This window comes from Drosophila busckii, chromosome 2R (assembly GCF_011750605.1).
Source record: "Drosophila busckii strain San Diego stock center, stock number 13000-0081.31 chromosome 2R, ASM1175060v1, whole genome shotgun sequence".
NCBI classification, from domain to species: domain Eukaryota; kingdom Metazoa; phylum Arthropoda; class Insecta; order Diptera; family Drosophilidae; genus Drosophila; species Drosophila busckii.
In genome coordinates this window covers 7,007,787-7,294,876 of record NC_046605.1, presented here as the reverse complement: position 1 = coordinate 7,294,876, position 287,090 = coordinate 7,007,787, and the positions used below count along the sequence as shown (strand labels likewise).

General features: G+C 37.0%; 23 protein-coding genes, 2 long non-coding RNA genes and 1 other non-coding gene across 37 annotated transcripts in view; 16 read left to right on the top strand and 10 right to left on the bottom strand.

Moving 5' to 3' along the window:
- LOC108596591 overlaps positions 1-1,311 on the bottom strand; it is a 25,576-nt gene extending 24,265 nt beyond the window's left edge. Inside the window, exon 1 of the mRNA XM_017982520.1 lies at positions 447-1,311. Within this exon, the coding sequence (XP_017838009.1) occupies positions 447-866 (420 nt within the window). The 5' untranslated portion in view covers positions 867-1,311. The remainder of the gene's footprint in view (positions 1-446) is intronic.
- LOC108596589 overlaps positions 1-34,612 on the top strand; it is an 81,062-nt gene extending 46,450 nt beyond the window's left edge. Inside the window, exons 5-11 of one of the 2 annotated variants that reach the window (XM_017982516.1) lie at positions 18,735-19,048; positions 30,461-30,546; positions 30,622-30,859; positions 31,988-32,669; positions 33,856-33,989; positions 34,046-34,180; positions 34,236-34,612. In XM_017982516.1, coding sequence (XP_017838005.1) covers positions 18,786-19,048; positions 30,461-30,546; positions 30,622-30,859; positions 31,988-32,669; positions 33,856-33,989; positions 34,046-34,180; positions 34,236-34,410 — 1,713 coding nt within the window. In that variant the 5' untranslated portion in view covers positions 18,735-18,785 and the 3' untranslated portion in view covers positions 34,411-34,612. The remainder of the gene's footprint in view (positions 1-18,734; positions 19,049-30,460; positions 30,547-30,621; positions 30,860-31,987; positions 32,670-33,855; positions 33,990-34,045; positions 34,181-34,235) is intronic. The other variant, XM_017982517.1, reaches the window with a different exon arrangement.
- Positions 25,301-28,449, bottom strand: LOC108595607. The gene is made up of 2 exons (XM_017980873.1): positions 27,360-28,449; positions 25,301-26,501 (listed from the first exon to the last, which is right to left on the bottom strand). The coding sequence occupies exons 1-2, from the start codon at positions 28,263-28,265 to the stop codon at positions 25,302-25,304; spliced, it is 2,106 nt and encodes a 701-aa protein (XP_017836362.1). The 5' UTR covers positions 28,266-28,449; the 3' UTR covers position 25,301.
- Positions 34,613-35,001: 389 nt separating the features above from the next.
- LOC108595924 lies at positions 35,002-35,599 on the top strand. Its single transcript, XR_001915022.1, has 3 exons — positions 35,002-35,058; positions 35,118-35,174; positions 35,235-35,599. It is a non-coding gene; the product is annotated as an uncharacterized LOC108595924 (long non-coding RNA).
- A 1,057-nt stretch (positions 35,600-36,656) lies between these two features.
- On the top strand, positions 36,657-38,982 carry LOC108594847 (5-hydroxytryptamine receptor 2B). The gene is made up of 3 exons (XM_017979985.1): positions 36,657-36,971; positions 37,026-37,328; positions 38,082-38,982. Exons 1-3 carry the CDS (start codon positions 36,657-36,659, stop codon positions 38,904-38,906), a joined length of 1,443 nt encoding a protein of 480 aa, XP_017835474.1. The 3' UTR covers positions 38,907-38,982.
- Positions 38,983-39,683: 701 nt separating this feature from the next.
- On the top strand, positions 39,684-49,664 carry LOC108597423 (sphingomyelin phosphodiesterase). 3 transcript variants are annotated; one of them, XM_017983978.2, is made up of 8 exons: positions 39,684-40,060; positions 45,518-45,648; positions 45,711-47,013; positions 47,066-47,274; positions 47,332-47,411; positions 48,344-48,558; positions 48,614-48,799; positions 49,218-49,664. In XM_017983978.2, exons 2-8 carry the CDS (start codon positions 45,570-45,572, stop codon positions 49,273-49,275), a joined length of 2,130 nt encoding a protein of 709 aa, XP_017839467.1. In that variant the 5' UTR covers positions 39,684-40,060; positions 45,518-45,569; the 3' UTR covers positions 49,276-49,664. The 3 variants fall into 3 exon arrangements, with proteins under 3 accessions (XP_017839467.1, XP_017839466.1, XP_017839465.1); XM_017983977.1 differs by lacking the exon at positions 49,218-49,664 and adding an exon at positions 48,959-49,129 and having other exon boundaries at positions 39,684-40,050; XM_017983976.1 differs by lacking the exon at positions 49,218-49,664 and adding an exon at positions 48,959-49,129.
- An 8,750-nt stretch (positions 49,665-58,414) lies between these two features.
- Positions 58,415-59,259, top strand: LOC108595872. The gene is made up of 2 exons (XM_017981164.1): positions 58,415-58,634; positions 58,695-59,259. The coding sequence occupies exons 1-2, from the start codon at positions 58,452-58,454 to the stop codon at positions 59,196-59,198; spliced, it is 687 nt and encodes a 228-aa protein (XP_017836653.1). The 5' UTR covers positions 58,415-58,451; the 3' UTR covers positions 59,199-59,259.
- Positions 59,260-75,897: 16,638 nt separating this feature from the next.
- Positions 75,898-84,754, top strand: LOC108595286 (protein CBFA2T3). Its single transcript, XM_017980498.2, has 5 exons — positions 75,898-76,133; positions 81,136-82,456; positions 82,514-82,693; positions 84,179-84,304; positions 84,380-84,754. Exons 1-5 carry the CDS (start codon positions 75,898-75,900, stop codon positions 84,653-84,655), a joined length of 2,139 nt encoding a protein of 712 aa, XP_017835987.2. The 3' UTR covers positions 84,656-84,754.
- A 5,113-nt stretch (positions 84,755-89,867) lies between these two features.
- LOC108597743 (long-chain fatty acid transport protein 4) lies at positions 89,868-96,653 on the top strand. Of its 2 annotated transcripts, none has more exons than XM_017984448.2 (4): positions 89,868-89,976; positions 92,126-92,375; positions 93,720-95,160; positions 96,092-96,653. In XM_017984448.2, coding segments are annotated over exons 1-4 (2,001 nt in total). In that variant the 5' UTR covers positions 89,868-89,975; the 3' UTR covers positions 96,401-96,653. The 2 variants fall into 2 exon arrangements, with proteins under 2 accessions (XP_017839937.1, XP_017839938.1); XM_017984449.2 differs by lacking the exon at positions 89,868-89,976 and adding an exon at positions 91,952-92,007.
- Positions 96,654-114,510: 17,857 nt separating this feature from the next.
- On the top strand, positions 114,511-124,096 carry LOC108597238 (tubulin beta-3 chain). The gene is made up of 4 exons (XM_017983687.1): positions 114,511-114,840; positions 121,705-121,813; positions 121,877-122,121; positions 122,640-124,096. The coding sequence occupies exons 1-4, from the start codon at positions 114,784-114,786 to the stop codon at positions 123,591-123,593; spliced, it is 1,365 nt and encodes a 454-aa protein (XP_017839176.1). The 5' UTR covers positions 114,511-114,783; the 3' UTR covers positions 123,594-124,096.
- Positions 124,097-148,288: 24,192 nt separating this feature from the next.
- On the bottom strand, positions 148,289-150,471 carry LOC108595622 (CCAAT/enhancer-binding protein). Its single transcript, XM_017980887.1, has one exon. It carries the CDS (start codon positions 149,805-149,807, stop codon positions 148,476-148,478), a length of 1,332 nt encoding a protein of 443 aa, XP_017836376.1. The 5' UTR covers positions 149,808-150,471; the 3' UTR covers positions 148,289-148,475.
- Positions 150,472-160,399: 9,928 nt separating this feature from the next.
- LOC108597110 (serum response factor homolog) lies at positions 160,400-198,505 on the top strand. Its single transcript, XM_017983488.2, has 4 exons — positions 160,400-161,648; positions 167,831-168,079; positions 197,587-197,968; positions 198,027-198,505. The coding sequence occupies exons 1-4, from the start codon at positions 161,028-161,030 to the stop codon at positions 198,161-198,163; spliced, it is 1,389 nt and encodes a 462-aa protein (XP_017838977.1). The 5' UTR covers positions 160,400-161,027; the 3' UTR covers positions 198,164-198,505.
- On the bottom strand, positions 172,378-188,711 carry LOC108597112. The gene is made up of 3 exons (XR_001915076.1): positions 188,569-188,711; positions 174,231-174,506; positions 172,378-173,180 (listed from the first exon to the last, which is right to left on the bottom strand). It is a non-coding gene; the product is annotated as an uncharacterized LOC108597112 (long non-coding RNA).
- Trnan-guu lies at positions 195,552-195,625 on the top strand. Its single transcript has one exon. It is a non-coding gene; the product is annotated as a tRNA-Asn (tRNA).
- Positions 198,506-200,675: 2,170 nt separating the features above from the next.
- LOC108595841 lies at positions 200,676-201,639 on the top strand. Its single transcript, XM_017981132.1, has 2 exons — positions 200,676-201,093; positions 201,152-201,639. The coding sequence occupies exons 1-2, from the start codon at positions 200,967-200,969 to the stop codon at positions 201,430-201,432; spliced, it is 408 nt and encodes a 135-aa protein (XP_017836621.1). The 5' UTR covers positions 200,676-200,966; the 3' UTR covers positions 201,433-201,639.
- A 3,485-nt stretch (positions 201,640-205,124) lies between these two features.
- On the bottom strand, positions 205,125-211,043 carry LOC108595052 (muscarinic acetylcholine receptor DM1). Of its 2 annotated transcripts, none has more exons than XM_017980194.2 (4): positions 210,103-211,043; positions 208,508-208,685; positions 208,260-208,447; positions 205,125-206,450 (listed from the first exon to the last, which is right to left on the bottom strand). In XM_017980194.2, the coding sequence occupies exons 1-4, from the start codon at positions 211,041-211,043 to the stop codon at positions 205,415-205,417; spliced, it is 2,343 nt and encodes a 780-aa protein (XP_017835683.1). In that variant the 3' UTR covers positions 205,125-205,414. The 2 variants fall into 2 exon arrangements, with proteins under 2 accessions (XP_017835683.1, XP_017835684.1); XM_017980195.2 differs by having other exon boundaries at positions 205,415-206,450; positions 208,311-208,447.
- A 4,967-nt stretch (positions 211,044-216,010) lies between these two features.
- LOC108596740 (serine/threonine-protein kinase 10) lies at positions 216,011-227,565 on the bottom strand. 3 transcript variants are annotated; one of them, XM_017982806.2, is made up of 12 exons: positions 226,927-227,565; positions 226,256-226,734; positions 225,769-225,967; positions 225,403-225,713; positions 225,059-225,199; positions 224,012-224,087; positions 223,662-223,954; positions 221,121-223,310; positions 220,956-221,062; positions 220,245-220,377; positions 216,960-216,986; positions 216,011-216,765 (listed from the first exon to the last, which is right to left on the bottom strand). In XM_017982806.2, exons 2-12 carry the CDS (start codon positions 226,580-226,582, stop codon positions 216,616-216,618), a joined length of 3,954 nt encoding a protein of 1,317 aa, XP_017838295.1. In that variant the 5' UTR covers positions 226,583-226,734; positions 226,927-227,565; the 3' UTR covers positions 216,011-216,615. The 3 variants fall into 3 exon arrangements, with proteins under 3 accessions (XP_017838295.1, XP_017838296.1, XP_017838294.1); XM_017982807.2 differs by lacking the exon at positions 216,960-216,986; XM_017982805.1 differs by lacking the exons at positions 216,011-216,765; positions 216,960-216,986 and adding an exon at positions 217,737-219,147.
- Positions 227,566-227,742: 177 nt separating this feature from the next.
- On the top strand, positions 227,743-229,227 carry LOC108595279 (26S proteasome non-ATPase regulatory subunit 7). The gene is made up of 2 exons (XM_017980492.2): positions 227,743-228,058; positions 228,112-229,227. Exons 1-2 carry the CDS (start codon positions 227,884-227,886, stop codon positions 228,957-228,959), a joined length of 1,023 nt encoding a protein of 340 aa, XP_017835981.1. The 5' UTR covers positions 227,743-227,883; the 3' UTR covers positions 228,960-229,227.
- Positions 229,228-229,603: 376 nt separating this feature from the next.
- Positions 229,604-240,820, bottom strand: LOC108594987 (sodium-dependent serotonin transporter). Its single transcript, XM_017980119.2, has 8 exons — positions 240,735-240,820; positions 238,484-238,960; positions 238,148-238,424; positions 233,792-234,002; positions 233,278-233,730; positions 232,919-233,213; positions 230,449-230,649; positions 229,604-230,390 (listed from the first exon to the last, which is right to left on the bottom strand). The coding sequence occupies exons 2-8, from the start codon at positions 238,694-238,696 to the stop codon at positions 230,145-230,147; spliced, it is 1,896 nt and encodes a 631-aa protein (XP_017835608.1). The 5' UTR covers positions 238,697-238,960; positions 240,735-240,820; the 3' UTR covers positions 229,604-230,144.
- A 1,279-nt stretch (positions 240,821-242,099) lies between these two features.
- Positions 242,100-244,450, top strand: LOC108597769 (GPI mannosyltransferase 4). Its single transcript, XM_017984482.2, has 2 exons — positions 242,100-242,335; positions 242,388-244,450. The coding sequence occupies exons 1-2, from the start codon at positions 242,167-242,169 to the stop codon at positions 244,280-244,282; spliced, it is 2,064 nt and encodes a 687-aa protein (XP_017839971.1). The 5' UTR covers positions 242,100-242,166; the 3' UTR covers positions 244,283-244,450.
- Positions 244,451-245,488: 1,038 nt separating this feature from the next.
- LOC108597770 (cuticle protein 16.5) lies at positions 245,489-246,078 on the top strand. Its single transcript, XM_017984483.1, has 2 exons — positions 245,489-245,574; positions 245,634-246,078. The coding sequence occupies exons 1-2, from the start codon at positions 245,569-245,571 to the stop codon at positions 245,994-245,996; spliced, it is 369 nt and encodes a 122-aa protein (XP_017839972.1). The 5' UTR covers positions 245,489-245,568; the 3' UTR covers positions 245,997-246,078.
- A 399-nt stretch (positions 246,079-246,477) lies between these two features.
- On the bottom strand, positions 246,478-263,991 carry LOC108597069 (prominin-2). Of its 5 annotated transcripts, XM_017983399.1 has the most exons (20): positions 263,611-263,991; positions 261,073-261,370; positions 257,843-257,898; positions 257,536-257,768; positions 257,259-257,446; positions 256,923-257,018; positions 255,297-255,508; positions 255,044-255,200; positions 252,557-253,082; positions 250,752-251,043; positions 250,406-250,659; positions 248,822-249,265; positions 248,554-248,764; positions 248,493-248,521; positions 247,869-247,994; positions 247,637-247,789; positions 247,386-247,565; positions 246,986-247,066; positions 246,865-246,930; positions 246,478-246,622 (listed from the first exon to the last, which is right to left on the bottom strand). In XM_017983399.1, exons 2-20 carry the CDS (start codon positions 261,353-261,355, stop codon positions 246,547-246,549), a joined length of 3,663 nt encoding a protein of 1,220 aa, XP_017838888.1. In that variant the 5' UTR covers positions 261,356-261,370; positions 263,611-263,991; the 3' UTR covers positions 246,478-246,546. The 5 variants fall into 5 exon arrangements, with proteins under 5 accessions (XP_017838888.1, XP_017838886.1, XP_017838884.1 ...); XM_017983397.2 differs by lacking the exons at positions 247,386-247,565; positions 247,637-247,789; positions 247,869-247,994; positions 248,493-248,521 and having other exon boundaries at positions 248,534-248,764; positions 250,752-250,821; positions 263,611-263,989; XM_017983395.2 differs by lacking the exons at positions 247,386-247,565; positions 247,637-247,789; positions 247,869-247,994; positions 248,493-248,521 and having other exon boundaries at positions 248,534-248,764; positions 263,611-263,988.
- LOC108597070 (NSFL1 cofactor p47) lies at positions 258,598-259,824 on the bottom strand. Its single transcript, XM_017983400.2, has one exon. It carries the CDS (start codon positions 259,732-259,734, stop codon positions 258,613-258,615), a length of 1,122 nt encoding a protein of 373 aa, XP_017838889.1. The 5' UTR covers positions 259,735-259,824; the 3' UTR covers positions 258,598-258,612.
- A 1,610-nt stretch (positions 263,992-265,601) lies between the features above and the next one.
- Positions 265,602-269,528, top strand: LOC108594848 (pickpocket protein 28). Its single transcript, XM_017979986.1, has 7 exons — positions 265,602-265,885; positions 266,632-266,895; positions 266,970-267,483; positions 267,555-267,694; positions 268,684-268,814; positions 268,869-269,109; positions 269,168-269,528. The coding sequence occupies exons 1-7, from the start codon at positions 265,602-265,604 to the stop codon at positions 269,412-269,414; spliced, it is 1,821 nt and encodes a 606-aa protein (XP_017835475.1). The 3' UTR covers positions 269,415-269,528.
- Positions 269,529-271,927: 2,399 nt separating this feature from the next.
- Positions 271,928-272,874, bottom strand: LOC108595703 (serine/threonine-protein phosphatase Pgam5, mitochondrial). Its single transcript, XM_017980987.1, has one exon. It carries the CDS (start codon positions 272,817-272,819, stop codon positions 271,995-271,997), a length of 825 nt encoding a protein of 274 aa, XP_017836476.1. The 5' UTR covers positions 272,820-272,874; the 3' UTR covers positions 271,928-271,994.
- A 12,958-nt stretch (positions 272,875-285,832) lies between these two features.
- The window catches only part of LOC108595567 (probable isocitrate dehydrogenase [NAD] subunit alpha, mitochondrial), a 1,337-nt gene continuing 79 nt past the window's right edge, over positions 285,833-287,090 (top strand). Inside the window, exon 1 of the mRNA XM_017980828.2 lies at positions 285,833-287,090. This exon is cut by the window's right edge and continues 79 nt beyond it. Coding sequence (XP_017836317.1) covers positions 285,860-287,011 — 1,152 coding nt within the window. The 5' untranslated portion in view covers positions 285,833-285,859 and the 3' untranslated portion in view covers positions 287,012-287,090.

Below are 287,090 nucleotides of genomic sequence, written 5' to 3'. Positions count from 1 at the left end.
CTGCTGCGCCTTCAATTGTAGCAAATATTATGCATTTATTTAATGCTAGCGCCCCATAAAATATAAAATGCTTTCTATTGTAGTACAGACTACACCCAATTACGAATAATCGATAGTCATAAGCGCAACTTTCTCAGAACTCGATAAGCTGCTGCCTTGATTTAATGCCTGAGCCTCAACAGCTGCTTGGCTGCTTTCAAAATTGAAATGTGTGTTTGGTTCTAAGCTGCTTTTGAATTTCTAATGAAAAGTTAATTTGTAAATTCGCATGAATTCAAATGCTTAAGCCGCTTGCTCGCCTCACTTGCCGCACAAATAAATTTGTGTTAAGCTGCCGAACTGGATTTAATGCAACTCGAGCTTAAATTCATTGTGAATGCAGCAAGTATCTTTACATTCTTTTTGTTATTTATAGCCAGAGTGTGTGTTGGCTTGATGGCACTCACCTTATTGGAATTACCATTGAATTTCAATAGCTTCTTGCAGGATTTACCGCGACTTTCAAAATAGATTTCCTGTGGCGTGCGTCGGCGTCGCTGCTGTGCAGCCGGCTGTGCTGCTGCTGCTGGCTTGCGTTGCATAAATAACGAATCGCTCTGGCTGCAATCGCTGCCTGCCACCGCTACTGATTGTGTTGCCTTGTGGCGACTTACGCAGAACAGGCGACTCAAGATGCCGCAACAGCCGCCGCCGCTGCTGCTTGAAGCTGATGATGAAGATGTTGCTGCTGTTGCTGCTGCTGCTGCAGCGGCTGATGTTGTGGCAGGCATTGTTATGGCTGCTTCATTGTTGTTGGCACAACAGCGTGCGGATATGGTCATCAGGTTGGCATTGTGGCGTGTCTGACGATTGACATCCATTTCCATAGCGTGCAACAAAAAAAACTGTTGCCTGCTTTGCTGCGCTGCCGTTCTGCGCTTTGTTTACTATTATTGTTATTGTTGTTGTTGTTGTTTAAACACAACTTCCGACAGTTCCGCTGCTAACTTTTGCTTGCTTTTCACTGCTATTTTTTTTGCTGCTGTTGAGATATGCAAATCATCAGCCGGATGCTGCTGCCAGTTTTTGTTTTATTTGCAACTCTCGCTGTGTATTTTTTTTTCTTGTAATTTATTTGCTTTGGGTTTTTTTTTTTGGCAGCGGGGAGGCTGTCACTGTAAATAGCTGACTGCGTTGGCAGGTGGTTCAATGTTAAAGACACAACAACAACTTGGCGCCCTTGCTACGCACACACACATACACACACACACGCACACAGTTTACGAGCGAGCGAGAGAGCAAGCAAGAGAGCAGCCGCGACGTTTACAAGCCGAGGCCAGCAAACCAACTGATAGCAGCCGTCTCTTTGCCTGTAGCTCTGACTGCGCTGGCGTTGCCAGACTGTTGAGTGCTTAGCTTTGGCTGAGGCGCATGCCTGACGCACAGTGAGCGCTAAAAGCAAACGAACGCACAGCTGCTCTTTGTGAATGGAGCTAGAGACAAGTCAAGTTCTTGCCTGTTTACGTTTTCGGCTGCGTCGCTGCCGTCGCTTGTTAAGGCGCCAGCAGCGGCTGGAGGGGCGTGCAGGTCAAAGTTGTAGCGCATTTTGCTTTATGTGTGTAATTGTTTGGCGTCAGTCGAGCGGCGCCTCCTGCGCTGCGGCAGCAGCAGCTTTTTACTATCAGCTACTGTTGATTTAGACAGCAAATCGAGAGTTTTAGTGCAAATATGTGTGAGCAATAAAATATGCATGAATTGCTTGCGAATATAAATAAATATATATGCATATATTTATATTAGTGTATCAAATTATTGTTAGCATTGAAGCAAAACGTTTGAAATTTGAACATTTTATTTATTAATTTATTTTATTTATATTAGGTTAACATCAAAACATTTTAAATTTGAGCATTTTGTTTACTAATTTTTTTTTAAAGTCAACTGTCTATAGTAAAATACATTATTGAAAAATTATTTAGGCCAAATATTTTTAATTATTAATTTATTTTATACAGCTATCATCATATCAAAATTATTATTATTATTGAAATTTGAACATTTTATTTATAAATTTATGTGGACAATCTGTTGTTAAAATTTAATCAATAGGCGGAAGAAATTATTAATAATCCTAAAAATGTTCTTAATCAATTTAATCCATGTGCATTATTGCAAAATAAATTAGGCTAAATATTTACAATAAATTAAATCAATTAAAATGAGAGTGTCAAACATTTCTTGCTAGGACTGGCAAATACCCAATCAGATCTACGTTAGTGTTAGCTATGAATAGTGAAATTAATTAAAATAAAACGCTTAAGATTCAAAGCCGCGTACGCTGTATTGAACATAAATATTTTTTTTATTAAATATAATAAAATAAATTATTACGTGGAATTTGTATTGAACTTATATTTTGATGAATAGGAAATTGTATGATTTAGGTGAGTAACTTCAATGCAATTTTTATAAATAAATATAAATAAAGTAATTGATAAGTTACTAAAAATATTACAAACACGCAAAAAATATCTGAATATTTTTAAAAGCTCAAAAAAATTAAATTAAAAATCTGTTTAAATATATTTTGTAGCTTAAATAAAAATTTCTCTGATAACAGTCACTGCTTTAAATGTTTAGTTTATGCACAAGCGCATTGCAAATAGTTTTTGATAATTTAAAATAATAATTGCATTTTTTTTTTGTTATAAAATTGCAAGCAGCTTAGCTGCTTAGAGCGCTATCGATAACGATTAGCTACAATGTTAATGCTTAACATAAACTGTTAAGCGTAAGATAAGTTGCAATTGATTTGACTTGCGCAATTAAATTAAAAGCACAAACGAATTTATAAATTATTAAAAACTTAACTAAAGTTAAACTTTTCCATATGCCACATTTTCTTTTCTATATTTCTTCTATGAATTAATTACAGCGCATAGCTTAGTCGACTATTGTCTATGGCTGCGAGCACTTTCATCTCACTGAGCTGTTGTTGTTGCAATGCTCGAGTGCCAGATTACCAACTAAAGTGATGAGCAGGCACACATTTCATTATTGAGTGTGTGTTAGTGTGTGTGTGTGTGTTTGTTTGTCTGTCTTTCAGCCTGCTCTGTTGCCTCTACGCTCCGCTTGACGACACTTCAGCCACCCCGTGTGTCTCTCTCTCTCTCTTTCTCGCTCTGTTGTTCTCTGTACGTAATTTCAATGTTTCAACGTAATCTTTGATTTGATTATGTTGTTGAGCTGCCTCCTAGGGGTGCGCCAAACGTGCCATGTTGTCCTTGTTTGCCTCTCAATGTGTGTGTGTGTGTGTGTCTCGGCCACTTCCGGCTAAAGCTATAAACGGATTATAAAGTAATTTAATGCTTTTTGTTGTTAGCGTCGACAAAGATAGAAACGGCTACAGCTTCAGCTCTGCTGCTGTCCGCTCAGCGCTGTCATAAAAAAAACAACGAAAACAAGCAAAACTTTTAATGTTTTGCGGCTGCTGGGCACCGCACATCACGCATACGCACTGTTACACCTAACCAAACTGGAAATAGCCTCTATTTAATGAGTTTGGCTTAGTTTCATTTAGTTTGCCTGCCAGGCGCAAAAGCAGCACAAAAGCATTTTCGGTTCGCAATTAATGTCACTCAATGTGTCCTGTCTGTGGCAACATGTTTATCTGCCTGCTAAATTTATGTGCAACACACACACATGCAGCAGATTGTCACATTAATTTGCTACGTTAAGCTGTCAACGTGCCCCAACAATTCTCACATATATATTTGGTATTGTATCTGTTTTTTTTTCTCGTCGATTTCTATGGGGCTATTTTTCTTGTTTTCATCTTGGCCAAACAGCGATAAGTGCGACTTGGTTTATCTTTATGTTTAGGCTTGCGCACATTTATTACAGTTCCTTGAGCGTCCTTCGAGCTGTCCTGCAAATAAATACGTTTGATAATGTAGCACGAACTTTCAATTGATGGCCTCTGGTCATTGTAGCTACGGGTGTTAAGCCAAATGAAGTGCGTGCAGCAGTTTAGTGTTGAGTGCTTTGGGTTAATAATGTGGGTGTGTGTGTGTGTGTGGATCTAGTTTGCTGTACATAAACAAAATACAGTTACTTTAGCTTGCATGCTTAAATATTTATTGAATGTAGCTTAAGCATTCAATTGTGCTCAGAAATAAGTTTGTATATAAAAATAAAATAAACTGCAGTCTGCACTTCCCATTTTAGCTATTTTATTGCTAGATAATAGCTAGATTTAGTAGTTTTGAAACTGAAAAAGGCTATTCAATTTTAGTTTCAGGCTATTTAAAAATTGATTTCATTACTTTTGTAGCTCCCCTAACGATATTTGAAATCTTTAATGGAACAATACAATAATTTAAAATAAAATAATTTTTTTTACTAATAATTATTCTCAATTTCACTTAGATATTGTTAAATTAACATGGAATATAAATGTAGCTATTGTTTTAAGCATTTTTTTTCTTGTTTAGCTATTTCTAGCAATGTTTTTAATTAAATCTAGCTAATTTAGCTAAGGAAATTCTAGCAACACTGCCTGCACTTTTTGTAATATTTAAGCAGTTTATCTTTGCTATTAAAATAATTAAGAGAATTTATGCTAGGTTTTCAAAATTGAATTCTGAATTCTGTTTAACTCGCTGCATGGAATTATTCATTGAGAACTTTGTCCACGTCAGCAGCTTAGATAAAAGTCTGCACTGAACTTATCATTGACGGAATTTTAAATAGGCTAAGCTAAATCAATACGTTAATATTGAAGCATTCCAGCTTATTAAAATTCGTTACAAATTTTAAAAAGTTAAAGAAATGGCTTTGAACTTTCTTGAATGGTTTGAACTTGCATCTTCATACAAATGTTTTAAGCAAAAATTGTTAATTCACATGCAGCACTATGGCATGACTAAAAGTTAAGCAACAGTAACTAAACAAAATAAATGATGCTGCAGAACTATTGAAGGAATTATTGTTAGGCTAGACTTTAGCTTTAATACTTATAACGTCAGTACTCATTTATTTTAATCAACAAACATTTGTTGCTGAGCTTTTAAACTTAGCAGCCGCCTCAATCAATGTTGATAATAAATAAGTGGTGACCACAATTTATTTAATTTATTCTATATAGAAAAGCTTTGTCAACTAGTACCAACTAAACTGCAACCGAATTACAACAAATTTATCTATCGAAATAAATTATTTCATCCTAAATTTAGTCACTTGAGCTTTAACTTATTTTTTTTTATAATATTTGTTTGATATGTATTAAATTTTTACTCATAGTAACTTATATACTAACTTGTCGATTACTTAAACAACAATTTTAGTAATATATTTAAAATGCATTAACACTCGAATTTTGTCGCTTTAACTGCGACGTATACTTAATTTTTTGTTTGTTCTGCTTACAAATTTTTATTAAATTAATATATAACAGCTGTTTAAAATATTCTGCATAATTTTAAATGATTTTCTTACTACGATAAATTAATATTTCAAATTCGTATAGCAAACTAATTGCTGCGAGCAAATTAAAACCGCATAGTGCAAAATCTATATCTATTGCATCAAAGCAATTGGCAGCTTGGCAGTTACAAAATGTTGAGCTGCTAACTTTTTATGAAGCAATTTTTGGGCAAAAGTTTCTACACATGTTGGGGGTGGTGGCCACGCCCACAATCAGTCTCAATTACGCTGCATTTTTGTATGTGTCGAATGCTGTTAGCAATAAAAACTGTAGCCAAAAACTGAAAAGTTCCATTGCATTGCACTCAAAACAAAAAATAAAAAGAAGGAAAAAATCAAGCGAAACTGTTGCCTAATTGCAAAAATGCTGCCGGCCAAGCAGCGAGAAGAGATAGAGAAAGCAATAGAGAGAGAGAGAGCAAGTGCTAGAGTGTGTAGCGTAACTTTTTGGGATGTGCGGCAAAATAAAAATAAAAAAAAAAGTAAAGTACGTTAAAAGCTTAAACAAAACCTCAATAAAGCCGATGGGCACAGTTGCTCAGTTGCTTAACTGCTATGCTAGGTATGGCTAGAGCAGTAGAGGGGGGTGCGGTGTGAAGCCAGCAGCGGTTGCTGCCAAACTATTGAGGCGGCAAATGGCAAACGGAAAAGTTTGTAACGCATGCGCAGCCTCAAGGATGAGGTCACAATGTGCCATGGGGCTAACCAACAAACTACAGCAGCAGCGGCAGCAACAATTACAACAAACATTACAACGACCAGAACAACGACAAGCACAACGTCATGTAAATGACGCTTTTATGTTGCAATCACGTGCTGCCTGTTTTATCTCTTGCTCTTCCTCTTTTATATTTTTTTTTTGTTGTTTCATATGCAGTGAAATTTTATGATTATTGCCAGAGAGAGCGACAAAAAGTTGAACACAAAAGTTTGTCGGCCCTGCACTTTGCCACTAAATGTGGCGGCTATGTGTGCTGGTGTGTGTGTGTGTGCATTGCTTGTCAGTCTGGCTGGCTGGCAGTGGATTGACAGGATCAGCTTTGCTAGCGCGCTGATGACATCACTAGAAATTTATGCAAATGCACGGAATTTGTATGAAAATTGTTTTATTTTCACAAAGAGGCGCACACACACACACACACACACGTATACACAGCTGCCTGCACACACTCACTTAATGCACGCGCGTGTCAGTGTCTTGTGCTTAAGCTAAAAATTACTCATACCACGTGTTGGCTGTCGCTATGCGTATTTTGTTGTCTCTACTCTACGCTCTGCTCTGCTGTGTTTTATGCAAATTTGTTGCTGTGCGCAACAATGTTATTAACAAATGATAACAAGCTAGTGCCCAACAACAACAATAACATGACACAAGACACAACGACAACTGTCAGTTAGACGCTGCTGCTGCCGCTGCTGCTGCTGCGGCTCTCTGGGCTCTGTGCTCTGTCCCATGTCAAGTTTTTAGTTCGCTGCTCCCATTGTGGGTGTTGTTGTTGTTCTTGTTCTTGTTTTGCTTTTTTGCATGCGTTACGAGCACAACTCTGAAATTATACAGTGAAATATGTTGCCACAACAACGAAAACGAAAAAAAATATGAAACAACATCAGCAACACAGAGTAAAACAGCAAAGCTGTAAATACAAGCCTCAAGGCTACATTCATCAACAAAAAAAAAAAAAACCACAGCCTGCAGCATCTCTATGGAGTTTCCGGAAAAGCCCAGGGATATGTAGACTAATGCGGGCTTAGAGCCAATCTATTTAACTCGCTTGTTAATGAAGCAATTGCAGTTTGAATAAAAAACATTTTGTTGTCAAAAGAAATTTTACAATGAATTTAACATTCTTTGTTGCAAACTCATTGTTTTGTTGCACTTGTTGAGCTCGTTGCTGTTTAATCCTTGATTTAACTCACTAAATTTACTCGTTTCCTTCGTATGTTGCTTTTATTTCATTCATTGTATTTAATCGTAGTCATTTCATTTTCATTCAACATACTCCTTACTTCCACTTGCTTGAGGTTTTGCAAGTTCGTTGCTGTGAAATTCTCGTTAAATTTACTCGTTTTCTTCGTATGTTGTATACCTTGATTTTCATTAATTTACTTCACTTTTCTCATCGTTCTGCGTTCGTTATTTTTATTTAGCATACTCGTTACTTCGACTTGCTTAACTTAAGGTTTTGATAGTTTTGTTAAACTTGTTGAACTCGTTGCTATAAAATACTTGATTTCAACGTTTCCTTCGTATGTTGCATTTATTAATTTCATTTTATTTATTTTTAGTCTTTCTTTCTCGTTGCTCTGCATTCGCTGCTTCTATTTGTTTAACTCAACAGCTAGCAAGTTTAATACTTTGCTTTATTTAGCTTACTCGTTGCCTTAAGTCGCCTTAAGTACTCGCTGTCTTTCATTCGCTAGTTTAGCATTCATTTTTTTGCTTTGACTTGTTTTTTTAGTTTGACTTGCCAGTTGAATATTTTGCGTGCTTTAGTTTTACTCGTTAGAATAGCAGTCGTTTGCTTTACTTAAATTACTCGTTGCTTGCATTTGTTTTACTTTATTTCGCCATTTTAGCTTAGTTAGTTTCATTTAATTTGCTTTGTGGCTTGATTTAAAATATTCATAAATTTAAAAAAAGAACAATTTCTATTTCCACTTATAGCTTTACTCGTTGTTATTTTTATTGGAATTGATATATCAGCATATTTAGTTTTCTTTTTGGCTTGAACTAAAATATTGATCAATATGAAATCAATGCTTGAATTTAAATAGTAGAACAATTTAAACGACTTATAGCATTACTCGCTGTTATTTTTGTTTTATTTACTCGTTGTTGTTCTTAAAGCTACTGCATAGAGTTCGCTATTTAGCATTATTTACGCTTTAGTCTGCGCTTTCATTGCTGTCTAGCTCTAAAATTTCCATTGCAGCTTCATCTAAACGCCATCGAGCCATTCCTTTGCCTAAACTTTATTAAAAACCATGCACTATTTTGCAAGAAAACCAAAAGCGAGGCAACCAAACAACAGAAGCAGCAAAATATGCTAGTAAGTATGCATACAACAAAATAAAGTAATAATAATATTTGTTGTACACGCAAATATGACAGATAGACAGGCAGCCAACATGTTGCCCAACAACAGCAACAGCAACAGCAATAGCAACTTGCAACTAAAGTTGTGACCCTCAGAGCTTGAGAGTTGAGTAGCAGTTGCAATGTTGGAAATGTAAAAAGCATTGTCAGAAATGTTGCAAGCTGCTGTTAACGTTGCTGCAACGTCAAGCGCCAAAAATGCCAAAAACAATGACAGCAATGACAAAAGTCTTTGCCATTAGCTTGACTAACAATCAAAATGAAAGAGCGAGAGAGTGAGAGAGTGAGAGAGAGAGAGTGCGAGTTGAACACTTGTTTGGCCTACTCAGTGCGAATTTCTTTTATGTTAATACATTTCCGGTTAATAGATTCCCACATTTATCTCAATCATGTGGCACATGCGCCATTTGTTTATTTGTAGCTCTGACATTGTTATTAATCCGCTTTTGTTTACACAAATCCAGAAATAACTATACGCATAAAATTAGCTCAAACCACTCTAAATCGGTAAACAACAGTTCATATATTTTTAATATTATTTATGTTAAAAATACATTTTGCTGCTTTTGTTGCTTTTGTTGGCTGCCAGCCAACAAATTATTTCAAAGACACTTTGCCGTACTTAGTGCTTGTGATTTAAGCTATTGCACATTTCACAAATATTTGTTCAAAAGCATGTGTCCAAATTGTTTCAACAATTTCGTTATGCGTGCGTGTGTGTGCGGGTGTGTGTGTGTGTCAAAATTGTTGACAAATTTTACTTTGATATAATGTGGCGTGTGGTTGGCTTAATTAATTCAAATTATTTAGCTACAATTTGTGGTTTTAAGCAATGAAGAACAAACAACTGCTATGCATTAAAAAGTTGTAAACAATATTTATTTCACTAATAAATTACACATAGCATAAATTCTTATTTGAAAGCAAGAAGTCAGTAATATAAAAATTGTTGAGTTGACTTAGAGCATCTGAAATAATTCAATAACTTTATATAAGAAAAATTTGCTTACATTTTTTAATAATAAAATAATTTTCTATATGCAATAAATTTAGGCATTTTAATGCAATGTATCAAATTTCTTAAGTTCGAAAGTCTATTGTTGTATATTTGTTGACAAGCGTTAGAGATCTGAAATAATTTAATAGCTTTGTGCAAGAAAATTTTCATTACCAAAACAAATTGCTCACATTTTTGTGCATAGTAAGTCTATTAATTTGTATATGCAATAAATTTAATTTAAATTTACATAATTGCTATATGCAATAAATTTAAACATTTCAATGTGTTTCAAATCTAATGCCTTAAATTCCAAAGGCTTATGTTGTATATTTGCGAAATTATAAAAAGATTGAAGCTATCACTGTTGCCAAATTTTGAGAGATTGAAGAAAAAATAAGTTAGACACTAAATGTGCATGAAAGCTCAAAAATAAGGTCGCAAGGTAGTGAAACCAATTTTATGAATTTGCCATATAGTGACCAAAATTTGAATAAGTTAGATTTCAAGCTATAAGCTCTTTGCAAATTCTATAAGCTACTTCATTTTCAAAAAAGCTAGATCTAGCTTTTAATAAGCTGGCAACACAGATTGTAATGTGCACAAATATTGATCGATTTGTTTGAAATTTTTTATAAAAAGATCCCATTGTAATTTTTTTAAAGCGTTTATATAATTTTAAGGGTGAAATATTAACTTTGTTATAGAGCCTAACATAAACTCAGAATTAAATAATGTTAAGCAATCAAATGAAAGATGTTTTCTTTCTTCATCGTTCTGCTTTTTAAAGAAGACTTAAATTCCTACAGTCTCTTTGAAAAGTTAGCTGCTGCGTTATTGAGTAAACTTAACTTAATTATCATATAACTAATGCATAAATTATTATTTTACTGATAAATATTAAAGTATAATTTAAACTTGCTGCTGAACACAATTTTACCAGCGTTTGCAACATTTTTGTGTCAACTTCAGTCACACACACACACACACACACACGCAGCTGTCAAAATGGCATTTTGACGCCATTTGCCATGTTGTCAGCTTTAACCAAATGGCTGCTTGTTGGCATTTGCATTGCTGCCTGCCATTGCTAATTACATGGAATGCGAGAGCTTGGGACAGATTTTAGCCACGCTCATCTGCACTGCTGACCAATACGGCTTTGGCTTTCGGCTTTGGCCTGTGAATTGTGATAAGGATATTTGAGCAATTATTTCATTAAATGCAAACGCACACACACACACACACACGCACACACTGATGTATTTAACTACAAGTTTATTGTTATTGTGCGATATGTTGGCCGTAATTTTGCAGCTTAGCCCAAATCCAATTAAGTAACAAGCTTAATCCAGTTGGCAAGCGACAGCGACGACACATTGGCTCGTTTAAACCATTAAATGTCTATACACACACACATGCATGTGCATACATGTGAGCTGCCAAAAAGCAAAGCTGATAATTTCAATCAATTTTAAGCCACACGAGTCACAGAGCCATTTTACAGTTGGGCGCCTTTTGTAACTGCAATTTGGTCATAGAATTGCATTGCAGCCCCCCAATTGGGGAATTTAAGCTAAAGAGTGCACAAGTGTGTGTGCCTGTGTGTATGTGTGTGTAATTTGCTTTGTTTGCTCTCGCTGCTGCCGCTGCCTTCTAATCAAAGCTTGTCCGACTAACCCAACTCAAAAGAGTCAACCAATTAGCCAAACGCATGTGATAAACAGTTAGGCCAGGGCTAAACGCAAAAAACCAAAACACACACAAATGCAAAAAGAATGAAATGGAAATTGTTACTGACTGCCTTTTAAAAAATACCTTGCACTTTAGAGTTGTTAAGTGGGGCATATTGGTTGTCATAGTTTGCAGTTGAGCACGAAATTTTAAACTAAGAAATAATTTTGAGGCTAACTCGCAACTCTAAATATGCTTGCAACCAAATCTTTTTAAATTATAAATTTTAATTTAAAATAAATACTTTTTTTGTATAACATTTATTTGAAGATAGTTTAATATTTCTATAACGAAATAATAAACTGCATCTTTTATTTCTAGCTGTAGATACGAATGGAATGAACTTATGATACTTGCTATTATTATAATTAAAATCAAAGTTCTACTTAGCAGCAATAATTCTTCTTCTTTCTATTTATTTATTTATTTTTTTTTTGAATTTGAAAATATTTTTTTAAGTCCGCTTATTAAATATAGATAATTACATTGCCTTTAATATTCGATTACCTTCAAAAAATTCCTTCAAATTCTTTTGGTCTTTAAGAAATTAAATAGAGACTGTATTTCTATTAATTGGTTAACATAAGTAAATGCCATTTTTATAGGGTATAAATATATTCGTTGCTTCCATTGCTGTTTATGCAACAGACCTCCAACGTTTTCGCTTTCGATCGTGCCACAGCACTCAAAACTCAACTCACGGGCGCTGAGGCAGGCACCCCCCGGGACATGGAGCAAGTCGAAACGGGAGGTCTGCCAGTGTCTGTGGGTTAGTTGTTGTGTCTGTGTGCGTGTGTGTGTGTGTGTGTTTGGTCAATTCTTGGTTACTTTGTTTTGATTCCGAGGTTTAGGCAATGCTTAATAACGTTATTTTGCTGGTCATTGTACTTTTAATGAGCAGCGAGGCAAATCAAACGCTGCCGTCAACATTGTTGTTGTTGTTTGTATTTTTGTTTTTTGGCAGCGCTCATCATCAAGTTCAACTCGATCATCATCATCAGCATCATTGTTGTCATTAGTAAATTCATTATGAATTGCTCATGATCGTTGTGTTGTCCCTTTTTATACATATGTATATACATGTTGTTGCTGTCGTGTTGCTGCTGCTGCTGCTGCTTGCGTGGCAGCAACAACTTATCGAAAAAAAAACACACACACACACACAAAGTTGAAGCCAAGGCCCGAGGAGCAGCAGCAGCAGCCTGACAATGATGATGATGATGATGCTGCTGCTGCTGCTGATGATGATGATGGAATATGTAGGCTGCTCTTTTAAACTTGAGCTTCTGGGTGGCGACGCGTAACAGCTCGCAACTTCCACAAACACAAACACACACACACACGGACACACACACAGGCAACAAAAGCTCTTTCACCGCATGACAAGCGGCCGAGACGTTTAAACAAAATATAAAAAAAAAGAAAAACCCAAACAAGCGGCAGCAAAAAACAAAAATTAATACAGCTAAAATTGTTGTTGTTGGTATCAGTTCATATTATATGCATGTGTGGCATTTATTTATGCATGTAAATGCTTCTTCTTGCCGAAAACAAAACCATATGCATACATTTTATGTTGATGAACTTGCAGTAAGAAAAAAAAAACAAGCGCAAGTAGCGGAAATTTACTTTTGTAAATTTCTACATTTTTTTTGTAAATGGCAAAAGTTAAAAACAAGCCCAATAATAAAGAGATTTTGAATTGAAGTCTTTAAATTACAAAAATTATTTTAAGCAGTCAATTACATTTTGCTTTAAAATCATAAAAAATATCAAGCATTTGATTTGTGTGCAGATATTAAAAACTAGGCCCTTAAGATTTTGTTATTTTATAAATATATAAATCATTTTGTAAAGCTTATGGGTCATATTTATTATAGGCATACTTTAAATCAAATAATTATAAAAATAATTCATTTTGGAATCAGCAATACGAACTTTTAGTTATTGGAATCTTATAATTGATTTGACTTTTGCATTAATTAAATACAATTTTTATTCTATCTATAAAAGTTGTTAAACTTAATAATGATTTGACCTTTGCTTAAATTAAATAGAATTTTTATTCTATTAAAAAATGTTCTTAAACTTAATTAATTAATTTTACTTTTGCTCTAATTTAATAGCATTTTTAGTCTATCAATAAAAGCTTTGAGCTTTCAATCTTTTTTTTTATGCATTATGCAATAAGTTAAGTTTATAAAATGAAAGCCACAGGCATTCATTTTATGCTGAAGAATTTCCTTTTGAATATAAATCAATAAAAAGTAATAAATTATGGTTTGGCAGCAATGAATTCCTGAAATTCGTGGAATCGGAAAAAATGCATTATTATTTATTTAATGAAGAGTTAATTAAACCCATTAAACCAAATATCATTCAAATTAATATTTATATTTTCGTTGCATAATTACAATGACAATTTTAAAGACTTAAATGTAGCTAAATACAGTAATTAAAATAAATGCAATTCTTTACATTTTCCATCAATATTTAAAGCTTAGTTGTCCAAACTATTATTTATTTTTAAGCCGACAAGTTATATATATTTTCTATAGCCTTTTAAGCGCTGTTGGCAATTAATTCAGCGTCTGGGCTTCATGCTGTCGATTCGGCTGGCCCAGTTGCTCATTAGCATAAGTAGCAATATCCTTTTTGTCCTGCCAACTTGTGCTGGCGTTGCTTGCATTTTAAACAAAACTAGCATTTGCTATTGTCTCTGGCACTGAAGCCTAATGCAGCTTTTGTGCTGCTTAAGAAAATCGCAAGAGTAGGGCGGGAGGGTTAGGGGATGTCCTGGAATTTGCGCTTGCAATTTTCGCTTGCCATTTGCCAATAATCCGCAGCGACAGTTGGCGAAAAAAATGCAATTAAAAAATTTTCACTTTGTCGACTTTTGTATGCCAAAGTGTGTGTGTGTGTGTGTATCCCTTTTTCGATTTGCTTGGCATAAGTTTGACAGCAGCTGTAGCCTCGACTCTGACTTTTCACAAAACATTCTTTCATTTAATAAAATGCGTGCCAAGTTGACAATTTTCCAAGCGCGCAAGCACAAGCGCCCAACTGGCCACGCCTCTTTGTCAAGACAGCCTGACAGCTAGAAACAAGGGCACAAAGAGAGAGAGAGAGAAAGAGAGAGATATGTAGCTTGGGCAGCAGCAACAGTTGCTGCTGTCAGGTGTGGCGTGCAACATTTAATGTGCCCCAAGCTGTTGCATTCGACTGTTGAATGATGAATTTACATTGCCCGAGCCCGAGCCTGCGTGTAAACAAATAATCTAGCCAAAGATGAACAAAGCAAACCGATAAACAGGTGAGCGGACCACACGCCGTGAGAGCAAAAAAAAAAGAAACAAAAAGAAGAAGCAGATTAAGCTAAAAGCTACGCTTTGCTAGAAAACTTTGCCTCTCGCTCTCTTTCGCTCTTCGCTCTTCGCATTGATTATTGTGATCTGCTTTTGTAGCCTTGCGCTGTTGGTAATTATGCAGACAAAACGCGTGAGCGAGAGAGCGAGCAAGCGAGCGAAAGAGCGAGAGCGCGCAAACAAAAGAGCGAGCTGAGCGTTGAGGGGCGCGCCTGTCATTTATTTTAAACGATTCCTTTACACATGTCAGAGGCTGTCGCCGCTGCAGTCACCAATGTTTGCCGCTGCGCCAAGCTCTGCCAGCTCTCGCAGCTTCAGCTGCAGTCGTTCGACGTCGACGTCGACTTCGACGTTGGCATGCCAATCATTTCGCGTTGATGAAGTGCGAGTGTGAGGCAAAAATGTTGTTCCAATAAGTGCAGCAGAGCAAAAGAAGGCGCAACTAATTATAAACAGTTGCTGTTCGACTCTCTTTTATTTTTTTTTTTGGCAGTTGGAAATATTAGTTGAATAGCAAAGTTAACTTTAGTTTGACACTAACAAATAAACAAGTGCAATTTTAAATAATTAAAAATATTGCAAACATAATTTGATCGATCAATTCTTATAAATATTCAATTACTTATTATTTAGTACAATTTATTTGTTGTCTAGAAAAATAATGCACAGTAATTTACAAATTTTAGCAATTATTTTTAAGTATACAGAGTAATCTAAATAAATTGATTTTCAGAAAAATAAACAAGAATAATTTTAAATAATTAAAAGCATTTCAAACATACATAATTGGAACTATTTTAAATTAGTTAATTCTTATAAATATGCAATTACTTATTATTTAGTACAATATATTTGTTGTATAGCAAAAAATCTTACAAATTTGAGCAATTATTTTTAATTATTCAAAGTAATCTAAACAAATAGCGCATTATTTTTTAATCAAATGATTGAGCTTTTGCTTAAATCTACCCTAAGTAAAAGTAATGTTTGTAATTTTTACAATAACTTACCATTATTAAACAGTTAAACAGCTTAAAGTAAAAGTAATGCTTGTAATTATTAAAATTACCTATTAAAGCAGTTAAGCCTTTAGACTTAAAGAGCATAAAAACTTAAGATTCAAGCACTTCGACGCACTTAGCGTAGTGACTGTGACATGGTCATGCTTTCGGACTCGTTTCAGCTTTTTGTCAATAATTAATTTGTTAAAAAAATTCATTGCAACGCCGCTGAGAGAACGAGGTAGCCCACCACCAGAGCCAAAGTCAGCCGGACTGACAGTCCGAGCACGGCGCGTCTTGCATTATGCATGAGCTTGAACCAAGGTAGAGCTGCTGGCCAGGCCTGGGCCTGACTGCGATCCTGTGGACCCTTGAGTTATGTGCCTCAGGGGCCGCCTTCAAGGTTGCTGCTGCTCTTGTCGTTGATTAAGTCACTATACAAATTTAACGCTGCTTTTCTAACTAATTTGCTGTTAATTTGTTGCCCGCTAAAATGCACTTCCTGTATAAAATTTATACTTTATTAATTACTTTTTTTTTACTTGCGCTAAATTCCGGGAAAGCCCGCTAAGCAGACAAGCTGTCAGCATTTTGATTATTGTTAAGCTTAGCATAAACTGTTGCTGATTTTTAATACGTAATATTGCAAACTACGCCGTATAATATTTACGCCTTGTCTAGCAGCAGCAGCAGCAGCAACAGGCAGCGGCGTGTTGCAGTCAGCGCCTCATCAAAAGCATAATTTACATACAAATTTGAATTGGAGCAAAAGTGTTTATCTGCCGTGTTGCTGTCTCGGATTACAGCGCAGCTGATGCGGCTGAGTGGCGCTCATGCTGCTCTTGTTGTTGTTGTTATTTTATTCACTGCATTAAAAGTCACGTGCCGTACATAAAACAAAACGCATTTGCTTGTTGTGCGGCTTTCAATGAAAATGAAATTCAAAAAATTGCAAACTGTTGGCGCGACAAATAAAATAAAAAAAAATAACAGCAGCAACCGAAATACAAATACACAGAGCAAAAGCAATGCAGAGAAAAACGTGCAGGCCTGACTATGTTTGTTGTAAGGCAGCAGCGGTGTGGAGCAGGGGCGGGGGTAGGCAGCCTCATCAATGGGACAGCCCCCAAAGCAGGCAGGCACATTAATTAAGGCAAAGCAAAAACAGTAACAGCAACAGCAGCAGCGAAAAAAAAACGAAGCATAAGCAGCGCTATATATAAACATATGCATGCTCACACACACACGCACACACACGAGCACACATGCTTATGCGCACGACTCTCTTTGTTGCGCTCACAGCATACGAATTGCTCCCCCACACCCTACAGTACTTGCGCTCTCTAAGCAAGCAAACGGTCGGCTGTGCTGGCTTAACAGCATGTTGGCGCTCTGCAGTACTGTAGGGATGTTAACAGCGCCAATTGAGCGCGCGCTGCTTTAACAGCGCACACTCGCATTCGTGCCTTAACAGCGCACTGTTAGCGTAGCGTTAAAGTATGTTTTGTTTTTGCCTGGCGACGACCACTTCAACGTTATTTGCGCGCGTGTCTTCAGTTTAACTGAAAGTTTGTATTTGCTCGTCGAGGCAAACGGAAGCAGTTGGCTGAAAGCTCCAGCGGCAGGCTGCTGAATTACGCGCGTATCCGTGCTGTGTGTGTGTGCTCTCAACTCTAAGAGTGTGTTGGTGTGTTAGTGTTTGTGCTTGTGTGTGTGGAAGTTAAAACAAATACCGTTAGCTAACGGTGCATGAAAAATCAAAACACTGCGCGCAAGACAAACGATGCGCGCTACTAAAATTTTCAACGCCGTCCATTAGAAAAAGCAAAAGTGAGTGTCGCTAGCTGTGTGTTTGTGTGTGTGGGTGGCATGTGTTGTTAATTGTTGCCACAACAGGTGGCAGCAAAACCACAAGACCAGCCCCCCTTTTTTTTAAGGCTTCTGTACACGAGTGTGTGTGTGTGTTTGTGTGTGTGGCGCACGCAAATTCAAAGAACTTTAATTGATTAAAAATGCAAAAAGAAGCAACAGCCAAAAATGAAATTTCTTGTATCGCAGGCGTGTGGCCGGCAATTAGCAAATCTAACAGTTCCAAGAATCGATGCACTTCAGCACAATATTAATTGGCTGCCCTCACTCAACACACACACACACACGCAAAAAATTGCTTTAAATATATAGAATTAAAAACAAAAGCAAACGCGCCATACAAACAAAAGAAAAGAAAATAAGAAAAGCAAGCAGCACTTAAAAAAGAACGCCGCTTGCCAAAAATAATTTCAGTTTCTTATTTTTTGGGGGCTCTCTTGCTTTTATTTTTATTTTTTTGAATATTTTGCGGCATATGCCAAAGCGCAGAGCTTAAAGAAGTTGTCACTGCTGCGCCGGCAAAGGCAGCAGCAGAAGCAGAAGCAGGCGCAGGAGGCGACGTGTGTCAAAGGTTTGACAGGCCTTAATTGTGGCCCCCACCCTCTAGCAACAACTGAGTGCTGCGTAGGTGTTAGAGCGAGATGCAGCGATTGTGTGGCAAGGGGGTAGCAAGCAAAAGAGTTAAGGATTACAATAAGCAGAGCAGAGTAATTACCCAAAGGCTGCAAGCTTAGTCATGTGTGTGAGAAAATTAAAAGAAAAAATTAGCTTAAACTGCTTGAGTGAACTGCTGAACATAAAAGAGATTTAATAAAATTTTTATAAAAATTTAATTAAGTTGTTAGACTGTAAAAATAATTAAATAAAAATATGTTAAGTAATAAAATTTAATACATAAAAGTTATTAAAAGCACATAAATTTAAAAAATGTTTTCATTCAGCTTGAAGTTATGCTAAAGTTTTGTAAGCAGATATTTTCCGCTGCTATGACTGTGCCTATGTTTTTTATCTGCTTTGAAAACATGTGAAATTTCAAATATGTAATTGAAGCTTGAGGGCGAAACTTGAGCAACATACCAGGTGCTTGGCCATTGAGTCATTTGCTAAAACAAAAATTGTGCAGCTGTTGTTATCAACAAACAAACACACACACACACACACAGCAAAAGATTAGACTGAAATAAAAACTAACAAACAATTTAATATAGACTTATAGCTGAAATCAGCGCACACGCCCGATCAAATTTGAAACGCTCGCAATGCATTGGCAAGCGGGTCCAGGACTCGCGCTGCTGTGGCTGCTGCAATGTTGCATGCAACTGCTGGCGGAGATTGCATCGCACTCGCCACTGGCCAGCAATCACATTATGAAGGGCGGCCAAGTGCCACATGCTGCACCTGGGGGCAGCAGCTGTACGCAGCGTGCGGCTTACGAGCGCATGCTGAGCAGCATCGATGATGTCGAGGATCTTTATGTGGATGTGCCCGTGCATTTGGCGCTGGACTTGCGGCAAAAGAAACGGTAAGTTGCAACTTTTGATGCTTTTGATTTTAGCTAAGTGCGCCACAAATCAAATTATGTGCAAATAACAGGGCGCAAGGACGAGCGCGGCAAACAAAAATAATTTATAACCACGACGTGTGGTTGGGCCAGAAACCAACAAAAAAAAAAAAGCAAAGCCCAGTGCCAGATTTTTACAGTTTGCCATAAATAAAACACACACATGTGTGTGTGTGTGTGTAAACTTCTTATGCCCACTTGTTTAGCTAAGTAGTGTGCGTGTGTGTGTGTGTGTGTTTCTTTTTCTAGGCCCACAGCTGTGACCGCGTTGCACGTGGCGTATGAGAAACATTTATATATATTTTGTGCTTTTTTTTTGTGTTCTTTGCTGCCCTGAGGGTCAAACAAAGTCGTCACGTTTTCGCTTAGCGCCTAGCCTGGCACTTTTTTCTTCGTTTTGTATGTTTTTCCGCTTTTCCGTGTCCCAAAATCATATTAGTAGATTTCTCTATATAAATTACAGCTACACATAGTTCAACTCGACAGGCCGTTTGCCTTTTTTTCTTTTCTTTCTTTTTTGTTTTGTGGCCAATACGAAAAGTTGTAACTGCGATTTGTTTTTGCTTACAAGTTGTAAATTAAATTTAACAACAGCAAACAAACAAACAAATATATAAAAAAATATATTTCTGTGCTATTTTTAATGGCTGTGATTTTGCACTTAGACTGCGACTACATTTAGTTGAGTTAATATTTTGATTTTTCTTCTCAAAGAAGTTGCAATTTGTAGTAAACAGTTGGATTAATATCAATTAAGAGCTTTAAATATTAAATGCTGTGTGGAATATTGCAGCTCTAAATTAAAAGCGAAATTAATGCACAATTTAAACAATGCAAATCAGCTACTACTTTATTATTAGCATAGACTTCATAAAAAAAGGATTAAAGTCTTTTATGTTGGCATGAAAATTATTCCAGGAAGAAGCTTGCAGCTAATAAAATATTAAAAAGCAAATCAATCTGAACTTTATGCTTTATAAATTGCTTGTAAGCTTTATTAAATTGGTTTTAAATGCAGTTAAGTAAAAAAAAATCATGTAATAAATACAATAAAATAAACTAATGCTAAACCTAAAACTTTGAGACGTTTTGACTAGACTTTAAAATAAATATAAAAGGAGGCTAGCTGCAGTTTCAGTGGCTGCAATATTTAGTCAAGAAATAACGAAGAAAAATAACAATATATATAATTGTTATATAGCTTAAAGCTAAAGAATTTGCAATTTAAAGTAAAACTAAAGCGAGCTGCAATTGAAATTGAATTGAAGCAACTTAGCAACTCAAAATAAAAATAAAAGGCAGTTCAACATATAACAAAAGTAAGCAAATTAACAATAGAGCATAGTTTTTAAATAAAATAAAATATATATAAACGTTAATTTGATTATGCCTAAAGAATTTACAATTATTAAATCGAACTTCAATTGAAATTGAATTGAAGCAACTCAAAAGTTTGACTACACTTCAAAATAAAACTAAAAGGCAGTTCAACAAATAACAATAGCAAGCAAAATAATAATAGAGCATAGTTTTAAATGCAAATAAAGATTTATATATACAATATTATTAAAGCGAACTTCAATTGAAATTGAACTGCTGCAACTCAAAAGTTTGACTAGAACTCAAAATAAAAATAAAAGGGCAGTTCAAAAAATAACAATAGCAAGCATAATAACAATAGAGCATAGTTTTAAATCAAATAAAATTTATATATAAATATTATTTAGATAATGCCTAAAGAATTTACAATTATTAAAGCGAAGTGCAATTGAAATTGAATTGAAGCAACTTCAACTTTTGTAATCTTTTTGTTGTAAATTCTGCTTGGCTGACTTTAAATGCAAAAGTAAATAAATAAATTTACTACAGTAGTCTTAGCTTTACACCTGTGTTTAGCATATAAAGCTTTAGTCTTAAGCTTTAGCTTTATAGTTTATTTTGCTTTGCAGCATAAACTTTTTGCAACTGCAGCTTAAATTCAGTTGACTTCCGTTTGCATTTTGAACTACAACAAATCTTTATATATTTATGTATTTTTTTTTTGTGTTTTGTGCGCTGCTCAAATAACTTGCTTTTATTTTATTTTGTTTGCTTTTTTGACAGCGCGGCATAGAATGTCAAACATTTAAATGTTGGCTGAAGTCGTCAGCGTTTTATGGTCGCGCGACCAGCAGAACCCGCTGGCAGTAGCAGAACTCGGCAGCAAGTGTTACTCCAATTGCAGCTGCCACTTCCACTAAACGTGCGGCACGTCTCGAGTTGCTGCCGCTTGGAGCTGCGAGCGTGTGAAAAGCAGCAAATGCTGCTCACATTAATGGCGCGTGCAGTCATTAAGCGTTTTGCTAGCTGCAGCAGCAGCAGCAGCAGTAGCACGTCCTGCTTGCCACTTGCCACTTGCAACAGCAACAGCGGCAGCAATCACTGCCTTACTGTTTGGCTTGTTAATATTTTTGCGCAAACAAATCATAAATATTAATTTTATGACTTAATTCGCCCCCTTTGCTTGCCACTTGCCACGCCAATGCTGCACCACTGACCACCTGTTGTAGCCGCTTTGCTGCTGCTGCTGCTTCTTCTTGCTTCTGGTTGTTGTTGTCAGTGGCCCGAAAATCAAAACAAGGCAACGGACACACACACAAAGTGTTTCGTTTGTTGCTGTTGCATTTTTATGTGCGCCACAGGCTCAAGCGCTCGTTCGTAAACAAATTTTATTACACAGCAGCCACGCCCACCCGCCTGGCAGCGCGCCCCCGCACTTGCCTTAGCCAAACATGCGCTGCTTTATGGCGTGAAACTATTTATTTGTAAGCGTATCAAAGAAGCCACAAAAATGGCAACAGCAACAGCAGCGAACAACACAAAAGTACAGGCAAATAAGTCTATTGTAAGTAGCGGGATTAGACTAGCAAATACCCTGTAATGCTTTGCAATTGGGCTAGCTTCACTAGCAGCAACAAGCAAAGCGCACTAAACTAATTAACAAACTTAAGCAATCATTCATCATTAATAGATTGACATTAATATGAGTTTTATTTTTTAGTCAACTAAAATGTTATGCAGTAAACAAAGTTGCAACATATTTAATTGCATTAATAAATGATTATTAGCAATTAATGCTAGAAGTACGAGTATATTTATTTATATTTGAATTTTTACATGCACTTTAAAACAAATTAATATAAGCTAGACATATGAACAAATTAAGCAACTTGCATATAGCTTTGAATTTATATAAATTAAAAAAATGTTCATAACTTTTACTATTATTTAAGCTATTATTGATTAATATAATAGTTAGTATAGTACTAGCTACCAAGGAAAATAATACTAAAAAAAAAACAATGCTTGCAATATTAATAATTTATAGAAAATAAATAAGGAACTCATTTAAATAAGGTAGCTTTTTAATCCTTTTAAAATAAATAATTTAAAACTAAAAATTAAATTTGAAATTAGTAATAATTGAATTAAAGCTCAATATACTAACATACTATTTTTTTATTAATGTTAAATAGATAATTAGTAATAGATAATATTGTGTTTTTTTTTAATTCAAAAGTGTTAGAGATCTATATTTATATGAAATATATATAATGAATAATAGTACTACAGAATTTTTTTTATTATTAATTTTAAAGATTAAGCTGGCTTTAATAATATTTTTTTTTTTTAAAATATTGACGAGTTGTTAGAGTTTTTTTTAGCTTTTTTATTTAATAAAAGTCTATGATATTTTTTGCAAGCGATAATAATAAAAGCAGACGCTACTTAAAACAAAATTTTGTAGCCATAAAATGCTGCAGCATATTTTATATTTTTATATATATATCTGGTGTTGTTGTTGTTGTTGTTGCAGTAGCAAAAACTTGAGGCAGACCTTCAGCTGCAGCTGACGACTTTTAGTCCGACGCCTCAAATAAACTTATGTTTAGTATTTTTAGCCTTGCTAGACGATGTGTCGTTTATGCTGCTGCAACAGTAACTGCAACTGCAACATGCACTAAATATAAATGTGTGTGTGTGTGTGCGTGTGTGTGTGTGTAGTATGCGAACAGACAGACACTTGGGCGACGAGACAGTTGCCCCTTGTGCCTGCCGCTTAGTCAGTTGCATCCACGCCATAGTTCAATAGTCTAAAATTTCAGCGCAAAAGCAATTTAACACACACATAAACACGCACACACACACACGCATATTGTGCCCATTTTTTTATTTGTCTGAGTAATCGGCTGAATACGATGCCTTATGTTTGTTTTAATGTTTAAATTGCTTAGTCGCTGCTTGAATCATTCACAATTGACAACAGATAAACACGTGAACAAGTATATATGTATATAATATATAAGCTATGCATTATATTGAAATAAATTGCAAGCGGCACGTTAAATTTGATTTATTGCCTTGATAATGAAACACATTTGGAATTATTTTCAAAAATACATTTTATTTATATAATTCTCAACTTCGATCCCTTAAGCTTGTTTTTTTTTCTCAGCTTGTTTGCTAATTTCAACTTTTGCATTTGATTGTTTTGCTAACTTTTATGTTGATTAGATATTTATTGAAGTTTCCAAACTGCTGCCAACGAATGTTTTGCCATTGTTTTTATCTCTTTTGCGCGAGATATTTAAATTTCTTTTTTTTTTGTGCTGCCACAAAAAGTTTGGTAAATACGCTTGTAACTTGGCTTACATGATTGCAATGTGTGCTCAATTGTGTAAAAGAGTCAGTTCAGTTATTTACATGAGTTTAGTTGCTTTTAGATTTAAAAGCAGCAGCAGCAGCAGCAGCAGCGTCTCGACTCGATAGTTTACAAAAATAGAATTTTGTCGCTGATTTTTAAGTATTTCGCGTGAAAACTGCAGCAAGGCAGACGCGACAGCAGACAAGGAAGCCGCAGTCGCTGCCGCTGCCGCTGCCGCAGTCGCAACCAGAGACAGCGACAACGACAACGACAATGAGACGACCCCAACTGTAATAGCATCAATAGTGTAGTACGCACAGTGGTGCAAATATATGTTAAAATATAGCAAAGCACATAATTTGAATAAAGCAAGTTGACAATTTATTTGTGGTAAAAATAATAAATATTTAGCTATGTTGAAGTGAATGTTCTAAATAATTAAATCAAAAGCAGAAAAATAATTGCAAATATAACAATTATGCATTTAAAATTTTAATATGCAAAGCATTTCCGCAAAGAAAAAAAAAAAACAAAATTTTACAGTAGAGCGTTTTTTTCAAATTTATTTCTAGTATTGCGCTGAACAAATACTTTGTAACTATAGCGAATATTATTACGATATTTAAGCAGTTACTCATTGTAACCGACTTTAGAACAAATTTACATTAATATCTCAATCGCGGCAATGCTTTAATATAAAAAGAAATATCTCTCCAGTATGCAGCTCTCTGGGGAATACTTTCACTAGTTACCAATCACAAGCTTTGCTATATTAAAAAACGTTGGTGTAATTAATATGAAAAAATCAGTAGTAATCAGCTTTGCTGCTTATTCTAAAAAAATTTTATTTATTCTTTAAATTATTTAAGCTGTAATTGAACAATAGCAAACGTTGGTAAATTTATTGTTGAAATTAGCAACAATATCAACAATTGCATTAAATTCTTTAAGCTGTAATTCAACAATAGCAAACGTTGGTGATTTTATTGTTGAAATTTGTATCAACAGTTGCTTTCATAGTTTAATTTTAAATTTATATAATTTTAAGCTGTAATTCAACAATAGCAAATAACAAACGTTGGTGAATTTATTGTTGAAAGTAGCAATAATATCAACAATTGCTACAAGCTGTGATTTTTATTTATTTATTTCACTTCAAGGAAATTTATTACAAAAGTGTGTTTGAAACTTATCAAGCTAAATATTTTAAATAAAATATTGTTTAAAAAGTAAAAGTAACAATGCATGTATTGTAGGAAGGCATATTTTAAATTAAGTATATATTAAGGCTCAAGCTTAGCTTAAAAATATTGATTTGATTTTGAATCCTTTAGCTTTAATACTTATTATAATTTACAAGTGTCAACTTTTGGTTAACTTTTGTACCACTGTGCCTCACTTGTCTCGCTCCCCCCCACTCCCCGCTCAATTGCGAATTTATGTGAATTGAGTCAATTTTTATGGTTTAGCCGCTTGGTTAGCTGCGTTTGTTTGTTGTTTGCCTTGCCTCTGGTCTCTGGTCGGAGCTACTTACAGGACTTTGCGTCGCTTAATGGGCGTAAAACGCAGCGACGGAGCCAACGCCTTCAGCGCCTGCTGCTGCTCCCTGTGCCACTTGCCGCGTCGCCGCTCGCGTATGCGTCGCTGTCGCTGCTGCGCCTGCTGCCGACGCCGCTGCCGCCTGCCGGCAAACAGCAGTTCCCCAATAAAAACCAGCGAAGCGCTGCAAATGCCCACGACAAGGATGCCAAAGGGTCCCTTCAGATGCTCCGTGGTCAGCACTATGACAGTCTCTGCGAAATGCGGACGCATCTTGGCAATGCGATTCAGATAAGTGTTGTTATAACGAAAGTCTGCATCGATTTTCTGTATAATGCCGACATCGCGCATAAAGCGAATAATCCAATTGAACTCGGAGATGAAGGGAAAACCCGCCTTCATGATCATTTGCGCCGGACTGGTGAACACATTGTACGGAAAGCCGTAAACATCATCGGAGTAGCGATTCTGCAGAATGTACATGCGACTGCTCAAGATGCAGCGCACGCCGCGCTGCACATCGATGAGATTATGCGTGCGTGGCTTGAAGACGGCGTCGGTGTTGTATGCATTGAAGATCCACCAGTCGTCGTCGTTCTCGAACCAATCCTTAGACTCTATGTCGCCGCCAAAGGGAATTCCCGCCGCCACAATTTCATTGAGATTCTCCATCTGATGCAAATAGCCCGGATCCTGAAACGTGCCAATCATCTTCGACGAGTAGGTGGCCACCACATTGAGTCCGTACAGCGTTAGACCCATAAAAAATAAACGCGTCGCCTCGCACACCGGACGCTCCTGCACGGCTATGCCCAAAGTCACGGCCAGCGAATTGATGCCGGACAAGCTCAGCATCTGATAATACTGCGGCTCGGGCAGCAGACGCATCAGTGCGTACCAGCACAGACAGCTGATGCCCAGCACAATGACAAAGCACAGCCAGGTGAGCGGCTCGAAGATCGCAGCCATTGCCTGCCAGGCGGGACGACGCTCCGCCAGTTTGCCATACCAGGTGTACGCGTCCTGCAGATAACAGTCGCTGCCCCAGAACTGATCCGTCACCTCGTTGTCCGGATAGTAGCCGCCGAATATAAAGTCGCAATCGCCGGCCACCAGCTTAGCCAGAAGTCCATCCCAAACGCCATTCTCGTCCATTTCGCCGCGCGTGTCTCGAGTGCAGGTTTGATTGGTCTGTAAATAGAATAGAAGAGAATAGAATGGAATGGAATAGAATTGAATAGAAAGCAATAGTATTGAATAAAATATAATATAATAGAATAGAATAGAATGGAATAGAATAGAATTGAGTAGAATTGAATAGAAATCAATAGAAGAGGTTTTTGAATCTTTTTTAAAATTAAACAATTGGATTTTTTACTTACTGATTTTAATTTAAAGAAAATTGAAAACTAAAAAATGTGGCCAAAAAAAAAAACAATAAATAAAAATAAATTAAAATCAAATCAAGTTAATAACAAAAATAGAAAAGGATTCAACGAATTTTAAAACTAAACAATTTGGCTTTTAACTTAAGAAGTGCTCATAAACTAATAAATATAAAACTAAACAAATTTAAAAACTAAAAGACATTAAAACTACAAATTTAATTAAAAAAAAAAAAATAAAAAAAATTTAAAATGAAATTATTTTTATAATTATAAAGGCAACACTTCAAGCAAGTAAATTCAAGCGGCTTAATATTTAAATAGAATATTTGTGCTAAACAAAAAATGGTAAAAAAAAATACAAATATTTTTATAGAAACTCTTAGTTTTATATAATATTTTGTAGTATTTATTTATTTACGTTTTGTCAATAGAAGTGAATTTAAAATATTTAAATTGAACAAAATGCTAAAGAACTCTGAATTTTAAATAAGAAATTTAAATGAACAAGACATTGAAATTAAAAAAAATATATAAAATTAATGCTGCAATGCACTAAAATATTATAAAAGTTAATTTAAACTACAAATTGCGAATTAATTTATGTCAAGTGTAGCAAATATTAATGAGTTTTGAAAATATCTGAAAATAAATTGCGACTCACCAGAAACTTTAAGCGATTGCGCATGAATCCCAAAATGCGCATCTCCAGCCCCACAATGCAATCCTCTTCGACAAAAGGAGCTGCAATGGAGGCGCAGACATAGAAAGTGCAATTGGCAGGACTAAAGGCGGAGATATAGTCGAGCATAGCTGCATGCACTGCATTATTGCTGGGATGGAGCTGCCCCGCCTGGCACTGACCGACGCTCTGGACGCTCAGGATGCGACAGTCCTCGTTGCTGTAGTAATCATTGACCAGCAGATTGTAATCCGTGTCCGAGTCGGCGAATATCAAAGCAACGCGATGCACATAAAAGTTTTCCATGAGATCTTTAAAGATCTGCGAAGCAACTGTCCATGGGCGATTGTGCATGTCCGCATTGTGGAAGAGCACGAGGAAGCGTGCGCCAGGATTCCAGCTGCGACTTTGGCTAACATGACGCGCCATCAGCTTGTGCAGCCGCTGCACACTGTCCACCACTATGACGTAGTTATCCGCCAGCAGCAGCTCGCCAAAGATGCGCGTCTTGTTGTCCTTATCCGAGATGACTCTAAGCTGATAATAGTCGCGCTCAGCGTTCTCATCGCTCGCCGCATCGCTTATGGCCTCGTTCATGCGCTGCATGAATCCTTGCTGGATATGCGCCGCCGGCACGGACATGTTGTAGACCCGCGTCAGCATCAGATTGTAGGCGCGCGTGAAGCGCTCCATGGGCTTGCGATAGAAGAAGATTTGCGCAAAGTTGTCCAAGCAATCGACGCCCACTTGCCACGCCTGCGAGCCCAGCTGCTTCTCGGGCACCATATAGATGACCATATTTGCTGTTTCATTCGCTGGATTCACAATGGCGTCAACTGCAAGTGGCAGCAGCAGCAGCAACACCAGCAACATATTTGCCAGGCGCATCCTTGCCTCAGAGCCTGTGTGTGGCTTTGCACGTTCGGTCACACAACTACTGAAGCCAATTTTGTGGATAAATGTGTGTGCTCAGTCACTCGCATGGCGGTTTGTTTGTTGTGGACTGTGGACTGACTGACGGCCAAGCCGCCGGCTCTCTACACTGCGCTCTACTCGCCACTGGGCGAGGCATGTGGCAACAGCAATCAATTCGTATAATTTAGCAATAAACTTATCCAACTGTACTTAATTCCAAAGCAAATTAAAACTTTACATGCATATTTAATATTAATTTTTTCAAATTAAATTTATATGCTAAACTATTAATTAGTATTGTAAATGCAAGATAGATATTTAATGCATTAATTACATTGTTGAACTATTAGATAGATTTATAAGAATTAAGTTCTTTTATGCCAAAGCAAATGCATAATTTAGTATTAAAAAAAAAAAATACATACAATTTTTAGATTAATTTTAAGTGCTAAACTATTAATTAGTTTAAAAAGTTTAAGGTAGATATTTAAAGCATTAATTACATTTTTTAATTGGTAAATATGTTAATAAAAATTAAATTAATTAATTCCCAAGCAAATTAAAAGCTTACATAATTTCATATTTAAAAATTTATTAAATTAAATTAAAATGCTTAACTATTTATTAGTCAATGTTAGACAGATATTAAAAAATCATTAAATTTTTCAATTAGTAGCCAGATTAATACAATTTAAATTAGTATATTATATAAAATACCTCTAATGTATGTGTTAGCTAATGAAAATTGAATGTAGTTGACAAAAATTTAATTTCTAAAATAGTAATTACATTAATTAATGAATTATAATATATAAATTTTTATTTTATTATTTGATTATTTATTCAGTTTATGAATTTTAAATTTAGCTATTGAATGAATGCAAAAATTTAGCTATAAATGTACTATGGCTAGTAATTATAATATTATATATAATATTATAATTTTTAAAATAATTAATTAAATTAGTAAAATATTAAGTTTAGATGTTAAAGCAAATGAATTTATGTTTTAATAATTAGAACAGTTAAATGTTATTTAAATTTGGATATTAAACATAATTAGTTTACTTATTATGCATACTAATTAATATTAATTTTAAAATACTCTATATACACAAATGAGCAAATGGATCTTGTGCTTAAATTTATGTTCGCCAACTTATTATTGTCTTAATGCCAAATCAATAGCTTATCTTTAAAAATTGCAAGTTTTTTAAACAAGTTACGTTTAAATTAGCTACACAATATTAAAGCCTAATTTAATAGCTAAGTCATATTATCCCCTAATGCATTTAAATGAAAAGTAAATGCAATTAAAGCGCATCTTGGCTGTCGCTATAGCTGCAACTAAATCGTCAGCGTTTGCCCACATGATGTTTGGCTTATATAATTGACTGGGCCTGTCATCAGCCAGGCAGGCAGGCAGGCTGACTAGCAACACTAACAACTGTTATAATAATAATAACAACAATGAGCTTGCAACTGCCAGTGCAACATGCAAGGCTTAAATTAAAGCAAATATTTGTGCAGTCGCTGCGGCGCCAAAAACCCAAAATGGCCGCCAACAATGAGGCAAATGCATTAAAGCACTCAATCAAACAGTTGGGAAGCGCTTTGGGGAAATGAGAGCTGCTGCTGCTCATGAGAGCGGAGTAGGCGGTTGTGGGCATGGCAAATGGGCAAATGGCGTTGGCCGGAAGTAGCCGGTCATAAAACTTGAGATGTTCGGCCATAAGCCAAGTCAATGAGTCACTTTATTGCAATGGCGTTGCAACTAAATATGCTTACATGTGTGTGTGTGTGTGTGTGTGTGTGTGTGTGTGTGTGTGTGTGGGTTGTGGGTGTGCACATTTGTCTTGATTTTTTGTCATTAGAAGTATTGCTCATAAATTTTACATTTAATTACAAAGCAAACAGCAAAGCAAGAAAACTTTTGTTGGCACTTGCAACGCTTTGGGGCAAATCGCGAGCAAATGATAAATAAAACCAGTCCCTTGGCTTTGCAACAATGTTGCTGCCAAAGGCGCTGACTCATCTACAACTTGAAGATGAACTTCCAGTCCATTCAGTCGGCAGTTACAAAAATAAATTGCGTGCGATAATTTAGTGTCATGAATGTTTTTTTTTTTTTTAAAGCGCCTACTCTCATTTTTTTTTGTCTCTTGCAGTTTTGTGCTGAACTTGAACAACTCAACGCCACTGACGATTCTCTTCTCACTGCCTGTGGCACGTCAGCTGTTCTACAATCAGACAGGTAAGCCAGCAACTCCTCCCCCCGCCCAACTGTTAACACCATTCAGGGCTAACTATAATGTCTTCATTTTCGCAGCCAAGGTGCTGCGACTGGCTGCCGGCAAAGGCTCGATGGGTCGTTTGGTCTTGCCCTGCGCTCTGCCGGGTCAATACGATTTGTTCGTTCAGGCGCGACTGCCGGGCGCTCTCAAGCTGGAGGCCCAGGCCAAGCATCCGCATCAGTCCTGGCCAATGCTAAATCGCACCCATCGCTTGACAATTCGCACACAGAATCGTGTGCGCAAGCGTCAATTGATTGTCAAGTGGGAGCGTAGGTGAGTCTCAATAAATTTATAATAATATAGAAATAATTAATATCTTTTAAAATTCTGCAAAAAGCAATAAGTTATTTTTAAATGATAACAAAATATTTTAAACTTAAGGCAAACAGAACTCTAATATATTTTATATCTTATATATTCTAATAAGTAGCAGTGTTGTAAAAGACTGCAATTAGTATTAAATAATTCGACTAATTAATTCATCTTGAATTAAATGCTTTCTTTTTTTTTCAATCGGAATTAAATTTACGCGTAGTTTAGTGCTTAAAGAATTATTTTAATATTGAATTAATTCCTTTTTTAAAATTCAATTTGAATAGCATCAATTTACAGCATTCAACTGAATTTATTGAAGCTGAATTCATTCTCTGAATTCTAATTCAACTGAAATGCATTTTTTGATTTCTAATTGAAATTGAATACAGTTTTTACTTTCATTTAAAATGGAAGCTAGTTTATGGCGTAATTCAGATTTAAGTAGTTAGTAATTTAATCATAAATTGCTTTGCACGTTTATTTACGCTACGTTACTAGGTTACGTTATTCAAAGATACGATATTCAAAGTTAGGATATTCGAAGCCAGTATATGCAAAGTTTACGATATTAAAAATTAAGACATTTAATGTTACGATATTCAAAACAAGCATGCTATGATATTCAAAAGAAGTATGTTACGATATTGAAAAGAGCGTATTCTAGTAATTACTTAGTGATTTACTCATAAGTTGTTTTGTACTCTTCCTATTTTCATTTAACGATATTCAAAGTTACGATATTCAAATATAGGATATTCAAAGTTAGAAAATTCGAAGCCTGTATATGCAAAGCTAATATTTTTATGCTTACGATATTCAAAATTGAAACATTTATTATTAGGCACAATTTTCAAGGCTACAATGTGCAAAATTTTGCTGCTTAAAGCTACGATTACTATTCAGACTATTTGTAATATAAATTTTATATTTATTTTATTTTTATTTTTTCAAAAATCAGTTGCTAATTATTCGATTTCTAGGCATCAACATATTAGAAAATGCAGACTTAACAAGTTTATTCGACTTCTTAACTTGAGAGCAAGTGCTTAATTTCTATTCCAATCTCTTCTTCTTTGTATCTTACAGCAAATTCGATTACCATGCCATGCACTATTGCCTGATAGTCGAACGCGTTAGTTCGCATACGATCAGCGAGGGCGGCTTCAACAGTTTCTGCGATGCGGTCTATGCGTATTCGCAGCTCCACTCGCGTTCGAACGCCGCTGGCTGCGCCCATAGCAACATCTTGGATTTGATCTGGTCACGCGCTTCGAAGCGCGTGCGTCACTTGAATCCGCGCCACAGTCTGCACATTGTCTGCACCGGCGCGCGCACGCAGCAGCAGCTGCGCGATCTGCAGCCGAACAGCAGCTACCGCCTGCAGCTCTTTGGTGTGCATCAGCGTCTGCAGAATTTGACCTTCCTGCTGGGCAACACTTTGGTGCATTTCAATCGCACGCATCCGACGGCGCTGCGGGAACAGACGCTGTCGCTGCTGAAGATCGATGGACTGCATGCTGCGCAGGTTTACAGCTTCAAGGTGCCCACGGCCACGCCCATGCCGCACTTTATGCGCTTTCTGCTGCTCCCATGCGCCGGCAGCGAAATACGCGTCAAGCTGCTGCACCAGCACAAGCTGGTGGCCAATGTCGAGAACGTCTACTCACCCACGTACATTCGGCTGGCGGGAGTGCAGTCCGGGCAGCGCTATCTGGTGCGCTTCGAGCCGGGCAACGAGGATGAAGCGCTGCGGGCACAGAAAGTCAGAGTAAGTTGCTGATAATCGCAATGAGTGTGACTAGCTTTCAAATACACTTTACACAGTCAATTATAATTGATGTTAGGCAGATTTATTATATATTTAAAAAAATTGAATTTGACGCTATAGCTATAGTTATAACTATATTAAGATATAGCTATAGTTGATTTAATTCCGTTTGAGAAGATACAGATTCAACTTAAAGTTACATATATAATCTTTTTATAAGACTTAAATTTTTGAATATAACTATTTTTATTTGGTTCTTTTACAAATTATTTGTATTTAAAACTCTTGGAGTATTAATTTATAGAAAGAGTAGATCTAAGCAATATTTCATTCTATACTCTAAGACAAACGGCTAACAAATTATTCTACTAATCTACAATTAATTAATTATGAATTATAATTGTTGTCAGGCAGAGTTATATGCTTATAATTTTTGTTAATCAAATATTAACTACTGCACTGCATTTGAAATCAACTTACACTTCATTTAAATCGGGCTTAGCAGAGACAGTCTACGCTTAAATTATATATACGAGGGTATAGCATTTATATATCGGTAATAGCAAAAAATAACAAGCATTATTAAATGAAAATTACTTTATTTTATTTCAATATATTCCGCTTACACTTTTGCATTCATTTAAAACAACTTTCATAGCAGTTTATTCATTCCTCATGAGAAGCTGCCACAACATGATCGTATAATCTCTAATAATATTTTTAAAATACATTTTTGACAAACTAAATTTATTGTGTTCGTTTACAAATGATTTGTACTTAAGACAATTGAAGCATCAATTTATAGATGAGTAGAGTAGAGTAGATAAGTAGATTAGAGTAGATCTCAGCTATATTTCATTAAATTAGTTAACAATACTCTAAGATAAATGTCTAACAAATTATTCGACAAAGCTAAAATTAATTCATTATTGTTTCAAATACAATATTCAATGGTATTTAGCACTCAATACTTTAATTAATCATTTGATTTGATTAATGCTTTAAGCAAGGCGGTCTAGCTTTCATGCTTAGAGGCATAACTCAATTGTAGATTTGTGGATGCAGTTGAGCTAATTGTTGTAGAAGATGGACTTGAGCTGATACTTAATGTTGTGGAAGAATATATAATATTATAATTCAAATGTATTCATTCATTCATTATTATTTATTGCACTTTGCATTGCAGTTGGCTTGGAGCACTGAGCGTGTGTTTAGAGACTTGCCGGAGTTGCCGGAGAATACGACAGTGTTTGATGTGCGTACTCGTTGCAAGAGCACGGTGATTGCTTGGCATGGCTCACCAGACGAGCGAGCATTGAGGTAGGTCAGCAATCGAAATCATAATTGAACTCAACTTATTAATTTGTTGCTTGCAGCTATTGCGTCATAGTTTTTACGCTGCCACAGCGCAGCAGCGTGGACTATACAAACTACTGCATGGATTTCTCAGCCAAGAGTTTGACGCATCATGAGAACTTTAAATTCATACGCTGTCGTGAAAAGCAGGCAAAGTAAGTGAGCCACACTAACATAGAGAATTGCAGTTAAAGCAACTTTTATTTGCAGCAACGACAAGTTGGAAACGGAGTCGATACTCAGTCTGACGCCTGGGGATAGCTATTTGATATATGTAACTGCCAATTTGAGTGTGGGCAAGCCGCTGCCCTATCAGTCGCTCACCGTCCACATGCGTACGCAATGCATTGAGCTGGATGCGCATGATCAGCCCGAATACTACTAGGCGTATGCGTAATGTCGCTGCTGCTGCTGCTGCTGCTTTCTATCTAAACTATCCGTCGTTGTAAAGCTACCTAATCCACTATATATAACTATGCGGGTTTTTGCGCTAAGCATAAAAGACTATAAACTATTAGTAATATGTGCGTGTGTGTCTATGTCTGTGTGTGCGTGTGTGTGTGAGTTTTGCATTTGCCAAAACAAATTCCAAGTATTCAATTTTATATACTTTATATATTATAAGCTTTAGCTGTTTTGTATAAATGTTAATTTTCGATGTGTGTGTTCATTAAATAGTTGCCTAGTTTAGCTTTAGCTTAGTTATTAATTCTAGCTTACTGTTAAGTTTAAATGCAAATTGTCATTTTTTTATTTTGATATCATTTATGCCGTCATAGTATAAAAGCCAAGCAAAACTAAAGAAATATATTAACAAATTGTGGACAATAAAATGTGCTAATTCAAATAAATGTGCGTGTGTTTAAATTATTACTAAAGCGACACATTAAAATTTATATATATACAAACTGCTGATAAACTTTAACCTGACCACGTCAGTTTAGCAGCTAAATAGTGCTTATCAAATGTGCTAACCATTTAAGCTGCTCAGTTTAATTTTAAATAGCTAGTGGAACGGTCAGCGTTTAACAAGGTACGTTTTAAATGTGTTTGTATTTTTATTAATATTTAATTTAATTTATTTTTAATCAGCACGCAGTTCAAATGGCGAGCAGCTCAACTTAGTTGCTGCAGTAGAATTAAACTCAAGTAAGTTGTTAAGTTAATTTATATATGCATTTAATTTAAATTGTATTATTTTATTTACAGCAATGGTTTTTCATCTATCATTATGCAACTGCTTAATGATATCTGCATTTCAAGTTTATCAGAGTCATCTATCCTTCGTTGTATGACAGTCCATCCTTCTCCTACCGATGATTTCCTTATCGTGAATATATTGCAATAACGGCTTGACTACCTTATAGCATTAGCTACTGCAATGCTTGGCCTAGCACCAAAGATGTTAAATAACTTTCTCTAATGTTTATATTCAATGCCTTTGTATGACTGTCCAACCAGCGCCCGCTTTGTTGATTTCCTTATGTGTAATTGGTGTGAATGCCTAAGAATTGGTTTTAATACTCAAGATATCGCAATTTGATATATTTTAATTAAAGCTGTACAATTAACACTGAAAATATTTGTTTTTTTTATATATATCGTAAGCTCGAAAACTTTAATGTAATTTAATTATTGAGGTAGGGAATTTCGTAGAGCAATAAATAATAAATTTAATAGTGAATTTTTATATTGAAAAGAAAAAGGCACAAAAGAGGGGAGAGTACGCAGCAACCTTTCAATAAAGTTTAAAAAGTAATAAGCTTAAAAGCATTTCTCGAAAAATACTTTAATGAAATATTTATGATAATTAAGTTTCATTACTTAATAGAGAGATATTATAGCAAGAAATATAATAATATTAATTTAATTCATTTTAATCACTCATTTTGATTGATTTAACCTTTCAAAAAAGAGTTATTCAACCGAAATATATTAATATTAATTTAAATCATGATTTCATTTATTTTCATTGAAATAAAATATTTGCATACTATTTAAAAATCTTTCAGCTTAGCTAAATATGCTTTATTTTTAGCTCATATATTTTTTTTGAGCTGCTATAATATAATTATTATATATATTTTATTTTATATACAATTTATAGTTGGTGCGAGTGTGTGCAATGCATTAATTCATTTTTATTAATTGTAAAATATTTAATATTTATTAAAAAATCTTTCAGCTTAGTTGAGTATGCTTTACAAAAATTATTATATTTAGCTATTAACATTTTTAGCTTATATTTTATTTATTTAATATAATTTAATTATTATATACATTTTATGTTTTAAATTATATATTATATATAATTAATAGTTGCTGCGAGTGTATCTAAAGCATTTGCAGAATATATTTTTCAGTGTAATGTGTCAGTTGCGTGTTAATAGTGAAATATTTTAAGCACACACACATCTAAATCTATATCCATCAAATACACATGTAATCAACTGACGTGCTAAGCGTTTGATAAGAGTTCCAACGATACCTGTTGATAGTCATTAACGTAACATTAGCTGCACATAGCTGGGAAATTCGTCAGCCATTGATGAATTTCAGTTCAAATCGAAACATTGAATTGCAAACACGCGTGCCACATTTTGTTGCATACTTTTAGGTTGTGGCAACTAAATGCTGCTGCTGCCGCTCAATTACGGCAAGGGAGTTGCCATTGCTCGTGGCAATTCATCATATGCAATCATAAATACGGCGGATCTTTGTCGCATCAGCCCAAAGACACGTGATTTATTTCTAAGTCTATTGGGTGTGCTCTTCCTTTTCGCCTTTGTGGGCAATGTGAGCACGTTGTTTGTCAATGGACGACGCAAGATGCGCGCATTCTATCGCGCCAGCCTCATACTCTTGGCCTGCAGCGATCTCTTGAGCTGCGTCTTCTCCAGCGTAGCCGATGTGGCGCTATTTACAGCAGAGTTTATGGAAATATGGGTGAGCTAAGTGAATCAAGCATTTCAGTTAATTGTGGCTTAATATGCATTTTAGACTTTATGCCGTTTCATGTGCATGTTTGTGCCGTTTATAACAACAGCCACTACTTTATGTAGTGGACTCTTGCTGGTGGCCATAGCTCTGGATCGTTATATTGTCATTAAGCGCGCTGTGCAAAACGCTTGCAGCTCTGGATTCTGTTTCTATGGCGCCCACATTGCGGGCATATCGATTGCATCCCTGGGATTTGCTGTGCCGCTGCTGTTCATGTATGATCTAAATCATGTTTACCTAATGCAGCCGGATCAACAGCCTGGCAGTGAACTTGAGCTCGCCGGCATTTGCACTCCCATGCGCGTGAGTTGAATTTTATTTCATAGCATTGGACGCTTTAATATTGGCAGAGCAGTCTATTAAGTTGGTGAAGTGGGCAGCAGATATTGAAGCCAAAGTATAGTATTCAATTTTTATCGTGAGTGAGAGAGTTCCAGGAAGAGGGAGAGAGATTTTGATGCAGCTTTTATTAAGTCAGTAACTCATCATACGTAAAAATTAGCAACAAATATATTTAATTCAAATAAGATTGCATTGCTTTTAATACGAGTGTCCCAAATGCAATTGTTATTATCTTAACATTATATTATTATAACAATTGCATTTAGAAACTAAAGCAAAGTTTAGCAAACTCAAATTAAAAGCAATGCAAACTTATTTGATTAGCAAATTATAACATGTAATTTATATTTAAAAGTAAACAATTTTATAATTTACTTATTTTATATGTCTAACTTATTAGAAACGTTTTTGTAAACTGCTGCTATATAATGTTTACTAATTGATTGATTTAAATTATTGAGTTTATTAAGTGAGAAAAAACTATGCAGTCAAAAATTCTTGAGCCATTGAGTTGACTGCAGCATGATCCTGTGTGAGTTTCCAACATGGAACACTTGCTGCTTATCTGCGCAACCTTTAGAGCGTCTGTCGTTGTCGGCTGCGCCCAGCTTTGCATAGTTTGTGCTATAAAAATGTTGCTGACATGATATTTTATGTATTTTTGTGCTTATCTTATCAGTTCAGCAATTGAATGTGTCTATTTATTTCGCACAGGGTTCCATCGGCCTCTACTACGTGATATTGTTTGTGCTCATCTTTCTGCCCTGCATTGTGGCCTTTCTATTTCTCAACGCCACCATTGTCTATCAGCTGTGGCTGCGACGTCATCAGCTGCATCAGCAGCAGCAGCAGCAGCCGGCGCAGCAGCGCTTCGAGCAGCTGCTCAGCCAGCCGCAGTTGGCGTACAGCCTGATGAGCAGCTTTAATGTAGCTACAGCCTTTGATCCGCACTTGGACAAGTGGACGGTGCTGCGTCTGCCGACGCCGCTGCCTGCGCCAACAGCAGCGCCGCTGAGTCCTGCGTCTGTAGCGCGCCTGACGCGCCATCGCCGCATGATTCATGTGGTGCTGCTAATGATGGCGGCGTTTCTCTGCCTGCGTCTGCCCAATTGGATATTTTTGCTGATGCGTCTCTATGGCTCCTTCACCACCAAGACTGACTGGCTGCTCTTCTGTGGCTTTGGACTGCTCAATTTGGCCTGCTGCGCGCTCAATCCACTTTTCTATACATTTCTGCCTCAAACGATTCGCGTGCTGTCGCAGCTGAAGCAACTGCTGCGTCGCCTCTGCTGCAGTGGCTCTCAAACTGTAGAGGACATGCCTGATGAGCAACAGGCAACTCAACTCTGCTGCTGCCTGCAGTTCAATTGGCGCTGCCGCTCTGGCCTGGAGCAAGCAGCCACAGTTCAAGCTGTGGCCATAATTGAACTCCCAGCGGACTCTGTGGATGGCATAGATAACAATTTATTTAGCCTGGGCACACAGCAGCGATTAAACTTTAGTCTGAGCAGTGCGTCAATTGAATTATCATATAGCTAATCAATCTTATTGTTCATATGTGGCCTGACTAATTATGAATTGATTAATCAGATTTGTTATTGAGCAAGCCTTGCAGGCAGCTCTGCTGATAAACAATAATTATAAAACAAAAATATACAGAAATTTGGTATTTAATTTGAAAATTTGTTTATATGTATTTAAAAATTCTTTAGCTTTAATAAGAAATTCATTTTATTTAAAATCCTGTTTAATTTAAATCCAATTTGCTATTTTTGCCACTTTAAAAATACAATTAAAAATCAGTTCACGCTAAATAACAAATTTTAGCATCTAATTTATTTAAAATATATGTTTTTTAATTCAAAATTTGCCATTGCTCATGATTTTCAAACGAAATATTTTAGTTGCTTATTAAATATGTAAATGAGCTCATTAGCTTTTGCTACCTGTTATTATTTGTTTAACTTCCTGTTGCAAATATGAAGCGCTAGCAAATTAAAATGTCTTATTTATAAATTTGTCAGCTGTAAACAATTTATAATATATATAGAACAATAGTTGTTAGCGAGATAAGCTATAGTGTCCAATTAATGTCAAAAACTGCTGAAGCCAGACGGCTGGCTGAGCATGCTCTATCTGCTTGTAAATGTGAGTAAATCAAGTGAGCGCAGCAGCGACGCAGCAGCGCCGCCGCGTTCAGTCTCGCTGCAGATTAGAGAGAGAGAGAGAGAGAGAGAGCGCGCGCGCGAGAGCTTAACTCGCAAGCTTGACTTACAAACGTTCGTTCGGTCGCTGAGCAGAGAGTTCAGTTGTTGGTCGCGTGTCGAGCTGTGCAGACGTGTCGAAGCGTAGTTCGCCGCTGTTCGTGTTTGCGTGTGTGTGTAAAAGGAGGCGACAAAAGCAGAGGCAACCAATCGGGCAATCAAGTGAAATCAACGACAGGTCGATTTAATCGCTATACAATATTTGCTGTATGTTGTTGTGTGAAAAGTGTGAAAATAAAATATAAAAGAAGCGAAATGTAAAATAAATGGGGGCAAACGACCAAAGATAGTCGCAAATTATTGCGCATGTTTTCTAAATCAAAACCCAAAGCTAGCGGCAACACAAAAAGCAAAAGAAAAAGTGACAAAACGAACTAAAAATAAGTACAAGCCAAAACTAAAGCCAAATCCAATATAAGGTGTGTAAAGGTAAAAATAAATGCACAAGCTGTTGAACTATTTTGTTGCTAAACTATTTAAACCTGTTGCGTTTGTTATACATTTACAAGAAATATGAAAAGACGTTGCAAATAAAAAAAAAATTCATGTTAAAACACGTTCGCGCATTTCACTTGGACAATTTACGCATGCGCAGCAAACACAAAGCAGACAAAAAACAACAACAAAGCGAAAATGCAAAACTAAATAATTCACTTTTGCTCTTTGTGTTCAGCAGAACAGCCAAAGGCATTTAACCGTTGTCTTTCGCTTAGAATGCGCCAAAGCGCTCTCAGTTGCGCTCTCTCATTCTCTCACTCTCTCGCTCAGTTTGTCATGCTCATTCATACGCAAGACTTCTTTGGGGCCGCGCAGCAGTTACGCAGCCAGCGCTTTCATTAGTTTTAACCGCCTTTGGCATTTTGGTTTGTTGTCTTGTCTTCTCTGTTTTCCGTTTCTATTTCAATCTTGCGCTGCGGCTTTCAACAACTAAACTGCGTGTGAGTGATTGTTCAGTAGTGCGGCATATTTAATTAACAACAAAGCTTTTTATTTAAAGAAAACAAATAAATAGGCCAAAGCAACAGCGCGCGCTCTCTCTCTCTCTCACTCTCTGATTTTGTGCGAAATATTGTGTGATGATTTGCTTTTGTTTTAAGTTTGTTTACATGTGTGAAATAATAATGTAAATAATTATTCAAAAATTCAAATATATGCCAAAATGTGCTAAGTCAGCAAACACTGTAAAAAATGTAGCATAAATATTAAATTTAGCAGCATTTTTTCAAGTGTAAAGCTGTAGATTGATTACAACGTGCATAAAATTTGGAATGGATTTATTTAGAATTAATTTTCTTTATGCCTCTTGTGCGTACGTGAATGAGTTGACTCGAGTGTTGCCAATAAATTTACATGTGTTGGTATTTAGCTTAAAAGCACATAAATCTCAGTCTCGGCTTCCTCAAACTTTTTATGTGCGCGCATAAAATGAGTATAAAAAAAAATTGTGGCTTGGTGGCATAAGAAACGAACTGTTTTCTTTCATAACTGCATATAGAGTTGTTGTAGATTTTGTTGCACGTTGCAACGTTTGCATCATCAAGAAAAGAAAATCACTTTCATTTTCATTTTCTCTCGCACTTAATTATTATAAAACAAGAAAAATGTTCGTTTGTTAGAGTCAGCGTGACGACTGTTCGACTGCACCGTTATTTAATAGCCACAAAAAAAAAAAAATAAACGTTAAGACACAACATAATAATAATAAATAAACAACAGCAGCAGCAGCAGCTGCATAATCTTTTTGAGTCTTTGGTATTTAGCACATTTCTCCAAATTGAGTTTATATATATGTATATTTATATATATAGGTTTATAAGCTTGTGTGCATATAGTTTCTAAAGAAAGTGAAAGTTGACGTTTTTTTGGGCTCGCACAATTTCTTTGATTGCTGCTTGGCATTTAGTGCATTTAAGTAAAATGTTGCGGCTTATTAGTGCCCCAGCCGCTGCTTTTGTTTCCTTCTTGAGTAATTGGCTGGGCTCACAACAAGCGTGCAGCGCATAAACAATGAACCGCTGCCCCTCGCCCCCGCGCCGCTCTCAGCTTTAAATGTATGTCAAAAAGTCGTCAAGTTTTTATAGTTTGTGCTTCCGAACTCGAATTTATTTTATACTACGCCCTAACCTTGCCCAAATGCTCGTTTGCATTTCCAGCGGCTTTGGAAAATTTTCATTAAACTTTTTTCGTTTTCCCAACGCACATTGAACTTTGCCTATTGTTGCTTGGCTTCAATTTTTCCCCAGATACTTTCGATTTTCGCACAAAACGAAATCACAAATTACAAAAAAAAAACAAAAAATTATTTACAATGATTGTCATTGTAAGGTTTATTTGTTATACTCTTTAGTGAAAAGGGTTAAACTAAAATGACAGCGATTAGAAATGAGTTTGCAAGCAGTTTTGTTTATATATAAGAAAATGTTTAATAAGCAATTGTTGCATTGCCTGTGACATGCTTTTATTATATAACAAAATTCTTGAAAAAAATATTAATAAAAATATAATAAAATAATAAACAAGAGTTTCTTAAGAATTTAAACAATACGATATTTAAAATTGGTTTAACAAAGAAGAATAAAATTTTGAGCAAAATTTTCTTAAAAACTTTAACTAAATTTAAAATTGCTTACGAGATTTAAAATTGCTTAAAGAATAAAAAAATAGATAAAACATTGAGCAAAAATCTCTTAAAAATTTAAACTAAATTTAAAATTGCTTAAAAAAGAATAAAAAGTCGTATTTAAAATTAAAATTGAATAAGAAATGAATGAGAATAAAAAAATAGATAAAATATGGAGCAAAAATTTCTTAAAAACTTAAACTAAATTTAAAAGTCAAATAATAAACAAGAATTTCTTAAAAAGTGAAACTATACGAAATTTAAAATTGCTTAAAAAAAAGTAGATAAAATATTGAATACTGATTTAAAGAAACCGAAACAAAATTTAAAATTGTTTAAAAATGAATGGACAGTCGTATTAAAATACAAATTTAAATAAGAAATGACTGAGAATAAAAAACAAGATAAAATATGGAGCAACAATTTTTTAATTATTAAAGTATTAAAATACAAAATAAGTAACAAATGCGTAAAACTTAAAAGTTAAAGTGATTGATTGTATTATAAAATCTTAAAGTAAATCAGTGTAACATAACTAAATATAACTATGTTAAATAATATATAAAAATAAATCTAGGCTTTTCGATTAAGTCTGTGATTGCATTTATAACTAAAATTAATTATGATTATTTTATATAGCAAGCGTATTTACTCTTCGATCTTTGAGCTTGAGGATTTTTAACATTTTTTGCTGTATTGTATTTATTTGGTTTTGGTCGGCGACCCTAGCCGCTTACTTAGTTATTTCTTATTATTACACGCCATCTCTGGTTGACGATTTCACTGCGTGCCTGCGATGATGAGAGAGGAGAGGCCAATGTACGGACTCGACTCGACTCGACTCAGCTGAGCTGAGTATAATTCCCACGTCGCACTGACGACTGTGGCGATTGGGTCTGCATAGTCTGCTGGACAGCATGCCAATTGCCGAGTAGCAATTACTAGGCGAGGCAAAAGCCAATGCCAACACCCCAACCCAGTCCCCACCAGACCCCAACAGTTGCAATTGCTGCCAGCTCAGTTACTACATTGAAATTATGCATAATGGACATACGCAAATGGTCTTAAGGTTACTGCAAACAAATCAATTTATATACAACACCAACGAATATGGTGCGGGTGTTTGTCATGTGATTTAGTTAAACAGTTTAAAGCGCTTTGATTTAGTTTGGCAAATTGTGTCAGAAACGAGTTACGATGGGTTTAGGCTGGTCTGTGGCTATTAATCATGTTTATGTTGGGTGGGGTGGGGGGAGCTGCTTTAAATCAATTTAATAGTCCAAGTGCGTGCAACAGTTTGTTGATTTATGCAATTGTATATCAACTAGTAATGATTGCTATTAATCAAAGCGAGCAGACAATGCTTTAAAATTGAATAATAAAATAGTTTGCTTAAAGAAAAATTAAAAAATAAGTGAACATAAAGCAATTTGCTTAGTTAGTATTAAGCATACGCCTGGTATGCAATAGAATGTGTCTAAATCATATGTATGGCTACTTTAAAATCAAATAAACATATATTATGCTAAAAGACAAAAAACAGCAATTAAAAGGAAATTGCTTAGCTAGAAGTATTACTCATACGCCTCGTTAGCAATAAAATAGCTTTTAAAACCTAAGCTAAAATATTTAAGCAATTTTAAAACTTTGTTAACATTTGTTTACAGAATATTATCAAATGTATAGCTTGTGATTTATTTAAATTTATCGCGTGTTTTTAAACACAATCTAACTGCACTTTGCTGCTCATTAGCCCCAAATGTCAGCTACATGCAACGAGATGGCTTAAAGCATCAACAGTTAGTGGCAACATGCATGCGTTCTATATTTACCTAAGCCCATAATGTGGCCGCTTTGATTGCCATTAGAGGCTTTTGTTGTTGTTTTAGCATTTTAAGCAACTTTGATTTAAATTAGTTTTCGTTTGTTTACTGCTTATCTGCAGCAGCTTGTGCGCGCTTTGTTTATTTATTTATTAAAGCACAAAGTAAACAATTGTCCAAGCTGTTAAATTGCTCACACAGTTCGTCTGATTTACAGTTCTTGCTGTGGCTGCTCTGGCTGCTCTGGCTTATCACCAAGGCAATAAGAGAGTTGTATTTTAATTGAAAGCTGAGCCGAGAGTTTGTTGTTGTTGTTGATGCTGCGGTATTGCCTTTATTTATTATGATTAATGCTTATAGATAAAAACAAATTTGCAGCGTTTGTTTTCATCATGAGTCATCAGCATTTGAAGAGCTTAAATTATATAAATTTAATAATTCAATTAAATTGTGTGCAGCTACAATATGCAGGAAATGAGAAAATAAGTTAAGGTTAAACACAAAGCTTAAAGATAAATAAAATAATAGAGTAAGAGCATGAGCTGAAATATTTCAATATTAAGTTATTCAATTTTATTTAGAATTTATAATGGAATTTCTTGAAATAAATTTACTAAAATGAAAAATCAATTTAAATGAATAATCTATTCTGCATAGCCTAAACTAAATTTTAAAATGAATTTAATTTAGAGCATGTGCTGAAATATTTCAATATTAAGTTAATGAATTTTATTTTAATAAACGGGATAGGCAAAGAATTTAGAATGGAATTTCTTCTTATTAAATTAAATTAATATTCTATTCTGCATGGCCTAACTTAATTTGAAAATAAATATTAATAACGCATGAGCTGAAATATTGCCGTGTTAAGCTGTTTAATTATATTTAAAAAAACAACGGTAACTAGCCAAAGAATTTTTACTATTATTAAAAAAAATCAAGTGAAATTAATATTCTAATACGCCATAGCCTAAGCTAAATATAAAAATAAGTATTCGAAAATTAATAAAGGCTATCAAGGAATATGAAATACACTTTTTGCAAATTTTGCACTTTATTGTTTTGTGAACTAAATTAAAATTAATAATAAAATATTGAATATGAATATTTTTTTTTTGTACTGTCATTTTATTTAATAAACTTAGGCAAATAGAAACAGAATTGAAGCTGAAAAACTTTTACTAGGGCATATTTTAGCTTTATTACTATTTTATATTTTTAAAAATTTATTTAATGGCTGGTTAAAAAAAAGTAATTTCTAAAGAATGCAGAGAAAAGCAAAAAGCGTAAACGTAATTTATTGTAAAGTGAAGTGAAGCATAAATTTAAAAAAAAGGAGTTGCAACGCATAAAACTTGCTTATGGCATAATCATTATAATAAACAAGTTTAACATAATAATGAATAACAAAATGTTTTTTTATATCTTTTTTGGCGCATGTAGGTCAAGTGGCTTGGAACTGAAGCGAAGCGACGAGTGAGTTGGAGTCACAATTATGACACACTGGATGCCACAGCAAATTTGCTGGCTCATTGCGGCACTTGCGGTTGCGAGTCTAACAGCACTGAGCGAAGGTAAGTGGCAAGAATACAAACAAGAATAGAATATAGCAATTAATTGTAACTGTAACTTGCAGCGCTGCCCTTTTTGTATACAAATGCACGCGCGCCCATAAACTGGACGCAGCCGGAGCTGGCCGAGTGGCGCATTGAGGCGCAGCCGCGCAGCATTACGCCGCTCATAGAGCTGCGGCGACATGTGAATCGCACCAACAATGCGCCCGCTGATAGCGATGCGGAGTTCCTGGAGCGACTGCAGGCGCTTAAGCAAAATCGCAGCTCGGCGCGCATGCTTTGGTATGACGCCGCTGTGGGCGATGGACTCACCTATCCGCCATTTGTAGACAAAGCGCTCAAGCTGTTTAACCTAAAGCAAGTGGCCTTTGAGATTGAGAACAGCGTCATGTCCAAGGTGAGCTGCACTGCGTGCAAAGCGGGCGCCGGATTGCTGCAGCACTACATCAAGTCGGGCAAGACGGAAGCGGAGCTAATGAAAATGATTGCGCAGTATTGCACCAATCTGAGCATACAAAGTCCGCGTGTTTGCGAGGGCGTGGCGCAGCTTTTCGGCAGCGAAGTCATCTATGTGCTGCAGCGCGTCAATTTGGGTCCGGATGAGCTCTGCAGCTTTATCATTGGCGATGGCTGCGGCGATGTTTACAATCCCTATCACGAATGGGAGGTTGTGTTTCCACCCGTGCCCAAGCCGCCGCGTCTAGCGGAGCTGCCCATGCCGCTGGAGGGTGCGCCGTTCTTCAAGGTGCTGCACATCTCGGACACGCACTACGATCCGCATTATGTCGAAGGCGCCAATGCGGACTGCAATGAGCCGCTCTGCTGTCGCCTGAGCAGCGGTCGTCCCGCCAATCCCAACGCCGCCGCCGGCAAATGGGGCGACTATCGCAAATGTGATACGCCCAAGCGCACAGTGGACAACATGCTGGCGCACATAGCTGAGACGCATAAGGACATCGACTATATACTGTGGACTGGCGATTTGCCGCCGCACGATGTTTGGAATCAAACCAAGCAGGAGAATCTGGAGATTATCAAGGAGACGGTCAAGCAAATGACCGAAATGTTTCCCGGTGTGCCCATTTTTCCAGCGCTGGGCAATCATGAGAGCGCGCCAGTCAACAGTTTCCCGCCGCCCTATGTCAATCAGGTGGACATATCCATTAACTGGCTCTACGATGAGCTCGATGTGCAGTGGCGTCGCTGGCTGCCCCAATCCGTTTCCCATACTGTGCGTCGTGGCGCCTTCTACTCGGTGCTAGTGCGTCCGGGTTTCCGCATCATTTCCCTAAACATGAACTACTGTAATAATAAAAACTGGTGGCTGCTGCTCAACTCCACAGATCCGGCGACAGAGCTGCAATGGTGAGCACCCCAACACAATCCAATTATATATATCTAATTTGTATTATTTAAGGTTCATCTATGAGCTGCAAAGTGCCGAGTTCAGCAATGAAAAAGTCCATGTCATTGGCCACATACCGCCTGGACACTCGGATTGCTTGAAGGTCTGGTCACGCAACTTCTACAAGATCATCTCACGCTATGAGAGCACGATCACTGCTCAGTTCTATGGCCACACGCACTTTGATGAGTTCGAAATGTTCTACGATCCGCATGATCTAAGTAAATAAGCCAAGAAATTAATCATTAGCTTTTAATAAATTTATATTTTTTATTTAGCTCATGCAAATAGCATCGCCTACATTGGACCTTCAGTATCGCCCTACTATGATCTAAATCCAGGCTATCGCATTTACTATGTATGTATTTATTTATAACAAACTATCGTATGCAACAAATATCGCTTAATGCAGCGTAGAGTTGCTTAGACTTGCAAAAACTAAAGCTAGAAAAAATCTCTGGTGGTATGCGATATTTTTTTTTCGGCATTTAGGCTTTCTATGAATTTAGGACATATATATTTTTTGATTAACACTCAATTAATTTAAAACAAAAGTTATTCAAAAATTAAACATCGCATAATGCAGCGAAGAGTTGCCTAGACTTGCAGAAACTAAAACTAGATAGACAATATTTTTTCAGCATTTCTTTCTATGAATTTACACTATATATCATAATATAATATTTTTTGATGAATTAATTTAATTTTAAATTAAATCGTATAATGCAGAGAAGAGTTGCTTAGACTTTCAAAGACTACAATATGTTTTTTAGAATACTTATTTCATAGTACAATATTTATTTGATTAAGACTAAATTAATTTTAAGTCATAGTCGTTTGAAAATTAAAAATTTGTTATACTTTAAGTTATACGATAAGTTTTTTTCTTGACTTCGCAACTAAACTATCAAATTATTTTACTTTTTACGTCGTTAAGTCAGTGAATTTAAAATTATATTTATTAAAAAATTTAACAGACGATAGTTTAGAATTGAAACCAAAATTTTATGTTCTGAATTTGAACTAAAATGTACTAAAATATAAATTTTATGACATTGAGTAAGCGATTTAAGTTTTAGATTTTAGTTTAGAGCTGAAATCAAAATCATGTTTCTGAATTTTGAATTTAAACTAAAATAAACAATTATTATAATATAAATGACGTTGAGCGATAAAGCGATTTTAAAAAACTATTTATTGAAAAAAAGAAACAAACATTAGTTTAGTATAGAGCATGTTAAAAAATTGTTAACATATTAATTTTGAATATATTTATTTGTTTAATTTCAGGTCGATGGTGATCATGACATGACCACACGCTTGGTGATTGATCACGAATCCTGGATAATGAATCTGAAGGAGGCAAATCTTTATGGCTATCCCATATGGTATAAGCTATATACAGCACGCGCTGCTTATAATATGAAGGCGCTGCGTCCCAACGATTGGGACAAGCTGCTCAATGAGCTAACAGACAATCAGGAGCTGTTTGAGATGTATTATAAGTAAGTGCTGCAACTAATGCAATAAAAGTCTCATGACTAACTAATTTTTAATTAGAAATTACTGGAAGAACTCACCGGCGCGTCCCACTTGCGATGCGGAGTGCAAGAAGCGAATGCTGTGCGATTGCAAGAGCGGCCGCTCGCATGATCGTCGCCACTTTTGCGCTGATGTGGAGTCCAAGATCGATGAGGGCTCCTCGAAGTCCTGGAAGTCTTGGTTCTATCGCGGCCTTACCAATTCGTATGTATAGTTTAAATCGTTAGCAATGTGTGTTCTGCTTCTTCATGCTGGTGTTGGCTTCATTTTGTGGCTTGTGCGTTGTGGCTTCATTCAAATTGCAGCAAATTCATTTCAAATTGTTAAATATGCTTCATTCGGTTTTGGTTTTGTTTGAAACAGCGGCGAGCAGCAAACTGCGGACATGGAGCAGCCCATCGGCAATAACTTTGATGTGGTTTACGGTGTCTATGGTTAAGGTTCTAACTATATATACAGACTATATATATAACTAAATGTTAAGCATTATGGTATTGGATTAAGCTAAGCCGCAATAAATGTGCCTGAATTTTATATATTGCATATTGGTTTGGTATTGGTTAAATTTAAATGTATAAGTCTTTCATTTATTTCATTCTTCTATGGCAATTTTAATTCACAGCTATAGCCTGATTTCATCTATAACCTATCTGCCCAAATATCTGCTGGGCTATGGCTGAACCCGGAACATTCAATCGCCACTCACCAAGTCAGCTGCAAATAAAATGCGCAACGCGAATCAGTGCAAATTTCAAAACGCCTAAACAAATAAGTTTACTATGTGATAATTAGTGCTTAAACTAAGTTAACTGTATTTACTTTAGTTACGTCACAATTGCCTGCCCGCCCTCCCTGCTACTTAACACAGCTCAATACACACAGTCCCAGCCCTCAGCATCAGCAAAACTGAGTCAATGAACAATAGTCATTAAATTAGTCGTATCGTTGTCATTGTTGTTGTCACTTTTATACAAGTGAGCGGCAACTTAACTTGCAACCGTATCTGAACAAATTGTTGAACAAATTAATTTTAACTAGGCTTTAAATTAAATAAAAAGTGCAATTAAACTTACAACAGCATGAAGTTGTATAAATTTATTAAAGAAATAAACAAAAACCAACATATTTGAATTTTAAATTTGGCGGCCACATTTAAATAATGCCAGTGTTGCTTACAAAATGTTTTACAGCACTGTTTTTAGTGCACGCTGCTACAGCTGGCCTAACAACTGTTAAATAACAGCGACATTTTATTTTAACAGTGGCGAATTTGTTAATGCGGCGAATTCAATTTGAAAATAAGTGCCAACGGCATATATTTAAAACCAAATGAATATGTAGATTGTTCAATATAAATTGATAGATATAGCAATAAAAATATGTAGACCAAGTAGCTAAAGAATAAATAAAAGTAATAATCCAATTGTTCAATATAAATTGATAAATATTGAAATAAAAATATGTAGACTAAATAGCTAAAGCAGTTTTTGATGTGCTTGCAATTTTTAGTGCATGTCTTAGATATTTTTAAATATAATAATAAAATAAATATAAGTAATAATCTGCATATGTAGATTGTTCAATATAAAATGGTAGATATAGAAAAAAAAATAGACTAAATAGCTAAAGTACTTTTTGATGTGTTAGCAATTTTCAGTACATGTCTTAATTATTTTTAAATATATTTTTTGTTAATTAATTGCTTTATTCGGATTTTGTTTGCAGGCAATTTATTTAAGCAATATCAATTGCGAAAATCGTCTGAATTTGATAAGTGTAATTATTGCTGTTAAAATTGCCAAATTACGAGCTTTGAAATATTTGATAGCTCTGAGCTCTATGAAATCATTTAATAATTTTCACGCTGACTTGTTTTATAAATAACTATAGTTACTTCTTGGTAATGTCAATAGTTCGTTCGATTTCTGTTTAGTTCAGCAGCACTTTGATTAGCCGGTAGTTCACTCGCTAAGTACAGCGCAATAATTTACAGTTTAAGTTGCGGTAGCTTGGAAAGTCCACATGGCATGTCCAGCTGCAGATAAGATAAAGCGCATTGTGTGTGGCGTTAGTCATGAGCAGTCAAGTTAATCAGAAATGCGCTCAATGTTAATTTCGTTGTACAACGATCGCATAATGAGAGATTATCTAAGGCCAGCTCATTATGCTCGACGGGGCGCGCAGCAAATCAAGCAAAACTATTAGATACAATGCAAATCCATTGATGCCACACATACATGCAAGCAAACAAAAGCTGTATGTGTGTGTGTGTGTGTGTTGACAACGTGGCTGCTTGAGTTGCGTGCGTGTTTTGCCGCATTGTAGATAAGACACGCAACGCCGACGCCGACGTCATCACCTTGCGCATTCACATGTGTGTGGGTGACTGTGTGTGTGTGTGTGTGTGCAGCTTGTCATTATCCCTTTGCCACACACACACACAAGCTGAGCAAGCAAAACAATTCCGTTTACATTTCCCACATGACTCACACCAACATATGAACTGTTGTTGTATGTGTGTGTGTGTGAGTTGGCGTGCGTTTGCTTTTTTCGTTGCATACTTTTTTGGGGAGAGCGACGCCGTTTTATGCTGGGAACCGCACACATGTGTGTTCCACAACAAAAACAAACAAACAAACAAATGACAGGCAACAACAATGAAATGCGTGCAAATTTTTAGAAAAATATACAAACACATCAGAGCGAGTATGTCCCAGAGGTTGAGCAACGAGCTTTATCTCATGCAGCAGGCGCAAACCGATTGCCGCTTAAATGGCGCTTAACATATTTGATTTGCCCTTTTTATACACACACACACACACCCACACACACACTCCCACACATATTGTCAACATTGTTAGTTCAGCTTGTTTAACTATGCGCTGCGTTAGAATTTTGGCGCCGTTAACACCTTGAGGTTTATTGTTTATTACATCAAATTAACACGTTCATTTGTTGTTATCTTATTCTTGTTAAAAACTTTTAATTATGATATGCTTGCTTGTTTATATAAATTTTTCCATAAAAAGCGAAATTAATGCGCTCAGCGCTTATCGCCAAATTGATAACTTGATCAATCGCCCACAATTTGTTTTATGACTGCAATTGATACGCGTCACAAATGAGTCATTGGCTCAAAATATCAAATTACGTTGCACTAGATTAATCGGCATAGTAAGTGGTTTAACCTTTCAGAAAAACAAAACACACGTGCACTGATAAAAACAAGGCGCTTTACTTCAGCGCAAAGCAAATGCCAGTCAAATCTATATAATTTTTTCAAAATAAAAATATATTGCAATATTTTTCAAATATTAGATTTGGTTTAATTCAAAATTAAACTCTGTGTTCTGCTGCTTTATATTAAAGTTAGCAGCCCTGGATTTGAAGATTCTGAGCTGTTTGAAATAACTCAAGAATTTATATTTTAATCTTTTACTTATTAAAATAATTCGTTACAATATATTCTTGCATTTAAAATTGATTTATATTAAATTAAAGTTCACAAATCTGTTTAGTTTACTTTTGTTTGAATATTTCAAATACTATAAAGTTTGTTTTTGAATATTGTACTTACTAAATTAAATTATAAATTCTGCTAAAAATATTTTTAAATATGTGAGCAGCCTATTTATTTTGCTGTGCTGGATTTAAAACATATCACAAATTTTGTTATAACTATATTAAGAAATATTAACTTAAGCTTATGTACACTTTTTATTTGAACTAAAGCTAGCTTTCTAAACTGTGTTTATTGTTTTGATTTATATTAAAGAGAAGGCTTGACGCGCCTATAGTTTAGTAAATAAATTTGAAAGACTTAAATTTGTTCAAGAACTTACGTGTATTTTTAAATCCTTCAATGCTTATATTATAATAATGTATTACCCAAATTAATGCTTTAAACTAAATTTAAAAAGATACAAAATTTAGCTGCAAAATTAAATAAAAGCAGAACGTCGCTTTGTTTACATTTGAAACTAATCACTATCTCTTGATTCAAATCTGATTTAGATTAAATTTTGGGCACGATTGGGGCTGCACTTAAGTTTTGAGTGTGAATCCCAGAACTCGAGTAGCTGCGATTAGATTAGCTGGCCGTCAATGGGTTAAGTGCTGTCATGTATGTGCGTGTGTGTGTGTGTGTGCGTGTTGAACTCATTTGAATGCCGTAACACGTTTTAAAATAAATCAACGCATTAATTATGGCCGCATACATAAATTGCATAGGCTGTCGATATGGCTGCTGATGTTGATGTTGAATTCAATGTAGCTGGCATTGTTTATTCGCTGTTTGTTGTTTTTGCATGTTGTTGTTTGTTGTTGAACCCCCACCTGACGCAACATTTTTATTAGCTACGCATAATTGCTGCGGCAATAAAGTTGCTGCCAAGCGGCTGCTGCTGCTGCTGTAGCTGTAGCTTGCAGCTTAGCTTGTGGCATGGACATGCTACATGGACATTGTGTGCCGCGCGTGACCCGACAACATAACGACATTTAAGTGGCCACCGCAGCTGTGTGTGTGTGTGTGTGAGTGGGTGTGGATTGTTTGTTGCCAGAGACTTTGCCATGTTTGGCAACATGTTACAAAAAATTGATGTCACTGCTGATGCTGCTGCTGTTGCTGCAGCTGCACACACTATTTATGATTACAACCAAAGCCAAAAACAACAGCAAAAAAATATAACTGTATAGCCTAAATAATATGAGCAAGTTACGTTGCGTATACGCAATGCTCAATTTGCCTTGAAGCCAAAGCTGCTGTTGCCTGTCAGTTAGGCTGAGCTTACCTCATGCCTGCCACTTGCCACTTGCCACTTGCTATGCGGCGCCACAGGCAGCAACGTTCACTGCATTTGATGGCTGAATGAGCAATTGTTTTTGTTGCTTTCGTGTTGTTGTTGCTGTTGCCGTGTAAAACGCAAAAGAAAATTATATTTAATTACTCAAGCAAAAGCATGACAACTGCAAATGTCGACAGTCAGACAACAAGACTGTTGCTGCTGCTGGGCGTTGGGTGGACGGGCGGGGGAGTGGCAAACTGTCAGCTTGTCAGCAGCAGGCGTCAATGGCAAGCGGCCTGGTCAGCTTTTCATTCTTTTTTAAATTTATATTTAAAATTGTGTGAAATAGGCCAAAAGCGTTGCCTGTGCTTACGCTCTGTTCTCACTATTTAAAGCATAACTAACAATTATTACGTAATTAGTAGCTTGTGTGTCTATAATTATCAAGTTGACATTGTCAGCTGACGATAACACCTCGCTGATTAAATGGATACAAATGTTGTAAATAAAAATATACAACAAGCTGATAAGCAATTTATTTTCAATTGTAACTAAATATATATAAAATGCTTAGATTAGTTGGTTGCTCAACTTGGAATTTCTTAAATTTATCAAGTACGCGCATTGATCTAATCTAAAAATTTTTGGGTATACCCAGCAACTTCATAAATGCTACAATAGAAAATTAATTGTTGTGCATGATTCAACGCTTAAAGTCAATGCTGGATTAATAATTTATAGTTTAACTCAATGTCTGCCTTTAAGGCTTAAGCTAGTTTATATAAATTAATATTTTGTTTCATTTTCAATCAATTAGAATTGCTTAGCATTTGTATTCCAAAGCATTTCCGCAGTTAATGTTGTCAACAAAAGAAAAAAACAAATTTAAGCGCAGGCGGTTTCTTTTTTATATTTTTGTTTTCCACCAAAATTTATATCTTTATTACTTCTTTAACTATTATACCAGTTAATGGCTGCCTGAGTCTTTGGCACAACTTTTCATAAAAATCTCAATTTCGATATAAAATAAATAGCAAGTCAGCTGTCTGATTGTAGTCATAGCTAGGCTCGTTTGCTGATTATTATGATAAGTAACTTTATAGCAAGTAACTGCCATCTTAGTCTCAAATTTGCTTGAAGACTCTTCTTGCGATTACTCGTAGAATTCTTTTTTGAGTCTTGAGTAAGCAGCATTATTATTTCTAAATAAAAACTTTTAAAAATTATTGAAATTGACAGTCTATAATTTTTTGTTTCTATTATTAATTGTGGTTTGTAGCTATAAAAGATTTTTCAGAGCTACTTAATATAATAAAATGAGTTCTAATAATTATTTAATATTTTTTCTGCTAAGCAAATGACATAGACTTGTTTAGAAAGCATCACAGATTTGTCTAAGCTGCAAAGTAAAATAGTTCGTAGCAATTAACGTTTTAATTCAAAAAATATTGTTCAAAAATATATATAAAAAGTCTGATTAAAATTCTTTTATAAAATTATAAAATTCCAATTTATTCAGATGTGTATTTTTCTGTTAAATTAAGTTCTTGCTATACTATTCAACTTACCTAATTATATTTACTACATATACTAAACTAATACTATAATACTATAATAATACTAATAATAAAATAATACTATAATAGGATATAAGAATAACTAGGCTATGAACCTAGTTGACAAGTCTTGGGGGTGTTGCCTTTTAAGTCTTCTTCGACCCACGTAACACGTGAGACGTTGTGCAAGTGCATTGGGGTGCAGGGCCAATCTATAATAATAATGTTTGGCTTGTAGTTGCAGCATATCTCCAACCATTGGAACCTGTAGATCTCTTTCTATGTCCCTGGTCGAGATTTTCTAATGCCTCATTCGATATAAAAATCAAGCAATTTAAAGCGCAGCTTACTCAAGTAAATATTTTAAATGCTAATACATAATTTATTGCTTGCTAGTTATAATCAAATTATATACTATATATACTAATTAATATATACTAATAATATATATATATATATACTAATTAATAATAAAGCTTAGTTGCTTGCATATTACTCATACGACATTTTCTTTTCTATTGCTTTGAAGTGCAAAGTGGCTACAATTTTGAGCTTCGATTTGCAGCTTAGCATGTAACTAGACATGGACATAGACACTATGACAAAAACAGTTTATAAATCTTTCAATTTGGACGCTGCTGCTCTTCGCCTCAATGCTTTGGCCCATTGTGCATCACACATAAGTCAACTGGCGTACAATGCTAATCTCAGCTCTGAGTTGTGTTGCTCATCGACGTGCCTCCAATTGTGGCACAGGTTGGGCCAAAGCCACAAGCAGCACCTTTAGAAAGGAAAGCGAAAAAAGCATTGCTGCTAAAATAGAAATAAAAATAAAATAAAAAGCGTAGTCTAGTGTAGAAAAAAGGCAAAAGAGAAAGAAATCTCAGCTGCAAATGACTTGTATGCCATTGAGATAAACCCAAATTTATTTATTTTTACCATAAACTCGCAAAAGGACCATTGTTGGCTACACACACACACACACATACACATGTGTGTTGCTGGCATTTTATATTTGTATTTGAGCTTTCAACAGCAACAACAAAAGCATTGGCGTTGCCAACTAACTACAATTCCGTAGGCAATTAATTTAGCTGCAAAGCGCCCAAAAATACAAAACGTGCTAAATACAAAACACACACACACATATACACATGTGTGCTTGTGTGTGTGTGTTGCTGCTGCCAGCAGCAGCGTCGACGCAGCGTTAGTCGCTTGCAAAAATAAGCAAGCGAACAAAAAAAAATTGTGTAGAAATAAAAAGCAGCACAAAATAACAGAAAACTTGAATGGAAATTCAATTGAGTGACATGAAAATGGAATTTTTCATATTTTGCTGTTGCTTGTAGCTGCTGTTGTTGTTGTTAGCAGCAGCCAGTTGCTGCTGTTGCGGGGTGCGTTGCAAGGCAAAACGTTTTGGCTGCCAGGCACATCAGAAGCACAACTTGCTGCTGCTGCTGCTGCTGCTGCTGCTGCTGCTGCTGCTGTTGTTGCTGTTTTTACTATTATTGCGGCTAACAGCAACAGCAGGCGATCCACACACACACACACACACACATACAAACTTCAGCGCTGCCTTAGCTTTTCCGAAAAGCGTTTGCGACTGACATTTTCATAATTAGGTATTCAAAATCTTTAATAACGGCTGCTGTTGTTGCTGCTGCTGCTGCTGCTGCTGCTGTCGTTGTGGCACAAGCTGTTGCACACACATTCTTGCAACGTTTTGTTGCCTCTGTCCTTGTGTATCTCAGCCACACAGTCTCAAAAATGTATCTATAGTTACAGCTTACAGCTGTTGAAAGTTTTTGCTTAATTTTTGTAAATATTTTTTTTATTTTTCGCAATTGCAACTGACAAGCTTATTAAAGAGTTTTGGTTAACGCGTAAATATGTTGATGTCACTGCTGCTGGCATGATTAACTTTGCGCTCTCACTCACACACTCTCTCTATTGCGCTCTCACTCTATTGCTAGCAAGTTCTTTGGCATTGTAGACACTTCAACTGTTGTCAGTCGCAGTCGACAGCAAGTTTCACAGCTTCACTTTGCCACGCTCTCTATCATTTTTTTAGTCCTACTACTATCTCTCTCGCTCACACACTCTCTCGCTATCTTTCTCTTTCGCTGCCTGTTGCTGACGGTGACAATTTTAGCGCTTGTGCCCCTGGACAGCGACCCACCGCTGCGTCTGTCCACAGCTCCACTCAACTCGCTGCCTACTGCACTTAGCCTCAACTAAATTAATATTTTATATATTTTTAGCTTTAATTATTATTACAGCAACATTCAATTTAAATTTAGTATGTCTGATAAGGCAATTGCTTTATTTTATGGCTAAATCAGTGCATTGTTCTTAATGTTACTTAAGCTTTATCTTAGATTAGCTTTAGCTGCTTTTAAATTATGTCTTGAGCGCTGTTTTTCAATCAACTTATTGATTGCGCACTATTTGTTGTTCAGACTAGTCTGATTACTCATTATATGTCAATATAGCAAAGCGTGCCGCTTAGTCTAATGCCCATTGTCAAGATATGATATGATACACTGTGAGAAATTTTAGGCACACAAGTTGAATACAACAAATAATTTAATTACTTGCATAATTTTAAATACTTTTTGTTGTATTTAATATTTTTCTTATGTTTATTTGTTTATGAATTTTTTTGCAACTTTTTTTTTAGTTGCTTTGGTTATGTTTTTTGTTATTTTTTTTTATTTGGCAATTACATTTATATTTAATGATGCATTCTAATACACTTTGATATTTTTATAGAAAATGAAAATGGGCTTATTAAAGTTTTATAAGCTAAACAACAAAAAAAAAAGTGAAAGTGATACTGTATTAACTATTTTTTCAGCATTTTACGTATACGTTGAATTTTAATTAAATTTTTTTTATTTATTATTATATTTTAAACATTTGTTATTGCAAGTTATACAAATTTAAAGTATTTGCTTGATTTTAATTAAAAATTTGTATGCAATATTTTTGTTAAAATATTTTGTATTATATTTTAAATATTTGTGATTTTAAGTTATAATTATTTATTTACTTTACGTTATACATTTGTAATTATTTGCTTACTTTTTCAATAGTTATGCTTGCTTTAGAAAATGTTACAAAAAGTTTTATTAATATTTTTTAATTTATTTATGCCAATTGAACTGCAGAATTATAAGCATATAAACTTTAAATTTTATTGTTAAATTTAGTTCGCAATTTTGGCTTCACGGCATCGGATGTTGTTAGTCGAGAGATTCCTAGAAATTGTTTCCTCACTGATAAGCGCTATCAATATCAATATATTTAACACTCAGTCCGCCCTCCTCACTTAAGGGAAAACTTATTTGGCTTTATGGCAGCCGTGTGCTTTACCATAAATAAATAGGCGCAACAATTAATAGCAGATAAGATTAGATACTTAGTTTTAGTATTTAAGCAATAGCCTTGTCTGCTCATCGATCAGTAGTTGTGCCGAAATCGAAAGTCGAAAGACCCAAATCCTTAGCTCGAGCCATGGAAAATAAAGTTGTCTTTACTTTGCTGCTGCTGTGCGGCATGCAACAGGCTTGGTCACTGCCCAGCGAATTCGCGGACACTGCAGCAACAGAGTTAGTAACTGAGGTAACCGATTTGACCACGCCCATGCCCGCCTTTAGCTGTGCCGCACGCCCGGGTATCACAGTGGAGTTAGACAAAGTGAGTTCAACAATTAAATTCAAAAAGTGAGAATATATTTTAACATAAATTCGACTGCAGTTAGCGGGCGATTGGTTTGAAGTTGCGCGTGTGCCGAATGTGGAGCAGACGCAGTGCTTGAAGTATGTGGTGCCCAAGGAGCTGAAGGATAACAAGCTCGAGATTCAAATGCATTTCATCAGCACCGTCAACGACAAATGGGATCCCGCACACGAGACTGTCTCGTTCCCCTGGAGCGACACTGGCATCTTCACCGGCGAGGTGCAGGGTACTCCAGTTAAATATATGATTGCCGACACGGATCACAGCACCTATGCGCTGATCTGTGGTGAACTTGGCAGCGCCGGCAGAGTTCAGCAGGTCGTCAAGCTATGGACTCGCGATCGCCTGCTCACTGATCAGCAGATCGAGCTCATCAAGAATCGCTACAACACTGTGGGCAATGCCGAGGATCTCTTCTGGCTGGAGCAGCGCGACGCCAAGTGCAGCGGCTTCATGTGCTCGGCGGGCAGCGCAGTCATCGCCCTCTGCTCGGCGCTGCTGCTGGCGCTGCGCAGTGCGTAGAGCTAATTAGTCTCATTATAAAATATGTAGAAATACAAATTTAAATACTTGACAAATTGTACACTTAAGTGAATTTATTTATTAGTAAAATTTAAATAATTCGTAGCACTTAAAAAATTAAAACCAAACTACAGCATTTTTTATACAAATAATTGCAGTCTTTTGCTTAAAACAATAAAAATCAAAGCAATTCACATAAAATATCAAGCTGTTAAATTTCAATTACAAGCAGCAATAAATTTAATTATTTATGTAATTGTTTAATGTTCAAAGTTAAATGCTTGCAATTGCTTATTAATTATAGTTGTTTGACTAATTTCCATTATTAAAATTATGCTGCTATGTTTGTAATTAATTTTTTTCTAAGGCTAGTGATTTTTTTTATTTTAAAAATAAACGTTGCAGTTTTCTCAAAGTAATATAAAACTGTGCTGCTTATTTTTAGTTTTTATCAATTATGACAAATATTATTTATGATTTGTAGTCAACTGTTGTATTCTTTGATTTTTTTTCAAGCAAAACGCAAATGTCAAATGTTTTATCTGCTCTAAAAATTGTGCTAAAAATCATTAAAAACTTATTCATGTTTTGTTGTTTATATTTTTAATAGCTTTAATTTTTAATAATAATTAAGGCAAGGCTTTAAGCAAAAACATTTCAGTTGAAAATAATTAAAGAAATATTATAAATAATTCTTTTTAAAAATTGCAATTATTTGTAGAAATTTTTTATGCTAAAAAAAATTAAACAAAAATATTTTTGAACACATAATTGTACAAATAAGCTTAATAATTCCTTTTTTAATTATGCAATTAAATTTATGCATAAATTAAATTATGCAAAAATATTTTTGTTGCAAATAATTGACGAAGTAAACTTTATCTTTTGAATAAGCAAAGGCAAGGCCTTAAACATACATATTTTTGTTGCAAATAATTGTATAAATAATCCTAATAAACCTTTTTAAATATTTCAATTATTTGTTTGACAAATTATAAATTAATCTGAGCAGCCCACAAGTTCCAAGTTCCAAGTACTGGGAGTGTTCGCCCATAAACAAATTGACGCCCTGAAATTTCCCACGCCTCAGCCCCACCCCCAACCCACAGTAGACATAACTATATACAGTATTTTTTATCAACAGTTTGGAATGGCATTGGCTGTCATATAAAGGCGGCTGTGTTATCTGCTCGCACTCAGTTGGCCGCCATGCGGCAGCTTATTATCAAAAGTCAGTCAATGCTGTGTCAGACACACACACACAAAGAGAGAGTTGGAGAGAGAGTGGAAGAGAGTGGGAGAGAGTGTGAGAGCTTCATTTTGACCTGCTGCCCTAAAAGGGGGCGCACAAGTGCTTGGCAGTTGGTTGAGGGTTGCTTTTCAAATTCTGTTTGCTGCTGCTGCTGCTGCTGAATTGGCGCTGAGCAAACAACTTCTTTATCGTCAGCATACACGCCACAGTCGGATAAACACAAACAGCAGCAGCAGCCGCAGCAGCAGTTAAATCAAAAGGACTTAGCAGCAACTGACACATGTGCAACATCAGTGACAGCAGCAGCAGCAACAGCAGCAGCAGCAACATGTCATTGATTGTTATTTAAAATAAAAATTAATAATTCAATTATGCGTCAACAGCAAGGCAAACACACATTTTGCAACTGGACTGGCCATTTGGTAACACTCGCGCCACTTGCCACATGCCTCACATTGTGTCTTGCCTCAGTGCCAGGGCTGGCTGGCCTGTCTGGTCGCAGCTGTGTATATGTTTGCCATGGCAGCCAAATTGCCGTGATTTCATTCAATTTGTCGCAGCGGCAGCAACAAATGTTGCCACTTGCCAGGCGCTGCCCAAATTGTTTTCGTTTTGAGCTTTCCCCTCACCTCACCTCAAACAGAATGCGCATAAAAAGTCTGTTGCCCCACCCCACCCTCATCCTCATACCGAACGACTACGTCAGCTGCCAATGCACAATTGTTGTTTGTATGAGAAAATCTCGCCTAATGGCGTTTTACATTATTTGCCGCCTGATGCTGACGACGACGACGTCGACGACGACGCCTGCCAGGCACAACTGCTGCTCAAGCTCTATTGCTCTCTCTCTCTCTCTTTCGGTCGCCTGCACTGTTTCATTGCCAAATGCGCTACAGTTAAGCTTTGTGGTTAGGGTGTTTTGGTTTTCGCTTGCGGCAAAGTTCGATGGGTTCGGGTTCGGCTATTGAGTTGAGGGTGCTGTCCAAGCAATCGTAAGATGAATGGCCACTTATTGCCAATGTCGTCTCCTCGATAGAGCGCAAGTTGTGTTGGTCATTGCAAAGACTTAGCTGGAATATACTATAACGATAACTATGAAATAGTTAAATATAAATAGACCAACTGGTGTTTTGATTTTGAATGCACATGCTAAGCTCAATGCTTTGAAAAGTCACTAAATCAATTGAATTTCAGTTGTTTGCATATTCTGAGCTAATTCCAATCTAAAAGTTTCAAAATGTTAGTAAGTTAATTGAAGATTTTAGCTGTTCCTATTCCTAAAGGAGCAGCTGTTTGTATGTCCTGAATTAATTCCAACCTAAATTAATTGTGGACTGATATATTATTTTTTTATATTTAGAGTTAATTCCTACCTAAAAGTTTCAAAATGTTACTAAATCATCAACATATCAGTTGTTTTTATATTCTGAGCTTCCATCTCAGGATGGAATTTGATTGAAGATTTTGGCTATTTTTATATTCTGAGGTCCAAGCTAAAAGTTAAAAGATTTTAACTGTTCCTATTACAACCTAAAGGTTTAAAATCAATTGAAGATTTCAGCTGTTTGTATATTCTGAATTAATTCCAAACTAAATCTGTTGGTTTATTCTTTAATTCTAACTTAAATGTTTTAAAATGCCACTAAATAAATTGAAGCTATCAATTGTTTCTATATGGTGAGTTTTTACCCCAAGAGTTTAAAATCAATTGAAGATTTTGACTATTTGTATATACTGATTCTTCTTCTTGGTTTAGTGGGTTAACCAATTAGAGAACCAAGTCTTATGTGTATTTCGCACGAGGATAAGAGGTCATAAACCCAATTAACAGAAATCCCAAATCAAAATTTAATTTTAAACTGTCTGGCCCGTAATCTTCTTGCTTTTCCATAATTTGTCCTTTAAGATAACATCGATTGGGGGGAGGAAAAGAGAAAAAAGAGTTCCTCACAAAATTCTTTGTTCTAATTATACACGTCTTTCTTAACCAACCCTATTTGTTGCCCCGCCCCTCCCACCAGCGCCTGCAACATTTGCCTCAGCTCGGAACGGTTTCCATTCAGGCCTGTGTATGGTAAGCGCATTCCCATGTCGCACATAATCCAACGCAGCTGCAGATGCTCAAATCTTCTCCCACCACCGCCGCCGCCGCCGTCGCCGACAGTTCGAAACCCAATTCCAAAAACAAAATCGCCTTTAATTTGCTCGCACATTTCGATGCTGCGGGCCTAGGCCTGCTCACTCCCAGCGGGTTAGTCCAAGGCGTTGAGAGCTGAGCGATGGGCGGTGGGCGTTGCTGGTGCTTAAGTTTATGTATGTGTGTGTGTGTGAGTGAGTGTGGAATATGTGGGGTCTAAAGCATTTGACATGGTGTGAACACGCGCATAAGGCCATTTCAATGGTTTTCAAATGCACAACAAGAAGTGTTTTGGGGGGTGGACTGGCCCCGTGGGGTGTGAAGTTGCCCTTGTGTGTACAATTGGTTGGCAATTTATTTAAATATCGGCACGCAGTTGGGAAGCGCAATGCCAACTGGAATTTCATGGCAAGTGAAACACATTTCGGCGTAAATAAAACGGAGCAACAACAACTGAGAAATTTGGAGTGCCGAGCAAGCTGCCAAAAAGGAATTTTTCAGCTGCCGCGCCAGCAACAGCAGCAGGCACAGCAAAAAGGAAAAAAAAAATAAAAAGGAAGGGACGACGACGACTGTGAATGCGACAGCGGCAGCAGCTGATGTTAATAGCCCAGCGGGCTAAATGCCGGCTGCTGCCAGCAGCACATACAAAGAGCGAGAGAGTGAGAGCGCCGAAGAGGCGAAGAAGAAATGCAGACGGTGGCTGCGCTGCTGCTGCTGCGAGCGATGTGTCTGGCAGGCAAAAGTAAAGGCAGCGTCGTTGTGTGTGTGCGAGTGTGAGAGCGGGGGAGTTGATGAACAGCTGTTCGTGATGGCAACAGAACAACTGCGCAAGCGTCTCGCCAACTGCAAACCGAACACAGACAGCCCCCGAAGTCAACATGTGCGCGTCGGGCCGCCGTCCATGCCAAAAGAACACTTGGAAATTGAAATGTGCGCTCACACATAAACTCAGCATTCAACTGAACGGACGTCAGTCAGCAGCAGCAGCAGCAGAGCAGCACTCGCAATTCGTTTCGTTTCGTTTCCTTGCGTTTCGTCTTCGCGTGATATGTACGCGAGATCAATTGGAACTTGGGCAATGGCAATTCAGTCTTGTTTCTGAGGCCCGACATGCCGGTACAAGTGTCGAGGAGCTACGCAACGTGCCAGCGCATTGTTGTTGTTTGCGTCGCGTGCGGCATTAATAATATGTGCAACTAAGCCACACAACACATTCATTGATTGTTATAAAATATTTAAATAAATTCACACTGCTCAATTACGCCCCAAATTGCATACGCGCGAGCTCGTTAATAAATAAATGCGGTGGGTGTCAACACCGTCGAGAGAGGAAATTGCAAACAAACCAAAGTAAAACAAAAAAAAAAACAACAACAACAACAATACAAACTGCGTTCAGCAAGTGAAATAATAAACATAAAAAAAATATATTAAACAGCAGCCAAAATGGTAAGTCAATGAGCCACATGTATTGCAAGTTTAGTTCAAGATGCAGCATCTGTTTTATCTCGTCTGTGTGTGTGTGTGTGTGTGTGCAACACATGTTGATTGTCCATGCCGCGATAACGCCAGCTGTCCTACACACACACACACACACACACGCACAGTCAGACAAATAGTATTTGTATATGTGAGCAATCTCTCTCACCCTCTCTCTCTCTCTCTCTCTCTCTCTCTCTCTTTCTCTCTTGCTCATTTTATAAATAGTAACTCAAATTGCGACGCATCTGTTTTTTATTTGCGCAAATGTTTGGCCCAAACACACACACACACACAGGCACTAATACTAGCGTAAACTCGCTCGCTCAATATATAAAAAATAAATGCGACACAAATTCCATTCCACGAATTCGTTTTGTCAGTTTCACGTGCGAAATTATAAATTACGAGTTATTTGCCTTCTTTCTATATATTTCTACTAGTTATTGCCGCGTTATGCCGAGGGCGGCGGGTAGGGGGAGGGGGGCGTAGTGGGTGGCACATGTGCGAAAGTTTGCTGCCAGGCAATGACTTTGGCCGCGCCGTCTGTTTCTGATAGCCTCAGCAGCTGGCCCTGCCCTCCTCACCCCCACCCCACCGCCAAAAAAAAGGAAGCTGAACTGCAAATAATTGCAGCCGGTTCTTTGCCCATTTCAATTCCAATTGCTGTTGTATGTCAAAGCCAAAAATTCAAAAAAAAAAAAAAAATTAACTTCAAACTATTGCACTTCAGCATTAAATTATTAAAATCAAATGCTATTCAATTTCTTAGAAATTTATTTATTACAATGTTAGTGAATTTTTGTTATTTACTTTGGCATACTAATTTCAATTAAATTGAACTACTAAAATAATAAACTGTCATAGCATAAAAAACAAATTTAATAGGCAAAAAAACTACATTAGTTATGTTAACGATTTCTTAGAAATATAAATCTATATAGAAGTGAATTAATTATCTAATTTGTCTATTTATTTACTACGATCCTATTTAAATTACTAAAATAATAAATGCTTATAAAATATAAATTCAAAAATAAATAAACAAATACAAGTAAATCATTTGGAATTATTATTTAAAGCAAATTGAATAAATGCTTATAGTTTATTAATTTATAAATGCACAAAACTATGCACAATTATAAGTAAATTATTTAACAAAAAAAAAAAAAAAAATTTAAAAAAAAAATTTTTGAAATATACAAAATTATAAAATTTGAAGTAATTAATATAAAGATAAAAAAGCATAATTCAGTGAGGCAATAAATTTTTCAAATAATTATTATAAATGCACAAAACTATGGAGAAAATCTTAAAAGATACAAATATTGAAAGAAATAATAATTTTTTAAAATAATTAATATACAGAAATTCCAATAAAATAAAAAAATAAAACTCAATGAGCAATTAAATATTATAAATAATTTTTTTTAAAAATTTAATGCTTACAAAATAACAATTTAAGCACTTTAAACACCCAAAAGTAAATAATGTTTAAATATTGCAATAAACGAATTAATTCCAAAGGCTCAAATAATAGCTGAAATTTATCTTATATTAAAACAAATAATTAATGCTTATAAAGTAAATAAAAATCTAAATAATAACTGTAACTTATTTTAAAACAAATAATTATTTTAAGCAAATTAATGCCTATAAATAAATATTGTTTAAATATTGCTATGACAGAATTAATTCCAAAGGCTCAAGATAATAGCTGGAACTTATTTTAACTACCTTATTTAATTCTTTTTTGCCATAGCTTTAAGAACTGCAAATGAGCTTAAATATTTTGCGTGGCAGCAGCAATAATTAATTTATTGAATAATTAACAAGTGTGCAACATTAATTGCGTCCACACGTGCTTCTGGGCTGAGTCCACAGACATTCCAATGCAGTATTTATGTATCTAGTGGCATCTGCCACTGGCGAATGCAGAGCTGCACAGCTGCAAGTTGCATGACACGAACACAGACACAGATACACACAGACACACCTGGCCCCGCATGTGACTTGGCCTTGACTAGTTTGGCCCAGCAGCTGTTTTTGCTTCCAACTGATCTGCATTCTTGTCAGAGAGAGAGAGAGAGAGAGCGGCACGAATGTTGTGGCAAGTGTTTTTTTATTTTTTTGGGACAGCTGCTGAATTTTTTGGCGTCTGCCTGACATTTGGTTTTAGTTGTCGCTGTTGAAACAGCTGCTGATAAATAAATATAAATTATGGTCGTTTAATAATTCAATTAAAAAAACAAGCAGCGCGACTTCAAGTCTGGCTGGCCGGTCGGCCAACTATTATTAGCTGGCTTATTGTTGGGCCAATAGTTGGCTCAGATTGTCTGTCTCGGCCAATTTAGTGGTGCATAATGCAGTAGATTGTCAAATTAGCGGATTGACGGGGGCACTTTGGTAAAAGGGCAAAGTTATTAGCGTAATAGCGTTTGAGCCAATAAAAGCGCAGGCCAGCTGCAAGTGCACACGCGTGTGTGTGTGTGTGTGTGGCATGCCACATAGGGCTGGGGCCTGTGCACATCCATCAAGCGCTCAATCAATCATTATGTGTTGTAAACTTTTGCTAACAAAAGAGCAACGCGGCAGGTGCTGCAACAAATTTCACACCTTGGCAATTAAGTTGCCACCCCCACCACCCACTCGCTGCTAGCGACGCCCATGTGGCTGACTAGACGACATTGACTAATGAGACACCATTTTGTTTTGCCTGCGCAGCAGCAGCTGAGACAACAAATTCAGTTCCGTCCCCATTGGCAACCGGAAATAACTCAATTTTTGCTTATTAGCCCAGACCGCAAACGTTTTTTTCAGTTCTCAAACAAAGCGACAAAATGTCAAAAACACACACACACATATATATTTGAATTTGTTTGTGTGTGCTGCTTAATCGAAAAAGTCAAAAACAAATTTTTGGCTTTTTTATTTATGCTTTGTATATTTTTTTTTAGTTATGCTGCTAGATTTTCCTGTTTGGGTTTCTTTCTTTTTCTTTTTTTTTTTTGTTTGCTGCAAGTGGCAGCTTATTAAAAAGACGTGTCCAACAGCCGCAGCTAAATTGTTTGCGCTTTTTTGTGTGTTTTTTAATATGGGCTAAAAACACAGACACGACACACACACACACACACACACGTAGCAAATGTGTCATAGCTTATAGCGTTGAAATTATTTCGTTGTGTATGGTCATGACAATGAAAGAGCGCAAACATTTTAGCCACATTTTGTTTTAAGAGCGCGCAGCAAACTGTTTGTAGATTATACGTTATTAAATTAAGAAAATATAAAACAGTCTTTACTTATGTTATAACAATTGTTTGTAGACAATACAAAATATATACAGCAATCAATGTTTAATTACAAATTGCTGCAAGTAATTGAAGCAAAAATACATTAAAAAATATTAAATATTTTATAGCTGTGCGCATTTTTTATAAGCTGCATAATTTTTAACACATTAACACACATTAAAAATATTAAAAAATTTTTAGCTCTGCGCATTCTTTACAAGTTGCATAATTTTTAACATATTTAGTTAACATTTGCTGCTTATTTGATAACTTAAATTTACAAAGAAAAACTCAATTCAACGTATAGCAAAATTTAGGGTTTCAATAAAATATTTTGTAAAACAAAATATGTGTAATTTCCATTTTATTTTATTTTAAATATTTTTAGCACATTTAGTTTAGTTTAGTTTAGTGCCATTAAATTAAATTTGAAATACATTAAAAACTTTAAATCAGCACTGACTTTAAACAAAATATTTTATAAAACAAAATATGTGTAATTTTGATTTGATTTTATTTAAATCATTTTGAGCACATTCAGTGCTGCATATTTAATGCCTGAAAATTACATATAAAATATATTGTAAAATTTAAATTCGCACTGTCTTTATTTAAAGTTTTATATAACAAAATATGTAAAATTTTAATTGGATTTTATCTTGAACACTTTTGCTGCATATTTAATATAAAATATATTAATAAATTGCACTTAGCTTGGACTCGCTGCTTACAGTTCAACTTAGCTATAGTCTTAATGCCTAAAACTGCTGCTAAATAATAAAATATATTAATAAAATATATATATATATATATAATAAAAAATATATTCAAATCAATTTGCGTAATATGTATTTAAATTTTGAGCTGCTAGTTTAAATCTTTAGGCATTTAGCATTTGACATTTATTAATTGCGTTAAGACTTTGAGCATTAAGACATTAAAAACTTTTTAGCAGGCAGCATAAAATAAAATTAATTTTTTGGATGTGTTGTAAGCTTTTGTAGTTAATATTGTTAATATTTAATGACTTATATTAATAAGTTGCTATAATTAAAATGCAAGTAATTTAATATATCGAATAATAACAAAATATTAAATTTAGAAAAAGGTCTTAGCAGCTACTTTAGTTATTATATAATATTTAGTATAATAATTAAGCTTGTAAATAAATAAAATAAATTTAGAATAATAATAATTTAAACAAAATTACAGCTGAACTTAATTTTGAAAGAGTTGAGTTAACTAAATGAATTAAATAAATTACTGCTCAACGTTATCCTAACAGATTTTCAACAATTGTGAAACGAGTTAAGATAACTTAAATGAATGATTGAATTTAAGCAAATTTAAGCGACTAGTGTATATATTTATAAATTTTAAATAATGTTGTTTATATATATTCCATTTAGTTTGCAATAAAATCATAACTTGCTAATTTAACGAGCTATCAACGCATAAACTAAAAATTTTGTTGCTTATTTTTATATGCGCGCTTTAATTATTGTTGGCTTAAAGCAACATTTAGTGGCAGCTGCACAAAAAGCACAACAAATGCATTCATCTTCTTCAGTTAACAGTGTTGCTGCTGCCACTTGCAACAAGCACAAGACACAAACATTTGAAGTTGCCACTTAACTATGCTGGGCATGCTTTAGACTTGGAATGTGTTTTAGGCAAAAAGCAAGCAAAGAGAATAAAGAGGCAAAAAAGAAGAGAGAAAAAGAAATATAAAATAAAACGCTGTCCAGCGCAGCTTCCGGGCGCTGCTTTGAACATGGTCCAAATCGCTGGCAAGCGCCCAAATTGTCTGCGCTTTGGCTAAAAACATTTGAATTGAATTTGCAGCAGCTCCAGACACAGCAGCTGACCTTGTCACAAACACACGAACACATATATACATATATGTGTGTGTGTGTGTGTGTGTGAAGCAGCTGCCGCAATATTTCTTGCGCCAGATGAAACGCAGATGATGCCAAATGGGCAAGTGGAATGGGAATGGGAAGCCGCCAAGTGGCAACAGCTGCCGCAGCTTAAGCATTGCTCGCTCTCAGCTCTTGTTGTCTTCGTCTTGTTACTTGTCATGTGGCACACAGTTGGCTGCGCTGCAGCTCTCAAGTGCCGGCAACAGATTTTTGCTGTTACTGCCAAAAAAGCGAAGCACTGAGTGGAATTGTTGCTGTCACAGCAGCAATCGATTTCAGCATGTGTTGCTAATGGGCGCGCAACACAAATATGAAGAAGAAGAGAGACGCACACACACACATGTTGGGCACAGGTGCGCGTTGCCAGCAGCAGCAGCAGCAGCTGCTGTCAGTTGCAAATTTTTAATTGAAAACGACAGCAGCAACAGCAACGCACACCGCAGCAACTGTCGCTGGCAGTTAAGGCAGCAATGTCAGCAGCACGTGCCAACATATGTTGCAGACATTTTGGCTGCACACAGGCAATCAACAGCAGCAACAACAACACCAGCAACAACAACATGTGGCACGTGCTGCTGCTGCTGGCCGCTTTTCCAATCAAAGCCAGCGAGACAAGCCCCAAAACGCAGCTGGCGCAATTCTCCAATTCTCCAATTCTCAATTGTGTGGCGGCCTCGTTTCGTTTGAAAATTGCAATTGCTGCTGCTGCTGCTGCTGCAGCTGCATAATTGAAATGCTTGCAACATGTGGCAAAGCGTTGCGCTCTCTGTTAGCCTGGCTAATGTCCAAGCTGCATCCCAACAGTTCATATTGCAAAAATAAAACAGAGCATAAAGCCGATTAAGCTCCACAGCAGCAACAAACTGATGTTGCAACAACTGCTGCTGCTGCTGCTGCTGCTGGTCTGAGCGACACGCTATTATCTTATTATGCCTGACACACGCCCCAAATGAACAGAGCGAAGAGCAGCGCGGGGGCGACAGCAGCAACACGTGCAAAATTGTTGCTGTTGCTGTTGCTGCTGCTGCTGCTGTTGGGTGTGATGTGTAATTTAAAATGACGCCAATGCTGCGGCACGTTGCAGACACAAACATACACAGACAGACAGTCGAAGAGACAGACACACAGACAATTGCTAGCTGCAGCTTTAGCGACGAGGGCTGCTCCTAATAAAAGTTGCTAAACTTAAATGAAGTTGCTGTTTAATTAAATGTATTTTATGCATTTCTTTTAGTTATTAATTTAGAGCAGTTCGAACATATGTAGCTGCTACTTAATTAAATGTTAACACAAATATTTTATGCATTTTTTGCAACATTATTTCTGGCAGTTAGTAAACAATTTAGTGCAGCTCGTACTTATACTAAATGCTTAACATAATTATTTGTTGCCTTTTTTTTAACAACCCTTTAGGATCCCCAACCCTTGAGGTCTGCATTGCCTCACGAGCTGTTAGGGGTTAGTTATTTGCTCTTTGCCGCGTCTGTTGTTCGTGTGGTCAGTTTTGAGAGCTAAGCACATTTTTCGCATAAGTTTATTATATTTATTTATTTTAATTGTAGCCTAGAATTAAATTCTATTCAACAAAGGCCTTCAGGCTGAAGTTTATTATATAAATTGTAATATTATATTAAAAATTGTTTGAGCTGCAGCTCACATAACTAAACTTGCCTCATTTTTAGCTATGCCACATTTCTAGACTTTTTAGTCTAAAGTTTATCAAAGCAAATCGTAGCTGTGTCTGCTAAATTCTCTAGTAAGATTCTATTGTGTGGCTAACTTTTAAAAGCAGTGCTTTAAAATAATAAATAAACATAAAAAGCCAAATTGAGTTGCTTGAAATCAGTTTGAAGCTGATTTTGAATATGTGATTGGTTATAAAATTCTGTAGCGCAGCAGTTAATAATTAATAAAAAGCTTTTGAACACGACTAGTATATGCTAAACTTAAACTATTCTATATATATAAAGAATAATTTATATATTTTATTTATTTTATTTTATTTATCTAGAATATATTCTAGAATTTTGTGTACAACAACGATTTCGTAAGATGGAGCAGCTGCTAAATTTTCTTTACTTTTAGTTTGATGTTTGACTTCTGTCTGTATTGTAAAATATTTATTTATTTATATAACTGTATTCTTAAAGTTAAAACTTAAGCTTTAGGGGTGGCAGCCTTAGCTACTGCGGCTTTCGGCTAGTATTGTAAAATATAAAAATGAACTAAATCATTAAAAATTGATATAAAATGTATGGCAAACAGCAAAGTAAGTCGAAGAGTTAGGCACAGATCAGGGCATTAATGATATGTTATATACAAAAGAGCGGCCTATAGAAGACTGCTAGCTACTTAATGGAATGCGGTGGCTTTAATCTGTGGCTATTGTTTAATGTTTAATAGAAATTTGTTGCTATTGTTATTCAATCGATCTAAGTGTCGAAGTTTGCAGTTGGCTTCAGTCTAAGCAAACATTTCTAATTTGACTTGAGCTCATAATTTTGTGTGAGGCTCTCAACTCTTTGTATAATTTTTATGTTTGACTAACTTAAGAGTTTCAATTTGGAACTACTTTAAAATTCAAGCAGTTCGAGCAGTGAGCTTTGCTTACTTGAGCAACTGTGCAGTCTTTACTTTGATATAAAATATATAATTATATATACAAATTTAATAAACTTGCTTAAGACAATTTTAATAAATATTTCAACATATCAATTGTTACCAATTCTGTCACTTGTCGTTGCATTAATGTGCCTCGAATTGATTCATAGCTATGAAAAATATGAAATGAAGTTTTAGCCGCAAACTTCTCAATAAGCCCATGGGGCAACATTTTGTAGCTTCATGTGTAATGAAGCAGCTGACGCAGCAGCAAGTTGCAAAAACTTTGCGCTGTAAAACATTTGCGCACACACATGCACACAAATCAAAATGTCCAAGCGAGTGTATGTGTGTGTGTGTGTGTGTGTGTAACGTACGTGTATCCTTTTGTCTGCTGCTGTTGCACAGGTGTCGTCGCCAGTAATCTGCAGCAGGCGGTGTGTGGCCAGAGCCAGAGCCGGAGCCAGAGAGCAGTGGCGTAGGCAGTGGATGGCGGGGCTGGGGGGTGGCATAATGACGCACAGTGGCGCAACAATACTGCTGCAGCATGCGTGTGCGTGTGTGTGACAGTCCAGCTCACACACACACAGACACACACGTAGCCTGAACGTGAACTGGGCAGCTTACAGCTAAAGCAGCTGCAGCTGTGTGCTGTGATTTCAATCCAAACCAACCGACCCAACCACCCACTCAGCCTCAGCATCATTCTCTGCTGTTGTTATTACAGTTGGCGCGCCTTTTCGTTAACCTCACACCCCTCAGCCCACACCCCGCTCGCTGTTTTTGTTGGCAAAAGGGATAAAAGTATAAAATGCTTTGCTGTCCAGCACATGCTGCTCTCTCTCTCCCTCCCTCACATTCTCTCTCTATCGCTTTTTTTGTTTGTGGCCTTGCGAATTAAATGAATGTCGTTGTTAACGTTTTTTTTTTGTTGGTTGGTTCATGATTTGTGCGCTTGGGCCTAATTGAAAATTATGCGCGAGTTGTTGCCCAAGTTGTTGCTTTTAATTTGTCATTGCTTGCAAACGGTTTGCTTAATAGTTGTGCACGCCCACACACACACACACACACACACACACACGCACAGCCGTTTAAATAATTACTTTTTCTTTTAGCAATTTCGCCAGCAGCCGTTGCCAACATTTGCAGCTGCCGTCCCCCCCTCAAGTTTTGTGGCAAAAGTTCTGCGGGCGACATTTTCCATTTTGCTGAAGCTGCGACGCTTTGAAGTGGCTGCCAGCCAACCCACAAGATTTGTGTGTATGTGTGTGTGTGTGTGGGTGAACTCAAGTTGAAGCCTTAGCCCGAGTGGCTGGCGCCGACAGGCGACAGCTGCTTGAGCGACGACAGCAACAACACGAGCTGCTGCTGACATTTGATTCATTCGTCATAGCCTGGGCAATGCCTTTTAGCCAGCAGCTGTTGCCACTACAAGAGTGAGCGAGAGAGTGAGAGAGAGAGAGAGAGAGAACTGGGAGTAGCTGCTGCTATGTGACTCAATCCACTTTACCTGGCATAGAGCAAAACACTTGTTGTGTTGCCAGCGCCTGTCACGCATGTATCGCTTTGTTAGTTTTTAGCCAAACAAACACACACACACACACAGCCACACACACACACACACGCACAGTGGTTGAAAAACCCAAACAGTTGACAAGTGTTTGGGGCTGCATCATTAGTTAGCCTCAGGCTCGCAGTTCTTTAGTCTTGGCCGCAGCTGCGTGTCGTGTGTTTGTTTTTAATAGAATTTCATTTCATTTGTTGCTGTTGTTGTTGCTGTTGTTGTAATTTGCCTGATGTGAAACAGCTGTCTATAGCTTCATTGTAAATATTGCCAAATGCGTCGATTACGCCCCAAAAAAAAAATTCAACAGCAATTTATGTTTTTACACCTCTTTGCTTGATACTGAGCAGATTTCTTTTTATTAGCAGCAATTCCTTTTGGGCTCTTTGTTTATGCCGCCAAGCAAGCTGCACAAACTCTCACCAAACACCCACCCACCCCCCTCAGGTATTTACATATTTTAGTGATAAAAATCAACACACACACAAATTTGTGCCCACAACCGTTAACTGCGTACCCGGAACACGAACGAACATGCACATGTGCGTGCATCAAAGGGTAAATTTTGTGGCATGCTACGGCTTGGAGGGTGGGGGTGAGCAAGACTGATTGCTGCCTCTTTGTTGTTGTTGTTGTTGTTGTGGCAAGTGGCACACAGTTGTGGCAGCTTTATATTGTTGTTAATCAGCGCTTATGAGCAGCTAGCAAATAAATAATTTAGCTTATTACTTCCATTCATTTATTTTATGTGACCTTGCTGTGCTATTTAATTTTTATAGCTAACTAAATTATCTTATATTATTTTACCTTAAATTTGCTTAGTAAAAATTTGCACTTCATTCATTTAATTTACAAGCATTTTAATTTTAAACGTTTTTTATTGCTATAATATCAAAAATATATTGAATAAAATACTTTATTATTCTTTTACATTAATTTTGTCAGTAATTTTAATTTTGTCAAATTTGTATTCTATTCAACTGTTTTACAAGCAGTTTAATTTAAAGTATTTTTAATTGGTATAATATCAAAAAAAATATTGCATAAATTACTTTATTATTTTACAATAATTTGCTCAGTCAAAAATTTGAATTCTATTCATTTATTTTACAAACATTTGAAATTTAAGCTTTTTTAATTGGTATAATATCAAAAAATATTTAATAAAATACTTTATTATTATTTTACATTTATTTTGTCAGTAACTTTAATCTAGTCACATTTAAATTCTATTCAACTGTTTTACAAGCATTTAAGCTTTTTAATTGCTAATTAAGTTTTAAATTGCTAAATATTATTTTATAGTTTTTTGCTACATACTTTGCTGCTAAATTAAAAAATAATTGTGCTCTCATATTTATTTATTTATTTAATGTCTACTATGCACAGTCGACGGAAAAACAAAATGATTGCAAAAAATATTCAAAATTAAATTTAAAAGTATTTAAAAATTATGTAATTTTTTTTTTAATTCATATAATTGTTATATAATTTTATAAGGGTCTTTTGTTATAAAAACTATTTAATATATTTTTATTTTCTATTATATTTTTGCTTAGCAGTTGAATTAAATATATAATTATTGAAATTCTCAGTAAGTTTTGTGTGATAAAATATTATTTTTATTATATTATTTTAAAGTTATTGCCACAGTCTTTTTTGTAATGTTAAATTAAAAATCATTTTTTCTGTCATATAATATTTGAACTGTTTTTGTTTGTTGTAAAGCCTATTTAATAATATTTATTTTCTTTTATATTTTGGATTATCAGTTAAATGATATACATAATTAATGTAATTATCACAAAGTTTAATTTAATATTATTATAAATTTTTTTACTTACTTTCAAGTTTTATTTATTCTTTTCTCTTGTATAATTATTTATCATTTAATTTACACTGACTATGACTTTTAAATTTGGTTTTCTTTATATAAACAATAGTTAAATGACATTACTGCTTTAATAAAAAATTTTACGCTTTTGAAGACAAACAAATAAACCTAAAAATTATCAACTGCAAAAAGTTTTTGTTTACTCATGGGCATGACTTGACAAATTGCTCAAAACTTGCCACAGGCCTGCAAAATTTTGCAAGGCAAATTTCATTGCTGTTGCTTTGCTTTATGTTGCGTGTGTCTATGTGTGTGTGTGTGTGTGTTGTTTGTGTTTTTGTGCGCCCAATTTGCATGTCAGACGACCGTTTAATCAAATTGAAATCAAATTATTTGAAATCATAATGTGAGAACTTTGTCACTTGATGTTTTTGTTTGTTGCCGCCGCCGCCGACGCCACCGCTTGGGAACCGCTGCCATGCGCTCCGCTGGGGTAATTACAATTAAGCAAAGGAGGGAGGGGGGACTGACTAGTTATTTCTTTGTTGTCATGGGGGGGTCGGGGCGGCCTAGAGTGTTTAAATTCTAACTACAATGACTATTTCCATTTCCAGATGGCGCTCGATGGCAAAGCGATAATTAAGGAGGAGATTACCGACAAGGACGCATATGACGCGGCCACAGCGGCAGCAGCAGCAGCAGCGGCCGCGGTCGCAGTGGCGACATCAACAGCTGTCGTCCCCACCGCCCCCTCAATAGCAACAGCAGCAGCAGCAGCAGCGGCGGCGGCAGCAGCCAACACAGCAGCAGCAACAAATGCGGCTGCAATTAGTCGAAGGCTTAAAGGTGAGTGGCATATATAAACCGCATATGAACGAGTGGGTGGGTGGGTGGGTGGTGGGCGGGTGTTCATAGCATACATTAAGGCATTTAATTGGGACTCTGAGCTGACGGCACAAGTGCAGCCAAGCGACAGGCACCGACAACGATTGATGGTGTGAATGCCAGCAGCTGTACACGCATATGCTACACATACATGTATCTCTGTGTGTGTGTGTGTGTGTGTTTGTTAGCTTGTTTTTCAGTTCTTATGCGGCAGCAGTGCTAAGCGAGAAATTCAATTAAATCAAGTGAAAATTTGTTGCCTCGCCTCGCACATTGGAACCGACAAGCGAATTTTTGTATTGAAATTAAATTAACAAAAGCTGCAGTTGGGTATAGCTAAATATATTTTACTTTTGAACTGATCAGCTATATCATATCATAACTAATATATGATCAGCTTAGCAGCTTCTAGATCAACTCTTAGCCAAATGGTAAAATAATAAGCCTTTGTTGATTTTTAAACTATAATCTATTAAGCTTGGAAAATTGCAATGAATTATTTTAATTAAATATTTTACGATTTAAAAAAAAAAAATTGAACTGATTAGTGATAATGTTATAAATTAAACTTTACATAGCCAAAGCTATTTTTGTTTTTATATATGTCCTAGCACACATTTATTCTTAACCTTTAAGCTCAATGTTACTTAATTTATTATTATTTAAATTCATATTCTCGGTGTTTGAATTTCACTTGCTTAGCTGTTCCAAAAATTCAGCTGCAAACAGCAAAAGCCTTTTGATCAATCTCTTTAAGTAGTAGCAAACCGATTAATGTGATCATGAGCAGTGTTACTTTTAAATTTATAAACAAATTAGCTTTGACTTATATATAATTTATGCCCATAAATCGATTGGCTGACCCAATGTGCACTACATTTAATAATAATTAAAAAATGTTAAGAAATTTATCAAACAAAATATTTGCAGCTAGTAGATGCAATTTTAATGATAATAATCAGTCAGCTTAGAGACTAAGAATGGACTAAGAAAGGACTTTAGTGCCTCTAGCAATTATAAAAATATGTCTTATATATCTGCTGTCTTCTTTATATACTTAGTAAGATCTTTTTGTACTAAGCATTTATTTCAGCTCTAGTCTAGTCTCTAGACTTGCTGCCTAATGAAGCATGCGCGGCATTAGATTAGGCACTGATTTTTGTACGCAGCACGCAAGCTATGCTCAGCAATAAGTATACATATATATAATATATATATATATAGACATATATATAGAGTTGCAGCTGTTTTGGTAGCAACCACAGGTCACAAGGCCACAAAAGCTTTTGCCAGCGTGTATTTTCATCTTTTTGTTAGAGCCTGGAAAAAATCAACAGCCGTTGCTGGCGTTCCCAGCAGCAACATGAGCAGCAGCAGCAACCCGCATGGCAGACAAGAGAAGCAGAGGAGAAAAAAAATCATTGCCCGCTTTTAGGGGCTGCTATTTTGTCTGTGTGTTTTGCTTTGATTGTGGTGCTCCCGTTGTTGTTGTTGTTGTTGTGCGTACCTGTGGCAATTCCCAGGCCATTATGTATGTGTGTGAGCTTGTCCTGCATTTAAGGCGCTTAAATTTAACAAAACAGTGCGCCAGCTAATTAGCATTCAAAACTGAAGCAACAACAACAACAACAACAACAGCAGCAGCAGCAGATAAAAAAATGAACTTTGTTTAACAAATGTTTGAGCAGCAGCAACTTCATTATGGCCACCCTGCTGCTGCTGTTGATGATAATCACAAGCAGCGCATGATGAATATTTGCCAAAATGATTGTTTTCCCAAATGACTATGCCAGCAACAGCAACAGCAACAGCAGCAGCAACGACAGCAGCAACAGCAACACAAACTAAACTTGCCAACGTTTCGTTTTGTGCGCTCGACTGCAATCTATGGGACGCAGCTGTGCAAATTCTGTTGCCCACACACACAGAGACAGAGACAGAGAGAGTGAGTGAGAGAGTGAGAGCTGCATATGCAGGCTAACAGCTAGTGGCTCATGCTGCGTATACGTAACCTTAAATCGATGGTTTTGCTACTACTGCTGATGTTGCGCCAGCCGTTTCAGCTCCCACAATTGCCGCATTGCCACGCCCACACACACACACAAATGGGCAAACATTATGTTTTTGAAAATATGTGAATTGTCAACATAGAAAATTTTCGTAAATAGTTTTTCGTTGACCGAAACATTTTTCGTTTTAGTTTGCGCTCACAGCTGCTACAAACCCCAAAGCTGCTACACACACACACACACACACACATACATATACACCCCCCTAACCCACAACTAAACTTTTGCTTTGCGTCCAGTTGCGGTTGCGGTAAACCTAAAAAACTTTTAAGCCTCAACCAACTGCAATATTTTACAATTGTACATACAAACAGTTGGCCATACGCCTTGTGCTCAGTTTACACGACATATATATATACTATATAGTAGTATTAGCTTAGTTATATTCACTTTGTGCATAGTGCTGCCGCCAATTACAGCAAAGCGAAGTGAACAGCAGCAGCAGCAGCATCATGTGATCCATCATTGTCTATGTTTGGCGTTTGATAAGCCGCCGCCGCCGCCAACTCAACTCAACTCAACTGAGTGACACACACACACACACACACACATAGTTGGTAGTATGTCTCTTGTGTGTCCCTTCGATTGGCGTGCCTGAATGGCTGTGAAAACACAGCCAGTTGCAGCTGTATCCACAATCATTATCACAAAAGCAAACTGTGCAGCAGCCACAGCAGCAGCAGCATCGACAGTGCCAGCCACCCACACTGACACACACACACACACATAAACAATTTCCATTAGCTTGCGCAAACAAAGTTTGTGTGTGTTTGCCGCACAGGCGACAAATTCAACAGCAAAGTTCATTTTGCCAGTGCGACTAATTTACAAGCATTTTAATGAGCAGCACTAAATGTGGACAGTGCCAACGACTAAGCACTTAAAGCCTGCAGGCTTGTTTGACAAGCCTTAGAAAATTGTTAATTGCTGCTATAGATGGAAATCTAAGTTTAGTCTTAGTTTAGTCAACGCAGCAATTTTTGCTCAGAAGTAATCTAAGCGAATTTTAAATGCAGCTGCTTTAGCTTTAGCATAAAATTACATTTTAGTATTTAAATTGCATTTTATATTTTCAAGATAATTTTTTTTTAAATTTTTATTTACTAAAATTATTAAAATTTATTAAAAAAAATTATGCACAACATTTTTGCAATATCTACAAAATGTTTTTATAATTTTTCTACTAACAACAGACTCAACATTAAGTTTTAATTGTGCTTTTAATAAATAAATAAAATGTTACAAAATGCCATAAAAATTTCATAAAATGCTAAAAAAAAACTTAAAAAATGAAAAGAATTTGAAAAGAAAAGTTAAGAGCATACTTTATGCGCTAAAGATTAAATAATTAGCAGCAAGCAAAATATGTTTAAAGTTTACTGAAAATACAGCATTTATTTTATTTTAATTAAACAATGCAACAATATTATTTCATGTCTTCATTATTGGTCATTTCTATTTAAATATTTATTTTAATGTTTTTTAATAAATTATTTAAATAACAATTTTAAGAAAAATTTACGATTAGGCGCAAACTTGAGTCAAAATTGGCATTTTGTATTATAATAAAAAAAAAATAAAATCCATTTAAATTAAATTATACTTAATAGACCAAGAGAGGGCAAAAGGATATTACAAAGTAGATAGATAAATACGCTTGCCAAAGCAGCAAGCTCCCAATTATATTTGACTATAGATAAAATATAAAATGTGAATATATAAATATAAATAAAAATATATAAGTAAAAAAAAATAAAATATGCACATTTATATTTGTCTATTGATTTTTATTCGTAATATATTAAATTAAATATAGCAATGGCTTTTGCATGTTTAATTCTCAACCGTTTAAATCAAAAGTGAAGTAAAGTTTTCAATTAAGTTTCAATGCGTGAGAATAATAAAAAAATTTGCATAAAAATTTCAAAAAAATGTTTTATAAAATTTGAGCTTATCTCAAACTCATTAATTGCTTAAGTCATTATTTTTATAAAAAATAAAACTTTCACATTTATGTTTGATTTTTATGCGTTATATATTAAAGCTTAAGCTTAAGCTTATAATACAAATACTAAATGCTGCAATTAGTTGCTCTATCAATTGCTTTTGCATTTGTTTAAATCGCTGTTTAAATTTTCAATTTATTTCAAATCCGTATTCAATTCAAATTTGTTAAATTAAATATTTAAGTTAGTAATTTATTTCATACGCGTAATCAATTCAAATTATTTGTAAAATTCATGCGATATTTACTTTGCGACTTTCTCTCCTTCAACTAACAAAACGCTTTTGTTAAACTTTGTCGCCTGTGCAGCCACCCAAAGTGGTTGGCAATGCGCCCAACTCCGAGGCAAATCCTATGAGAGACTGAGACTTGGTCCAGCTGTGAGCTGCGGCTGTAGCGTTAAGCTGCTCATTTTTGAGCTACAGTCGAGTGTGGCACTTTGACAGGATCATGACTGGCCCAAGGCAGCAGCAGCAGCAGCAGCAGCTGACAATGGGGTGGACCAGCCACGCCCCCCCTGATGCCCGCTGGCCATGCAATTAGTGCGTGGCGCTTGATTTGGGTTTTGGGCTTTGGGTGTGGCAGGCAAAAATGTTTGCTAATTTATTTGCCATGTTCAAACAAATTTGTTAATGTTGCAAGCAGCGAGCGAGTGGCAAGTGGCAAGTGGCAAGGGATGTGGTTGCTGGAACAAGTGCTGCAGCTTGTTGTGGTCACAGTCAGGCGGCAGTTGCTTCCGAGCGACTACGACAAGAGCTGCTAATGCATTTGTAATGCGCTTCGCTTCGCTTCGCTTTGCACATCCTGCAAACTAAATTTATATATAGATATATAACTTGTAAACTAACGAGCCAAGTTGCCTTTTCTGTTATTGCAGCCAGCAACAACAACAGCAGCAGCAGCAGCGACAAGAGCAGCAATTCCACCAGCAGCAACAGCAGCAGCAGCAACAGCAGCAGCAGCAGCAAGGACAACAATTCACAAGCCAGCAGCACACACACGCCCAATGGCAGTCGAGAGCGTGAGCGACACTGCCGCACGCCGCCGGACTCGCCACCACGCACGCCACCGCATGCACATTCGCCACAGCAACAGCAGCAGCAGCAACAACAGCAGCAGCAGCAGCAGCTGCAGCAGCGACCATTGCGCAATGCAAGCGCCTCGCCTGTTGTCAATGGCAGCAGCAGCGGCAATTCGCCCACGCCTACGCCACATGCAGCAACGCTGGCTGCCGCTGCTGCCGCCGCTGCTGCTGCTGCGCATGTGGAGCAGGCGCGACTGCTGTCCAAGCTGCGCAAATTTCTGGGCGCGCTGCTGCAATTCGCTCAGGAACTGGCACAACCGGAGCTAAGCGAACGCGTGCGCGCTTTGATACTGTCGCTCTGCAGCGGCGCCATTTCGCTCGAGGAGTTTCGCCTGGCGCTGCAGGAGGCCATACAATTGCCACTGCGTCCGTATGTGATGCCGCTGCTCAAGCAAAGCGTTGCGCTTATGCAGCGCGAAATTCTGGCGCTTGCACGCGCCACAAATCAAACGCCGCTGCAATATGTGAGCAGCAATGAGCAGGCGGTGATGGAGCTAACGCCGCATGGACTCAACAGCGAGTTTGGCGACATCTTTGTGCCGCTCGAGCAGCAGCAGCAGCAATCGGCTGGCAGCAATGGCGCTGCGCTGTTTAAGCGACGCAGCTCAGACTCAATGATGGAGCATGGCGGGCACAATGGAAATTTGCAGGAATGGTCGGAGTACGCCGCTTACGCTCAGCCGCCCAGCAAGCGACTGGCGCTGCATCCAGCGAGCGGCCACTCGCTCGTCGCCTTTGACTACAGCGCTGCAGCAGCAGCAGCGGCAGCGGCTGCCGCTAGCGACAACTACTTGCAACGCGATGAGCGTGAGCTGCAGCGTCATGCGCCGCCGCAAGTGTCGCGCAATCCAAGCGCTGCTGCTAATGGTGGCGGCGGCGCAGCTGCTGCTGCTGCTGCTGGCGGCGAGGAGGAATGGAAAAACATACACACCATGCTCAACTGCATCTCGGCCATGGTGGACAAGACCAAGCGCGCCATCACAATCTTGCAGCAGCGCGGCATTGAGCCGCAGCATGGCCAGAGCAGCAACTGCCAGGAGGTCACGCCCGCTGCCATGGCCGAGCTGCGACGCCAAACCGAAGAGAAAGTCGCCGAGTTCAAGCGAAATGCGGAGGATGCAGTTACTCAGGTAATTCGCTTAGTCATTCATTTATCGCTCTTCCCCTCACATTTGATTTTCGCTTAGGTCAAGCGTCAGGCTGTCATTGAAATTCAGCGCGCTGTTGTTGCCGCTGAAACGCGCGCTGCCGAAATTATGACCCAGGAGCGTCTGCGCATGGAGAAATTCTTCATGGAGATGAGTCGTCATTCCAGTGGTGAGCGTGATCTCGATAACAAGTCGCCATCGATTACCAGCGCACAAAATGTAAGTGCAAACTGGAAAATATCACTTGAGCTTTATTTCTTTTATATATTTGCATATTTATTTATAACAAATTGTCTTCAGATTAGTGCAAGTAGCAACGGAATATAAATAATAAGAAAAGTGTACAGAATATAATTTAAGCTCAATAAGTGAAGGTTTTGTTTCGCTTTGTTTTTAAATCAAAATTGCTGTCCGAGCGATCAGCAGTTCAATTGCTACTTTCAACTAAAGCTTAGCTTGTTCCATACGATTTATTTTAATAGCAGACATTCGCTTATTATGATTAACTCAACTCTATTTCAACTTTAATATATCCAAGCCGTAATTTCACATTTTTTTAAATAAAAACATTTTTAATATGCAGCTGTGCCACAGAAATCTGCAGAGACTTAAGTCTAAAATGGCATAAGCCAAATCTTAGGCAGAAGCAAATTCAAAAGAGATTTTAATGATCGGAATACGAAGAGAAGAAGCTGTGACTCCTTACAGTAACTAAAACTGATTACGAATTGGTTTGAGGAATTGGAATTAAGATATTGGAATTGAGGAATTACGAATTGGTTAATTTAAGATTCTGTGGCTTAAACTCTACACACAAGTTCAAGCTAAAGAAATTCAATAGAAGCTCAAACGCAATTCGCAATCAGAGTGAGCTTAGACTGCAAACAAATTCGCTTTTGTTAAAAGAAAATAATATAAAAACTATATAAAAGTCTCAATCGCCAATATGGATATTAACTTGAACATTCACATTTAGTTTAATGAAATGCAAACTCAAGGTAGATTAAAGATAAATAATAACTAAGCTGACTTTTAAGCTCATTCACAAAATTCTCTGCTCGACCAACCCAATTATGCTAAAGGATTTAAACACAACAGTTTGAGTTAAATTTAAACTTCAGCACTCTAAAGCGAAGCTGCTATATTTATTTGGAATAGCAAACATTACTTTATATTGAATTTAAATATTGTACAAGGCCATTCAATCATAAGTCAATTAAATGGATTAACAATAATGAAAGTTAGAAATAAAGTCAAAAAGGCAAACAAATTGTTCAGCACAAATGAGCAGCAGACAAATTTATGAAGTTAACTTCATAGGATCAGCAGTTGCATTGCTTAAAAGTAAAGTCGCCTGATCTGATGTATATAACTGTTATATGAGTTTAATATTTATTAAATGTCTGCATTTATTGATAGCTATTCGATTTCAAACTTAAGCAGTTACACCTATAAATAAAAATATTTTAAGTGAACTATGAACTTAAAGTCAAACTAATTGCATAACTCGCTTGCCATGAAGTTTTTTTTATAAATAAAGTTAAGAGCTAAACGTAATTAGACATTTTATTGCATATTTTTGTATTTATTTATAAATTTATGTATGAGCAAAAATGTTGTGATTAAATTCTATGATTTGTGCTTTAATTTGATTTATTTCCAATTAATATTTTCTATTTTTTTGTGTGTCTGTTTCATTTGCAGGGCAGCAATCTGCAGCAGCAATGCTGGAACTGCGGCCGCAAGGCAACCGAGACGTGCTCCGGCTGCAACATGGCGCGCTACTGCAGCGCCTCATGTCAATACAGGGACTGGGATAGCCATCACCAGGTGCGTTAAATGGCGAGCTAAGGCCAGCGAATTAATAATTAATGCGCTTTTTGTTTTATTTTTGGTGCGTGGCAGGTGTGTGGCAATTCACGTGCAACAGAGCTGAGCGCCAAGCATCTGCATGCGGCAAGTGCCAGCGGATTACGCAGCGCAATGGCGACGCGATCACCACCAACGCCCACAGCAGCAGCAGCGGCGGCGGCGGCAGCAGCGGCGGCGCATCTACAAGCAGCAGCAGCTGCTGCAAGTGTGCGCGATGTGGCAAGTGGAGCAGCTGGCGGCGCTGTGGCAGCTGCGGCTGCATCGGCGGCGCCCCGTGCGCTGGGGCCCAATGGTTTGGGCTCCAAATGACGCATTCGCATGATGAAACCCAAAAAGAAAATATTTGTGCTAGTCAACAAAACATGCGAGCGTTAAATAAAATACATAAATAAAATACATAATAAATTATGCAGTTTACAATTAACCAAAAAAAAAAACAAAAGTATATTAAATATAAAATGCAGTTTAGAGCAGCAGTCAGCAGTATCCAAATAGTTTTCTAAAATGCACTAAAAATTAATTAAACTTCAAGTAAAAGTTAAAGTAATTTCCAATTCAAAATATTTAAACATTACGCTAACTGTTAAATGAGTTGTGTGTGTGTGAGAATTTTAATGCAAGCACCTAAATAAAAAACATAAAAGTTTAATTGCACAACAATATATAATAAACAATATTCAAAGAAGCGCAAACTTGAAGCAGCAGCAGTAGTTTTGGATTAGCAACTATTACTAACTATTAGTTTTATATGTTTAATGACTATATTTATGTCTAATTTATTGTATATTTCTATTGATATTTGTATATTTAATTTATTGATTAGTATTTATTGTATGCAAAAAACAACCAAACAAAACTAAATGTTGCTCAAACAAAACAACAACAACAAAAGGCTAAATGAAACCCAAGAAATAAAGTGTTTTAAACCAAAAATCATGTGTGCAATTTGAACTCGAATTATTGCCTAAGAGCGTGCTAACAACATTGGACGACGATGATTTGCGCATTAGTGTGTGTGTGTGTGCGACTGCTTGCAGCTGTGTGTGTGTGAGCTACAAAACCACAAACTACTGTGATGAAATTTCAATTATCGTCACTCAGCTGTGCCATATGCATGTGTATGTGACTGTATGTGTATGTGACTGTATGTGTGTGTGTATATATGTGTGTATGTGTGTGTGTGTGTGTGTGCACACCTGCTGCTGTCGCATTGCAAGCAAAGCAAGCAAAAGCTCGTTAGTAGTTTAACTATGCGCCCCCAAACGCCGCCCCCATGTTGCCTGCAAGGCACGCCCACAACATTTGTTGCACACACACACAGGCACACAGGCACACAGACACGCACATGCCGCTGGCTTGTGGCTGCCACACACACACATAGACACTTTGGCTACAGCTTGGCTTAACTTTGCTTTTGTCTGCGCTTTTTTGCAACCCTTGCTCATCATGATGTTGCTGCTGCTGCTGCTGCTGTTGCTGCTGCTGCTGCTGCTGCTGATGATGATGGCATTTTGCTACCTGAGTGATTTTCTAAAGCCCTCTGCTGCTGCTGCTCGGCACATATTTGAATAGCTGTAGCTGCAGTCTCGACTCAACTCAAAGTCCAGCCTGCATATGCTGCCGCTTTGTTTGTCTGACCAGCCCCAGCCCCAGCCCCAACCACACAGCACTACCCACTACCTCTTCCCCACTCCCCCGCTTCACTTGCTCCGACAACATGTGACCGTTCGTTAGCTTCTATTTAACATGCAGTTATCGTTTGTTATCGCCGGCAGCAGCCACTGCTCAGCTCAAACTCAAACTCAAACTCTCTTGTCTAGCCACAGACATGGACATGTTGTCAACGGCAATAGCAGTCTGCCCCCCCTCCACCCCACCCCTTTTGCCATAAAGCATTAAGCAGACGCGCTTCAGCGACTTCAATGCACTTGCATCTATCCTTTGTTTACATTGTTTGCCTTGCATGTTGGACTCAGTTAGGCTTAAGCTAATGCTTCAGCTAATAATGCAACACTATCTCTTTATTTAACAGTTCACAGCATAGGCGCAGCCTTAATTTAAATTAAGTTAAGCCTGCACAATTGAAACAAGTTGAAGCAACTTTAATTTGCTGCACGTTTTTTATTTGTAGCAAACTTTGGTATTGCAGTTTAGTCCTTAAATATTTGAAATAATATAAACAGTCAAAATTTGTATAATTTAATTAAGTTCAAGAAGCTTTGCTTACTTAGAGTTTTTCATTTGTAGCCAAAGTTTGCATACGAATTTAATAATTTAAATATTTGCTATAAAATTAAATTGTACATTATTTAAATTATGAACAGTTGAAGTCACAACATTCAACTTTAGTGTTTAAGCGATTTTTTAAAAATATTTAATAAATAATTTGACTAACTGAGTCATATATTCTTTGAAGATATAGTAAGGTATAATCTATTGACCAAAAGATTTTGCAAAAGTTTCCCAATTTAATTGGATTTACTAAGTAAAGACCTTCAATGAAGGTAATTTGTAATTATAGTTTAAGTATTAGTAGTTTGTTATCTAAAATTATTAAATAAACATCAAAACTTGTATAATTTTATTAAGTGCAACAAGCTTTGATTAGCTTGACTTTATTTATTTTTATTTATTTAATGTCAACTATAAACAGTCGACTATAAATAAAAATGATTACAAAAAATATTTAAAATTAAATTTTAAAGTATTTAACTTACTTAGAGTCTGTCAAAGCTTCAGCGTATAATAAAATTAAATAGCATAATGCTTAGATATATAAAATTTATAGCAAGTGCACAAGATACTTAAAAGTACATTAATAGCATTTAAGCAATGAAGTAGCTTAAATTAAATTCTTCATTTAAGAAGTAAAAATTCAACAGACATTAAATTTTTTAAACAATGCACAAACATTTTGTATATAATTCGCAAGTTGAAGCTCTCAAATTAAATTAATTTAAGCAAGGCAAGCATTTTTTGTTTATATCTAATGCCAATTTGGAGTCACTATAATATAAAAATGCATATAAAGAATTAAAAAAAAAATGTAAGACATCAAATATATTTAGGCTAATATAGAGTTTTTCAAATTGTTAAACAAAAGTTAAACAAATTCTCGTTCGTTTGCCATTTGCAATGCTGGAACTTGAAGCATTTAAATTTTTTTTGGTATTGTGCTTTGGAGTTCGATTGGGCAAATTGCATTAGCATGGCAAACGTTAAGCTTAAGCACGAATTTTAATTAAAATGCTGGCAACTAGCTGGCACAATGTGGCTGCCACAGTCTGGCGTGGCATGAAGTCTGCAGAGACGCGAGGCCTGTGTCTGGCATAAAAATATTCATCATAAGTGGCACCCAGCAGCAGCAGCAGCAGCAGTAGCCGCCAGCTGCTCACTCAGATATTCAGCTACAGCGCACTGGCTGCCAGGCCTGACAGAGACAGAGCATGAGAGAGAGAGAGAGAGTGAGAGAGGTAGAGGCAAGGAGCTGAGCGCAGCAGCAGCAGCAGCAATTGTGCCATTTCAATCGACATCTGTTACTGATTTCAAAGAAACTTTTGTTGACAACACAAACAAATGCCAAACACAGCAGCAGCAGCAGCAGCAGTTAGAGAAAGAGAGAGAAGAGTAGAGAGCGAGAGCGAGCGCCTGATGTGGCCTGAGGGGGCCAAGTGGGCAAGGTACAAACGTTTTGACGCTTGCCTGAGCTTCAGGACTCACGTGTAGTCCATGGACTCGTGCCATGCCCCGAGAAACCAAATGCCGCACAGCTGACGTTAACGTTATCAGCGAGCACTCGCTCTCGCTCTCGCTCTCTCTCTATCGCTCTTTCAATTTGTGTGTATGTGTGTGCGTGTGTTTTTGTTTTTGCCGGCTACAAACAAAGTTGACTGAGGTTGCCTGCATTTGAAGGCTCTGCAGCAAGCGACGACGACGCCAGCAGCAACTGCGAAACATGTGCGTGTGTATCGCTATGTGTGTGTTGGTGTGTGTGTGATTTTGGTGGCGCCATTGTCGATAATAGCGCTTGGACTGGGGGCGAGTTTGGCATACAGAGGCGCAGTTAGTGTGCAAGTTGCCGCTGCCGTTGCCATTGCTGCTGCCGCTTTTGTTCGCGTAACATGTGTCAATTACAGGCTCACACACACACACACACACACATGCACATATATATGCTGCGCCGCTCTCACCGTCTATAACTCAAAAAGTTGCCAAAAAAAAAAAAAGCAGCAAACTATGCACACATTTTTCTTTCTTTTACATTTTTACATATTTTTGTTGCTGTTGCTGCTGCTGCTGCTGCTGCTGCTGGCATTTGACAGCTACGCTGCCTGCCCAGGCTTTATGTTAATTTATTTTGGCATAGGAATTTTTTATGCATGGCTCTTGTATGTTTCTGGCGACAAATACGTCGTTTCATGTTGTTGTTTTGTTGCTTTGGGGGGCGCGCCAAAGTGCGTTTAATTAAAAATGTTTGACGCTTTGTTATGTGGCGCCTGTCAACAAGCTATGCATAAAAATAATAAAAAAATTAATTATAAAAATATATGAATTGCATACTTTTCTAAACTAAGTTGCTGCTGACTAAGCTTTACTGTAGCATAAAATGCGCTGTTGCTAGAATTTTGATTATTGTAGCAATCAAAGAACAAGTGCATACTTTTTAGCGCTAAAGCGAATACGTAATATCTACATATACAAAAACAAATACTATTATGTATCTATATATAATAAAAAATTTAATAAATATATAAGCAAAAATATATTTATTAAATTTTTTATTTATGTATATATATATTTTTTTTATTTTAGCTTAATTAATTAATTACTTACATAATTAATAAATCTCAATAATTTTTACACTTTTATATAATAATGTAATGTAAGAGATGTACGAAATATATATAAAAGCAAAAATATATTTATTACATTTTTTATTTATATTTTTAATTTTTATTATTTTAGCTCAAGTGCAAGCAAACTTAATTACTTACATATTTAATAAATCTCAATAATAAATAAAACAAACTAAAAACAAATACCATTTATTTACTTAAATAAAAAAGATTAATATTAAATTTTGTTTTTATTATTTTAGATCAAATCTTTTGTTAATGAATCTCAATATTAAATAAATGTAACTAAAAGAAATGCATTTCTTTTTATCTCATATATTTATTTAATTATTATTTATTGCACATTATTTTATTTGTTATATTTTAAGCTTATACTAATTTATATAAGCACACATATTTGTGTCTAGCTCAATTTATTTAGACTTGTCTGCCGGCTCTCCTCTATTGACCCACTGTTTGTTTGAGAGCAAGCGCAACAGGTTCAAGCAGCGTGAGCGGCATAGCAGGGGTGGCAAGATCTTTCATTAGCCTATCAACAAGTCTCTCTCTATCTCTCGCTAGCTGCTGCTCTCTCTCTCTGTGTTTTGTCTAGCTGCTAGATAGATAGAGCCGGCAGTCGACTGAGAGTTCATTTGGAACCCGCTTCAGTTGCTGTTGATTGTTGCTGCCGCTTAGAACGAATTGTTGTGTGTGTTTGGTTCTCGCTCGTTAGCGTGTTGATTTATTTAGTTTTTATTTTGTTTTATTTGACTGCCGCTGTTTGTTGTGTAAAAAGTAAGTGTGTCAATTGATGCCAAGCGTGATAACATTGAAAATTGCCAGAGCTAAAAGTGAATTGATTGTCCAAACTGTCTGTCAAGTTGACAGTGACACCAAACAAATGCCAAATCGCTCAACCTTAAGCAGCGCTCAACAGGCGACGCTTGAGCCAAGTGGCAGAACCGTTTAATGTTTTGTGCGTTGCATACGAAATAAGTCAAGGTCTTTGGCAGCAGAGCCGCAGAGTTCGCTGCCAAGAAAATCCATTCATATTTCTTAGTGTAAATAAATTCACGTTGCGCACTGTGGTGCAAAGCAAATATAAAAAAAATGATGGCAACATAAAAAATTTAATTCTAACGTTGAGTGAGCAGCGTCCACATTTCAAGCTCTTGTCACACTGTGACGCATATGTTAGCCATTTATAGCTAGAAGTGGCAATGAACTTTGTTGGGCTGCCATTAACCCATGTGTGCACAAACTGTTAGCGGCAACTATTGCAGCTCTTAGCTAATTCAAATTATGTTATGCATGCAAGTTTCACATCACAATCGCCTTAGCAGCTGTTTTTTGTATTCATTTTTTACAAGATAAGACTAGCGCAACAAATAGCTGTGAGCTCAACTGGGTGAGCGATAACAGCTGTTGAAAGCTGTGGCCGCTTGAAGAGGGTTGAGGGTTGCAATAATTTCAATGCAACATCAGCTCTAATCATTTATGGGCGTCTTATCTGCAACAAGTGGGCGCGTGGGATAAGCTTGCGATTAATCAAAAATATATTTATAATATTTTATTGTGCTAATTGCTTTCTAGAAGAAATTATATATGCCCCATACATTTATTTAATGCGCAATACTTTATGTGCAAAGGCAGCACAAACAATTCTTATAATTGAAACAAATTATTCAGTTTATAAAACTGAACCCATTAGAGCATTTAACAGCTTCTAAAGGTTTATTAGCATAATTTTTATTAATAGAATGCTGTATAACAGAAATAAAAAGAAAAAACTTTAAGCTACAATTACAAATTGTTGGCGTGGGCTTAGCTCAATGCAAGTAGCATATGATATATATATATAAATTATATAGCACAATTAATAATACAATTATACAATTTCTCAATTATATTGAAACTATTTATAGCAAAGAAATAAATTTAATAAATGTTTGTTAACTTCATCGCCAATGCTAAATATATTGACTGCAGCTTTATCAATAATCAAGTAGCTGCAATATAATTTAAGTCAATAGATTACTATTATAAAAAAAAAACAAGCACGCAATTGTTTAAAATGTTACTATATAATTCATGTAATTATAATTCAATATAGATTTTTGAGACTTTCATTAACGATCATCACAATTATATATAAATTATAAAAAAGCAAAAAAAAAGTAAAGCGCACACTTAAAGCTTAATTATGATTTGGAACTTATTGCTGAAAATAAAGTCAATAGTAAATCGAAGAAAAATACTTTAAAAGTAAAATTATTCTTACGCATTAAATATATTTGTTTTTTATTTATTGATATTTATTTAATTTTTATGTTATTTATTTATTTTGCTACGCTGAATTAAGCTGAAGTAAAAATTTATATACTAAAGTTGTGTGTAGCACTTACAAATAGCTGCCTAATTAATTTGCCGCTTACAAGAGCAACAAATCAAATTTTATATAAAAGCTTAAGTGTGATTTATTGTAGTTTGTCATAGGCAGCGCCTACTGTAGATCGATAGAAGCTTTTCAAGTTTTTACACAACAGCTGAAGTGGCTGCGTTTGATTTTATGACAGCCCTAACTTAATGTAGCTGTGAGACAGACAGCCACACACCCTTGTTAGCCCACACACACACACACACATATATACACACACACATATAAAGTATATAAAGCTAATTACTCACAGCGCTGATAAGCGTTGTGTGTTTCTGTAAATCTTGGCGCTTAAAAAAAACTGATATCGAAGTGTGAAGTGCTGTGTGGTGTGTGCTGTGGTGTGTTGTGGTGCTGATAAGCGCACCACTCGCCTTACACTAGTCAGTGTCAGTTGAGCATTCAGTTGGCTGTAACATAAAAATATATATACTATATACGCATATCGAAGTTATCCAAGTGCGCGCTGTCAACAGTTTGAATAATGTGAATTTGTTTTTTTTATAGTGGGGCAAAGTGAGCAGCGCAGCGAACGCAAGGAGCAGGACGAAAGCAGAATGGAGATACTACTCGAGCTGAATCTCAAGCAAAAGCTGGCCACCCGCCTGGGCATTCTGCTGGTGGGCAGCATAATCTTTGTGCTCTGGTGCTGGGACAGCGCCCTGGCCAGTTTGACGCTGGGCGCGCTCTTGGCGCTAATGCTGCGCAATCCAACGAATGTCTATGCATTTGTTATGACCTGCAAGCGAGATGTAATGTGAGTAACGGTATATAAAACAAATGTATTTATGTAGTTGGTGAAATTTAAGTTCTATAGGCTGCACTCGTAGTGAAAGTTGCTCTGTTAATTTTATCATAGAACAATTAGTTGGCATTTCACGCCTCTTTCATTCAGCTGCTTATGCTGGCTTATGTGTCGTATTCGTAATCTTATGGCCTATTTGCAGTGCTGTTGAGTTACAATAAGTGTGCAGCACCATGAGCAATATAAGCCGATGTGCAATCAGCTCTTTTGCCATTGCTTCAAATTAGAAATTACCTTACAGCAATTGCCAAAATATTAGTCACGTTTGAATGCATAATAAGTGTATAATGTTTAACTTTCAAACAATCTATTTAAATAACAATTTGTTCTATGTTTTGTTATCTTTTGTTGTTGGAAATCTTCAGCCACTTCACTAACGTTATTAAATAATTTACACTAGTATTGCCATTTGGTATCCAAGCCATCTAATCTAATACATTGTCTTGTTAAAAAGTAACGCACTTGAAACAAATTGGCATTGCTTTTGCTTTGATATTAACGTGCATTAATTAATTTTCTTTATGCCAACACTAATGTTTAACATTCATTTAGTTGTGTGCTAGTTAGCTGCATTTTTATTTAATATTTAAAGGCAGTAATTTGCGCTGCTGATCTCCAACTTCAACTTTCAGCCACTAACGCAAATGCTGTAACTTTTGGACAAGTCTGAAGTCTGAATCCGTATCAATGACTCATGTGCACATAGATAAAAAGTCTGCGCACTTGGTATAGCCAGCGCTAAACTCTGCTAGCTTCAGCTCAGGCAAGCGAATGCGACTCTGAGCAAAGCTGGCAGCTGAGTCTTGCCTCAATTGTAGAGCTCAATGGCTAAGGCAATTTACGCTTAATAATTTTACGTCGCAATGTCTTAAAATTAAATTAAATATCGATAACTCAGCAAAGTTTTTATGCAATGCGCTTTCGATTTCGTCAAAATCAAGCGCCTCCAATGCCAATTACTGCTAAGCGCACTCAAGCGCCTCAAGCCGAGCAGTTAGTTGCTCCTTCCTGATACCAAAAAAATATTCACTAGCGTGATAATTCTGTTTGCAGCATAAATATTCAGGCAAACTGTTTGCTCAATTATTGTTAATTTCGCAGCGCAAGTTTTTTCCTTTTATAGAAGTAACAACGTTTAAAGCCTGTAGACCTTTGTTGCTCTGGCTATAACAATTGTACCATAGAATTGATTTCTTAAATAAATAAATACATTTTTTTTAATATATTTACTTATGCAGCATGTGTCTTTTATATTAATAGCTTAATTTAATCTATTAATTGATTTTATCTCTGCAGCGCTTTTCATCGCTTTGTGGGGCTGAACATTTATTTGCTGCGTCGGGATCGTCGAGGCTGCAGTGTGGCTCATTGCTTTGAGCAAACGGCGCAGCTGCAGCCACAGAAGATTTGCTTTGTGCTGGGCGAGCAGCGCTTGAGCTTTGCGGAGGCGTTGCAGCTGTCGCAGCGTGTGGCAGGTTATTTTCAGTCGCAGGGCTTGCAACGCGGCGACTGCGTGGCGCTGCTAATGGAAACGCGCGTGGAGTACGCACCGATATGGCTGGGACTGAGCCAGCTGGGTGTGATCAGCGCGCTAATTAATACGAATCTGCGTGGCGACTCCTTGCTGCACTGCATCAGCGTAGCCAAAGCCAAAGCGCTGATTGTGGGCAGCGAGCTGAGTGAAGCGCTGCAGGCTTTACCGCCCATGGAGCTGCCTTTGTATGAATATGCGGATGAGTCGCAGTCGCTGCAGCTGGCGCAGGCAACGCCGCTGCGACCTGCGCTGGCCACACAGCCGCCTTCGACTGCTAAGCTGGCCAGCTCACGTGACAAGCTGCTCTACATTTACACCTCGGGCACCACGGGCATGCCCAAGGCGGCGGTCATTACCAATCTGCGCTTTCTGTTTATGTCCGCCGGCACTTTCTATATGCTGCGCGTGCTGCCCGAGGATGTGGTGTACAATCCGCTGCCGCTGTATCATAGCGCTGGGGGCATGGTGGGCGTGGGCATGGCGCTGCTCAATGGCTGCAGCGTGGTGCTGCGCAAGAAATTCTCCGCCTCGCAGTTCTGGAGCGACTGCCAGCGACATCGCTGCACTGTGGCTCAGTACATAGGCGAGCTGTGTCGCTATTTGCTGGCCACGCCCTTCAATCCCGAGCAGCCGCCGCAGCATCAGCTGCGTCTTATGTACGGCAACGGGCTGCGACCGCAGATTTGGACGCAGTTCGTCTCGCGCTTCAACATACCGCACATTGGTGAAATCTATGGCGCCACCGAGGGCAACTCCAATCTGATTAACATCACAAATCGCACTGGCGCCATTGGCTTCGTGCCCGTCTTTGGCCGCAGCATTTATCCCGTGCAGATTCTGCGCTGCGATGAGCTCACGGGCGAGCCGCTGCGCAACTCCAAGGGCCACTGCATGCGCTGTGCGCCAGGTGAGCCCGGCCTGCTGGTGGGTCAAGTGGATGCGCGACGCGCCACAAGCGCCTTTCATGGCTATGCGGACAAGCAGGCGTCGGAGAAGAAACTGCTGCGTAATGTTTATGCCAAGGGCGATTGCTACTTCAATTCCGGCGACATGGTCGTCGGCGATATTTTGGGCTACTTCTACTTCAAGGATCGCACGGGCGACACGTTCCGCTGGCGCGGCGAGAATGTGGCCACCCAAGAGGTGGAGGCCATTATCACCAACTGCATTGGACTCAGCGACTGCGTTGTCTACGGCGTGCAGGTGAGTGAAGTTCCAAGGGAAATTAGCTGCAGTCTTTGCTTAGTTAGTTTATTTCAAACTCAGCTTTAGTTCATTATATTTTCATATATTATATACTCAAATAATATCATTAAAGTTATGAATAATTAGAGATTACAAGCTTAACTATTTAGGAGCTTTTAGCTGTGTTTAATTTCAAATTAAATATTGATCATTGTTTATATAAACTTATCATTAAATATTTAAAATATTGCCATACAATAAAAACAGGTAGCTGCTCATAAAATTGAAGCTCAGCTGAAAATAGGAGTACAACATTTTATTTTAATTTGTATTTTGATTGGAATAGCAGCTTATTTATCTGAAATAGTTACAATCAAATAGTTTTCAATTTAATTTCCATTTCAATTTAATTTTAATTTAATTTTCTAATCGATGAGATGAGTTTGTGCTTGAATTCTTTAAGTTTTATTTAGTTTATTAATCATAGATGTTGGAAATGCTTGATGGCCTTCGCTGTTTATGTATAAAATTTATTTATATTTATTTATATAACTGTAGGCTTAAAATTAAAGCTTAAGCTTCAGGTTAGGCAGCCTTAGCTACTGAGGCTTGCGGCTAGGAATGGGAGGACTTAACTAGTGTTGAGTGACTTGTTCTACTTTTACATATTTTACATATAAAATGAATTCAGTTTGCTATTTGTTTAATGCAGGGCAAGTTGTTATTTCAAGCATTTTTAGATTTGTTTAATTGTTTTAGTTATGATGAGCACTCAAACAAATGATTAGTATTTGTTTATTAGTAACATTCAACATAAAATTATTAAACATTTATTGATTTCATATTCACTCAAACTCTTTGAATAGCTGCGTTGAGCCTTCACCCCAACTTCATTTATATTTGCTGCAGTTTATAAATCTGTTTAACTCTTTTTTTTCTCTTTCCGCAGATACCGCACGTGGAGGGCAAAGCCGGCATGGCGGCCATTATGGATCCGGAGCGCAAAGTGGACATGGATTATTTGTCGATTGTGATACGTGGCAGTTTGCCGCCCTACGCCCGCCCACTGTTCATACGCCTGCTGGCCGAAATTCCACGCACGGCCACGTTCAAGCTGAAGAAGCGCGAACTGGCGCTGGAGGGCTATAATCTGGAGGCCATAACGGAGCCCATTTACTACCTGAATCGTGATGGCGTCTATAGGCAGCTCACGGCCGAGCAGCATGCGCTGCTGCTGGCGGGCAAGGCGGGACTGTAGAAAGGGGGTGGGGGTGGGGGCTGGGCACTCAGCTCTTTAGCTCTAGCTTATACTTACTTGCAAATGTATTTTGAACACTTAAAAGAAAGGACTGATGCTACTTTAGCCAAAGCCGAGCGCGTTTCTTTCGCATAACTTGCCCATAAAACTGGCAGCTGAACCGATAATGGCCGCCAATACATTTCAGTTGTGCTGTGGCGGCAGCGTAGGGCGTGCGAGTGGGGGGGTGGGGCCAAGATATATCGAAAGTGTTAAATCCACAAGATTAAGTTCTCGCTCATTGGCAGCTGCTGTGGCCGTTTGGTTGTTGCTGCTGCCGCTGCTTTGGCAATGGCTGCTGCTGTTGCTGCTGCAGTTGCAACATTAACGCCATTTCCGTTCGCCAGCAGCAGCTGCGTCGCGGCAACAGCAACAACAACAATAACAAAGCCGTTCCTCTAAGATAAACGATGTGCAAAATCCATACAAACAACAACAAGGGACGAGCAGCAGCAGCAGCAGCAGCAGCAGCATTTGTTGCGAGTTTAACTTGCAACCACAAGCTGTTGCTGCTGCTGCTGCTACTGCTGCAATGCCAAAGTCAACGTCGACGTTGCCACCAATATCGATGGCGAAAAAGTTGTGGCAGGCAATCATAAAAAACGTTGAAATACCAACAAAGCCGCAACTTGCCGGGAATTGCTTGCCACCAGTCAGTTACTGCCCCCGCTGCCGCGCACACACACACACACAAAACGCACTCATAAAAAACTATGCAGCGACTCCTTTGTCATGCTTGCTTGCCGCTCTCTATTTCGAATATTGACCCCCTCGCCCACTTGCAGTTTGACGTGAGTTCTTTTTTTTAGAGCTAAAGTTAAGTTTTGACTGATATATGTGTATTAAAAATCGAGCAAATTAAGGCAAGTGGCATGGGGCAAGCAATATTATTTATATTTTTTTAATATTTTTTTTAACTACTGCAGCTTTTACTATTTAAACAAACTTATTTTATCTTAAAAACTACCAATATATCAATAGCAAGCTAAGCTGCGGCTTATTTCTACAAGATTGTCTTGTTTGTTTGCTTCCAATTTGTTTATATTTTGTTCTGCATAATATTTAAGGCATACGTTATATACAAACCTGACAAATCGGATTGTTACAGCTGATTAAGTTTTGATATTAAACAAAAACTCTGTCCACAATCTAATCTGAAAGATTAATTAGCAATTAATTATAAATATAAATTCTGAAAGGTCGTTGTATGGAATGGATTTTTTTTATTGTTTGCAATGATTTTGTACAAGGACTGCTTTTTCTCTTTGGTTCACCCTAAGAGTATGCAATGATCTGTGTTGCATTGCAACAGATGTGCTGCTGCATACTTTTATGCTTCATTATTATAACTACGCAACATATCGCATTTATATTTTAATTTTAATTTATTGTATGTATATCTGAATTTTGTTTCTATGCGAACATATCAATTAAGTTTGTTACTGTTGTTGTAACAATATTTGCTCATCAAATTGTTTACCAACCATAACCAAATCGTTATCTTACATCAACAACCAAAAGATGTACATCAGCAACCAAAGGAAGTTTTGCACATCAACAGCCACGTTTAAAATTCAAATAAAATGTAATGACATTTTTGGTTTTTTAATCATAACTTGTTCAAAATCATCCGACTCTTAAACGGCTTATAGTTTTATGCTAGTATTGATGCTAAAAAAAAAGTTGCATCATTGCTTAGCGTGTGCTCATTAACTTAAACCAAGCGTATTACTTGCTAGGCGACAGCCAACTTTTATACACACTTTACATCTCATATGAAGTAAGTGTCCTTTTTCCCAGAATTTTTTGCTTTGAATAGCCAACAAATGAATTGTTAATTACATTAATGAGCACAGCTTTTAAAATTTTATGTTTAAACCCTAAACTAATTGAACTCATCTAATGATTCTAATTTTAGTACATTGTTTATTTGATTTCAACCCCATTTGCTACGCTTCGAATTTCTTTCAGGCTGCGTTCTAGCTTGTCAAAGATCGAGAAAATAAACAAAAAGTCAGTCTGCAGCATTGTTTTGTTACCATTAATTAGGTTCAAAATATTTTATCATTAATAAACACAACAGCAGTATGTTTTATTAAGATTCTCCTGAGAATAGCGCCAAGAATCTTCAGTGCGTTTTTTTTTTGGCTGAGATATTGCTTCTCAAAGTTAGATGATAAGAAATGAAGACGGCATCATTTTTGGCAAAAATTCACGTTTTTTGCCAAAATATTGAAAATTCTCAAATGCCAAATTTTAGTAGTTTTGTTTAGGCTACATCTCACGGGTCCACAGGCATCCAACTCTGAACCGTTTAAGAATCGGATGATTTTTGACCAAGATATGGCTAAACAACAAATGCTGCAGATTTGTGTTTTTTTTATTTCAAAGCTGTAACTTATGAATGAATGTTTTATTTCAGACTTTGTTGAGCTCAATCTCAACAAGGTAATTATAAAACTAAAAGCAATTACAATTTAAAAAGAACTAAATTCATTTTGAATGTAAAAATTCAATTTGAACTGGGTAAAACTTGCGGCCTTAGCAAAGGTAAGTATGACGGATACAACAGGTAAGTAAGGTAAGTAATGTTTGTTATTGTTGTTGTATTTATCCAGATACTAGCTGTTCCTAAAGATCTATAGCGTGCATTCGAAGAAAAGCGGAAGAACACCTTCCTAACGATCCTTTCCTCTCTTACAATAATAACACCTATTCTCGTTGTTTTTGTTTGATTTTATTAAAATACATCATATATACGATTCCAATTTGTAGTACATACAATTGCATAATTATATAAAGTAATAAATTGTATTCTTACAAACAATTACATTAAGTACTTCGACTGACAAACTAAAAGAGCTTTAAATTTTGTCTGTAATCAGAACTATAACAAAAGATTAAATGGTTGTTGAATAATTTTTTGTTGCTTAAAATACTTTGTACTACTCTTATTAGTAATCAATAAATACAGATAACTAAGTTAATCCTGTCGAGCAGCACCGAGCAGCAAAGCTATCATTGTTGTCGACTGATGATGATAACTGATGATTAGTCCAGATGGTTTCCATGTCTCTCAAGGATGTGGACTGCAAACTGTTGACTGTGAAGCGGTGAAGTCCGTTGCAGTAAGCACTTCTATTACTGAAGAGAAGCTGAAGAGGCGCCGCAGCTATTGCCCATGATGTTGTCCTCATGCAGCGCAAGCACATTGTAAAATGTTTTTTTTGATAAGAATAAAGATGTATTTGCAGATAAATTGCTTGTTGACTTACTTTCTTCTAGAGATGGGCTATGGCATGGGTGTCATTTGCTTGACTAACTCCAGTCCTGTAACTGCCTGCAACTCATTGCTATAAGTAGCTTTGGTACATTTAGCAAACATTATGCGAACGAATAATAATAAACGAACGCCGCTCTCAACTCGAGGAACAAATAAAGTTACATCAATAACAAAAGGTTGTTACATAAATAACCAAAGCTTGCGTTCTTCAAACTTTGACAGGCTCTAAGTCAGCGAAAAAAAACCCGATTGAACTGATTTACACCATTAATTATAGGCATGGAAAACGCAAATGTAATAGCAATAAAAATGTATGATTAAAAAATTATTTCGCAAAGTTATGAACAAAACAGTAAGCAAACAAGCTAAATTTCAGTGAAATATCAATCTTTGATAAGCTGTAATTCAGTGAAATTGCATCCGATTTCGGAGTTTAATGCCTGGTTAGACTCGTGAGATGCATAAGAATAAAACTGCCGCTTCCAACTTGGAAAGTCTAAGATTTTCGTTTTGGCAAAAACGTGATGTAACCCCTGAATTTTTGTCCAAAATGATGCCGTCTTCATTTTTTCTCCTATTTTTACTTTAGAAGCTATATCCAGCCAAAAAACGGCGTGAAGAGTGGTTGGCTTAATTTAATTCATAGATTGTAATCACAGTGTTGTTAGTTTGATCATAAAAAATTGGTTTGACAAAGTGTATGCAATCAATCCAATGCCAGAGCTCCTTTTGCTTAATTCAAAAATTTGCAAACGTCTCCTCAGGCTAAAAAAAAATCCGATCCAATTGTTCTATACGTCCTTATGTTTGCGTGGAAAGCACAATTAAAATGAGCCGAAATATCTGTGATACAAAAATTATTTGGCGAAGTTATGAACAAATAGTAACATGACAGCTACCAAACTTTGATAAATTGTATCTCACAATCAGTGTTTCTACATCAGCGAATTTCTGTAGTTTTAGCGTTATTAGACTCGTGACTTACATAAGGAATTAAAACTGCCTTTCAAATTTGTAAGTTGTAAGATTTCGAGTTATTTGGGCAAACGTGAGGTAACTTTAAATTTTTTCCAAAATGTCGCCTTCATTTCTAACAGATTTGCGAACTTTGAGTCTGCTATTCTCAAGCCAAAAAAATCGCACTAAGATCTGTTGGCTTTATTGACTTATAGTAACCTAACAAATATGTGTTGTGTTTATGAAATGAAAAATTATTTTGACTAAGTTATGTGTAACAAAACCAATGCTTGCATACTGACTTTTTGTTATTTTCGATTTTGAAACTAGTAACTAGCTAAAGGAGAAAACCCATCTGGTGTTCGTTATACTCTTGCTGTTAGCCTTGAAGCTAATAAACTGTGTATACAAACGATGATGGATTCAAACAGTATTTCGCGAGTTGAACAATATGTCAACAACAAGCATTTCTGTTGGAAATTATGGCAGTTTGTAGGCCGTAATTCAGCGCAGGTGTTCGTATCTTAACTGTATGGCTTGTTAGAACTCGTAAGATGCAACGACGAAACAGCATTCAAGATTTGGAAGTGTGTATTATTTCGAATTTCTGGCAAGATTCGGGATTGTGAAACCGCCTGTAAATTTTGCAAAAATCAGGCCGCCATATTTCTTATCAATTTCAACTTTGCGAGGCTAATCTCAGTCCAAAAAAATCGCGCTGAAGAGCTAAGTTTCAGATCATTTGCTATACATTTGTAAATACTATCTGCCGTTGATATCAACGAATCGATTTTTTTGTACTAAGTTTTGGCCATACATCCATGCCATAGAGCGACTTTTGCTTGAATTCAACTTTGCGAAGCTATAACTCAGCTAAACAAAATCCGATGCAAATGCTTTTTACACAATTTTATGTTGGTATTGAATACAAAATTTGAAATCGGACGCCATTTCGCTAAGTTACGGCCAATCAAATATTAACTTGAGTTAACTTGGATATTAAGCAAATAGTAAGTCGGCAATCTGATATGGAATATTAATTAGCAATTATTTTGCGTACAATAATATTCGGTAAAGATTAAACGCAACAGTATTTCAATAAAAAAGCACTAAATTCATTTTGAATGTAAAAGTTCAATTTGAATTGGGTAAAACTTAACGCTGGATGATATGGCGAGGGTAAGTATGGCGGATGCACACGGTAAGTAGGGTAAGTATTTTCTAATAGCATAGAACAGCTGGCTACGCTATATAGCAACTAAAGTAGCAGCATTCGTATATAGAATTAAGTTAGCAAGGCGTTTGATCAACCTGTTGCGGCTGAAATTGAATGTGAGGCAGGACTGTTCGGATTGTTAGCACTGGCAGCAGCTTTGGCTTTGCTGTGCTGCAATCAAATCCTGGCAGAGATTCTTTATCTCTTTGTAGCTCCTCAGACTTGCGTATCGCTTGCCACATCGCATTGCATTATGTTGTTATCAATTACCCCATCAACAATTCGCGATAGTGCCACACACATTCAAACAGCAGCAGCAACAACAGCAACAAGCAGCAGTTACTGAAAAAGCTTGAGCTTTGCTATGAGCTGCGCATAAAGTTGCATTGGCAGCCCATGCAGCTGCCACACGCTGCAAGACATGAGAATTTTGTCGCCACCCATTTTTGGTTGCTTCCGTTTCCTCAGCTGGTTGCTGTCATAAACAAAATGGCAGTTGCTGCCGTACTGCATGCATGCATAGCTAATATCAATAAAAACAACAACAACAACAACAGCAGCAGCAGCAACTGCAGTCGTTGTTTATTGTTGTAACAGCGCGTACCAAGCGCAAAAATTTACGAAAAAAAGCAAATTTTCAATAATTTTTGGAAATGTTCGACGCCATTCGCCTGGCATTGCCTGTTTACACGCCCAGCTGCCACGCCCACTTGGCTGCTGCTACATTTTCTTGCTGCTTTTGGTTCTTTTTTTTGTTTTGTGCTTTCGCTCAATTTGGGCGCTGAGGCGCCACAGCTGCCATTGGAATTTCAAAGCTATTAAAACGCTGCGAGACGAGCAACGACCAAACGGGCACCTGCAACATTTTCTTGTTGTTGCTGTTGCTGCTGCTGCTTCGCATTGAAATGGCAAGAGTTCTCTCTCTCGTACTTGTTGCCACCAATAAGAGCGTCAAGTGTGGCATAGCTGCTTTCTAATGAAGCTTGCAACGTAGACGAACTTGCAACTTAAACTTATTAGAAGCAAATGCAATTTGTAGAAAGAATTGTAAGCTTAAAAAAATATTTTTATTATTTATTAAAGCTATTTATGTTAGCTATGTTAGCAATTTATACATTTTATAGCTTAAATTAAATTATTCTTTAAGTAAATTTAACATTTGCAGTTAAATAAATAGCTACAGCTTTAAATAAAATAACTAAACGTTGCGCTTGCTGCTTAAAAACTTTTTTCTAAACAGAAGAAATTAGAACAACTTTATTTAAGCTTTTATTATTATTATAGCATTTAATATTATAAGCAGCGTATGCTAGTTTCGTTATAAATTAAATAAAATGTAGAAAATTGTACATTCGTTGATGTTGCTGTTGTTGTTGTTGTTGTTGCAGCAGCAGCTTCTGGCTCGTTCCTTGTATGCATTTGGGCTTAAAGGTTTTGCTTGCTTTTGTTTTTATGTGCCACACTGCTGCTGAGGCTACTGTTGCTGCTGCTACTGCTGTTGCTATTGCTGCTGCATTGTTTTTTTTTGCTATTGTTGTCCTTTTTGCTGTTGCTTGGTTTTGCTTTTGTCGATTCGTGCTAATTACATTGCACCTGTGCTTGACGTTTGATGTTTGCCCTGTCCGAGCAGCAAATGCACGATTGCTCGACTGTCGATTGTTGCTGCTGCTGTTGCTTGCCTGTTGTTCTGTTCCTTTCGTGCTTAGTCTCAGCGCGCGCGTTTGGGCTGGCCCCCTCCGACGGCGCTGCTGCAGCTTACCCGCGCGCTCTCGTTCCTCCGGTGAGAGTCCGGGCAGGCTCTCTAGCTTTGGTCGCGCCCCGCGTGCGGCCATTGCCTCCCTATTCCTGCGCTTTGAGCTCACGCTGCTAGACAGGGTCGCGCATCTGCCTGCCCTCGCTGCGGGTCGCGTGCGGGTGCTCGATGTCTGGTTCTCTCCGCGCTCGCGCCGCTCGCCGTGCTGGCTGCTCGTCGGCCGCCCTCCGGCTTGGCGGCTCGTCTCCGCTCGCGTATCTTCCCTCGCCTAATCTGCCATGAGCGTGCCGACTCGTCGAATGCCCCGCCCTCCGCGTCCGGTTCTCGGGTCATTATCGCGAATGTTTCTCCCGCCCGCTCTGCGCCCACCGCGTCGACGCATCTGTTTCCGCTTTCTGTTGTGCGCTCCCTTCTTGCTCTCCGCGCTTTATCTTGTTCGTGCGCTGTGTGTCGTGTTGTTCGTGATCGTTGGTGTATTCGCGCTCGGCGTCGGCTTCGGGCGTTGGTGGCGCTCATGCTCTGTGCCCGCCTCGTGTGTGTTCCCCTGTCGCCTGCGATGCTCCTCTTCTCTCTGGCGCTCTTCTCTTCGCTCGTTCTTTGGTCTGTGGTGTGTGTGGTGTATGTCTCGCGCTACTGGTCGGACACGGGGCTATGGCGACCTGGCTGCTGGGATCTTAGTTCGGAGTTCGCGCGGTCGCGAGCGGAGACTCGATTGGGTGTTATTGTGTGGCGGCGTCCTTTGGGGTGACAGAATGTTGTCTGGGTCCGCCCCGTCATCCCTCGGAGCGTCTTCGGCCATGGGCGTGTTCTGCGCTGGTGTGCATCGCCGCGCCTTAGTGGGCCGGCTCGCCGTGTGTGCCCCCGATCCGGCCGCGAGTGCTGCGCTGCCATGTGTCGCCTGTGGTTCTGTTTCGTCTGCGCGCCCGTAGGCTGCTTCGTGGCACTTTAGGTTCGGCTCCTCGGAGCCGTTTTTCTCGTCTTCACGGTCCGCGAAGTTCGCCGTGCGAGCGCTTGTGGCGTGTAGGCTCCGATTCCACGTAGTGTGCCCGCCAGAACCTTACAGGGCTTCGAGGAGACGCGCCAGGCCGCGCTCGACGCGCGCGGACAGCTGGCGCGCTTCGACCTCCTTCAGCTCGTCATGCTCGCGTTGCATCTCTCGGCTCCTCGTGCGCTCGCATCGGCCTCGTGATGCCTCGCTACCGAGCACTGTTGGGCTTGCGAGCATGGCGGATTTCGGCGTGTTCTGGTCCGTTCCTATTAGTTTTTGGTGTTTCTCAGGACCACGTGTCTGCCTCGTCGTCTCTCGCTCGCTGTTCTCTCCTCTCGGCGTCGTGCACTCAGTTGGCATGGCCGCTGCCGGCTCGTGAATAGCTTTTGCTGCTCCAGTCTGTGCTGCGCGCGGGGTGTCGGGTCGCTAGTTTAAAGTCGCTCTCTGAACTGCCCGGCGGGGTCGCCTGCCTCGGGCGCTGGCCCGGGGCGCGTTGCATCGCTCGTTGTACTGTGCGTCTAGTGTTATGCAGAAGCTCCCCGCGAGGCACGTCGTGCCGCGATTTGCGCATCTGACAGCTGTCCGCCGTTAGCCATGATACGGGCCGAGTATCTGATTACGTGCAGTGAGCGGTATGCGATCATCTCGTTCCGCTCTGTGGTCTCCGGCCATCGTGTCTCGTCATGTCTTCAGTAAAAATGGGACCGTATTTATCAGCCTCGCGTGGCGGCGTTCGTACTGCATTTGTGATTCTTGGGCCTCGGCGGGGCGTCTATCATTCGAGGCTTACGATCTACCAATCTCGAAACAGGGTTATCGTAGGTGTAATCTCGTGTGTGGCCGCGGGCCCTTGGTCTGATACCTTCTTGGGAGCATGCTCTTCTCCGTAACCCTGGTCCCTCCTCAGGCTGATCTGTGCGATTCGCGAGTGACAGCTGTAGTCTCCTAGTCGCCTCGCAGTCACCCGTGTCGCTGGCACCGGTATCATATCGATCGTCATAGCGCCTACGTTCCGCTGTAATCCGAGTGCGCATACGAGTCCGTCGTACTGCGTTGCCTTTCACGGAATCCTCGGCACTGTCGTGTTCGCTCGTCTTGTTTATGTGAGTCGCTCTTGCGCATGGTTTTGAAGGTTGTAGCCCATGGTGCCTGGTCCGAGTCTGTCTGCATCGCGATCGCGAGGCCTGCGGTTCCCGCTTTTCTCGGTGTCAAAGTTGTAGAAGAATCTTGTTATTAAATATTTTCACTAGAAATAAATAAAGTTAATGCAGCTCTTAAGATCTAAATCGATAACAGACATTGCTGCGTCAGGCAAAGTGCTATAAGTTTGTTATTGAATAGCCGCGCGATACTAAAAATTAATTTACGCACCATTCAATGCTGCTTTAATTTGTGTTCGGACTTAACTACACTAATAGCGTAAATACAGGTTTATTTGAACATAATAAAACTTGCAATTAACTTTAATTTTTATTTTGACTATGGCTTCCGCGGTTAGCGTAGCTTGAAATTGCTACGCAACGGCTGCACTATTCACTTTCTTCATTAGCTGCTTTTGTACTTGCATTGATAATTGTGACAATTGTCGCTGGCGTATATCCCTCGACATAAAAAAAAGTAACAAAAGACAACAGGAAGCAGTATATAGGATAAAGGATATAGGACACTGGTCACACGTGTGCAGCACTCAATGCCTTTTGTGGCTGCTTGACTTGGAGTTGGATTTGCTTAGGTTTCACTTGACGGCAGTTGTCGCTGCTTCCGCTTGCGTTGCTGCTGCTGCTGCTGCTGTTTGTTGTTGCTGCTGTTGTTGTTTTTGTTGGTTTTTTATAGCCAGTGCTGGCTGGGCCTTTATGCGCCCGCATATTAAACAATTATTGCCAAATGGCAAACGACAGCTGCGTTGTGTCGCCGGCGGCAATGTCGTTAGTGTGGGCCTGCAAAACCGAAGGCCTATGCGCTGGCCACGTTTTTTAGCCAAGCAGCAGCAGCAGCAACAGCAACAGTACATGGCACAGAAGTGTTATAGAGATTGCGAGTGGGTGGCTGGGTGGTTGGGTGGGCTGGACCTGCACTTACTATGGCTCAGTGGCTGGAAGTTTTTTTTTTCGCGTTTCAGCGTCTGCTGCAATTTATGTGTATAAATGACAAAAGTACCGTTATTTATGGCCAGCAACCGCAACGCAATTTGGCAACACTTGTTGGCCAATTGGCAAAAATGTGAAACGAGCTACATCCTGCCAGCTAACAAAACAGCAAAAAAAAAAACGAAACAAAATTCATATATTTATATATGTCAGTATGTAAATGTGTGTGTGTAACAATCATGCATGCGCTGATATATATCTATATATATATAGATGTAGATAAGCTTGTACTGTTCAGTAAGAACATTGTCTATGCTGTAATGCACTCAAGTATAAAATAAATTGTAGCCAGTGTGGCAAGCAAACCGAATTATGTATACACATAAGCTGAAGTTTAAGCAGAACACTGAAAGAAAATTATGACAAGCAAGGATTTAAAATTAATTGAAAAAAGTAAAAGAGCATAGAAGTGTTGAAAACTTATTTATTTATAATAAAGAACTGCAAGCTAATCAGCTTAAATTTATTTGAATAACTTTCAGTTTAAATTTATGTATTAAATGTAAATTGCATTTAAAGCTTGATTGACGTTCAAACGCTAAAATTTTTAAGGCTTCTTTTTCTTTTGTTGCATTATTTATTGTATTTTGATATTTTATAGGTATTTATTTTATAATATTCAAATAGTTTTATGAGTTGCCAGTAGCCAGAGCCTGCTACAGAATTTGTAATTGAACTTGTAACTATAATAACTTTAACTTTTTAAAAATACTAATAAGAAGCAAACATTTCTAGCTAACGCACTTTTTTTTTTTAATTTAACATATATACATTTATTAACGTTGATCAACCAACTTAATGGCTATAAAGCGTTGCTTGCAATTAAGAACTGGATAACATGAACAATTATTTACAATTTAAGGACTCGAGTAGTGTGTCCATCAATTCATCCATCAATCAAATGAACTTGGATTCCGGTAGACGACAGACAATCTCGTTGTCTCCTTTATAGCGATCATAAGTTGTTGTCCATGATGTGAGGGATTCAAAATGTATAAATATAGTGTTACTTTTATAATTGGCTTTAACTTGTAGATGGTAAATTAATCGCTTTCGTTTCAAATTGGTTTATTTTGATAGCAATATAGTCAATAATTCAGATTCAAATTAGATATATTTTCAATTTTGAGAGATGAGGCATTTAGTTAATGGATATTAGTTAAAGAATTGAAAACAAATAATAAATTTAAAAGAATTTAAAGTATGAGAAGTGTTTAGCTTTTACTAAATATTATAATAAATATATTTTTGTAATAATTTTACTCTATCGTCAACGGTTCATAGTTCTAATAAATATAATAATAAAATCTTTAGAATGAATCTTGAGCTAAGCTCGACTCTAACCTATGTTATATTTATGCCAAATTAATTCACTATAAGTTTGTTAATTGTATGTAATTGATAAAATAGTTTCACACTTGATTGCATTTGATTATTTGCTCCTCATTGCTAATAGTGCTTAGCTTAACGTTTTTTCAAAACCAAATATGCCGGCACTTTAAGCGAAAGAATATCAATGGCCAGCTGTGTGTTCCAAGTATTTGTTGCCAAGCAATTTTTTGTGCCATGCTTGGCAAAATTTGAATTTTTATTGCTGATCGATGCGCGCACGATGACACCATTGACACGCCCACACACAGCCCAGAGAGTGCTCTCGGCCACGCCTTCGGTGGCAAATTATGCGTATTAAGGTCGTTGTAGCTGTATCCGCATCCTGCCGCTTGTTGCTGTCATAAATTTTGGCAAGCAAGCGAGGCACTCACTCAGTTTATTGCTGTCTCGCTTGCACAGTGTGTAAATGTGCCAATGTGGCAAGCAGCAATGTGTGGCACGAGGCTGAGGCACGCGGCAGAGGCACACAAAGTGGCAATATTGACCCTTCTGGTTTTGTTCTCGCGCCTTTTATTATGCTAATATTTTTTTAGAGGCATTCCAAAGATTTATTGAAATTACTGCGACGCACCAATACAAGCAAACACACGCACAGTTAAAGTTTTAGTATGCGTATGTGACACGCGGCGTATGCGCAACAATTAAAATGTCATTTTATGTGCAGCTTGTTGCATGCTGCGCTTTTTGCCAATTATAACAACTAATTGGGCTGCAAAAACTAAATGTGTTCACACAGCTGTGGACCACAACAAAAAAGCTAGAAGAACAACAAGAGCAAGCAAACTGTCATTTTGACAGCCATCAATTTAGTTTGCAACAAAATTTAATTTGCTGCAGCCTAAATAAAAAGCATTGAAACGGCAACAATAAAAAAACAACAGAACAGCAACAGCATAGCCAAGGCATAAATGATCCTCTAGAATTGAAGTTTTATACATTTAATTGTTTAAACAATTGCCTGCGTCCCCCTCTTACATTACCGAAAGTCTGCGTCGCTTTGGCTCTGGCTGCACTCGCTGCAGCAACGCGCGATGCTGCTCCAGCAAATTCTGCATCCAGTCGGGCTCATTAGCCTGTGTCAACTGCAGCGGCAGCTCGTCCACCTGCCTGACCTGCTGACAAGCCGCTGCCCCTCTCCGTCTTGAGTTCGGCCCATCCGAGCGTATGGTGCGTGATCTGGAGCGACGCTCGCATCTTAGCTGTTCATACTCTGAGCTGAAGAACTCGTCATCGTCGCTAAGTTCGTAATCCATGCTCAGTGTCTTCAATCTGGCAATCAAAATATTAAGCTCTGTTGTTTTTTTTTTATATATTGGACTTACCTTGTGTATAAAATTTACTGAAATGCTGCCAGCTGCTGTGTCTTGGCTTTAAAAACTAAAAATTTTGTACGCATAGCCAACTAGACCAAAATATTTTATTAAAAATCTGTAGTCTGCCTGTGTTGAACAATTTGTTTAATAAGCTTACATTATATAATTCTCTTTATACGCATATATAAAAATTATTTTTCCTAATTTGCACAGATAGTTAAACTTGTAAGATTAATTGCCATGGTTATTCTTCAAAAATTCTTTTTAAATTTTAGCATAAATCAAATATATATCCCAATTAAAACTAAGACTATTGCATATGCATTGAATTATATAGCAGACTTTGAAAAAGTTTATTAGGCAAATTAACATTAAATTTAGAGGCAGGCAGCAGTTTTTATTAATTATAATATTACAGAATTTTTATTAACATTTTAAGCACTTAAATTTGCCTTTTGCGCTTAGAATTTTATCAAACTTGTGATGCTGAATGCGAATCATTATTCATTTGCTTAGATATCTATGTTTCGATTAATTAATATTTTATTAATTAAGCCACAATTGTTGCCACTTAAATATGTGAAAACTTAACCAACAGCCTGAGCTTGGAAGTAAATTTATATTGCAGCTGTTTTTTTGCTTGAATTTATAGTTGAGTTGTCTTGATCGCAAGAAAAAGTTGAAAATAATAAACAATTAGAGCACTGACATTACTAAACAGACTTATCAACTTATAAAATGTGTTATATATTATAATAAGTTAATATATATTAATGGCAGCTTGCAGCTTCAGAACTTGTTTAATATTTCTACTGCACTTTTAATTAAAAGGCCTCAAACTTAAATATTTTGCAACACTAAAGTATTTCTATCTAAAGTTGTCATTTCTGCAACGCTTTTTTCTATAGAACTCGTTGTAATTGCTCTTTAATTAAAGCTCAGTTTGAAACGCCTTAAGGCAGGCTACAAAAACTGCAGCTGGCACGCCTACGCACAGGCCCAAACTTCAACAAAAAAAATGGACGCTACACCTGCGGGCTACTTGAGGCTCGCGCGCGCATTTGTTATGATTTTACAACAATATTATTTTTCCATCAACAGCATCAGCAAAAATCAATCAAATTCAATTAAAATGCAGCGCGCAAAGCCGAAAGCGCAAAAAAATTGGTAAATTAACAAAACAGCAAACAAACAAAAAGAAATTGCAGCAAAGGCAGCGGCAATGCAATTATGCAAATTTAAGCGGCAGCAACAAAAAATAATAAACATGGCCATGGCTAGTTACATAAATTAAAATGTCGTATTAAAAATTATAATGAAAATTGGATTGTTTGAAAATAAATTAACATGGCTCGGCCCCAATCAATCAATTATGAGGCGGCGTGCAAGCAAAGTGTGGGCGTGGCCGCTGTTATGCAACACACTGAGGCAAAAAGAATTTATATATTCTATATATGCAACATTTGTGTTTTATATTTCATTGTCTATGTTTATGCATGTGTTTGTATAATTTATATACAAGCATGTATGTGTATGTGTGTTACATTTACACAAGTGCAAAAATTCCCAAAACACAAATCCTAAAAAAACATTTGTTACTTTTTGTGCTAAAGCGTTTCCATAGCATGCGGCGGGGCATGCAACGTGTGGAACGTTCTAGGGTTCGGCCACAACAACAGGCCAACAGAGTCAAGCTGTATGTGTGTGTGTGTGTGTTGTTGTTGTAGCTGTGTTGACATAAGCGTAGCTGGACCGAAATAAATGCACGGCCACAGATGAGGATGGAGCGGGGTTGGGGGCGTGGCTGGTCCTTAAATGGTTTAAAATGCGGTGCGTGCTGTTTGGCTAAAAGAAAAGTTTAGCAACAGCATTGAAGAGTCAAGTTTTCATTTTTAGCACAAATATTGAAAAGCATTAAGGCTTGTCGCATAATAAATGTTTGGCTTGCATAATAAATTGCTAACAAAATATCGAATTGTTATTGAAGACTTCAGTGTGCTACTAATATAAAAATTGTAACTACAATTTCAAAAGAGAAAAGTTAGAGTGTGCTTTTACTCTTTGTTTAGTTTATAAATGAAAAAAAAATTCATAGAAAATTTTAGAGAGCTGGAGATAATCAAATAATTTGCAAAATAATTTATTGCTGCAACTTACAGTTGGCAATGAGAATAAGCAACATATTGAAATTCTTTTTACAAAATTCAATTGGCATATATGCATATGTTATCTTACTATTTATATTGATTTTATCGATCAGCTCTACGAAAATTTAATTGGAGTTTATGTATATGTCAACTAAATATTTATATTGATTTTATCGATCAGCTTTTAGCATATTTATATCAACACATTTATTTATGTGAGCTTTAGCCTCTAGGTATGTTCATTGATAAGGAATTTCTTTATAGCTATTGCCCTTTAATACTAGTGAGAGCTGCTTAGCTGATACAGCAAATAAAAAGTCAATAGGCTTTAATTTTTTGATTTCTCATTTATTAATTCGAAGCCTCAAATAAATTATTTAATACAGCCATTAATGCAGGCTATAATTAAAAATTATTTAGAACATAAAGACCATAAAGAAAAAATCATATGAATCCAATGGATTATACAAACTTCAAAATGAACTTTAGTGCCTGTAATAAATTTCTATTTTAGTCTAAACAGTAAACCAAAGAATTAAACATAAATTTCAAAAGAAATGCATATAAATCTTTTGCTCTTTGAATTTTCATTCAAGTATAAATAATATTTATTATTTAGCATATTTACAAGAAATATGTCACACTGTGCAATTGGACTTTGCTAACCCAAAAAGTGTTTAGTTCGTATTATTTGCAATGTTATTTGGTTTGTTGTTCAGTCCCTCCTGTTTTGGTTTTAACTCAGTCTGTCTGTCTGTCTGTCTGACTGTTTGCATTGTTAGTTTGTTGTTATTTGAGTGTAAAACATTTTATAACTGCTCATGCTCGTAAATTTGCGATTATTTTGTGGCACCGGTATAAATATAAATATATATTTATAAATATCACACATATGTTTGCATGGCATAAGCTGTTGGCTGTAAATTGAATTAATGCGAGACTTGGCCGCTTGATTGGCAATAAGTTTAAAGCGAAACAGCAAGGAGAGCACTTGAAATTCAAAGGCTGCTGCTGCTGCCTTTCAACTTGAAAGTAATTAGAAAGTAAAATGACTACAAATTGTTTGAAATACTCGACGCGGCCTATGGCGTTGCACATTGATTGATTTCCCAGTAAAATAGCCTACCCCCTCCCCCCTCTCAGCCATCGCTGTCGAGTGGCACTAGAGTGTAGACAAAGTGCGATTAAAAATAAACTAGGCAAAGTTGAATGCATTTTGAGTTTTTGAAATGAAAGCCAAATGAAAATAACAAAAACACATGTAGCAAAGCGCTCCTAATGACTGCGGTGACACTTTTGTGGAAGTATACACACACACACACATGCATATACACACACACACACACACACTCAAGTTACACAGACTGTTGCATACCTGTGCATTTGGTTTGCTGTTAAAATTAGAACGCGTAACGCACTCTGCAGTTGACAGAGTGAAAATTTGTGAACTTACGCAGGAAAAAGACGACGGGATGCCAGTCAGACCGCCCGCCCGCCCATCCGTTGTATCAGCTGCAAACATACAGCTTAGATACACAACCGCAGATACAGATACAGATACATTCACATCTACAGCTGCATTTGGTTATTCAAAAATAGCGCTCGCTTCTTTTATTTGTTGTTTTGGCATTTGGCCTGTCGTGCTCGACTGATTGAAGCTGCCATAATAAACAAGCAACAAATCAAACAATTGCACAGAGTTCAGACATAGGAGACTCCGACTCGCTGTTATAAAGATATTATAAGCAAATCCTATATTATGTTTCAATCATGTAATGACAAACAAGTTGAATTCGTAATAAAGTCAGTGCAAGTTTACAGCAAAATAAATGAAAATTAAAGCAGCAGACATGCGATATGTGCTCAGGCTTAATAGTCTTAATATATAATATATAAATATATTAAATAGATTGTGCAGTTATTTATAATTAGTTATTTTGCTAACTAGTGCAGCCAATCAATTGCAATTACAACAATTAAAACGATGTAAAATTAAATGACTAAGCATTTTAACTTGAATATTTATAATAAATAAATATATTAAATAGTTTATGCTATTAAAATTAAACAACTAAACAATTAACTGCTGCACCAGTTGTTCAAAATTAAATTACATAATTCTGTAATAATGAGTTTTTTATATAAACTTTATTCAGCAAAGTTTCTTAAAATACTTCTAGCTACAAGTTTGCTGAATATATTTTATACTAAATGATTTTGCGCATATTTTTGAGTTGTCTTGTTCTTAAACTTGTTGAAAACTGCTTCAAAAATTAAACTATATTCTATATATATTTCTATTAAAAACTAACAACAGACAAATAAAGTTACGCAGCTTTGCATTTGAAAATTCAAACAAAAAGTTTAACTGAGTTGCACTGCTTAAAGCTATAAAATTGTAATTTTAATCACACTAAATAAATTTATACTAAAATGCATATTTATTTAATGTCAACTGTCAACAGTCGGTAAAAGAAAATGATTATGAATGAATAAAATTTTTAATATTTTTTTCTTATTTATTATTTATTTTTTGCTTATTTAAAATGTTTACTTGCAAAACTAGCGCACTTTTTCTTTAAGAAATGTTATTAAATGCTCCACAGTGCGCTTACACGTACCAGCGACAATTCATGCGTATGCTTGTGTGCGTGCGTGTGTGTGTCTCACAGATCTTGCGTCTCGCTCTAGTGCTATATACAAATACAAACACTCGCCAAGAACCAACAACGCAGTCGACGCCGCTCAACGTCAGCTGCGCTGCTTATTGGAGCTGGGTTGGGCCCGCTTGCACTGCAGCGACGCCGCAGTCAGCGTCGCAGTTAGCAGCGAGTCGTCTCGGTATCTCTGAGGCGGTCGTCAAAGTCGCTGGCTGCGATCAGTTGAGTTTTGTGCGTTGTGCGGTGAAGTGTGCTGCGGCCCCCAAAAAAAGAAAAGAAAGAAAAGCAAAAGCAGAGCCACACAGAGCAAGCTAAAAGCTAAAGGAGCGCGCAAAGAAAAAAGAGAGATAGGCAGCAGATCTTGCGGTTCAGTTACAGTTTTAGTTAAGCAGCGATTGCCGGCAACGCCTGCAAGAGAGAGAGAGAGAGAGCGAATCCCACGCATTAAGAATTTCTGAGTGTCCCGACAGCAAAGTCAATAAATCAAAATGAGAGAAATTGTGCATCTGCAGGCTGGACAGTGTGGCAACCAGATTGGCGCTAAGGTAAGAGCTTAACAATAAATAATCATAATCATGCGCTCTCGCTCGCACGCACTTGCCAAAAACCTTTTGCGCTAATTTATGCAAAATGACCGAAAGCGTTTTTCAATGAGTTTCCAAATTGAACGTCGACGCCTTTTAAAGTGCAGCGCAGCAATTAAAGCGAAAAGAAAATTAAACAACTTCAACGTCAAAATAAATAACGAGCAATAACAAAAAAAATAAGCTAAATTTTTTATATAAATGAGTTATGCGCTGCGAATGAAAAAATGAAATCCGCTAGGGCCTATGAGGCACACAATATGCCCTTTTTGTAATAAATGAGGCATGTTGCAACTGCCAAATGCGCTGCTTGCCCCACTTGCCCATTATCACTGCAACTGCGGTTGCAATCTCTACGCGCTGCTGGTCACTTCAGCCGACCACAAGCAACAAAGAGAGGGAACAGCAAAATTAAAAGCAACAAACAAAAGAATTTCATATAAAATATTTGAGTAACAATTGAATTCTTAAGCTTGAGTCTGCAGCAATAATTAAACTTTAATTAAGCGCATAGCATTTTAATTAACAGACTGCAGCAAATTGTATACTTTGACTTAATTAGTTATTATTTTTAAGCATTTCTAGCAAGTGGCATTTAAAACTAAACATAAAACCAAACAGCTGCGCATACAAATTGCAAATCAAATTACAGAAATGCACTGCGCCTGGTTAGACTCTGTACAAAAAAGCAAACAGGCTTATGCTTTAGTCAAATGCAATTTGTAAAAACAGTCGTCGCAGATGCTTTATAATATATTTTCTTGATTTTTAATGATATAATTAATTAATTTTTCGTGCGCAAATCATTTAAGCTCAAGCGAAAAAACTTCTCTGTAATCAAAAGTTAACTTTTGATATATTCACGTTTCATTTATTTATATAGAACTTATATGTGAAGATTTTTTATTTGAATGATTTTTAAGCATTTAAAAGAATTATAATATAAGAATTATTTTTGAATTTTTTTTAAATAAATATAAATTTAATTTTGACTTAAATGAAAATAATTATTGCAAAAGAATTATTTCTGCTTTCTTTTGATAAATCAATTGTCAGCTGTACAGCGTCTTATGCTGTCGTTGCAGCCCAACGTTCAAGCGCCCTAAAAAGGCAGTTAACTGTTATTTTTGTTAACTAGTGCAGCTAATCAATTGCAATTACAACAATTAAAACGATGTAATAATCAATTAAGTGCCCTAAGCAATTAATCGCTTTGTATGTGGCAAGCCAATCAAGTTAATCAATATAACCGAGTGCGTGTGGCATGCCACAGCAAATAAGTTGAACAGTATTTTTTGTATTTTTGTGCGTTGCATTTTTGGCAATAAGTAAACCAGTTTTTGGCAACCAGCGACTTGTGTGGCAGCAGCAGGACGGGAAATCAATGTCAATGAGATTGTTGGTTGGGCCCGAAAGTGTGTCACGTTGCAACAAATGCTGATAAAAGGCAATCAAGCGTTGATTTAACTACACAGACACACACACACACACATGCACACAATTAAAAGCAAACAAAGCAAAGCGCAAAAAAAAGTAATTCTAAGCGAAAAACGCAAAAAAAAAAGAATAAACAGATAAACAAGCATTAATTTATATATAGTAGAAGTATATATGAACAATTCCATGACTCAATTGAAGTACGCTGGGAAATAGAGAGGCAGGTGAAGCAGCGTGCGGAGAGAGGAGGGGAGCGGAGCGTTGTGGACAATTTAGCGCTAACGCTGTGAATTTCTTAGAATTTTTTGGGCATAGTTATGTCTTAATGGAGCAGTTACGTATATATAGTTGGCTATATATACGCGTTTGCATATGTGAGATACGTCGTCTGTTTATCTTGGTCGACTTGGTAATTTGAGTGTACCGTTGGTTTCACATTACACACACACACAATCCCCTAAGATGTTTGCTGACCAGCTGGACACTAAATCTAAATTTTGTATTTGCTTAAACCGCACAAGTGCAGCAAGGAAATGACTCAGCGAGGATAGGGGCTTGCATTTTAAAATACGCAGCCACAGCCCACAAATTATAAATTCATATTTCTATATAGCACTCAGTCTTTATATATATTATATATGTAGATACGTTGGCGCGCGAGTCAACAAACTTGCAGGCAAAGATTTATTATCGGCCAACGACGACCCAAAAAGAGCAACAACAAGTCAAAGCAATCAGCAAACAGACAGCGCCGACTGAGCGAAAGATTGAAGCTGCTTTGATGCACAATTGCTTGCCACAGCAAGTTGCAAGCAGCATGTGAAAAATTTTCAGCTGCTTTTTTTTCGTTTTGCATATTTTTCAAGGGCTGCCGGAAAAGCAGCCAGCAAAGCCAGTCAGGCGATCTTACATTCTCTCTCTCTCTCTCTCTTTCTCTCTCTCTGTCTCTGTTTGCTAGACAGCGCCTACAGGCGGTCTGCAGTGCTTTAGACTGGCTTCAAAGTTCATGCCCGAGTGATTCTCGAGTGGCACAGACACACTCAGAGCCAGAGCCAGAGCCAGTGCCAAGCGTTTTTTTATATTTGCAACAGGCCCCAGACATGCAACTTCAACTTAATGAGCGCAGCTGATCGTCAAGGCGTTGGGGGGCTCGGGGTGTGGGCGTGGCACGAGACATGCAGTGGGCTAAACAGCAGCATTTACAACTAATTGGCAGTATAAAGTTTTTCTTTTGTTTTCCACTTGCCCAGACAGCAATAAATTAAAGACGCAGCAAAAAAAAATAACCGAAAAAACAAGATCAGTCTGTAACTGTAATTAAAACTTAATTAAATATAAAGCAAGCAATAAAATTCGTTGCTTTTTTAGCTTATAAAATTCAAAGCGAGATAATTCTAAGCAGCAGCAAAATGAAAATGTTGATAAATTTGATTAGTCAGCAAATGAAAATTTTAATGATTCATGCAGTAAAATTTCTATGAATTATTTTTACATTTATTTGGTTAAGTTTTAATGCTTTTATGCAACAAATTTTATTTTGTTTATTAAAGTATTTGAAACAGTATTTAAAAGTCTTCTATATTAATCTAAAAAATTATATAAATTCTTTGAAAAATATGTATGAATTTTAAACAACTTTTTTTTACTGAGAAAATTGTTGTTCAAATTTTCATATTAATATTAAAACTATTAATAAACTTATTATATAAATTTTATATAATTTATTTTATGTTATATAATTTTATATTTTATTTATTAACCGAATTTTTTAGTTCTGTGTAGCACAATTTATTTAAACGGCTAATATAATATTTAAGAAAAATATATTTATAATTTTAAGTCAACAGCTCTTTAGTAAATTTCCCATTGAACTTAAAAATTTAGCGCTCGCTGCTTATTAAAAATAATTAAACTTAATGTGTTAATCTAAATTCATTAAACAAAATACAAAATCATGACGCTGAAAATTGTTCGAGACTCGTTGGGGCATATCAAATATCGCTTAGAGCTGCAGCCGCAGCCTCAGCCTCAGCCTCAGCCTCTCTCATCATTAATCAAACAGTGCATTGTGCTTGGTGCTTTGATTTCTTGGCATTTCCGTTTTCCATTTTGGGGGCATTCTTTTCTTTCACCGGATCGTGTGGCCGATAAGTCAGTTGCATGACGCAGCTCGAAAACCAATTTTAACAGCTGCACTTGTCTAAGCTGCTGCCCCTTGGGCAACGCCCCACTCCACACTCCGCCCAGCCAATCACTGCGAAGAAAGAAAAGCAATTTCCCGCAACAATCAAGCAGCACATCATCAAAAGGAAAGATCCGAAGAGAGAAAAAAAGGAGTGAGAGAGAAGCGATCGTGGCATGAAAAATTAGTTAAATGTAAAAGTAAAGCGAACACGAGATCGTTGCTCAAGAAAAGCTCAAAGAAGCAGCAGCCGAGCGGAGAGCGGAGGCAGTAATAAGTACAAGACATGAAAAACGACTTTTCACTTCAACAGTTTTGTGTGCTAATTTAGTTTGGTTAAAGCCCCCCAACCCCACCCCTTTGCAGTAGTTTGTTGTTACTGCTTGCCCCATAGCCATGTTGCATGCTTTTGTTTGTTTGTTTAGTGCGCGTCCGGCGCTGTATTGTTGCAGCTTCATAATTGCAGCAGGGGCTACACTCCAATTAAATTTGATGATCGCGCGCCGCCGTTTGCTGTAGCTAAACTTTCCAAATAAACAAAAGTCAGAGAGAGAGACTGAGACTGAGACTGAGCCTCAGCCTCAGAAGAATGTGCAACTGCCGCCTAGGACTGTCAAGTTCAAGTGGCAGACAGTTGAGAGCTGCCTGCGCATTGATTTGGAAACAAAAAGGGCATACGTTGCATGCCACTTAAGGCGTTAACATTTTTATTATTTCCTCGCTTCGCCAGTCGAGTCGCTGCGTTATTTTTGGTTGTCTGGTATGCCAAAGATGTTGTAGCCAAGCCAAACGCTTGCCGCTTGTTGCGCTTGAATGAAGCAACAGATACAGATACAAATGCCTTGGCGGCCTGTTAATGAACAAGCGAAGTGCGTGGCCATTTTTGGTGGCAGTCGAAACCATTCGCTTCCGCTATAAACGCTAAGCCAGCACCCATATCGATACTAATGTCTAGTTAACATTAGTCCATATTAGTTTTGAAACTAATGCAATAAATTTGAACTGCAAGAGGCTTGGCCTAACGAACTATTGTTGCCTAATAATGTTGTCGCTGTCTAGAACTGGCGTCTGCTGTTTTAATTTAGTGTCGCTGGGTCGTTGACTCGATGACTCAGCAGTGCACACGAGGCAACGTGCAACGTGAGGCAACTTGCGCTATTTTTAACACTTTCGCCGCACCCCAGGAGCGCAGCAACTGTCAGCAGCGCCTGAAGACTCAACTTGGAAATGTCCCATGCCGCGCTGCATTTATATATATATATATATATAATCTTATGCCTATATATAACTATATTCGACTGCTTGCTTAGCTGTGCATTTTTCATTTTGATACTTTAAATTTAGCACTAAATCAGGGCATGTTGCAGTTAGTCCAACTGACGTCTAAACTCAACATAAATTTTGCGCCCTCAACAGCCTACAATGTGTCTCACTTTTGAGGCCCAAACAGTCCACTACAGTAAGCACTCTATAGCAGCAACCTGGCTGTAGTTATTGCTGCAAAAGAATTTTATAGCAGCTTCAGTTCCAATTGGAATTTTAATTAGCTTTTAGTCTTGTCTTAAGGCTATGCATAAAATCTATTAAGTATGAATGAAATACCATATATATTATATATATAGCTATTGATTCTTATTGTTATAATCATAACACTGCATATATTTTTATATATGCTTACTTTTATATTAATTAAATCATTTATTTTCTGCTCAAATCTTTGCTGTTTATTTAACAAATTTTAGCGCCGCTTGCTTAGCAATTTTTCTGTTGTGTTGCTGTTGCTTGTAGCGCCTGCTTACTGTACACACATTTCTTTCGCTCTTAGTGCCAACTAAAAAATATACAAAAATATTTTTTGTTTATGGCGCTGCGGCTGCGCCTTGTCTCTTGTTTTCACATTGACACTAAGAATTTTCTAATAACGTTGCTTTTTTTATATTTCTGCTGTTGCGGCTGGCCATGTGTCAAGTCAGCAAAAGTGGGTGGGCTGAACTCTGACATGGCTGGGTGGGCACACTAATTCAGTTTGACAAATGTCTGTCAGCCCAAAACTAACAGCGCAGGCGACCCTAAAACAGATTGACAGATGGACTAGAGTTTTTTTTTTTTTTATTTCGTAGCTGTCAGCTGCATTGCCTTAAGTTTCGCCTTGCAGTTATAAACTTATATATAACTGAGCAGTTTTGCGTTTCCAAATATACAAAAATAATCATTTGGGCGCACACGCACACACATGTAAATGTTAGATGTTCACACAGTTCTCCCATTTTGGTCATAAAAATAGTCTCGGGTGGAGTTCAACTTTCCCTGCGCGGGTTGTCAACTTGGCAGCGGAGTCATAAAAATAGATGCAGTAGCCATAATCACATTTTTTATGAGTACCTCGCACACTTATGTACATAAAAAAAGATAAAACCAAAAAACAAGACAAGCGTCATTATAATTAAATGCACATAAACTCACAGCTAACAGCAATTAGAAATTTTTAGCTGGAAAAGTAAAACGACAAAATTAAAAATAAAATCAGCTCACTTGACAACTTGTCGAATTGCAATCGATATGGCCTGGAGCATAGAAAACTTTTTTTTTAACATAAATATTTAACATTAATTGTGTAAAAATGTAATTTGAGCCAATGTAAATATTTTTATGTAATATTAAGCAATTATTTTAATAATAACAAACATTGCAAAAATATACAAATTTATTTTATTGGGTTACATAATTCATATTGTAAATAGCTTTAGTAATATTTCTATAGCAATATTAAATTCCACAATAAAAAACTTTTAAATATTACTTTATGAAAAAAAATATTTCTACTGAATTAAAGAATTGCAATCGATATTACCAAAGAGCATAGAAAATTAGTTGGCAATAATTGTATAAAAATGTTTATAAATCCAACGGAAATATTTTGATGTTACATCATTGAAAAAATATGCAAAATCTGTTTTATTTATTTATTATATTAAATAAATTATTGCTTAAATAAAAATAACTATTTATATATAACAAATATTACTAAAAAATATTTTCTATTAAAAACAATTATTGTAGTAATTTTCATTTTGAATCTTTGCATTAAAGACAAAAATATAGTTTTAGCCTTGCAAAATATTAAGCATAACTTTATAAATATTTATATTATTGCATGTCTACTTATGATTTATTATATTAACTTGCTTTTGCTTACTCTGTTGCAGTTCTGGGAGATTATTTCGGAAGAGCATGGCATTGACAGCAATGGCATCTATGTGGGCGACAGCGATCTGCAGCTGGAACGTGTCAGCGTCTACTACAACGAGGCATCCGGTGAGTCCAACTCAGCTCTTTGTTTCGACTGCCACACGTGACTCATGCTCTTTCTTTCTTTAGCGGTGACGCGTTCCTCGGGTGGCAAGTATGTGCCACGTGCCATTTTGTTGGATCTGGAGCCAGGCACTATGGAGTCGGTGCGTTCGGGGCCATATGGCCAGCTCTTCCGCCCGGATAACTTTGTGTTTGGCCAATCGGGCGCTGGCAACAACTGGGCCAAGGGTCACTATACAGAGGGTGCGGAGCTGGTGGACAATGTGCTCGATGTGGTGCGCAAGGAGTGCGAGAACTGCGATTGCCTGCAGGTAAAATATAAAAAAAATATATATAAATAAAAAGTATTAAAACTGAAATTTGCATCTCTAAGTTAATTGATTAAATTACTAATTATTCTATGAATTCTGTAGATTCATTGCTGCCAAATTTAAGTTTTGCTTAGCGTTTAAATTGATGCTAATTCATTGGCATAAGCATTACTTTTAGTAGAGCAGCTGCAAAAGATAAAGTTTAATGCTATTAAATCTCACAGACTAAACGACTAATTGAATTCATTATTTTGTTAGATTAAAGATTCATCCATATGTATCTAAAGATCTTCTACTTTGTTCTCAATTAAAATTTAAATTGCTTGCATTTAAATATTAACAAATTATATTCAAATGCAAGCGATTTTGATTTGAATTGAGTACAAAGTAGCAGATCTTTATATACTTAATATTCAAATAATATACAAAATTAGAAAGCACTAAGCTTACCTATATTAGTGCTATTTAATCACTTTTTAAAATATTTCTAAAACTTCATCTCGTCTCTTTGTTTCCAGGGCTTTCAATTGACGCACTCGCTGGGCGGCGGCACAGGCTCTGGCATGGGCACGCTGCTCATCTCGAAGATACGCGAAGAGTATCCGGATCGCATAATGAACACCTATTCGGTGGTGCCATCGCCCAAGGTCTCCGATACGGTGGTGGAGCCCTACAATGCGACGCTCTCCATTCATCAGCTGGTGGAGAATACAGACGAAACCTATTGCATTGACAATGAGGCGTTGTATGACATTTGCTTCCGCACACTGAAGGTGTCGAATCCCAGCTATGGCGACTTGAATCATTTGGTGTCGCTGACCATGTCCGGCGTCACCACCTGCCTGCGTTTCCCGGGCCAGCTGAATGCGGATCTGCGCAAACTGGCGGTCAATATGGTTCCATTCCCGCGTTTGCATTTCTTTATGCCAGGATTTGCGCCACTCACCTCGCGTGGCTCGCAGCAATATCGCGCGCTTACAGTGCCCGAGCTGACCCAACAGATGTTCGATGCGAAGAACATGATGGCCGCTTGTGATCCGCGTCATGGTCGCTATTTGACTGTCGCTGCTGTGTTCCGTGGTCGCATGTCCATGAAGGAGGTGGACGAGCAAATGCTGGCGGTGCAGAACAAGAACAGCTCGTACTTTGTCGAGTGGATACCGAACAATGTGAAGACCGCTGTGTGCGATATACCGCCCAAGGGTCTCAAGATGTCCTCCACCTTCATAGGCAACACCACGGCCATACAGGAGCTGTTCAAGCGCATCTCGGAGCAATTCTCGGCCATGTTTAGGCGCAAGGCTTTCTTGCATTGGTACACGGGCGAGGGCATGGATGAGATGGAGTTCACTGAGGCCGAGAGCAATATGAACGATTTGGTTTCGGAGTATCAGCAGTACCAGGAGGCTACGGCCGATGACGAATTCGATCCGGATGTTAACCAGGAGGAGGTCGAGGGCGATTGTATTTAATGGTGTGGCCAGAGGAATGAGGTGCGTGCGTGAGCGTCTCCTTTTAGCTCGCAGCGGTGGCCGTTTGTTTCTCGGCGGCATGCGGCATCAGCTGGGCGCCAAACACTGCAGCATACTTTAAGGCGGACGCGACAACAAACCCCACAACACACACACAGACAGTCAAACACACACATACACATACAGGAAATGTCAAGCGTAGTTTTACAACAAAAGGAAACATTATTAGCCGGCTCTGCATTCAAATTCACACACTCACTTTCACTTTCAGTCACTTGCTTTGCTTTCATCTCTTTCATTTGCTTCATTTCCAACACTTTCTCTCTCTCTCCCTCACTCACTCTCTCTCTACACGTTAGGCACGTCTATCGCATTTCTCGCAGCCATTTTTTTCTCATCTCACTCATTTGTTTGTTCGCTATCCCGGCAAATCACAACCTACTATTTAATTTAAGCAACACTTTTGATAACATTTTTTTAATATACGCGTAATTAATTATTTATATGCCACGTATTATATATTTCATATTCGAAACTCTCAAGTACTGCACAATTCTCAATACACATATTTATATATTTCAAATTGCACTGAAGACTGAAGACGAACAGGCATAAGTTTGGACTCAATGGCAATATATAGAAAAGAAACGTAAAGCGCACCCAAAGATCGAAACTCTGAATTTGCAATTGCAACAATTAATTAAAATCGAAATTTAATTCATTTGTTTGTATTCTCTATTTAATCTTAAGCACACAACATTGTTGTTTTCAAGCAGAAATATTTTATTCTCTTTACATTTACAATTACCCAAGTAATTAACGAATGCTAAACAAACAACAACAACAAAATCTGTAATAAATGCTGCAATTTACTTTTATTCAATAAAAATGCAACTTGCTAATAAAAATTAAAAATTATATAGTTTTCTTTATACATCTGTACTGTATGTTATGAGAATAAGAATTAAATTAATTTTAGTTAGACGCTGTCTACATGGAAAATTTTAATTATTGTTTATCTGATCTGCGTGCGTAATTTCAACTCTTGAAGGGAAAGAGTAAAGAAATAAAATCTAGAAAAAACTGTCTGTAAATCGCTGATTTTTTCAAAATTTGTCTGCATATGCAAAAACTTTCTAACGCGCATAATTAAATTATTAAAATAGAATTTATTCAGCTAGAGGCTTTGAACGGCACGTTGAGGAAAAAGGTTGCTGGACGTGCTAATGAAAAATTGTGTGTGCACTGGATTTTAGTACACATTTGCATAGTTAGCGTCCAGGCTATGCATTGCTGGCGCTAGATGGCGCGCATGTGCAGGCAATATGGCAGCGCTTCAGTTGCAATGCGCCAATTGAAATCTTTAGAATAAGCATGTAAAACTGTAAATAACAAATTATATTAACTTAAAATGTAATTCAAATAATTAATAATAATAAAATAATAATAAAACACACAAAAAATATGCTTTGTTTTACTTGCTACTTTATTTAAGCTTTGATTAATTTGCTATATGACAGCTAAGTTATGTATTGTGCTCGACGAAACGCTTGCTATATTTAAATACAGCTAATATCTTATACAACAATTTACATACGCGACAGTTTATCATTGATTAAATCAATAAAAGTGCCGTCTGCAAAGCACACATTGCGTATGCGTAATGTAAATTTAATCTCCATTAATGTAGGCACAACATGGACGGACTATCAAGATTTTGATACATTTTATTGTATTGTCATATGCATATTTATTATGATTTCTTGGTCGTGACAAGTATTAAGAGCTGTGAACATATCGCACACGCTAAACTTGTCGAAAATCACTGCGGGCGATCTCACAGTCGTACAAACCTTTCCATTAACAAAGCCGGCAAGCAATTCAGAAGAATTGAAAGACATTAAAAGAACATAACAGCACACAGAATACGGAAGAAACCGATGAAACAGATGTAGAATCAAAACAACAACCAAACCAGTTTTCCCAACACTAAAGAGCCGGCCGGCATTCTCTCCGACGACAACAGACGTTCTAGCGTCTAGACTCGAGACTCGAGACCGAGCTGAGCTGAGCTGAGCTGTGAGCAATCTTTTGGGCACTTGCAGGTCTCGCGAGTGCGTTTAACAGTTATATCACCTGCAATTAAACGTAACTTACAAGCAAAAGAGCAGGTCACTAAAGTTACCGGGAACGGAAGTTGTCAGCGCTGAGAATTAAAATATATAACAACAAGTAAAAAGAAAATAAACCCAAGCTGCCAACCAGTTTGTCACATATCCACGAAATAGGCAAATGTACAACGCGTACTTGTAATAAAAATAAAAATAAAAAAAAATAGTTTGCAATTTACACTCAGAAAAGTGAACTGCCGCACTCCCCCCCTTAAGCAAACGCGTTCCACCAACCAGTTGTCCATCCAAAATCCAGTCGAACCAGGCAACCAAGATGCAAGAAAAACAAAACCAGCAACAACAACAAACTAAATAAATACGTAGACAACAACAGAGACCAAGCAGCGATTGACCCAGTTTTCAAGACGACAACGACAACGACGACGACGACGACGACGACAACAAAACGACCGCCGAGCCAACAACCTACGTGCCAAAACGGAGACGTACTAGGCACAGTGGGGCAATGACAACGACAGCAGCAACTTTATTGCATAGCTAACAAATTGGACTGCAATGATATAAAGAATCAGAGAGCGTTTTATTTTTAAAAGTTAATATTAGTAAAAAAATTTATACGCAAAGTCATTACATTGACAAATAATAATCAGGTCTTGAGCTTTATAAAATTAAACATAATAAATGCATGCAAATTGAAGCAAAACTTAGAAAATCAAAACTTAATCAATTGAAAGTGAAGTGAAATTTTGTCTCTCAATTAATTGTTAGTGTTGCATTTACTTTTGCACCACTGTGCATTAGCTGCGCCGACTACAAGCCGCGTACCTGCACCGATGCTCAGCAACACTCTTAACTAAAAATCCAGCTGGAAATTTAAGTACGTACGGCGCTCAAACTCGAAGTGCAATGTACTCCAACGTCAAATCGAAACGAAAACCAAAAACAAAAACCAAATACAACAAAAAATCTCGTTTTCTGCAATTTGCCGATTCTTCGGAAATAAGCATAAAACGAAACTTGCTTTTGGCTAGAAGAGATAGGGGGACAAGCCAACATATGTAAGCCAAGCAAGCGGGACGGGTCAGAAGCGGACAGCGGCAAGCTGAGATGGGCTGAGCTTTAACTGTTGCTGCTGTTGTTGTTGTTGTTGTGGCTGCTGCTGCTGGCGCATGCAAACAACGTCAATGCACTCAGATGTTGCTGCTGCTGTTGCTAGTTTCTGGTTGCAACGCCTCGACTCTCGTCTCGACTAGTTTAGATCGCTTGACTAGACTCGATCTAAGCTGCAGTTTGCCTGGTCGCGATACTTGGCTTGCGGTTTTACTTTTTGGCTGCAGCACAGTTACAACCACAAACACACACACAACACACACACTCCAAGTCTAGAGTTCGGTCATTGATGCGACCGCACAGTCTGCTCACATGTCTAATAACATATGTCTATGTACATATATTTATTCTTCATATTTGCTTAGGCTTTAGCTTTAGCGTGTTTTGGAGCCACGCCAATGGCGAAGACGTTCCGTTCACTTGCGCTGTTGCCAATTTTCGGCTTTAAGCTTGGGCGTCAAGTGCGCAGCGGAAGTGTCGCTGGCGCTGTTGCCAATTTGCAAAGCCAGGCTCGACCACAGCTTATAAATGTTTATTTTAATTGTAGCAGCACTAAACCCACTTCAGTGATGACTTAAACGCCGCCCAAGGTGTCGCTTGTGGCCAAAACTTAATTGTCTAGCAGCACATTCTTCATTCTTTTAGCTGCGCACATCAATTTTGAATTGAATGTTTATAAACAAGCTGAATAGCAATACATTTTATATTAATCAGCTGTGCAACAAAATTTGAAATGAAAATGCAAGTAAAGCTGCTCATTTGTTGTTAATATTAAACAATTTCATAACATCATGTAAACATTAGTTTATAATTTATTTGCTTTTCATTAAATAAAATACAAATACGCTGAGTAACTTTTTTTTATGCGTAAGTTAATCTGCTGGTGACTCAAATTAATTTCTCTTGTAGGTGTTTTATGCGTTAATATATTTTAAATATATATTATATATATTGAACTACTAAAGCAGTTTGCATTTCATTTTTGAGTTTATGTATTAAAAATCTTTAGAAATACACAAGGGCTAATGGCTAAAGCATTCGCATTTTCTCTTTATTTATTTTAATTTATATTTTTTGTTTCTTAGCATTACTGCTTATTACAATTAATAACTAATAACTAATAATCAAAAAGTTGAATTGAAGACTCGAAATTATTTTGGACGCAGCATTTTTTAATTTCTAGTAAAATTAATACTATTTTTTAAATAAAAGTACCAAAATTCTAGCCCAATACTAACAATAGCTTTTCGTTAAAAAAGCTGCAAGTCTAAACTTTTTTATATTATGAGACAATTCTTGTTGCACTACAATATTTTAGAATATTTTTATATATCATTTATTTTATATTTAAGGTTTAGCTATAAAATTTACTGCACAAACTAAACGAAACATTTAGTTAGCTTATATATTTAATATATATATGACATTACCAATGCTATGTTTTTAATATTTTAAATAATTGAAAAAAAACGTTGCTACAAAAATTTCATTAACAATTAAAATAATTTTTTCAAGCATTTTAATTGTTAGCTAACGAGTCAGTTTATGAATTGCAAAACTTGCCAATTTGTGATGCAATCAAAAAAAAAAAAACAATTAGAAATGTAACGCTTATAAAAATAATAACTGTGTTTTGTGTGTGTGTGTGCAATGTTTATTATAATATAATACTATAGAATGTATGTGTATGCATTTTGTTGTTATAATCAGCAAAGTAATGCGCCCCGAATGTTTTTGGTGAATTTCTCAGCAGGCCTGAGATTGATGCCACAAATTGGTTCACATGGCATGACTACACCATCGACTGAGTCTCTGTCTGTCTGTCCGACTGACTGACTGACTGTGTGGCAGTGCCACTGTTGTAATCTTACTTAACTTTAATTTCTGTTTGCTAGTGTTATTTTATTGCTGCTGCTGCTTTGTTGTTGCTGCTGCTGCTCGCTTCAGCTAATTTCGATGCATTCTCGCCGTGTGGCTAATTTCGTATGTTTTGTTATTATTGCATGCTTAGATTGTCAGTTTTTCATTTTCTTTTTTGCCACCGAGCCCCAAAGACGCGCTCTGTGTGTGGATTGTGTGTTAATTAGTCTCAGAGCGAGAGAGAGACAGACAGAGAGAGACAATTGCATTCGCTTTGAGAACAACTAATGGTCACATTTTTGGTTGTCTACATTTTATCGCTGGCGAATTCTTGGAATCGTCCAGTACACAGCTTCAGTTGTTCAGTTGTTAAGTTGCTGGGGGTTTATTAACCGTTGACATTTGTGCTTAACACACGTCGCTTTACAGTTAGCGCGCTTTTAATTCCACAAAGTACTCAAAGTGCTGCGTGTGCCGTTAAAGAGTGTGGCACACAAATTTCTTGTTGCTGCTGTTCCCAAGAAATAAAAGCCGTGTGGCCAGCTCAGCTCGGCTCAGCTGAGTCTGCTCCAATTACAAAAGCAACTGAGACCCCAAACACCAGCCTATTGGCAATTGCAGTTGCGGCAAATCAATCAAATCAAATCAAATTGAATCCAATCGAAATGCAGCCGATTGGCGTTGGCAATTTGTCTAATGAGTTGTTGCCACAGGTAGTCCGAGCTATAGCAACAGCCAAAGCAACGTCAAGCGAGGTGCTAATCATACACTCTCAATGGAACTCCACAGCTGTCCAGGGTGCGCGCGCATTACAAATGCGATTTGTTGCAAATGCTAATCAAGCAGCCAGCAGCAGCAGCCAGCAGCAGCCACAGCTCATTGCACCCGCCAACACATACACACAGGCATGGGCGTAGTCAGGCAGTAGCTTAAGGTGCACAACAATTCTTTATGCTGAAGAGTTGCTCATATTTTGTTAAGGTTAAAATTATATCAAAATTATGTTGACAGCCTACACTATTTAATCAGAACTTGCTTCAAAATCAGCCAATACCAGAATAATTTTCACTTTTATGCTCGTCTTCAAGCTAAAAACAAAGTTGCATCATTAGATTTTGTAATTTACAACTTTTAATTTTCGTCAAAAATTTAAAGGGGTAACATTGCATTTTTTGCCAAAATATCGAAAATCCTACAATCTCCAAATTTAAATGCAGTTTTGTTCAGCTACAGCTCACAAGTCTAACGCGCCATAAAACATTTAAATCGAACCTTTTTTCGCTGAGTTAAAGCTTATCAAAGTTTGATATATCACAAAAATTTGTCTTGTTTGTTTACTATTTTGTGCATAACTTTGTCAAATAATTTTTGTGTCATACACCTTATACATCATTATAATTGTGCTTTTCAATCCAACATATAGTGCTATAGCGCATTTATAACGGATTTTTTTAGCTGACTTATAGCTGCTCAAAATCGAAAAATAAACAAAAATTTAGTCTGCAGCATTGGTTTTATTACTTAACTTAGTCCAATTAATTTTGTCATTAATCAAACACAACAGCATATTTATTTATAATCTCATGAGTAAATAAAGCTAAAGAACTCTTCAGTGCGATTTTTTTTGCTGAGTTATAGCTTACTCAAATAGCAACTTATTAAGGGACCGCAGCATTTTGGGCATAAATTTAAAGGGGAACACACGTTTTTGCCAAAATATCAAAAATTTTAATAGTTCCAAATTTAAATGCAGTTTTATTTAGCTGCATCTCACGTGTCTAACAATGCACACAACTTTGTTATCTGACGTCATTTGGCTGAGTTAGCGCCTATCAACGATTTACATTTCACACAAATTTATCTTGTTTGCTTACTATTTTGTTTATAACATAGCCAAATAACTTTTTAATGCATAGAAGTTTTTAAGCATTTGAATTGTATTTAATACGTTCATATATATTTGTATAACACATTACTATATAATTTTTTTTAGCTGAGTTACAGCTTCTCAAAGTTGGAAATTATATAAAAATTAAGACAAACTTCAGCCAAGCATCGAAAGAATTTTTAGCTAATCAAACACAAAGGCGATTAAGCCGTAGAACTTATAGATCACATTTTATTCAGCTTAGCTATAGATTGTCAAAGCTTGAAATTTAAATCAGTCAGTTTGCTTGACATTTTATAAAAGCAGTTTAATATATTTTAAAGCATATTCGATTTTATTTTGTTGCGCCGCAGTTCATAAATAGCTCTAAGCATCGCCTTTACCTATTACAATTTCACAATTTGTACTTAACTCCTCAATATCTAGTGGGGCCTCCCTCTGCCTGCAGCGAACTACGCCGCTGCACTCAGCCTGACTACACACATACAAGTTCAGTTAACTAAATGCGCATTTCGATGAGGTTAGTAGGAGTTTGTTTTGAATTAAAACCAAGAACTTCTGGCGGCGGCAAGTATTGAACGCAGCGCTCAGCTGATAAAGCTTCAGTTATGCCGCAATTTATTTATGAGCGTTAAATGCGATCAATGATTACGCATCTTTGGCATATTATGTATACGCCTCGTTGCCGCTGCGCTAAGCTTCTAGCATAATCGCATGACAACGATTATTGTAACTAAACTGTTATTCATACGCGTAATTAGCCTATTTTTTGCTTTTGCGCTTTTAATGCCTCTTCGTTGACTTAATTTGCCCGCTCGGCTCAGAGCGACTTCAATGCAAGACTTAAGGGCTCTTTAAAAATTGCTGTCGGCGCACTCGTATTTACAGTTAGTGTTACGAGCAAGCGCTCGGCTTGAGCCACGTACATGAGCTCACGTATCTACATTAACCATTTTTTTATATACTTTTTATTATTTTTGAAAAAATTTTGTTGGCCTTTGTCTTAAACTAAAAACATTTGACATTTTCATCAAGCTGTACTCACATGTTTATAACTAAAGCAGTGCTGCTTTCATGATTTAAACAGCACTACAAAAAAAAATAATAGCAGACTGCATTAAAGCACGATCATGTGGTTTGTTTATAGCGACAGCTGAGGGACAAATGTATTAAAGACCAAGTCTAGAAGCCTTTAAGAGAGTAGATAAAATAGAAAGATAGAGAGTATAAAGATTTCATTTGAATTGTGAACTTAGATTAACGTTGTCAGTTAATGAAAAATTAAATAAAAAGCGCAAGTTCAATTTAAAAAATGTTTATAATAATTTAAATACTCGAAGTTGACACAGCAACATTTTCGGCAGTCGCATAAAATTCACAGTCAAATAAATATATATGAGAAAAGAATTAAATAAATAAATTAAATAGCTGCATATGACTTATATAAATATATACGAAAGTATATTTACAGATTTATATACTATTGTATAATAATAATGAATAAAAAGCTACGCTCATTATAAGTTAGAACATGTTAGAAATTAAAATTTGTTGTGCATCAACTTAAAGAAAAAAACTTTGCAGCAATCTTCTCATATTAACTATGAGCAATAGTATATAATATAAAATATGCTCAAGGCCTACCCTTATATTTTCAAATAGTATTTATATCAAATGCAAATTTTGCATTTGTCAAAAAACCCCGAAAGACTTGTGAGTGACTAAAATTCAAGCACAAAGTGAATTTCTTTTCGCTGTTGCTTGCTCACGTCACAAGTCAAGGACACACTTGATTGGATCGTCTGTGACTCATTTGTTTACAACGAGCCGAAGGCAGTAGCTGGAAATTTCTGGCATCTGTCGACGAACAATGACACTTGTAGTTAATGCCTGATATCTGATAAGCGCAGATAGCTCTGTACATTAAAGTTTGTGGTCTCTAATGCAATTTTAACACCTCCAAGACAAACTGATTTTTGACAGCTTTTCACACGCTGAAAAATGCCATTTAAAGAGCAATAATCATGAACAAAACAAACGCACAGAAATTGAAAGAAAATAAAAGTAAGACAGCTTAAGGCATTGTTGACTTTTCGTTGGGCGCTATTGTTAGTAACTCTTTCTTGTCAGTCACCAAAAAAAAAAAAAAAAAAAAACGAAGAAAAAAGCCCCCGCCCAAAACTCAAATTTAGGTTCAAACATTATTCACATACAAACGCAGGAAGCTGAAGAGGGGGCGCAGCGGCAAGCAAATGAATGAGAAGTGAGTGAGAGTGAGAGGGAGTGCGGGGAGAAACGAAAAGCGAAGACGCGGACTCGTTGGCTGACCAGCCAAGCCAAGCCAAGCCAACCAGTTGGCCAGTCGAGCATTTAGCGCTGCTGTTGCTTTTGTTGTTGGTGTCCCGCTTTGAAAAAATGCATAAGGCAAACGCAAACGCAAAAGCGGCGAACGCGCTGCTAAGTCGGTCACTCCAGCCCCGCCGCTGACCATTTGGCTGGCACGTAAGAGCTCGATGATATAACCAGGGCTCTGGCTCTGGCTCCGGCTCCAAGCGCGAAACAAAACAAAAACTTAGCTACTAGCGAATACATAGACAAGCAATCGAATGAGTGATAGAGAGGGGCGCGGGGAGTGGTGCTGAGTTAGCTAAGCGCATACCGTGGGCCGACTGACTGACTGACTTAGTGACTTGGTGACTTGACTTAGCGCTGGCTCTGGCTCTGGCGCTGGCTCTGGCTTTAGCTTTGCTTGACGTATCTTCGTTGGGCTTTCGTAATCGCGCAGCGCGTTTAGTTGTTGTTGTTATTTTTATGAATTTTATTTTTGCAGCGCTTCGTTGATTTTGGCAGCAAGTCCAGCGCTATATTGGCAGTCGTTCTGCCCACACACACACACACACACATACAGGCAAACATAAAGCCAACACTAATCACAGCTTGTAAATCTCATCAACGCGCTTTCTTGTCTGCCTGGCCTGGGTGTGGCCCATCCTGCAACCGGTTTACACACACCAACACAACAACAACACACACACACACACACAGATTCCTCTCAAATGCGCCTTGACTTGCAGTCTGCAGCTTTGTTATGGCCTGATCACGTTTCTAGCGTTTGCTTACCGACTGCCTTTTTTTTTTATTTGGTCTCCAGGCTGACACATTTAAATTTATGCCCATCTTTTGCTTTAACTGGGGTTACATCAATTTATGAGGCTCTTCAAGCAGTTTAAATTGTCATGTCTGCGCTATTGTCTTTTATAAACGTGCACTAATTTCTACTATGGAAATCGAATCGCTGTGCGCGCGCTGCTTGTCTTTGATGTTATGTAAGCGGCATATGCGGCGTATTAGTAATATTAATATTCATCAAATTTTAGCTGGCTATGACTTGCGTTTTAAGAAAAAATATGGTGTTTAGTGAAGAGCTTTAAACTTGTTACGTATACTTAATATGCGCTGCAGACAAGCTATAAATAGCTTTGCTATTAATTGAATCTTCGCTTGTTAAGACTAACAATAGCTTATCAAATCATATGATTAAACATTATTAAATTTAACTATCACTCATTTTTTTAATATTGATTTTATTCGTAGAAAAAGTTAAACAAATATGGTTAAGTTTATAAAAAGCAACAGCTTATGTTACGTATACTTGACAATTAAATTATTATAAATTATTTAAATATTTTTTATTTGTTGTCTCATAGTAAAAGCTAAGAAAATATTGTCAATCTATGTAGACAAGCCTTCAATAAATTATTAAAAATTATGTTCACTGCTGCTAATGCTTTAATTTTAATTAATTTATAGAAAAAAGTAGCTAAAAGAAAATATATTGTCGCTATATATTCAAGTTAAGTTTAGCATGTTATAAATAAATAAATTATTATATTTACTTATATTTAGAGCTTTAATTCATAGCAGAAATTTGTTGTTGTTTAACTTGTATTTAGTTAGTTTGGCTTACGTATACTTAATATGCCGCTTGCTGCAGATTTTTCAAACATTATTTAAATTGCTTACTTTTAGAAACTTTGCGCTGCCCAAAAAACTGTTGCTCATAATTATTATAATGCATGTTGTGCTTCGATTATTTATGTTCAATTTATTTATTTATTTCTATTTAGAGTGCGGCGTGCATAATTTTCCCTAAATTACAATGCCAAACGCAGTTGCAGTCGCTGCCGCAGTTACAGTCGCTGTCGACGTCGACGTCAACGTCGATTATGTGATTTTTCTTGCCGTACACATTCGTCATAGTCTCCATAGCCATTTTGTTGTGGTAGTCGCTGTCGTTGCTTCGTTTTCACTTTCTATCGTGCGCCGGCGGCAGCAGCAGCAGCAACAGCAACTTAACATGTATGCATGTGTGTGTGTGTGTGCTCACAAACGACACGCTGACCCAGTTTCTCATACAACTACAAACGAACGTGGAGGCACACACTGGAATTAATATTATTATGCTTGTTGTTGTTGTTGCTGCTGTTGCTTTGCTTGAGTTTTCTTTGCTGGGCTTCGTGTCTTGTCGGCTGCAGCAGCAGCATATGCCCAAAAATTATTTTATATACAAACGCACGCGTACATAAATTTCCATTATCAATTATCATTCGATTTTTATTATGCTCCAGCCCCAAAAGCACAACACACAGCATGTGCCCCTACTTAGCGTCTGACAAATAATTGAAGTTGATGCCGCTGGATGCTGCGCAGCTCTTGCAGCTCTTTTAATTGATCGTATCCAACAGATACAGAGTAACTGTAACTATAACTGAAACCGTAGCGTAGGGCACATTTGCCATGTTTCTATTTTTTTTTTTCGATTCGTTTGTTTTTCTTGTTTCTGCTTCGCTGATTATGAGTATGTCGGCAATAAGGGGCCGCTATTAACTATAGAGACGCTTTACTGCCGCGATAGCCTAGCGATATCGATCAGAATCACGAAAATGTAATGCACATTATTTAAGCATTTTATATGCCGCAGCGCTCCAAAAGGCATAACTAATGTTTCATTCAGTTTGGTTGCATAAGCGAAGACGAGCTAATATTCATAACTAAAATATTATAATAAAATGTTTGTCAATAGGCAAGCAGAAATATAATTTCTTTTAGGCACATAAATTAAATTAAAATACAGTAAAAATCATAAAATTTTATGAAATATGTATAAGCAAAAATAAAATATTTTTATTTAATATTATATTTGTATTTATAATCAATTATAATGAACAGTATAATTCCTTTTAGACACATAAATAAAATAAAAATAAAGTAAAATACATAAATAATATGTAATAAAATATATATTCTATTTATAAGCAAAAATAAAATCTCATAATCATTTAAAAATGTTTAAATTTTCTATATGATTTAGTGTATATTTTTATTGAATGGTTTGTATTTATTTCTGTTTCTAAACTTGAACATCAAGGCGTAATAAGTTAAAATTTACAATTAAAATACAATAAAATATGCGTGTCAATTTTAATCAAAAATATAATTTCTATTTATATTTAATTGGTAAAAATATTTTATATGCATTGGTAGCTAATTTTTATTTTATTCAATTACTCGCATTCATTTTTGTATACAAAGTTGATTGTCAGCTAATGTTAAAAGCTTTTAGCGTATATATAGTCTATAATATATAAAGTTAGCGTATAGTAGAGTCAACTATGATCATTGTAGCCAACTCTTATATGCAGCTACTACGATTCCTGCCCTAGGCTAAACAACTTCACGCGTCAATGAAAGCGAAAGGAAAACTAAGCTGCTGGCAAGCCACGAAAAGCGACGCTTGGTGAGGAAATGGAATGAAATATAAAAAATATAACATTAATGCCGAAAAAACAAATGTTGAGCAAATACTTAGTGCAAATTTTGCAAGCAGCAAGAACCACAGCGGCGTGACTAGGCAAAAACTACAAATCCAACTGGAGGAAGGGAAAGGAATTGCTGCTAGGCTCTGAGGGGGGCTAGCACACCTGTTGGGTGGCTTGCTAGTTATTATTAAATTTATATATGCATATGAAATTAATTTATGGCTAGCGACGCTTGCCGCATGCAAATTAATGTCAAACGCATAACGGTAAATGTGATGTAACCGCACATCTACCAAAAGAAAAATATAAAAAACGCCAGAAGATACAAAAATATGCATAAACATTTTTAGTTGAGTTCACATAATATTTATGCAGCTAACAATAAATAAATTAATAAAATAGCAAAAAATAAGCGCAACACATAAGCGAATTATAAATAATAGCTAACAATTTTTAAAATATTAAATATTAATTGAATATTAATGTTTGTAATAATTTAATACACTTAAATTTTGAAAATATTTTTTTTTTTAATATTAAATATTAAATATTATTTAAAAAATGTATTTTAAAATTTAATGCTCCAGATATATTTGTAACAATTTAATATATTTATTTAAGTTTTTTAAATACAGTTGAAAGTCTCATATAAATATATTTTTAAGCTCTCTTACAACTTTGCCTACCTTAAAATATTTTTAAAGCTATGCTAATTATTTTTTGTTATTAATTAAGCGTTTAAAGTGCAGTTAAAAGTGCATTGCAGCTTTGCCTTTCATATTTTCTTGCTTTTGCTTTGGCTAATAAGTAAATAAATATTTAAAACTTGTTAGCAAGCAATTACAAGTGTCTGCCCCCCACTCCATAATAAACACTCCCAGTTCCCATTCCCAATTGGAAGACAAACCCGCTGTTTGGTATTTTTTTCTCTTCTTTATCTCGATGTCTAGTCAGTTTGTTTGTCGGCATCGTTGTTTTGTTTGTTTGTACAAGACACTTCAACACTTGAGTTTAGGTAAATGTGCCTAAGCATAAATAAATTCATTAATAGATTGCAACCTACTTTCGCCCTTTTAAAATATAATTAATAACAAGCTCAAATAAAAGTTGCATTAAAAGTTAAAAAATAAATGTTGGTTATATGCATTAAAAATTAAACTTAAAGCGCTCAAATAAATGTTGGCTATGCATTGAAAATTGACTGATAATTTAAATTATTTTATTTTAAATTCTTCAAGAATCTATGTTAAGCATTTTGCATGCGAATTTTTGCTGCATCATGCGCACATTTTGGCGCCAAAAGCAAACAAGCAAAGCAAAGTTGGCCAACGCAGCATTGCCTCATTTCATTTTGTTTCAGTTTGCTGTTGTTGCTGTATTAGTTTGCCGGCTGAGCTTGAAAGTAAAAGTGGTTTGGCTTTCTTTTGTGGCACACGCTTTTGGCGCTGCTTTCCACGACAGCGACAAGTTGCTGCTGCTGCCGTCGTCGTCGACGCTGTTGTTAAGTCCAAGGTCAAGAGGAAGACTTTGAAAATGCCTCAATGCGGATGAATAATGCAAAAGCAAAAAGACCAGGCCAACAAACACACAGACACAGACACGCGAATAAACAATCAGAGAGTAAGAGTGAGAGTTTTTGGTGTATGTGTGTGTGTGTGTTTGTACCGTTATGCGCACCAGTTCCGGTTTATAACTGGTTAAGCCAGCGAGATGCGATGCGAGCATCTCACAAAAATCAAGAGAAACAAATACAGCAACAATATTATGTAGTTCATGTAACTGGCACAACAACAACAACAAGTTTTGGATTTTTATTGTTTTTCTTTCATTTTTTGGTGACTGTGTTTTTTTTGTTTATGATTACGCGAAAAATCATCATACGACGTGTGGGCCACACAGTTCCCACTCAGCCGCAGTCGCAGCTTCAGCTTTATCTTTAGCTGTTGTCACCTTTTGTATCTTTTCGGCTTTGGCTTAGACATATGCATAACATTTTTCATTTAACTCTTTTTTTTGTTTTGTTTATTTACGTCTGCATAATTAAGCACCGTTAACGGAACTGCGTTTTATTTAGTTACAACAACCAAAAGCAACTTAATATATAAATAGTGGAAAAATGGGCTAAATGAAATGCGCTTGAGCTTGAGCTTATATTGGGCAAGCGCGTAATACACAAAAATATGTTTATTATATAGTAATATGTAATAGCCTGACTTAGTTAGTTAAAACAATTAAAAATGTACGCTTACGTGCCTTGCGCCTTATATAATGCCGACCGCCCCTTGATTTAATTGCCAAAAAACCAAAAAATAAAATGTTATTTTAACTTTTTTGTAACTGCTTATGAAATGAGGTTGCCTGTACTTAAGACAATTAACTAAGAGCTCTTTGACTTTATGGAAATGAGCAACCCTAAACTCTAAGCAAGCTTAACACACAGCCAAAGCTAAAGCTGCAACTTGTGGGTGTTTGTTCTGCTGCGTTGCATGTGGGCTGAGTGACATTTGAAGTCGGAGTTGGATTCGGAGTTGGGGATTTGGCTGTCAGCATTGACGTTGAGCGCTTTAATTGTTATTTTTATTTGCAACTTAAGCTTGTCAGCAAGCAATTCTACATTAAGCCCACACACACAGACACACACACACACACACATTTACAAACTGGCGTACAAGCAATTGCGCTTTAGCTGGCGGCTCAGCAACAGGCCTAAAAAGCGAAAGTTTTCCGTTCGACACCTTTTCACTTTCAAGGCCGCGTAATCGAAACACACACACACACACATATACAGATACATGTACACTCCAAAAATGCCGAGCTGACTAGCCACACATATACGCATGTGACCCGAAAATGCGGAAGACGCACCAAAGTGAAAAGAAACATGACAAGAAATTGATGCGAAGCAACAAGTTAAAAACTTGATACTCTTTAATTCTCAGCAAGTCTTAGCATTAGATTCAAAATTAATGGATAGCTGTTCATTAGCTACGCTGCATAGCATAAGTTAACATTAGGTATTTTTATTTTACTCTAATTTTAACAAATTTAAAAGTAAAATTAAGCAGCAACTCGAGTTCAAAATACTCTTCAATTCTCAGAATCTCTTACAATTAGTTTAAAAATGAAATGAAATACTCTTCAATTCTCAAAAACTCTTACAATTAGTTTAAAAATGAATCGATAATAATGATCATTATCTATGCTGCATAGCATAAGTTAACATAAAGCATTTCTATTCTACTCTTACTCTAGGATAACAAGTAAAAAAAAACTAGCACTCAACACCTTTAGTTATTATATTATATTTTGTATTATCTTTATTATATATTGTAAATAAATAATTAAATAAATAGTAGAAGTAAGCAGTCTACACTATGGCAATTATTTATATAAATTTCAGTAATCGGTACTATCGATAAACCACTTTTAAATATTCTTATTGCCGCTTGCTATGCATTACTCTGTCGCTTACTTGTAACAAACTTAATTACAAAATTAAGCGTTTAAAAAGTAAGCGATAGCTTAAGCTAGATTTAAATTTTTTATTGTATAGAACTGATTATACTATAAGCTAAATTTCTTTTAAATATATTACATATTTTTATTGATTTATTGATGCTATCGATTCCATTCAATTCTCTTGCTTTAGCTGCTGACAAACTTTATAAGAAAACAAAGCAACCCCAACTGGCAGCGCATGAAGAAACGAAAAGTGAAACATGTTTAAAAATAAGTAGAAGCCAAAACAAATAAAAACTTGTGATTGTAACGCTTGGCGCATCAAAATCAATGCGGTCGCCCCTATATAAATTTATGTATGCGATCAACGATTGTAAGCGACTGTGGGCACGAGTTCCGATTGATAATAGACACACACACGCACACACTGAAAGTGAGGCTAATATATTAGAATCATGAATGGGTTGGCTGGATGGATGTTAAGCTGACCCAGAGCGAAGTGAATGTATTTATAGCACACTTAGTCAATCAATAGACAATCAGCTAGTGGCATTTATGTAACACATAATGTTAAACTGGAGCTAGCCGCTTACGTAGCGCCGTCATAGCTTAGGTCAGTTACGTAAAAGGTGTTAAGCTGTCAGCCTAGATAATGGGCTAGTTATAGTTGGCGATCCAAGCACGTGTTATGTGTATATAGGCAGATAATTCAGTTGACAATGCAGCGCCGTTTAGTTTTGGCAACTGCACACAATGCAAATACTAGAGTGAGTGGCTAAATATGTTTTTACTTATTATAGCCACATTTTAATACAATTGCCACTAGCTGCAAACATTTTATGTAGCTAAATTTTCGACTTTTGCTTATATGCAAATTTTGTAAGCAAGCTAAACAATTGCAGTTAGAGCAGAGAGCGGGTGCATAGCTAAGATTAAGTAACGTATATATTTTAACTTTATTTTAAAGTAAATGTCCTGTTTTTTTATGTGTGCATATTGTTTATATTAAAAAGTGTTTTATGTAGTTTGAATGCATTAGCAAAAGTTTTATCTACTGCATAGATTTTAGCTTCGAATTTCTTGCCGCATTATATTTATAACTATAGTAAGTAAGCCTTTATGATATTTTAGCAGATGATGAGTGCTTTCAGTTAAAACAAATTTGCATTACAAAATATAATTTTTAAAAAATGTTGCATAATAAAAATTGTAAAAAATATAAATCGTACTTTTGTGTAAAGCTGAAAATATATAAATTACTTTTATTTGGAATTTTCTTTACAATAAATTCTGTAGAAATATAAAAATTTTGCAATTATTACTTACATTAAGTTCTATAGACATATAGAAACTTATAGATATATTTAGAATTTATTACAATTATTATTTACAATAAATTCTGCAGAAATATAAATTTATAGAAATATTTAGAATTTATTACAATTATTATTTACAATAAATTCTATAGAAATATAAAAATTGATAGAAATATTTAGAGTAAAGAAAATTTATTGTGTTATTGCATTTATTGTAAAGAATATGCTAAATATTTCTATAAAATTTCTTTTATTTAGAATTTATTGTAAAGAAAATATATCTATATAAAAAATAAATATATCTATACTTTTCTATTATTTAGAATTTTTTGTAAAGTAAAATGTATTTTAATAAGAAATTATGGTAAAGAAAATTTCTTTATTTTCGAATGTATTCTAATGAAAATTCTAAATACCGAAATTTAAATATTAACAGCTTATGATTTATATTTAGCTTGGTATTTTTTTTATAAAGATTATCACTCATGCTTAAGCAAATGCGCAATAGATTAAAGCGCTTTTTAATTTAATCTTTCGTGCTTAACAATATAGTCGCTCATCGCTAGTTACAAGATCATGGCATATATTTTGTCTAAAACCTTTTTTTGGCGCTATATTTAAAAGAGAGAGAGAGAGAGCAACATTTTGTGCTACAGAATTTGCAAAATGAAAACAAATGCGCTGCATTAACATTTAGCGCATATAAATAACAATAGCAAGTTCAAGATTTTGCAGACATTCTGTGAATTGATTAATGCATGTCTAAAGCTATTTTGCTGTCTCATTTGCAAATGCAATGCCATATAACTAAAATATAAATTCTATAAAGTTACACACATATTTTGTTGTATGTTTTATAAATTCAAATAGAATGCAATTAGCACTGTTGCTGACCTACTTAACTGTAGACTGATTCTGATGCCTCTCTGGCCCTTTGAAGACAGCAGACAGCAGCGTATAAACACACACACACACACACACACAAATAGACAGTTCCCCAATTCCCTTGATGCACATGCTACGCACCCTAAAATATATATATATATATATGAAAAGTATATATTTTTTTCTATTTGATTGGCTGCTGCTTTTTTCATCTAGGCGTCTACATATTTTACAGCTGCTGACCTACTTTGGCTCAAAGTCAAGCAAACGCACTATATGATACGCTTCTGCTTCTTCTTCTTTTACTTCTTACTATGCTGTGTCTGTGTTGCTGTTGCTGGTTCTAGTTATTATTATTGTTGTTGCGCCCAAATTGAAAGTGAATTCTGCTGTTTGCTGGCTGCACTACGAAAAAAAAGCCCAACGCGCCCCCACCCACTGCAAACAACTGAACAATGCCACAAAGCAAACAATATAAAAAAAAAAATTAACAACAATTTCAATTTGGCTGTTGCAGTATTCTTTAAGGGAGCTTTTACTTTATAGCTTGGGCATATGTATTTAGTTTTCATATGTTGCTGTTGCTGCTTTTGAAAATTGGGTCAATTTTTTTGGTGTTGTTTGTGCTTGCAACAAGTGTCTGGGGAGGCAGCCCAACGTTTCGGGTCTTGCCCTAAGATAAGTACGGGCCCCCCCTCCATACCCCCACGCAGATTGATAAAGCAGCGACGGCGGCAGCGACGCCAACGCGCAGCTGACAAATGAAAATAGTTTTTGTATTTTTTTTTCTTTTTTGCTTTTACATTTTGGAAGAAGTTTTCAAAAGGGCGCGTTGTAAATTTTGCTGCACCAACACAAATATAAACAACACACGCACACATATGCGACTTGTTGATTAGCAGACATGTGTGTGTGTGCATGTGTGTGTGTGTTGGCGTTGAGATTATTTTCTAGCATTTTTTTATTATAGTATTTCCTATATATTTCGGCTGTTGTTGTTTTTGTTGGTTTTTTTGGTCTGTAAGAAAAGTAGGCCAATGGGTCTTTGGGTGAGTGGTTTAGATTCACACTTCGCGTCTGTATGTGTGTGCGTTTGTGTGTGTGTGTGCATGATCATGCCCTTGCTAAAAGCGCTTGTCGTTATAATAAAGTTTGTGCTTTTTAGAGCGAGGAATTTAAATAATAAATTAATTAAATTTACATCTTGAAAAAAAGCGCACGTCAGGCTAATTTTTAATAATTTCAACAGTAAAATAATTTAAACAATTTTATTAGCAGCTTGCCGTAAGCTAAAACCAAAATTTAATATCAAACAAAAGCTAAAGCTAACCAAAAAAAATCTTTAAAAAATAGTAGCTAATTTTTAATACATATACTAACTTTCGAGATTAACTCAAAGCATTTTCAATGTTTTATGCATTTTAAAAAAGCTTTATAAACAAATTGAAAGCATAAAAAATCAATAAACGAAAAATGCGCTGCTAACACTAAAAAAAATGTTATATAAGCTTAATAAATTAAAACTAAATTGAATTCTGTGCATTTTACACAAGCTATTAAAACTAAGCTAAAAAGCGACTGATAAAAATATCCATAAGATACACACAGACCAACACACACACAGATACTTTTCCCTGTAGCTAATAAAACACTTGTAGTTGTAACTTGGTCAATTCCCTGGGCTACTTGTAAATTTATGTGTTTTTAATAGTGTTTGCCATTTGTTGCTGTTGCTGCCTTAACAACTACATTTAAATAGCATTGTTGTTGTTATTGTTGTTGTTGTTATTAGCGCTAGTGCCGCCTGAGTGAGCGTCAGATAAATTCAATCCATGGGATTGCAGCATTGCGTAAGTTAAATGTGCGGGATCTACAGTTTTTTTTAAACTTTACTATATACAAATGTATTTATTTTTGCATTTGATTTATAACGGTGGAAAATTCGTTTAAACAACAATAACAGCAACAACTTTTGTAGGCCACGTTAATAAGCGCAACATAACCAACATAATATCTTAACTTGGTCATCACTCGCACAAACAAAAGAAAAGGCATCTTTTTACAACAACAATAACAACAACAAGCATAACGAACACTACAAAACCAACAACAACAACAACAAAAGCAGCAGCGATTACATAAGCGGCCCCACACTCAGATGCACACGGCAAGAGACGCGACGCCGACGAAAAGAAAATAGTCAAAGCTTTGTTGGAAAAGAAAAAAAAAAATGTTAGGTTTTGTTTTTTTTTTTTCTTCAAATAAAAAGAGGTGAACAGAGCAACGCCGTTAACGTTGCTATGCTACGTAAAAATATCAAATTGTTGGGGTAGCTTAGCAGAGCAATAAATAAATAAAAATGGTTAAAAATAAATTTAACTCAGCTGAATTTAGTAGCTAGTGAATTTTATTTAGTTATTTATTTAATGTCAACTATGAACAGTCAACGGAGAAAAAAGAAAATTAATTACAAAAATATTTAAAATTAAAACTAAATTAAGTTTTTGTTTTTTTTTTTTAATTTGATAGTCTTATATTAAACATAAGCAGTTTAATCTATAAGCAAGCTTCTAAATAGTCTGAGAATTTTTATACATTTTTTTTATTAAATTTTATGCAGCGTAGAAAAATCTTTAAAACTAAATTTAACTTATTTGGAGCAGTTAGTGAAGTTTAAATAAGCTTCTAAATAATCATATAAATTTTATACATTTTTTTATTCAATTTTATTTAACTCATTTATAGTAAATTTAACTTGTCTTGAGCAGTTTGTGAACTTTTTGCACAACGCTTTAGTTACACTTAAGCACATTGGCCTTATTTTTAGTTAGCAACAGTTATTTGTAAGTTATTATCAAAATATATGCATGCATAATACAAAATAGAGTTAAATAAATAAGCTTAAATTTAATTAACAGCAACACTACTTAAAACATTTTTTTCTAGGCTAGTCAGCATTTAATGCATAATCATTTATTTAAAAACAAGTTGTAAAATCTATAAAATTAAATTAAACGCAGCCACTTCACTTCACTTTGTTTTGCTCTATGCGCATAAAATAAATATTACGCATACGCAGAGCTAGCCAACTTTCAAACATTTAGCAAGCTGCTAGCATATCTTGCTAGTCTAGCAGCCTCGTCTAGAGCACTCTTACTTATTGTTAGATGCTTGACGGCCCCATTGTTGTTGTCGCTGTCGCTGCTGCTGCTGTTGGCAGCAAGCAAAAGTCAGCAGCATAGAAAGTGAAACCGCGCTTGCCGCAGCAGTTGGCCACACGATCGGCGCCGAGAGTTGATCGTTGAAGTGGGCAAAGCTGCGCTCGCTGACTGCGCGGGGCAGCGAGACGTGCACGAGGCTTGGCTTTAAATATAAACCAAACAGCAGCAGCAGCAGCAGCGACGTCGGCAGCAGCAGCAGCAAACTATTACTCAATCTGTGCTAAAAAAGATAGACCGATAGATGCATAGATGTAAAGCTGGCTCTTAGTTTCAAGCTGCTATTGGTAATGCTGCTGGTATGTGAGGGGTGGGGGGGGCGAGGCAAGTTCTTGCTGCTGCTGCTGCTGCTGCTGCTGCTGTTGATAAAAAAGTTGTAACTAACATAAAACTGCAGCAGCAAATGAGAAAAAATGAAGTGTGAGCAGCAACTAAATTTAGAGCAATGATAAGTGATACTAAACTAAAAAGACAAAAGTATTAAATTTATGAATTTTTGGCTGCGCTGCTCTAACATCAATTAAATTTTCATTAGCTGACAAGTTCGTTTCGTTTGTAGCTGAAATGAATTTATGCATGCGCCAAATTTATCACTTGGCGCTCATAACTCATACGCCATGTGTTGCAGCTAGAAACTGCAAGTGCGCGCAGCTTGGCGCTTTGTTGAGCAGTAATTGTGCGTCAATTTGTTGGCAGTGCATGCAGCTGCAATGGGCTGGGGGCACTTTCACCTAAAGCGCATTAGAACCCTTGTCAAAGTCAAAGTCCGCACTACAATTGGAAATTAGACGCCCATAAGCAAAGCTTTTGCCGCTACTGTACAAACTCCCACACAACAACAACAACAACAATAACTTTACTCACTCTGCGCTGCGCTGCAATTGGCAGCAGTTTGTTTTTTATTTGTGGTCAAGTACTTGAGACTGAAGCTGCAATTAGCTGTCATCAATCAAAGTGGCCAACAATGAATGCAAGCCGCGCTTTAGACAAATTGAGCGCACGCAGCTCAAATGAAAGTTTTTGTTTTTTTTTATATTTTATTATTTACTTTTTTGTTTTTTGGGCTGCCTTAGGTCTCCAAAAAGGGCTTAGCCCAAAATGTTTTTAAGTGATTATCTGCCCGGGGCCCGCAATGCATTTCGGTTGTTGTTGTTGTTGTTGTTGCTGGCTTGTTTGGCTTTCTCTGCGCGTTAATTTGTCTTTTTTAGTTGCATTAATTTTGTGCGCCTTGTCGTTTATAAATTTGCTTTTCATTTCGGGTTTGTCTTACTGTCAAATTGTGTCAACGCTTGCGTCCGACGCCTTGACAATTGTTGCACACACACGTGCCCCAAAGTTTTTCTTTCTTTCTTTCTTGCGAGGCGCGACAGTTGCCTGGCAGCCCATACATTGCCCTGTCCCATCTAATGATTTCTATCTTGGCAACGCCGCCTAAATATGGCAGACATTTTATTTTCAAACATTTTTTCTCATTTGACTTGTTGCCAGCGGCGCTCGTTGCAGCCAAAACACAAAAGACAAAGCCCTGCCGAGCAGATTCTGAAGCCAGAAACAATTCGCAAGCTCTGTAAATAATATTGTATCATATATAATACTATAATATTTGCTAGCTGTTTTGTTTGAAAATATTTGTAACTTAGACTATAAGATATTCACTCAATACGCTCTAGCTTAAGTTCTTTTCATTCTCTAAGCTTCAAGCAATATAAAGAATTGTCAGCTGATAAATATAAGTATAAATATAAATATATAAATAATAAATATAATAATAAAAAAATATAAATATATAAAACTCATATAAGCTCAGCTAATTTAATTTAATTTAATTAAATGTTTTATTGTTTGCTACTTAACTAAAGCAACTTCTAAACTTCAAATTTAAATTCAATGCTTAATATTTTCTTCAAACTTTCTCATAAATACTCAAATAAATATTTAAATTTTGTTCTTAATTTGTTTTGCATTTAAAACATTTTAAGTTATGCTAAGCATTGCCTGCTACACATTAAAAAATTGTTATAAATCAAGCTAATTTAATTTCAATTGATTTTGCCTTAGCTCAAAAATTATTGTTTACATTTCTTTAAAATATACGCATAAAATTCCAACTCAAATCTTTAAATTAAGCTTGCAGCCTTAAGCAAACTTTTTTCAATAAACTTAATTTTCTCTCTATTAATTTTAAATAAATTCATTTAGTGCATTTTTGTAATATAAATTTTTATTTCATTTGTTTTTATACAAAAAGTTGGTTTTTAATGAAATTGTTAAATGTATATATTTGCTTTCAGTGTATGTGTTTGTGTGTGTGTATGTGTGATTTCTGTTTAATTTATAAATTAAAATGAGAACATTGCGTTGGCCTTACAAATTAATAGCATTTGTTTTATATTCATTTTTTTTTTTTGTATATTTTGTATTTTGTTTTGTTGTGTCAACTACTGCTTGCTCATTAAATTTGCTAGATAACAATAATTATGTTATATATTATTTATAAAAATAATTAAATGTATTTTTTGGGTTTTTACATGAAGTTTTGATATAAGAAAAAAAACACAAGCGGTTTGCAACTAGTTTCAATTGAAAGTTTTAATTGAAGCTTAGAGCTAAAGATTTTGCTAATAAAGGAGGCGAGTTAAAGCGCTGTGGGCGTGGCAGATGAGGCAAATATAAAAGCATAGCGCAAGCTGCACACCATACATTGTTGTTGTTTATTATATATATTTAAATAGATTTACATAAATAGTTCTTTGTGGTGTTTACATAGATATATATATATATAAAAAATATTTATGTGTATTTTATGTTTTCTTTCCTGCTTTATACAAACGATACATAATTTTTACATAAATATACAGTTATAGATGTTTTCTTTATAAAAAAAACATAATTTTTCTTTGGCTTAACTTATGTGATAAAAAAATGTGCAAAATTTATGTTACAATACGCTTAAGCTTAAGTACATTAAAAAACATAAAAAACAGCGAATAAAATAAAGAAATGCCCAGCCGAAATATAAAGAAACAAATGTACAAAGTAGAAGTCGAAAAGTTAGCACAAGAGAAAGGAGCAGAGAGAAACTTAGAGCTAAGGAAATTATAATTGAGTTGAACTCAGTTTGACGCATTCAGACAATAAAAAACAAACAGACACACTCTCATTCAGACGCAGGATGCAGGACGCAGTTGCTCAGGGCTACAGCGCATGCTCATTTGTGTTGAGGAAGCTGCGACAGGCGCGACTGACTTCGGGATTGGCGTGATTCATGAGCTGCATATAGATTTGCTTATGCAGCGACAGTTCGTTGGTCATTTCGCTGAGCTGTCGAATGAGCGCGTCCTTCTCCTTGAGCAGCGACTTGACGCGCTCCTCCACCTCCTTGGAACGCACTTTGGCCTTCTCGCGACTCTTGCGCACTGCAATGTTGTTGCGCTCGCGTCGTCGTCGATACTCCTCCGTGCCCTTGTCCACATGCTTGTTGCTGTGCTTGCGATGTTGGTGCTGTGCATGTTGCTGCTGCTGCTGCTGCGACTGCTGCAGTTTGCTGTGATGCTTGAGCAACTGTTGCGCATTGGCAGCCAAATGTGGCAGTTGATGATGCGCCAAAACATTTGCTGTAGTCAAATTGGTAAACTGTGTGCCGCCGCCGCTGCTGCCGCTTGAATTGCTGCTGCTGCTGTTGTTGTTGTTATTGCTGTTGTTGTTGTTATTGCTGTTGCCATTGCTTTGATAATTATTATACAAGCCATTGTTGTTGTTAATAAAAGCTGCTGCTGCTTGACTGCTAACCGATTCCTGCAAATGTCGTCTATACTCCGGATCAATGGGCTCCTCCTTAATGGTGCTGCTGCTGTCGCTGCCAACGCTGCTGTTCTCATCACTCGAGTGATTGTTGTATGTTGCATTGGAGTGCACAGCCTGTGGCATGTAAGCCAAAGCGGAGCGTCCATATTGATGCTGTTGCTGGCGTGCATTGGCTAGTGATTGCTGCTGCTGCTGCAACACTTTGGCTGCTGCACTTACCATGCCGCTGGGCGGCAATGTTGCTGCCAGTCCACCCGGACTGGTAACCATATCGCTGAATATGCCCAAACTTTCAGTATCTCTAAACTGATCGTCTATCAAATGCTGCAGATCGAGCGTTATCTCCTGCGTTGTCAGATCGTCCAGTTCGGTTTGTGCGCTATATTGTTGCAGCATTTGTTTCTGCAGCAAATTGTTGCTGCTGTTGTTTAGCTGCATTTGTTGCACTGCATGCTGCTTCACCAGCAGCGCTGCATCCTGCATTGTTGCATTGTTATTTGCATCTGTTGTCAACTGTTGCTGCTGCTGCTGTTGCTGTTGCTGCTGTTGTTGCTGCTGTTGTTGTTGCTGCTGCTGCTGCTGTGCACTGGACATTGCTGTTAGCGTTATTTGGCCTATGGTCGCCTGTTGCGGCAACTGCGGCGGCGGCTGCTTCTTGAGATCGAGCTGGGCCAGCGTCTGCACCGCATCCGCGTACATTTGTGGCGATTCCAAGTTCAGCATTTTGAGTTGCGCGAATGAGGGTAAAATTTTGATGCTTTTATTTGCTTCGACCAACGCCAATTTGAAAGTTTTGCACTTTTTTGTTTTAACTTAGAGAATTTCTTATTTTTTGTTAACAGCCACTAAAGCATTTTTTTTTGTCTGAGGTAACTTTTTCTTTGGAAATGTTTGCAGCCAGTTTTTGTTTATTTAATTTAATGCACTGCTTGCCACAATATTAAACATATTTAATTTTTGTTACACTTGTTCTTGTTTTGTTTTGTTTTTAATTCACATTGTCACTGCAGCTGCGCGCACTGCTTCTTATAAATTTGCGTTGTTATTTTATTTTTTTAGTATTATTATTAGTGTTGTTGTTGTCGCGGACCAAAAGTGTTGCCTGCACGCACGCGATTCAACGACTGAAGTGTTTCAGCAATGATGCAACAGATTTTATATGCGAGTATTTCTTTTACTTATTTACAAGTCGTCAGCGTCGACGTCGGCGTCTCTGCTGCTGCTGCTGCTGCGCGCATTGTGTATTAGAAGGCAGGCCACTCAGTCAGTCGTCGCTCCTGAAGAACCGTTATATGCGCTTTTGCTTTGCTTTGTGTGCTGTGTGTTGTGTTCGCTGCTCGGCCGAGAGAGCTGTGCGCGTCCGTCGCTTACAATTGGTAAATTGTAACTGTGACAAAAAAGTCTGCGGCGCAGCAGCAACAGCAAAGAAAATGTGAGACGCAAACGCAGCAGCGACGCCGAAAAAAACAAAAGCAACAACAAAAATATGAAGCACAGCGCGCGCGCTCATGTAAGCAAACTCAAGCAGCGCACACACACACACACACACAAAGAGACACAGACAGTGGGGCCAAAGCGCCATAAAAGCCCCAAAATGACTGTAGCAGCGACGTCGACGCTGGCTGCGCTGCTTTTACAGCAACTACCTGTGGCTGTTGGTCAGGCCAAAGCGCAAGAGAGCGCAAGAGCGAGAGCAAGCGATCGACAGCAAAAGCAAAAGTTTTTCCCAATCACTTTTACTCTCAGCCAGCGCGCAGGGCAGAGCAAAGCAACGAAAGAGAGTGGGCAGCGGGGGAGCAGCAGCTAAACAACTGCAAGGCAGTTTACTTAGCATGCAAGTTTCTTTTTGTCGCTGCCAGCTAAAAGACAAGAAATGTTAAACCAGCAAGACGCTGTTAGCTAACAGCGCTGCTAACAGTTCAAAGTTCTGTGCGCAGTTTATGAATTGAAGCGAGTATTTAAATGTTAGTTAGTCATGTGCTGTTTTTTTATATGCAATTGTATTAATATTTTTAAATAAATTGCGCTGTCATTAATATTTAGTTGCTTATGTTACGCACTTTACTTAGGTTTGTGCTGCTAATGACGCAGCAGTTTGCTCATGACGTCACGTTAGCTAGCGACAAACCCAAAAGCTAAATGACGTTGTGCGCTTTCATTTTCGTTTGAGCTGCGTTGTGGGCTGAGCGGGGCGAGGGGGGAAGCTCGCACTTTGATTTAAGTTTAAGTTACTGCTTAGAAGCTTGTTTGTTGTTGTTTGCGCGCATGCGTGACTGAGCGAGAGAGGGAGAGTGAGAGAGTGAAGCTTTGAAGCTTTCACGTAACTTGCTGGATCGCCTTATTAAAATTAAAATGTTGTTATGAAATTCATCAAAAATTAGCACGCTTCGTAGCTTAAGCTTGTATTTATTTAAATGCAGCAATTTGTTCAAGTCTGTCTCTCGCTCTTACACTCACTCTCACTCTCACTCTCGCGTCGCGATTTAGGTCAAGTTGTGTGGCTGGCTTTTAAGGTGTGCGTCGTTTACCGTTTGTTTATATTTTACTTACTCATGCACACACACGCGGCTGCTGCTGCTGCCGCTGCTGCTCTCTTTGTACGATAAGCGTGCATTGGTGCTGCTGCCCACAGAGGGCGTGTTATCAGTCAAATCATTTGATTGCAGAACATTAGCAGCGACAGATATCGACAGCTATCTCCTATCGATATCGATTATTGTGCAAGCGCTGGATGTGCTGATTGCTTCCTTGTCATTGTCATGTCATTGTTGCAATATTTAAATTGTTGCCAATATTGACAATTGACCAATCGATTGATAAGCGCTTATCAGTTACATATTTACATAAGTTGCATTAATCAGCAGCTGATTAACAACCAACTACCAGCTAAAACAATCAACCAAGCATTTGCTAACAATTTATCTTGCGTTTCCCTTTTTTATTGTTCTTTTTTTTTTGGCAATTGACAGATAAGAGCGCGCACACGCTTAAACATAAACAAATAGCTACAAGAACAAATACAATATAATAACAATAATAATAATACCTTAATTGAGCGTGTCGTTGCACTCGCCAAAATACAAAAAGCAGCAAAAGCAACCAAATGTTGTTCACTTGGCTGACACAGCGCAACTTGGCTAAAGACCATGGCCAATAATACAAACTAAACAAATTCTTTTGTTTTATTCACAAACATGCATGTTTAGAGCTCAAGTAAATATTATGTAAAATACTTTTGATTTTATGAAATTTAAAATATGTATTCCTATTTATTAGAGCATTACCAAGTCGTGCAATTTTTCAAATCTCACGCAAATTATCATTCTACGCTATTTTTAGCTGCTCTAGCCAATTTTTTATTATTATTTTTTTTAAAGTTCTGTTTGGTTTTGGCTTCTTTGATTCTATTAGTCACCGATAAGCGACACTGCTTACTTCCTTAAATTCGAACTCGTTGCATTGAACTCGAAGCGGCCACACACACTCGCGCACACACACATTTGTATTTGTGTGTATCGCATATCTGGAGCTGTTAAAATTCTCACGGCACTGCAATACGATGACTTTCGATTGAAAAAATAATTTCAGTCTTTGGCATAAAAGCTTCGAAGAAAAGCAACTTTCATTGTATAATAGCGTAGAATCAGCATTAAAAATTCATCGTCATCAGGTAGAGTCCAAAACAGAGCTACGTACTACGATAAGCTGGGCAACTTGTGCTGGCTTCTGTGGAAGTGCAAAAGAACAAAACGCCAGCAAAAGTTCGTTGAACTTGTTTAGAGAAAAATTGTGTTAAACACAATGTTAATTATTGCAACTGAAAGAAATGTTTGTCATAACAATAATTGTTAAGCTGCAAATGAATCATTCATTAGTTATAAAAAAGGTGAGTGCATAAACTTAGTTAAAAGTCTAACATTATAGCTGATAGTCTAACAATTACGCATATGCTTATGTAAGCAACTAAGGCATGCACAACTAAATGCTATAAAATATTATTCTAAAACTGCTAACTTTAAATAAAATTTAAAACCTTATCAGCTTTTGAAAACGCGCCTTTGTAACTTTGTATCTGCTAACTTCACACCTAAACGCAGGGCTGACAAATATAAAAATAGTTGGTTTGAGTCTGCGCTGTTTATGCACAGTTTGAGTGCATGGTTTGTGACTTTGCTTAATTTAGCAAAGTGCTTGGCGCTAAATTCAAAAATAAATCTGCAATCTGCTGTGACGATTTATTGAAGCGTGTTGAGCTTATTGAACATATAAAAAACAATTATGCAAGCGATTTTTTGTATAAGGCGTGGTAGGAAGCAGCAAATTCTTAAAAAAAAAATCAGCTTGGAAATAATTTTTTTTAAAGATATGTTTACCTTACTTTCAGATCCAGAACACAATGAATGTTTTTGATCTTGAAATAAAATAAAAAATCATATAAAATTTAAAGCTATCAACTTCATAGCGCAATCAGAACTGCACAGCAACAAGTATTGAAATTTATAAGATAACAAAACCACACATAGAAACTAATTTAATAATAAATTTCTAAGAACTGAATTTATTGAGAGAAATTGAATAATGTGACGAAAATATGAAAGCCACATAACTATGTATATATATAACAATAACTAACTACATAACTATAAACTATTAGAATTCAAGCAGTGACTAATATTACATAAATAAATTTATTTTATCAGTTCTACGCTGCTAAATTGTTATCAAAGCTTAAGATTATGCAATAATTCAAGAATGTATAGCAGATATGCCAGATTGCAATCGCACTAAGATTTTTAGCTTACTTAAGTTTTATTTCTTCTCACATATGGCAGCTATATAGCTTCAATTGTTTATTTAGTGAATTAAGCAGCTTGTCAAAAGAAAATTCAAAGACAAAAATGTTAAGCAATGAATTAATAAATTAGTTGAATAATCATTAATCAGAACTGTTGATTTTGCTTTGTCCTCATCATGAATTAAATAATTCTTTAGTTTGTCGCGCTAATCCAAGCAATTTGATAAGCTTTGGCAGCACTTTTGTTGGCCATTACTCTGAGCCTAATTGCTCAGGCTCTGAAAGTGTTACGAAAACTGTTGTTAAGCTCACAGCTCTGGGCCATGAGATAAGCTTGTTTTATTGTGCGGCAAATGTTTGCCAAAAGTGTGGGCCACAACTCATACTTAACGAAAGCAGCCAAAATAAATGCAGAGTGCGTGAAAGAGAGAGCAAGAGAGTGGGACAACAGAGAAGAAAAAAGGTAAAATTCAACTACAAATACCTTTGGCATGCGATCGATCGATCGTTTGAGCTGCTGCTGTTGCTGGAGAGGACCTGGAGAAACGCATTGATTGAAATAGTTTATTTGCAGCTTCGATCTGTAGCCTGGGACATCGGACACTGTCCGTCTGTTGCGACTGGAGTCCAGGCAATTGTTTGTTGCTTTTGTTTTTGCTTTTTCATATTATTTGTGATGTTGGCAGCGCAGAGATAATGATGACGAGCTGCCAGCCGAAGCAGCAGCAGCAGCAGCAGCCAAGCTGGCCTGGCCTGGCCTGGCTGTGTGCCTTACCTGAAACGCCATAGAGTGGCCGGGGCCGCGACTTGACGACTGATTGGGATGCCTTGTGTAGAGACGTGCACAGAATGACATTTTGTTTGCACAGTGGGCGCGATAAGGTCGCCAGCGGTAGCAAACATATGTGTATGAGTGTATCGGGCTTTAGTCCCCATTCCCAGACTCTTAGCTTTGCTCTGATTTCAGGCAAAGTGCAACACAAATTAAAAATGGACCGCAATTGCGTTGGATCCATCGATCGATCGATCCATCGATCGATTTGACCGTGCGCTCATTCGTTCCTGTACGATCCGACAGCTCTGCTGTGGAATTTTCATATGAGCGCTTGATTTCAGCAAAATTACATACTTGTAATTTTAAAATGCTGCCGAGTGCTGCAGCTAAACTCAAAACTAAATAAATGAAAAGAAAAAAAAAAACAGCTAAAGCAAAGTAAATAAAAAGCACTCGAAGAATTTTAACCCCAACTGTTTGCCAACTCGCTGCCAATGCCTCTTGGCCACTGATCACTTACGCACATTTTATCACAGCCAGGCTGGAGACATCATCTCGGCCAGAGACTCGAGACTCGAGACAGAGACAGAGACAGAGACAGAGACAGAGACAGAGTCAGGCCTCCTCAGCTCCAATGCGAGTTGACAATAAGTGGAGGCAAAAAAATAAGTTACCGTTCTACGCGCTGAAATTTGTTGCAAGATCAACGACAATGCAACAAGCCAAGAGACGCACTCGCGGCTACGCGGCGAGTGTTGTTAATGCTTTGGCTAAAAACAAGCCAAGCTTGGATTAAGACTAAAGACTTAACTTAATGTAGACTATAAAAAAAATTTAAGGAAAAGGCATGTGATGATTGGAAATTAAATTAGACTTAATCTACTATCTATTAAGTTATTTTTATATTTATTTATTTAATTCAACAGTCGACGGTAAACGAAAATGATTATAAAAAATATTTAATTTAAAGTAATAAAAATATTACGCATACGTCAATTATAAAAATTAACTTAACAAATGTAAAGCTATTATTTCTGTCGTCCTAAAAATATATTCATTATTTTAAATTTAGCGCACAAAATTTATTGAAAAATTTAGTTATACTGGTGTTAAGCTCGCTCATTTTTAACGCTTGATAAATATAAACAAAAGTTTTCCCAATGATAGTAAAAATATATATACAATCGAAATTTAATAATAATAAAGCTTATCCTAGCCACTATCAAAAGTTTGACAGATACTCAAATAAAGAAACTATTTATTTTCAATAATTTTACTTGTCACATTTTTCACAAGATTATGATTTTCTTATTTGAAAATTTTAAAAATAATTATAACATATTTAAAATGAGCCAGACTTAAAACATATTTGTTTATTTTAACTACGAGTATTTAAATAATAATAATAATTCACAAGCAGCATTTCAAGACTTTAACAAATTAAATTAAAAATTATATAAATACTATATACTATATAAATCCAAACTTAGCGCATCTCTAGTGCTGTCTTGACTTTGAGCTCTTGGCCTGAGACGCTGCGTTAGTCGTTTGCAGTTTGTTGTCAGTTTTTTGCTTTGCAGCAGCAGCAACAGCAGCAACAACAACAACAACAACTATTGATCACTGGCAATCGATCAAGCATTTCGCGTACATTATCCAAGATGCGTGGGATAATTCTGTTCTAATTTGTAGTTAGCCACTGACGTCAGTCAAAATTTCAAGTAAAAAGCGTTTAGAGCGTCGACGGACGTTAACGTTATCGTTATCACTTTGTTTTGGGGCTTGGCATGCAAAGCACGCACTTGGACAGTAGAAATATAATTGGCTGCTTGCATAGGAAGTTCTAACTGGTCAACTGGGTAAGTCGGAACAGGCATGGGGACGTGGGTGGGGGGAGTTTGAACTTCCGTTGTGCGACACTTGTCCAAGCGCTGAATGCAAATGAGCTTTTTAGTAATCAGGTGAAATGGTCACGACCTGTTAATCGTTTTATGATTGTAGCGGTGCTTTTGTTTCCTGTAAGTCACCAGCACCAGCAACGGTAAAAGCCGCAACAGCAACAACAACAATGCAACAGCAACAGCAGCAGCAACAACAACAACAACTGTCTGCTGCTATGAAAACCCTTTTGCTTTTGTTTAACTCATTTTATTTAAATTGTAACTGGCTTTAGCTACAGGCAGCGCAGGCGCAGGCGGAGGCTGCTGGGCTGGGGAGGGGGAGTGGCTGTTAGCTGTAGCTGATGCCAATCCTGCCAAACTTATGTGTTATTCATGAGCTTTGGCTTACGTTTGCCTTGGCTACCAATTGCCAATTGGTTTTGACTTTGACTTTGATTTCGGATGCGCGCATACATTGGACTCCTTGGACTCCAAGAGTCGCTGCTCTTGTCTGTCTTGGTTTACTTCTTGGCTGGTTGGTGGCTTTTGGGTTAAGTGCTTCATTGTCACCCCCAGCGCCCAATTAGACACCTGAGCTGAGGCAGCAGTCAACGCATTTGTAAGTCGATTGCTAAACATTGTCCAACAACTCGAAACTACTTTTTATTTAAATATGCAGTTGATCTCAGTCTAGATGATATACATACCATATATGTAAGTACAGTGAACATAAACAAATGAGTACTGTATATAAACAAATGATTCTCCTTATTCTAAATTTACTTTATTGTGCTTTTAAGATTAGCAATAATTTGCTTAATTAAATTTACTCTATTGACTTTTAAGATTTGCCATCATTAATTTGTTTAATGCAATTTAGTCTATATATTTAATAATACTTGTAAGCTCATGAGCATAAATAGTTTAATACATTTGGAAAGGTGTATTTAATTTATAAATATAAATATATACATAAACTTTAAATTGCAAAGAAATTGCTTAGAGCATTCATTTTACATTCAAAAAAGAAATTACTTAGAACATTAATTGATAAATTTATTTAAAATGATTTTTATGCGCTGCTGTACTTTTAAATTTATTATACATTAAGCATAATAAGCAAATACTTTAATAATAAATATTGAAAAGAATTAATGAAAGCTATAATAGTTTAGAATTTTTTATAGTCATTAGACTTATCGAAAAACTTATATACAAATTATAATTAATATTAATACGAGTTTCAATAAAAGCTGATTATTATTATTGCAAGTAAATTAAAAAAATAAATTAATCAAATAAAAAATATTTCATTGTTTAAATTTTGCTTTAGCTACTGCTTTTTACAGTCATAAATCCAACCAAATTTAGAATTCATGCCACATTTTTAATAACAACATTTTTGTTTATTTTAATAGCAAAGCAGCTGCGCCTGCTTTAAAAATCCTTTAAAAACTTGCAGCTAATTTAGCTCACTGAATTTTCTATTTCAACAGCAAACTTGTTTTTTGTTTTAAGCTTTAGACAATTTACATATTTAGACAATTTATTTAAAAATAAGAGACTTGAGCTTATGGTCCAAATGCTCGAGCAGCTCTATAAATACTTCAAACAGCAAATCAAAAATGTTCGAAACGTAAATGGAACAAAGATATGCAAGCTAAAAATAATAATAGTTGCATATATATATAGTATATATAAGTATATATGCTATGTAAAAAGCTGTGCTGGGTTACAAATTTTGAAGGTGAACTTTGCTGCGTGTGCAGTACAGTGAAGCCTCCCACTGTAGCTGCTGCTCTGGCTGTGGCATAAATGCACGTAGAACGCTTGCGAAACGCGCACAAATAATTAAGTATTAGAAATGTTGAGAAATTCCGAGGAAAAAGCAAAACACACGCAGCAGCAGCAGCAAAAAGTTGTTCCCAGCTGAGACTTGCTGATGCTGATGAAAGGGGTGGGAGCGGGGGGTGTGCAGCTTACAGGCCTAGACTAACTGACGTGCAGTTAGAAATACAGCCGTAGTGGAGCCAGCTGCAGGAGCATGGATCTAAACAGTGGTGTAGCCAAAGGGGGTAGGCTAAAAAAAGAAAATAAATAAATAAATTGCTCATACTGACAAAAGTAAATGAATTAGAATTTTGAGTTGCAACTTAAGCTACCCCCCCTTGCTATGCACGCCACTGCATCGAACGGCAGTCAATACCAATTAGTAAGCGCTGCACAGCGCTTGCATCTCTACAATTGTGAGAACCTTGTGGCCAGCGTGTGAGTATGATGAAATGTCATGTGGCAACAGCCAAGAAGAGGAGCAGGGGCAGAAGCAGGGGGCGGGGTACGTTGCAACGTTTGCTTGCGTGCACCCGCTGCGGGGTCGAGCCATATAGAGGAGTCTGGCAGCAGCAGCCTAGAGCGTCCAGCCAGCGAGGACGTTCTATTTTGACAGTCATTATGATTAATTTAAATCATTAGGCAGCCCAGGCAGGTAGAACATTGTTGAGCTGTAGCTGGAGCTGTAGCTGCCTGTTGACTGATTTTAATTAAATACAGCTGCTTAGCTGCAGTGGGGTGCGGAGCTTGGTTGGGGCAGCAAATGTTTGTGGACTATTCCTATTCCACGGAAGAGACAAGCTGGCGACAACAGTCAGACGCACTGCAAAAGGCAATGTTTGCCATAATGCGTTTGTTTCCTGGCCCCGCAGCAGCAGCCGCAGCAGCAACTGGGAGCAATAACTGGCCACTGGTTGTGGACTGTATCGTTGCTTGGCATGGGATGGATGCCCGGGTATCTGTTAGTCACTGCACGTGGCCAGCGCGCTGTTTGGCTGCCGTTTTCTTGCGAACACGCAGCCAGCGAAGCCACCAGCTATTTAAGGACATTGCACAAATTCTGCTGGCCAAACAGTCAACGCCACCACGCAAATCCTCTAGAGCATTATGCTGACCATATTGGCTGCGCTGGCAGTTTTGCCAACGGAATTCCGCGCATAGTTGAAGTGTATCGCTTTTTACTGCCGGCCCCCGGGGCAAGCAGTACAAGCTTCAGCTCGAACTCCAGCCCTGTGTCCCAATCGAGATGTTTGTGCACAAATAACAAATTAACTTAATCAGCCGCTGATAAGCGCAGCAACATGCTAAACAAAATGGCTGACGCTAATTAAAAACGCAAGCACGAGTAGCGTTAAAATTATTTATTTCATTTACTTACGACACACTTTCCATATGTAAGTGGGCGGAGCAGCAGCGTCGTCGTCGTCGTTGTTGTCTGCGTCGACGCAGCCAATCAAATGTTGTAAATTAAGCTTATGTACATGCATGAGGCTTAAATAATTAAGCCATAAAGCGTGGCAAGTCGCTCTTTAACAAGCGCAACCAAAGAGAGCCACCGCACACAAGAGAGTGAGAGCGCGCCCGCTCGTTCGCTCTTTGGAGCAACCGGTTGTTGGGGCTGGCCTGGCCCAAGTTTGGAGCAAGCATTGAACGCCATACGTGTGCTTTGTTATTAGGTATTTGCACGCCATCTGAAGCACAACGAAGGCAACAATCGATCGCAAAGTTAGCTCGAGACACCAAAAATAATCAGAGACAGCGACAAAAACGACACAACAGAGCAATTCAAACAAGCAACATATAAGTAAATTACAACAACAACTACACACACATACGCATTGAGTTCGCGCAGTTCGTTAAGTTTCGAATTTGGCAGTACCACAATTCTAAAACGAAAAAAGACCAAAGCAAGTGTCAACAACAACAACAATAAAAACAGTTATAAATTATATGTGCAAGCAGCAAATGTTAGTAAATTGCTGCTCAACGCTATAAACAAATAATTCAATTTGAATTTAAATTTGCGCGCGCTTTTACACTCCTTACACACACACACACACACGCGCATTGTGCAACACTAGCAATTGCAATAGATTGGCAGGCTAAGCGCTTTCGTTAAGTTGGCAGCGCTATTGTGTGAATTTCAGACAAAAACAACGTGCGCGTGTGTGTTTTGTCAACTTTAAACCGTGTAAATCGCTGTAAATAAACGTAATAATTGTTAAATTGTGTGCGCTATTGCATTTGCGTAGCTGCAACTGCGTCGCAGTCAGCAGCAGGCAGCGCCGCCACTAAATTAAGCAGCAGCGTGAACAGCTGACGACGGCGCTAGCGACGGCAAAATTGCAGCGCAGCAGCAACAGCAACAACAACAACAATACGACGGCGCGTTCTCGAGTGTGTGTGTGTTGGTGTGCGTAAGTGCGCGTTAGTGTGTGAGCGCGCGCGTGTGTGTGTGTAAGTTTTTTGTGTTTATTTTTGGAATTAAAAAGCTAGCAGCCGATTTGTGAGTGTTTGGGGGCAAAACTAAAGCTGAAACCCAAAAGCAACAAAAGCAACAACAACAGCAACGGCAACCAAAGTGTGCCGCAGCGGCAATAATAGACGCGCGTGGTGCCTTGGATTTACTGTACGGCTCCACCGTGGAGAACTTTTACCTAAGAATGGATCCCACGCGCGATTCGCGCTACAACCTAAACTACTCGATGAGTAGTATAGGCCTCAGTCTCGCCGAGCAGGCGGACATGTATGGCAATCCCGCCGTGGCGGCACTCGGCGGACGCCCGCCCAGCGGTGGACTGCTGCAGAATATGGGCGGCGGCGGTGGCTTAGCCATGCAGCGTCCTAATCCCGCAGCAGCGGTACAGCAACAACAACAGCAGCAGCAACAATGCCAAACATTGGTCAACAATCAAACGCACAGTCCGCAGCATCAGCAACAGCAACAACAGCAGCAACAACAGCAGCAACAGCAGCAACAACAACAGCAACAGCAACAGTCGCGCGGCCTAAAGCGCAGCGGCAGCGATTGCTACGAGGATCATCGCTCGGCGGGCGGCATGACGCTGCAGGGCTTGGAAAGCTGCGCCGCCGCCGGCAGCGTAACGGGCGCCGGCGTCGATGTCGATGGCGTTGATAGCTACAATCCGCTGCCCAACAAGAAATCACCGCCCGCCAATGGCAAAAAGACAAAAGGACGCGTCAAAATCAAAATGGAATACATTGATAACAAGCTCAGACGCTACACGACCTTCTCCAAGCGCAAAACGGGCATTATGAAGAAGGTGAGTGTCCAAAAGAGAGAGAAATTAAAATAAAATAAAGTGTGCAATGGGTGAAGAATTAGTGGACATAGCCAGAGCAATTTGAATTTAATTGAGCGAGCATAAAAAGGGATTAAAATATTAGAGCAAAAAGATTATATATTTAATGTTTCTGGTGGGGATTAGCTTAAGAATTAGACGACATAGCCATAGCCAGAGCATTTTGAATAGAATTGAATAACAATATTAGAGCAAAGGGATTTTTATTAATTTTATATTTAATTTTTCTGCTTGCTTACGCTTTTCATTTCAACAAAAGCTAATTATATAGCCATATTTTTTTCTAAGTCCTTGTTTCAAATGAACAATTTAAATGTACACAATTTGTTTATTAATATATTTTATATACACTTTGAACTGTCGACAATAAATTAAAATTAATTTTGATAAATATTTAATATGCATACAAATGATTTAACTAAAAAATTAAATAAATAATTGATAAAAAAAAATACAAATTAAAAGCTGTGAATTAACAGCAGCAAACAACTAATTACAAAAATAAATAAATATTATAAAATATTAAAACTACTGCCAAATAGGAAATATAGCTGCAGAAGAAGTCAATATAATATTGTAGATTTAAAAAAAAATTAAAAGCAGTAAATTGCCAAGACATAAAAAATGCATTAAATTTGTGCATATATTTTTTTTAAATAAAACAGAAAATATATAAAAATATTTTATTATATTTTATAAAACAAGCAATAAGCTTTTATTATTTGCTTGCATATTATTTGTTAGAAAAAAAACGAGCAGCATTAAAATATTGTTGCCATTTGGCTGCTAAATAAATATGCTTTTAATTTGCACATAATTGAATTTGTTGCATATGCATAATAATAATAAAAAAAGATTAAAAATAAGCAAGCTATAAGCTCTTAATACTTTATGCAAAAAAGTGAAATTATTGTTGCTTCAATTTCAATTCAATTGAGCTGTGCATAAATCCCTAAAGTAAATAAATCAATATCAAACAATTAATATGCTAAATACATAAATAATAACGACGAGTAGCCTCAATAGACTTTAAGCCAACTTATTTCTAAGCCTTGTTAGCTTAGTTTATTGAATGAGCCACAAGTATTGTTGCTTGTTTGTTTATTTATTTGTGTGAGTGTGTGTGTGTGTGTGTATTAAAGTGTGTGTAGCACGTTTTGAGCGCATGTGCAATTAATAAATGCTACCGAATTCTCAATTCTCAATTCGCTCTGTTTGGGCCAAAGTAAGCGCCCGCCTTTGGCATTGTTTTTTTTTTTTTTTTGTATTTTTTATTTTGTGCTTTATCGTACTGTTGTCATCGTGTCCAGGACGAGGAGCAACTGTTGCTGCTTTGCGCTTTGGCGGCGACGGCGCTGGGTAAGCGCGGTAGCCACGATTCTGATTCTGATTTCGAATTTTCCCTTTGTTTTCGGCTTCATAAAATGTTAATTTGCCGGCAAAAGCTGCAATTGCATTCACAATACTTTGCCGCTCGCTTGGCATTGCGTGCCAGCTCCGCCAGCTCCAGCTCCAGCTCCACCAGGCTGTTCTCATTGTCATGCGAAGATGCCACTGGGCAGTGAGTTTAGAGCTCTTTGCATTTATTTCGCCTCGGCAAGCCAAGCCCAGGGCCTAGTAGCGAAACTTGACTGTGATTTTTTCTGCTGCTGCTGCTGCTGCTACTTTCAAATGACCAATTTTCACACGCAAACTTACATAATGCAAGCGCAACGCGGCTCTCGGCATATGAAATGCTTAACATTTTTAAATAGACTTCTTGGCCTCTAAGTCGCAACGATCAAAATCGAAAAACCGAAAAAAAATAAACTCGCCAGCACCAACGCTAAATCACGATCTCAGCACGATCTTAACTGCAAGAGCAGCAAAAAAAAAAAAACAGTTGAGCGAGCGATCTTATGAAATATTTTTGGGCCACAAAAACAAGACAAAATTGTCATAAAGGCATATTTGAAATATTTAAAGCAATTCCATACCCTTGTAGCTGCCAAAGCCAACATGACATAGTTAACAATAGTTTTGAACAGTTATATGCTTTGCATTTATTCTTAGGCTGCATTAACTTAATGCCAACATTTTCTAATTGTTACCAAAATTGGCGCAACGCCTACGCGCAGTTAATAAATTAAAGCTCTAAATGGTTTTTATTTTGCGTTGAAAGCGTTGAAACTTTCTCATTTCCGTATGTTACTAATTTGAGCTAAATTTTGATTTTAGCAGCGAATTAATTATTACTAATTTACTTAAACTTAAAGCAAGCTAAAAATAACATGTATTTAATTTAACTAAAATTAAATCAAGCTACAAAAATTATTTAGCGCTTTAATTTTGAATGTGCTTAGCTATGAATTATTTTAGCACTTGCTTAATAAAACTACACAATCAAAATTTATTAAAGTGTATAAATCTAATCAATAGCAATAGTATTTATAATAAGGCATTATATTTATCTAATGAAGATAATCTATATATTAATATAATCATATTTTGGCAGCTAGCAAAAACAAATTAAATATATTTCTTATGCAGCCATAATAATAAAAAATAAATAATATATTTTTTCAAATTCTATTTATTTTTCTACATTACAAAAACTAAATATCTAGAGCAAAATTACTTATTTTATTTGCCAAGTCATAATTATGAAACATTACTGCAGATACATTACATTTTTTTTTTATTTATTTTTTATTGTATTATAAGATATATTTATTTTTTATCAAGCCAAATTACTGTCTCTATTTTGAAAAATAAATCAATTTTAATACATAGGAGATTTAAACATAATTATATTTCATTTTTTTCTACATTACAAAAAATAGAATTCCAGGTGAAGATTACTTATTTTATACTAATAATTATGAAGCATTACTTTAGCTACAATATTATTTTGTTTATTTTAGTAGGATATATTTACTTTTTATTAAGCCACATTACTATTTGTTTCTATTTTGAAAAATAAATATATTTTAATACCTAAGAGATTTAAAAGTAAATCTTTTTCATATGTTGCAATTATAACTTTAACTTAGTTTGTTTATTTTTTTTATTTTTTTATTGTAGTACAAGATATATTTATTTTTTATACACATTACAATTTGTTTCTATTTATGAACATTTTAATGCATAAAAGATTTAAACATAATTTTTTTTCACATATTGCGTTTATATTTTTAACTTGGTTTGTTACGCAAAAAGTATAAAATACAAGTGTATTACAAAAGCTGCTTGCTATAAATTTATTTATACCTTTTTTGATTTTCGAAAAAATATTTGTGGCCCAGTCGTATTACAAAAATATTTGACCCCAGAGACATGAGTTAGCTTTGGCTGCTGCTGCTGCTGCTGCTGCTGGAACATTGCATGTTGTTGTTGTTACTGCAGTTGCAGTTGTTGTTGTTGTTGTTGGGGGCTCTACTTATGACAGGCGTGCGCGCATCTCTTGGCGACAGCGAAGAGAGAAACAAAAGTTTTGTTATAAATGTTTTTTAGTGATTTTGATGTGGCCCCTCATCGATGTCCGCACTGCAGACAGTTGACAGGCAGACAATGGCAAAATGCTTGGCGCTACACACACACACACACACTAATACAATGTAAGATTGCAGGCTACAAATTGCCGGTTATTGAACTTGGGGCCTGGCGTGGCAACCTGTTGGCTTGGCGCATGCTTTCTACTAGTCCCAAAATTGGGCATTTAGCAAAAAGTGGCTATAAAATTGGAATCGAATCGAAGCTGCGGGGGCGTGTGGGCAGCCAAAAAAGGTGAAGCTGCTGAAAAGTGAGCTAATGTCAACTTGCCCAGGTCCAGTGATCTCATTTGCGAGCACATCCTAATTGCGTAGGCAGCACCAATACACACACACACACATGCACATGTGGCATGTGGCTGTTTGAAGCTGCCACATGCTGCTGTCTCGTTTGCCATGTTGCAGCCAATGGGCAACAATGGGCCAAAAATGCCGCCAAAAGGTGTTAAATTGAAATCACGAGGCTTGCGCTTGGCTTGGGCTTCAGCTTTGGGCTGGCGAGAGGCCAAGCTTTGGGGCTTGGGAATTGTTTTCGCCAAACGGCTGCAGCTTCAGCTTTTGGCTGTATTGATAGCCAGCGGCAGATTGCACACAGATAAGCAGCGCAGGCTCTGGCCGACAGTTTGGCTGGGTCGGTCGGCTCGCCTTTTGGCCAACATGCAACACCAGCAGCAGCAGTTGCAACAATCGCCTTCTAACAAATGACTCTGCCTCGCTGGCTGCCCAGCCTCAGTCTCAGTCTCTGAGGTGCGCGCTCTCTCTCTCTTTCTCTCTCTCTCTCACACTCTCCTGTCAGCAAGCCCCATCCGTGTCCTTTTGTCTTTGTGTTCGAAATTCAAATTGACATGAATTGTTGCAACCTAGCCACAGCCACAGCCCCAACCCAATTCGCCAGCGAGGCAGCAGCAGCAGCTGCAGCAACAAGACGACGACGACACCTACTCTCAGTTTTATGCCCCGGGCCGTGTCAATTGTTTGCATTTACACATGTTACACATAAAATTGGCAGCCAACTCACAACAACAGCAACAACAACAACAACAGTCTCAGTTGCAACAATGTGTACAACAATTTCATTAATATTAATAAATGCTCAAGCGAGAGCCCACAAAAGCGATCTGTGTGTGCTGTGCTGCTCTCGTGCGATTTCTTGAGCGCTTTTTTATATTCATGCGCTGTTGCTGTTGTTGCAACGTCAGCAGCAACAACAGCAGCAACATGCGCTTGAGCAGCAGCAATTTTATCGCTTTTGAAGTAATTACGAGCTGTTGATAGGCAGCTTAAGCTACCGTCTCGCCTCTGTGGCCTGCAGGCTGCGATTAGTGCAAACTAGAGATGAGCCGTGAGTTGAAAATTAACTGAGAAACGATTAAAGGGGGCAAGACTGAGTTAAAACATTCAAGCTTAAAATGCCATATGCAGAGCTATGTGAGTTTGAGAAAAGATTAGAGTAGAATAAAATGTAATAAATATTATATTAAAATGCTACAACTATAGAGAAACAGAAAATATTTAAAATGAAACAGAAGCTATAGAAGTTTATAAATTTAAATGCTATGCAATAGATTTAATGCAAAAACTCAGTCAGTTTTATTTATTTAAATAAAAATAGTGCATATGTATTCAAAAGTCAGCGCTACTACAGAAAATATATTTCTTACACTCTTAAAGTTTCAAATATAATTTATCATACTTAATTTTGAAAAACAAAAATTGGGTGTAAGCCTTACAAATGCATGAAGAACTTTATATAAGTAGCTTGTTGTGTTATTTCAATAATCCTTCATATTAATGACAATCAATACCTAGCAAGATTAATTTAAAATTGATAAATTGGATTAAATGTTGTACTAAATATTAATTTAGCATACTTAGGTTAAGTTAATTCATGAGGCCGTTGGCCCATTTATTTTTAGAGTAGCTTAGTTTGGAAAAAGTCACAACGTAGTGTTTGAATTTAAACTTCTTAATATCAAAACAATATATATAACGAGGAGAAGTATTAGCTGCAGGCAGAGCTCAACTTTGCATTAATATTCAAGCTATAAATAAATACACATTTAACTACATTGCTAAAATTAATTTCAAACACTTAAATTTTAGCATATGTACATATGTCCCATATGTGATGCTTTTGTTATTGTTTTTCCTTATATATAATTAGATTAAGTTGCCCCAGCGGTAACAGCAAGCTTTTTTAAAAATAAATACGTTTTTTATGCATTAAAAAAAAAAAACATTTAAATTGTTAGGCATAAATGATTGAGTTAAGCAAGCGATGTTATGTTCTTTGCCATTAACTGTGTTTAAATTCAATGTAATCATTGTCACTTATACATAATTAAATAACTATATCAATTCTCATTAAATATCGTTATAATTGAGTTAAATTAAATTTAGCCTTGCTCACGAGCTCATCGCTAATAATTTTTGGGTAACTGCCTTAGACTTTAAGTTTAGACGATCGAGTGCGCTTATCGCGACTGCAGTTAACACATAATCACATAGTTTTAGCCACAATTTATGTGCTGCTTTTAGCCAAAAACCAAACACACGCCTCTCTAACTAGCAAATTGTTAACTATTTTATGTTTTTTTCTTCACTATTTTGCAGGCCTACGAGCTGTCGACGCTGACGGGCACGCAGGTGATGCTGCTGGTGGCGAGCGAGACGGGGCATGTGTACACATTTGCGACGCGGAAGCTGCAGCCGATGATCACATCGGAGGCGGGCAAGCAGCTGATACAGACGTGCTTGAACTCCCCGGATCCGCCCAGTGTGGGTGGCGGGGATCAGCGCATGTCGGCGACGGGCTTCGAGGAGACGGAGCTGAGCTACAACATCGCCGACGAGGACTCCAAAGTAAGACAATTGATTTACGGCCATCATGGGCACGCTCATCTCGCACATCCCCAAGCGCCGCCCACGCACTACAGTCTCGAGCAGAGTCTGATGCAGTCCGGCTATAGTGGCGGCCAAGCTTCGCCGCTGTCCCATGCCCAAGCGTACGGCGGACACGCGCATCATGCGCATGTGCCCCACGTGCCGCCGCCCCACTCCACGCACTCGCACATGACGCACACACACGCGCAGCGTTAAGTGCATGTGTGTGTGTCTCAGTGTGCGTGTGTGTGTGTGAGCAGATCCAAAGTGCAGCTTGAGGCCGCTTCGGGGCCGCTTGTTAGACGATCTCGCCGCTCGTTTTAGTGTTTAGCGCAGTGGGCGTGGCAGCTCAATAATTTGCAATTATATAGATACATATATGAATAATCTTGTTTATACTAGTCAAAATACTCATACTCAACAAAACGGCGACTGTGCCATAAGCAAAGCTACAGCTCTCTCAAACGATCGATCAATAGCCAGCCATATATAGAAAAAAGACACCGTATAGTAATCGTTATCGTTATCGTATCGAACCCCAGTGCCATGCTATATACACTCCAGATCAGCTGCATGGGTTTAACATGCGTTCAATATTAAATGCGGCTATGAATTTTGAAACAGCGCAGACTAAAATGAAAATGTTACGAGCCTATAGAATCACTTTTTATATAATAGCTATTTTTAGAATAATTTGTATTTGTTTTTAGCTATAAAATAGCACAAATTGGAGCACCTTTTTCGAAAGTTGAAACATTAAATTAAAAGCTATGCACATAGAGTTTAAATAATAAATTACAGTCAATTTTATTTTATACTTTTCTAAAGTTTAATTTAATATTTTCAAATTCGGCATAAACTTTGTAATATGCAACAAATTGTTGCCACACTTTCAAGCTTTTGAAGAGCAATAATTTTGAATTTATGTTAAATTGAATGTTACATTTTTATAAATGAAATATTTCAGCTAAGTATAGAATAGTTCATCTGAATAAAATCAGGCTTAGTATTCACAGCTTTAACTAATTCAAATTGTTTAGCTTTTATTAATTTGAATACACTTATAGATTTTTATACAAATTGTTAGCTAAACAGAAATACATTACTGGAATTAACTATAAAAAATGCGCATATTAAAAAATATTTTTAAAATTATAGCCAAATGCTCAAAAAATGATTTTCTATATTTAAATGTTTGCTTGCTAGCTTCAATTTTTTGCTTCCATGATATTATTAGCCAAACTTTACGTTGATTTCAAATTTAGCCAATTTTCAAATAGACTATAGTTAAACCTATTCAGTTGGTCGCGAGTGTATCATCTACAATATACAAAACAATCTTTGAACAAATCACAGCCGAGACTGCTCTAGTTAGTCCTTAATAAGCATAAGTGCAATATTTAGTTACAGAAGAACTTTCTCTCTCTCTCTCTCACTCTCTTTGAAGAATTGCTGCGCAGAGTCTACTACCTACAATTTCAATTAGCATATATATAATTTTTTTTTATTGTGTTTTTAGTGCGATGAGCGTGCCCCAAAAAAAGCAAAAATATAAACATTTTTAGTACGCGTCTATTTAATTTATATATATACAGTTATGCTATATGTTTTGATTTGTAGACTAAGTCTAGCGCTATTTATAATTTTTAGCTTATTTTATTTTGAAGCTTTGCAATTTTAAATTTTTACTTACACTTTGAGCTGCTTGCGCTGCGCTCTACTAATATTAATTGTTAATTAATTTAAATTTTAAAGCAAATTAAAATGAAAAAAACCAAATTGAAAAGCAGCTCAAAGCAATTCCATGTGGCATGACAATAATTAATTTAAATTAAAAAACAATTTTGCAAAGCAAAAGTTTAAATATTACAACTAACTTAGCTAAATAAAAATAAAAAAAAATGCGCGTGCAATTAGCAAAACAAAAAAAAAGTTTAACAATAGTAAAGTAAATATTATTTTAATTATTTTTAAATTAAATATATATATAACTATATTATTATTTTATTTAGCGCAATATTATATTAATAAAATACAATGTTTAAATGAAGTGAACGACAGTTAAACTGAATTCAAGCGCAAGGCTAAGACTTGAAGCCTACACGTGCCACAAAAGCAAAAAAAAAAAACGAAAACATATCGTAGATATATAAATATTTTAGAAAAATAACAAGAGTGGGTTACATTGCATCATTGGGAGCTGTAAAAGCTTCCGCTTCTACGCTGATAACTCAGCGCTGCATGTGGGCTGAGCTGTGTGTGTGAGCTGTGACGTCATTTGAGCGACGAGTTCATAAATCGATCAACTACAATTGGCTCATCCACAACAGTCCAACTCGCCAGCCAGCCAGCCAAGTCATGCATCAGCAGTCAGCAGCGCGTTTCACTCTTCTGACTCTTTGGCTCATAAAAAATGAAAAAAAAAACAAAAACTTGGCATGCAAATCGCGCGCGCTCGCGTTCGCTTTACAATTTTCAATGCCAATCCAAAGCTGCGCGTAGGCTTCACATCGCATCTCTTTAGCTTCGCTCTCACTCACTCTTTGGCTTCGACGATGACGTGTGCCACTCTTTTGCAGCTTGTTGGGGCCTCTGGCCAGCTGTCGTTTCATTCAAACTGAGCGACGACGAGACGAGACACCGATGAATGAAAATGCCAAAGCAGCGACAGCGGCAGCGGCCACGCAAATGTTGTGGGTGTGACACCAACGCTGCTTTAGGTCACAATTGTGGGTGTGTATGTGTGTGTGTGTGCGTTGCTCAACTAAAAGTTACTCTACACTTACTAAAGTTTGTTTACTTCAGCAGCTACTTGCAGCGTATGCGTATACTTAATATTTTATACAAACTGCCAGCTGATTGATAAGCCTGTTCTTGTTGTTGTTGTTGTTGTTGTTACTTTTAGCTGTTGTAGGTCGTTCTCTTGGCACCGCCAACTTCAAGTCCAGCCAAGGTTAATTGCTCACATGCAGTGGGCTGTTCGATTTTTTTTCTTCTTTGCTTATATACAAGCATTAGCATTTGTTGTTGTAGTTTTCTTAAGCTTTTGTTTATATATATTGTTAAATTGTTATTTTTTTTGGCTGCGCGGGTGTTTTGACTATATAGCATTACCTTCTTTGGTCGCTCACCTGCGCATCTACCAAGCGCCCACGTTAGCCACGCTGCACCCCCCGCTCTCTGAACAAAGTGATAGCAAAAGATACGAAATTTCTGAGACAGTTTGTTCATTATTTATTTTTATTTGTTTTCAAGAACATAATTATGTTGAAATTATGCGCAACATTTTCAAATCAATTACAGTCACTAAAAAGTGTTTAGTACAAAAAATAAATGCCATTAAAATTAATAAAAAATAAAAATCACTTAAGAGTCTAAACAATTTATTAATGTCATAATCGTTTGGATTTGACATTATAGAAATTATAGAAATTTAAAAAGTTACATTTTCAAATCAATTATAGCCACTAAAAAATTTCTTTATAACAATAACATTTTATTTAAAATACTATAAATGCCATTGAAACTTAAAGAAAATTAAAATCACTTAGATTCTAAACAACTTATTTATGGCATTAATTTTTAGATGCTATATTTGGCATTATAGAAATTATAGAAAATTAAAAAGTAACATTTACAATTTAATTACAACCGCTACAAATTATTTATTGCATTAAGTTTGCAATAATTTTCGAAGCCAAATTAGCCGCCAGCTCAATTTACAGTCTCTTAACTGATTTCAATGCTTTTTTTATTAGAAAAATATAAAAAATTATAGAAAATTAAATAGCAACATTTGCAATTCAATTAAAGTCTCAACGAAATTTTATAGAATTTTTTAAATATTATATTTCTTTAAGAACTTATCAGCAAATTCTTCGCTCTTAATTAAAATCACTTTAGAGTCTGCACAAATTATTTATGGCATTAATTTTTAAATCAAGTCACAGTCACTAAAAAGTTTCTGTATAACAAAAACATTTCATTTAAAATACTATAAATGCCTTTAAAATCAAAAAAGAATTTAATTTCTATATTTTTAATTTCTATATTTGGATATATAGGATAAATTGTAGCAATTTAAGCATTGCCATTTGCAATTCAATTACAATCGCTACATACTTTTTATTGCATTTAATTTGGCATACTATTTTATTCTTTCAAAATATAACATAAATTTATTATAGAAATTATAGAAAATTAAATAGCTAAATTAAATTCAAAACAGTCTCAACAATAATTTAATAGCATTTTTTTAAATACTATATTTGGCATGGGCATAAAAAGAAGAAGAATATTTGGCATTTATATTTTCTTCAACAACTCAACAGCAAATTCTTTGGTTTACTTTCTTTTTAAGATTTTGTTACTTTTACTTCTGTGCACTCCGCACAAAAGAATCCTCCGCATGCAAATCACAATTTAATTCAATTTTCTAGCTGCAATCTCTAGCCCCACCCCCTTCGTTGAATTCTGTTGCTGCTCCTTTGTACACAACTTAAGTACATATCAGTTTGAGAAATTAAAAGCATTTTGCGGTTCGGCTGACTATCGCAGCCGCGTGCCGCCCCAACCGCAGCTCTAACGACATTTCAATGATTTGCTGCTGCTGCTGCTCATGTTGCTGCTGCTGTTGCTTGGGGCCAAGCGTCACCAAGTTGGCCACGTGCGCAGCACAAGGCAGCAGCCAAGCCATGGCAAAGTCGAACGACAGGCCAAACAGACGGCACAAAAGCATTGCGAATGCTCCGACGATTACGTACGAGGGCGACCTCTGTCAGTGGCTGTGTCCAGTGGCCAGTTGAGCCACCAACAACGCAACAACGCTAAGAATCTTGCGTGGCCTGCATCGGTCTAGCTAAATTTTCGTTGTGTTTAAGCCGCCGCCACGAGCGTTGCGCATTGCGCGTTCAGTTCTAACCACATGCCGCCACAATGTCCTCTTAATTTCCTAGGCTGCTGCTGCAGCTGCGATGATATCGTCGCCAGCGCGTCGTTATCCACAGTCGCCCCTCTGCCTTTTGTATACTCTATCCAGGCCCAATGTATGCTAATCAGGCGTAGTTTGCGAAAAATTAAGCTAGAAAAATGTGTAGAAATAATTATATCGTATAGCTAACTATCGTATGGCTCAGCTTAAAGTAAAGTGCTGAGTATGATAGTAATAAAATTCTTTAAAATATTTGAACTAGCTTACAAAACTCTTATACTGTAACAATTTCACTTCAGCAACTATCGTATAGCGCTTGAAAATATTTAAAAAAAAGGTAAACAGAACCCAACTCTACTTTAGAAACAAAGCGATGTTTGTTGATCATGCAAAATTGAGACTTAATCAATAAATATGTTTTTCAATCCTAATGAATTATGTACTATTGAATGTGCTTTAGCAACTATCGTATAGCGCCTGAAAACATTTTAAAGCAAAGTGTGCAGAATCCAAATTATCTATTGATCTGTAAATAAAATCAAATTGCACTTTACTTCAAAAACAATGCTGCAACTCTTTATTTCAAAGCGATGTCTATTGATTATAGAAACTTGAGAATTGTTTTTTAATCGTAATGAATTACTATTGAATTTAAACTATCGTTTAACTCTTGAAAATAATTAAAAACAAAGTGTAGAGAAACCAAATTATCTATTGAGCTGTAAAAAATCAAATTGAACTCTACTATAGCAACAATCGTGCAACTCTTTTTTAAAGCGTTGCCTGTTGTTCATTGAGAATTATGTTTTTCAACACTATTGAATGTGCTTTAGAAACTATCGTATAACTCTTTTTTCCCAAGACATGACTGTTGTTCATTTAAAATTGAGGCTTAATTAAGAATTTTGTTTTTCAATCCTATTGAATTAATATTGAATTTGCTTAGAAACTATCGCATAGAAAGCTTGGGCTTAGTTTTAAGTTTGCTACACAGACTTGAGTAAAAATTAATTCTCAAACTTGACCTTTAGAAAAGTTCAGAAAACAAACATGAATATAATTTTTAAAGTTTTATATATCTATCTACAATAGAAAGTATTGAATAGATTTCTTTTTAGTTGACTTTATGTTTGAAACTATCGTATAGGCCTATTGAAAGTATTGCATAGATTACTGAGCAGCTCAACCAATTAAACTTACCAATTAATTGCTTAAGCCAGATGAAAAATAAAAGAGTATTTAATGCTCGTTGTGGTCGCTGCTCGCTGCTCCGATCTTGTTTAATTCAACTGATTGTACTGTAGCTTCTGGAATTCGGCATTTCTTAAAGCCGCACATTGTGCGCGTCGGCAAACATCTTGAACTGTGTGTAGTGGCTGGGGAAGGGGGTGGGGGGTGGCTACGACCTGGAGTTAAAGTTGGAGCTGGAGAGCTGGACAGTCGCTGTCTTGTAGACGCTGCTGCCGCCTTCGCAATCTGGAATGAAAACAAGAAAAAAGAACAAATGAAAAAAAGAGACAGCAAAAGAAAAGAGAATAAAGTTTAAGAAATGACAATTTGTGAGCTTCGCTTTTTGCTGTTTCTGTTGTTTTGTGTATTGTTTTTGCTTTGACTTGTCTCCTGGCCAGGCCAGCCGCTTGTGTTGTCCTCTTCGCTTTCATTGTGATTATTTAAAGGCCCAAAACGCGGCTCGAGCCTGGAGCCGCTTTAACGAGGCGCTTGAGTCTTTCAGTTGAGCGCTTGCCGCGCATTTAGTTAAGCAATTATTGGTTGGCAATGCAAACAAATAATGCGTACATTGTATGCAACTGCAACAGCAAGTTGCAAGTAGCAACAGCAACTGTCTAAGTCTTGCAATTGTGCAACTTGGCCAACATACCTCCCTCAACTTAAGTCTTGAGCGCGTTGCAGCGACTTCCAAGTTAATCAAAATTCTTTGCTATCGGGCTATGAAATCTCAACGACCTTCTCTACCCCCCAGGGCGTGCCTCAGTTAGCTGCACACGCGGCAGCGCCATGTGGCGTCTGCCACGCCCAACAAAACTCTTGCCACTGAAGCGTGGCAACTCGCAACAGACGTAAGCAGCGAATTTCAAAAAAAAAAAACTCACGGATGTTTTATTTATATTTTCATACGCCTCACTGCGCATTTTGTGTCTGAGTCTGAGTCTGAGAATTATGCGCGATTTTTTAATTTATGAAGACAACAAACAAATTTGTTGCTAAGGCTGCTCTCACTATTTAAATACGACATTAGCTTAACTTTATTATATATAAACTATAATGATTTCAACATTTCATTTCATTTGCTTGTGGGCTCTTGTTGCTTTTTTTTCTTTTGCTGTGGGCAGCAGTTCCTATTGAAACTATGTGTAGGCTGTCGCATTATATTATATAATGTCTATTGTATTGGATGGGCACAAGTGTATAATGCTTAGAATATAAGCACTGAAGCACTGAATTGTTAAACGTTAACAGTTTGTTAAGTGTGGGGAGCTTGAGAAGCTGAAGCTGAAGCTGTTGATGTGGCAGAAAGAAAAATCTTTAAATTTATGGCACTTAATAAAAGGCCAGCTTAGCTGCCAGCACGAAAATATTTATATTAAATATAATAACATATTTTTAATGCTTTGAATATTTATTATTGATCTGCGCTTACTTTTGTTAAGCGTTGTCCTCCACACTAGCAAAAGTTTGTCTATCAAAGTCTTAAGCTTAGCTAAGCGCTAAAAATTCCAAAGTATTAAAGCTTTAGAGTAATTAAATTGGAATTGAATAAAAAATTGAGCCGCATTGTGTTGTTAAATAATTTTTTATTTCAATTTGTACAATCAAATTTGAAAAAGAATTTTAATTTAAAATTTTTCTATACAAAAAATTAAATAATAGTTTGCTAATTTTTCTATCAAAGTGTTAAATCGCTTAAAATTTAAAAGTATTAAATCTTTATTTGAATGAAATGAAAAATTTAATAGAATTGAATTGCCAAATAAATTGAATTTTGAATTTTATTCAAAATAAACAAAATTTTTTGTCAGCAACAAATTTCAATTATAAAATTAAATTTAGTTTGCTAATTTGTATATTAAATTATATGTTTTTTATATCAAACAAACATTTTTTAAAGTATTAAATTACTATAAAGTAATTAAATTGTTATTGAATGAAAAATTGAACAGCTCAATAATTTTAATTTTACATTTTTCTAATCAAAATAGGCCAAACTTTTTTTCAGTAGCCAATTTCCAATATAAAATGAAGTAATAGCTTGCTAATTTTCATATAAAATATATAATTAATGTACATATGTTTTTTATATCAAACAAACATTTCTTAGAGCGAGCTATATGCTGATTTGATTATATTTTGATTCTTAATTCGGTATTTATTATCGAGTTGGTCTATCAAAGTGTTAAACTGACTTAATCGCTAAAAATTCCAAAGTAATAGTTATTAAATTTTAATGGAATGAAAAATTCCACAGAATTGAATTGATAATTAAATATAATTTTAAATTTTTCTATTCAAAATAAACAAAATCTTTTTTTCTGTAGCAAATTTCAAATATAAAATGAAATAATAGCTTGCTAGTTTTTATATAAAATATGTATTAAATCTACATAAATTTTTTTTTATATGAACCAAAAATTTTTTAGAGCGAGCTATATGCTAAGTTGATTATATTTTGCTGCTTATTCACTTGTTTTCTTTTGCTTAAATGTAAAAATAAGATTTCTAATTTTAATTTTATAAATTAAATGCCTGGCAATTTATTTAAGTTCTGCTTGTGCTATTCACACAATTTGCCAAAGTCTCTTCATCAGCTCTGCTTGATGAACACTTTTTACTTGTTGAAAACGCCATAAATTTTCAATTAAATTTCATGCTTAGTTCTTCTTTTACTATTTGCCTGCTCTTAAGTCTAGACATGCAAACTTTGGGGGCAGAGGCAGCGGCGTCTGATTGGCGCCGATTAAGCAATCCCCGCAGCCAGATTATTCTTGGGCTATTGCATAATGTTGACTTGGCTGACTTTGGGTTTATTTTTTTTTTGAGGAGTGTGTGTCTGCAATTATTTGTGAATTAACATTTATAACACTTGATCCTGTGCAACGGATACGTTTGGGGCAAGTAGAAAGCGTGTTGCCAGCCCAGCCAGACGCGCTTCGTTGCATTTAAAAAGCATTTTTCGTGCCACAGCAGCAACAGCAACAACAATAAATATTTTACTCTTAGCTGTTGTCTGTCCAATTTGTACATTTGTCCATTTGATTGTATGTCTGTTATGCGGATTCATTGCAACCGCAGCCAAGAGACAACCAGTCAGTGTTGCTGCTGTTAATGTTGCTGTTGCTGCCGCTGTGGCTGCTGCTGTTGCTGCTGCTGCTGTTGTTGTGCTAAATTTCACACCAACAATGAGCGCGCGCCACAATGAATGAAAATGAGTGACACTTTGGCTTTGGCTTAAACTGCTGCCGCTGCTGCTGTCTCGCTTCGGGCCAGGCTAAATCGATACCTTAATTCAAAGGCACGCCAGACTGCATTTTTGGTTAATCAACAGCGCATTGCCGGCAGTCCGCTGCCCCATCCGCCAGCCGCCGGCACGCGTGTGATTTCCTGTGGCCCAGTGCAACGTTTCAGGTTGCAACTTGCCAAAAAAGAGTGAAAACAAAAGCAACAAAAGTGTCGAGTAAAGAACTCTCAATGCCAAGCGCTTGTTTTGAATTTAAGTCGCGCAGCTTAAGCAGCACAAGTAGCCGAAAGTTTAGAATGGCAATAAGCGTAGCTTGAATTTAAATTTGTTAAACTATTTATGACATATAAAATGTTATATTTAGTTAACATTTGTTATTTATTTGCGCTGCCTGCGAAATTTCATTGTTAGCTCAAGTCAAAGTCACAAGCAATTTCGTGCTTAAATTTGTTTCAATTAAAGACATTTTTTATACGAATGTCACTATTTATATTTCGGCAACTGGCAACACTACAAAATATAGTCCTATTTTTTAGCACTACTGTTCTCAGAAAGTTTTGCTCTAACACGCGCTTTTTGTTTTTTTAAATTGAGTTAAAAAATATCAAATCGGCCAACAAATTCAAATTTCAAGGGAAGCTTTTCGTTTGTTATTTTTTCACAACTTTCGACATGGATTATCTCAACAAGACTGAGTCCACTGTACTTAGTTCTCTTTATGGCGATTTAATTTTATAAAATTGAATTTTTATAAAATTCTACAATTAGCTTTGTAATATTTGTGACTAAATTCTTGTTAGGACCAAGTCTGCTAATAAGAAAAATCAAAGCTCAAAATCAATTAATACTTTTAATCGCATTTAGCTTGCATCTATTAGATTTGATCGTTTAAAAACTGTAAATGGGTGTAAGGATATTAATTCGAATTCCATGTTGTTTGCATTTTTAGTTCAAATAAATGAACAAACTTCAAGCTAAGGCCTATATCTTTAGCATAGCTTATTAAGTTTGTAGAGACTGCTGGTCACAAGGTTCAGTGTTGCCAACTTTTGAACAGGAAGTAAAGCTGTGGTTCCTACTCGAAAAAAATTAATGTCAAATATATAATCTGCTTAATTCATCAAATGGAGTTTTCAGTTTCCGCTACCTTTTTATTGTTGTGTTTATTTATGTTTATTATTGTTAAGTTTAGTGTGAAAATTTGTTAAAAGAGCGAACAAAGCTTATGAAAAATATAGAAATTGCTGTTATTAATTATTGTTTCATGGCAATAATAATAATAAATAGCCCATACCTTATTTTCATAAACTCACAGCTTTGTTGCTTTAAAACTAAATTTACTTTCTAACTAGCAAAGCTGCAGCCACAAGCTTTGAATTTGAGTTTGCCTAAAAATTCTTGTTTATAATTGAATGCTCAATTTAATTGCAATAAACTTAAGCAACAATGTTAATTTGTGCTTAACAATTGCTGCTAGTTTAGCTCAATTTATAGCCTAAAATTTATGCCAAACTTGCAGCTAAAGCAACTGAGACTTTAAATTTTGACATTTTCTAGCACCCGCATATGTTTCATAAGCTTTGTTTCAACCCTTGCTTAACTTATATAAAATCTAAAATGTTTTTGTCACTTTGCTATGGATAAACTGTCTAAAACACAAGCGCACGTTTCAATTTTTTGGGAGAGGCTGCTGCTGCTTTTGTAACTGTCTTATGTTCTGCCTGGGAATTGTGTGTGTTCGTGTGTGTGTGTTGGTTGTGCAATTGCCTTTAAAAAGCTGTTAACATGCGTTGTCATCGGCTGCTGCCATATGTTGCACGACACGACGCGTCGCGTCGCAAGCATCGAAGTTTCGAAGTCGCGTATGCGACATGAGTGCCAAACGCTGCTCTGATCGGTGGCTCTGGCTCTGGGCTGCGCCACCTGGCAGCGTTGAGCCCATTTAATGTGGCTTCAATCAACGCGTGGGGCTGCAGTTTGTCAGCATGCGTTAGTTTCTATTGAAATCAATGCGAAAGTGCAAAGCCCACAGATTTGCGTAGATCAGAGCGCTAGTTATAGCTTCCTCAGTTCACATGTGCCGTCCCTTATTTGGAAGCTTGTGTGGTGCGCAAAAAACAACAAACAACAACAACAACAAATGTACGTGTAAAAAAAACCAGCACAACAGCAACAGCAACAACAGCAGCAGCAGCAGCAGCAGTAACAGTAACAACAGCGTCGGCGGTCGAGTCAACTTGCTAGAGCGAGAGCCACTGAGTGCAGCTAAACGAGCTAACTGAAGTGCAATGTGGTCGCCTCGTCGCCACATTGGCTGACTTATGACGAAAATAATTGCGGCTATCGCGACTGGCGATCGCGTCATCGTCATCGACATCGAAAATCGCGCGACATCGTCAGCTAAACGACGCCGACGACGCTGCTGCTGCTGACGCAGCTGCTGTTTATAGAAAGCGCTGCCTGCTTAATCAGCTACCCTAGAAAATTATGCTATGTTGCAATTGGAATTAGTTAAGCTGCTCTTATTACATTTTTTGATATAAAAGTAGCAAAAGCAAAAATTTTGTAAGCTGCAATAATATTGTATTGAATTTTGCTAGCACTTACTAATAGCTTTAAAAATTTATTTATTTTTCTAGCAAAACGCTACAAATTTTACACTTTGTGCCTGAAAAATAGATTTAATATTATTATTATTATTATAAGTTGCCAACTCTTACTAATAGCTTAAGTATTTAATTTATTTTGATGGTCATCGCTACAAAGTTTACACTTTATGTGTCTTAAAGAAAATTTAATATTATTATTATTAATTGCCAGCTCTTACAAATAGCTTAAATATTTAATTTATTTTGACGGCCATCACTACAAATTTACATCAAAGAAAATTTGCTTTAAAAGCTGAACTTGTCTATTTACTTGCCTAACATAATTTATTTATATTTTTTTTTGGAAGGAACAAAACGTTGTAGCCATAAAAAAATTCAATAAAATATTTTAAAATTGTGTGGCTATTTAAAATGAAAAATTTATAAACAGTTGTTGGACTTTACCAAAGTTTATATGATTATATAGCATATTGTAGCAATATAATCTTCAATATAAACTTTGGCGTTACGAAATTCTAAGTCTGTAGCTTGGCTTTATATATATTGACTATACGATTATGTAGCTATAATATGCTATATAGTCATATGATATTATTGCTTGCAAATAGTTTAGCTAATAATGTAAACAAGCTTCTAAAATTTTAGACATTCGTAAGCAGCTTAGTTATGTCTCAAAAAAAATTTAATTAGCATTAAAATTTCTTTATCATAATTTATTGGAAGACTGCAGTCTCTAATAATTGCTACTTCTACTTATTCTACTCTTTATTTAATTACAATTTGCATATTCACTGCTAGTCACATATGCCCGCTTTTGACTTGCTTGCTCCCGTCCGTTAGACGCGGCGTATGAGTAATCAATAATAATCTTTATCGTCGCTCTTTGCTTTTGCTCGTCAGCCTGTGTGGTCGCTGCATTTAATTTTCATTACATTTTGCGACGCACAATCGATTGCCATAATAATTTTACGCAAATAAAGCAAAAGAGCGAGAGCGAGAGAGAGAGAGAGAGAAAACGACAATTTCACATATTGTAATTTAGTTAATTCGCGAACGTTCAACGTACGCAAATTCGCCAACATTGTCTGTGCATTAGCAGCATGTTGTGCTCACTGTACTTGTTGTTGTTGTTATTGCTTTTGTTGTTGTTGTCGTATCGAAGGCGACTGTGCGGCGTCTGTTGTTGACTGCGTTTGATATGCAAATTTGGTCGCTATTTACAACAGCGCAAAGTATAGATACAGATACTATTGCTTTAGATACAGAGCAAACATGCAAATGTAAATATGGCTACCCCCCCTACCCCACCCACAAACGTTCGTTTGAAAATTATAGTCACCAGTTAAATTTTGATAGCGCTAGCAGTTTATCCTTTTTTTTTTTACAACAATTGCTTGTAGCTTTGACTTGCTCAATCTTCGCTTAGGCGCTTCATTTGTTGCCAATTGTTTTATTGTTGATTGACTGCGTACAACTGTTGTCGGCTGTACCTGGCGTATGCGCAATATTTAGCGAGCCCAGCAGCCACTTAACGCAACGCCTTGACATGCCCACACGTAGCAGCGACGACGACAGCAGCAGCAGCAACAACTTGCAACATGCCTTGGAAAAACTTTTTGGAATTTATGTTGGGCTGCAATTTTATTTTTTTATGTGTATTTAATTCTATAATACACTAATTGTGGGCAGTTTATTAAATTCTTAGACATTTTGTAACAGCAGCAATAAAACAAAGCGCAAGTTAAAGTTAAAAGACTTTAAGACTTAGATTCGTTTAAACTTTAAACAAAATTTTGCAATTTAATTTGAAAGCTAAAAAGCTACAATCGACTTATTGAATTCATATATCATTTCAATTTATATACATAAGTTATGTTAACTTAAAATGCCAAAATTCTTATTAGCAATTTTTATAAAGAAATTGAAAGCTAATGTTGGGAATTAAGCAAAGCAATTGAAATTTATTATTAATTTAAATTTATGCACCAATTCTTATAACAAGTTTAAACTTTACAATATTAAATACAAATGTCTAAGACCAAATAAGTTTGGAGTTGGGGAAAGCAATTTAAATTTATTGTGAATTTAAATATATAAATCAATTCTAATAACAATTTTAAACTTTAAAATATTAAACACAAATGTCTAAGACCAACAATTTGTATAATGAAATTGAAAAGTGACTTTGGAGTTGAAGAAAGGAATTTAAATTTATTGTTGATTTGAATTTATGTTTCCAGCTCTAATTAAAATTAAATACAAATTTCTAAGCATTAACTCTGCCTTGCATTTAACAACAACAAATTGAACTTTGTTTAATTGTTGTTGCTTGCCTTAGAGCATTTGCCATTCGTTTTGTTTGCTTGCTTAGCACTTTGTTTTATTTTTTACTTTTGGCTGCTAGTTAAGCTCAGCGGCGTGTAAGAATTTCTTTTGAAATGCAGTTGCAACTTGCAACTTGCAACGTGTGCGCGTGCTGCAGCGAAATTTATAATGTGGCATGCAATTAATTCACTGCCAGAGCTGCCATTGCCCATTGCCAGTTGGTTTTTGGGCTTAAGGGCGCGAAAAATTATCACACCATTCAAATGACGCTCACATTGACTGCCGTGTGGTGGCCGCCGCCGCATGTTGCAAGTTGTCTTTGGCGGCAAAACATTTAACAAGCTCAGCTGTCCAGTTAGCCAGCTTGCAACACAGCTGCAGCTAGCAACGATGTGGCATGCCACCAAGCTAGCGCACGCTAGGCGTCCAATTGGCTGCTCTGGAGCAAACAATGGAGACTCAACTGTGTGCACTGACCACTGGCCGGTGGTGGTCCCTTGCTGTCAGCAGCTCGAGCCGCTGTCAGCGCTAATTTGTGGCCAACTCAGTTGCCGATTTGTTGTGGCCAAGAACAAAATATAGCCATAAATGTTTAGCACTTTGCCTGCAATAAAAATCTGCATGTGCAAATTACAAAACTGAAGCGTATACTTGATATACAAAGCTACAAATGCCTGCGAGTATTTTCCCACGTCTCATTAAAATTGCAAGCACAAGTAACTTGCAACAGTCTGTGGCACACACAGCGACGTCTCATGCTGTTCGCGTTCTTTTACTTTCTATCTCATCATTGTGGCATTGCCAATCGTCAATGTCCTCCTCATCGTCGTCGTCGTCGTCGTCATTATTGTCAACTCTCAACCAGTTGCCAATCGTCGAGTTCGCTGTATGTCTGTCTGGCTGTCTGGTCTGCCTGCCGTTCTAGATTGATGTATCTGCAGTGTGCACTCAAACTGTAGCCCAAAAAATCAGCTACAGAACACAGAACTGCAGACAGTTTGTGGCCTCAGGCCTTGGCTCATATCTATGCGAAGCATTTTGTAAAAATTCAACTTGAGACTCAACTACAGCTAAACATTCTTTAAATGTAATTAAACCACAGACTATAGCATATGGAGCTGTGTATAGCTTCAGACAGAACTCTGCTTGCTTCGCACTAATTTTAATCAGCTTAACTAAGTTTACTGTTTACGCTTCACTTCACTTTTGTGCTAGACTTTGCAGCAATATTTATATAAACTCTGTTTATTGTTTTATTCATGTTATAATAAATATAAAGCTAAATATTTTGCTGCTTAAGGAGCCTAATAAAGTTTAAATGAAATTAGCCTTATTTAGCAGCATAATATTTATTTGTCTATTTATTATAAATTGTTAAACATTTCAACAAAAGTTTGCTAGTCAATCAACAGCTTTTTACAAGTTAATCAAAGAACAATTTACAATGCTAGTAAATGAAAAATATAATGCAGCAACAATTTAGCGCATTTATTGTGCATAACAAAACGTTATTATCAAAATGCTTTTAATTGCTTAAATTTTATATTCATTGCTCAAAAGTGTGCAGTAATTTGTATTTCAACTATGAACTTTAGTTTCACTTGCAAAATTATTTAATATTTTTTGCTTGTGTCAACTCAAAAGAAAATAAAGAAGCAGCTGCTAAAGTTAATGTTTAGTCCAGCAACAATTTAGCAGATTTATTGTTTTATTATCAAAATGATTTTAATCACTTACAATTTATTTTCTTTGTTCAAAAGTGCGCAGCAATTTGTATTTAATCGAATATGAAAAGGGGGGTTTGCTTTAATTTTTTAAGCTGAATATGCAAGAAGTTTATTTATAATTTCGCTCTAAAATGATTTAATATATTTAACTTATTCTTTGTGCTTGTGTCAACTCAAAGGAAACTGAGGATAATGTTTAGTCCAACAATCAATCAGCAACAATTTAGCAAATTTGAGTTGCTTACTTATTGTTTAATGCTTTTAATTGCTAAAGTTTTATTTTCTTTGAACATTGAATGAACTCTTGTTTCGCTTGCATTTATATAATATATTTAACTTAAATATATTTAGCTTATGTGTCCAACTCAACAAACTTTGCTTCATTAGCTAAGTAGCTGCCGCCTACTCAATTGCCATCGTCTTTTATATAGATTTGACATTTGAACAAGCGATTTATAGCAACTTTATGCTTGACTTTAAGCTTTAAGTTTGCGCTACACACATTTCTTTTTATTAGGAAGCATAAAAAACAGAACTTTTAATATATAAAACACATAAATTGAATTGTTCAGTTTCTTCTTCTAGTTTAGCTCCTTTCTACACTAAAATTTAATAAGTTTTGCAAATATTGATGGCACTGCTACAAAATATTTAATTAGTTTAGCAGTTTGCAGCACTAAATAAAATAAATATTTTAAAAATTTATTGCTAACTTTGTATTGCATTAAATTGCATTTTGTATCCTTTAGCTTTCTGTCATGCTATAGCGCGTAGCTTTCAATTAATTGCAAGTGACTTTAATACGCAGTCAATTTAAACTAATAGCACAAATTACGTTTAGTCAGCGCAGCTTCCACAATGCTGTAGCTTGTAGTTTATTTTTTTTCAATATGTGCGCAAGTAACTTTTTTATTTTTATATTTGTTGTTGTTGTTGTTGTTGTTGTTTGCTGCCCACTCGTCGGTTCGTCAACTTGATTGTTTTGCTGCCTGTTATTGCTTTAATATATTTGATTCTTGTATATAATATATAAATGTGTGTGTGTGTGTGCGCCTTAATTAAAACTTGTGTATGCGCTCGTAGGAGTTAATTAGACTGCGGAGGTGGCAGTCACTTGGGGTTCGCTCTGTGTCTCGCTCTGTTGTCAACTCTGGGCCATTTCATTTCGTTGGCTTTCAAGTCAAGTTTCAGCTATTAGTCGCTCAATATTACGCGTTTGTTTGGCCTGTTGTGATCTTGTGTTCAGCTTGTTGTTACTATGGGGGTTTGTTTGGGGCCGATTGCAAGAACCCGGGGCCGTTTGGTCTGCCTGTTTCACACGCTGCTCATCAGCAATTGCTGTCACGAATTTTCCACTCGGCGCTTTTTGCCGCGCGCTACTTGTTTGTATTTTAAAATTTATTTATTTGTGCAGCATCCAGACAAACACAACACACACGCATACACATGCACAGATTGAGTGTGTCCAGTGGCTGTGGCTTGGAGCAGCTCCCAGTGCTCCTGCACAGCAGCAGAAGAATGCATTTGATCAGATAATGTAATTCGCATTTTAAATTGAGGCGCATTCCCAGTTATACTTCTTCTCACATGCATTTACCGTGGCCATGCTCCTTCTGGCCACGTCTAGTACACACACACAGGCACACTGTGGAGACTCCCTGGTCTCTGCGTTGCGGGCGTTGCATTATTACGCACAAGTAAATCATCCAAGCAGACAACGTTGTCCAGCAGTTTGAGCCGCAGCCGCAGCCTCAGCCTCAGCCTTGTTAAGTAATTTAGTTTGCCGTTTCTTTTTTCTCTTTAATTTTTAATATATTCTGCTCATTGGTTTCTTTTGTTTTAGTTTATCACTTATGCAATAAATTGTTGCACAATTAGCTTAGCGCTTTCTAAACTCAACTCGCTGACTCATCCGCTTTCATCTTTTATCATAAACTGCAACATTTTCCTTTATTCACTCTCGGGTTGCCTTTTAAGGCATTTTGCAATTAATCAATCATTTTATAGCCTATTTTCAATACGACTCTTAATTTATGCGCCTAACGTTCTGAGTTCAGAGCAGGTTTACGCACTTACTATTACTCTAATGTTCAGATATATCATTGACTTTACCATTTTTAGACATAGCTCCGAGTTCGGCTAGCTGAGCAGCTTTTTGTGTGTGTGCTTTTAATTTTTGATATTTATTGAAAGAGACTGAATCAAATAGTAATAAATAAATAAAATCTAAATTGATTTCATTTTGTTAGTGAACAAATTAATAGCGCTTTGATATTTGTTAGTATAAAAAAATACTAAGAGCGCCAAAGAACTTGCAGCAAAAGTCGCAAGAAAATATATTTAAAATTTAGACAAATTCGTAAACTAAAAAACAACAGAGACTGAAATCAATAATAGAAATCTTAACTAAAATTTTATTCTTCTCTTTCTGTTTAATCGTTGTTATGATTATCAGCCATGAGTAATATACAAAATTTTATTTCAAAAATAATAATTCTCATCTTCAATTTTTAATTCATATTTTAAATTTGCATTAGCAAAATAATACTTAAATTTATATTTATATTTTAAATAACTTGGAAATATAAATAGAAATTTAAGTATTATTCAAATTTAAAATATGAATCAAATTGTATCAATTAAAAACTAACTATAGTTAACTTTTACTTTAATAATCAAAAATATATGTTAATCTGAATAAATTAGTTACATTGTTAATTATGCTGCTCTTAAATACTTTAAGAAATAAACTAACTCAAATTATTTGATTAATTTTGAGTAGTAAACAATTAATTTTTAAATATCAAATGATCGCTTAATTAGCAACTTCGCTTGCTGTTGCTGGAATTTGATTATTTCAAAGGATTGCTAACTGCAACTTTCTTTATTTTTGTGATCTGTGCATATCTTTGTGAGATAAGCAGCAACACTGTTGGAATTGGGCATTAAATTACTTTGTTCGCAGCGCAGAAAGATCGCTGAGGATTTGCAATTCGAGCATTAGCATATCGTTGATCACTGATCTATAACTTGGCGACTTGCCGTGAGACAATTTGAATGTCAAAACCGCTTTGGGGGCAGTTGCAAGTTGCAAGTTGCAGACTGTGAGCAGCTGCTGCTGCTGCTGTTGGCCCGTTTGACGTATGGCTCATAGGCTATCGTCTAACGATTGAATTTTGATATTTGTGACACGCAGATTTTCCATCAGTGTCAACAAGGCATTGTTTGGCCAACGTCAACGTGGTTGGTCCCGCGAAAGTTTTGACTGACTGACTGACTGACAGAGTTGATCGTCGATTTTTCAACATCAGCAACACACACACGCACACACATGTATAGAGCTAACATTTGCATACAGACACACTGCGAAAAATTATAAATAAATAAAAGCAAAGCAAAGCGAAACGAAACGAAAAAAAGCAGCAAATCTTATTGTGGCCGATAAAACGCAGTCGCCGTTTTCTCTCTCTCGGGCTTCCTGGTGTCCCGCTTGTCGTTTCTGTTTGAATTTATGTACCCACACAATGGTGGTGGTGGTGGTGGTGGTGGCTTCAACGACGACTGGTTGCTGGCTTGTTGGTTTTGTGGTTGTGCCAAGTGTTGGCTAAAACACCAAACACCATTCTGTGTGTGCCCAGCGCTTGTTTATTGGCGTATAAGCGAAAATCTATCAAAAATGCATCATGCATTTATATTTATTATACGTAAACATAAAAATAATGTGCTTGACATTTGACCCGGCCCAAAACGACATAGCCATAGTCAAGCCTAGCCGCGCGGCATGTTGTTGGCCACGTCTTGAGGCCTGATTATGAAATTCGCGCACTCGCTCTAACCAACTGCACTTTGTCGGTCGCTGTGGCATTGTCTTTGGCTTAAAGTTTATAGCGGCATTTGCATTCTAACACAAATCAAATGCGACCCACTCGACACTCGCCACTTAAACGCTCGTTTATAATGTTGTTAAAATACAATAAATAGCCAGGATTCGCAGCAGGCGGCAACACACACACAAACACACACACACAATCGCACAATCGTCTCATAGCCAAATCAACTCTCGCATGCTGATTTATGAAATGTAGCCGCCGTCTTGGCGGGCAAACCAAAGCCTGACCACAAGACTAAGACTAAGACTAAGACCAGAGACCAACTGCCGAGTGCCCCAACTGCTGCTGTTAACTTGGCTTAGTCTGTTGTGCGCTGTGTGATTGTTTGTGATTGCAAGCCTTTGATTGAGTTGTTGGCCTGCTGGGCTACTGTTTACATAGCTTAGACCCTGAGCTACTTAAACATATTGAAAAGTAAGCTCCAAGTTAGACACGCGCATATAAATAAGTTAAAATCAGTAGCAGCAGCTTAAGCTTAATTTAATGCATAAGTCAACTATTTAATTTACTTACCCATTGCATAATTTCTTTTGCTGCACTTTATATTTAGTAACTATTTATTTGAAACTTGCACTTTTTAACGTATTTACACTTTTATTCATTTAAACGCACTTTGCTTTGATTCGCTGATTCGTTGATCGTCGTGCTGCTCACGCAGCGACTAACAGACTGAAACGCCAGCAGCGCCGTCGTCACTCTTGAGCCGCTGCCGCTAAAGCTGCGCTCTTCGGCTGCGCTCTCGCTCTCTGTTGCGCAGCCAACTTAACGTTTTAAGAGCGCGCGCTGCGTTATAGCTCGCCCACTCGCGCTCACTGCCAAAGCTGCGCTCTTGACTTTGGCGCTCTTAAGCGCTGTTCTGATTAGGCGCTTGCTTAGTATATAGGCCGTGGGGGCGTGGCTTGTGACTTATGCTTTCTGCTTGTGCGTATTAGATTTTATAGACTCGCTGCTAACATGTCCATTTTGGGCTGTGCCTTATGTACATTGGGCCGCGACAAATAAGCAAACAAATGACTGGCGATTGAATATGAAAATTTAATTTACACGTATTTCGTTATAATATCACGTCTCTCTATATTTTTTTTTGTTTGTTTGTCAGTGTGCATTTGATTATTTTATAACCACAATTTGTTGGGTGTAACCAGTTTGCGAAATTTGCCGTGCTCAAAATATGAAATCAGCGTTTTGTATTTAAACTTTGGTGGGCGTGAACACGAGACACGATTTGTTTTATGTTCATTTTAGTCGTATGACACAATTTGCTTTGTGTAGCTCTAAAGCTCGCACAGCTACTAAACTAATCTAATGCGCTCACTATGATTTTTCTATAAGGTTAAAGATTGTTGCTGTGTGTATTTTTTCTTATTTTTGGTTTTAATTAGCAGCGTGTTGCTTTGAAGTTTTCTAATCAAGTTGTAACTGCTATAAATAAACAGACAATTTAGAATTGCAGATTTAACAAAGCAGTGACAATTCAAATTCAAGGACCAATTGCTTGCCAATTGTTAATTGTAAACTGTATTGAAAGCTTTAAAGTGTTTATTTAGTAAATAAACTTGTAAAACAAAATACATTGAGTTGATTAAAAATGCTGAGCGCTTATTTAAAATACAAAGCTTTAGCTATGTAATGGTTAGACATTTTAATCATTTATATATTTAGTTTCAATATGTAAATACTTAAACTAAATGCTATAAAGATAAATTAATTTAAATTACAATATAGCTTTACTTAGATCAACATAAATAAGAAAATACTCTTAAGTTACTTTTTTCAAAAACAAAACAATTAGTTTACTCAATTACATTTTTTAATTTTAGTTTAATTTAGTTAAAAAACTGATAAGCGTATTATTATTTAGTTTAATATTTAACACATGCCAAAGAGATAAATTAAAAAGCATTGACAAATAATAATAATCAATTTAAGTTATTAATGTTTTTTAACTATCATTTGTTATGCCATAAATGCAAAATGCAAACTAAGCAAAGCTTCAAAGTATAGTTTTTAAATTTTAAATTATTTATTAGTTAGTGTATAACGCTTTAAAGTCTATCGCTCTTATTGACTTGGCTAAGACAATACGTAGTCTAAGACGATATAATCTAGTTATAATTGACTTTGTTCAATTGGCAATTAGCTGCTGTTACTTGTTTAGTTAAACGCTGTCAAATGTACAGATTGTTTAACTTAGTTACGCCGCTTTGGCCCAGACAGCGAACAAAAGAGCCAATGATTAAGCCAAACTGTTTTGCTGACTCGTTTACATACAGTTAACAGATATTCGCTGTCTACACACATACGTATGCGTGTGTGTGTGTGTGTGTGTGTGTTGCATTCAACTGTTGGTTGCGGCTGTTGTTAGTGCCCATCATAAATATTGCGAAGAAGTGGGCGCCTGGCCCAAACGCCAGGCCTAATCGGTGGCGTTTCATCTGAATGAATCCCCCTCCCCTCCCAGCTTATCCTAGCGCTTGTCGCTGCTTGTTCTGTTGTCGGCGCACGCATAATTAGGCGCAGCTAGCTGCAGGTTGTGCTATCGAGCACTAGAGATGGCAATTTAGCAAATAAATTTAAAAATTTTTATAATAAACAAAACTGCTTAAGCTTAAGCTGCGCAATTGAACCCAGAATATTTCAAAACTATCGCTTAGCGCTTCGCTCATCGCTAGCGACTGCAACACAATGGATTTCAAATAATTGCCGACTGAACAAAAGGCGAGCCGCATGTTGAGCTCGTTGCTCTTTGGCCAACTGGCAATCGTGGCATCTTAATGCGATAGCCTGGCTATTTAAATAGATGCTAATTCGCATTAGCTCATAACTGAGCTGCTGCTAAGCTTAAGTTTAAGCTAATGAATTGTCAAGCTCACGAGTTGCACACAAAGAGAGAGTGAGAGAGTATTGAGCTACTTCCTGCTGTTCGCTTTCTTTGCGCGTGAATCCGTGTAAACCGCAAATATAAAAAACAGAAAAAAAAGCAAACCAAACTGTGATTTGACCAAAAACAGGCAAAAGCTACCGCCAGCGCTGCTGCTGCTGCTGCTGCTGCGGCTGCTGTTGGCCTGGCTTGCGGATATAAACGCTTTAAAGTGCATGTTGTTTGGCCCGGATGCGACTCCGAATCGCCAACGGCGAACCAAACCAAACCAAACTTCATCCAACTGACAATGTCGGCTACGCAGTCGTTGTCTCTGTTTGTTGTTCATTTGTTGTTGTTGTTGCTGTTCGTGTGTCAACTGGCTTTGGCTTTTGGCTTTGTTCGCCAGCCGCCCCATTTTGCATCGACCCCACTTGGCAGCCGCCGCCACCGCCTCCTCCTACTCCTCTCTGCAGTCTCGCGCTGCATTCTCATAACATTTGCTTAACGTTTCCTGTTGAACTCTTCCAGCTTGGCTTGCTTTCAATTGGGTTGTGATTCCACCTACCCATTCACAGTGGTGCAGAGCGTCAGAATTTGGCCAAAAATATAAAAAAATATTCGTATTTGTATTTGGCATCGCAGCAATTTAAAATTAATAATTCCAAGCCATATTTGTTGCTCTTAGTTGTCATAGAAAATTATTTAAAATGTTTCTGCTTTTAATTTAAGCTTTTCATATGAGCACTTTCAACTAATAATTAATACATAATTATTTACTTATAGCCAATATTTTTTATGCGCAAAATTTATTCAAAAGTTTCAGCTTATGCACTTTATTTTATTTATTTTTATTAGCTTATAATTATTTACGTACCTAGGTAATTAATAAATAATCTTTTACTTTTATCGTCGACTGTTCATAGTTGACATTAAATAAATAAATAAAATAAATAAATAATTATTTACTTAGATGCAATATTTGTTTGCTTGAAATTCATAAAAAATTATTCTTTAATATTAATAAATATATTATTCTTAAATAAGTTTGTATGAATTTCAAGCACAACAAATATTGGTACTGAGTTAATAATTATAAGATTTAAAATTCTTATTATTTAGTAGTAAAATTAGTCTTAGCTTTAACATAACTTTGGCTTTAAGCTTAGCACTTAGTTTAAAGTAATTGATTATTAAAATGTATTAATTTGTGCTTATCTAGCGCATTATTTAAGCCCAAAATGTTAGCAGTTTCAACTTTTAGCATATTTTAAGCCTTAAATTTACTGCATTACTGCTTCATTGCTTTCAACTAGAATATTCAACATTTTCACTTTTATTCAGAATTTTGTGCTTTTACCCTTGCCACACTTGCAGCACTTTCAACTATTGTTGTCATCAAAAGGCAGCAGCCCACTGTGTTTGATTGTTTTTTGTGTTTTGTGGAATTGTGCGTTAGATTTAAGTGCTTTCGTTGCCAGGCTTAATTTGCATTTTTATTTTTATGTTTTCATTGAAAGCGCCAGCATCAATGGAGCCCGCAACTGCCCGGCACGGCACATTTGGCTATTCCTTTGTCTCTCCAGCTCAGCTCAGTTACTATCAGTGTCGGTAGATGCACACGCTTCCCAACAACAACAATAAAAGCAACAACAACAACAGCAACAACAGTGGCATGCAAAATGCAAATGTTTATTGCCCAAAATGTTTAAGGAGCGGGCAGCAGCAGCAGCAGCAGCTTCAAATTGAAGCTTGTTGTGAATGCTTTAAAGTTTGAAGTTAAGCGGGTGCTGACTTGTCAACTTGTTGAGGCAGCTGGCAAAAAGTTGGCAACTGCCAGAGCCCCAGAGCCGCCTGATGTTGTCGCCATCGGCCAACGCCATTTTGGTACAAAACAACTAATCAATCGGCAAATGTGCCATCCGTCAATCAATTTGGCTTTTTGGTGTAGGTCACACACAGAGAGACACACGACACCAAAGCCAAAGCCATGCCAAACAAACAAACAAAACAGCAAACAAACACAAAATACAAATATAATAAAACAAAGCTATTGAAACGCATTCACTTTGGCCTGGCCAACAGCAGAATATGCCACCTTGGCTGTGTGAATGTCGCTTGGCCAATTTAGTAGATTCATTCATAGCTCCAGCAGTGTCAATACACAAAGCGTAAATTAGAGCGCTCTCAAAAGCTAAAAGTTATAAGCATAACTTTTGAAAGTCTTTTAATTAAAGCATAATTTTAATTTATGTATAGTATATATTTTTTTTAATATATTTTTAATTTTTAAAAAATGTTTTTGGGTAAAGCATATTTTTATTCTATAATATATATACATAAATATTTATGAAATATTTTTTTATTTGTTTTAAACAAATCTTAGCATTTCAAAGTTGTTTTTTTTATCTGCAAATTTTTTAAATTTTATTTTAATATTTTAAAGCTTTTTACTTCTAATTTAGAAGATCCAAACAATTTTCTTTTGAATGTCTATTTTTATATTTTGAACATCTCTTAACATTTAATGTTTATTTATTAACGCTATGATTAATTTAATATTTTTATGTATTTTTAGCCTTTTGCTTAATTTTTTTACATCTCTGCAAACTCAAACATTTTTATTTGCCAAAGTCTTAGCTTCGTTTTGTTTTGTTTGCATTTATTTCTTGCTGTGTACTGCGTCTTTTTTTGTTGTTTGATTTGTCAGCTGACGAACTGACAAACTGACTGATCGCCAGACTGATCGTTTGATCGGTTGGTCTTTGCTACGTTTTGTTGTTAGCATTTATTATTAAAGCCTTTCCCAAATTGCCTATTTTTGGGCACTGGCTGATGGCCACACGGCTAGCAACATGCAACATGCCGCACATATCACGGCAAGACAAATTTCTATATAATTGCATTTTGTTTGTTGCTGCTGCAGTCGAGGCCAAGCGATCGGTCCAACAACAATAACAACAATGCTGCTGCTGTATTTTATATATATTTATATAAGCTTTTATTTATATATATAAATTGCATTCGTTGCATTCCACATGCGACTGCAACTCGCAGGCAGCAGCAGCGGCAGCAGCAGCTCAAGCTCTAATTGTCATTTAATGAGACACGCTCGGCATTTGCGCACGACACACGACTATCAATTTAGTACTTGAGGAGTACCTTGCCACTTGAATTGTCTCTGCCTGCTGCTGCTGCTGCCTCATCATCGTGCCGGGCCATGTCCTTGCCGTCCGTCTGCTGCGAACGTGCAGCAAGTGGAGCATACAGCACGCAGTTTTTTCTTTTTTGTTGCAAATTAATTTGTTGCAAGCTGCAATGGCCGTCAGTTGGCATGCAGCGTACCAAATTTATGCGCACTCATAATTGGCTGCTAAATAAAGCGCTTAACTAAGAGCGAGGATCTGCCAACAGTTGCTAAGTTAACTGCATAATAATTTAAATAAAAGCAATCAGTAAATATAAAATTAGACATGAAAATTTCTATGCATGTCTACTTGCAATAATTAAATTACATTTAAATAAAACAACAGAGCACTTAGGAAATCAGTTAGAAGCATCTCTGCTAAATAATTTTAAGCAAATAATAAAGCACATAAATTAGAAGAAATCTAGTTGCAATAATTAAATCAATCATATATGTCTAGTTGAAATAGAAGAAATCTACTTGCAGTAATTAAATGAAATTATTAAATTATTATGAAAAATTAAATTTATTAAACAGCAAAGAACTAAGCAAATCAATTAGGAGAGTTTGTCTTGCTATAAAATAATTCTAAGCAAATAATGAAGAACAATAATTAGCAGACAAAACTACTTACAATGCAAAAAAAAAAAACAATTAAAGACAAATATTTATATTATTAATAATTAATTCTAAATAAAAATTATGAAATTAACGTTGAGCACTTAGTTTAGCTGCTGTGACTACAAAGACTTTCGACTGAAGATTATTACTTCTATTCATAGAAATATAAAATTTAAAATTATAACAAAAAACTAACAAATTAAGAACAACTTGCTGGCTTAATTAGTATTCTTTGACTACAAACATTCAGCTGATTTATTATTTATTTATTTACAAGATTAATTAATATATACACTAATATAATAACTAAAAGTGGTGAGTGCTGCTAGTACGGCGACTCAGCTGCTTTATTAAGCTGACATAAATCTATTAAAACACTTGAGAATTATTCGTAATAAGAATGTTGTTAATTATGTTTTAAATATTTTATGTAGCAAGTTGTTGACTTAATTTAATACCAAACACATGCTAATAAGCTTTATATGTTAAAAACAATATTTATATTAATATGCGCACATTTTTAAGTTTTCAATTGATTTATTTATGCTCACTACACTTTGACTAAATGCCTAAAATTCCATAAAACAAGCGCAACTATTGCTCAACAGCAATAAATTAATGCGCATTTAGCAAAAACACATTTTTAACTTTTTGCTATCAGTCATAAAACTAATCGGCAGCAAATTAAAAAGTGTTTTCTTTTTATTGCCTGTGGCTAAAAATAGCAGCAGAGAAATATGATTACTTATCAAAAAGAATTTATTTTTAGTGGAAAAGTGTAATGTGGACTGAGTAGATTTAGGGTTTCATGCCGCTGAGCTTTCAACAGCCTCCGTGGCGCAATTGGTTAGCGCGTTCGGCTGTTAACCGAAAGGTTGGTGGTTCGAGTCCACCCGGGGGCGACAATAACTTTTTGTTTTATTTTATTGCTGCAATTAATAAATATTGAGCTGCATATTTATTTAGATTTTATTTAATTGTTTGCGCTGCTGTGAATTTTTATAGCTGCATTTAATATCAAAGTCTGTGTTTGGCCTTTGTGGTTTTCGGTTGCCACATTGACATTTTATACGCAAGCTTATGCGCTCTTTTAGCTTGCAACACAATTAGCTCAACGCTTGTTGCTGTTGCAACTCGACTACAGCTTTTGTGTGCTGCTGCAAAATCGTGAGCGTAACAACAGTTGCACTTGCAACAGCAACAGGCAGCAGCAACACTTGCTGCCCAGCGCCAAAAGTAAATCGCACAACTTAGAGACAGTTTGTCGTCTTCGCCACTGGCCATGCCTTGGTGTTTGCTAATTAAAATGTCTTGGTGCTGTCACTCAAAAGGCAATTGCCAGCCCCAGACCGGACTGGGTCTGGCTGGCCGGCCGGCAGCCAACAACAACAACAACAGCAACGTTGACGCCCATTTTGGTCAGCTTGCCGGCTTGCCGGTTGCAACAATGCAATTTTACCTTACACGCATGCGAATTGCCTGCTACAATTTCATTGGAAGTCTGTGCGTGGTGGCGGCGGCGCATGCGGCGTATGCGCAATTTCAACAAAATGGCGTTGCCCACATTGTTACAGTTTGCAATTATTTTTTGTCAGACTGACTGTGACTGTCTGACTGACTGACTGCACACACTAATCAAAATTAAAATGATGCCAACGATACTTATGACGTTGATAATGATGCTTGAGGCTTGTGCCGATTCTAGAGATGACAGAGTGCTAAGATTTTAAATTTAAACAAACAATTTAATTACACATTTTTAAAAATGAAAATGCATTTAATGTTAATTTTATTTATAATTAGTTGACTGCATATGCTGCATAACTTAATATAATTTATAGCAATCAATATTTATAGCAATAATAATAAAAAATTTCCTATGTACGACGAGTTAATCAATAATCTAATCATAATCTAATTAGTTGCTTATGCAGATTTTTGAAGTCAACATGCGGAGTAGGCAGATCTTGAGAGTCCTTTCAGGCTTCTGCTGACTCTGCATTTGGCATTGACTAGTCTTCTGGCTAGGCTACTTGGATGAGCAGTTTCAATTTGTTTGAGTGGCAGCTTCTTGACTTGGAGCACGAGTAGTTTAAATGCTAGTTGCTTAGTTAAGCGTGCCTAAGTGCTGAGAGTAATAAAAATAGAGAATTGATTAAAGTTCGAAAAATTACACATAAGAAAATATAGTGAATTTATGTGTTAAATAATCAATTTAAATTTGGAAACATAGAGCATTTATTCTCAATAGAATTAAGTAAAAGATTTAAGATTGACTTTGCATAACAATTAAATTAAATTTGTAATAATTATGTCCAAGTTAACTAATTGCTGTTATATACTTTGCTTGCTTTAAATGCGCCCTTAGAATTAATTTTGTTGCCTTAGCAACGCGCCTTTGCCTTTAGCAAATTAAATTAGTCCTATGTTGCATCTCTAGGCTGAAAACGATTGACGCTCAGTGTCAAGAACGTCAGCAGCGGAGCAGAGCTGTATGGGATTCGGATTCGGAATCAATATTCTAAATTCTTTAACGCGTGTGCACATTTATGGCAACGAGTTGTTGTCTGTGTTGTGCTGTGTGCTGCGCTCTTGGCTCATTGAAATGCGTGCCAGCGTACAACGCGGCCAGCACTTATACGCAATTTCGCGCCATATTTGGTGCAAACATATTGCCTTGTGGGCCTCCAGTCCAGCCAAAATCCCACTTACTTGCCTGGCATATAGAACAGTCGCGCTCAGACGAGCGACTGTCTGTCTATTGGCAGTTGGCAACAGTTGGCTTTAGCTTAAGATCAGCGCAGACTGTTTGGCTGCAATACTAATCTCGATCTCTCTCTCTTTCTCTTTCTATGTTTGGCAGGATGAGCGCTCGCCAACTTCATCGGGCAACGAGTCTGATGATTCTTCGGATGTTGAAATGCTAACGGATGCTGCTGAGGCAGCCAAAGCAGCAGCCAGAGCAGCAGCTAAAGCAGCCAAAACAGAGACAGCAACAGCAGCAGCAGCAGCAACTGCTGCAACAGTCGCTTGCCCCAAATCAATGCCACCCGCATTGAGCTATCAGACTGAAACTGGGCCAACAACATCGACGGCTGCGGCGGCTGCAGCTGCAACTGTTGCTGCCACAACTGCAGATAGCAACTGCAAATACATTTATCCGGCCAACTCGCTGGGCAATGTGCCGCCGGACATGCTGCGGCAGCTCATCGAAGCCGGACACTTGCATCTGCAAACCGATGAGGGTAAGCGAACTAACTGTCCATAGCTCCACTCAAGCTAAACCTTTTTTTTATTTTACAGATGGCAATCAGTATGTCACCATACCCTTGAGCTCATCCGCCGCTAGCTTCATCAAGAGCAACAATAAAATGCCCACTGGCGCGCAAGTCGAGAAGCCTGCAGATAAAACGCTGAACATTAAACAGGAGTATGATTAACGGCAACTTGAACGTGTCCTTAACTGCTGCTATCGCATCCTGTGAGCATCCCCCCAACCCCCCAGTCATATATCAATATATACGTATAACATATTTTATATAGACTACAATATTTTTATACCTTTGTAAAAGCCTGAGCAAAACAAATAATAATATTTATATAAACTTACTTATTGGCGCCACTGTCTCCAGCTGTTCGAGCACAGTTTACACTTAAGTTAATATGAAGTTTTGCAAATTGCATCTATGAGATTGAAAGCAGTTACAATCATAATAACGATGATGATGATGATGTTCCTAAGCTGCAGTTATAAAGTTGCTTTGTTAATAGTTTATATTGTTTTATTATATTATAATAAACATAAATACAATTTTTTTGCAAACAACAAAATGTCATGAACTTGAATTTAAACAATATTTATAAATAAAATGTCATGATGAATTTAAACAATATATTTATAAATTTCTTGCAATAAAAACTATAAAAGAAATGTATGCAGCTTTTTATTGAAAACGAAAGTAAGAATTAATTCTTTTAAGGGCTAGTTGACTAGGACTACAATTGAGTTAACAAAATTGTATATAAATTATTTATAATAAATTCCAAACAATGCGCAGCAGCTTGCAGAATTTGTTGAAACACAAGATTAAACAGTTTAAGTGTTGAATTCATTTTTAGCTGCAGATAAAAATGAGAATTGTGCCTTCATTATTTTAATTTATTTATTGCTTTGTTGTAATATACTATGCTAATTTAAAGCAAAAAAAGATATATAAACATTATAATTATTATTTTAACTTTTAAAACTCATTTATAGTTTTAACTTTTTGCCTTTAAACAAACTCAAAGCTGCAACTGCAAGCAAACGCACTTCGAACATATCAAGCAGCTTCTTGTAGCGCACACATAGCATTCAGCTTTTGTAGCATTTGCTTGCAGCTGCCAGCCAAGAGCTGTTTGCTGTCTTCGAATTCATATTTAGCTTAATGCTGCGCCTCAATGACTTTTTTTTTGAGCAAAACCAGCCAAAGCAGCAGCAGCAACAACAACAACAACTGAGCTCGAGTGACTTTTGACATTTCAACGCTTTTATTAATGTGTTTGCTGTGCTTTTGGATTGATTGATTGCCTACATTGCCTATTGACACTTAGCCTAATTAAAACGTTGCTCATTACTTAGTGACTGCTTATACACATATGCATGTATGCGTGTGTGTGTGTCTGCGTCTCGCACCTGTTGTTGTTAGCCGTTCCGAGTGCGCTTCCGTTGCAAGCACTTTGCATGCCAAGTGGCAGCCACTTGACCACAAAAGACGCAACGTGTGGCACATACAAATGAGTTGTGAACTGCTGTGATTGCCGCCGCCGTCGCCCTGAAGCTTTCTTCAATGTCTTGGCACGCGCCTTGGCTTCCGCGCCAAGCTCCACAAGCCGGAAGCCGTTAGTGTCTGTTTCGGGGCCCATGAATTTTATGGCCAAACCGCCTGACAATGGCCTAAGCCAACTGTAAAAACAGCGCCTGGTCAAAGTTGAGTGGGTCACTAAACTTTATGCACCACTCGCTGCGTGTGTGTGTGTGATTGTGTGTGCAAATGAAACCGCAATTAGCGTTGATTATGGCCACGAGCTGGAGTTGATTGACATTGGTCAGGCGGACAGACAATGAGCGAATGACCCACGTGTGGGTGTGCCTAGCTCCTGTGTCTGGGCTCTATGTTTGTTTTGACTTTATTAGATACACCCACGCAACTGCACTGCAAGAAAAGCAAGCCAATTTGTATTATATTATAATAATAAAAAAATATATTAAATTAATTCAACTATAAAATGGCTAAGCACAAATAATAATTAAATAAGCGGCGGCTCAACAGAAATTTTTCATTGGCTTAACATGATTTAAAATGATTGATGGATTATTCGCTAGGAATTCATATTAAATTTTTTGCAATTTGAGCACTATAAGCAGAAAATTAAAAAAATTAGAGCATTAAATTAAAGTGCTTAATTTAATGGATTTCTTGAACATGTAAAAGTAAAATATTAAAAAAAAATAGAGCATTACTTTACAGAGTTCAATTTAATGAACTTTTTGAATATGTAAAAGTGAATTATATAAATTTGCTGCAGCTTAAAATATATTGCTTGATTTTTTAACATTAAGAATAAAATCTATAACTTTCATTTTAAACTTATGTTAGTTGGCAACATAGGCGTGGTCAAGTAAAAACAAAGGATTAGACGTTTAGATAATAAAAATGTAGACAAAAGCTTTGGAATATTCTAATTAATACTATTAGTGCTGAACTTATTAGAAATTAAACATTTTAGTTAAGTAAATTTTGTGCTCAGTGTATTAATAAGCTCTCATATATGAGTATTGATCCTGTGCCCCTGGCTGACACACTTGTCCTCACCCATTGTGGCTGGACGATTATAATAAATGACAACGCAAAAAAACGCGCATTGCAATTTGAACATTTTCAGTTCCCAATGCGCCGAGCTGTCAAACGGTCGCCATATAGCCATAATATCGTATGACTTAGCTGCTTATATAGTATAAGAGCAGTCGTAGTTAAAGTCGATGTAAAATCAATATTAATGAGCGCATTAAACGTTGTCTAAGGCTGCGTCTAATGACTTAACGGCCGCTAGTTGCCAGCAAAACGGAAATTGAATTGTCCCAGCAGCAGCAGCAGGAGCAGCGGAAATCGCATTAGCAGCAGGATACACTCAACTGATTCGCATCTAAGCTGAAACGGAAGTCGTAGCGTTATGCTGCGCGCCTAACTCGAGCCAAATTCCATGGGCTGCTCGAATACCAAGTCGACAACAGCAGAAGACAGCAAAGCGCCAACAGCAGCAGCAGCAGCAACAACAGCAGCAACACCCAAGTGCAATAAAATGGAGGAGACAGCCAAGCAGGAATATCGTAAGTAATGTAAGCAATGCCAGCTGCTTGCTAATCAATCGACGTCTTGCTATTTAAGCCGCCTCGGAGGCGTTTGTCATACCGCTGGACGAGCAGTCCGCTGCGCCCTTGCAGCTCAACGATACGCTACGTGAGCCGCCCAAGCGTTTGCAGCAGCTGATGCAACAAGCGGCAGAGACAGAGCCGCTCACACTGGAGGAGGTCGAGGATAAGCTGCAACGTGCCGAGCAGCGCAGACAGGAGCTCATGCAACAAAAGATTGAGAACATACAGAAGACCGCACAAATGTTAATGCAGCCACAAGGCGAGCAGCAGGAGCAGGACGAGCAGCAGACATAAAGACTTGAGCAGCACTCAACTTGCAACTTTAACTTTGCACGAGCAGCACTTGAAACTATCATTGAAATTACACTTGGCGGGCCTCAAGACGCCTCGTTATGGCTACAAAAACTTTTGCTTTGCAGGCAGCGCACACTACAAGCAGAAGAAGAAGAAGAGTTGCAGTTGCAATATATTAAACAGACGCAGCTGAGTTGCTAAATTATAACTGAATAAAAGCTTTAAATTAAAATAATTTATAACATACAGCGCTTTAGTTGAATGCGAGCAGCGATATATAAACCGATTCAGTTTATATTGCTGTTGCTTTTTACTTAAAAATTATAAAGTATATAGCAACAATTGCTTAGTAAACTAAGTCAGAGTGCTTTAAATTTATATTTATTGTATCACACATAAACTAATAAAGAAATAAATACTAAATAACAAATAGCGCAAGTACTAAAAATAATGAAAAATATAAAATTTTGTATAATTGTTGCTGCTGTCTTTAAATAGAACAGTGAGCAGCATTTAAGTTTATGCAATGAATTTAGTGCTTTTTAAATTAAATGCTTTTAAATTAATTGCTGATTTTTTAGCTCTTTTAGATTTAACGCTTTTTAAATTAAATGCTATTACTTTTAAATTAATTGCTGATTTGTTAACTCTTTTGAATTTAACTCTTTTTAAATTAAATGCAATTACTTTTAAATTAATTGCTAATTTTTAAGACACATCAAATTGTCAACTTATTTTAATCAATTACAAACTTAGCCAAAAAAAATCCTGCCTAGAACTTTATGTAGACATAGCAAACGCAATTTTAATGTGCAAAAAAATTAGTAAGCGCAGTTATAAACAAAATGAACAATTAAAAGCTGTAAAATGCAAATAGTAAAACATAAGCATCTAACTGATTGCTCATGACTATAACTAAAAATGCTTTGCTAACAACAATATTTCATTTAAATTTAAAGCTTTGAAATGCGAAATCATATTGCATTGCATTGTTTTATATTATTTTATTAAATCGAGTATAAATAGTTGACTTTTTAGTAAGGATAATGTTTGCCTGGCCAAGCAGCAATCGGCTTCAATATGTTAGTGGGTGTTGAAAGGAGGATGCAAGCAGCTTACAGCCCATCGAAAGGATTTGCATTGCATTGGATAATAAAAATGGGAAGAGAAAATTGTATTTCAGCTTTGCCTATCAATTGGAAACAGAAGCGATTGAAGCAACAAACAGTTTGGGATTAGTACACACATACGAAAAATATGCACAGCTGCAACTAAAAAATACATAAATTGATTAAAAAATATATAAATATTGTATAATAATAAAACGCTTTAGTTAATTCTGTAGTTCACATTTGTATTTTCTTGTTAGCATTTAATATATTTTAATATATGTATTAAGTTTAGCTTTATCATTATCATTATTATTATTATTATTCATATATCGTAGTATATATCCAAACAATTAGATTGTATGCACTTAACTGTATTTTGCTGTTTTTGCTGAGTGCCCTGTGCCTGCAATTTGTATTAACCAACTGCATCTATACCCGTCATTCAGTTTCGACTATATCAATATAAACTATGTCGTATATATAATTGTTGTTTGTGCTAGCATTGATTTGATTTGAGTTCGTTTTGACATTAACTATATATGTATGTAGTTTCTATATGCTTCATTCGGATGTGTGCGTGGTTGTTGTTGTAAATCATGTCTCTTGGTTTGTAGTTGGGTTTACGTTCAACTTTATCTATATATCTATATATATATATATATAATTAATGTACTCTCTATATCATAATTAGTAGTGCCTACAAATGTTGCTTTGATTTCAGCTTTGGGAACCATTGATTAATGCAGTTGGTCAGTGTAAACGGATTAACTGTTCATTAATATATAAAAAACACTTTGCATTTATATAGTTAATAACTATTAAATTTAAGTTTAGTTTTTGCTTGGTGCTTGCGCTGCTTGTGAGATATGAAATTTTGTGCTTTGTTGTTGTTTTTTAGGGCGTCTAGGCGTGGCAGTTTATAAGCGGGCAGCCCAAACTACAAATGTTAGTTACTGATTAGCGCCACAACCTTGCACTTATAACTTTATATGGAAATTGCTCTAGCTACCCTCGCTGCTAACGACTGCGGCGCCGCCTGCCTGATTTACTGTTTTGCATTTCGTTCTTTATCAAGAGAGAGTTACAAAAAAGTTGCTTGTTCTTCTTAGTTAGTTGAACTATGGTGGGTTACGTTCTTAATACATACGTACATATATATATTTGATACTCGTTCACTTTATATTTATATTTATTATATGACTATAAAATGTCTGCTCGACTGAACTATCAAAAGCGTCAACGAAATCAACCGAAATCACAAGTCGAACCAATTTCGCAGTATTTTGTGGCAAATTGATGAACGATTCGTTGCACACACATACACATAAGCATACACATATACATATTGTAGTTTGAACTGTATTAAAGCTTTTTCTTTACGGTTTCTTTGCCCCAACAAACTTAAGTTTAATCATAGGTATATTTGCTTTATAATCATAATCATAATCATAGTCATATAATCGGTATATAATACTAGGCATATATTTATTCGTATAATACTCTCTATATATGTATTCCAAATCGTAAACCTTCATTAAATTGTATTTTCATTATATTTGTATTAAATTCTTCTTTGCATGGGAGCATGTGCCTACCTAAAAAAATGGAATTCTTCACTTTTTTATTCTCAATGTGATGTTCATCGATTTGCTTTGGGCTGCGAGGGCAGCTCACTAAGTTGCGGGCTGCGGTAGTACAAACAGTTTACTAGTATTGTCAGCTATTTACAAAAGTTTTTAAAACAAAATGGGAATTCATTAGCTGAAACATTTGCAATAATTACAAATAATTGTTAAAGTAGTGCAGCATTATACACAATAATTAAAAATAAGTGCTAAATTATTTATGCGATCAACTATCAAAACCACTTTATATAAACATTAATTAACGCTCTTTGTTATAAATGAAAAATAATAAAAGGAAATATTCAACTCATCTGCTATATTTTAAAATAAATTCTAAATTATTTATGCGAACCATTTTATGTAAACATTTATACTACGCTCTTTGGCATAAATGGAAAATAATTATTTTGAATAAAAGTAAAATTATCACATTTATTTTATTTTAACTATTAACTCTTTGGTATAAATGCAACATAATAAATTTAAATAAAAGTAAAATAATCAACTCTGCACAATTATTTTCAATTTAAGCTTTTTACTTTTAACACTTATTAATTATTGTATGTATTTTGTTGAAATAATTTGCAATTCCTTTTAATTATTTCTATTATTTGCAGCTCTTTTTAATTATTTGCAACAAACTCAAATAACTTTTATTCTTCGCTCTTTGGCATAAATGGAAAATAATAAATTTAAATAAAAGTAAAATAATGCACAATTATTTTCAATTTAAGCTTTTAACTATTTGTAGCTATTAATTATTGTAAGGATTTTGTTGAAATAATTTGCATTTCTTTTTTTCTCTTTTCTCTTTTTTAATTATTTGCAACAAACTCAATTAACTATGCATCAATTGCTTGTAAACATATCCATTAACAATTAGCGCAAAACTAATAACAAATAAGCTAATTAGTAATTATAAAAATTACTAATCATTCTTTAGCCATGAAGTTGACTTAAGTTCTTTGAAAATAGAATTTAGCAATTAATATTTTGAGCTCAGTTTTGAGTTTTGAGCGCACAACTTAGTGAACTGCGCTGTACAATTTGTGATAAATATTTATTTGGGTTTCTTAGGGTTTTGTTTTTTTGGTATTTTTAATTACATTTAATACTTAAATACGCGGGCTAGACATCAAAAAATCAGTACTTGCTTTTGTCAAATTATTTTGTTACCTAAGCCTAATTTTGGTTTGCAATTGCCAAAATCCAAACGAACCGAACGGGGATGGGGGTGGGCGCGCCTTAGTTGTAGACGCCCCTGACCATGCCCTCGCGATTACGCGTGTGCCACTTGCAGGTGAGGATGCGTATGTAGGTGCGACGGAAGGAGGCGTTGCAGAGGGCGTAGCACATGGGATTGATGGTCGAGTTGATGTAGCAGAGGGCGTAGAAAAAGTCCCACAGCTCGGTGGGGATGCAGTCCGAGCAGGTGGTCAGCGGCTTGATGAGCACGAGTATGTTGTAGGGCGTCCAGGTGATGATGAAGCTCAGCAGAATGGCTGAGAGCGTTTTGGCTGCCTTCGACTCCTGGCGCTTCTCCTGTGACTTTTTCTTCTTCTTGGCCGCGTTGCGTGCGTTGAGCAGCGCATTCGGCCCCGCCGTCTTGCCCAGCTGCTTGGGTATGACCTTGGCGTTGAGCAGGCGCACATCCTGCGGCGCATGCGACATGCGCCGGCCAAGCGGCAAACTGAACTCGGAGTCGCGCGACGGCAGCGGGCGGCGCGTGGGCGGCGGACCGCTTACCACAGCGGCGGCGGCGGGCACGCCCATATTAACAGCTGCGCCCAGTCCAGTGGCCTGTGTGGCGACATCCTCGTGTATCATTTTGATGGATGGCCCAGAGTCTGCATGAACGCTTGCGACGCTGCTCAGTCCAGTGACTGCTGCGCTGCTGCTGTTGGCAGCGTTGCTGCTAGCGCCATCTGGCGGCAGTCGTATGAGTATAGTGTAGACCGAGTCCTGGCTAACCGAGCGTGAGCCAATGCGATTGTTGTTGCCCACGGGCAGCGTGCCGCGTGACTCACGCAACGGCAAATTGTTGCTGCTGTTGTTGCCGATGTTGCTGTTGCTGTTGTTGCTGCCAATATTGATGGCATTGCCATTGCTGCTGTTGTTGTTGTTGCCGACCGCATTCATTTCCTGCATTTGCGAAATCGAATTGAGTGGCGGACGCTGCGGCGTTGGCGACACATCCGCCAGCATTATGCTCGGCGGCCGCACCCCGCTCACGCTCCCGCCCATCGAGTAATTGTCCCGCATGACGTTCATCGAGGTGCATCTGTGTGTGAAAAAGGACAAAGAGCGTGTGGTTTTCAGTTTAAGCTTGCAGCACACACACACAAACACATGACACACACACATACACACGCATACACACTCACTTACAACAGTTACATTGACAGCTGACTACAGCCATGCGATGGGCTGACTAAGACTACAATGACAACAGCAACAAATACAACAACAACAAGCAAAGAGTAGCAGCAATAACTGTAAGCTAACTGCTACTGCTATACGCTTGATTGACACACACACTGACACACGCACGCACACACACACACTGACACAAATGGCTGGCAAAGAGCTTTAGCGCTCAATTGGAATTTTTAAGGAATTTTGTTTGTGGCGTGTTCGCCAAATTGCAAAATCTTGTAGAGCAGCAGCAGCAGCAGCAGTAAATAAAAGTGAATGTTTTAACATTAAATTCTATGGCAAGTATTTAAACAATATTAACAATTACTTAAAACAGTTTGATGCGCTACAAAATTAAACAACTAACCAAAGTGTTAACTAAATTCGAAATAAATGTCGCCGCTGAACTTGAAGCTCTATTTTTTGCTGCCATATAGTATATATATATTAATAGTGCTAGTATTTTTTACAAAATAATATGCTAAATTGATACAATATATAAATAATTTGTTTATAATGCAATAAGTAAAGCCAAATCACTTGCATTATAGTGCAAACATAATTTCAAATTATATAAAATTTATTTTAAAAAAAATGTTATGCAATTTAAATATAAAATATATTAAAACTAATATTTTCTAAACTAATATAAGCTTAGCAAATTATTATTTTTATAATGAAATTTAATTGTAAAAGGAAATATACCAGGAAATATATCAACAATTTGCAAAGCTAATCAAACTCAATTCTGATTCCATTCAAATTAAATTCAAGTTCAATTCAAATTAAATTTAAATTCAAATCAAATTCAATTCACACATTTAAATCGTTACTTAATTATATAGTGGGTCATTCTAAATAAATTTAAATATGTATATGACGAAATTATATTTCAATTATAATAAACAAATTGCGCATCCAAAATCAAATTCTATTCAAATGCGATTCACACATTTAAATCAGCACTTAATTGTTTCTAAATAAATTTAAATATGTATATAACGAAATTATATTTTAAACAAATTGCAAAGTGAGTATCAAATTCAATTCACACATTTAAATCGGCGCTAAATTATTTAGTGTTGCGTTCTAAATAAAATTTAAATATGTTTAATGTCAAGTGTCAAATAAATTGCTAATTGATGGTGATAAATAATAAATTTATTGTTTAGCATATCTAAACGTTGCAAATTAAATGTGAGAAATGTATTGCTGCATTTTGGTTTTTACATAAATAACGAAATTTCAATTTCAATGCCGCCCCATTTACTTTTTTTGAAATGCCGCATCAAACTGCAAGCAAAACAAAATCGAAGCTGCTTTAGTTGCTATGCGCTTTGATCTCACACACACAAGCAAACAAACACACACATATATATATATATATATATATTTAAACAGTCTGGGGGGCTGCATACTTTTCGGGTGCACTGTGCGTCATACGATGCTTCGATGTGGGCAATGTGCGAGTGCAAAATGAATGCGATATATCAAGTGAATTTACTCGCAATAAGTTTTTCCTTTACTACAACACTGAATTGATTACTTTGCTGTTTGATATAAAGTGCTTAAAGTGCAATACACACACACATAGACTGTATGTGTGTGTGTGTTTTTTAGAGTGCAGTGTTTTATTTTGAGTATTTAGAGAGCTGCAGATTTTTGTTTGTACTACCTGGAGACGGAGCTTTGTAAAGGAGTTTCAATTGTTACTGGTGTTGCATACCCTAAATCTGAAGGCTCCTCCTGCTCGTAGGCAAAATCATCGGAGTCCTCGCGTCCCGAATGCCACCACGCAATGCACCACTCCTTGATGCTGCCAAAGCAAGTGTATGGCTTTTTGATTGTATTTGTGCTTTTTATCTGCAAGTAAACAAGTTAAATTAATAATTTTATAAGCATAACTAAATAGCAAAAACCTACGCTTGACTTGCGCGAGTGCATGCCATGGTAGCCCGAATCGATGACCATGTTGGTCATATAGACGCTCTCCGCATCCGCTGAGCTCTCGGAGCGCGGACGTCGCCAAGTGTCGTGCTCGCCCAGCTGGGCGAACGCCAGCAGCCCGCCCGTCCCATGATTAACGACTGTGTTTTCATCACTGGAATTATGAAAAAGTCAAGTCAATTCAATATAAATAATTAAGCTGTAAGCTGCACTGAAGCAATAGAAGCGACAGCTTGATTAGCATATTTTATATTATAAATAAATTATAACATAATAAATCATAAGAATTGCTTGTAGCTAATAAATTGTTTAAAATAAATGCATATATATAAATTTGCTATGCAAGTAAAGCATTTATATTGCCTTAAGTGAATTTATATTTATTTTAATTGTAGCCTAGAATTAAATTCTATGGTACAATTTTTATAGCCAGAGCAACAAAAGCCTTCAGCCTTTATTTATAATTATTATATATCAACTTATTATATAAATTAACATTCACTGTTGTTAGCTTCAATTTGAGTGCTAGACTGCAACTAAATATAGCTGGATACATAATTCGTTGAACAACAGTGCGTATGATTTAATTTCTACTTATTAATTAAATATTCCAAGTTCAAGGCAATTGGTGTAAATGGCCTCCAAGTCTAGCTACACATATTAATTAATGTAATTTTGTCTATATATTAAATTTCAACTTATATGCAGCGCTTAGAATGCAAATGCTGCGATTAAAATTAAGAATTAATACTAATTGCTTGCATAACTGCAGCGACTAAATTGCTGAGTTGAGGCTGAAAGTTTTGTTGCTAATGCAATGACTTAAGCTCGAATGTTGTTTTTTATTAATAAATTATCTATATGGATATCCAATAAGCTATAAAATAATTGCAATGTTGTGAAAGAAAAATATTAAGTATACGTAGCTAACAGTTTGTATTGTTAAATTTTACGAAATTTGGAAAACAATTGTACAACGAAAATAAGTTAAGTTTTTCAGGTGTCCCATTATCTATCAATGCTATGATTCTGCTATTCCTTGTCTAAGCCTCTCCGAGTAGTCTGCGCGTATTTTGTGGTCACTAGTTCAGATCTTGTTCACATATAAATTTTCTTTTTTTCTTTGTAAAGCAACAAATCATTTTAAATATGTGTCTAATTTTAATAATAAACACAATTTAGTAGCTTAAGCCATTGCATTAGCAATAAAATTTTAAAATTTGTATTATAAAGATTAATCAATTATCAATTTGGATTAATCAAAATGTTTTTGCAGCACTAGACCTGAGTTCAATTCAAATGCAAATGTTTTGCTTTAAACTTACAACATATAGCAAATATAGTTTTAGCATAAACAAAAACAGCCTAAAGCTCTCGCAGTTGCTTTGACTACATTATGGTGCCATAAAATAAATGCTAAGCTGCATAAATAAATAAATCTAGCAGCACATTGTTTTATTTGCTAAATAAAGCAAATGATTTTCTTGCGCAAGTTTTGTTTCAAAAACTTTCTTTGCACAAAAGTTGTTAATATAGAAACTTTAAACTAAACTTTTATTTTCTTTGCTCACCTGCTATTGGAGCGCTTGCTGGAATCCTTTTTGCCTGCCTGCAAATTGGGCAGATCCTTTTGCCGCTTCTTGGTCTCACGCCAAATGCGAAAGTAGAGAAAGCACATGATGGTGACGGGAAAGTAGAAAGCCGCCAGGGCAGTGCCGAAGGTAATGTACTGATTGGTCTCGATGAACTGAATGTAACACTCGTCCTTGGGCACGGTGCGCTTGCCCTCGATGTAGGGCCAGCTGTAGATCCAGGGCGGCCACAGCAGCAAACTGATGCCCCAGGCGGCGCCAATCATCACCGCCGCCTTGTTGGTGGTGCGCTTGGCGCGATAGGTCAAAGGTCGCGTAACGCTAAAATAACGATCGAAGCTAATGATCAGCAGATTGAGCACTGAAGCATTGGAAGCCAAATAGTCCAGGGCCAGCCAAGTGTCGCAGACATGCGGCCCCAATGGCCAATAGCCCAGTATAGTGGTGACCGCAAACAGCGGCATGGAAATGGCGCCAATGGCAAAGTCCGCTATGGCCAGCGAGAATAGAAAATAGTTGCTGATCGTTTGCAGCTGCTTGTCGATTTTGAATGAAATCATCACCATGACATTGCCCGCAACTGTTACCGCGCTCAAAATCGCGGCTACAAACCCCATGACCACCATCGAAGCCACCGAGTAACGCGGTCCCTTTGTCTCAAATCCGAGTGTGCCATTCGTTTGATTGCCATACGGATCGTACAGCCCGCTGGCAGCTGTTGAGGTTAGATTCTCGAGCAGTGCGGTGAGCAGTGTGCTGCTGGTGGTGGGACTGATGGCGTTGTGGGCGCTGCTGCTGCTCGAGCTGGGGGTGGTGCTGCTGGTGGTTGTGGTGGTGCTCGTAGTAACGGTTTTAAACAACGGCTCCAGTATGCTGGGCGGTCCATGGGCAGCCAAGGCTAAGCTCATTACCGGCTCCATGGCGTATGCTTGATGTAGCTCTCGCTCTTTCTTTTTAACTTAAATACTTTGTATGTGAGTATTGTGTGTGTTTTTTGCTTTGCTTTGCTTGCGCGCGTCTTTGCTTGTCTTGACTTTGACTTTAAATGGCAGCGTTGGTTTGTTGCTGCGCCTGCTGCTGTTGCTGCTGCTTATCCTTGTTGCTGCACCCACGCAGCGCGGGCAGCGGCTTCGTTGTGCGCATTTTTGCACTGGCCCTGGTACAAGAGAGAGAGAAGAACAAGCATAAATAAATAACAAGAGCTAAGAATTATGAGCTGTTGGCAGGCCTTTGATACAACCCACACATAGACCGCACCCACTCCACACTCCCCATTCACCCACTTACTACAACTGAAAGCAAGGCACATATTTTGCTGCTTGGCGCCTGCGGGCGCCTTCTGCTTTGTCCTTTTTTGCAAATGACATTTTCTGTGTGATTTGTTTTAATGAAAATGTAAATGAAAAACTGCTTGAATGCGTTTCCTTTGCCAAGCGAGTCAGTCCACAGATAAACATGCCACGCCCATATTGTTGTTGCTTGCCAACAATGGCGCTAACATGCAACAGTCAGGCGCAGCCCGCGCCCAACCCCTCAGCCTAGACATTGGGGCACGGAAATGTTCCAGGCGGTTTCCTCTGTCACTTTTCAAAAACTATTGATGTTGTCATTGGACACACACACAGGCATAGACACAGCCTAGCATTGTGTTTTGATTTGGAAAGTTTGCACACACATATTTTGTTAAAAGTTATACGCCATGTGTTGCGCATTGAGCCTGCTGATTGATATGACATGATATGCGTCATGATTGATTTTGCATTGAGTCCTTCTAGTTCGTATATTGGCAGCCATTGTTGCCTTGCATTGTACACAAATCAAATAGCAAAAATGTTGTAATTGTATTATGCGCGTTAAATAGATTTGTGCACTGCATCAACTGTTAATTGGCAGCACAATAGCAAAGCCAAACAAACAGCTTTAATTTCTATATAACATTTAACTTTTCATTTTAATTTTGCAACTAGCCAAATAGCAACTATTAATTTAAATGAACTTCAGTGCGTATCTGGCAGCGCATAAATCGTTTATATCTGGCAACGCACACACACACGCACAGTAAGGTAATTAAAATGGATTTATATGCCCAGTAGACACACACACACACAGATATAAATGCTACATTAAATTTAATAAGTCGACTAAAAATACGACGGCGCGTGTACACAAGTTTTTTAATAACAAATTAAAAAGTTTTGCAACAAAATTAAAAGGCAGCAACAACAACAATAACAAAATTTATACGCGCGTGTGCGCTTTGGTGACAGCCCCAAGTATTTGTTAAAGTTAAAGGTTCAACTGCAGCGCAGCTAAGTATGCTACATTTTTTCGCTTGCCCTGCCCTGGCACCAAAGAATTTGCTAAAAACACTAACGAAATGAATATGAGCTGCAGCTATAAAATTGATGGCATATTTGCCATTGGAATTTAGCAGCAAATACTTTAGTCACTTTGTAGTTAGTATAATACACTAGCGCAAGTACATTAGGCCAAACTTTTTAGGCGAGCCAAGCATAAATTTAGTTACAGCTTAAGTTATATTTTATCATTTGCAAAATAAACAAACAAAACTAAGTTTAATCGCTTGCAAAGCGTTTTAATTATCTTGCTCAATTTGCTAGCTTAGATATATATAAAATTGTTGTGTTAGTGCGTATGTATTAATTTGATTTTGTATAATTTGTAGCAATAAACTTTAGCTCATTCATTCTGAGAAAAGCTAAGCTGCCTTTGCTTTTATCATTGCCATTCTTAGTAGTGTAACATAACTTAAATAAATTGAATGCAAATTGTGCCCAAGCTCTGTATAATATTTGCTAATATAAAAAGTTAGAAGCCATTTCAACGGCGTTTCTGCTATTTCTTTTAACTCAACTCTTTACTTTATTTCACTTATCTTAAGCTTAAGCAATTCTATTCCATTATCTATGCTCATCGCTATTTTTTTGCTGTCAAAGCTTAAAATTCTTATGAATTCCACTCCTTTCAACTCTTATTGCTTGACAATTAAATGCGCGCCAGTTAATAAATCAATCAATTGCCAAACACACTTTGTGTATTTATCTCGTTTGGGGGCTGTCTGGGGCATAAACACGCGCATAAATCAAATTGCAAGGGCGCCAGGCCAGGCCGGGCCAAGCAGCAACAGCAAGTCAAATAAATATATATGAGCACTTATTATATATTTATAAACTCGAGTTAATGCCAAGTAATAAGTAGTTGGCTAAATTGGCAAACCTTTTGGGCCACGTCACTGTTGGGGGGGGGGGGGGGGGGGGTGGGGGGGGGGTGGGGGGGGGGGGGGGGGGGGGGGGGGGGGGGGGGGGGTGGGTTGTAGGCTTAGGGCTGTGCTCTTGGCCAACTGTCCTGCTTGGCTTGTTACATTCAAATTTGTCAGCTACTCGGTTTCGGTTTGGGTGGCGGCCTTTTGCCAAATAATCGAATTGGCTGCCGCGCCCGTAAAAAAAGGATTTATGGATTTATTATGAAAACGCGCGACAGCCGCTGTATGTGTATGTGTGTGGGTGTGTGTGTGTAGGTGTATGCGTTGTGTACGTGTATGCGACGGCGAGTTAAGCGCGTAATTTTATTTGCCAATTTATTGAGCCTATTTTTATGACAGGCGAACACACAAAAACACACACACACGTGTGGCTAAGTATATGCGTTAGTATGCCAGATCAGCTTTAGTTTTAACACACACACACACACTGGCACACACACTGAGATGTTGAGCGTACGCTTAACTAGCTGCTTACTTTTAGTTGTTGCCTTTAGTTTTGTAGTTTAGCTTTTATGCTAATTTCTTTTGGCGTGAGTTTAATTGCTAGGCGAACGTCTTGTTTGGCGGAAATTGAATTGCTGCCTGACTGACTGACTGAATGGCTGCTGTTGCTGCAGCCTGATGATTACACCTTATGGCTTGACGCTGGGCGAGCCAAAGAGCCCAAGCTACTAGCCAAGCGCTTAGCATATTGCAAGCAGCAGCAGCATTTGCCGCGCCCCGCCGTAACAAATTCGCGTACGTACGACCGACCTACTCTACGCTACACTCTCCGCCACTACGCGCAAGTTTAATCAAAACGAGCACACACGCATACAAACGCACATGCTCTCACACTCAATTGCGCGCCGCCCCCAGTTGCTGTTGCTACTTACATGTAAAAACGTGCTAAAGCTCTCTCTTGCTCTCTGCTGCGCTCTCTCTGTGGCTCTCTCTCTCTTTGCGTAGCTTATTTCTGCATGCTCAGCATCTCAGTTGTTGTTGCGCTGGCGTTCGCTGTCGCTGCTTGCGTTGGCGTTGGCTTTGACTGCTGCTGGCTGCGCTGCTGTTGATTTTGGCCATTTGCCGCTCCCAAAAGTATGTAATTTTTTTTATTGTGCGCGCACACATCTTCAGTTGCTGCGCTGCCTCTGCTGCTGGCGGCGCTGCTGCAGCTGCGTAGCCGCTTCTTGTGCTGCTTTGGCTGTTCGCTTTGGGTTATTTTGCAAATTTTATTATACACAATGCGGGTCCAGCGTCGACGCCGACGCCAGCGTTAGCGTTAACGCCTTTAAAGCGCTTGCTGCTGGCTGCTGCTGCTGCTGCTGCTGCTGCTGCGTGTGCTGCTGCTGCCCTCAAGTTTTTACATTCGGCCTGCGCTTAACATTGTAATCAAATTTATGCTTTTGTGTTATAGATACAAATGTTAGCCGAGTTTTTTTTCTTCTTTTAAACGCACTAGCTTTAAACAAATTGCACTTAATACGGCTTGACTTGTGTGCAATTAATTGAATTATTTTTTGCTGTTGTTGGGCAGCAGTTTATAACAACAATAAAGCCAAACGACACACACTACGCTTTTGCACGCCGTTCCGCCTGAACAACGCTGGAGCTGTTGATGATAGGCCCAAGCGCACGTTGCTAAATCTCGTCCGGGACTGATTCAGAAAAGCTTCAAGCGTGTACCTTAACGGTATGTCGTACGCTCTCTCGCTCTCGCTGTCAAGCTCGCTCTCACGCGCGTTCGCTCTCTCTCTGCGAGGATGCTGTGTGTGTGTGTGCTAGTGTGCGTGTGTGTGTGTATCAAAGCTGTTATCTTACGCTTTGTGCTGGAATTTGTGTTTGTTGGGCAACATGGCGAGCATCCTCAGCAACACCCTCAATAATGGACCCAGCCATGTTTAATGCGCGCGTGTGTGTCCGTGTATGTGTGTGTGTGTGGGTGTGCAAAAGCGGAAAAACTGTTACTTTTGCGTATGTGTGTGTCCGCGCTCTGTGTGTGTGTGTGTGTACTGAGAGAAAAATACTTAACAATACAACTAAAGACAATGCTTTAGTGCTGTTGGCCATATGTTATACGTTTTTTTGTCAGTGTATTTGTGTGTGTGTTAAGCTGCAATAGCAACAAACAGCGCAGCACAAAACTAAATGGATGAATATGAATGAAAGAGCCAAGTGCAGAGTCCAACTGCTCAGCTGCTGGATCAACAAAAATGTTGCGGGTTGTTGGGGTTGGTTGGTTGGGTGGTTCACATAAGTTTATGCCCCAAAGGGGACATTGGTTCAAGCATACTTCTGCCTAACTGTAGCACAGTGGCTCTTCATCAACAGCTGCGACGGCAGCGGCGGCAGCAGCCAACTCGTGTCTGTGAATGGGATTCGCAAAATTATAGCGCCTTGTTCTGCTTGTTGTTGTTGCTACATTTTGGGGCACAGTGGTAAAAGCGCATTCTCACATTTCAATTATACACGCGGCTTGAATTACTTAAGTGAAATTACATTTGGCTGTTTTGGTCGTTTTGATTTATTTTTAATTAATTTAATTGATTTTGCTTTTTTTGTTGTTGTTTCTTTAAATTAAACTCAAACTTTATATATGTATATATAAAATATATATAAGTATAAACTTTTACAAATATGTGTATACATATAAATATCTTTTCGATCTTTCAATCCCAGCCACACAGCCGGCTCACAATTTGTTGCTTTCATGCTATTTCTCTTTCTCTCTATCATCGGACACATCTTCATTTTTTACATGTAATATGCTTGTTAAATTATAGAGTATATATGCTTGTATATGTACAATAGCGATAAGGTCAACAAAATAGTTTGAACTGTATTGTATTACTGCCTGTCTCTCTGTCTCGAGTGTGTTTTTGCTTTCGTTTGTATAACAATTAATAATATTTGTTGTTAACTGCATGCCCCAGCTGCTATATATAGAAATATATAGCCAGGCTAGCAGCTAGCTGTGAGTGTGGATAGCATATATAGTATAGTACATAGTTATAGTTATATATAAGTATAATGCGAAAAAAATAATAATCATAAAATTTACGTCTTAATGCTTAAGTTAACGACACAAATTATAAACGCGCTCTCTCTCGCTCTAGCTTAATTGCTTAGCTTTTGTAAGAATATTGACCCGAAGCTCTAACGCCTTTATGTATATTAAATAGATATGCTTTAGCCTTAGCTGCATGGCTTGATAATTGTGTTGCGACGCCTCAACCCTCGGAGTAGGAGCTGAGACTGCTGCGCGTTGAGCCCGTGAAATGATCGCGCTGCAATGTATCCGTGGGCATAGAAACAATCAAGGCGCCGCCATATAACGTTTCCATCTCCTCCAGCTGCTGTGCAAATGTCTCCTCCAGACGCTAAAAATACAAACTCAGTTTAATTTCAATTGTCAACGCACTTTAGTTACAAACAAACAACAACAGAACGTGCTAGCTAATTACAATTTGTTTAATTCTCTAATAATTAAGCATGCATTTAGTTAGTATAAGCTTTAGAATAGATAAAGTTAGTTCAAAGCATTTCTTTTTAATAGAGAGACTCATAGACTAACCTCTTGTTGCAGCCGTTGTTGTAGTTGCTTTACGTTTAAGTAGAAGAAGAGCCGGCAAGAAAAGGTTTTTGGTTTTTTTGTTTGTTTTGTTTTTGGTATCATAAGAATTTTTGTTTTTGTTTAACGATATGATTTTGGTTTTAAGCAGCCGCGTTGTTGATTTTTGTGTTTTTTTTTTGGTTTTGTGATTTTTGTTTTGTGTACAGTGAAGCAGCATGAAAGTTGACAATACAGTTGTATATATGATAGTTGTTGTTGTTGTTGTGTATATATGATATGGGGGGTTATAAAAATTAAAGCTTGCTAGCTAAGTACTTTGTATATAATACTGCTAAATGGAATGCTATGTTGAGGATTAGACTGTGCCTTATTTTCAATATATTTATATTATTATTATTTTCAATATATTTATAAAGCTATTTTCAATAGCTGCTAATAACTTGTTGAAAGGATTTTTCAAAAGAAATGAATGTTTCGAATTCGAAATTATTAAACTGCATTTCGAACTCGCAAAATTCATTATCAAACTGTATTTCAAATACAAAAAATTCATTTCTTCAGCATCATAAAAATCAATAGTTTAAAGAAATGTATTAATTGGTTGTTAGACTTATTGAATTATTATTTCAAAAATTTATGTTTTAAAAAAATGTATTTGAAATCGAATTTTTTGTTATACTGTGCTAAGACATTAAATAAAATTATTTGAAAAATGTATACATTTTTTAGACTTTTTTTTAGTTAGACTATTAGTCAAAAAAAATATATTTATGCTGTTTATAAAAATTTTCGTCGATAAAACTAATTTTGTTAATTTTTTTTTGCTAAACATTGAAAAATAAGGCACACTCTAGTTAAGGGCCGCCCGAGCTGGTTTTTTTTTTATAAATTAGTAAACAATTTATATTTTTAACAAAAACAAATAAAAAAAGTAAACTTTAATAACTTTGGCAAACAAGTTGTTATGGCAATTTACAGCGCAGCGCAGAAAAAAATAATAAATGTTAGCAAAGTTAGTTAAATAATATGTTATGTTAGTGTTAGTGTTAATTCATAGCTTGTTAGGTATGTATGTGTGTGTGTGTACGTGTGTGTGTGTGTGTGAAGCGATAGCGTAGGGCGCTGTAAATTTGATAGGTGGAAGACACGCCTTGAGTAGCGTCGCTTAGGCATGCGATGAGTCAAGCTGCTGCTGCGCCTCCAGACTGTGCTGACGCTGATGGATGCGCGGCAACTTGTACTTGGCCGCATAGAGTTCGCAGTAGAAGTCATCGCTGTGCCCGTTGGCAGCGCCATTGACTTTGAGTGTGGAGCGCAGCTGCGGCTGCACTTCGTCCAGCAGCGCTGCTGCCTTGCGGCCGGCATCGAATATCAGCTCCGCATCGCTGCAGTAGCGCGTGGAGCTGCTCAGCTCGTGCATGTTGTACATGGACTGAGCGCTGCTCAGCGAGCTGCGTCCGCTGCTGCGACTGGCGAGCGATGGACGCTTTATGGCAAACGAAGTGGAGTGCAGCAGGCGCTGCGTATGCGCCGTCAGCTGTGGACCCTCGTGTATGCGCAGCTCGACGGCGGCAGCCTGCGCATCGCTGAGCTCCAGGCGGCTAAAGCGATTGCTGACCAGGCCCAGCTCATCGGGAGTTTTGGGCGTCGCCGGCGTCTTGAACGTGCTCATAGCGGGCTTGGCCTGCAAGTCCTCAGCGCTATTGATGGGCGGCGTGCTGGTCACCACCTTGACCAGCTCATTGGGCGTTGGCACTATAAGACGCAGCTGCGCCTGCGACGGCAGCGTTGCTGTGCTGGCGCGCAGCTGCTGCTGCTCCTCTGCATCATCCTCTTCCTCCTGCAGCACCAGCTCGCTGCGCATTTGCGCGCGCTGCTGCTTATGCAAAATTGGCGTATTGGGCACACTGCGACTCAAATCGGGCGCCGAGCCGCGAAAGTTTTGACTCCAGCCGGAGCCGCTGCTGCCCAGCATTAGCAGCGAGTTGCGTGAACGTGGCAGCTGCAGCTGCTGCAGCGGATCGATGAACGTATTGCGCGGCAGCAGACGCGACGCGCGCTCATTGTAGATGCCGCGCAGTCGCATGGGCAGCTCCACCTCCAGTTTCTCAAACTCATCCCGTTTGCTGACCATGCCGTAGCGCTGCTCGTGCTCATCGATGGCGGCGCTCATTAGTTTATACAAATGCTGCGCACATTTACATTTGTTGTTGTTGTTGTTTTTGTTGTGTATTGTTTTTTTTTAGTTAGCACATGCAAATAGCCCATGGAGTTGGTCCAATTGTTGCAATTGGTTTTGATTGTTTGGTTTGTTAGTAGTTGAAAAAGCAGCAGTAAGCAGATTTTATTTATAATAATATAACAAATTATCAGTTTTGTTTTTGTTTTCGTTTAATTAACAGTAGTGGGCCACCAAAGTAGTGTATGCATTTGCGTGGGGGGAGGAAAGGTGTAAAGAGAGAGATAAAAGTTGATCAACATCTTATAAATGGCTTTAGTTCGAGGCGAGTTAATTGCTTTAAAAACTCTACAAATGCGTTAAGCGTAGTTAAAAATTGATATGCAATTTATTTAAAATTTAAGAGAGTTTTATATTAAATAAATTATTATCAACACAAGTCAATTAAGTTTTTATATTCGATGCAGAAATTCGGAACATTTAATTAGTTTGCAGCTTAAATCAAATGGAATACAAATTTTACTGCAATAATGTTAAGATTTTATATATTTAAAGTTCTATCTAAAAAGTCAATGGATTTAATTATGAAATTAATTTTTGATTTCATTTCATTTCAATTTTAATTAGTGCCATATTTTCTATTTACTTATTCATTCAATTAATTTGTTCATTACACATCGAAGAAATTCGCTGGTTTAAATTAGTTTGACGTTTCTATTTTATTTTTTAATTTTGCTGCATTTCATTAAAGCGCAATTGCTCTGAGTAATTAAAGCAATGGACTAGGGGCTGTTGGGAATATTCTCAGGGGGAGTAAACACAAGACACCACAATTGAATACCATAAACCAATCATTAAATGCATTAAATTGCTTGTTTTTTTTTTTGTTGTAAATAAATATATACAAAAGTAAAAGCTTAGAAACAAATTCAACTACGCACAACTGTACAAAACACAATAAAAATAAAGAAAAAAAAACACCAACAATGTGAGGCGATTAGCAAGGCGTATGGACACCTTTATGGTATGTTTTGAAGAGGAATATATTAGGGACAGGAACGGATATGGGGGGTGGGTTAAGTAGTTGAAATTGTTGTGGTACACACCTGTTTGCGTGGCACGAGCTGTTCACGCCAGTCGCGCAGTTCGGCCTTCAGGCGCTCATCGATCTCGGCAAGCTTGGCATGTTCATGCTCCACTAGCGCCTTGCGCTTCTCATTCTGCAGCTGTTCCAGTTCTCTATAGAGCGGGAAGAGAGAATCTTTTAGTAAGTGTAACATTCGATAGTGTTTAGTAACGATACTATCGATATATATTTTAGAATTCTTTTTAATCAACACTAGCAATATTTTCAAATTTGTTTGAACCGGCTCTAACAGCATCAATACTATTTGTAAATATTTTATATCGACCTAAGTATCTTGTTCTCAACAGCATCCATATTATCCATAAATATTACGGATAGCTCCATCGATAATATCCATGCATTTTTAAAAATAGAATCTTTAGTAGGGTAACAAGTAGATAGCGAAAGCAATCGATAGTGTTTATTAACGATACTATCGATATATATTTTAGAAAGACTTTTAATCAACACTTATCAATATTTTCAAAATTGTTTGAAGCGGCTCTAACAACATCGATACTATCTATAAATATTTTACATCGGTCTTAGCGTTATCCATAAATATTATGGACTTGCTTCCATCTTAGCTCCATCGACAATATCCATACATTTTCAGCAATTTTTTCTTAGTATCTTCCTCGATAGTATTTCAGCTACTTTTATCGATAACACGTTCAATAGTTGGACCTACCTAATGGCGCTTTCGCGCGTGGCGCGCAGTTCCTCCAATTGCTTCTGATGCTTGACTTCAAAGCGACGCTCCTCCTGCATATAACGCTTCTTCTCCTGCTCTTGGAACTGCAAGCATAGCATATAGATTAAAAATCAGTTTGTTTTAACATAAGGTCACACTTACCTTCTTCAAGCGATCTCGCTCGATTTCGGGATCCAGATTGGTGGAAATGCGCAACGATTCGCGGAACATAAGATCGCGCGCCTTGCGCTCAGCTCGAATGCGCTTGGGCAGCGCTCGCTTCTCGAGCGTTTGCTTCTTGACCATGTCCTCCTCCTTGCGCTGCAGCATGCGCTTGACCTGATCGAGCTCCTTTTCGTGGCGTATGATCATCTGATGGCGCTGCATGAAGCAGAGTTCCTTCACATGCCGCTTGGACAGCTGATGGCGCTCGTGCAGCTGCTTCTCCTCCAGCTCCCAGAGCAGCGCCTCACGCGTGCGCATGGCATTCTGTTTTTGCTGCAAGAAGTTGCGATTAATGGTGGCCAGATGATCGCGATGCTTCTCGCTGAGGCGACGCAGCAGCAGCTCGTGTCGCTCCTTGAGCGAATCGAGAAACGCGCGCTCCTTCTCCTCGTGGTCCAGCTCCATGGCGGTGCGACGCTGCTTGAACTCATCCTTGCGCTTGTCTTTGGGAAACAGATCGACCTCCTGCTTGAGCAGACGTATCTCCTGCTTAAGGTTCTCGCGAAAGATTTTCAGCTCCTGCTCCTGCTCGGAGCGTATGCGCTTCGAGGAGCTGCGCAGCTCGTTCTCCTGCGTCTGTTCGGTCTTTTCGATTAGCTGCTTATGCTGGCGCGCCAGCGTTTCCATATCCGCCTCATAGGTCTTCTCCAGCGAGATGCGCTCCTGCTCGAAGCGGCGATCCTGCTGCTCCTTGGCCACCTGCTCCTTCATGTGCAGCTCCGTTTGCTGTTTCTTCTCCTGCTTCTGCAGCAGCTTGAGTTCGCGCAGCTCCTGCTTGCGGAAATCATGATCATCATAGATGCGTCCGTTCTCCTCATCGCCATAGATGACGCGACTGGTGGTCGTGGTCATTTGCACGCCATCGATTTCGAACTTACGCGTGCGCTTTCGTGTCTTTTTACGCAAATTGCGCAGCTCGATTTCCTCCTTGGTGAGTCCTGCGCTGGGCTTGGGTCGCGGCTTTTGGCGTATGATGACCACATCCGCGGCCTCGTCCTCCTCCTCGATGGCCTGCTGCGTGCGTTGATTGTTCAACGTCATGGAAGGCGGCGGCGGCGGCATCATCATCGATGTCAACTGCTTGTTGTTGTCCACCTCATGGCGACTATCCTGACTAGTGTTGGTGCCAATGCTATCGGCATCACCTCCAGCTCCCGCTCCTGCTCCCGCTCCACCCGTTATCTGCACCTCAATGCCGCGCCGTCCGTTCTCGCTGCCCAGACTGCTGTCCGGCGAGCTGCGCTTCTCCTGCTCGCCTGCTCCTCCGGGCTTAAAGCGATTCACTATAATGCCCACATCCTCCGGCATGCCGTCACAGCCATTGGACTGCTGCGGCCGCTGATGGCTGCTGTCCTTAACCTTAATCACCTCATCGCCCACAGTGACCACAGACACATGACTGGTGTCCATCAGATGCTCGCTATGCTCATGACTGCCCGAGGCTGTATTATACGCGGAATCATCATCCGCATACGATGGACTAACAATGAGCACCTCGCTCTCGTCCAGCTTGCGTGCATGCACTGCAGCAGCGGCGGCGGCTGCGCTGCTCTCCTGACGCTCATTCACACTCAAAATCATGGAGGACTGCTTCAACTGATCGCCCAGGCTGTCGTCCAGCGAGGGAAAATCATCGTCCGTTGAGGATTCATGCAGATGCGTGCTCTTGTTCATATCATTGGACACAATGATAACCTCGTTCTGCGGCTGGGTATTGTCAATTATAACCGGCGGATGTGTGCTGGTCACCACTGTAATTTGACTAACAGACTCCAGACTATTCGGCAGCACCAAATGCGGTTGCTGCGGTCGCAGCGCCGGCGATGCCTCGCTGCTGTTGATGGTTATCAACGATGTGCTCGAGCTTAGCACAGCGCCTGTTACGCTGCCCGTGCTGGAGCCACTGGAGCACACCGACTGCACTGATATAATCGATGAGGCAGTTGGTGAGGGCGGCTGCGGTTTGCCTTCGCTGCCATCTTGGCCAATGGTAACTTCAATTGGCTCCGCTGTTTGCTTGACTGCTTCAGCTGCAGCCGCTTGTGGTTTCTTGGCAGGAGCAGCGACGACGGCTGCAACTGATGGTGGCGGTGGCGGCGCCTTGCCCTTTTCCTTTTTGACAAAGTGCTGCCGTGAAAAAAAAATACACAATTAATAACAATGCTAATAGAATTATTAAACAATAGCACAATAGGGAGCAACAGACTTTGAAAGATTTTTTTATTTAGAGCTCAATTAAATTTAAATACGGGTAATCATTTGCCGATACCATCGACTGTTTATAGTCGGCATTAAATAAATAAAAATGCCATATAGACGCATATAAACAATTAAACTCGCTTAACTTCAGTCGATATTGCTGCTGAGTATATGTATGTAAAGTCTAAACTCGATTAATCAATCCACACAAATGTTATTCAGAAATAATCAGAGCTGTTGTCGCTTTTCTATTCTAAAGACTTTTGTGACTTTTCTTACCTTTTTATCCTGCTCGGCTTTGTCGGCTGCTTCCAAAGCATTTGTTTCCTCAATTGACTTTTGTAGTTGTAGCTGTGGCGGCGTTGGCGGCGCTGGAGCTGGCACTTTGGTATGCATTGTGGGCGCGGCAGCAGCTGGAGCTGTTTCTGCCAAGGCTGGCGCCAAGTTCTCCTTGCTCTGATTTGGTCTGTCCGGTGTGGTTGCTTTAGTCGTGGCTGTTGTTGCTGCTGCGGCAGCTGCTGGTTGGGATTGCTCTTTGGAATCCCGCAATATGGATGTAGGTGTACCTGGTACTGCAATAAAATAGATTATTAGATAATATAGCAATTGCATGTATAGCTTAAGCTTACATTTATCAATGTCTTGGCTCTGCAGCGAAGCAGAGTCATCGTCCAGGTCGAGCTGGAGCGCCGAGTTGCGGGGTTCCTGTGCAGAAAACATAAAAAGTAAATAGCATAAGTAAATGTTTTTGATAAAGTTTTGTATTAAAATGAAAATTAATATACAATTTATGCATAGTTAGTTACGTCACAATGAATAAAATAATATTTGCCATAAATTATTTAAATGTGAACTCAAATTTAAATCATTTGCATACATCAAAATCATTATTGACAACTTGAGTTACTTTATTTTTAAATAAGCACATAAATTTATAAGCATTACTGCATGAAAAGCATTTGATTATCAATTTCAATTATCAGTTATCTTCAGGCTAATTAGATACGGCGCCGTAGATAAGAAATGACTAAGGTAGACCTACTTAGAGTTGCACTGGTACACATATTTATTTTATAGTATATATGCTATATACTTGTGATCTACTATATTACAACATAAAGCAACAATAACTAAGGCAGTGGGTACTTAAACCGAAAAAGATAAACATTTGGCAATGCTGATAAAAAACAACAACAAAACAATAAGAAATACGTTGAATAACTTTTGTATGCGTTATCAATGTGCCAAAGCCTGCGGACGGAAGAACTTAGAGGGGGTACGGGAGGGGCGGGTTGTTGCTGTAGAACGACTTACCAACCCTCTGATAGAGTGAGCGCCGCTTCACTTGGCGTTTAAGCTTCTAAATTAATTTATGATAACCACACACAACAACAATAATATATATTTTAAGAATATACATATATAGAGAAATGATAAGAGTTATATCCCAAAAACCAAAGAATTATTTTTTATAATTATTTAACGCATGTGCAAAATATTTGACATTTTGTAGATATTGTTTTTGTTATGGGCAGGACGAGGACGCAGCGTGTAAGTAAAAAAATGTTTATATAGAGAGAAGTAGAGTTAGTGTCAGCGCTCTAGCTTTAAGTTTTACAGGTGTGCAAAGTGCTGGCAACAACAAATGTGAGTAAAAATTTATGGCAAGCACTCACCTCAGCCTCATCATCGACAACTTCTTCAACGACTTCGGCCTTGTACTCAAGCAGCAAGTCCTTGATGGGTTTGGCATCTAAATTGCTGTTGATAAAACCATGTTGCAGTAGATTCTCTGTAGATGGACGCAGCTGTGGATCCTGTAAACAAAAGTGTTTATAATTTGTAGACAAAACAAGCATAAACTTATATAAGGCTAACAAAAGTTGCTATAGATTTATTTAACTAAAGTTAAGCGTTAAGTGCTTTTATGACTGGAGTCAATATTCCAAACAGTTTAAATGAACTTGGACTCTAGCTCTAAAATGCTGAGCTTAAGCCTTAAGCTATTTCTTTAACACACCTTGACTAAAGACTTTTTGAGAAAATCATTAAATTCCTTGCTCCATCTGCTGGGCTGTTCCAACTTGGGCGGTTCGCTTTTTTGTATTTTCAGCAGCACACGCATGGGCGACATTTCGCTATTGGGCGGCTCCATTTGCGCCAGCTCAATAAGCGTTATGCCCAGCGACCAAATGTCCACCTTGTGATCATAAGGATTATCGCGAAATGTTTCGCATAGCACCAGCTCCGGTGCCATCCAGTAGGGTGTGCCAATGAAGGTGTCATGCTTTTGCATTGTATGTTTATTCTTAGCCGAGACACCAAAGTCCGCTGTAGACCAAAACAATTAATAGCGAGTTATTTAAAGTTTGTATCGCGCACTTACCCAATTTGACGCCACCCTCCATGGTGAGCAGCACATTGCCGGCTTTAAGATCTCGATGTATGACCTTGTTCTTGTGCAGAAAGGTTAGACCTTCGGTCATGTGTTTGCATACATAAGCGATTTGTGGTTCGGTCAAAGGTTTCTCCAGTTCCACCATAATGCTATCCAAGGCGCCACCATCGCAGTACTCAATGAGCATCTGGGGATAACAAGCAAACAATTAGTATAATTTTTAAATAAAGTTGTTAGTAAGGCATTTAAATTCATCGATTGATTTCATTTTACATTTTATATGTGACAAATGTTTTTTTTTTTATTGAACGACAAAGTCATATAACAATTAATTGAATGTGTTAAGTTCGCTCTGAAAAACAACAGCTCACACTTGCATATGTAAGTGTAAGTGTACTTCACACTCACACACACAGAGACATAAAAAAACCTCAATGTATTTGCTTGCGTCTAATGATAATAGATGGTGACTCACCCAAAGTTTGTCATCTATGGAGAACGCCTCGTAGAGCTCAACGATATTCGGATGCTTAATTTCCGAGAGTATATCGATTTCGACCATGTGATCGCTTAGATTCTCCTCATCCTCCAGCGTGCACATTTTGGCTGCTGCAAAGCGTCTGTGCTCCTTGTGCTGCGCCTTGTAGACTTTGCCAAAGGCGCCGTCGCCTAGTTCACCGACCATTTCCCATACTTCCGCTGGATCCGTATCCATTTTGATATTGTTATATAGGCGTTTCTTTTTGGCCTCTCCACCGCCGCCCAGGTGGAAGACCTTCTTCAAGTTTGTTATGAAGGACATTTTGCTGTTTTCGCTGCTATTTCTTTTGTGTACTTGCGCCAATTAATTGAGGTTGTTGTTGTTGTGGTTGCTTCTTGTATTTTTTGGCGTTCTACATGCTGCAAGGAGCAGCGGCCAGCGCCAAGTTAAACTAGATTTGAATTTGGTGAAAGCTGTGCAAGAGCAATGGACAGTTGTTATAGCTGTAGTAGTTGAATAGAAGAAGCAGAAAAACAAACACATGCATCACATCATTGATTCAAGCTTGAGCTTCTCCATTGATTGATTAAGCTTTGGACATGGCATTGGTATGTGTGTGTCTTTTTTATTTGTTTAATTGTGCGACTCTCTGTTGTCTCTCTCACCTGCTGCTGCGGCGTCTGTTGTTGTTGCTGCTGCTGCTGGCGCCGCTATTGCTAATTTCTGCTATCCGCTGCTGCTAGTTTTCAATGATAAATGGGCCAAAGCAGCGCTGCACACACACGTTAAGTTTAGTTTGGGTTTGGGGCCGTGTGGGTTTGGCTCACTAGTCTCTTAGTCTCTCTCTCTCTCTCGCTCTCCGTCTCTCGCTTTGCTGTCCGTCCGACTGCTTAACGCTTCTGTATGTTTATAATTTAATTAGCAGCTCTTGAGCTCTAATATTTGTTGTACACTACATAGAAAGAAACACATACGAATGGCTGGAAAATGATTACAAACGAGAAAAGTAAAAGACGTCGACAAAAAAGAGCGTAGCAGCGCGACGACTTGGCACTGCTTCTTCTTGGACACTGTATTTTTTTTTTTTCTTTTCTTGTTCACTACTTTTATTTTTGGCACAATCGCACGCACTAGCAGCCAATTTAAATCAATGCAAGCACAATTTGTAAACAACACGCGCAGTTACGCTTGGCTCCATGCTCTTTACTGCTTGTGATAAGCTCTAAATCAATTTCACAATAAAGTTATTTGTGGTTTAATAAAGCCGTCAATAAAAATAATGCCATGGCAACGTCACGTTACAATATACGGTCACACACTTTACTTTACAGGAACCATTTAATAACAGATTTCGAGCATCATTAACAGAAAAATAATAACATTTTCTGTTAAGACTGATGTTAATCGATTTGTTATCGACAACACGCTGTTAAAAATACGCATGACTCGTTACTTTGCAGTCACACGTAAACAGCAAGAAGAAGAATTTGCTTGTCATTATTCGGCCCGCAACAAATAATATTTGTTGCAATTGAATAAAGTACGCTTAAAAGTAAACTAAGCAGAAGCACACTGTGCCCAGCATATCCATTACATTAAATAGAACAAATAAAATAATAAAAATGCCGTCGCTGGAGGTTAGCGTAAACAAAGTGATAGTTCACCCGCTGGTGCTGCTGTCGGTCGTGGATCACTTCAATCGTATGGGAAAAATTGGCAATCAAAAGCGCGTCGTTGGTGTGCTCTTGGGCTGCTGGCGTTCCAAGGGCGTGCTGGACGTGTCCAACAGCTTTGCAGGTAAGTGGACGAGGCTAAAAGTGCGAAACAATGTATTTAAAACTTGTTTGCAGTGCCATTCGATGAGGATGACAAGGACAAATCGGTGTGGTTCTTGGATCACGATTATCTGGAGAATATGTATGGCATGTTCAAGAAGGTGAATGCACGCGAGCGTGTTGTAGGCTGGTATCACACTGGACCCAAGCTGCACCAGAATGATATAGCCATCAATGAGTTGGTGCGCCGCTACTGTCCCAACTCGGTGCTTGTGATTATTGATGCCAAACCCAAAGATCTGGGTCTGCCTACTGAAGCGTATATATCTGTGGAGGAAGTGCATGATGACGGCTCGCCCACCAGCAAAACATTCGAGCATGTGCCCAGCGAAATTGGCGCCGAGGAAGCGGAAGAAGTTGGCGTGGAGCATTTGCTGCGTGATATTAAGGACACCACAGTGGGCAGTCTGTCACAGAAGATTACCAATCAGCTGATGGGACTCAAGGGGCTCAACGCACAGCTGCGCGACATTAAACAGTATCTGCAACGTGTGGGCGATGGCAACATGCCCATCAATCATCAGATTGTCTATCAGCTGCAGGATATATTCAATCTGCTGCCCGACATAACCAGCGATCAGTTTACAGGCACCATGTATGTGAAGACCAATGATCAAATGCTTGTCGTCTATCTGGCGTCCATGGTGCGTTCGATTATTGCGCTGCATAATTTGATTAACAATAAGCTGGCGAATCGCGATGCGGAGGAGGGCAAGAAGACGGGCGATGCCGATAAGGATGGCAAGGAGAAGAATAAGGATAGCAAGGATAAGGAGAACAAGGACACCAAGGATGGCAAGGACAAGAAAGAGGAGAAGAGCGACAAGAGCAAGGACGATGGCGGTAAGGCGAGCAAAAAATAGGAGCGAAAGAAAAAGCGCAACTCGCGGCGCAAACGCAAAAAGCAAAGCCGCTAAGCGCTATAATTCCCAACAACAACACGAATGAGACTTATATATAGCAGGCAGTTACAACAACAATCTATCTATAACTATAGCAACAACAACAACTATATGGAATATCGTGAAGTTTTTACCTTAATATAGCATAACACCGCTTCTACTCCTCAACAAATTCTTTTGTCTCGCTAAAACGCAAGTTGATGTAATTAAAATTTAATTTTAAAACCAATATTGTATTCGTTTCATTTATGAATTGAAAGACTTGTAGTTGTTTTTCTTTTTTTTTATAGTTTACTACCGAAATTATATAAAACAAATAAATAAGTTAAAAAACAATTGCTGCATGGCTGCGCAGCGATTGTTTTTGTTGCTTGTAGAGTAAAAATAAATAATAAAAAATACTTAATTATATGCATTGTACAGGGTGTAACAGTAAATGCCTATTAAAAAGCATTTTTACCAATTTTTCGTTTGTTTGACATTTACATAATTATAAATTTAGACGCTTAGTTTGCAACAAGCTAATTATAACATTTAGTTGGGCGATTATTTTAAACAATTGTGCACTAACAAACTGTAGACATTAATATTATATATTTAACGGTATAAGCAATTAGAAAATTGTATGCTAATGAAAACAATGCAAATGGCTGTTTGCAAAGTTTTCAAATTTATATGTCGTTTGTTTTGTTTTTAAACCAACCACTCACTGGCCAGTGGAAACTTGAGCGGCTTGCAGCTGCTGATCCTTAAAGCGCAGTTATTGTCCTCGGCAGCAGTTGTTGTTGTTGTTGTTGTTGTTGTTCCGGTACCAGTGTAGCATCTGTCGTTGTTTGAGACCGAGCCGAGACTTAAACTATGCTTATGCATTTGCCTAAGACTAGCATTAGCACTATATGTAATAATATCATTGCCATTCCGTAAATTTGGTAACTCCTCCTCCTCATCATTATCGTTATCATTATCCTGCTCCTCCGCATAGCTAAGATTATTTGTGTGATAAGCGTAGTAACTGTTGAAATCAAACAACTTTGTGTTGTTGTCTACTTCGGTTTTAGTTGTTGGTGATAAGCTTTTACAATTGAGATTATAAATTTGAATGCTGGTCTTGCTGGTGTGTATATTCATATGCATCACATTGTCATGTCACACCGTAGTGCCCTGCTGACCCGGCACCACCGAACCACAGCTCGCATCCGGCTTGAACGACTCCTGCAGTCGCTGCTTGCAATTGCCCTTCGAGGCGAAAAAGTATTTGTATACCATATACGCGGGTATACACATCACCGACGAGCAGGTGACCGCCCAGCCCACCTGTATGCTCCAAGGTGGATAGTAGAACTCCTCGCCCAGCATTTCCTTGTAGCCCAATATCGAAAATATAAATATGGTCTGCAAGCAAAAAACTCAATTAGCTATCAATTTGTAAGTCAAGCCAAGTGCAGCTCACCAATAAAAATACTGGACTTATGTACGTCCAGCAGATGCGCCAAAAGAGGCCAGGCTTCTGGCCCAGCATCTGCTCCACATCCGCGCTAAATCGATCAACGCCATAGAACCAAAACACGCCAGCTGCCTCCACAAATACAACAAAGAGTATGGCCAGGCCAGGTCCATAGACATTTAAAAAGTTTACCAAGACCACACCGCCCTGAAAATTAAAATAAAAGAGAAATTATTATGGGCTTGAAATCGGGTAAAATTGGATGCAGCAACCTTTATATACATTTTTCTTAAAGAACCAAAGATTTTTGTCGAGATTGTCTATGAACTTAATACTGTTAAATTTTATTTATAAATTGTCTAAAATTGTAGTATTCTTTTTAAGTCCTTAAGTTTCTTAAGTCTCTTAAGTTTTTGAAATAGCCTAATCGACTAATACTTTTTTTTCTTTACCAAGTCTATATCTTTATTGAATCGACGATGCGTTCTTCCTCATGTGTAACTTTCAAATACCCTCTACTTGTTTTTTAACAATTGCAAAGTGTATAAGTAAAATTTTTGCAGAAGTCAAGTGAAGTCAGAATGAGTGTTTGAAACAAATTAATAGTTTTGAAGTTTATTAAAAATCTGATTACAAAGTTCTAAGGATTAGCTACTATCTGTTTGTTTTTAGCAAGTTTTATTCTAAGAACGTAAAGTAAGTATGAATATATAATTATTGAAAGTCCTTACTCAATTTCAAACTTATTGTTGTAATTAATATTTCAGCACTGTAGTTTTCCATTTATATTTTTGCAACTATATTTTTTCCCAGATAGTTTGTGATTGATTAATGGCTGCAGTTTGTTCAGCTTCAGCTTCATCTTGGTCTTGGTCTTGGTCTTGGTCTTGGTCATCCGGTTAAGGCATGCATAGCAATTGAATAGCTTGATCCATTGACCGATACACAAGTCAAGTGGCCCATTGAGTGAAGCAGAAAGGAAAAACATTCACTATAGATGCTACTAAATTACAATTTCAAATGTAATCAGGCAAAGTGGCGCTAGGGGGAGGCGGGCGGCCGGCAAACAGTCGAGGCGTCAAGTCTGTTTGCACATCGCCAATTTGGTGGTGGCTACTCCCAAGCAAAGCAAACATACAACTCGACAGGTGATAAAAATGCACAACAACTTGCTTGGCAAGAGAGGAGAGTGGAGTGACTTGGCCACTTGCCTGAGTTTGAGTAACTAGGTGAGATTAACTAAAGGTACGATAAAAAGCACTTAACATGGCAATCCATCGTTTTCCTCGCTACCCCAAAAGCTAAACACGTAGCATATTTAAACAGTTTGTGTCTATCCAAAGACAAGACAATCGTTGAGCAAGGACTCGCTCGTTTAATGAGCCATATAACTGAACGACATGCATATGTATGCAGTAGCTGAGAAATCTACAGTTAGCAGCAACCACTTAACAGTTAATTAAACGAATCATGCCTACAGCTTCCAGCTCCAAGATAAGCGGGCAGTACAAAATAATCTAAGTATAAACCAAAGGCAAATAAGTCAGACCCATTAAATAGAAATAAATCAAACCCATTATTGTTATTTTGTTTACTAAACATTCCAGTCAAATAGCAAATATTAATAAAAAAAAAAAAAGTAATAATTAAGTTACTTCTACTAGTTATTGAATTATAGCTCAATATTTAAAAATAAAATTATACGAAAAAGGCAGCAAGTTTGGTTCAACCTACAGTATGAGTCTCTATACGCTTATTATAATTATTATTGCATATTATTACTAAGAAACATATGTCGACGTCGACCTGAGAGCTGATTAAATGATTAGAAGTTCGGGTACAAGCGACAGCGTAGGACTCTGTATAAAAACTAAGCAGCAAATATTTTTGAAACATAATACTTATAAACAAATACTATAAAGTTAACTCTGTTAATTTAGCAATTTTTTTCGCAAAGAGTTAAGTTATTATATATCGATAAAATTAGTCTGATCAATAAGGTTGAATATTGAGTTAATATTATTATGATGGAATTAAATTAAATTTCATGACAATACATTTTTATTTATGTAGCTGGCTAATTCCTAACAACAAGATCTAATATCTATAGAACGAATTCAGCAGCAAAAAATTGTTTATAAATTGGAAATAATTTTGCTTATCAATAATACATAATAATAAGACAATAATAACATATTAAGTAAGCAGCTATCACTCACTACGTTTAGTTATTGTATTATATTTTGTATAATAATTAAGCTTGTAAATAAAAAAATAATACATCAGATTTAAAAACAATTTTTCGCTTAAAATAATTCAAATAAATTGATTAAGACTTAAATTAAAATGTGTTTCCAACAAGTTGCCTCAAGTTCGATAGACATATGTTGTATATTTACAAGATTATGAACATAAATATAACTCTTATCATTTTTAATTTTTTACCTTAGCTATAGTGTAAAATATATGTACTTACATAGGTCATTGTAGGCAACGCGCATAGAAAGATAAACGCAAGCAGGAGCAGGACAAATAGCTCACGTCGTCGGCCAATAGCGCGAGGATATTCATCACACAGAGCTGTTATCATGGCCTCGAGGCCTCCAAAGGTGCTATCCAGACCCAAAGTGATGAGCATTAAAAAGAATATAATGCTCCAAAATACGGAGCCACTCATTGTGGCTATAGCCTCGGGATAAACAATAAACACCAAGCCAGGACCTTCGAGGCCGACTTTGTCAATTGAAGTTTTCTGCACAAAGGCCATGTAGCTAAAGAGAGGAGGAGATAGCAATTGATATGAAAGTTAAAAGGGCGTGTGGAGCTGAAGCTTACCCCAGCACACTGAAGATGACAAAGCCAGCCAGGAAGCTGGTCAAACAATTGATGCTGCTGGTGATGAGCGCATCGCGATAACAATTGTTATTAAATTTGTTATAACTGGAGAGCGCCAGCAGCGTGCCAAAGCCCGGACCCAGTGAGAAAAAGATCTGCGATGCGGCATCGATCCAAACCTTGGAGTTCTTCAGCTTATGCCACTCGGGTGTTAGATAATACTTGATGCCCTCATCAGCGCCTGGCAAGGAGACGCCACGCACCAGCAAAATAATGAGCACCACATACGGCGCCAGCGCAGTGACCCACACCACTTTGCCCGCACTCCTCACGCCCTTCCACAGCGAGAAGTAAACGAGCACGAAAACGCCAAAGACACAAAGCGCCAGCTCGGGCTTAACCGGGCCCATAAAGTCCAGCCCATCGCTCTTGTAGCTCTCCAACACTTTGCGTCTGTCACAAGCAAATTCATTGTGAATAAATTAACTATTTTATTTAACTGCTCCAAGCTTACTCAAAGAACTCTTTGGCCGGCGTTGTGGCCAACTGTGTAAAGTTCTCGCTGGTCACTGGCATGCAGTTTTGTGTGTTCCAAGGATTGTCGCAGGACGTCCAAGGCAGCTTTGAGGTAAACGAGGCGAACAGATAGTAGACAGCCCAGCCTATTATCGTATTATAGTACATGCCCATATAGATGTCGATCAGACAAATTGCATAGCCAACACCTGTGGAATAAACAGAAACAAAAATAAAATTTATAGTTTAAAATAAATTTTAATATTGAATTTAAATTAAAAATCATACATAATTAAAATCAATGTAAGAAATGATGTTTAAACTTAAGTATTATAGATTAAACTAAATGTTAATATTGAATTTTAATTGTTCAATTATTATGTTTATCAATTAAATTGTAGTGAATACAAATCTTTGATTAAAACCAAAATGAATGCAATAAATAATTTAAATATATTTAAATAAATTTCTAAATTTAACTAAAATGAAAAATTTTAACTTTATTTTATTACTTAGTTGGTTTTATAGAAAAGCCTCAAGCATTTGTTTTAGTTTTAGATTTTTATGCAGCAAAAATAAATCAATAAAATTTTGCATAACAAAGGAAATAAATATTGCAATTAGTATTGTAGCTCTTAAATATTAAATTTAAATGAAAGTGTGTCTAAAAATATAAATTAAAGAACTACACATTTGAATGAACATATTTTTGAAGTACTGAAAACTTAAGGTAACTCGTAAATATTATTTAAAATCAAATGCAAATGAATTTGAATTTTCTTAAACCATCAATTTAATTTCAAAGTGTCTATAAAAAAATAAATAAATTTTTTTGATACATAAAAAACTAGATTTTTGTAACTAATAAATAAAAAATATATATTTTTTATACATATATGTAAATTTTAAACATTAATAATGTAATAATATTTAAGTACTGTAATTTGATTAAAATGCTACACACAGAACAATTTAAAGCAATTAAAATCCAATATTATGAAGCTAGCTACAAGCTGGTAAAATTTTACGAGTTTTCATAACAAAATGTAATTAAGAATCTTCTCTTATTGTTATGAGACTATATAGCATTGTTGCTCAAATATCATTATTTTAGCATCAAAAATAGCATGCACTAACGCACCATTTAAATCAATCAAAACATTTAATTGTCATGAAATCTTAAATTTTAATTCCATCAAATAATATTTACTCATATATCAACCTTTTGATCAACACCAATTTGTAACGGTAGAATAAATATGCAGCTGCGTTAACTATATCTTCACTAGAGAGAATAAGCGTAAATGTTACTAAGATGCACTTTCGAGACTTAAGGTAATATTTGTATTATAACAGGAGTTACATGTTAATATAAATAAGATTATGCTGTGACTTGTAAGTTTTTAAATATATGCAGAGTAACAACATAATCGTCGACATCTGTACCCCGATCAACTTCTAATCATTTAACTTAGATCACTGCTAAGGAAGTCGACGATTATTCGACATCATCCGTTGCTTGACAGTGAGATAACTGACAATTTATTAATATAAACCTTATATTTATCGCACATAAAGTACAGTATACTGAGGGGTGCATAAATATGCCGCAGAGGTTTGGGACGCGCTGAGCATTAAGCGCTGTGCTGTAAGCTTTATTCGCATACATAAGATATATTAATAATGTAATCTAACACTATCGCTTATGGCTCATTAAAGTTCAAATATACTCTATGTTGACAGTATACTTGTCACGGTTTTGATGAGAGCCATAATAAGTAAACCACTTTTTTATTATTCATATGTGAAATTTATTAGTACTGTGATTCTTTATTCTTGACTTTGCGGACATGATCATATTAGTAAACAAAACACAGCAACACACACAAAACATAAACAAACCATGCGCAACAATAAGGGTGATGATTTTAGAGTACGCTTGATAATCTATTCTAGTTCTGAGGCAAAGCAGGCTTCGTTGACTATCAAATATATGCATTAACTTTTGCTTCTACATAATTATGTTTGCTGTCTAGCGCTTAAAAGTGAGAATTCATCATACTATAGTGATTACTTGCTAAGGCCTTTCTATAACTTAAGGAGAAGCCTGGTTATGCAAGCCGTTAAAAGAGGAACATCAGCAAAGTGTATCCTATTAATTACACACACTGTAAAGAGCGTAGGCGAAAATTTTTTGCATTATGGCTCACATCGCGTGTATATTTCTCAGCTACTGCCCACCATTTAACATTCGATACAATTTGTAGTCCTCAGTACTTATATTTGGCTTCTGATGGTAAAATATACGGACCCGAGTCCCTGACATCAGTCGTGTATGCAGAGTCTTGGGCTTCCTTATAGTTGAGAAATAGACAAGACATAAAATATCTGGTAAGCTTATGTAGCAAAATATAAAATGCTTTAAGAGTTTGGAAGCTCGTGCTGTCTTAGCGTATTTGGTGGTGTGGTCAGTCATTCAGATTGGATAATAGGCGCGTATGAATGCGGTCGATGAAATTGCGTTCCAAACAATGCATAAAACCAGCTAAGCTTTATGATTAATCCGTATCCTTTAGTGTGAGATCTCACACTAATGTTACCTGCACTACTAGTTTGAGCATTCGACGCTTCTCAAGCTGTCCGCATCACGCTCAACGAAACTATCCATCCCTTCGCATCATTGCCCAAGCAAGTTTTGTGCATCTATCTACATTCACCTGTCGATTGAGTACATGCTTATGCTCATCTATGATGTCTATGGTGAAAGCAAGAATTATCCACAGCACGCACAACCTCCTATATGATGGCCAGGTGCATGGGATCGCAAAAACAGAGAACTTATGCACTTAGCCTGCTCGTCACCTGTTCTTGCCGCATTTGCGGAGAGAGCGGACCGAAGAGCACTCTCTCACTCATGCACCCCTACCGCGGAGCACCCAACATTAGACAAAATGAGTCACTGACGTCTTTCTATCCTATTCTGAATTTTAGCGTAACCTTACATACGTACGCATACTATTACGTGAGATGTATTCTGGCGCGTCTTCATAGATCCAGTTGCGCTAAACATGCGTTCAATAAAATGTGGCGCGCAGCTTGGAGTAAGCTCTGTTTGATTTATCATTTAGATGAAAACATTTCGCTTCAACAGGCGTGGAATAAGCTATGTTCGAAAGCAATTGAGCATTATGAAACCTCTATTAGCTCTGTACAACACCGGAGAATACACAAATTTGAATCACTGATACGAATCCAGAACCACATTACCAATTGCATTTCTTTACAATAAAGATTGTATGTAGCTGTAACAAAAAAATTTTATGTTATCGTGTAAGCGAGAGAACAAAGCTAACCAAATCAAATCACAGCATACACACAAAAACTTGAGCTACTTTGAATTGAGGCAAAAAAGCTAACTAATATGATACTAATTGCATTCAGAGACAATTATACTAAAAAGTATTGGCGTATGAAAGGACGTATTTCCAAAGTGACTAAGAATATTTATATTTCTATATATTTACAACACAAATATTAATAAGGTACTTGAGTTAATAAGAAACAATTGAGGATGTAGGGACTCATTATAATCCTACAATCTCAAATATACTAAATAATCATTGTATACTTAAGCATTTCAGTCTTTATTAACTGCAATATTTGTTAATTTAGTCTTTTAATGATTTTTTGTCAATTTGAGTAAAAACTTTTATTATATATATATACGCACATTAAATCCACACATATAATAATTTTACTGTATTAATTGAACTTTATTATTACAATACTTTTAAATAGCTAAAACTTTCAATACCTAAATTAAGTTTCAATACAATTTACCATTGCATACTAACACTACAAATATTTTCATCTTTTAGACTTTATCTATTCACGAGCACTTTGCAAATTTATTTATAAATCAAAAAAAAAAATAATAGAAGGAGTATTTAAATGATTTCTACAAACAATTAGAATTAAAAAAAATTGGCATCAAACGAGGTACTTAATTAGAATAATACATTTACAAACAGTATATTAATTAAATGATAAATTAAAAATATATTATTGTATCATAAACAATATGTTTCCTTAAGAATTATTTTTATTTTAGTAACTTTACTCAAGGAATTTCTGTTGTAGACTCAGTAATTAATTAAATATTAAAAATTAAATTAAATAAAAAACAGATAATTTTTATAAAAAGTTATTATGCATTTTAATATTTCTGTTATTATTGATTTTCATTTCAAACTCACTTAAACTAAAATGTTAATTAGCTGTATTTTCTATTAATTATTAAAACAAACAAATTTTAAATACAATTAGTTATATTTTTATTGCTATTGCAACTTACCCTTGAGTGCAGGACAAATGCGCTTCCAAATACTAAGACAGCCGCAGCGATGAAACTGTCCTAAGGCCAGCTCCATGTAGAAGAGCGGCAGACCGCCAAAGATTAAAAATATGCAATATGGCACCAGAAAGGCGCCGCCGCCATTCTGATAGCATATATAGGGAAATCGCCAGACATTGCCCAGATCGACGGCAAAGCCAATGACGGCCAGCAAAAACTCGGCTTTCTGGCCCCAAGTTTCACGTGGGCGTTCGGTAACCGAAACAACCAGGACGCGCTGCAAAGAGCAAGTGAATATATTAACGGTATATTGTAGCACATTAATTGTGAACTTGCCTCATTGTTGGTTAAACGCGGCGCCAGCGGATCGGTGACTTTGGCGGGCGTGGCATTGTCGCCATCATCCTCATTGGAGTCATCCTCATTATTCGGCGACTCCTTGTTGTTGCCCCAGGGCGTGGCCGTGGTGCTGGCCGCACTTGTGGCAGCCACATTGTGAGCAAACTCGGCGCTATTATTCTTGCTGCGATCCATATTGCTGTCAAGCATTTGTAACTCGGGTTGTATGGGCGTGGGCGTGGCAAAATATGCCGATCGTGGCACTAGCGTAGCCAGACGCTTGCTGCCCACAGGCGCCACAAATTGCGTTGCCAGTGCCAAAGTCTAGACGCAAGCTCAACCTCGAAGCCTCACTCTGTCTCTCAATGCTGCTCCTCCTCCTGCTCGTCCTTCCTCTGATATCCTGTTTACCGTCGGCACTGCTGCGAAAATTTCATTTTCTTTTCACCTTTTACATGCTGCCGCCGTTTCGACCTTGAAATAAACAGTTATGCAAGTGCAAGTGCAACGCTCAACATTAATACAAAATACGCCCACGACTCCGCCCAAGCGCTGTTCACAAAACTAAAATATATTGCTTTATATATCTACTTAAAGCACCATATATATCAACTGAAATTTAAGGTGTGTCAATTGCGCAACAAGTTAACACTTTGCTATAAATTTATTATGCGCATAGAGTACTGAATATAATAATTTTAAATTTAATTTAAATATTTTTTGTAATCTTTTTCTTTTATCGTGGACTGTTTATAGTTGAAATTAAATAAATAAAATAAATAATTTCTAGATTGTTGCAAAAAGTTTGCAAAAGTCCAATAAACACATTTTTTTATTTCTGATTTTTACTACTAAGTTTAAATAGAAAAGTGCAGTAGCTATTTTTTATTTATTATCTTTCTGCTTCAATTTAGTTTCTTACATATAAACTTTTTATTAACTTGGCAAATTATAAAAAACAAAAATGCAAAAAATTTAATTTTATTTTTTTAGTTTTCTGTTATGAAATTAATTTTCTGTTATGAAATTAAAACAGGCAAAAATATATGAAGTATTATTTTTTGTATGAAAAGCATAAAATATATTATTTTAATTTTTTTTTTTATTTTGATTATAATAATTTTGTTATATTTCATTTTAATTGACTCGACAAATGTATATTGCATTTTTTACTAGTTTAATTTTTGCTGATTTCTGTTATAAAATAAATAAATGCACTGTTTTAACTGCTGTAATTTCTTTTTAAATTAAAGAATTTATTAGTTGCATGCAAATTTGTTAAAAAATCGCAACTTGAATATATGTTAATTAGCTTTATTGCTGCCATTAAGATTATAAACATTGTTTATATAAATTGCGGCATTGAGTGGCCACACCACGGACACAGCTGTGGACATGTGAGCGAGAACTGTACTTGGCAACTGATTCCCCAAAGTGTCCTTTGTGCGTTAATCTATGGGCTCAGCAACTAGGACGGCCGTGTGGCCAATGGGCAATGGGCAAGCAATTGGTGCGCATCGTTGCATTCGCTTTTAACCAAAAATTACGATGTTCAATGTCAATGCTATAAACACACACACACACATATATGACACACGCGTACACGCATATGTCTCTGTATGTGTGTGTGTAAGGATTTGTGGCAGTTATCAGTAACCGTTACCGTTGCCATAACGATGCTTATAAAGAGCCTGCAGCGATTTAAGCGATTTATATTATTTTATTTGTTGCTTTGTTTACACAACTTTTGCTTTTGATTTTTTTAACAACATATTAAAGCAAAATATTTACGCCTGCAGCGGCCAGCATGACGTATACGTAACCAATAAATATTTGTCAATTTTGGTTATTTTTGTGGCTCTGCTCTGTGGTTTGAGCACTTAAATTGCTTTTTGATTAGCATTTCTACAGCTGTTGCCAAAAAAGATTCAAATCGGCTGAAACGCACACATATGAGAGACATTGTGAATTGCTGATAAGACACACACAAGTGTTGTTTAATTAAAAATCACTTAAAGTCAAGGGGTGTTAAATTTTAAATTGCTAATGGAAGAATAAGTAGTGGGAAAATTTAAAGCAATCAAACTTGTGCGAATTTAATGCACTTTTAAATTAAATGTAATTAAAAATAATGCAAAATTTATTTGCGTATCCTCAAGCTAAAATATTTGCTAAATATATATTTCTAAATTTCTTTCTAAAATAATGTAATTGCTTTAATGAATAATTTATTTAATTTTTAACTTACTTTCTGCACACTTTGCGTTACACTTTTAAATAAATTTATTTAACTATTTATTTGTTCAACAATTTGCAACACTTTAAGCACATATTGAAAATAACTGTATTTTATTTCACAAATTTATATTTGGGGCAAGCTCAAACACTTTGAGCAACGCGCGTCTCTTCGCTGTAGCAACTGCTGCCAATGCGAATGCGGCGGCTCCTTTTATACGCGCCGCCCGTCAGGACATTTGTCCGAGCAACGAGTGGCGCTGCTGCTTCTTCTTCTTCTTATTCGTAGCTTGTCGTGTGTGCGGGTTAAAATATGCGGGCCTTGTGGTGCGTTTTGGGTGGTTTGTTGCCTGAGCCGGACAGGTGGCAACAGTAACTTAAATTGCAACAAACTGTTGCTTGCCAAAGTTGATTGAATGTGGGCCAAGCACAAAGGGGGTGGCGTTTTCAATTGTGTGCGAAGTTAAGGAAAATTAACAGATAGTCGATTGCTTTACTTTTCTTACATGCCACGCACTTAATGCACATTTAATTTGTTATTGTTACACTTAATACGAGTTCACAGCAGTTTGTTTTGGTTTATTGTCGTTTTTACTTTCAACTTTCTCCCAGCGCGCACTAAAGACAATTGAGCAAATGTTTAAACAAACAGCAAAAGTTCCGACTGAACGACAACTCATTGGACAATTGCTTAGCTCTTTAAATTGTATCAGTCAAGCTGACAAACAAATCAGTTTAATTACAATTGAGTTATTTGAGGTGGGCGCGCCTACAATATGCAGTAACTGTATGTGTGGGCGCACGCCGCGAGAGGCGCACGTTTTATGCGGTTGGGGTAGGTGGCTGAGCGAGCAAGATCCATCGCTTGCGCTCTCTCTCTCGCAAAACATAACTGCAAATTGTATTTGCTCTCAGAGCGCGCTTCTTTGTTTTAGCTCTGTGCTCAAAGCTATAGACAATGTGTCTTCACACACGATTTTTCGATTTATATAGCTGTACTTGTGACGCATCATCGTCTTTGGTTTGGCATTTGTGTGCCTACACGCCGAAAGTTATATAATTGCAATCTGATATCAAGTTTCCTGGCCACAAAGCTACTTGCATACGTCACGCGTCTGCTAAGCTGTTGTAATTAGATAAAACACCCACATTCCAAGTCATAGCTCTATAATTTATGCGCAGATGCACTTTTTAGTTTGATCTACGTTTTGAATTTAACTGACAGTGTCGCTTCACTAACAGCAATGACACTAAAACTGTATGCGCTCGCTCGCTGTTACTGTTAAGCGCATGTTATGTGCTTTAGTATTTTTCTGGTATTTCTTGCACACTATGCATATACAGAAAACGTTTTTTTTGTGTCATTCGGTCACACTGCTAAATTGTTATATTTTTGTAAACAAAAGTCAGAACTTGTGTTAAACTTAAGTTAATTTAGTATTTAAATGCGCATAACAAAACACTTTACACAGCTGTGGCAGCAACGCAGCAGCGCTGCCAATCATTTAAGCACCTATTTTTGCTTTGCGGCGCTGCGTCTTGTGTTGGTTTTTGTGCCGCAAACAGGATATGTGCATCCTGATGAGTTTTTTCAAAGCGTTGAAGTCATGACAGGTATGTGACCCAATTGCATGCAGTGCAGCGTAATTGTCAATTTGCTTTGCAGGCGATCACTTTCGCTTGGAGCACACACGTACCTGGGAGTTTAATAATACAATGCCGCTGCGCAGCATAACGCTGCCATTTGCGCTGCTGCGAATACCCTGGAGTTTCTATGAGTTTATAGCGCTGTATGCGCGCAGCTATTGGCAGCTGGAGCTGATCAATAGCTATGCCTATCTAGTGTTTCCTAGACTTATTTATACGCTTATATCATACAGCAACGATTGGTGCATTTATCGCATTTGTACGCTCTATGGACTGCGGCATGAAATCAGACTGCTGGCTTTATCCAGCAGCTGGGTGCTGTTGGTCTTTGGTACACGCACGTTTTCCAATACGCTGGAGCTGGCCATGTGCGCCTGGCTGTTGTGGCTGGTGTGCGAGAGCATGCTGAAAACCAACACGGTGGTGTACAAAAAGGAATATCTGGAGGAAAAGTACGACAAGGCGGCGTCCATAAGCGAGCGTGTTAAAATATGGAAGCTAAAGAATGCGCTGCCGGCTTACAATCTGCAGCATTTGTTTGCCATGTCGAGCATTTGCGTTGCAGGCGTCTTCAATCGTCCAACCTTTCTGCTATTTGGCGCACCCATGGTGTTCTTTTGGCTGCTGCGCGGCTTGGGCACACGCAGCGTTAGCTTCAGGGACTTTAATTTGCGCATCGGACTGTTTTGCCTTTGCGCATTGCCGGCGCTGCTGCTGTTCATCTTCTGCGACTCGCTGTACTATCAACACTTGACTGTGGGCGAACTGCATATGCTGCAGCTGGGCATAGACAACTTTGTGTTTACGCCTTGGAACTTTCTTAAATACAATCTGGATTCGGCACAGACGGCTACACACGGCGTACATCCTTGCTATGTGCATCTGCTGCTGAACATACCGCTGCTCTTCAATGTTCTTGGACTGGCAGCCATGTTGTCCTTCACCCAGCTGCTGCTGCGCTTCTTCTGCGCCGAGTATCAGCTGCTGCCGCGTTTTCAAAGCATTGTATCGCTGATGTCGGGTGCAATATTCGTGCCGCTTTTCTTTCTTTCGCTTATCAATCATCAGGAGCCGCGTTTTCTACTGCCGCTAACCTTTCCCTTGCTGCTGCTGCATGCGCCCAAGCTCATCACAGGCTTCAGCGCCTCATATCCTTTTCAAACTCAGCATCCACTGCTGCGCTGGCTCTACAAACGTTTGCTCTGCAGCAAAGCTTCGGCGCCTCATTTACTACGCATCTGGTATGTCTGTAATGTGCTGCTGACGCTCTTCTTCGGCTTTATACATCAGGCGGGCGTGTTTCCACTGGCTCAGCGCATGGAGCATATGGTAGCCACCAAGCCTGCTGCTACGAATGTGCATCTGCTCACCTCACACATCTACAGTCTGCCGCTGCATTTGGTTAATGTGCCCAGCTCCAGAGTGCAGCATTTTAATCCGCATACGCTTCAACGCTATCGACGCCAGCGTGACTTCTTTGTATATGAATACGGTGGACTGGCGCTGGATACGCTTATGCATAAAGTCAAGCTAATCTCCGCCAGCTGCGAGCTGAAGCGCAATGCAGCGCAGCATCTACGCTATAAACTTTATCTGGCCATACCCGCCACACTCAGCAGCGAGCTGTATGAGGCGCTGGATCGTTCCAATGCCAGCAGCTACTTGCACTTTGAGCTGCTCTCTGTGTTTTATCCGCATCTGTCTACGGAGGCTTTTCCACGCCTGCAGGGCCGCCATCCCTGCGATGTGGACGCGCCCCACTGGACACACGACGATCTGCGCGGCACTTGCGCTGTGGAGCAAGCGCCCACGCTTAGCTTCTCCTATGTCAGTCGCCAGTTTAGCTCGTTTATGCATCAGTTTGGCTTGGCGCTCTACGAGATCGATGTGCATCGCAAGCGTCCGGCTATCTAATAACTGGCAGCTATTTCCAGGCCGTTATGTGTCTTATACCAAAGTTAAAACTAAGCAATTCTAGTCGCGCATATAATAAAATCCACTATGTAACTTTTATTTTATACTCTGCACATTTCAAAATTGTAGCTTGCTGCTAAATTTTATACATTCCGCTACTATTTGTATTAGTAATACTACAGATATGTCTGTATTTAATCTTAATTGTTTTTCTAAAAATCCATTAGTTATAAGTCTGGATTTTCTATTGTATGTTTAAGTAGCTAATAATATTTCAGTTAAATAGATTTTTTTCGAACGACTTTGACTTTCTGTTAATCTTCATCTTACACTATACGACAAATTGTGCAAGCATAAAATATCATGTTTTATATTTATTGTTTAAGTATTTAATAAAGTTGCAACGTTTGTTATCAAGAAAATAAGCAATAAATAGTTGTTTAAATATTTAGTTAGTTAAATATGATTAAACAATTAGCAATAATTTGTAAGCTAAGTTTAAATATGAAAGTTGTATAGACGCTCGTAAAATTCTCTTAACATCAAGTAGTCACTTTTTATTAATATAAAAATATTTTATGATAATTGGAAATGTTATTTAAAAAATTAAAATGTAATTAAAACATCAAACAGTCACTTTTAATTAATTAAAATATATTTTATGTTAATTAGAAATTAACAACATTAGAAATGTTGTTTAAAAAATGAAATCAGATTTTTAAATTTTTTTATGTTTTGACATCAATAGAAATCTTATTCACAATTTTTTTTAAAGTTGTAGGCATTAAATCAGTGAAAAATAAAATAAAGAAAGCATTTGATTTGCAGTTAAAATTGCTAATAAATAAAAGTTAAGTGTGTAAATTCTATCAAACCCGTAACTTTGCAGCGCAGTGTAAGCTGTTGAACAAGTTTTATTTTTTCGACTTGTCGAGTGTCAAACAATTGCACAGATAATTGTCACCAGAAGTGGCCAAAGCCTAATCCATTTGACACGCCGTCAATGGAGCGCTTAAGTCAAACGTTTGCAAACATTTGCAGCTCCAAACTGGAGGTTCTATCAAAGGTGCGGCGTGTCGGCATCCGCGTTCAATGAACGTTAAAAAAAAATTAAAAATTATGAAAGAAATTATCAAAAAAGTTGAACTCATTGCGCTGACAATTTGTTCTAATTCCGTAAACTTGTTTGAGGGCTCAGCCTACGCAAACACTTGAGCCCGGACTATAAAACCCGCCGCGTAATTGGCCAACAGCATCAGTAACTGACAACAAATCCAATCAACAACATGAAAGTAAGAGCAGCAAACAAATTTAATAATTAAATAAATAATTTTGCATTATTTTTTTGTAGTTCATCATCTGCTTCGCTCTCTGCATTGCCGCCGCCCAGGCTGGCTATCTGGCTGCTGCTCCAGTGACCACCTATGCTGCTGCTCCTGCTTATACCACCTATGCTGCAGCTGCTCCAGTGACCACTTATTCTGCTGCTGCCCCCGCTTATACCACCTATGCCGCTGCTGCTCCCGCCTACACTTCCGGCTACACGGCTTCCGTCTATGGCGCTCCTGCCTACACTGCCCAATACACCGCTCCCGTGGCCACCTATGCCGCACCTGCTTACACTGCTCCAGTTACCACTTACGCTGCTGCACCAGCTGTGGTCAACCCCTATGCCGCTCCAGCTTTCGTCAGCTCCTTCCTGAAGAAGAAGTAAACAAAGCAACCAACACTCAAATCTTTCTGCACATTTTTCCAACACTTGATGATCACACAATAAAATCTCAATAGACACGCAATCAAAGTTTGTTTTATTATTAAACTTAGCCATCAAATTTAAATGGGTAAGGGAAATTTTAGAATTATTCTAAGCTCATTCAAAAAATATATAAACAAAAATGAAGAACCGAATACAATAAATACAAATATTTTGTATAGAGCTTTTATTTTATTTATTTTTATTCATAAGCTTCGCAGCCTTTTTTAAAATGAAATGATTATTAAATTAATTATTTTATATGAAAATCATCAAGTCGTATTTTATTAGTTTCTATTTATTTAATTTTTAAGCTTCGTTGCCTTATAAATGTTTATTCCATATGCTTTATTTGTATTAAAGTTGGCAACATTAAATGCTTAAATTATATAATATATATATGCTAAAAGCTACATGCTTCAATTTCAACTATAATATAAAATAAATAATGTTCGCATATAAAATGTAAATGTCGCTTAAAAACTACAATTAAATAATTCAAAGTTAAGAGTTATAATTTTCGTTCGACCGGCGCATCGACATCCACAAAATCAAAGTCCACTTCCGCCTCATGCCAACGCACGGATCTGCAGTTTGGATTTTTTCGGATGGTTGGGGGATGGTGCGAGAGAAAAATTTGTTTGTGGTTAGGTTCAGATTATATAGACTTTGTCGCTGTGAACACAAGAATTATTGGTGGGTATATGGTCGATTGTTATTATCTTATAATTAAAAAAACTAAAAAAAACTTTTGCAAGTAAAAATCATTTCAAAAACAAAAATCAAATATATGACGTTAAGTATTTGTTTTTAATAACGTTGGTAGAACCTGTTCATGCCAGCGGCGGGTGGTGGCGGTGGCGGCGGCGCTCCGCGTGGCGGAGTGCGACGTGCGCTAAAAAAATTAAATTATATTAGTTAATATAAAAAATAAATGATCCAATTGTTACTTCGCTACAGCGTCAGCGTCCTGCTGAGCACCGTAAATATCGCTTTCGTCCAAATCGTATTCATCGGTACCCGAGCGCGTTCTGTGGGTGGGAATTGGAAAAGTATTATAATATATATTGATAGTATATATTATTAATATATTGAAATTGATTTGAAAGTGAGGATGGGCGTGCTTTAGATTAATTATGTGCAGTTGAGAAATCAAATAACTGATTTATTCAAGAGTTAATGCTTCTAAGGATATTTCAATGGGCCTACGCCATATTGTAAGAGAGAGAAAGAAATAGTTAGGATGTGCAGATTGTTGTTTTACTTATTGAAGAGGATTTAGGACGAAGAATTTCAAGAGGCCTGTACTATGAAACTTAACGTGCTTAAGGATCAGTCAAGTCCACTCACAGACGCTGACTCCGCCTATTGACAATATCCTGCATTGCGCGCGTGGTCAAGGACACTTTGCTCTTCAAGCGCATTGGCGTGCGCGGCATGGGCACAGCCGCAGGTATATCCGGATTAACGCTTAGCGCTGGAGTCACAGGACGACGCACTGACTCGCTGCCAGCTCTATCCGCAGCTCGTCTTTATAAAAAAGTAAGGGACATAACTTGGAAGGCTTCGGGTCAATTTTGTTGAGGGGCAGAGACACTTACTGCTTGGGTTTATTACGAATTTGATTGCGATTATCCGTGGGCTGACGACGATTATCTGAGGGGCGTGGCTCGGGACTGGCGCTCTGCTGCGCACTCCAGCCATTGTCTTCGGGGCCATCCTCAAAGTCAAACGACTCGGTGCCCTGGCGTCGTCTAGCGAGTAAAGACTGTGGCTATCAAAGAGACTGGGGCAAGGCTGGGCCTGGGTCGTGGCCGGGGGGGCGCAACTTACAGTGGTGGCTTGACTTTGTTACGCGATTGCCAAATGTTGATTATCTTTCTAGACTGACTGCTCTCGCGCTCATTGGAGTTGGCACGACTGGGCGCACTGGATGAACCCCAATTGTCATCCTCGTGGCTAGTGCCAGTGCGACGGCTGAGTTTCAAAAGTAATGTGATGATAATGCAAAAAGTAAGCAACTAGTATGACTAATATATTGAGACAGCAGGAAGTAGTGCAAAATATTTCTTTGCCATAATTTTATACTTAAACAATAAAAGTTGAAAAATTATTCATAAGACTGTCAGTGTCAAAACATTTCTTAGTAGTTCTAAAATGTCTTTAAGGGAAAATAGAAAAAGGGATAAGAGGAAAATAGTTTCCTTGGAGTTTTGAAATATTTTTTAGTAGTTTAAAAGAGCAATTTGAACTCTCAGAAAGATTTGAGCATAAGAAATAATTAATGTTTATATTTTAAATTGTTTTTAGACATGGGTAAACTTCATCATGTTAAAGTTACAGTAGTGGCTCGTTATATTGAGCATGCTACAACAATTTTGCTATTGAAGTTGACCTGAGAGCCGAAGCTGAAGTGTTCGTAAAGCTGGCTCAGACTTTAGAGAGTTTTAGTGAGACTTTAGAGACTCCCTTGACTTTCTTCTATTCTCTTTACTTACAGCTGTGGTCGTCTGGGCACTGGCGTATTCAGATTTGACATTTCACGTCCGCGACTCAGCTCACGCTCGCGACTACGCTGATCACGCTCCCGCTCTCGTCCACGCTCCAGCTCACGCTGCTCCGATGGTCGCTGCGTTGAGTGCTGCTGCTGCTGCTGTGGCGGCGACTGTCTGGTGGGCGTCGAGTCATCATCAGCTATGTCCAAGGTCTCCTCCGTGGCAGTGCGTCGTCTGTGTTTTAAGATTAAATCGTTAGATCCTTAAGCCTTTGCGTTCAACGCTACTTACAGTACTGGCTTGACACGTCCTGTGCTGCTGGTGCTGCGTTCTCGCTGCTGCTCGCGCTTGCTGGCATTGCTGGCGCGCTGCTTTGAGCGTCCGCGCTGCTGCTGCTGGCTACGGCCACGTGAACGCTGCTGCTCCACGCTTCTATCGCTGCCATCGCTGCGCTGGCGTCTTGGCTTGCCTTTGCCTTTGCGTTTATGCGCCGTTTCCATGGCATGCAAACGCGTCTGTATGGTAATCAAATTGAGTCCCACTGGCGTGCCAATGGCCCAGAGCAGCAGCGTTAGAAATACAAAGAACCACAGGCCATTGACAAAGTCCACCAGATTGCGGCACAGAAAAGTGCGACTAGCATCGAATGTATCATAGAAGGGGCGACACTTGGTGGTGGTGTCTCCCAGCTGCGATTCCATAGTGGCTCGGCTGCTAGTCAAATAAGTCTTGAGGCTGTCAGGCGAAAGCACAAAAAACAATTTCAACAAGTGTTTATCTGTGCCAAACCTAATTGGCAAGACTATTTGCAAATGTAGTGTCTGCATTTCTACCAAAAGGCAGTTGGCAGTTGGCACTTGACCCACTTAAAGTTAGAGTACTAGCCACAATTCTAATGTGGATACTGCATGCCGACTTGGAAATACTTTAAACTACATGATATATGTATGAGTGGATTCAACTATAAAGTTTAGTAAAAGATCAAAATAAAATGTATTGACTATGTTTTAAATAAATTCATGAAATTAATAAAGCTTGCAGTTTTCTGAAACTTTCACACTCAAGAAAGCATTTAGGACTTTTCTGCTTTTTTTCATATGGTTTAAAATTTTGACAGTAGAGTAAATATGCCTATTCCAAAATACACTTGCATGATAAACAAAAAGTGAAATGCAATCAACATACTTGGCAAACTTAATCAGACGATTACGAGTTTCAATTATCTGATAAAACACTCTCTCGCTTGTAACTCATAAGTGCAGCTTTGTGCAGTTTTGAAACTGAGTTGAAGTTTGTAGTTTGATTTATTTGCACTCTCGTTTGTTTGTTTGTTTCGTTTGCCTGCTGCTGTGAAAAGAGCAACAAAATATTGCAAACAAGCAACAGACCAAAGAGAGCAGTCCAGTTGGAGAGCTGATTCAAGTGTGCGAAACTTCTTTCGTTGGAAAATAACTCAGATTTCAATCAGCAATTATAGTTCAGTAGGGCTGCCAGCAATTGCTGATTTCATTAATGAGAGGTATGCAGTACACAGACGTTAGGGATTTCAGAATTAAGGCATAGGTAATGCAATTTCATTTCGAAGAAATCAAATTCAAAATTCAAGCAACAAAGCGGTTGGCCAAGTTGGTGAATTTACTGGTGATGCATACGATTTGAATTGGTTAATGCCCTCACAAATTTCAGCAATCTTTTGTGAATTTTAATCTTTAATTTACTGGTTGATTCAACAACAAAAATTTTTGCTGAATAGCAGCCGAAGAGAGAAGAGAAGAAAAGGAAACAAAGTAGGCTAATATTGGTGAATTCCACAAATGTGAAGTTCACCAATGAACCATTCTGGAGGGTAACTACGTTTGTGTGGGTCATACGTACCGCTCTGTGTAGACGCGCGTCAGATTGTGACAAATCTCGCCGGCTTTGTTCTCCAAATAGCCTTGGATGTTCTTCAAATGATTGAGCGTTTGATTGACCTGCTTGGCCCAGGGCTCACGCTGCAGCTCGAGGGCTGTCAGATGATAGAGAATCTCGTTTTGTAAATTCTCCAGTGGCTGCAAAATGGATGCCTGCAAGCGTTTAGATCGACTGCCCAGCGTGGTCATGCGTGATGAGGTGGCCACATCCTGAATCTGAATGGAGTAAACGAAAACTTATAAGTTTGCAGCTTGGACTTTTGAGTCAACATTGACTGCTGTTGATTGACTCGGACTCTCTTCCTTACCTGCAGGGCAACTCGTTGCATTTGATCAATAAATGTGGCCAAATCCTTTTCGGGCGTGGGTGCACCAACACTGTTGCGGTATGTGGTCAAATTGAATGCGGATGTTTGCAGCATATTCTCGAGTATATTTTGTATGGACTGCGTCAATGAGAGCATGGTGCGTTCCGATACGGAAATTGCATCAATGGCCGTTGATACTTTGGGGAATTGTTTTAAATCGGCTATTTTCGTCGTATTAACGAACGCATCCAATTGAAAGACACTGTACGATGCTTGATTCTGTTCACAGCCCCTGCTCAGTTCGGTTTCAGTTTAGTTCAGTTCAATGATGTCATTTTGATTGGTCATTTGTGCAGTGCAGTTCAAATGCATGCACGTGCATGTTTGTGCATGTTTTCGGTTGGCAAAGAAATATCAAAAGATTTTCGTGATTTTACTACGCTGGCTGCTGTTCGAAACCACAGTAAGCCACACACACACACACACACAGACATAGAGACAATGAGTTAGCCTACGCTTTGCTGTGGGTCGGGTGGGTGGTTTGGGTGGTTTGCTGGCATGCGGTCTTGCATATTTGGCAACACTTGCTTGGGCATTGCTTTTGCATTTGTATGTGTGCAGATAATTGGAAACGGGCTTAAAATTTGTGGCTACCACGCATGTGAGTTTCCCACTCTCTCTGCTTCACACATTTTCTGCATGTGTGTGTGTGTGCGTTTGTGTGCTTTGGGGGATTTTGCGTAAAATTGAGTGCCATGTGGCTAGCAAATTTCATTGGACTTTCAAAACTTTGCGGCTTATACATCTACAGGCCATCTAAAGTCCAGAGACTTCTTGTGCTGTGGCTTTTGTCAAATAAGTGCTAGGCCAGTGCCAATATTGGATTGCCGCTCATCTGCTGTTAAAGCTCTTATCTGCTTATGCAACTTCAGAAACAACTTGAGGGTAATTACATTTGATTTGCTACAATTCAATAAGTGACAGTCTGGGGGCAGGTTAAACGCTCAGTTAAGGGGACTCTACTGGTTTGGCAATTCCTGGTAACATTCTTGCTAACCTTATACAGTGGATACTCGCTAGTAAGTATTGGTTAAGTGCTGCTTTTATTTTGCACTAAGGTTGTAGTAAGTTAAAGGGTAAATTAAAAAGCAAGACAAATCAAATTTCAAAATGGTAATTTTGATTATACAAGGAAAAAAATGGAATTCATTTTTGTTTGTAGAAATTTAATAAAATATATATTAAAAAATATGTTGCTAAGTTATAACTAATCAAAATTAACATTTTAAAATTTGATTTGATTAAAAAATATATTTTTTATTCTTATTCAGTTTCTGTTGGAAAGCAAATATAATTTGGATTTTAGATAGGTAGTTTTTATTATATCACAAAAAAAAAGAATTTGTTTTGCAGTTTATAAAATGAATTAATATAAATAATATTTTAAATTCCCATTTATTTTTTGTTCATTTTATTTATATATTTCATTTATCTGCTTTGCAGATTATAGTCTTTAAAATTGAGGTGAAGTTCAGTTTTGGGTTATACTTTTAACTAATATAGGTTTAAATTAATTAAAGTAGTTGTGGAAAAACTTGCTAATTGAAGTAGAGTTACATAAATTTGAGCAAAGGGTGCTCGGCACAGACTTTTGGGGGCTGTGGGGCTATCAAAATTACAGGCACGTACCGTATCAAAGTAATTGGATAATAAAATTCGTTAGCTGACAAGCAACGTGTGCGTATGTCTAATTAAACAGATATTAGTGCATGCAACTAAGCTAAGGCGTGAATTGTTTAACTCACCTGAGCGCTCTGCCCAGCTGCACGTTGACCACAGAGCGTCGAACGTCGGCGGGACGCAGCAGCTCGCCAATGATGCCGGTTTGCGGTTCTCTGGCATAGACATAGCCGGGCTTGTCCAGCAGCTTACCCAGCAGCTCATAGTTGTGGCCGTAGAGCGAGCGGCACAGAAACACTTGCGAATTACCGCCAATTGCCAATGAGATTACGGCGTAAATGCTGAGGCCGATGCTGCCGAGGCATATGAAGAGCACGGCTATGAAGAAGACCATGCCCGACTTGGTGTTTGATTCACAGATAAAGCAGCAATAGGACATCAGCAAAAATATTATGACCCAGACAATAAGCAAACCAGCTATCCAGCCCACACTCCAATAGCTGTTGGCCCAACGCTTCATCTCATTGTACGACGGCTCCAATGTTGGCCAAGTGCTCTGCAGTCGCTCCAGCAGCGCATTCACTGTCGACGTCAGCAGCTGTGCATTGGCCGTTGTCCTGTGACGAATGCTTGCCAATTGCTCCAGTGTGTCTGCCATAGAAGTGTCGACAAATTTAATTATCAATGCTCTGGGACTCAACTGACAGTAATTAATATTGTGTTAAACTTGGCGCAAATTATCTGTTATCCTACCGCATTGTTTGCTGTCTGTGGAAATTGAGAGAGACTAAGCCAATGCCCATTGCTATTGATTGAGTTCACATTTCTATTGAAACACTAATCGAGTTTGACTAGTTCAGAGTTCTGAGTTGATTAACTTGACTTATTTGTCATTTATCCATAAATGTGATTTGACTTTAATAGCTTTTGAATGTTGTTTGCTTAATTAATACAATATTTATACAATGTTATTAGCACATTAAACACTTTATTTACTTAAACATCGTTCAATAGCAAAGCCATTTCTATTCTTTAATTTTTAATGACTTTTAATGTACTCTCTCCTAGTTCATAAACAAAGCTGTTCATTTTATTGAGTAGTTAATGGTTTATGAACAATAAATTTGTATTTTTTATAGTCGTATGCTAGTGTTCTTTAACATTTTCTGTCATTTTATTAGCTCGTTATTGTTTATAGTCAAGTTCTTTTGCTACGCCTTAGATTCATTTAGTTTGTGAACTAAAAAAATACCTAATACGGTATATGAATGATGAATGTCTTTAAAAAACAAGAAAACAAATTCACGCAACTCTTTCACCGCTTGTTTAATCGCCGGCAGTCCAAACGCTACTGACCGCTATGTGGCCTGCTGCCTTAGCGCCAGACTCCCACACTAAGATCTTAGTGCAATAATAAAAGATGAGAGCGCAAGCCCCTCAGAGAGCGTGAGAGACAGTAACAGTTTGTTTGCTAGCGTGGGAAGCGCAGCTCGTGGCTTCCGTTTGCATAGGCTCTCGATCGCTGCGACTGAACGAGAGTGTCGCAGCGAATGCATCGTACGATGGGGTGCGAGGTCTTCGTTTTGACTGCAGGTATAAACTAAGCGTGGGAAGCAGACTGCCCTCAGCATAAGCGCCACACATTGATCACTGTGCAATACTAAAAGGTGAGAGCACAAGCTTCTCAGAGAGCGGAGCGACAGTAACAGTTTGTATGCTAGTGCGGGCAGCGATCGCTCTCTCGTTCGTTGAGATTGAACGAGAGCGTCGCTGCATCGTACGATGGGGTGCGCAGGCTTCGTTTTGACTGCAGGTATAAGCTGAGCGTGGGAAGCAGACTGCTTTCAGTATAAGCGCCATACATTCGTCACTGTGCAATAATAAAAGGTGAGAGCGCAAGCCACTCTGAGAGCGTGAGCAACGACGCACGTGGCTTTCATTTGCATGCGCTGCGACTGAGCTAGAGCGTCGCTGCATCGTACGATGTTTTGCTTTTTGACTGCAGGTATAAACTGACTGAAGAATTATTCAGTGGAAAGTTTTGGTGCGGACACCACGTGCATATTTGTATTGAATATTGCATTTAAAACATTAAATAAAATGTTCTACTTGGAAGACTAACTTAATATATAACAATTCAATTGAATATTGTTGAGCCTGATTTTTGCTTTCAATTTGTGCTGCAAGCTTTCGAATATAAATCATTTTTTATTATGAGCCTAATGTATGATGCAAAGAGTAATATCAAAACGATACAAGAAGCGTGTGTAACGAAGTTGCAGAAGAACTTATTAGCTTTAGTTTAATATACTTTAACCTAATAAACGTTTTCGATTTAAAACAGTTAGTAAAATTGAAATAATTGAAAACCTAAAGTTGCCAAAATATATAAAGAGCTCTAAAGCAAATGCCAAAGAAATATTTGTAAACAAGTGTGCTAAATAATAATTATTAACTTAGTCATCTTATTGAGCTTCCCACTACTTTGATATCAATACCGTTTGACTATTAAAGCATACAATGTGCGCTCAGCTTAAAGCAATCAACTTCCGCTTGCTGTGCAGTTTTATAAATATTTTGATTTCAATTGTTATTACTTGTACAGTACTTACAGTTTCGCTCGTAAGCCGTATCGTGTTTAACTTGTTGCGGGAAATTGCTGAAAATAGAACGTGAGACGCCAACTTCCGATGTTAGATTTTTGACAGTGGCACCAAATTCAATTTCCCCCAAGTAGCGCATGCGAAAAATACTCTGGTCCTCTTGCAGCTGACAAATTGCAAAAGAAAATTAGAAAAATAGCGAAAAACAAGCGACGACTTTTAGGCAACAAAGAAGTCTTGCCTGACCAAAACGTCGTCTTACCGTTTTTAGTGCATCGACTACGCCGTTCTCTTCGAAACTGCGTATACGCAGCGTATCACATAGCGGTCGATCCCTGTACGTGCATTGCCGCTGCAGCACGGACAGCTGTATCTGCAGCTCCTCCATGCGCGCGGCCGCCTCCTGGGACAACTTCAAGGCGCGTCCGACCGTCTCCTGCAGCATGAGCACGCGATAGATGAGCTCTGCGTTGGCTGCGACAAAATCCATGAAAATGTTATTATTATTATTGTAGCATATTTATTTTGAGCTGAGCTCAAGGCAAAGCCTTAGCCAAGCCAAGACTGGTGCTAAATTATACATTGTGCTATGCGAGCGCGAACATAATGCGCTTGTCGACTTGTCAACGGATGTGCTCCGACTCGGCTCGGCTATGGCGTCGTCTGTTGCGAATTTTCAGCCTCCACTCAATGCGCAGCGTTCGCCGTTTGCATTCAGATAATGAAATTGGGCGCAAACCAAACTGTTTGCCTTGCCAAACTTTCACAACAGACACACACAGAAATTTCTATATATAAACTTATAAGTTTTGCTTAAAAGTCAAGTGCTTGGCTAAAAACAACAAGTGTAGAATTTTAGATTTTTCTTTGGCAGTAGCAAAAGCAGTGGGGAAAAAATTTGATTGACAATTTTATAGTATCAACAATTTCAAACAATTTAAGTTTAAGTTTAAGCATTGCTACTTTATAATTATAGCTGTTAGATTAATTTAATAATTAAAGCAAAATATTTGTAATGATTTTATTAAGTGAAATTACAATTACTATTAAAATAATTCAAAAACAAATAATTCAATTCTGGAATCAGCGCATTACTTTAGACTATTAATATTAAAAATAGTGCAACGAATTCAATAATCATTATTTTTATTCATTAAAAATATATTTTGGAATATTTTGAATATTAATTTGACCATTTCTAATTATAATTTTTGATTATTTATTTATTTCAAGTCTAAATTTGAAATCAGTGCATTATTTTAGACTTTTAATATTAAACATAGTGCAACAAATTCAATAATAATTATTTTTATTAATAAAAATATATTTTGGAATACATATTAGTTTGACTATTTGAAAATTATTATTTATTTATTTCCAGTCTAAATTTGACTATTAATATTAGAAATAGTGCGAGGAATGCAATAATAATTTTTTTTTTATTAATAAAAATATATTTAGAATATTAGTACGGCTATTTGCAAATTATAACTTTTGTTTATACATTTTTTTCAAGTCAAATTTTGCTTCTTTACTTTTTATTTGTTGCGTCTAATGCTATTTAAATTTAAAATATATAAATACAACAATACTTGTGAGCTTTTGATTGAGCTGCAGTCAGCCTTGAATGCTCAATAAATAGAAAAGTGCGCTTGGCTATTGAGAAATGCGATAAAGCGCTTTGTCAATATAATTTATATATAGCTTAGCTTAGGCTGATGCTGAGTCTACGGCTTAGGCGTGGACCGCATGACAATACAATAGAACACAATGCGATTACAATGGAAATGACTGTGGTAATGGTATTTGGGTCAAGTCCGAGAGGCTGTTGTAAAACGCATGAGAGGGCGCAGAGCTGCGAAGAACACTTAACCAGCTGACTACTCACCCAGGCTAAGTGTTGTCAATGAATCATAGGCGAGCTCAAGGCCAGTGTGTGCAGATATTTCCGCTTGAATAGGTTCGCCCAGCAGCACATCAACGTCTACACATAAAGATAAATAAAAGAATAAGCGTATATATAGACTAAGTTAGTAGTTGAACTAAAATGCAGTGCTATATCTATAGCTATGACTCTCTTTTTGTAGGGCAGACAATCACTGCAATAACTCACAATGCATTGCATAAAGTTTTGAGCATAATACATGAATCGAAAACTATAAATGTGCCCATGATAAAGTTTTGGCTCCATGCAAACTTTTATTATTCTCCCCACCACACTGACCTTCCAAGTCTTTGACGACTTTCTCAACGGAAACATGAAAGCCATTATCCAGTTTGTGTTTGATTTGTAGATGCGTGTCCTTTAGAAAAACCTCCACATCGTGCACCGCCGCCTTGACCATCTCCGGCGTCATCTCAATGCCCGTGGACAGGCGACTGTTGGCATAAAATATGCTCACGTCGCTTAGCCTGCCAAACAAATAAAATGCACCATCATTTATGCCACCACCCAAAAAACTTTGTCAACAACTCGCCAACTTGAACTTCTACCCACTCACGTTAGCAATATGAACACAATCCAAAGTGTCAGCAGTGCGGCGCTCTTGCGACAACGCAGATTATTCTCCAGCGACTCGTCGCGTATGTTCACCGGTGCATTGCTTATGGCATTCACTTCGTCCTGTGTGCTGCGGCGGCCACAGCACCAGGCGCAGGTGGCAATCAACGGCACCAGTGCCAATATCGCGAATATGCTCATCAACGCTATAAAACCGGATTCAATTTTTATGGCCTACAGGGAAGCAAATCAATGCGCGTTAGTCAAGTCAATTTGTTTATGTTTTTGCACTTGCTTGCTGCACTTACATTGGAGGCGAAATCAACCAGGCTGACATTTTTGTGTAACACATCGCGTATGGAATCTGCAATGCAAAAATTACGCATACGCATAGTGTATACTCATTACTCAATTTAAGTTGCAATTTTTATAGCAATAAATTAAATATGCAAATAAATAGAATTTATAGCTATAATTGAATTATTATTAAAATACTTATAAGAAATAAATAATTTATTTTAAAAAATTGACAGAATTTAATAAAATAATTTGAATTCCATTTGATATAAATATGGAAGTTTAGCTTAAATATGACAACAATTCGTAATTTTAATTGTTAATATGCACATTCAATAAAATATTCCAATTTCATTTTCAATTATAAATTTAAATAAAAATGAAATTTAAATGAATTTAAATATGAAAGGCATTCGTATTTTTTAATACAAATAGATATATAATTTTCAAAGTTATTAATAAATAAATATGCATACAAACAATATAAAAACATAAATAAAAAACAAAAACATAAAATAATGAAGTAAATTAGTATTTTTAATTTATTAATTTTAATTTAATTTAAATAAATGTACCACAACTATTTGGTATTGTCAATTAAGTTGCAATGTTAAAGCTTTAAACGATTTATAAATTTGCATAAATATTTTAAAATTGTTTAAATGCTGCAAAGTTGAATAAATTTAAATCTATAGTGAAGCAATAAACTGGAATTATGACTTTCTGGCTAAACGCATATTTTTTGTTAAATTTTTAATTAAAGTACATTAATATTTAGTAATTATTTATTTACGGAATTCTGACTTTCGCTTTGCTCAATTATATGCTGAGTGAGCACCACGTTGAGCAAATTGCAGGCGGCCAGCGAGCGCGTGTCGCTCTCCTGCAGCTCGACGCGTGGAAAGGCAGACATGACCATAAAGTTGGAGCTCTCATATTGCGGCCTGGCGAGGCGCACATAACGATACAGATCCGCTATGTTGTGGGTGTGATTAAAGCGAGCAGCCAAGCGACTGCCGTCGGCTAAGCGAAACTGAATGGTGGTCAAAGCCGCTTGAACATTCAACTGGAGCGAACGCTCTGCATGCAATTCCAGTAGCTGCTGTTGCTGGGGCAGCGTGATGGCCAACTGGGCGTCAGCAGCAGCAGCTGCTGTTGTTGGGGTGTTGTCTGTGCTGGTGGGTGGCACTGGACTGCCTAGAGCGCGACCGGGACCCATAAACTGTTTGCGCGATAGATGGCGAAATGAGATGTTTGTATGATCCTGTATGCTTAGCTCAATGCGTTGGCCCAGCTGCTGCATTTCGTCGGGATAATCGCCACGCATAATGGCGCGCAGGAATCGCTCATTCTCGGGCACCTCATAGAGACGCAGCGAGCCGTCGTCTAATGAGAAGCCTTCGGACCACAGATGCAGCACCACCATCGTTTGCTCTGGCTCCGTAAGCTCCGAGTCTGTGTCCGCAGCGGCGTCGCGTGCATCGCGCGTGGGTGGCGGATTGATGGGATGTGCGCTGCCCAGACGCACGCCATGTCCCCAGGCGCGCAGGCTGCGATCGCTGTCCACAGTTGTTAGCGCTGGCGTCGAGTTTTCAATCTGCACGCGCTTGGCGCTGGATTGACCCAATATCTGCTGGCCCGAGCTTTCGGAACCGCCGGCATAGTACGCATCCGGCTCGTGGCCCGGCTGCTGGGCATGGCGGCTGAACAAACTCTCCAGCGACTGCAGTCCTTGGTTCGTGGCTATGGTGACGCTGCTGCGCTGCTTCATGCTGCGATCGGATTCGTATTTGCGGCTCGCCTGCTCCAGTGTCCAGTTGTTGGTGCTTAGATAATGACGCGCCACATCCTCGGGCTCGCCATGCTTTTGCATAAAGCTGGCCAGCTTTTGCTCATCGGACATCGGTGCATTGGCTGGTCGCAGCACTCCAACTCACGAATTTCGAATTTTGTACTACGCAACGCTTTGCCAATTTATTTTTGAATTTCATTTTCATTTTCATTTCCATGCGCTGCCTACTGGTCGACAATTTTTCAACTCTAATCCTTGGCGCTAAAGTCAAACGCATTGCCATGTCCTTGTGCCCTTGCGTGCATATTTGATAAGGACTCTAAATCGTGTACTACATCGCATTAATGTAAATGCCATAAAATATGCTCGTTTCTATGTACGCCAACTGAATTTAGTGTCATAATTTAATCCAATGTCGAGCAACTAACACGCACTGGACGAGCTCAGCTGCAGTAAATCATTTACTTTAAGCAATAAGCGATCTTTAAATGCATTTGTTGCACTAAAAATTAGTTAAAGCTGTAGCAGACATGCTTAAAATGTTTTAAAATTAGCTTAAAGCACAAATTGAAGTGCTTTTGTCTTAAATATAAATAAATATTTTCGTTAATTTTTAACAGATTTTCTAAATTTATAGCTGACTTAAGTAAATAACATGTTTTAAACTATTATTTGGCTAATAAATTACATTTTGTTTATGAATATTTTCAAGCAAAGAATTTAATGGTTAAGAATTTAATATGAAGAGCTCAGTTATGCTATCAAAAATTATTTTAAAGTAACTTTATTCAACTTTTGACTGACAAATATAATTTAATCATCATCTATATATATACATTTAATATTTTAAAACTATGTAAAATTTGTTGCTTAATATATACTTTAATGTTAAAAAGAAATTTAAATGCATTTACTTACATTTTAATTATAAAAATGCTTGCAAATTAATATACACATTTTATTTAAAACTTTATTTAAATAAAAAATATATTATTTAATCATCATCTTTATATAGAGAATGTTTTAAAAATAACTAAAATTGTTGCTTAATAGATTCTTTAATGTTAAAAAGAAATTTAAATACTTTTATTTATATTTTAGTTATAAAAATACGCGCATGTATGTTCAAAGTATATTAAAAAACTGTATTAAAATTCAAAATATATTTAGAAATAATGCATTGAACAACTTTAACTATTAAATACAATAAATATAAAATTTAGAAAGCAAGCTTAACTTTTTATATTGCAATAAAATGATATAAAATCTTGAGTTTGCCGAGCTTGGTGCAGTAACTAATTCCTTTATTGTTGGCAGCCAGTGCAAACTATATATGACCCTCTTCAGACACACAGACAGACACACACACACACACACGCACATACACACATATGCTTGAGAGCAGACACACACATGGTGGTGACCCCTTTAGCTGTTTTGTGGACTTACCGAGCGGCAATTCTTCGGGCGTGATAAGCGATAAAAATTCACTAACGTAGGTGAATATAAATGGTCCTGGCGCAATGTCCATGCCTGGTATGCTGTATGTAAAAAATGTATTTGGCGTTGTTGTTGTTGTTGTTGCTATTGCTGTTGCTGGCGTTGCTGGCGTCGATGCTGTGGCGCTGGACATGGCTGCGGCCAAGGCTGCTGTTGTTGCTGTTGACGAGGACATAATTGTTGTTGCGGCTGGCGTTGGCAGTGTTAGATTACGTATACGTAGTAGGTCCATCTTTGGCTTGCGAAACTGAAAAAGGCACAAAGGCAAGGCATATGTTGTTGTTAGTTGTGTGCGAGAGAATATTGTAAAATATTTTTGGCATTTTATGTACCAATTATGCATTCATATTCATGCTCTCATGCCTAGAGGATTATGAGTCGCATATTTATTAAATTAATAAATTTGCTGCTGGAAATGAATTTATGGGCAACATTTTTGGCTTTTTTATATAATTTAATAGACTGTGGGCAGCGTATAAATAAATTGAAAACTAAAAGCAAACAACACTGCGTATGCGTATTATTTTTGCAGACTACAAAGTGTTGCCCCAATTTGTAAGCGTTTTGTTCTTGAATGTTGCAACGCCTTGAATTCAATTTTAACGTTAATTCTATTAATTTCATGTTGCATTTTATTTGCTGTTGCCCCAACGACTGTAAACAATATGCAGCGTTGTCTCTCTCTCTCTCTCTTTCTCTTTCTCTTTGCTGTTGGGTAATGACTTTCACTGTCTGTATTACATTTTGTTTTCGCTTGTCTCTTTGGCCAATTTACAGTCGCTGGTCGCCGAACCCCAAAGCAGCTGCTGCTGCTGAAGCCCCGCAAGCTTGCAACTCTTTTAGTTTCCTTGACAATACATACGCACACGTGTGTTTGTGTGTGTGTGAGCCAATACTAATTGCTTGCCTCTGGGATTTACACTGTGCGGCAAATGAATTAGAACAAAACATCGCAGCAACGAGCAGCACTTAAATACTCTTGAGCGCTAAAGTGGGTCATTAAAATTCGATACTCAATAATGAGTGTGTGTGTGTGTGTGTGGCTGGGGGGTTGGTGTGTGGGTGGCTATTATGTGAGCTCAATGAACACGAGTCAAGGCGCTTGAATTTGCCAGACAAGCTCTTTTGAAGGCAACTCGATACGCAGTTACATTTGTTGTTGTCTCCTTGTTGCTGTTGTGACTGTTTGCTAGAGTCGCTCTTATGATAGCTGCGAGTATAATAGCATAAGGTGACAAAGTTCATGCGAGGGGTCAAACAGCATGCATAATGCCAACAAATTATATGGAGTACACTAATTACTTCATTTAGCCAGCAGCTCTATTTTTCATGAGTACGAAGAGGCAAAAGCAAATAAAGTAAGCAAGAGGTAAAGCAACAAATAATTCTTTATTTAACATGAACTCTGAACAGTTGCTGGTAAATGCAAATAATAAATATTTAAAATAAATGTAGCTAAAATTAAAAGTTGCTTAAAATAGCAAAAGCAAAAATGTTTCAACAGTTTAGCAATAGATAACTAATTGGTAAACCCATAAGCATTTAGTCTTGTCTTGATAAATTCTGAATTTCAATGAATATTTATTGGTTTTATTGCAGATTAAAATCATTATATTGTTGATGATTTCAATCACTCATTTATTGATAATTAAAATCATTCTAAAAACCTTTGCTTACTTTTAAAGCTTTATTCATATTCATAGTGTTCATTTTGTAGCATTAAGCAAACAACAAACATTTGTTGCAAGGACCTTTTCTCATTAATACACTTAATTGCTTAGCGCTTTTATAAGAGCTCGAACAGATTTGGGTTAGTGTAAGTGAGAAGTTAAATAAAATAAAATACACTGCGTAAGATTCATTAATCCACACAGTGTAATTTATAGGGGAGGGGTAGGGGAATTTAAATGAATAAATCTAGGGGAGCAACACGTTCTAGGTGGTCACAGGGACAGGTGTGGCGAAAAAGAGATTTTGCGTATTTGTTTGTCGTATAAGTTCATACAAGAAAAGAGGAGCACAAACATTGAGAGATAATACGATGAAATCTCCACTATAGCTGAGTGAAACTGAAAAATGAAATGGACTCAACAAATATAAACCACTCACTTATTTAAACATAAACAACACACCGCACATTTGAAAACTCCAACTAAATTTGAATTTCCAGTTTTTTTGAAATTGCTACAATTAATAAATAAAAATTCAGCGCTATTAAACAAGCTCAAATGACTGATTATTACTTAATACTTTAATAAGCAATAAACAGTTATTAAAACTCATATCACTCTCCAAATTTAAATGACTATTTAATTTAGTACAAAACGCATGCAATTAATTTGAGGCAACGCTCATTGAAGTCAATTGATTTGTTTTTTAATCATCAGATTTATGCTAAATGCTCCAATTCCCAATTCCCAAAGCAACAGCACACAACATTCTACTAATTAATAATTTATATGAATTTTGCGAAATATGCAAATTTACCTTATTTACTGGCTCTAATTGATTGATTTAGTTTTGCGCTACTCCATACGCTTTACTTTCTCCCTCTCTCTTGCTCGCTCGCACACACTGCTCGCTGCTTTTCCACTCACACTTGTGTAATTAGTGCGCTCATTAAATGTTTTTGCACATAGCACATCTGACTTTTGCAATGAAAGCTCATTAAAATCCTAAAAATATTGCACACTTAGCAAATTTATTTGAACATTTTGTCATTTCATAAATCGATTAAAGCTGCCACAAAGCGTTAATATTAGTTCAATCAGCACTTTATGTTGCAAATTATTATCAGTTGTTTATTTTTGTCCTGTTTGTTAGACCAAAAGGTTTTTTTCTTAACTGCTCAAACACGTTTCACTATCGAACGACCACACCAGACTGAACTGTACGCAGCTAAATGCTTAAATAATCGCCAAAGAAAACTTAGAAATTTTTTTCTGTTTTATTTTGAATTGGCAATAGAGCAATAGAGAATAAAAATCAAACCGGCTAAAGCGTGTGGTATGATAAGCCATAAACAGTGGTGAGTTCTTCACTTCAGTTGCATTCACGTGTTGTCTTCCGAAGAATTGGCGGGAGCGCCTTAGTAGGCCAACTATTGTTGAAAGACAAAAAGGTTACTAAATTAATATAAAGTCAACTATTCTAGCTAAAATGTGTACTAATAATAAGATTACAATAATGATTGCGATTAGAACGAATTAAAACAGAATGCGGAATTTTTTAAAAATATGCAAGGCAATTAAAAATAATATTTTAATGTATTTAGATTATTTGCAATTGCCTAAATTTCTTTATTTCAAGAGAATTTTGAAATGATTTAACTCACAATTGCTTAAGAAAAATTGTCTTCCTGAAAATAAATAAAAATTTTAAAATTTGTTTAATACTTTTTTTAAATTTGAATAAATAATTGACATGTGTTAAGGCACGAACAAATTAATTGAGCAATTTTAGATTGCATTAACTTGTGCTGATACTTAAGTCATTAAGATATTTTCATTAAAATCGTCTAAAATGTTTTTAATTATTTTGGTATTTAAGAAATATTTATTAATATTTATGTATGTATATGTATGTATATGTATGTGTATGTAATGTATTTTATTATTCATGTTCAATTTCATTCATTTTTATTAAATTTTGACCGTAATTAGTTTTTTGACTATGGGTAAATACCTATAAAATTTGTATTAAATAATAAAATTATTAGACGACTGATATGTATTTATTTAAAATGAAGACATATATAATTTACATTTCATTATATTAATTGTGAAACTATCGATTGACTTATATATTGACTTATGTTGGTTATGACTTACTCTTAAAATTATTTTCGCAACCTTAAGCCTCAGATTTTGCATAGAGCAAGCAGACCTTAGCTCTTTTATTTAAAGTGTCAAGTGTGAGGAGCTAAACTATTTTTTGTATGGCACATGCTTGTCGCGCAGCAGGATGTCCGCTGTTGTGTGCCTGGCTTGCCAGCCGCTCACGCTAGTGCCTGCAACTTTTGCCTAACATATTGTCAGAGGCTCACAGCATGTGTTGGCATTGACAAGCGGCAACAGCAACAGGCACAGGCACAGGCTAAAGCAAAAGCAACAATATTGTTGCAAGTCAACGCTTGAAATGTCTTTTCATGGCTAAAATTCAATTTGGCTTTGATTTATGCATTTTGTGTCTCGCATTCAAAGAAGTTGCTGCTGCTGCTGACAACAAGACTTGAAGAAATTAAAGCTGACAGCAACTGCAGTGTCTGACAAGTTTGCTTAACTTCAAGTGTGAACTTTATTTAAGCTCTTTATTTAATTTATTTCAACATACAATTAGTCTAAGTAACACAGCTCAGTGCCGCGTTGTGTGTTATTACATCCCACAGGAGCTAAGGACGCACCCAAATTGCCAGCAGCACTGCGGCTATAAAAACGCTGTGGGCTTGCGCTACGCCGTTCAGTTGACTTCACTTCACAATGGCAGCGGCGGCGGCTACGTCGGATTATCCAGTGCAGGCTGAAAAGCTTAGCTGCATATTACCCGGTCCGGAACTATTGGCATTGCCCAATTTCGATTATCAACGCGCGAGCATAACTTCGGCAGCTCTTAGTGATGTGCCCAGTGATGTGATTATCAAATCGCGTATACGCTACGGTAGCCGTCTGTCTGCCTGCAAGGGTTTGCTGCTGGAATACTCGAAGAGCACAACCATTCATGGCATACGCTATATATTTGAAGTGCATCGTCCCATCTATGAAAAGTGCGTAGCATAAAATAACAAGAGTTACTAATAGCAAATTAAGCTTAGAACAAATAAGAAAAATGTTTGTTGTTCAGCATGTTTAAGTTTCATTCATAAAAGTAAAAGATTTTTTTTTAGTAATGTTCTATTTATTAAAAAGTAATTTCCCAGTTTAAAGGCATGTATAAATGTAAGCATAGTTGGAGCTTTACTAGCAATTGTTTATTTATATTTATTTAAGACATTTTTTACTTTATAAATTTTCTAATAATGGCTTGGCTTGGGTTAAATGTAAGCAAAGTACTTTAGAGGAAACTTTTAATAAAATAATTAGAATAAAAGTATTAGATGAGTTTTTATAAAAACCATCTTTTCAAAATGTACCAAGAAAATAACTAAAAAAAATGTTTTTATATACGTTTGTATTGAGATTCTATAAAAAATAAAAGTAAGTAAACATATATAGGTGTTAAATGATGAGTACATCATTTTTTTTTAATGGGTGAACTAATAATTTTAATTACTTAATGTATTAAAAAAATAACTAATGAAAATGATTTCATATATGTATAAAATAATAATATATATATTTCGATTAATATACAAATACTTAACATTAGTACCAGAAACTGTTATAGAATTAAATTTAGTATTAAAAAATGAAATTGTGATGCTGGCGGACTAAACAAATAAGCTAATATTATTTATAATTATTTTCAAAATTATAAAATTACATATTTGAATTTATTTCTTGTGCATTGCAGATTATATTGGCTGATATTGACCTGCACATCCGTTTACTTTGCCGTCTCGCTTATATGGGCGACCTATTTGAAGTGGCAGGACTCGCCGGTTATATTGGGTTTCGATGAGACGCTGGTGCCGGTGCATAAGATACCCTTTCCCACTATAACCATCTGCCCGGAGATCAAAATGGAGCGCAACGTGTTCGACTATGCCAACATATCCGATGAAATCTGGCGAACATATCAGGAAACGAACGATTTATCTGGCATAGATGAAATCGAGTTGAGTGTGTGGCGCAGCTTGGGGCTTTAAAGTTAATTAAAGTTTGCATTTTTTGTTTTCTCCGTTTTTGCAGCCTGGAGCGCATGGCGGCCACGTTGCATATATGCGATGCGGATGTGGCTGCCAAGTTTGCGCCCTTGTTGGCAAAGCTGAGCAGCCTGCAGGCGCTGGATGTGCCAGAGACCTTGGTCGATTTGAGTTTGTCGAAAAATCTAACGGGGCCGTTTTGCAAGTGGAGCGGACGTTTCTATTTCTGCGATAAGCTGTTCGATTTTGTGGCCACGGATGAAGGCATTTGCTATCAATTCAATGGACTGCGACCCAAGGACATTTATCGTGATGAGCGTTACATTAGCTACGTCGATCCGGATGTAGTTGATTTCCAAAACTATTTCGATGTCGATCTGGATCGACTCGATAACATTACAGGCAGCTGGTCACTGGACGAGGGTTTTGTCAATCAATCCTCCAATTCTTATCCACAGCGCACGGTCATCTCATCGGCTCGCAATGGCTTCTTCGCCTTTCTGCAGGGCATGGAGCATAACTATGACTACGACTGTCGCAGGTTCAAGCAAGGATATAAGGTGAGTAAACAATTTTTATATATTATATTATACTAACATTTATATTTGCTGCTGCTGCTGCTGCTTCTCAGGTGTTTCTCAACTCTCCGGAGAGCGTGCCGCTCACCTCTGGCAATTACATATTGGTGCCCCATGGCAATGAAGTCATCGTTAGTGTGCTGCCCAACTATGTCGTGTCCACGGATAATTTGCGTGAAATTAGCTCAGACAAGTAAGTAAACATAGTCAGGTGTTAAATAATGATTACATTACTTTTTATTTAAAGTGTGAACTAATAACTAATTCGGCTGCGCTCAGTTATTGCTTAACTTCGATTAAATAAGAGAAAATTAAATTTATAATTTTAAAAAAATTCAAATAATGTTAAAATTATGCCTAGTTTTGGTTGCGCTTAATTACTTATTGATTTCGATAATAATTACAATAATTAATTTTAAAGTATTTTTCTTCTAAATTTCATTTATTGATTTATTTTGGCGAGTTTTGATAATATTTGATTATGACAGAACAAATATAGTACAAATTGTTTATTTGTATTTTTTTCACATAATTTGGATATTTGCACTCAATTTTGTTTATAAAAAACGTCTATTTATTTATTTGCTTGATAACAATAATTAATTTTAAAGTTTTTTTATTTTTAATTCTATTTTATGATTTATTTTTGTGAGCTTTGTTAAATATTTATATGACAGAACAAATTGTTAATTGTTTTTTTTTACTTTTATATTTATTTACAATCTAACTATTTAAAGCTAATAAAGCTAATAAGTAAGTTCTAAGGCTTGAAATTTCGCATTCATTTTATTTTTGAACGCATATTTATTTATTTAAACGCATTTAACGCAGTTTATTTGCCACGTTAGCTATAAAACTAAAGTGTTAAAGTAAAGCTCATGCGAATATTTTCTTTGCAGCTGTTAACTGTTTTTTAACTTTAACTTGCATGCAGCCCTCACAACTTAAACTCTTCACAGCAACTTACTTGCTTCAACTCTTTGCTCTAGACTAAACTTAAAGCGATTAATACTTGAACTTTTATGCAACTAATCGATGCTTAAACTTGCTCAATTCAAACCGAAAAGATATTTAAAATGGCCTGACTTAGCATAAACATTACGCTAATATTTCATAAATAATTCAAACTATTTATAATAATAATAATTAATAAACATATTAAATTCTATATTTTTCGCTTAGACGTCAGTGCTACTTCGATGATGAGCGTGATCTGCAATATTTCCGCAGCTATTCGCAGAGCAATTGCCAAACGGAATGTCTGGCCAACTTTACTATGAACCGATGTGGCTGCGTCAAGTTCTGGATGCCCAGTAAGTGCCTGAGAAGCTTTCAAATGTGCTGCAACTAATTTTTTATTATTGCAGAGCCTTTCCATGTGCCTGTCTGTGGTGTAGACAGCATTGCTTGCTACACGGCGGCGCAGGATGAGCTATATATGCTGCTGCAGAATCAGACCATGCAGCAGAGCATTGACCCAACTGCTCCCATCATGTGCGATTGCATGCCCGCCTGCACCTCACTGGAGTACAACTTTGAAATCTCACGTGCCGTCTACGATATTGAGAAAACGATTACCGCACTGCGTGAAGTCTACGAAGTTACTGAGTTAGCAGTTATGCATATAATTTAATCAACTAAGCTAATTTACTCTTTATTTTTTCAGTGTCATTGGCTCACGTCTCACTGTTTATTTCAAGGAGCAACAGTTCACTGCTATAAAGCGCACAATTCTCTTTGGCGTCTCCACTTTGATTTCCAATTGCGGCGGCATCTTTGGCTTGTTCATGGGCATCTCCAGTTTGAGCTTCATTGAGCTGGTTTATTTCTTCTGCATGCGCATCTGTGGCAGTTGCAAGCAGCGACGCAAGCGCAAGGGCAAGCAGCTGTTTACACATGAGCAATTGGAATAAAAGTCCTAGCGATTGTCCAACAAATTTAAAAAGAAATTGTTAAAGTGTGTTTATCATAAATTCAATCATTTATATGTCGCAAATATCTTGAAAGCCTTACATTTGATTAAAGTCAGATTAAAATCAGATTAAAACGATTATCTCAAGCATAATCAGTTAATAAATATAATATTGAAATTGATTATTTTAAATGAAAATTGTGTTTAGAACTAGCCCTTGCCAAACTCGAACTATAGATATGATCCTATTGCTTTTAAGACACTAAAATAAATTTATTAAAATAAAAGTACAAGTGTTCTGCTTATATTGTTTAATAAATTTATGCTCTGATTCGTTTTAATTGTGCATAATTAGTCCTCAAATGAAACAAATATCAGTAGTTTACATATAAATAAATTTCAGCCGACATGCATTTCCACAAATAAAACTTTAACGCCTGTTGAACTAAAAGCCAATGAACAATTCCAAATAATAGTAACAACTGTTTATTAATTATGAAAATCAGTTCATATAAATCGAAATAATAAAGCACTATAAACCTCTTTAAATTGTGCTAATTTAATTATTAGCAATGCAAATCTTTCGATCAGCGCGTGTAGTAAATTATATTACTTTGAAATAAAAATATACATTTATTTATGTAACAGTTCAAGACGCCTTCGGTCCATTGGCTGCGCTTTTTTAAATTGGAACCGGCAGCAGCAATCAGCGCGGATGGCGGCGACAGCGGAAGCAGCAACTGCAATGTTTTTTATTTTATTAGAATTCCAGCAACGGATTTGCAAATATCTAATAGCTGACAGTCGCCTGGCGAAGGACATTGGGGCTGGGAAGTCGCTAGCATCGCATAGAAATAATGCAATTTTGAATCTGTGGAAAATTAAATTCAGTTTGCCGAGGATGCAAATTTAATGAAACGGCAATAGTGGCTAAATTGTGGTGCTGCTGTTGGTGGTGGTGGTGGTGGTGGGTCTCAACCAAAACCGAAAACTGCACTGAGCAGGCAAAAGCACAATAACCGAAATTAAAGCCGCACTAATGAGCAGAGACAAAACCAGAAGAGTGCACAAATGTGTGGCAGCTAGCGGCGGCAACTGCAAATTGAGGCACATTGTAGGCGTGGCAACCGCAGGCCCCACTCAGACCCCACTCAGTGTATCCAGCTGCAGTGGCCTGGCATGCAAAGTGATTTTGGCTAAAGTTAAAGAGGTTTAATGCATTGCATGCTGCCCCGACATGACAAAATAGCTACAAAAGTCACGTATTTCGTATGCGTAATTATAGTGCCTGCCAAAAATGTGCACACACTTGCTGCTTGCTGCTACTGCAAATGATGTCAATGTAGACAGGCGCATAAATATGCGTCCAGACTGAAGCTAAAAGCAAAAGCTGTGAGTTTTACAAATTTTGTAGACATTGAAATAGATAACAAAAATGTATGTTAGTGTTAATCGATGAATGGATTGTTATATATATCGAAGGGGCTGGCATAAATAATTTAAAAACAAATATGCTAAAGCTTATGCCAGGCAGCAGTCTCTGCAGCTTAAGCCAAACAAAACAAATTTATATGAATTTAAAATTTAATAAATAATTTTTTTTAATAATAAAATAAATTATAGCATAATTGTAGATAGTACCTAATGAAATTGTAAGTTATGCCAAAAATATATTTTCAATGTTTGTCAAAATTAAATTGAAACAAGGCTCTATGCACTGGAGTATTAAAGTTTTCAATTTACGTTGTTTAAAGTCAAAAAGAAAACAGCTTAGTCTGAATTTTCTTATTCCAGCTACATGAGCCTTGAAAACAAAGTCCAGCTATACAAAGCGGTCCTCAAGTCCCACGTATGACATACAGTTGTGGGGTACAGTCTCAATATCAAACGTAGCCATCCTGCGAAAACTAGCCAAAGCTCCCTACTTAGTGAAAACCCAGGTGATCCACAAGAACCTTAAAATTCACAGTTTGACCAAAGAGGTTAAAAGGTATAGCCTGAAATATCAGTAGAGACTGAATCGACACAGCAACCCACTGGGCGTTAAACTCCTCGACAACAGCCAGACGTCTGAAATCCTCTCGACCTTCCCTTCAAGCCACCCAAGAAATGGCAGCTAACCTCACCCTATAAATATCCCCTACATGTAAAAATTCTGTCATTTCTTTAAATAGATTGTAAATAAATATTAAAACAACAACAAATGTGTTTAACAAACTAATGTAATAATTAACTTCAAATTTTCAGTAGACACAATAAACAAAATATTAAATTTGTTAACAAATTTGATATGAATGCAGCTTGAACTCGCAGCTTGCGGCATTGTAAATTAATCAATATAAAAAAGTTGTTTATTTTAATTTATTTATTATATTTTATATATTTAAATCATCAAACTTGCTTACATTTGCGCTTTGCATCGCCTCTGAAGTTTGCTAATTTGTATTGCAGCTCAAGTTTAAAATCAATAAAAATTTTAAAGCTATTGCTAATCCCTTGTATTACAATTTAAAATCTTGATTTAAGCAGCGCATTTATTTATATACTATACTATACTCTTACATACTGACATGACATAGATTTATGCTTCAAGTTTGAGCAGCGGCGCTCTGGGTCGCCGATGTGTTAGCTGCTGCACTGGCATGAAGCCGGCGTCGCTTAGGCAGCGCAGCGTGACGTAGCCGTTGGGCCAGACCGTTAGCCAGGTAATGGAGCCGTGATGCAGATTGAAGCGCGTCCAGGCATCGGGCGGCAGCTGCAGAGCACGACAGACCAAATAGCGTATGACATTGGCATGGCCAATGATGAGCAAATGCGAGTCGAGCTTCTGCTCCGGCGAGGCGCGAAAGAAGTAGCGACGAAATGCAGCCTCGATTCTTGGACCATCACGACGATAGGCCTGCTCGATGTGGTTGGGATTGCGACGCTGGGGCGGCACCGCTGGACAGGGCGTGCCCTCGGGCAGCAGCTCGCAGCGCTTCATTTTGAGCGGATCAAAGTTGATTTGCTTCAATATAATGGAGGCGGTTTCCAGAGCGCGTGGCATAGTCGATGCGGCCACATGATCCCAGGCGACGCCCATTTCATTTAGACGCTGTCCCGTGCGCAGCGCCTGCAGACGCCCCAGCTCGGTCAGATGACTGCCCTCCTCGGATTTGGTGTACTCGCCATGACGCACCAGCACAATGTGACGCAGTGCGCCCACCTCGCGATGATCGCCCTGTGCATTCAGCTCGATTAGCTGATGCTCGCGTCGATCCCAGTCTTTGAGCCACTGACTGCGACTCGAGCTCTCCTCCAGGCTGTGCGCATGGCGTCGATCCAGCATGCGCACAGTCACATACGTGGCCACGGAGCCGCAGCTCAGAGCGCCAATGGAACGCCAAAGCGTCTGATAGTTCTTCATTGAATTCCAAATCAAAACTTGTGTCAAAGGCACTTTTAATTTTAATTTCTGATGACAACTACCAACCCAAGTTAAACCGACAGACAGAGCAGGCCACAGGCACTTGTCAATCGATTGATCAATCAGCTCCCCAACTAGGCACAGCAGTCGGTTCAAACTTTATGCAGATTTGCTCGCTGTCACTGCTAACCCACTACAGTTGATTAGCATTGTGTGTGTGTGTGTGTGTGTGTGGGGTGTTCAACTGAAGGGTTGGCTTGCTCACTTGCCAAGTTTTAGCCAAAGTTATTTTACGCTCTCGGCAAAATACTTGCGAGCAACTTTTAGAGCGGCAAACTTTGCGCCTGACACAATCAGCAAGCGAAACCGAACAAGTTACCATGGACATGGGTAAGGTAAGTTGGGAAAGTATCTACAGCGACTGAGTTGCACTCTGTAATTAAGCTAAAAATAATACTGCCTGAAAAGTTGAATTAAATAGTCTAAAATGTAATACAAAATTAAATTAAAATTATTTTAAAATAGAAACAAAATTAACAATTAAAGCTAAAAATAGCTGTACTGCATTTTGAAAATATTTAAACTATTTTATTTATGCATAAAAAATTGAATTAAAAATATTATTAAAGAAAAATAAACAACGAAATTAGCAATTAAAACTAAAATTAGCAGTGCTACATTTTTAAAATATTTAAATTATTTTATTTATGATTAAAAAATGTAATTAAAAGTATTAAATTAAAAATAAAAATAGCTGTGCTACCTTTTTAAAAATATTTAAATTATTTTATTTGCACTTCTAGATGTAAACAAAAATTAGCATTAAGCTATGTAAATGAAATAAATAAGTGCATGTAAATTCATTAGAATTAATTTTTAATAATTTTTTTGTTTTTATTGAATTGAGTTACTACTTTATTAGAAAACTCACATGAATTTTAATAAATTTTCAATTTAGTATGCAAAAACATTTTAAAAAATGTATTTTCTTTTTAAAATATTAAACGATTTGAGCTATCAAACATTTTTGACTTTCATTATAATAATTGCAATAATTAATTAATTATGCACTTTAATGAGTTTGTATTAGAATTTAAAAAATGGAACTTTCAACTAGTTTCATGCAAGTTTTTTGCTTTGCCATATAAAAATCACTTACTTAAAGTGCCTGCAGCTCAAGTCATAAAATCAAATTACGCAAAAAACTGTAGCTTAGTTTGCAAGTTGGCCACAGGACATCATAAGTCAAAGGCCCATCGTCAACTTGTAGCTACTATAGTTAAATTACTTTTGCGAAAAGTTGCAGGTTCATTTAATTTTCGCAGCCCAGCAAGCAAAGTATAGACCGACCCAAGCAAGTGGAATTGGTAATATGATATTCAAATAATCAAGACATATCCACAAGTGGCTGGGCCAGGACTTCAGTTGCCTGTCAGATTTGCACTAATGAAGTTCGCACGGCAAGTTTGACAACAGCACGGGGCACTAACATCGATGTCAGTTGGCAGCAAAATTAAATTAAACGAACGAACGAAAGACTCTAGAGCATTAAGTTTTTGCAGCCCCTTTTCTTTTCTTTTTTTTTTTGTTGCTGGTTTTGGCCATGAAAAGGCAGCAGCGCAGTAAAGCTGCAGCTTAGTGACTTATATAGCATGCGCATTAAGGTGTCATCAATGGCCGCGCCCATTCCCCCCAAGTCCTGTGCATTTTATTATGCAGTTTTGTGTGTTACTTACAGGCATATTGAAAAGGCGCATTTACACCTTTACACACACACACACACAGAGAGAGAGGGAGAGGGAGAGAGAGACAGGCTTACAGCTGAGCATCTTATGCACTGGCAACTTTTGGTCTGGTTGTTAAAATAAGCCACTTGAGGTGGCACATAAAACAGCGCCGCATATTGTTCGTCCTTTGTGTGACCTAGAAAAAAATAAAGCACAGCATGCGCATCTTATGCCTGCATGTGCATGCTCAAAAGCTGCATGCATGTGTGTGCGTGTGTGTGTGAATATATAAGTCAATTTAAAGTTGTGCGATAATTCGACTTGAGCACTCGTTGAGCGCTTGGCCTTGCTAGCATATAGAAATATATAGAACTAACTGTAAGAAATTGCCTTTTAGCTTAAAAGAATTGCATGTGTGTGTGTGTGGGCTTTAAGCTGCTCAGCGCACGCACACAAATCATACTTACAAAGCTTTGCTTTAATTAATTTAATCAATTTTGCTTTACTCGTATCAATTGCGCAGTTGGATTTGTCCATTTTATTTCTCAATGCTAGCTATAATTTTTTTAATTGTTAATGAACGCATATTAATATTAACTAATACGCACAATTATTTAGAATTTATATAAAATTGTTTGCTCCAGCAACTTTTTGCTTTAACTTTAAAATTAAAACTAGCCCAGACCTTAATGGGCTTTCCCCAATCCTTGCAACGAATGTTGCATCCGTTTAACACTCCCAATATATAAGCTTATCATATTTAAAAACGAAAACTTCATTTTTAAATACTTTTAAAATTAAGTTTAAATATTTTATGTAATCTTTTTCTTTTACCTTCGATTGTACATAGTTGACATTAAATAAATAAATGTATAAATAGATAAAAATAGTTATATAAATGTTGCATTATTTTCTATAAGTGAATAATTCAACTGATAAATTCATCTTGACTTAAGTTACTTTTTAATGTAATCATTTTGTTTCTAAACTGAATCTGATTTACGCTCAGCTGCATTATTAAAGAATTATTTTGATATTAAATTAATGTTTTTTTTATAAATTCAATTTGAATTGTTATATTGCATGCATTCCATGAATTCTTTCAAGACGAATTTAAGCTCAAACATTATTTGAATGTTTTACAGCTCTTGCTTGCCACTTAAAGTTATTTAGGTCGATATTAAATTTAATGCTGAAGCTTGACAACAAGCACTAGCAACCAAGCACTAAATCAGATGATGGTAAATGTTAACTTCATTTAATTTTTTGTGCTTCTTTGAGAACGTTATTGTATCAATTGCTTTAATACATTGTATGCGCAATTGTTTATGTTGTGTTTTGAGCTTGCAACAAAAGGCAGTGAAAGTTAAACAATGTTTGCGGCTTTGTCTGGCGTTTCCGCAATAATTTCTCAAATTTGCCGCCAAGCGTTGCGTTGTGCCCTTGACATCATTTCTGTTTGCCCCTCTGTGTGTTCCGTGCCGCGTAAAACTTTTGATTTTACTCAACAGATAGTTTCGCGTAGAGAAAGCCGCTTTTGAAATGGTGGCGGTGGGGCAGACTGAGGCAAGTGGCATGCCACTTACAGTAATGCAATGTTGGCAGATAAAGTGCGCAAGGCAAAGCAAAATGAATGCAAAACGCGCGACAAGGCAAATAAGGAAATCAAAATGGTAAAAGCGCAATAAGAGGCAAAAGCGAAAATTGAACATCCTGCGTTGCTGCCGGACGTTGCAGGAAGCAAAAACGCAGTGCCACAGCCGCTGCCTCAACCTTTTTGCACCACCACAAAGTGTGCGTCATAATTATGGCTCGAGCGTGATAACGCGAACAAGACGCGCCACACGGTCCTTCTTAAGGACCATAAATTCCATTGCTGTTTAGGTGCTAGTTGGCACAATTGATGCCACAAGGACTTGCAACAGCATACAGCCTGCCACTGGCAATTGAGCGCCAGCAGCTCGCAACATGCACTGCCAACTCCTGCCAGGACATGCTGTATTATTTGCCCAGGCGAGTGTGTCCTGTGCCACTTTGCGCAATGAGAAATTTCCGTTTGTCCAACTATGTTTGCTTTTCTCTTCTTCTTTTTTTCTGTATATTTCTATTACTATTTTATGTTTTTCTCTTTTTGGTTTTGTTGCTGCTGCTGCTTCTTCTAGCCAAGATGACATCTTTGCAAATTGCCATCATAATAATAATCAAATTCGTGTAAATTTGCGCAAACTCAAGAGGGAAATGATGCAGCGCCCAGCACCCACCCACCCACTCGCCAGTTCAGCAACTTACATTTCGACTTAATAGCTTTTCATTTTAGTTTATGCTGATGAAATTGTAAAGCAAAATTTTAACTGCAAACATTTGCATGCTCTACAGAGAGAGAGCGAGAGCAAGAGAGAGCGCAAATTGTTTGTTTGTTTGTTAAACAGAATTTTCGTACAAAAGTTTGTTTAATAATTTTTGAAAATAATTGAATTTTTGAATTTGTTTACAAGCGTAACGCGCATTCTATGCTAACTAATTTTTAGCGCTGTGTGCTTTGTACACAGGAAATTAAATAGAGAGCAATTAAATTAGATATGTTAAATTAAATAGTTTGTTGACAAAAACAGTCGAGCAAAATTATCAGTACAAATTCATAAAAAAAAGTTTGTTTAAACAGTAAAGCAAAACACAAAAATTGTTGTAAAAATTATAATTGAATTAATATTTTTAGCAAACAAATTTACATTAGAATTAATTTGAATTTTATTCTGTTACATTTATGGTAATCAAGAAAAATAATTGAGACAGTCGAGAGCTTATAAAAATTATTATACGGCTTAAAGAGAAAAAGAGAGAGAGGCTAGCGCCTGCTTTTAAATAAATAAGCATGATTAAATTATCGTTTAACTTATAGTTGAAACAAAGTGTATAAAAAGGCGTGAAATTTCAGCTGAAGATCTTGAATTGTTTTATACATTTTTATAGCATACTTCTATGGGCATAGCTTAACATTTTCCAACCAGTTTTGTAATTTGCGTAAATTTCAAAGTTTCTCGCTCTCGCTTTAAGTTTTCATGCTCGCCTGCGATTCCAAAGCATAAATCTTAACTCCAAATGAAAACTGCTAACTATGCAACCTGTGCAGGCAAGCAGCTTAATATGTGACTAGACGCTCACACACACACACACACACAGCAAAGCGGCGGCACACATGGCGCATTTAATAGCTCATACGACATGTTGGCCCATTGTTGACTGCGCCCTCGTTTGTTTACGGTTTAGTGGATTAATGCTTGGCAAAGCAGCAGACAGAAATAACAAAACCAGAAGAATTGCAACTGCAACTATTTCTTTTTGAACTTAAACAAATCTGCATAAGGTGGAGTCGCAAAGCCGTTACAATTTATTTGCATATGCAGCAGAAAGAGTAAAAGAAGAAGCAAATGTCCTTATTGCCGGACATTGGTCAACTTGCAACTTGCATGCAGCTGCTGCTGCTGCTGCTATGGCCATAAATAATTCATTCGAGCTTGTTTTTAGCCACAGTTTTTATACACTTTGACATTTGTTATAAAAAAAAGGGCAAAAGGGTATAATGAAGTGGGGCAAATGTATGTAACGTGGTAAAGGAGTCTAAAGTATATATTCTTAATCAGCAATACAAACTCAGTGCGTCTGTCCGTCTGTATGAGCAACAAGAACTCAGAGACTATAAGAGCTAGAGCTATCAAATTTAATATGTAGACTCTCCTATGCCTAAAGCAATTTTTATATTTTTAAAGATTTTTTTTCAAACTCCATCGCAAATAAAACAAAAAAAAAAAAACGATTTACGCCCTAATGGTATCTTCAGTATCGGTCCTGATCCCGACCGATACTGAAGTGTATATAAAAGTTGCTTGCGCTCAACTTTATTGCGCCTCCCCATTTTTTTTTGTTTTGTTAGTTTTTGTTTATCCATATTATGTAATATTTTATGGGTGCCAACAAGCCATAAAGATTTTTATACATCTATATTTATTTTGTATATATTTTTGTAAATGCGTAGCCGCATACTAATTGCCATTGTTCTTACAAAACTAAATTGAGCTAGACGAAGCAGCTGTTTCTGCCCCTCACCCCTTTTTCATTCTGTAGCCATATGTTGCTCAAAAATTTCAATTAAAATGCACTTGCAAGACCAAAAAAGCAAATTTCTTGGTAAAACTTTGCACACAATTATAAATCATAATTTTCATTATGGGCAACAATTAAAAAGCTGCAAATGTAAATTGAAAACGCATTAATATGCGCACTACCCGAAGCTGTAAATACAATGCGAATATTATAAAGTGTTTTTGCTACTCCAACCAAAGAGCGAGAGAGATAGAGAGAGAGAGCGCGCGCGCTCGCGTCTCTCACAACCAATTGCAATAAATATTCATATTTAACAATAATAATTCAAATATAGTGCGGCGCTTAAATCAAATAACACAAGAGAGAAACCAAAAATTCAACATGCACATTTTATGGTCTGGCAATTGAACAAAATTTGTAAAATTTGTTGAACTGCATTGCACTTTGTTGTTATTTCGGCTATGCTGACACTTAAGCACATATAAAAAAAATAAATAATCATTAAATTTTAGACAAATGTTTATTCAGCTGCATGCAGTTTATTAACTTAATGTTCAAACATTTTTTATTTTCAACAAAAGGTCTGTTATTAACTAAAATTTATTTAGCTAATCAACGCAAACAGCTTTTAATTTTTGGCATTTTTTTTGTTAATTCACTTTAAGCTAAAGTTCAACCCAACTCAAAAATATGTTGCAAAAATGTTCCACATAAAAAAGAAAATGCTGTATGCACACATATGCATGTGTGTGTGTGTGTGTGTGCTCGCATGCACGAACAGTTAAGCAATTTAATCCATGTAGTTGTAGCCAAGAGAAGAGTTACAATATCAAATTGCATAACATTTTGTATGAGTTTTATATGAATTGTATAATCGCTGGCAAGCTTAACATTGTTGAACTACATGGAATTTCAATGCAATTTTAAATTTTATTATTATAATATGCAATGCAAGTATGTTAAGTTAACATACAATAGAAAATTCGTGGCAGAAGCCAGAAAGAAGAATGTTATAAACGCTACATTAAAATTTAAAATGCATTGAAATTCATTCTTCTTAATGATAAGTAATTTGTCAAAGGAAGATTAAGTTAATAATGATAATGATAATAATTAATTCAAAACTTCTGTATTTGTTTCATAGCTAAATAACATAATTGGCTTAATAATATTTGTGTATATTTTATGGGAAATTAAACAAAAATTACTTTAATTAATAACATTTCAAATATTCTTTTGAAAGTATTTGGATCCATCAATTTATTCCTTGGCATTAAACCCACAAACATCTGTTCTCATTGGTCTTCCACTCTTGTGTTCTCTGGTGTTGAAATATAACGCTTAAAAGCTCAGAACTATCTAATGGTATCCACAGCAACATTATTAAATGAATCTTGCTTGAGTACTTGCAATTAACAAATACTTTTCTGTTTCTTGACTTCAGTGCTGCCAGAATCTCTTAAGCAAAAATAGCTAGATTTGAAAAAAAGCTAAAAATGATGTAAACATGTCCATTAAATGAGTTATGGCTTATCAATAATAATAAATTGGCTAAATTTAATTGGTGTCAATAGCAAAGCAAGCAAGAAAGAGATAGCAAGAGCAGTGTGTGCTCAGCTGCTTCTCTGCTTTTACGCATGCGCACATACAAAAGTCAAAGAGGGCGCCAATGACTTTCAGACAGTGTCGCCATCTTGCGATCTCAAAAATCAAAGCGCTCTGAGTGGAGTGCATGGCAGCAGCGCGGTCGACTTTGGCAAGCATGCAAGACAGAGACATCAATAGCTGAATAGGTTCAGCTGCTGATCTGCTTTTACACAAGCGTGCATACAAAAGTCAAAGAGGGCGCCAATGTAATTTAAGGTAGCGGCGCCATCTTGGTTTTTTCGCTCTCAGAAGTCAAAGCGCTCTGAGCGAATTAAAGTATGGAAGCAGCGCGGTCGACTTTGGCAAGCAAGCAAGACAGAGACAGCTGTGAGTGATCAGCTGCTTATCTGCTTTTACACTTGCACACATAACAATGCCGCCAATCAGTGCTCCCAGAATCTTCTAAGCAAAAAGAATTGCTTTGAAAAAATTGTCTGAAAAAATGTTAATTATAAATATTAAAAATTGCTAAAACAAATTTAAAAAAACAACGCTTTCCAATTTTTTTGAATGTTAGCAACATTACTAAACTGGCAGCACTGCTTGGCTTACACTTATAGCCAAAAACATGTAGCATGCCACACAAGCGGAGCTGAAGTAGAATTTGAAAGTTACAATTCCAGCAGTTGGAATCTTGAGCGCTCTTTTAACTTTAAGCGCAAATTGCAAATTGCTTCAAATTCGTAGCTTTTCCAATAGCTTTGTTAACGGCAATTAACAACAGCTACAGCTTGTTGCCAACAAAAGGCAATGCAATTAGGTTGCCTGCTACTTTTTTTTCTTATTTTATTTTTGGTGGCCCCAAGTAATTAAAAGTCGCCAAGTCAGTTGCAAAATGTTTGCGAGAAAATCTTGCACAGCTCAAGCGAAGGCGAAGGCCATGGCGATTTGCCTTGACAGTAGTAGCTTTTTGGGTGTTGCAAGTCGCTCTGCAATGTCAGCGATGCCATTTAGCCTTGTCACATTATTTTGCTTATCCGTCGCAGTCGACGTCCGTCGCTTTGCCGCTTTGTCCCTTTGTGTGTGCGCTGAGTTCAGCTCTAATTGTTGTTGTAATCGAGCTGCTGGCATCGTGACCACAATTCGCCATTCATTCATTCATGGCCAAGATTCTCGACACACACAGACTTTTGGTTGCAACAGCGTCTGCAGCGTCATCAACAGCAATTGGGGCAAGCAGTTTAGGAGTCATCAGCATTATCAGTTCTTTAGCTCCGATGCTCGCCATGTGCTTGCAACACATATACTCAAACATTGTATGCATGTGTGTGTGTGTATGTGTGGCATGCGGCACTTTATTTTAGTTTCTGTTTTGCGCCGAGTTCAGTTCAGTTGCAGTTTTCAGTTCAGTTTAGTTTGATAGTTGGGCCGTTTTTTTTTCTCTCTCTTTCTCAGCTGTTTCTTACTATTTTTTCTCGGCTGCTGACTTCCGTCCGTGTCGCTGTTGTCATTCTGGCGCTTTCAGAGCACTTTACTACTTTGCATCGGATGTTCAATTTCCGTGCTCTCTTTTTCATTTTTGGAGTACTCATGAACTTTATTAAACTAAACAACATAGCTGGGCAGCTAAGTATTATTTAACTATTGTTTTTAAGCTGTTAGTATTAGCTAAAAATTAAGCAGCTACAGTTTGCTTAAAAATATTTAATTTAATTAAAATTAAAAGCTTCCAATACTTTTCCTTAAATTTGAAATATTTTAAGGAATTATGCACTCAGCTCTAATGAATATATAATATATAGATATTTGTGCTTTTCTTTAAATTTAAATATTTTATATCGTTAATGCAAATTGTTCAAAGCAAGTAACTAATATTTAGCTATGCCTCTTGTGATATTTGTATTATCTCAACATATTATTATAACCCTTATGCAAATGCATTTGTCGAACAATTGCTTTTAGTCTATGCCTCTATGAGATCATAGAGCCTAAGCTTCTATTAGACCTAGGCAACGTTACATTGATTGAACATTTACCTAGTTTCATTTGCAATTCAATGTATAGAGCAGACGTTGATAGCCTTAATTGTGCCACAGCCTGTCTTGTGGCATGAGGCAGGCAACTCCTAACACACACACACACTCAATGCATAAAATATGCAAATGAACTTGCCTTAAATTGTATAAATTTATGTTAAATTACTTGTCGTTCTTTGTACATTTTGTACCCACAGACAGTCTCAGTTTACACCCATAACAATTCGAAAGGGTGTAAGTGCAAGTGTGTGTGTGTGTATGTGTGTTTCATTTGCCACTTTGTTTCAAAACTGTTATACGCTTTGCTTTGCTGAGTTTGAAATAAGTCGAAGCACGAAACTTTAGTTTGCTGTTGACTTATGTAGACGCAACACGTGCCACATTTTGTGGCAAGCAATAAGCACAACAAACGCGTGCAGTTATTAATTAATAACTTATTTTTATTATGCGTTTTTAGGCTTTGAATTTATTACTTTTAATCTATAATTTAAACTGCTTATATTGAAGGAAGTTGTTAAAACTTAAATTAAAAACATTTACGAAAATATGTAATTTTTTAAATATTATTGTAATTAAATTAATTTACATTTAATATTAAAGAAACTTATTAGAAGATTGAAAATGAATTTATAGTTATCATGCAATTTAAGGAATATTCTTTAAGAGTTATTTTTATTTATTTTAAATTTATTCCTAATGTTGCTTTTAATCTATAATTTAAATTAATTATATTGAACTAAGTTGCTGAAATTTTAATAGAATACATTTTTAAATATTAATTTAGCAGCTTGCAATTTTATTATTATTTGTATGCAATTGCTATTTATTATGAAATTTAGGCAAAAGTATTAAAAAGTTGTTTTTATTATTCATATTTAATTTGTAATCTTTTCTAAATATTTGCATTTTAATCTTAAACATTTAAAACAACTTTAACTGCTTGAATTTACTTTTAAACAAATTGGTTACACATTTTTCTGCTTCGTATGAGTAATAAATAAATAAATTTTTTGTCTTGCCCGTTGACATTAAGTTGAATAATTAAATTTGTATATAAACCACAAGTCGGTAACACTTTTTACTTCTCAAGTAGCATCAACTATCTTTTAGTTTGCTCTAGTTAATGTTCAAGTCTTTTGCAATGTGCGCACTTTTTTATTTTTATTTTTATTGTGGCCGTTGTTACTGTTTGCTTTAGTTTTATATTTATGCTCGGCACCTTTTTCGCTATTTTCTGGCATTCTCATGCAAATACTTCACACCAACTTATAGCACTTCCGCGATAGCCCGACTTCAACCCCCCACCCCACCCGACCCACTCGCGTTTTGCATAATGCGCCCATATAGTACAAAAAATAAAACAGTGCAGAGTAAAATAAAAATAATGCAAAAAATACGTCTGGGAACTTTTGTTTAAATTTACAGCAGCAGGAGCAGCAGCAGCTCGAGTCGACTCGGCAATGAGCCCACTGTACAGGTCGCCATCTTCTCCGGGTCCCCTAACAATTTGTACGCCTCAGTGCGTGCGCATTTCTGGGCACTTAAGTTTCGCTCTCTGTGCCCAAACCCGCGCGGCAAGTCAAAGCTTAATTTTTGTTGCCATAACGAACTTGCTGCCTGGCATGCCACTTGCTGTTGCACGTTGCTCATTTGTTGTGTTTTCTTTACAATTTTTTTGTTCTTACTTGCGCTTGTTCGTTCTCTTTGCTCTCATTGAACAAAGTTCCCTTTTGTATGGAGAAATTTGCGACTGTTTTGCATTTCTCATTAGAAGCGCAGGCAGCGCAGCAGTTGATGAGCACAATTAGCAATTTGCATAGTAAAAACTAAAGCAATTTCCCTACCAGTTGATACAGAGAGAGAGAGAGAGAGAGAGAGAGAGAGCTCCACTAAACACAATTTTCATAAACAAAAAGCTGTCAGCCTTGATGGCCAGTCGACTGTTAATTGACAGCAATAATATAGTTGGGCAGTTGGGTTAGTTTACGTAACTTGATTATGGTTTACTCTGACTACAATTAGCGTTGCTCCTACCCAAACTACAAACATGAACAAGGGCTTGAAGGTAAAGGTCGTCATAAGTTTATAAAACAGTCAAGTTTGTATAGAATCACTGCTGTAATTACTTATTAAAAAATACACAAACAAATTATAATTTAAACGCTGAGCAAAAGCTTAAACATAGTTTATTAATATTGAAGCAGTACAAACTATTGTTATTTTTAAAATGCAAAATGTCAAATGTGGTATCTGAATCCTGCTTAAGCATTATGCATTAAACTAAGTGTTTAATTGATGGCTGCTCAACTATTATTTTACTATTTGGAATTTGTATTCTGGCATTTTTATTAGTGTTAAAACAAGTGAAAAATAAATATGATAATTTAGTAAGGCACATTTTGAATTATTTTAACAAATTATAGATTTTTATATAAGAATTCTAATATCTGTTTTAATGTTTATATAAGCTCCATATTAAAATAACAAAGAAATACTAATAATTTGGTTGGCTTTAGCTTATGCCATAAATTGATAAAAACAGTGCATAACAAAAATAATGTCATGAATAAAACAACAACAACGTAGCGCAAGCAAAATATGTTTAAAGTTTACTGAAAATACAGCATTTATTTTATTTTATATAATTTCTTTCAAAGTCATTAGCTTTATTAATATTTTTTGTACTATTTTTTAATTTAATTTAATTTATTCTGCTTTATGTTGCGATGGTTCAAAATTTGTTAATTCTTTTGCTAATTTTAATTTGATTAATAAACCAAAGTAAGCAGATCTACTGATATATTTATGAAGAGCAGAGTTTTAGCAAAATAATAATTCTTTTTTGTAAAGTTCAAGTCTTAAATGCAACTTTATTGAAGCTACTAAATGGCCTACAAACTGAGCAGCGAGTCTAAGTTTATTACGCTCATAAATAAGTCTAAAAGCAAATGCAATAATTTCTGCCTAATCACCCATTGTAAGTTGCAGCTGTGCATCTGTCTGTGTGTGTGTGTGAAAGTAATTTCTAAAAATTCGTTGACATTTAGTGCAAGACTTTGTCTGGTGACCTGGTACATTGTTTGGGGTTTAACGAGTACGTGCGTGAGTTGTAAATTTTGGGAAAAGTTGCTGCTGCTGCTGCAGTGGAAAAGCAACCATGATGATAAAATATAAAGTACAGCCAAGCATAAAACAGCAAAAAGGGACATTAAGCAAGTTTCTGCTCTTTGTATATGTGTGTGTGTTCCTATGTTTTGACTTGGCTACGCACTTAAGGTATAACTATTGATAGGTAAGCATAAATACTAAAGAAAGAGCGAGTGACAATGTTGTGCCATTAAATAAACATTAACAGTGTGTGCTGGACCACGCCCACAAAATAATTATTTATGCACGCTGCCTGTGTATGATGCTGTCAGCCACGCCCACTGGGCACAATTTGTCAGCAGCAGCGCATGGCCAAAGCGTTGACACGTCATTTGTCAACTTTAGACGACTCATTTGCATTTTGGAAGCGCTCTCAGGTGCTTCGCCTGACAATACAAAATTTGAATATATTAAAAAAAAAATAGTTGTAAAAAATTTTAAAATGTACTCTATGCGTAAATTGCAGTTGGTAAGTGCAACACGCTGGTTGCGTCATTACTGTTGCCAAAAGTCCAAAGATTGCGCCGAGAGTCATGCGCGCAGTGTTTGCAAAGCAGAGCAGCCCTCGAAGCAGTCCAAGCAGTGCGACAAGCAGTCAGAAAAGCGCAAGGTGACGCTTATAAGAGGTTTGGGCATAGGCCCAGAGCTAACCGATGCACTGCAGCAAGTTTGCTGCACAGCCAATGTGCCCATCGAATTTGAAGCGTTCGAGCAATTCGCTGTAGATGAGCAAAGCTATGCGCCCAATCCAAAGCTGCTCGAATCGCTGGAGCGCAACAAGTTTGGCATTAAGGGACCAGTGCATATGACGCCCTGGCGTCGACAGCTGTGCAAGAAATTTGGGCTGTACGCTTACGTTTCAGTTTGTCGCAGCCTTGAGGGTTATAAAAGTCCTTTTGGCAAGATTGACTGCGTTGTTATACGCGATCAGGTTGAGGGCGTCTATTCGGGCATAGAGCACATGGTAGTGCCTGGCGTGACGCAGACCATCAAAGTGAGCACTTCGAAGGGCGCCAATCGCATTGCTGAATATGTTTTCGCCTATGCCAAGAAATTCGATCGCAAGCGCATTACTGTTGCCCACAAATCGAATATATTGGAGCTTACCGATGGCAACTTCATGGACGCCATGCGCGATGTCGCCGCCAAGCACTCCGAGGATGTGCTCTTCGAGGAGCGCTACTTGGACACCGCCTGCCTCAATCTGCTTATGAAGCCGCATTTCTATGAAATACTCTGCAGCTCCAGCATGTATGGCGATGTCTTGGCCATCATGGGCGCTGCTATTATGGGCGGTCCGGCCATGTGTCCTGGCTACAGCGTCAGCAGCAAAGGCATACTACATGATACGCTCGACAGCAGGCACGAGGAGCTCGCAGGCAAGGACCTAGCCAATCCCACAGGCATTTTGCTCTCCGCTGTCATTATGCTGAATAAAATGCAGCTGGCCGAACATGCCTGCAAAATTTTAGGCGCCGTCAATCATGTCTATAAGGAAACGGATATGCGCACCCAAGACTTGGGCGGCAATTGCAAGTGCTCCGAGCTTACGCAGGCGGTTTGCGATTTCATCAAAGACGGCGACAAGCAGTGAGCACGCTCTATATACAAAATTGTTAGTTGAGCATTTATGCTTATTTGTTGGTTGCAACTTTTGGCTAAAAGTTCGTGTC

Coding starts and splice junctions, on each gene's coding strand:
- LOC108595607 (XM_017980873.1), bottom strand. CDS start 28,265: ATGCGCCTGGCAAATATGTTGCTGGTGTTGCTGCTGCTGCTGCCACTT. Junction 26,502..27,359: donor GCAATCGCTTAAAGTTTCTG/GTGAGTCGCAAT, acceptor TTCTATTTACAG/ACCAATCAAACCTGCACTCG.
- LOC108594847 (XM_017979985.1), top strand. CDS start 36,657: ATGCTGCTGCTGCCGCTCAATTACGGCAAGGGAGTTGCCATTGCTCGT. Junction 36,972..37,025: donor CAGAGTTTATGGAAATATGG/GTGAGCTAAGTG, acceptor TATGCATTTTAG/ACTTTATGCCGTTTCATGTG. Junction 37,329..38,081: donor GCATTTGCACTCCCATGCGC/GTGAGTTGAATT, acceptor TATTTCGCACAG/GGTTCCATCGGCCTCTACTA.
- LOC108597423 (XM_017983977.1), top strand. CDS start 45,570: ATGACACACTGGATGCCACAGCAAATTTGCTGGCTCATTGCGGCACTT. Junction 45,649..45,710: donor TCTAACAGCACTGAGCGAAG/GTAAGTGGCAAG, acceptor TGTAACTTGCAG/CGCTGCCCTTTTTGTATACA. Junction 48,559..48,613: donor CTGTTTGAGATGTATTATAA/GTAAGTGCTGCA, acceptor ATTTTTAATTAG/AAATTACTGGAAGAACTCAC.
- LOC108595872 (XM_017981164.1), top strand. CDS start 58,452: ATGGAAAATAAAGTTGTCTTTACTTTGCTGCTGCTGTGCGGCATGCAA. Junction 58,635..58,694: donor TCACAGTGGAGTTAGACAAA/GTGAGTTCAACA, acceptor ATTCGACTGCAG/TTAGCGGGCGATTGGTTTGA.
- LOC108595286 (XM_017980498.2), top strand. CDS start 75,898: ATGGCGCTCGATGGCAAAGCGATAATTAAGGAGGAGATTACCGACAAG. Junction 82,457..82,513: donor CGGAGGATGCAGTTACTCAG/GTAATTCGCTTA, acceptor ATTTTCGCTTAG/GTCAAGCGTCAGGCTGTCAT. Junction 82,694..84,178: donor CGATTACCAGCGCACAAAAT/GTAAGTGCAAAC, acceptor TTTCATTTGCAG/GGCAGCAATCTGCAGCAGCA.
- LOC108597743 (XM_017984448.2), top strand. Junction 92,376..93,719: donor ACCTGCAAGCGAGATGTAAT/GTGAGTAACGGT, acceptor TTATCTCTGCAG/CGCTTTTCATCGCTTTGTGG. Junction 95,161..96,091: donor GCGTTGTCTACGGCGTGCAG/GTGAGTGAAGTT, acceptor CTCTTTCCGCAG/ATACCGCACGTGGAGGGCAA.
- LOC108597238 (XM_017983687.1), top strand. CDS start 114,784: ATGAGAGAAATTGTGCATCTGCAGGCTGGACAGTGTGGCAACCAGATT. Junction 121,814..121,876: donor CTACTACAACGAGGCATCCG/GTGAGTCCAACT, acceptor TTCTTTCTTTAG/CGGTGACGCGTTCCTCGGGT. Junction 122,122..122,639: donor AGAACTGCGATTGCCTGCAG/GTAAAATATAAA, acceptor CTTTGTTTCCAG/GGCTTTCAATTGACGCACTC.
- LOC108595622 (XM_017980887.1), bottom strand. CDS start 149,807: ATGCTGAACTTGGAATCGCCACAAATGTACGCGGATGCGGTGCAGACG.
- LOC108597110 (XM_017983488.2), top strand. CDS start 161,028: ATGGATCCCACGCGCGATTCGCGCTACAACCTAAACTACTCGATGAGT. Junction 161,649..167,830: donor AAACGGGCATTATGAAGAAG/GTGAGTGTCCAA, acceptor ACTATTTTGCAG/GCCTACGAGCTGTCGACGCT. Junction 168,080..197,586: donor TCGCCGACGAGGACTCCAAA/GTAAGACAATTG, acceptor TATGTTTGGCAG/GATGAGCGCTCGCCAACTTC.
- LOC108595841 (XM_017981132.1), top strand. CDS start 200,967: ATGGGCTGCTCGAATACCAAGTCGACAACAGCAGAAGACAGCAAAGCG. Junction 201,094..201,151: donor GACAGCCAAGCAGGAATATC/GTAAGTAATGTA, acceptor TTGCTATTTAAG/CCGCCTCGGAGGCGTTTGTC.
- LOC108595052 (XM_017980194.2), bottom strand. CDS start 211,043: ATGGAGCCGGTAATGAGCTTAGCCTTGGCTGCCCATGGACCGCCCAGC. Junction 208,686..210,102: donor AGCAAGCGCTCCAATAGCAG/GTGAGCAAAGAA, acceptor TCATAATTCCAG/TGATGAAAACACAGTCGTTA. Junction 208,448..208,507: donor TGCACTCGCGCAAGTCAAGC/GTAGGTTTTTGC, acceptor GTTTACTTGCAG/ATAAAAAGCACAAATACAAT.
- LOC108596740 (XM_017982805.1), bottom strand. CDS start 226,582: ATGTCCTTCATAACAAACTTGAAGAAGGTCTTCCACCTGGGCGGCGGT. Junction 223,955..224,011: donor GAGCCAAGACATTGATAAAT/GTAAGCTTAAGC, acceptor ATTTTATTGCAG/TACCAGGTACACCTACATCC. Junction 219,148..220,244: donor AGCTCGTGCCACGCAAACAG/GTGTGTACCACA, acceptor AAATGTGCGCAG/CATTTGTATAAACTAATGAG.
- LOC108595279 (XM_017980492.2), top strand. CDS start 227,884: ATGCCGTCGCTGGAGGTTAGCGTAAACAAAGTGATAGTTCACCCGCTG. Junction 228,059..228,111: donor CGTGTCCAACAGCTTTGCAG/GTAAGTGGACGA, acceptor ACTTGTTTGCAG/TGCCATTCGATGAGGATGAC.
- LOC108594987 (XM_017980119.2), bottom strand. CDS start 238,696: ATGCTTGACAGCAATATGGATCGCAGCAAGAATAATAGCGCCGAGTTT. Junction 233,731..233,791: donor CCGGCCAAAGAGTTCTTTGA/GTAAGCTTGGAG, acceptor TGCTTGTGACAG/ACGCAAAGTGTTGGAGAGCT. Junction 230,650..232,918: donor CGTTGCCTACAATGACCTAT/GTAAGTACATAT, acceptor TTTAATTTTCAG/GGCGGTGTGGTCTTGGTAAA.
- LOC108597769 (XM_017984482.2), top strand. CDS start 242,167: ATGCGCATAACAAAACACTTTACACAGCTGTGGCAGCAACGCAGCAGC. Junction 242,336..242,387: donor AAGCGTTGAAGTCATGACAG/GTATGTGACCCA, acceptor TTTGCTTTGCAG/GCGATCACTTTCGCTTGGAG.
- LOC108597070 (XM_017983400.2), bottom strand. CDS start 259,734: ATGTCCGATGAGCAAAAGCTGGCCAGCTTTATGCAAAAGCATGGCGAG.
- LOC108597069 (XM_017983399.1), bottom strand. CDS start 261,355: ATGGACCTACTACGTATACGTAATCTAACACTGCCAACGCCAGCCGCA. Junction 257,769..257,842: donor TGGTTGATTTCGCCTCCAAT/GTAAGTGCAGCA, acceptor GCTTCCCTGTAG/GCCATAAAAATTGAATCCGG. Junction 247,995..248,492: donor AAGTCAAGGGAGTCTCTAAA/GTCTCACTAAAA, acceptor CACTGGCACTAG/CCACGAGGATGACAATTGGG.
- LOC108594848 (XM_017979986.1), top strand. CDS start 265,602: ATGGCAGCGGCGGCGGCTACGTCGGATTATCCAGTGCAGGCTGAAAAG. Junction 266,896..266,969: donor TCTGGCATAGATGAAATCGA/GTTGAGTGTGTG, acceptor CCGTTTTTGCAG/CCTGGAGCGCATGGCGGCCA. Junction 267,695..268,683: donor CGTGAAATTAGCTCAGACAA/GTAAGTAAACAT, acceptor TTTTTCGCTTAG/ACGTCAGTGCTACTTCGATG.
- LOC108595703 (XM_017980987.1), bottom strand. CDS start 272,819: ATGAAGAACTATCAGACGCTTTGGCGTTCCATTGGCGCTCTGAGCTGC.